Source organism: Drosophila persimilis, unplaced genomic scaffold, assembly GCF_003286085.1.
Source record: "Drosophila persimilis strain 14011-0111.01,24,50 unplaced genomic scaffold, DperRS2 tig00000676-arrow-arrow-pilon, whole genome shotgun sequence".
NCBI classification, from domain to species: Eukaryota; Metazoa; Arthropoda; class Insecta; order Diptera; family Drosophilidae; genus Drosophila; species Drosophila persimilis.
In genome coordinates this window covers 151,805-386,031 of record NW_020825332.1, presented here as the reverse complement: position 1 = coordinate 386,031, position 234,227 = coordinate 151,805, and the positions used below count along the sequence as shown (strand labels likewise).

The window sequence follows — 234,227 nt, the reverse complement described above, 5'->3', positions numbered from 1 at the left end:
ATATACATAAAGATATACTAATCAATTTGAATTTAATTTAGTTATGACAATTTTCGCTTTGATAATAGTTTGTTAAGCTTTTTAAAAATACTTTTTCGTAATTGTAATAATATTGAATAGCAACAAAAACAACAAGAAACAACAAACATGTGGACGACACACTGCCCCCTCCCAGTGAATGATTCCGGGCGGTAGCAGACAAGTTGCCCGCACTGTGGCACCCCCCCCGTACTTTGGCCGCCCGAATCAATTCGATTTTAGTTGATATATTTATATGTACCTATGTATACGTTTTTTTTTTTTTTACCTTAGTTGATTACCATGTAATATAGCTTAATTTTCGTCTGACCAACATTCTGTCTCTCTGAATGCTCAATGCTTTGGCCAGCAAAGGTGCAGGATAGGACCGGCTATAAAGGATGCAAAGGACTCGACGGCCTCCTCGGCTGTCCCCGGACATTATATATGCTTAAGACTGAGTTTACTTAATTAATTGAGAACGTGCACTGCAATATGCAACATGCAATATGAAATTGATTTCTATTCTTTCCGCCAAAACCCAAAATGTATGGGGGTGTATCTGCATCTGCATCTGCATCTGTATCTGTATCTGTGTGCATTTGTATTTTGGATTTATTTTGCATTCAAATGATTAGAGATTTAAGCACACAGGCATACGAGTATGTATATGTATGCGTATAACCGAAGGATGTGCAAATTATAAACTACGATTGTAATGTAGTAGAAGGAAGTGGAAGGAAACTCTCGAAACTGAAGCTTAACTAAACTGAAAATTTCCTCTTCGATTTCCTCTTAGCTTCTTAACTGTGCTGCTTTCTTATTTATGTAGTTATTAATTATAGCAATACGAATACGAATACGAATACGAATACGACTATATATATAGTACACATAAATGGATTAGCTTAAAGAAAAAACAAATGAAAAAAACAAAATATGAACTTTCAAAACTTTCACGGAGATCTCATAGCAAAAACAAAAACGAAATGAAGGAAAAGAAAGGAACGGAAAGGAACAGAAAGGAACAGAAAGGAAAGGAACGGAAAGGAAAGGAATGGAATGAAAAAGGAAAGGCAATTAAAAACAAAAGAAATCAGTGTCCAAAAAGTAGAATTCCTTTCAACTTTGTTTATAACTAAAGTTTTTCTTAAATATATATATGTATATACCTATATATGTATCGTATATATATATATATGTATAGAACAGATTTCATTTGACCAGAGACATACGACATTCGAGTGCAAGTTATTGTGACTATTAACTCAATCGATCGACACACAAACCAACAGCATATACCACACATCTCTAGATCGTAGAGGTAGCAGAGGTAGCGGTATTAAGCACCTTGTAGAATTAAGAAGAATTATATTTCGTTCGGCTTAGGCACCATGTACATAGAATTATCTCCACACCCCACCAATAACTAGCCCACATCTACGATTAGTAATGGACATGTATATTATAGACACATAGCACAACCCTCAATTGGAGAAGGAGAAAACTATTGAAACTATTGAAACTACGAGTATATGATATGGTATATTGTATTGAGTAGGTATATATATATATATATATATATATATATATATATGTGTATGTATATGATTTGGGAGACTCCTGTTTTCTGTTCATGCATATATGTATGTATGTGTATATGTATGTGAGGGAGGAGCAACTTTAACTGTAAACTGCATTAGTATTTGACTTCTAAACCAATTACGGAGCCCGCTAAGAATCATTCTTAACTTAAATATATATATATATATATATAAACATATATGTATATGTATATGTATGTATATTAGCCACGTATTACATTAATTTACATTTACGTTAACTGGTAATTAAAACGAAAAACCTTGTGTAAACTGTTTGTATAAAAAAAGAAGAAAACAAAAACAAAAACAACAACAAAAAAAGAAGAAAACGAATCAATTCTTGTTTCATTTGTTCAGACATCATCTAAGAGTGGATCCAACCAACCCAATGCATTTGCTAATTAGAATTTATAGTTATAAAAAAAAAACACACACACACACACACACCTACTACCTACTACCTACTACTATATACGATATACGATATAATACAATATACAATATACTAGGTATATATATATTTGTGTATGTGTATGTGTATATGTATGGACAATATTTGAGATTAACAAACCATAAATCGCATCCAGAATATATATTAGAAAACAGGTAAATAGGTAATCCATATTTGGACATTGGATAGCAACAGCCATTTCCAAGGAGAATCCTGATTATCCTGATCCTTTTTGAATATTATTCAACTATGTGTGTGCGTGTGTGTGGGGGAGTAGTACGAGTATATGTATATGTATATGGATATGTATGTGTATATGTACACACATTTTGGCAAAAAACAAACGAGCTCTCAAGATGCGAATTCAAGACAAGTAGAAACCATTTAAAAAAGATTGCGCTCAGGTTATAAAATGTAATTCTTATACGAGTATATAGCACAACACTTATTCGCATAGCAGACACACATTAATGTACGTTTAACAAAAGGCTGTTTGTAAAAATTGTGACACAGTTTTTTTTAACCAAAATACCCCAAGAAAATATATACCACCTCGATCCTCAATGTGTAAATGAAACGAAGGAAAACCAGTAAACATTTCCGGCTTGAAATTAATCGTAGTTGTAGAGTTGCTTAAGGCCAGGCCAAATGTGCTGGCCAGAACATTGTGCACTGCATGACATCTAAGAAATCGTGTAAATACATGAGGAAATTTACTCAAGAATAGCATTCCAACAAAAGGAATGGATATAATAATAATATTAATAATAATTGTGGCATATATTAAGAGAAAACTTTGTGATTGCTTCTCATTGATGAAGGGACATGGAAGAAGGTGGGGCATTTTTTTCTTAAACAGCCTGTAAAATGGAAAAGGCAAACAACAGCAAAAAGGAGCTAACAAAAACGAAATAATAATACTACATACATACAATATATACACAATCACATATAATATAATCAATAACTCGGAAAATCTCAAGCAAAAGCTTAAACAAAATTATGATACTCGTATATATTTGATGTGTATGGGGGCTATTTGGCTAAATGTTGTAAAAAGTGTATTACGCAATTATATATATATTACGTGTATGTATGTAGCACTCGAAATGAAATTTCTCTTCTCTTATAGGAAACCCTCCTCTTATGGGAATCATCCAGTATGAACCACACACACACAGTATGAACCACACTCGAGACACAATTTGGTTTCCTAGACCCGCGAAAGTAAATTAAACAAACACTTATACTGTTTAACTGTATATATGTAATTATACATGGATGTGTGTGCGTGTGCGCGTGCGTGTGCGTGTGCGTGTGTGTACTCAACTACTCGTCACAGACACAATACGACACAGATACTAGCTAACGCAACTAAACCAAAAACTTCCTTGTGTAGCGGGAAGCAGAGATCCTACAAGAATTGTACATTTTAAAATGCGAAACCCATTTTCCGGAAACCGAACACTTACACTATATACTACCACAGCTACCATAAATACATACTAACCATTGTATTAACTAAACGGGAAATCAGCATTAGAATTACTAAATATTATTATAACGTAACAAAAAGAAGCAGAGCGACGAAGATAATGAAACCGTAAGGAAAATGCTTTCAAACTAAATAAAGTTCTTTGGAAATACAATGCAAAAAAAAAAAAAAAAAACAAAAAGATACGAAAAAGAAATACTTGTTTAATTATTGGGCATGGACGTCGGTAGGGCTGTGGGTCCAATTGTCCAGATCGGACCAGAAATAGATCGACTATAAGTGCATACATTTATGTACATATTTTAATGGCCTACTGCTTCTTCACCTTCGCTGAGAGGCTTCCGATATTGACACTGAGGCAGCAATTTGATGGCGATCTTTCGATCCTGAAGCCTCCCAGACCGGTCTACAAGTATAGGTACAAAAAGTACAGGAAAATATCCTTGGTCTTGACAAGGACTCCATCAATAATGTTTCGTCCATTACAAAAAGCCGTGGCAAGCCCTGATCAGACAAGGCGGATGTAAGAGAGTCCAAGTTTTCGGAAAGCTATATCTCGGCCAAGTAGGCCCAGATCGGTGCAGGACCAACTCTCCCAGGACCGCGAGGACCAAAACTGTCGAACGGTATCGAAATCTTGACTTCGAAAACGAGGCCGATTTTTGGCAAATTTAATGATGTAACCATCATGATTTTTTGCGAAAATCGTGAGGTCATGGATGTCCTTCTTTCTGGTGCCAATCGGTTGGCAGGACTCTCCCCATCACAAAAAGACATGCCGCGACCCGATCGGCCCACAAATAGTCGAGATATAGCGTGCAGAAGAAACCAGTATTTTACAGATACGCAAATCCAAATCTTCAGACGGCTATATCTCAGACAAATAGGGCCAGATGGATGCAGGACCAACTCTCCCAGGACCGCGAGGACCAAAACTGTCGAACGGCATCGAAATCTCGACTTCGAAATCGAGGCCGATTTTTGGCAAATTTAATGATGTAACCATCATGATTTTTTGCGAAAATCGTGAGGTCATGGATGTCCTTCTTTCTGGTGCCAATCGGTTGGCAGGACTCTCCCCATCACAAAAAGACATACCGCTACCCGATCGGCCCACAAATAGTCGAGATATAGCGTGCAGAAGAAACCAGTATTTTACAGATACGCAAATCCAAATCTTCAGACGGCTATATCTCAGACAAATAGGACCAGATCGGTGCAGGACCAACTCTCCCAGGACCGCGAGGATGCAGACTGTCGAACGGCATCGAAATCTCGACTTCGAAATCGAGGCCGATTTTTGGCAAATTTAATGATGTAACCATCATGATTTTTTGCGAAAATCGTGAGGTCATGGATGTCCTTCTTTCTGGTGCCAATCGGTTGGCAGGACTCTCCCCATCACAAAAAGACATACCGCTACCCGATCGGCCCACAAATAGTCGAGATAGAGCGTGCAGAAGAAACCAGTATTTTACAGATACGCAAATCCAAATCTTCAGACGGCTATATCTCAGACAAATAGGACCAGATCGGTGCAGGACCAACTCTCCCAGGACCGCGAGGATGCAGACTGTCGAACGGCATCGAAATCTCGACTTCGAAATCGAGGCCGATTTTTGGCAAATTTAATGATGTAACCATCATGATTTTTTGCGAAAATCGTGAGGTCATGGATGTCCTTCTTTCTGGTGCCAATCGGTTGGCAGGACTCTCCCCATCACAAAAAGACATACCGCTACCCGATCGGCCCACAAATAGTCGAGATAGAGCGTGCAGAAGAAACCAGTATTTTACAGATACGCAAATCCAAATCTTCAGACGGCTATATCTCAGACAAATAGGACCAGATCGGTGCAGGACCAACTCTCCCAGGACCGCGAGGATGCAGACTGTCGAACGGCATCGAAATCTCGACTTCGAAATCGAGGCCGATTTTTGGCAAATTTAATGATGTAACCATCATGATTTTTTGCGAAAATCGTGAGGTCATGGATGTCCTTCTTTCTGGTGCCAATCGGTTGGCAGGACTCTCCCCATCACAAAAAGACATACCGCTACCCGATCGGCCCACAAATAGTCGAGATATAGCGTGCAGAAGAAACCAGTATTTTACAGATACGCAAATCCAAATCTTCAGACGGCTATATCTCAGACAAATAGGGCCAGATGGATGCAGGACCAACTCTCCCCGGACCGCGAGGATCCTCGCCTTTTCAGCCCCGAAAGTATGCTATGCTTTGCAATTCAAGTTTTCTATGTAACTAAAAGTATGCAACGCTAAATTTTGTATTCGCTAGAGCTGCCTTCTGCTGATTTCTGTTCGCCTGGGACCACGGCCTGAAATTTCTTCGTTTTCTGCCATTTGAGCTGTCTCAAATGCTGTTGTGCAACAAACAAATTCGTTGGAGAAACTTTTTTTTCTCTAATTTTTGTTGTAGAGCAAGTTTTCTCCGTCACTTCTGGGCCGATCTGGAAGTGTGATCTTCCTGGCTTCCTGCGATCGGAAAAATGTCCCCGACTTAATGTTTCCGAATCAAGGATCAAGAATATTTTACGAGTCAAACATGTATTCATTCATTTTTCATTTATTTATTTTATTATTCGACAACGAAATCAAAATAGTCCTTAACTAACTTATATCATCTATCTTACATAATAACAAAAAACAAAATAGGAAAAACTACATAATCAACCGTCTTATGGATCCTTTCTCCTGGAAGCGGCCATCCAGAGGCGCAGAGACCTACAGATGGGCTCATTATCGCCATAGCTGGTCCGGTCGAGATCCTTAGGCTCCTGGCAGGCGTACTGAAGACAATCCTACAACAATAAAGATCTGAGCACCAATGATCCTTCCATCCTAGAGGGAGGAGAGATGCACTAGACGAAATCGGCGAGCTTTCTGGATGCCAGGATGGGCTACAGCTTCCAAACGCGTAAGTGAATCTGTATATAATTGTTAACATATTTTAAAGTACATCTTCCTTCACAGAGGACCTATGTATCCTACGCTTTACCTCAAACCGAGTCGTATCCGATTTACCGCCGCCAGACGGAGTCCTATCCCAGCATTAGCGAGGCGTATTCGAAAAAGCCCGAGTCCTACCCCACCACTTGCAAGATTCGAAACAAACAAGCCATCGTTATCCTTCGACCTGGCCATCGACAACAAGGACTTTGACTATGCCAGCTAAGGGAGGGGCTACGCGGTCTAGACTCTAGATGATCTCGTCTTTGTTAGGTTTAAGGATATATATTAGATAGTCCATATATTTAAATAGTAGATACAAATGTTTTCCACATGTTTATTTATTTATTCTAGGCTTAGTTATGATAAATACAACTATTGAAAAATAATCCTTGCTGTATCCTGTTTCGGGGGAGACTATTCCGATTGCAAAAAGGCGTGGCACGCCCAGATCGGATCACAAATAGCGGAGAAAACTACATTTTTTTGATGGTGGAAAAGGTCCTTGATCCTTGATAAGGATCCTCCATTTAATCAGGGACATTTGGTCGATGACAGGAAGCCATCGCACAAATAGCCAAGAAAATGGTTTGAGTCCTTACCAAAGGATCAAGGACATTTTTCTGATCACACCGGGCCATGGCAGGTCCTAATAGAGTCCCAAAAAAGGGAGAAAATACGATATATATGTCTGAAGAAATTATCCTTCATCCTTGGTCCTTGGTAAGGACTCCATCAGACCAAGGATGTTATTCCAAACGCAGGAAGCCGCCGCACGTCCCGATCAGGCTAAAAATAACGGAGAAAACAACAAAAGTTGTTGTTGTCAATTGTTGTACAACAAAAACTTTCAAATTGCGACCGCTCAAAGGGAGAAAAACGTTATTTTCAAATCTGGGATACCAGGCAAACAGAAATAGCAGAAGGCCGCTGGTTTTTTTGAATTCCTTTTTGTTTGGTTTAACGTTTTTTCATATTTTCTTTGGCCGCTCAAAGGGAGAAAAACGTTAATTTCAAATCTGGGATACCAGGCAAACAGAAATAGCAAAAAGCCGCTGGTTTTTTTTTAATTCCTTTTAATTTTATTTTTACTTTTTTTCGTATTTTCTTTGGCCGCTGAAAGGGAGAAAAACGTTAATTTCAAATCTGGGATACCAGGCAAACAGAAATAGCAAAAAGCCGCTGGTTTTTTTAAAATTACTTTTAATTTTATTTTTACGTTTTTTCGTATTTTCTTTGGCCGCTGAAAGGGAGAAAAACGTTAATTTCAAATCTGGGATACCAGGCAAACAGAAATAGCAAAAAGCCGCTGGTTTTTTTGAAATTCCTTTTAATTTTATTTTTACGTTTTTTCGTATTTTCTTTGGCCGCTGAAAGGGAGAAAAACGTTAATTTCAAATCTGGGATACCAGGCAAACAGAAATAGCAAAAAGCCGCTGGTTTTTTTTTAATTCCTTTTAATTTTATTTTTACGTTTTTTCGTATTTTCTTTGGCCGCTGAAAGGGAGAAAAACGTTAATTTCAAATCTGGGATACCAGGCAAACAGAAATAGCAAAAAGCCGCTGGTTTTTTTTAATTCCTTTTAATTTTATTTTTTCGTATTTTCTTTGGCCGCTGAAAGGGAGAAAAACGTTAATTTCAAATCTGGGATACCAGGCAAACAGAAATAGCAAAAAGCCGCTGGTTTTTTTTTAATTCCTTTTAATTTTATTTTTACGTTTTTTCGTATTTTCTTTGGCCGCTGAAAGGGAGAAAAACGTTAATTTCAAATCTGGGATACCAGGCAAACAGAAATAGCAAAAAGCCGCTGGTTTTTTTTTTAATTCCTTTTAATTTTATTTTTTCGTATTTTCTTTGGCCGCTGAAAGGGAGAAAAACGTTAATTTCAAATCTGGGATACCAGGCAAACAGAAATAGCAAAAACCAGCGGCTTTTTGCTATTTCTGTTTGCCTGGTATCCCAGATTTGAAATTAACGTTTTTCTCCCTTTCAGCGGCCAAAGAAAATACGAAAAAACGTAAAAATAAAATTAAAAGGAATTAAAAAAAAACCAGCGGCTTTTTGCTATTTCTGTTTGCCTGGTATCCCAGATTTGAAATTAACGTTTTTCTCCCTTTCAGCGGCCAAAGAAAATACGAAAATACGAAAAAATAAAATTAAAAGGAATTAAAAAAAAACCAGCGGCTTTTTGCTATTTCTGTTTGCCTGGTATCCCAGATTTGAAATTAACGTTTTTCTCCCTTTCAGCGGCCAAAGAAAATACGAAAAAACGTAAAAATAAAATTAAAAGGAATTAAAAAAAAACCAGCGGCTTTTTGCTATTTCTGTTTGCCTGGTATCCCAGATTTGAAATTAACGTTTTTCTCCCTTTCAGCGGCCAAAGAAAATACGAAAAAATAAAATTAAAAGGAATTAAAAAAAAACCAGCGGCTTTTTGCTATTTCTGTTTGCCTGGTATCCCAGATTTGAAATTAACGTTTTTCTCCCTTTCAGCGGCCAAAGAAAATACGAAAAAATAAAATTAAAAGGAATTAAAAAAAAACCAGCGGCTTTTTGCTATTTCTGTTTGCCTGGTATCCCAGATTTGAAATTAACGTTTTTCTCCCTTTCAGCGGCCAAAGAAAATACGAAAAAACGTAAAAATAAAATTAAAAGGAATTAAAAAAAAACCAGCGGCTTTTTGCTATTTCTGTTTGCCTGGTATCCCAGATTTGAAATTAACGTTTTTCTCCCTTTCAGCGGCCAAAGAAAATACGAAAAAATAAAATTAAAAGGAATTAAAAAAAAACCAGCGGCTTTTTGCTATTTCTGTTTGCCTGGTATCCCAGATTTGAAATTAACGTTTTTCTCCCTTTCAGCGGCCAAAGAAAATACGAAAAAACGTAAAAATAAAATTAAAAGGAATTAAAAAAAAACCAGCGGCTTTTTGCTATTTCTGTTTGCCTGGTATCCCAGATTTGAAATTAACGTTTTTCTCCCTTTCAGCGGCCAAAGAAAATACGAAAAAACGTAAAAATAAAATTAAAAGCAATTTTAAAAAAACCAGCGGCTTTTTGCTATTTCTGTTTGCCTGGTATCCCAGATTTGAAATTAACGTTTTTCTCCCTTTCAGCGGCCAAAGAAAATTCGAAAAAAAGGAAAAATAAAATTAAAAGGAATTTCAAAAAAACCAGCGGCTTTTTGCTATTTCTGTTTGCCTGGTATCCCAGATTTGAAATTAACGTTTTTCTCCCTTTCAGCGGCCAAAGAAAATACGAAAAAATAAAATTAAAAGTAATTTTAAAAAAACCAGCGGCTTTTTGCTATTTCTGTTTGCCTGGTATCCCAGATTTGAAATTAACGTTTTTCTCCCTTTCAGCGGCCAAAGAAAATACGAAAAAACCTAAAAATAAAATGAAAAGGAATTTCAAAAAAACCAGCGGCTTTTTGTTATTTCTGTTTGCCTGGTATCCCAGATTTGAAATTAACGTTTTTCTCCCTTTCAGCGGCCAAAGAAAATACGAAAAAACGTAAAAATAAAATTAAAAGGAATTAAAAAAAAACCAGCGGCTTTTTGCTATTTCTGTTTGCCTGGTATCCCAGATTTGAAATTAACGTTTTTCTCCCTTTCAGCGGCCAAAGAAAATACGAAAAAATAAAATTAAAAGGAATTAAAAAAAAACCAGCGGCTTTTTGCTATTTCTGTTTGCCTGGTATCCCAGATTTGAAATTAACGTTTTTCTCCCTTTCAGCGGCCAAAGAAAATACGAAAAAACGTAAAAATAAAATTAAAAGGAATTTCAAAAAAACCAGCGGCTTTTTGCTATTTCTGTTTGCCTGGTATCCCAGATTTGAAATTAACGTTTTTCTCCCTTTCAGCGGCCAAAGAAAATACGAAAAAACGTAAAAATAAAATTAAAAGGAATTAAAAAAAAACCAGCGGCTTTTTGCTATTTCTGTTTGCCTGGTATCCCAGATTTGAAATTAACGTTTTTCTCCCTTTCAGCGGCCAAAGAAAATACGAAAAAACGTAAAAATAAAATTAAAAGTAATTTTAAAAAAACCAGCGGCTTTTTGCTATTTCTGTTTGCCTGGTATCCCAGATTTGAAATTAACGTTTTTCTCCCTTTCAGCGGCCAAAGAAAATACGAAAAAACGTAAAAATAAAATTAAAAGGAATTAAAAAAAAACCAGCGGCTTTTTGCTATTTCTGTTTGCCTGGTATCCCAGATTTGAAATTAACGTTTTTCTCCCTTTGAGCGGCCAAAGAAAATATGAAAAAACGTTAAACCAAACAAAAAGGAATTCAAAAAAACCAGCGGCCTTCTGCTATTTCTGTTTGCCTGGTATCCCAGATTTGAAAATAACGTTTTTCTCCCTTTGAGCGGTCGCAATTTGAAAGTTTTTGTTGTACAACAATTGACAACAACAACTTTTGTTGTTTTCTCCGTTATTTTTAGCCTGATCGGGACGTGCGGCGGCTTCCTGCGTTTGGAATAACATCCTTGGTCTGATGGAGTCCTTACCAAGGACCAAGGATGAAGGATAATTTCTTCAGACATATATATCGTATTTTCTCCCTTTTTTGGGACTCTATTAGGACCTGCCATGGCCCGGTGTGATCAGAAAAATGTCCTTGATCCTTTGGTAAGGACTCAAACCATTTTCTTGGCTATTTGTGCGATGGCTTCCTGTCATCGACCAAATGTCCCTGATTAAATGGAGGATCCTTATCAAGGATCAAGGACCTTTTCCACCATCAAAAAAATGTAGTTTTCTCCGCTATTTGTGATCCGATCTGGGCGTGCCACGCCTTTTTGCAATCGGAATAGTCTCCCCCGAAACAGGATACAGCAAGGATTATTTTTCAATAGTTGTATTTATCATAACTAAGCCTAGAATAAATAAATAAACATGTGGAAAACATTTGTATCTACTATTTAAATATATGGACTATCTAATATATATCCTTAAACCTAACAAAGACGAGATCATCTAGAGTCTAGACCGCGTAGCCCCTCCCTTAGCTGGCATAGTCAAAGTCCTTGTTGTCGATGGCCAGGTCGAAGGATAACGATGGCTTGTTTGTTTCGAATCTTGCAAGTGGTGGGGTAGGACTCGGGCTTTTTCGAATACGCCTCGCTAATGCTGGGATAGGACTCCGTCTGGCGGCGGTAAATCGGATACGACTCGGTTTGAGGTAAAGCGTAGGATACATAGGTCCTCTGTGAAGGAAGATGTACTTTAAAATATGTTAACAATTATATACAGATTCACTTACGCGTTTGGAAGCTGTAGCCCATCCTGGCATCCAGAAAGCTCGCCGATTTCGTCTAGTGCATCTCTCCTCCCTCTAGGATGGAAGGATCATTGGTGCTCAGATCTTTATTGTTGTAGGATTGTCTTCAGTACGCCTGCCAGGAGCCTAAGGATCTCGACCGGACCAGCTATGGCGATAATGAGCCCATCTGTAGGTCTCTGCGCCTCTGGATGGCCGCTTCCAGGAGAAAGGATCCATAAGACGGTTGATTATGTAGTTTTTCCTATTTTGTTTTTTGTTATTATGTAAGATAGATGATATAAGTTAGTTAAGGACTATTTTGATTTCGTTGTCGAATAATAAAATAAATAAATGAAAAATGAATGAATACATGTTTGACTCGTAAAATATTCTTGATCCTTGATTCGGAAACATTAAGTCGGGGACATTTTTCCGATCGCAGGAAGCCAGGAAGATCACACTTCCAGATCGGCCCAGAAGTGACGGAGAAAACTTGCTCTACAACAAAAATTAGAGAAAAAAAAGTTTCTCCAACGAATTTGTTTGTTGCACAACAGCATTTGAGACAGCTCAAATGGCAGAAAACGAAGAAATTTCAGGCCGTGGTCCCAGGCGAACAGAAATCAGCAGAAGGCAGCTCTAGCGAATACAAAATTTAGCGTTGCATACTTTTAGTTACATAGAAAACTTGAATTGCAAAGCATAGCATACTTTCGGGGCTGAAAAGGCGAGGATCCTCGCGGTCCGGGGAGAGTTGGTCCTGCATCCATCTGGCCCTATTTGTCTGAGATATAGCCGTCTGAAGATTTGGATTTGCGTATCTGTAAAATACTGGTTTCTTCTGCACGCTATATCTCGACTATTTGTGGGCCGATCGGGTAGCGGTATGTCTTTTTGTGATGGGGAGAGTCCTGCCAACCGATTGGCACCAGAAAGAAGGACATCCATGACCTCACGATTTTCGCAAAAAATCATGATGGTTACATCATTAAATTTGCCAAAAATCGGCCTCGATTTCGAAGTCGAGATTTCGATGCCGTTCGACAGTTTTGGTCCTCGCGGTCCTGGGAGAGTTGGTCCTGCATCCATCTGGCCCTATTTGTCTGAGATATAGCCGTCTGAAGATTTGGATTTGCGTATCTGTAAAATACTGGTTTCTTCTGCACGCTATATCTCGACTATTTGTGGGCCGATCGGGTAGCGGTATGTCTTTTTGTGATGGGGAGAGTCCTGCCAACCGATTGGCACCAGAAAGAAGGACATCCATGACCTCACGATTTTCGCAAAAAATCATGATGGTTACATCATTAAATTTGCCAAAAATCGGCCTCGATTTCGAAGTCGAGATTTCGATGCCGTTCGACAGTCTGCATCCTCGCGGTCCTGGGAGAGTTGGTCCTGCACCGATCTGGCCCTATTTGTCTGAGATATAGCCGTCTGAAGATTTGGATTCGCTTATCTGTAAAATACTGGTTTCTTCTGCACGCTCTATCTCGACTATTTGTGGGCCGATCGGGTCGCGGCATGTCTTTTTGTGATGGGGAGAGTCCTGCCAACCGATTGGCACCAGAAAGAAGGACATCCATGACCTCACGATTTTCGCAAAAAATCATGATGGTTACATCATTAAATTTGCCAAAAATCGGCCTCGATTTCGAAGTCGAGATTTCGATGCCGTTCGACAGTCTGCATCCTCGCGGTCCTGGGAGAGTTCGTCCTGCATCCATCTGGCCCTATTTGTCTGAGATATAGCCGTCTGAAGATTTGGATTTGCGTATCTGTAAAATACTGGTTTCTTCTGCACGCTATATCTCGACTATTTGTGGGCCGATCGGGTCGCGGCATGTCTTTTTGTGATGGGGAGAGTCCTGCCAACCGATTGGCACCAGAAAGAAGGACATCCATGACCTCACGATTTTCGCAAAAAATCATGATGGTTACATCATTAAATTTGCCAAAAATCGGCCTCGATTTCGAAGTCGAGATTTCGATGCCGTTCGACAGTCTGCATCCTCGCGGTCCTGGGAGAGTTGGTCCTGCATCCATCTGGCCCTATTTGTCTGAGATATAGCCGTCTGAAGATTTGGATTTGCGTATCTGTAAAATACTGGTTTCTTCTGCACGCTATATCTCGACTATTTGTGGGCCGATCGGGTCGCGGCATGTCTTTTTGTGATGGGGAGAGTCCTGCCAACCGATTGGCACCAGAAAGAAGGACATCCATGACCTCACGATTTTCGCAAAAAATCATGATGGTTACATCATTAAATTTGCCAAAAATCGGCCTCGATTTCGAAGTCGAGATTTCGATGCCGTTCGACAGTCTGCATCCTCGCGGTCCTGGGAGAGTTCGTCCTGCATCCATCTGGCCCTATTTGTCTGAGATATAGCCGTCTGAAGATTTGGATTTGCGTATCTGTAAAATACTGGTTTCTTCTGCACGCTATATCTCGACTATTTGTGGGCCGATCGGGTCGCGGCATGTCTTTTTGTGATGGGGAGAGTCCTGCCAACCGATTGGCACCAGAAAGAAGGACATCCATGACCTCACGATTTTCGCAAAAAATCATGATGGTTACATCATTAAATTTGCCAAAAATCGGCCTCGATTTCGAAGTCGAGATTTCGATGCCGTTCGACAGTCTGCATCCTCGCGGTCCTGGGAGAGTTCGTCCTGCATCCATCTGGCCCTATTTGTCTGAGATATAGCCGTCTGAAGATTTGGATTCGCTTATCTGTAAAATACTGGTTTCTTCTGCACGCTCTATCTCGACTATTTGTGGGCCGATCGGGTAGTGGTTTCTGGTGCCAATCGGTTGGCAGGACTCTCCCGATCACAAAAAGACATGCCGCGACCCGATCGGCCCACAAATAGTCGAGATATAGCGTGAGCGTGCAGAAGAAACCAGTATTTTAAAGATACGCAAATCTTCGGAAGGATATGCTAACTGAATGATGTAACCAAGATGATCCTGGCCTGCCATGGCTTCCTGTGATCAGAAAAATATCCTTGAGCCTCGCAGAAGGACTACAATATCCCCAGCCATATTTCTCGGCTTTTTGCGGCTCGATCCCGGAGTGCTATAGCTTCCTGTGATCGGGGGAAAATCCTTGATGTGTTTGGGGGTATACGTTGGTAGAAAATCTGTTACCAAATTAATAAATCGATTTCTTTGTCAATATTTTATGTATAATTTCTTCTATATTTTCGTATTTATAATACAACTTAGTGCTCTAGTTGACTTTCCCTTTTATATAGCGTTTACTTCAATTTGCAGTAAATAGATAGTCCCAATAATTTAATGTTAAGAAATATTTCCCTATTTCAGCCGGTTATTTGATCTTCTTTAACTGCTTAACACTTACTCGATAGGCTTTAATTCAATTGGTAATACTTTATATTATTCCTTAAATAGTTTTGCTTCTTTTCTTTGTTGCTTAAGAGAAGTTGTGTCATAGCGATTTTTTCATATTTAGAGGTTGCTCGAAGGAGTTACGTAAGTTTCAGTATGCACGATTCTTAGCTTATACCTTATCCATTTATTGGTGTGAGTGTTTCTATGTTTCTATGTCTTTATTTACAGCTAGTTTTAGTTGGTCTGCGGGCTGGTCTGTGGGTCGAACAAAAAAAGAAACGCAACGCATTCGGATCGAAATCCGAATCAGAATCCGTTGTTACGAATTCAGTTTATTGCTTATTTTTGATACAAGTCTGCGGAATCTACCAATAATCAATCAACAAATAGGATTTTTTCTGCCAAAACTACCCAGATTTGGCAGATTCATCATAAAGTCATCATAAAAGCCAAATTAATTCGAAGAACACCATGGCTTTTGGCTTTGGGCTTTTGGCTTTTGGCTTTCGCTCTAATTGACAAATGTTCGTTCTTTTACTGCGGGATCTGGGAAGAATTAGTACATTAGTAGTAGTACACACGTCGATCATCAAAGGTATTGATTGGCTTGACTATCTACAAGTGTCTAATAGAACCGACTACAGAAGGGAATAAAAATATTGTGCAGTGTTTATTAGTTTTGTTTTTAAATAAGGCTTTTTTGCTTTTATTAAATTTTTGCTAAGAACTAGAATTAAAATTAATAATCATAATCATTAATTAATAATTAGATTAAACGTAATAATAATAATTAAAAACATTTCTCGCACACACTTATTTACAATTACATAATTATCGAAAACTTTTAAATTTACTCTTGCAATTATTACTCTGTATTAAATTTATTCTTTGCACAATTTGAATTATTTCCTATGCCTTCTTGTGGGTTTTTCTTTTTCCCAATATTTTGGAATTAATATTTGTTGCATTTGTTTCTTTAATGTATTCTGGAGAACTTGTTCCGTTCAATGGAGGCACCACGCCCAATGTGATTAAGTCAATAGGTAATTGAGTGAACAGAAATAGAAATACAGTAGCATGCACAACGACCCTATGGCGATTAGGAGTGGAGTTTCTAAAATTCTAAAATTCTATGGGGACTTGATAGTCTTTGAGGTCCTGAACTGAAATCTGGAATGCAATCACATCGGGTAAATATCTCCAAGATGGTGAGAGCGCCTCCTTGGGTTTAAAAGCGATTTTTTTCTTTGTTTTTTGTTTTTTGTTTTGTGTGTTTGGGCGCGTGTGTGTGTGTGTGTGTGTGTGTGTGTTCATGACTTGGCTCTAGCAACAGACCTTTGCTTATAGAAAGCCAGTGTACTTTTGCCTATGTTACTATTGCTTTTACACTTATAAAACGATGAAAAAAAAAACTAAAAGAAACTATTTCATTTGGAGTTTCTTTTCGATACGTCGCGTCGCACTCTTACATTCTAAAATACAAACATTACCCTTGAATTGGGTAGGATAATAAATTGTTAATTTCTTGTTCATCTCTCTAGGTATAGGTATAGGTATAGGTATAGGTATAGGTATAGGTATAGGTATAAGGGTATAATTTGGACGTTGACATGCAATGACTGCATCTTTCAAGAGGCGATGCAGTTACTGCACCGTCAGGTGGCCCGTGTGAAACCAGCAGAAGGCTGTTACGCGCGGATCCCAGGTATAGGGGTATAGGTATAGGCTGGGCTGAGGGATGAGGAAGGGGAGTTATATGCACTTAGATTGCGGTCAGGGACTACCTACCGACTTTGATTTTCGCTAAGAACTACAATTAATGACTATAGGCTACATTTGTTGTTGTTTTTTTTTTGTTACTTTTGCACGCTTTTAACAGTTTTTTTGTTTTGCTAATATTTTACGATTATTTTACGCACTTTTGAATTAAATAGTTATTAATAAATAGTTTTTAGAATATGTGTATATATATATATATATATATAAATATATATATATATATATATGCATATGCTTGGTTTTATCGATCATTTGAGTGAGTAGGAGTGGAAGGATTTTTGGGTGAATGGAGGCATTCGTAAACCTAAACCGAGAGCATTTTTGGATTTATAGGTTACACATTCTCTTGCGTTTTGCGTTTTGCGATTTGCGTTTTGTTTTTTAACTTTAATACAGAAATTTACAAAACCTTAAAAGTATAATCTGCTTTTACTAAAAAATGTACAATTAGCTTTACTTGTTTCCTGCAGTGAGGCCTTAGTATACATAATGCTATATATATATATATGTATTGGTATCATCATCATCATATATATATATATATATAGACATGGATCTATATATTGATAATATCTTGTTTACGCTCATGCGATTACAACAAACGTGTTACAGACAGAGGACTAAAGGAGTAAAGGAGTAGAGGGGTAGGGTAGAAGGGAGGAAGGAGGCTTACAAACTAACTGTACAATTTAATGTTTGCGAGGGGCGTGGAAGGGAACGGGAGGAGAGGAAACTAATGCTCATTTACAACACAAGGGGCAGGGCCAGTGCCAGGGGCAGAGGAATCACACAAAGGGACACAAGGAGAAAATGAAATGAATGGAACTGATAGAAAACACACACGTGTAAGCGATTCTCTCGCTCTTTTATGATTATCATCTAACCTCACAGTCTTTTTTCAATGGAAGCAAACTGCCGCCTCCGCTGGCTGCGCCTCCTCCGCTGCCGTTATTGTTGTTGTTGTTCGAATTGCTGTTGCAGGAGTTACTGGATGCCGACCCGGTGCCGCTGGCCGATGGCAACGAGTTGTTGCTGTTCTCATAGTTCCCAACGTTCACGCACAACGGAGTGGTGGCACCTACCAGGGAGACAGGCACACCCATGGCAGCCACGCCGCTCTCCGGCAGCGAGGTGGAGTCATGCACATCGGCACTCTTGCTGGAGTCGATTACCAAACAGGGCGGCGACGGTGTTCCGCTGTCCTTGCCCAGCAGCGCTGGGGAGGCATTCGCATTCTGGGAATGCGGCGTAAAGCTGTTGAGAAGCAGCCCTTGGGGCGATGTCTCCCCGAGAGGAGCCATCAGCGGCAGCTCGTTAGCTGGAGACACATTCGGCTGGTTTGGATCTGGTGGGGGATCCGGTGGCGGATCTTCCTTCTTTTCAGCCTTAGCGCCGATGATATAGCCTCCTCCCGACAAGTTTCTAGCTATCTTCAGGCGCAGCGGTGCCTCGTTAACCGGCGGCTGCTCCAAGCACGTGATTTTCGTCGACGTCTCGGTCTTGCGCTTGTTGATTCGTAAGATCAGCTTTGGCTTATCGCCTGGAGAGGCACTGGCCGTGTTCTCAATCAACGTGGTGGTCATCGTGGTGGTGGCTGAGCTACTGTTCAAGATCAGCTGCTTCTGCTTTTGACGTTTCTTCTCCTTTTTGTCCTTCTTCGGCTTTGACGACTTGGGCCGCTTGCTGGGAGGCTGCGGCATCAGGGCTTCCCCATCTAGAGGTAGGCCGGAGCTATCCTGCTTGTTGTTCTCCTCGCCCTTGTCAAAGTCCTGCATGACTTTCTTACGATAGTTCATGGAGTCCCTCTTGATCTCCTCCAGCGTGGGTGTGCTGTAGTTGCTGGTCAGGCGCTTCTTGGGAGGACAGGCCCTGCGGGTCATCTCATAGCTGTAGCTCTTGCTGTCGCCCGCATTGGAAATGCCCGCAGACGCGACTGCCTCGCTGCCCGACAAGCCCCGGATCTTAATCTTCAGCTTGGGCGTCTGATGATCGTCTTCGCTGCTCTCGAGGGTCTTGCTCCGTCCTCGACGCTTACCTGCACTGGTGGCCGCGCCGGTCTTGCCGTTGTTGTCGTTGTTGCTTCCCGAGCTGCACGCGCTGCGACGTCTTCCATCGCCAGACGCCGTTCCTGCTCCGCCGCCCGAAGCACCTGCGAGCTGTTGGTCCTCCACCAGCACTGAATTGGCGTCGAGAGCGCGCAGTTCCCTGCTGCTGGAGTTCTTCTTGAACCTCTTGGACCCGTTGCCATTGCCGGTGGACACATCCTCCTCCTCCTCAGACTTGCGCAAGAAGTCGGGGCCCAGGGGAAGGCTGTCGGAGGCCGCAGGAAGCCCGCAGGAGCTGTCGTCGTTGAGGTTGTCTTTCTGCACCACGTACAGGCTGAGCAGCTCCTTCTTTCGCATTCGTCGCGAGTTGCCGCTCCCCACGGAGGAAGCACTGACCACCGTGGAGGTGGACACTGTGGTTTGCACAGCACTCGAGGACTGCACCAGAGTGCTGCTGGAGAGGCTCAAGCTGCTGCTCAGGCTGTTCGCCATCGCGCCGTAGTGCTCCCCGGAGTACGCCAAGGGGCTCTTGATCTTCAGCTTCAGCTGGTTGCGGGCATCGCAAATGGACGTTTTGCTGTTCATAATCGTCGTGTCCGAGTCTATTGAGACCTCCTCCGAGGTTGCCTCTAGGGAAGCCTCAACCAACGATCCCTCCATCAGGTGGGTGGCGCCTCCTGTGGCAGCGACACTGGGTGCCATCTGATTGGCCTCTGTCGAGTGCAGGAGCAGGTTCGCGGGCGGTTGAGAGTTTGCAGCTGGAGCTGGAGCAGGAGCGACTGGCGCTGCTGAAACCGCTGGGTGCTTGCTGGGCGAGGTGCCAGTCCCTGTTGCCCTGAGGGCCGACTGGAACTGGCGTTCATCTTCCTCGTCGAACTCGCTCAGCGTTTGGTCAGCGGTGCCGGAGTCGAAGGCTCCCAGGAGGTTGTTCTGGTAGGCCTCCTGGGAGGCCGTGCTATGCGGAGCCTCAAATCCGAGATTGTAGGTCCTCATGTCCACGGGCCCTGGCAGCACGGGATGCAGCAGCGGATTCGTTGTCGTCGCTGCAGTGGGCGCTGGCGTGGGCTTGGGCTGTCCTCGTGGTGTTCGCAGCTCGAAGCTTCTGCGCCGATCCCTCAGCGACTGCAGATTCTCCACTCCTGGTCCCGTGATGTCGTCGTCGTAGTTGTTGAACTCGAAGGGCGTGCCCACCAGGTTGTTGACTATGTGCGTGTTGCTTCCGTAATCCGACATGGGCGGCGGAAGGGGCAAGGCCATTCCACTGGCAGCCCCTGCCCCGCGACCTCGTCCTCTGCCTCGTCCCCTGCCTCTACCAGGAGCCCCGGAGCCGCCACTTCCCCTCGGGGCGCGTTGTCGGGGCTTGCCCTGAATCGTGTGTGTCAGTGGATCGTACTTGGATGGCGGCAGAGCCACGGCCGGAGCGGGCGCAGGAGGCGTCGGCGGCTGCGGCTGCACGGGTTGCCTGGGCGACTTTCCAGGAGATTTCCCCTGCGGCAGTTGTGGGGATTTGTTTGGCTGCTTCTTCGCTGCACTCCCGCTGTTGGCGCTGCTCCTCTTGTTTGGCGACTCTTTGGCTGCCACGGCCACCGGTGTCGTTGGCGGCATCATCGACACAACCGCTGCCTCCACGCAACTGCTAAGCAGTTGAGCTGGATGAGCAGGATGGGCAGGATGGGCGGGATGGGCTGGGTGAGCCGGATGGGCAGGGTAGGCGGGAATCTTTCCGTCTACCGGCGAGGCCAGGGCAAACTGATGGTTCGGGGTAGTCGAAACTTGCACGGGCGGAACAACAGGCTGCTGCTGAACGGGCAGCATTCCCAGGCTGGGCGTCGTGTACGGCGTCCCGGAGTACTGGGGTGCTTGTGGTGGCGGTGCCAGTGGTAGTGTTGTCGGCACAGCTCCCACACCCACACCAACACCAGGCACCACGCCCACTCCACCATTGCCGTACAAGCTCGGAGTCGATTCCGTTGTCGTTGACTGAGTGTGCATCATCACCGCCAGCTGCGGATAGATTCCTCCGTTGAATTGACTATTCGGCGTCCTCTGCTGCTGCTGCTGCTGCTGTTGCTGTTGCTGTTGCTGCTGGTGGGTCGGCGTCGTTTGTTGCTGCGGAGCCGCTGCGTTGCTGAACATGGACATGCCGTCAATGCCATTGACCAGGGGAGCATGACTGTAGGGGGCTGTGGGATTGACAGCACTCCCGCCGCCACCATTGCCACTGGCGTAGCTGTTGAAGAAGGTCTTGCATCCCTCCAGCTGCGATATGTTGCGGGCAGCCACAGTTGCTGGCGGCTGGTCGTTGGACTCCGAGACAGAGCTGGGGGAGCTGCTGCGCCGCGCTGCTATGAGATCGTTTTCGTTCCAGCGCTGCATCCTGCCGAAGGGCGACTGCATGCGGGTGTTCTCGTCGTAGTCGCTGAGCTTGTTGCTGTTGCTTCCTGCCCCGGACTGGGCCGTAACCGGTGCTCCGGCTTGGTAGCTTCCGAGACTATTCTTCACGGCCGCCGCAGCCAGGTCCACAAAGTCTGGAGTGGCCCCCGGGACTGCTCCGCCGTTGTTGGAGAGCGGACAGCCTCCCTTCTGGTGGGGCGACTTCTCAAGGAAGCAGCTCAGGGGCGGCGCCTGCTGGGAGTTGCCAAAGTTCACCTGGTAGCCACCGCTTGCTCCCAGATTGTTGCCCATTGTGGCGTTCGTGGGCGTGGCATTCGGAGTGTTCGTTAAGCTGTTGGCATAGCTTCCACTGTTGGCTGTCATCGGCGAATCCTTGATCGTCAGGGAAGCCACAGAGTTCGGTCCCGAGGAGTTGCCATACAGACAGCTTTGTTGCTGCTGCTGCTGTTGTTGCTGCTGCTGCTGCTGCTGCTGTTGCTGCTGTTGTTGCTGCTGCTGCTCCTTCTGGGCGTGAATAATATCCTCGGGGTCAGCAGCATTGTGGAAGGGGAACACTGACGGTATGGCTGGCGTTGGAGGCAACAAGTCAACGGCTTCCTTCGAGCAGCAGTCGTCCTGGGCCTTCCGCTTGGTCTTGCGCAATTTCTCCAGGAGATTTCGTGTGGCCTGGATACTATCCTCCTCGGAGATCTGCTCGCCTCTGTCCAGGCTCGATCCAAGGAGACTCATCTGCCCGGGATTGGGTGGATTCAGGACGCTGGCTAGGCTCGAGGCAAAGTTATTCGCAAATTTGCTGTCCTCCATCTCTAGAATGGTGTCCACAATCGGCTCTAGGACACAAGGGGCCGCTGGACCGGTTGTCAGCACTGGGGCCATGTGTTCCACAGGCAACTGGTCGATTAAGGTCTGATGCGAAGGCGGGGGCTGCTGCTGCTGCTGAATGGTAGAGGCTACCTCGCTTGAGGGCGAGTGTACCATCAACTGTTGTGGCAACGGCTGCTGCTGTTGCTGCTGCTGCTGCTGATCTCCTCCCGAGTTTGCCGAGTTCGAATCCAATTCAATGATTTCCGGGGGATCGGGTGGGATAACCGTCACTGCTGGAGACGACGTTGACGCCGAATACTTACTGGCATTCGCCAACAGCTCGTTCTTCCTCTCCTCCTCCAACTCGCGGGCCATTTCCATCTCGTTCAGGAGGTGCTGCGTGTGATGGGTGTGCTCTTCGTCTGGCTCGTGGCTGCGTCTCCTCCTCCTACGCCTCGAGCGCCAGCGACTGCGACACCGCTCGCTGAGATCACTGCCGGCATCCGACAGCTCGTCGTTGGAGGTGGGCGTGGGTGTGGGCGAGGCAGGAAGTGGAGCGGCAGGCGGTCGCTCGTCGTCAATGATGTCCGCCAATTTGCTGGCGTTGGCCGATAGCTGCGTGTGCGTTGGAGCGGTGGTGAGCTCCTCATCAATATCCATGGGCAATTCCCCAGCCTCCGTTGCGGGCTCTATCTCTGTCTCCACCTCGGGCTCGACGACTGGCTCGGGCTCCCGCTGGAGCTTCTCCGGCAGCGGCGAACGAGCTGGAGGCGGCGTAGGCGTGGGTGTGAGTGACTTTCTGGGCGGCGACGCTGGCGTGGAATTGTTGATTTGCTGCTGCTTCTTGTCCAGCATCTTGTCCAACGCGCTGGTAGCTTTTCCGCTGGCCGCCTTCCTCTGGTTGATTTCGTGCTCCAGGTTTGGTAGCTTTTTGGGGGACTCGTCGGCTCGGGACTTTCGTCGGGCGGTCTGTTTCTCTGGCGATGACTTGACTACTGGCGAGGGAGGGCGGGACTTGGAGCCACGTGTTGCTCTTTTGGTGATTTGCTCCGACTGGACTTGCTTCGATCCCTCGTCTGGAGAGGATTGACGTCGATGGGAGTGCGTTTTGGGGGCGCTTTGGGCATCGTCCTGAATGTCAACAGTTGCCACTGACTTTTGGGGTACTCTCTTTGGCGATTTGTTGGTGGAGTTCTGACGTGTCCTTGCAGTTAGAGGCTGTGGAGGCGGGGGCGGCGCGGGAGTTGCGGCGGCTGCTGCTGCGGCTGCTGCCGATGCTGTAGGCTTGTCCACAGATTTGCGCGGTGAACGCTTTGGCACATTGGAGGACACGGTACTGCACGGTGCAGCAGCGCTTGGAGCTGGCTCCTTGCCTGCTTGCCTTGGTTTCTCTGCATCGCTGGCCTGCGAGTCGCTATCGGAGTCACTGCCACTGCCACTGCTCGAGCTGCTCCCCGAGCTGCTGGAGGAACTGGAGCTATCACTGTCCCCGGAGCTGGAGCTGGACAGATTGGGTGCCGCAATCCGACGCTTGATCGGTGTTGTCGTTTTCGCTGCCGCTGCCGCCTCCTCCTTGGACTTTCTTCGGTTAGCAGAACTTTCCTTTGGAGTGTTCGGTGCTTCCTTCAGCGAAGTTCTTCTCGAGGGCTTTGCCGGCGAACTCGTGGCTACTCCTAACGTAGTCATCCCCGTCGTTGTCGCTGTCGTCGCCGCTGGCTCCTTCTCTGCAGACTCGTTCGCAGTGGAGAAGGTGGTGTCCTGAAGGGGCTTGCTGCTTTTCAGCTGTTCCGCCGCCTTCTTGGCTGCCTGACGCTGCGGCACATAGGAGACAGCAAAACTGGTCTTGGCCGCGGTAGGCTTTGCGGCAGGAGCAGTGGACTTTGCTTCGGCAGGCGGAGGTGGTTTCTCTTTTTCGGTGCTGCTGGTGGAGGGGGCAGGGGGCTCTCTCGGCACCTTGGGCGGTCTGCCACGCTTTCCACGTTCCACTATCGCTTCTCCAGCCGACTTCGCCGTGGACTTGGACTGCTCTTTGGATCGCACCTTGTCTCCACCTCCGAATTTGTCCGCCTCCGTCGCTTGCTTCGAGCCAGAGTCCTTCAGCTTGTTCTTGGCAATCGTGGTGGCCGGGTGGCTTTCCGGCTCCCGCATTCTATCCGCGGCATCTGGCTGCAGCGTTGCGGCGAGATTCGTGGAGCGCATGTTTTCGGATGCCTTCTTGGCCGCCTGGCGCTGTGGAACCACCAGAAGATCCGCTGGATATGGCAACTTGGCGTTGGAGTTCGCCTTGCAACTGCTGGCTCCTTCTTTTGCCTCCTTTGTGGATTTTGTGAATTTGCTGGCAGCGGCTGTGGCACTCGAGGCTGATTGAGTCGTTGTCGCAGCTGTCCCTGGCACAAACTCCTTCATGGCCGCCTTCGTTCGTATCGTCTGCTGGTTCTGCGAGTCGCTGACGTTGCTCTCGACAGCGGTTATTTCTTCCAGCTCCTTCTCGTTGGAGGAGGAGCTACTCTCCGAGTCGGAGTAAATGTGTTGCCCCATCTTGCGGCCTCCGGTGGTCGGGCCAGACGCCGCCAGTCCCGACGATAAGGCGGCCTCGCGTTGCCGTTCGTTCTTCAGAGGCAGCAGCTCTTCACTTTCATCGCTCGACAAGCTCTCCTCGGCATCTTTGTGCATCTGAGCCAGTCCTCGTGTGTTAGTAGACAGTTTTCTTCTCGCACCCGTTTCGACTGCGGCTCCTGTTCCTGTTCCTGCGCCTGATCCTGCATCTGCTTGAGTGCTCTGCTTTGACTTAGTTGGCTGGGTTCTGTTAGGTACTGTTTTGTTGTATATTGCTCCACGTCCGCGGCCGTCTCGCTCTCGCTCACGCTCCGGCTCCTGCCGCCGCCTCTGCTGCTCATCCTCATCTTCGCTGGAGCTGGTGGCAGATCTTGAGTTCGGAGACGCCGCAGACGCACCCGCAGCCGCCTCACTCTGACGCCGCTGGCGCTGCTTCTGTCGCTGCTCCACGGAGCGGGCGTAGCTTTGCTTTTTGAGAGGACTCCCTGTGGTGGATTTTCGCCTTGAGATTCCGCTGGGTGCGCTTGAGCTTCCGCTCTCACTGCCCGAATCGCTTGCAGAGGAACTGTCGGAGCTGCTGGTGCCGTTCGGCGAGCTGGAATCACCCGATGATGAACTGCCGCTTGACGTATGGGAGGACGCACTGCTCCGGATGTGGGAATGCGATTGCGATTGGGTTTTATTGTGGGTCGACGTCCCCGTCGCCGCGCCGCTCTTCGAGGCACGCCTCCCTGCAGGCGGCTTCCCAGGCGGCGCACCCCGCACTTTGGCAGCGGTGGCGGTGGATGTGGATGTGGATGGCACCTTGCCCATCGCTGCCGGCTTCTCTGGAGAAGATGTGCGGGAGGTAATGGCGCCATTGTTGAGCTTCTTGGTGGGGGAAGCTTTGGCCACCTGCTTACGCTTGTTGGGGGACTGGGAGGCACGTCCACGCCCCTGCTTGCCACTCTGTAGCTTGCCCATGAGCTGCTCGAGGACGTACTCCAGATTCTGGTACTGTGCCGGCACAGTTTGTCCTCCAGCCGAGCTGTAGAAGCGATCGTACAACGTGGGCCCATCGTTGGCATAGATGACAGCGTCCATGTCCAAGGCGGGGCGCTGCTTATCGTCCTGCTTCTGCTGCTGCTTGTCCAGGCGCGTCTCGTCGAGCACTCCCAGCTGCTTGTAGAAGACCTGCTCGCGTAGCTTGAAGAGGGAGCGCGACAGCTTCTCCCTCCGGCTAACCATGTAGCAGAGATTGCGAACTCGCTCCAGATCCTGCCGCAAGTGAACCACCAGCTTGTGGTTCTCCAAGTCCTGCTGCTCCTGCTTGCGGGCTATCATCTCCACGTCCTCGGACTTGGGCGGTATCAGCTCCCGATTGTGGCGCGACTTCCGCTTCAGCTTCCAGTAATTGTATATGGCCACAATGGCATCGTCGTCCACATCGAACAGATGACAGCTGATGTCATTGATGTTCACATGCTTGTCGAACTCCGCCTCCACCTCCTGAGAATGAAAAGCAAAGGGAATTCATGGAAACATGCGTAACAAAGCGTAACGATCGATATTCACCGATCGATCATCGATTTCACATACCTGTAGACGCTGAGCTCTTGCCTGGTTACGCTCCTCGGAGGTCATGTCGTTCTTTCGATGATTCTTACGCCTGCGTTGATCCTCTCCTGTCTTGCCGCACGCACTGCTGCCCTCGTTTGCTCCGTCGCCTGTGCCCGTGGCGTACTTGTTCGCTTTGTGCATGGAACTCGTGACCGAGGCACTGCCTCCCCCACTTGCACCGCCAGCGTTCTCCTTCTTGCCCTTGCTCATGCTGTGCTTCTGGCAATAGGAACGCAACTTGACGCCATCTTCGGCATTGCCCTCTTCGATGATGGCCCGCATCTCCAAGCCGTGCTGGAATGCGCAGGTCACATGGTAGGCTGTTTTGCAGGGCTTCACCGAGCACTGGATGCAGCTGCCCACGCGCTTGCGGCAGAGCACGCAGACCAGAGACCAACGCGATTGAGGAATGCTTGAGATTTTTGTTATGGGCTCCATGCGATCCACACATCCAATGCTGACTTCTGGTATCCACAGGGCGCAGGAGACGTGTGCCCAGTGCTTGCCCGATTTGTTGGACTTCATGGCACCAGCCTTGTTCGGACAGAGCACGCAGTCAGGCGTTATGCCCATGGAGCAGGTGCGACATAGCCATTGACCTGCAAAACAAGGGCAAACACAAATTAAATGTTGTGGACTATGCACTAAGGCCTAGGAGATGCTTCGCTGTCGCTGTCGCCGACGCTGCTCACCTGATGGGATTGCTGTAATGCCGTAACAAGCCTGATGCACACAGATATTGCAATTATCACAGAATACCATTTCGTTGGCCTCCTCGGAGTCGGGGGACCGGCAAACATCGCAGATGACGTTCTCATCGAACTCGATGCCCAAGCCTTCCTCTTGCTTAAGAATGACCTGAATCTGCTCCCAGCAACGAACCTGACGAAAATTCACCCTCAAATGAAGAACTGTTTCGAAGGGTAGGGAACACTCTGAGGGAACACTCACCTCCAGCTCCTCAATGACGCGCTCGAACTGCGTCTCGTTTATGTGGAAAGCACCGCATTGGGCACGATCGCTATTGTAGAGACGCAGCCAGGCCTCGTCAATGGGATCTATGTCGTAGGCACAGGTGTTCTCCGCCAAGGCAACGACATTCGTCAGGCAATGCAGCTCCGGCGAATAGTGCTCGTCTTTGGTAATGCGCAGATAGCGATTTTTCGGACTACAAATTAGATAGGGAGAGAGTTAGTATAACTTCCAAGGTCAATTTCAGGGTCAAATTGGGATTAGTAGGATTGGTGGGGACTGGTGGAATTGGTGGATCAAGGATCTTAGCACTCACAGCTTAAAGTCGTGGGCTGGGGACACAATTGGCTCGGGCAGAACGTAAACGCATGGCTCGGGAAGAGAGTCGGGGTTGACAGGTACTTGTACGCCCTTCTCCCACTCCTGCTTCCATTGATCCGCAACAACTAAATACTCATAGTTGGCCAATGGCTCCGAGTCTGGCAATTTCATTGCGCTAATGAGATCCTTGCTGCAAATAGGATGGGAAGAGAACGGAGCTTTTTAGAGAGATTCAAATTCAAAGCAGAACCAGAGGCAGAGGCAGAGGCAGAAGCTGATGCAGAGCCACTGCCTTTCACCTTTCACCTTTCATCTTTCGTCGACTACTTACCGGTAAAGTTCAGCTGGGGCCTCCGTTGAGCTGCGATTGTAGATGCTCGACATTTTAATGTCTGCCACGGACCGTGCCTGCCAGGAGCTGCTCGAACTCGCCCCCTGAGACTTGCTTTTACTAGACGACTTGGCCAGCTTCGTTGACTTGGATTTGGTAATGCTGCTGCTGCTGCTGGCGGCTCCAAGTAGTCCACTTCCTCCTCCACCAATATCCAGCTCCTGTTCCACCTCATTTTTGCTGTTACTCGATGGTATAACTGGAACTCGATCTCCTCCTGTTGCTGTTCCCGCTGCCGCCGCTGCTGCTGCTGCCGCTGCTGCTGCTATTGCTGCCGCTGCTGTTGTTGCCCCATTGGGCGGTCTACCTTTACGCCGTTTGGTGGGGGGCGGCTGCGGCTCAACATCCTTACGCTGTTGTTGCTGCGGCGGCGGATGATGCGACTGATGATGATGTTGATTACCGCGCTTACCTCTTTGTGACATTTTTCATTGGTGTCGAGTTGGTTTTGTGTGTTTCTGCTGTTTTGATTTACTTCTTCTCCCTCGTATCTTGTGCTTGGTAAGAGAACGGGTTCTTGCTTCAAGACCTGAGTGATTCCAATTCAAAGGAAGGATGAGAGAGAGAGAGACAGAGACAGAGAGAGAGAGAGATGGAGAGAGCGAGGGAGAGAAAGAGAGAGAGAGAGAGAGATAGATTGGAGAGTTCAATTGGAATTCGATCATTGCAAAAGCACTTCCTGCACTTACTACATGCTTAAGGCCACAGTTGGCGACACCACACCGGCTGCTGCTGTTGCTGCGCTCTCCTGGTAGTGGTGCAATAGTGGTTATTGTTGTGCCGCCCCTTGGACATGGACGCCGCTGCTGCCCCAGCCCTAATCTTCAGTAGCGACGCCACTTTGCAGTCCTGTGTGCTCAGCACTCCTCTACAGGCGAGTTATCTTATTCCCGCTCCGCTTGTCTTCTCCCGTCCCGTTCTTTTGCTTCGGTTTGTTTTGTTCGTTGTTTTGCACACACTTTGTGCGTTTCTGTGTTTGTGTTTTGCTTAATTTATTCAGATAATTGCCACGCTTATGCTGCTCGTCTGATGTTCAGAAATATAAAGACATTAAAATTTTAGGTTTTTTGCAAGTAGGCTCTGCCTATTAATAAGGATTTAACCATTTTTTGTCCATCCTTTACACCAAAAATACACAAAAAATATAGAAAAACGCTTAAGCTATCGGATATTGTTTAGCTGCTATGACACGCACTCACGCCTTCTCGCTCCCACACAGCACGCTCGTTTTAAGGGCGCGCTTACTCTGTCTATGAGTGCGAGCGGGAGGCAAGCAGGTGGCGCGCGTGTTGCATTTATCAGCTTCTACTTGGCAGCCAACCATCCTCCTCTTCCTCTCTTCTGCCTGTAAGCAATCATAGGTTTTTTTTGCACTTTTTCCCCCTTTTTATTGTCACAAAAGCATTTGTTATTGATGATGGCACACTTTAGATGGGATAGTTTGTACCACGGTTCCTGATACAATAAATTAAACACATGTATCACTACTTTTGTATTGGCCTATGTGAACTGAATTTTGTTATATATTTTTACATTTGGGTTTTTTGCCGCCGCAGACACACACGCGAGGCACTTGTTACTGTGCGAAAACAGCACAGGTTCAACCAATTTTACGTAGCATTTATTTTACACTCACGTTTCACGTTATTGCATTTGCATTTTTGGGGACAATGCAATTTTTATGATTATTTACAAGATTTTCACAGATTTGTCGCCATTATAAATTTTCGACTCCATCTTTGCGTATACACAGGGTTGCATTTGAAAACTTATCGAGTGTGGTCATACTTGGTACATTACAGTGTGCTGTTAAGCGCGAAATCTATGTAGCACAAATCGACAACAAATATATCGTGGCACCAATGTTAATAAACGGTTTCATTTATTTTTTGAGAAGCACCGAACAATTAATACAAAAGCCCAATAATTTCATGGATTTTCTGCTTATTACCACCCACCCTATCGAATGCCAATTCATGATCCCCTCTCTACGTTACACACCGTGCCATCTCCACGGGCCTTTTGCCGATAAACTGACCACGACATCTCTGTGTAGTTGCCATGTAGCAAAATTCAATTTTCGACTTTGAGAACGAACTTTTTTTATTTAATCTATTTTAAAAGTCATGCAAGTCATAGTCTTTCAAAAATTAGCCCATCTTAAAGAAGATTGATTAATTGATCGAATAAAATTAATAGTCTCCTTAAATTCGCGATTGAAAAGCTCTAAAAGTATCAGTAAACGGAAAAGCTATTGCTGTACCAATACTTAAGTTAATGAGTGTATATTATGTATATATTGCATATATGTATGCATATGCATATGTGTAAAGGGCAATAATCGCACAAATCTAGCTTTGGGACCGGAGGTAATTTAGAGGACTATTGAAGAATCAATGTCAGCGAGAAAAGTTGGCTGATAAGCAAGACAAGCAGTGGAGTGGAGATGTTTTTCTATTCAGAAAAGAAAGCATTTGTGTTTGCGCAGGCTCCGCTGTACCCGTAGTGACATTCGTATTTTTTGTTTTTGCACCATAGAACGAACGCAACGCCCTTCTTTGTATCCATTTAAAGTCTATCGAAGTGGTGCGGTTAATCGGAGCTAGCTTTTGCGACGAGGCGCAAAAGAAACACGACAAAAATGTCAACAACTCCCAATTCCAATAGTAGTAGTAGCAATAGCAACAACACCAGCGTTAACAAGCAGCCACAGCAACAACAGCATCAGCACCAGCACCAGCACCAGCTCCAGCAACAAGACACATATAGCAGCGACAGCAGCAGCATTGAAGAGAACTCTGACGAGGCCGCCGAGGAGCGGAGAAGGCGCATCTCGAAGAATCGCTCCCGGCTGCAACGCCCTCTGAATAAATCTCAACACACAATGTCCAGCGGAGGAGCCGTACCCAAGCACGATGGCAAGTCCCCAGGAGGAGCCTCAACAAGCGGCCAAGCAGCGGCGTCGGGGGGAGCTGTAGGGCGCCTGGTTGTGCCGCCAGAGCGCATTTCAATGCTAGTGGATGGAGTCCGCTTTACGGTGGAGCAATCTCTGCTCACTGCTCATCCCACCACCATGCTGGGCACCATGTTCGGTTCAGGCTTTCAGTTTGTCCACCCCAATGAGCGAGGCGAATACGACGTTGCAGACGGCATCTCGCATTTAGTGTTTCGAGCAATATTGGAGTACTACAAAAGCGGCGTGATCCGCTGTCCCCCGACTGTTTCTGTTCCCGAGCTGAAGGAAGCCTGTGATTATCTGCTGATACCCTTCGACGCCACTACCGTGCGCTGCCAGAACCTAAGTGAGTATGTTATAGGCAAAATGCTCCTCCACGGGCGAACCTCAGTTGTGGCCATCTCTGCTCTTTGCTTCATTTCTCTCTAACATGCCTTCTGTTATGTTCGACAAAAAGGAGGTCTTCTTCACGAGCTCAGCAATGAAGGAGCGCGCCAGCAGTTTGAGCTGTTTCTCGAAGATCTTATACTGCCATTGATGGTGGCCTCAGCACAGCGCGGTGATCGCGAGTGTCATGTGGTTGTGCTTCTCGAAGACGACATGGTCGACTGGGATGAGGAATTTCCACCCCAAATGGGCGAGGAGTATTGCCAAAGTATGTATCTATCAATTGGGGACTAGTCCCGAATCCAATTTTCACTTTTAACTGATATTAGAGGCTATCAATTCGTATAACTATAACACCCTATAAATCCCTACTTCAGCCGTTCACAGCACAGCCATGCATCGCTTCTTTAAGTACATCGAGAACCGGGATGTGGCCAAGCAGGTCATGAAGGATCGGGGCCTGAAGAAGATCCGGTGCGGCATAGAAGGTTATCCTACACACAAGGAGAAGATTCGGCGACGTCCAGGCGGGCGAGCCGAGGTCATTTATAGCTATGTCCAACGCCCCTTCATCCACATGTCCTGGGAGAAGGAGGAAGCTAAGAGTCGTCATGTCGATTTCCAGTGCGTCAAATCGAAATCCGTTACGAATCTCGCAGAAGCAAACGCCGATCCTCCCTTAGAATTGGATGCAAGTTCGTAAAAGTCACCGAGGAAAGCCACCGCTTCCTACAAATCCACTTCCTTTGCAGGTGGAAATCCTATTCCGCCAATTGCTGTGGTCAATCCGAACCCAAACAATGCAGAGCTTGCACCCGTGCCTGCAGTTGGTGCCGCTGCAGTGGTCGCCGTGGACGAGGCAGCCGGTGGGGTTGTGATGCTCAACGATTTGGAACAAGCAGTCGCAGCTGTTGCTGCTGGCATCGTGGATGAGAATGTGTGAGCGACCGGGCCAGACCGAAATCCGGTAACCGAAGGATAAAACACTGCCAGAAAGCAGCGACGCACAGAGACCCCTTTTTACATTTTTCATCAACACTTTTATATGCAATAAAACTAAAAAGACGAAAGCAGAAGACTCTACTTTAGGACAATTGCAGGTGCTAATCTAAATCTTCCCGTTGGTTCTCTTGCCAGTGTTTGAGTCGAGTCGCTTACGCTCCATCAAAAGCCTCACGCTCGCCCTGGGGCAGAGTGGAGGTCTCCCAGTTCAGGGATCGATCAATGGCCATTTTCCATTTTTGGTAGCGAAGATTGCGTTCAGTAGAACCTATCGTCGGCTTGACAGGTTCCCTGGGTCCTGATTTGGAAAGGGGAGCCTCCATGGAATACCGATTCTCGACAGCCTTGTACGCTGCCATTGCTGCGCCCTGAAATTTGAGTGGTTAAAGAAGCATTATCGAAAGGTGTGTTAACACTAACCAGCGCTGTTGTCTCTGCTATCTTGGCCCTAAGCACATGAATTCCGACTAAATCCGACTGCAGCTGCAGGAACAGGTTGTTAACCGTCATGCCCCCATCGACCATCAGCTTGGCCAGTGGGATCTTGCAATCCTTGTGCATAGAGTCGAGAATATCGCGGACCTGAAAGCAGACCGCCTCCAGTGTGGCGCGGACAATATGTTCACTGGTGGTCTCCTCACTCAACCCACATATGACGCCCCTGGCATCTTGATTCCAGTAAGGAGCGTACAATCCGTTAAAGGCCGGCACAAAGTAGACATCCAAAGAGTTATCCACTGTGGCAGCCATAGCCTCGATCTGCCCGGAGTTTTGAATAAGACCAATGTTGTCGCGCAGCCAATTAAAAGCAGCTCCAGCTATGGACACACTCCCTTCCAAAGCGTAGTACGGAGTGGCCTTCCGTCCCAATTGATAGCCCACTGTCGTTAGCAGTCCGTGCTGGGAGTGCACAATGGACGGTCCCGTGTTATAGAGCAGAAAGCAACCAGTGCCATACGTGGCCTTGGCCTGACCTTTAGAAAGACACTGTTGTCCGACGAGCGCTGCTTGCTGATCCCCCAAGTCCGCAGTTATACTTGTCCCCTTGAGAACGCCCTGCGCTAAGCTGCCATAAAACTCTGCGCTGGAACAAATCTCTGGCAAGATGGTCTTGGGTAGCCCAAAGAATTTCAGCAGATTGGGATCCCACTGAAGGGTTTCAATATTCATCAGCATCGTTCGCGAAGCGTTGGTCACGTCCGTCTTGTGGACACCGCCATTCTTGCCACCCGTTAGGTTATACATCAGCCAAGTGTCGATGGTTCCAAACATTGCCACTCCACTGTCCATTGCCGCCTTGACCGTCGGGACATTGTCCCGTAGCCAACGCAGCTTTACTCCCGAGAAGTACGGAGAGAGCGGCAATCCACAGAGGGGGCGCAGGTAGTTGATATTTCTGGCATTGTTGGGAATGGCCTCCAGGAGCTCCTCTACTGTACTCGTAGTGCGATTGTCCAGCCATATTATAGCGTTAGCCAAGGGTTGGCCTGTGTTCCGGTCCCAAATTACGGTAGACTCCCGCTGGTTCGTTATTCCAATCGTGATGATATCCTAAAATGTACATATACATGTATGGGCATCTTTTAAGTTTTAAAATGGTTTAATTCTATATCTAAGCAATGTCTCCCTATCGGCACAACATTGTTGAAAGGTTAAGAGGTCGCCTAACGTCGTCATTATTGTTGAATAAGAAAGCATTTATAAATTTATATGAAAATATATGTAAGTAATAATAAAACAAGAACAGCTGTTTCTCATTTTTCATGGGTGTGTACACACTGACACTTGCCCCTTTAGCCATTACCAATGGAACGGAAACGCTGCAGTAAACAACAGTAAACATTAGAGGCGATAAGAAATCTAATTGAGCGACGTAACCAGCAAAAATTCCGGACACTCTCTCCCGGTCACCGGTCTTCAATGTCAACCTTAGTCAAAATTATCCGTCAAAGTATTTCCAGCCAAAATCGACAGCAACAACTACGTAAAATGGCGAGCGGAAGGGAAAAAATTATAAACGGTCAAAGTGCGACCATTGCCGTGGGGCAGATGCGCTCCACCAACGACAAGGTCTGGAATCTAAACCAGGTGAAGGAACTGATAAAGAAAGCCAAATCTGAGAACGCACAAATGCTCTTTCTTCCCGAATGCTGCGACTTTGTGGGCGAAAGCCGCACCCAGACAATCGAGCTGGCAGAAAGGCTGGATGGGAAGCTAGTGGCAGAATACAAAGAACTGGCCAGGTGCCACCAGATATGGCTCTCCCTCGGGGGCATACACGAATTGAACGATCAGGGGAAAATCTACAATGCCCATGTTCTGGTCAGCGCGAAGGGCGAGCTGGCTGGCGTCTACCGCAAGATGCACTTGTTTGATGCCACCACAAAGGAAGTACGGCTACGCGAATCAGATACAGTGTCACCTGGGGAGCGTTTGGAAAGGCCAGTGGCAACCCCTGCCGGCCAAGTTGGTCTACAGATTTGTTACGATCTTCGTTTTGCTGAGCCGGCTGTCTTGCTAAGGAAGTTGGGAGCCCAAATTCTAACGTATCCAGCTGCCTTTACCTATGCTACAGGCAAAGCGCATTGGGAGATTCTTCTGCGTGCCAGGGCAATTGAGACGCAGTGTTTCGTGATCGCCGCAGCCCAACAAGGATGGCATAATCAGAAGCGACAAAGCTGGGGTCACAGCATGATCATCAGTCCCTGGGGAAAGGTCTTGGCCGATTGCGGCGGTGAAAAGGATTTGGATATAGGCACAGCCAAAATAGACCTTTCCACTCTTGACTCGCTTTATCAGAGCATGCCCTGCTTCGAGCATCGCCGCAATGATCTTTATAGCTTGACGGCTTACAACATTCGTAGCAGGGAACCCGACACGGATCGTGCCTTTGCGGAGCACATGGTGGACAAACGAACCATTTTCTACGAATCGGAGCACTGCTTTGCATTTACCAATCTGCGTTGCGTGGTCGAGGGTCACGTCTTGGTGTCTACCAAGCGAGTAACCCCGCGTTTGTGCGGACTCGATTGTGCCGAGATCACAGACATGTTCGCCACTGTTTGCATGGTCCAGCGGCTGCTGGAGAAGATCTATCAAACCACATCGGCCACAGTCACTGTGCAGGATGGTGCCCAAGCCGGGCAGACCGTTCCCCATGTCCACTTCCATGTCATGCCGCGTCGCAAAGGAGATTTTGGTCACAACGATCAGATCTATGTGAAGCTGGAGGATTGCACCGAAAGCAAGCCACCGCGCACACTACAAGAGAGGATTGATGAGGCTCAGGTTTACCGTACCTATCTGAGCGATAGCTAACAAGTGTTTGAATAGATATGCACTGTAATTACCTTGTCACATACTTATAAAAATATCCCAGACGGAAATAAAGACATGTTGCTCTATTGACCTTAGCTGAACCTTCAGATCTCGTCTCACCTTGATTTGTCCACCGAGAGAGGTAAGCTTCTTGGTAGCTCCTGCGATGCACTCGTTAACGGTGTTCACTATAACCATGGGATCTTGCTCACACCAGCCCTCCTTCTGGAATATAGAGGGCACCTCGATCTGATGGTAGCAGACAATGTCGTCAGTGCCAGCGCGGAATATTATGAAGCGGGCCGAGGTGGTGCCCTCATCAATGGCTCCCACAAACGGGCCTACAACAGCTGTATCACTTGGAGTTTCCATTTGAACGTTCGACTAGATGTTCAGAGTCCAGAATTCAACAATAATAATGTTTAAACGTTGCTCTTTCCAGTTTGCTTTCAACACTGAAGCTAAGAATTATTGGAATTCTCACAATATTTGTCAAGCTGATTGCGAGTGATAAGGCCGTCGAGCCCTCTCGTTTCTTATCGACAATGGTGAAACCAAAAAACTCGCTCTTCGGAGTAAATATTTATTGCGAGTAATATAAATACAGCTAGCGAAGTTATGCCGCAACAAACTCGCGAACTGTAAAATCATGATCAAAATATGACCGCAACCAATTGTTCTGGACACGTTCATAACGGTTTGAGTAGTTTCTTTTATGCTCCATGCTAGTAAAATCGATAATGGAAACAAATACCTTAAGGTTCAAAATAATTTATGTAAAATTAGTAAGACACGAGTTATACTTCCGCATAATCTACATTCATTTGAGAAATGCACTAAATTTTCCGTTCTTTTGTTATTTAACTAAATTTTTATTTTTTGTGCCATTTGGCAACACTGCCCGTTAAGTGTGACCACATCTTCATACCAAACAGCTGATTTTTAGTTGCAAGAGAAATTGGGTAAACAGGTAAACAGAACATATACGGCACAGAAGCGCAGATATTTTGAATACAAGTTTGTAAGAGCCATGCCCATTTCCGAAGTCTACAAGAAAGGTCTCAGAGACTTCTTGCTGAATGAGAAAAACACGATTGTATTGATGCAGTTGGCCAAGAGTACGACAAAAAATGTGTGTAAAATCAAAGATCCTGAGGGTAAGAAGTACTGAACTTTATTTAAAAGAGAAATATATTCAGTTGCATATTACTTACAGAAGCCTTGGACTACCTAATAGCACATGTGGAGGACATACACATTTTATTGTCCAAACGTCTCATCACGCGCGAACTTCTGTTTATGTATGTGCACAGACGCTTACCGGGAATAGCCACAAACTTCACCAAGGCGGATTTGGTATCGAAAGTGATCAAATATTGGGAGCAGCAGCAAACCGTAGAACCCATTAATACGCCCAAAAACGAAGAGGAGTATCCCATTCACACAATGGCTCGGAAATTCGGCGAATGGTTTTTTGAACGCTTTAATTCTGACTGTCTCAGCCTTGTAGATTTGTGGGACGATGCGGCCTTGCACTTAACAATTTTGGCCAGCGATGGGGTTAGTGTGCACGAGTGTGAGACGGCTCCAGAGGTACTTTCAGTACTTATAAGCACAAGAAACCAATTTGGCTTCGTCTTTAATCCAAACCTAACCCACTGTGGAATACAAGGGCGCATGGATTCCTATGGTCAGGTCTTGGTACTCTCCTGTGGCACTCTTCACACAACCGAGTCCTGTGTTGGGGTTTTTGAATGCGTCTTTGCACTGTTACGTGACCCCTATTCGGAAAACAATTGGAAGCCCAAGAGATTGAAATGTTTGCTAAAGAGTGAGGTTGAGCCCCGCATCCTCCATAGCCTGAGAGAGTGCGAAACTCTGCAGACAGCTCTGGCACTGCCAGTGCATAACGAAGAGCTGGACTAGCGGTGGACTATTATTGAGCGGTTAAATGCGAAATGAACTAACCTTTCGATAGCTCCGGTGCACGTCCACCATGGTATGGAGTTTACCATCAGTATGTATACCATATCGTTACTTACCCTTAGCTTAGAAATAAAGAATGTAATCTTGTATAAACTTACGATTTCACTTTTCGAATGGTCAGTTAAAGCCGAAGATCGAAGAAGTCTCCGTATATACTTGTGTAGTCAACCCAACTGCAATTTCAAAGAGAATGTAGGCATTAAAAGTTGTACAATTTTGCGAGTTAAGCCTAAGAGAACACTGTCAACAATATGTTAGAGTAGTCCCAGTCATAGTTTTAAGTCTTTGTTGCTATCTTCGATTAACCGAAGCTCCCTCATACCTTGCAGTGATAGTTTTGAATAAGTAAAGAATAATTCCCTTATACTGTTGTACGTTTTTACTGTACTGTTTTTTAACAACAATAATGGATAGAGTCGTCGGTGTTATTGGCCCACAAGAGAGTGGGAAAAACGCTTTATATTTAATCTAAGCCAATATAAAGTTTCTTTCTTGAAGAGTATTTTCATACACAATTTAGTCAAGTGTGTAGTCATGTGCATAGGGTGTATATAAACTAATAAAAAATTAACTTATTTGTAGTGTACGAACAAGTATGCAATTTAAGCGAAAAAATACTCAATCATTCTTTGTAATAAACAGAAGATCATACAAAAAATAAAACATGTGCTTAATTGATAAATCTTAAATGCTCTCGACTGACTATCGCCAGTATGGGACTAAAGGATATCCTCTGCAAGGTCGTATAAATAAATTATTACCAGTTGAGTCAGCCACACGGCCAAGGAGCGCTCTTCCGTTATCAGCGGCACACCACACTGAAATGGTAGTACACATTAATATGTATGTTTCTTAAGACAAGTCGACAGATCGGGAACGGTGCTTAGATTTATGTTTATATAGGTATATATATATATATTGTGTGTGGGAAATCGGTTACATGCATTTTCATACAAAGTTTTAGAATAATTATATACACGCACTACACACACGTATAACAATTTCCGGAACAATTTCTAATCGAAAGCATATTTTGTTTAATTCGTTCACCAAAACCCCATACCTTACAGCCGTACAGCTGCAGGCCAAAATCCACAGGGCATATTTACATCGTTTGTAATCGTGTAAATGTGTGGTGCGGGTGACTTCTAGGCGAACTGTTTTTTTAACCTGATAACAAATGAAAACTAGTAGCTAACGCGAGTTGGGCGTATCGGTTGTCTTACGGGCTAGGAAAAAGAATTACGTTTATTCGATGTCGCTGTTCATCTCTACATTTTCTCCTGAATAAAGGGATGCATTAGTGATTGATTGAGGGAGATCCGCTTCGCTGGATCCAGGGCAAACATGTTCTCTAGCAGATCCTTGAGCTGAGTGACCTTGCGATGCTGATCATCGGGCAGATTTTGATCAGCAATCAGTTCCTGCTGCAGGCTACGCGATGGCTTTACAACTGGCATCACAACAATCTTCTCCTGCAAATGGGAGACGTGAGTAACGTAATCCTGTGCTGTTGCAAATACGAAATTATCACAAAACTTACCCTTTCCGTGAGCTTGTCTATCTCGTGATAGAGGAAATTGCAGTTCTGATCAAAGTGCTGCTCTCTGAATTGACCCTTTCTCACAATACGATTCGGTATCTTGCCCTTCACGTCCATGAAAAACTTTAGCATCTGATTATTACTCTTTCCGCTGAACAAAATCTTTCCCGTGTATAACTCGTAGATGGTGCAACCAGCAGACCAAGTGTCAATTCCATAGTCATATGGTATTCCCAAAATGATCTCTGGCGATCGATAGAACCGCGACACCAAGTACGGAGTAATTTCATTGTCACTTATTGCCGAAGCAGACCCAAAGTCGCACAGCTTCAGTATCAAATTATTCTCGTTGACTAAAATATTATCCGGCTTGATGTCCGCATGCAGGATACCCGTCTTTTTCAGCAGCTTGAGGGCTAAAAACAGTTGCTGAGTGTAGCTGCGCACAGCTTTGATGTGCAACCCGACATTCTTGCCGTATTTCTTTAACACCTCACGCAAATTCATGGCCAGTGGCTCGAACACCATGCAGAGATGCTACACCGGGAAAAATAAAAAAATATTTTTATAAAAGAAAAATCAACGACCTTTGAATAATATCCAACAAGTCTGTGTATATGTATATTACCTGTTTGTGGAAGAAATGGCGATTCAAGCGCAGGCAGTGGAAACGATCTTCGGGATCAGCGTCGTTTAGTTTCTTAAGGATTTCAAGCTCTCGCAGCCCGGTTTTGTGCCTGTTCAAAGGAAATAACATTTGAAAATTCAACAGGCTTAAAAAGGGCAACATATAAACTAATATTATGCTTACATTATTTCGTTGTTGCGAATGATCTTGATTGCCACATTGGCCTGTCCCCGAGCCTGATCACGGCCACGCACCACATTACTGAACACACCTTGACCCGTATAGCCACTGACCAAGTAGCGATTGTCTAGAACCTCACCAATGCGCACACGATAATATCCCTCCGCGTCATCCCAGTTGTCAGTAAGGGCAGGATTCTCATGCTGATGCTTGTTGTGAATAATTGTACTGGGCGACTAGGAGATGGAACAGAGGATTAGTTGAAGCAATGGGAGAATTGGGGACAGAAATTTACAAGCCTGTGACTCACATCGAAATTGGAATCAACATCCTGATCAGCAAACATGTCCCACTCATTGCGTTTCTCTTTTCCTGAACTATTCTTTTGGCTGTTGGAATTGTCCAACTGCTGCTGCTCCTTGGGGTGATCCAAGTCATTGAGCGTGGGTGTGGGAGTTCTTGGTTGGCGATCCCGTTGCGACGAGCCCGCTGAAGTGCTACGAGACTCATAGGAGTTAGAATTTTGAGGCGTGGGCGATTCCTGCCCTGTTCCTAGTTTCTATTGCAAAGATTCAGCTTAAGCATACACTATTTACCAAGGACTAAGAGGACGACTAACCTTGAGAAGCTCTTCGCGCTTCTTCCGACGCTGCTCAATGATACGTTCCTCATCATCGTCATCCTCGTTGATGTCAATGTCCAGATTAACCTCATCGTCACTGCTCTCCTTGTCGTGAATCTTCTGGCCTTCGCTCAGTGAGCCTTTGTAACGATCTCGGTCGTTGTCCGCGCCGCCCCGTGCTCCACCACGATTATTACCACCAAAGCCACCGCGATCCCGATCTTGGAAGCGCTCACGTTCACGGCGCCTGTCCGACTCAAACTTACTGCGACTGTGAGACCGCTGGCGATTGAAGCGACTGTCTCTCTCCCGTGGACGACCAGCACGTTGTTCGGCTGTGGCTTGTGGCCTGTCTGTGCCAGATCCTGGTCCACGGCGCTCCCGATCCCGGCTATGCTCATGCCTTTCTCGCTGTTTATCGCGATTGATCTCCTGGCGTAAGTCTTCCATGTTACGATTGTTCTGCTGATGATTCCGTCGTTGGGAGCTTTGACTGCGGGGCCGAATTTGTTCCTCCATACGCCGGCGAGGGGGAGTGCGGCTACGCGCCTGATCCCGGTCTCTAGAGCGTCGCTCACGCCTTCCAAGAACCGTATCGCCGCGTACTCGACTTCTAGGCGCTGCTGGGGATGCTGGTGCTTGTCGTCTTCGCTTCTCTGGCGTAGGCGAGGGCGTGCGCTGGCCTCCGCTAGAATCATCCAATAATATAACATCGGATTCATTTGAGTTATGGATGCTAGACTGTTTATTATTAACATTTTTACTAGTTGCAGTAGCCTGCGGTTGGAATAAGGGCTGCGATTGGCCCTTGCTGGCTATTTGCTTGGACTGCACCGATTGTGCTCGTGAGTTGGGTTCACTTCTTTCATCAGCGTCCGGGTCCGACATGTACGCGCCCAGGCGAGCCTGTAGCAATGCCTTCTGCTTCATCAGGTCCTCTAAATTCAACTCATCTTCGATCATGGCAGCAATAATCGGACTAGCAACATCCATGGGGCTGAAATGTGCAAATACATATGTGCATACATATATCAGAATTGTAGCAAGAACTAAACGAATAAAAGGCCCTCATGAGGAATTTGGTTGTGATAATGCATTTAGAAATCCAGATGCATATACTTACACATCACTCTCGCTGCTCGAACTGGCCACCTCCAAAACTGGGAGAACCTTGTTCTGTATGGTCTTTGTAATTTCCTCCACGAGACTACACGGGTCTGTTTGCAATTTCGAGCTAGAGATGCACAATTCGGCGCCATTGCGGCTTGCCTTCTGCATGATTTCAGAAAACTTCTCGCTAAGTCCATAGCTTTTCTGTTGTTTGGCGCTTGGATGTTCTGTACCGTCGGAGTCATGGGAAGACTCGCTATGGTGGTGGTGACGCTTCTTTGACTTTTTGTGCCTTTTGTGGACATGTTTCTCTTTGTCACTCTTGCTGGATGTGGACTTTTTGTGTTTCTTATGTTTCTTTTGCTTCTTGAGCTTGGCTCGATGCTCCTCTCCACTATTGTAATGGGAACACAAGAAATTAATATACACACACGGACATAACCAAAAACAAAAAAAAAAAAAATGTGCATGGCATAATTTATACTTTTCACTTACCTCTTTTCGTCACTCATTTTGTTTTATCACAAACACTTAAAGTTCAAACAGTATGACTTAAATCTGATTATATTTGGTTAAGTTAGCTTTTCCTACACATATACATATGAACATATGAACAGTGTGGCCGCGGATCCATCGATAAAATATACTGTCCGACGCTCAGAAATATACCAAAATATACCGTCTCATTTGAAAAATATACCGTAAATATACTGACGAGCTCAGTTCTATTATACATATTCCTCGTTTTTGATATTCCGTCGAACATTACAAGCTATATAGAACATTAAGCCGTGCCCACCAAATTTTAGCCCATTGATGAATCAATTTTCTACTTGATTGGTTAGTTTTTAGTCCTTGCTTTTATTGTATTTTGACTAAAACAAGGTTTAAACAAAATAGTTCAACAAAAAAAACAGTCGCAATGTTGCTGGTATTTGAAGACATGATGCGTGTATAGGTCTTTGTACACCCTATTTCGTTAATTTTATATGAAGATCAAACGTAATTTATTAAGACATTTTCTCAAATTGATATTCTTTAGACATATTCAAGTACATTATTAGTATCTTGTATATATTTATGTCGATCCTGATACCTACTGAGCCTTGGAAGACAAACATTTTCTCAATTCTATAACATCCATTTCCCCCAGGGTATGTGTGCATGGAATGGAATAATTACAATTGGAAAATTAATTAAATTAAGCGCAGTTAAAAAGGATGTAATGTAGAAAATCTCCTTCGAGAAATTTGATAGTGTACAATAGGGAGATAGTCTGTTGCAGACTGAAATTAACAAATTGGTTGAAATATTAAAATAAAATAATAAAAATAGTAAAATAATAATAAAATAATCAAAACTGGTAAATAAAAATGGAGGAAATATATATGGGCAGACAGATCTACTTCAATACTGGAAGCGCAAAAGCATTGAGTTTACTCAATTTTGTGGTAGTCGAATTTTTTTAAAAATTTTCGATGCCTGGAAATGTGTATATATCGATGGTTCAAACCATCAATGGCATTGCAGCCCCTCCTCTCTAGGTCACACACATGCATGCACCCTATATATATATATATATAATATATATATAAAAAAACTCAACATCCCTCTACAAGCAAAGGCCAAGCTTACCGCATATAATCAAATATAAAACAAATATGTAAGCCATTTGCTATCCAGAATAAACTCAATTCTTTAATTATTATTCGGCTCTTGTAAATGTATTGGGAGTTTAATATTACTGCTAACAGGCAACCACAACGTCTACATCGTGCTCATCTTTGTCAATGCTTAGTTCGAGCACAGCATCCTCTTCTACAGACATGGCTTTGGAGTCTTCTGTAGAGACGGAGGGGAGTTTAACTTCTCCTCGGACTCCATCGAACTTGGTAGGACTACTATTATTCAGATCATCGTCTTCGTCGTCACTGACCTCCATTATGCCATTGTTGTCGTCCAAGTCTGGGTGTGATGTGGGATCGCTCTCGCTAGAGGATGAAGACGAGGACGAGGAGCTGTTTTCCTGATCTAATTGTTGTTCCAGCTCGTGGATACTGTACATCAGAAGAGTAAAGTCATTGCGGCGCTTCTGAAACTTGCGTTCCATTTTAAGTTTCTTTTGGACAAGGTCATCAATCTCTTTTTTGATGATTTCGATGTGCTTCTGGGTGCCGTTCCGATCGGGTTGCTGGTCGATGAGCGAGGCCAACAAATCATATTCCATTTTATTTTTTCGTATTTGCTTAGCTGTCACCAGCTCCTTCTTACTGGCTTCGATCTCCTCCTTGGCCAGTTCGATGCTCTCCTCGTGCTGTTCCACAAGCTTGGTGTAGTTCTCTCGCTCCTCTTTGATCATTTGCAGAGTCTCGACATTTTTCAACGCCGTCAGCTTGCACTGGGCAAATTGAGCCATCAGACGGTCATACATAATTTGGCTATAAAATCAAGCAAAGGCTACATTTTGTACTTCACTTTTGAAGCATTTTCGTACCTAGTTTCCGGCGAGTCGTTTTTGGCGTTTGCATACTTAAGAAACTGCTTTAGAAGCACATTCAGGCGTCGGTCCTCTCCAGTGCCGTCGCCATCAATAAGTAGTCGCTGCTTTATAATTTCCTCTGTGGATTATATATTTGGTAGATTTTTGTTTTATTTTCCTGAATAATAAACAATATGTTATTTACTTTACCGTCGTTCATTTTCAGACTGAACTATCGATAGAGAATAAAAAGTACGCTCGTATCTGTCAGACTATCGAAAATCGAGAAAGTGATTTTCACAATTTGAGGAAACTATTTTTTGTTAAAACAAATTACTTCTTTTATATGTTAAAAACGTCGGACGTTGATGTGGGCGGCGAAATGGAGAGAAAAATTTGTAGCGCAGACAGTGCTCCCTTGAATCCGACGCTAGAGACAAATCAACCGCATTCGGGGCCCATCGACACCGATTTCCTGCGTGCACGGTCCCAACGCCTCGCGGCCCGTCTGCACCAGGCTTGCCGAGAGATGGAGTTGCAGTCGAAAAGTGCAAGTAACTTTACGGGCATCAACGCATCACTGCCATCAGATATGTGGTGTAGTCCTACAGCACCACCTATTGAACAGCCGTCACAGACGGCACGCTCCGCAGGCTCCGTTATGGTCGGGGCTTCAATTCCAATGAACGTGCAATATCACTTGCCAGGACCATCTAACACTGCGGCGCCGGAGCAGATGCCAATGCATACAAATCCGCCCCAAGTGGAGGCTCATATGAAGCCAGCCTGTTCGATAGCCAACTCGACAGCCCAACAACCTGTTAAGCAAAGAAAATTGTCTAAGCGAGCCCTCAGGGAGGAGGTAACCGCTCTACAGGAGCTAGTTCAAAAGATTTCATTGCTGTCTCCAGATGTCAATGCGTACGCGGCTCGCCTCATTCGCCAAAGTGATGTGCTGGCGCAGCTGGATTGGACACCCCCTGATGACAAGGGCCGACAACAGGTAGCTATGTCTCCACAATTTAATCGTCGCCAAATGCCCCAGCGTATTGGCGGTGGCAGCGACGTTAATCGAAGGCATCAGCACGGGAATGAGGAACCCAAACGACGCGAGTCGGAGGTGTCAAGCGCAAGCAGCAACAGCACCACAACAAACAACAAGCAAAAAGCGACCACACAAGAAGCCAAATCCGCACGGAAGCGCAAAAGTAAGAAACGAGACGCGGCGGCAGGTGAAAACACTAAAACACAGTCATTAAAGACCGAACTGGAGGCGATGCGCGCGTATATCAACACGATTGTTCGGAACTACATAGGTGCGGAGCACAAACTTCCAGCAAGTTTGAAATTTACTGGGGACTTTTCCGACCTGGAGGCCCATGCGCAGCGCCTTGCAAAAGAAGGGCTTGGTCGCGTCGTCGAGGATGAAATTCGAGTAAATCGCAAAAACAATAAGCAGGCGTTTATCACAATGTCCACTGATCGTGAAGGTCTCGAGCGTGACGGTATTGTACTGTTGCCAGTGGCTCGACGCTACGCCTTCGAAGGGGATACGGTGCGTGCCTTCGTTTTAAATGTTGGCGCTCAATCCATGACCCTCGGTAAGTTTCTTTTTCCACAAAAGACAAAGTGAAACCCTGCAACTGATTAACCGCTTTCCACTGACAGCCGAAGACGAGGAGTTCTCTGAGGAGACCGCGTCACAGGACTCGGACGCCGATGCTGACAATGTTGTCGTAATATCGTCAGACAACTGCCCCAAGGCGTTCGTCATAGGGATTGTAAAGCAAACCGAGCTTCGCCAAATTGTCGGTTCTATATCGTTTACCAATCCAACGGAGCTTTCTAAGGGTCATTTGTTTTACAAGTTTCGCCCCTTCGATCTGCGCCTTCCGATGGTCTACATACCGGAAGAAACCTGCAAGATGCACATAGGAAACAAACAGCCAGCTGAAGTGTGTGGCCTGCTCTACTTAGCCCACATCCTCGAGACTGACTGCAATGGCCACTGTATTGCGGAATTGATTCAGCCAGTGGGCCGCATTGGTAATTTGCCGGACGAAATCAAGGCCATTATGATCCACAACAACTTGAGCGATATAAAACCTTTCGAGCAACGATTTAACGACATGTTCGTAAACCACATTCCTCCGGGGAGCACGAAAGATCTAGACAAACGTCAGGACTTGCGGAAGAAATGCATATTTACCATAGATCCACTGACTGCGCGTGACCTGGATGACGCAGTCTCCATTGAGCAGCTGGGAGATAACGAGTATGAGATCGGCGTGCACATATCTGACGTGTCTCACTACCTTGAAGAGGACTCCGAGTTGGACAATATCGTCAAAGAGCGTTCCACGTCAATCTATCTGGCAAACGAAGTTATCCACATGCTTCCGCAAACGCTCTGCATGCGCTGTTCTCTGCTGCCTGGTGAGGATAAGCTTGCGTTTTCGGTGTTTTGGCGTATGGACAGAAACGGGGTGCAGCTGCAGGAAAAGCCCCGGTTTACTCGCACCATTATTAGGTCCTGCACTCAGTTTGCCTACGAGCACGCCCAGAAGATCATTGATAATCCGCACGAGCGCTTCACTGAACACGATTTCCCCACCGTCCTGAACGGCTTTCAAACCAGTGATGTAGTAAAGCGAGTGCTCTGCCTAAATGGCATTGCGAGCTCGCTGCGTAAAGCACGCTATGAAAAAGGGTCCATTAGTTTCAACAATCCCAAGCTGCGCTTTGTCCTCGATCCAATCAGTGGCGAGCCAGAAGACTTTGAGGTGGAGATGCAGAGAGAGGCTAATCGCATGATAGAAGAGTATATGCTTTTGGCCAACCAGGCTGTGGCGCGGTTTATATACGACGCGTTCCCGGAGATTGCCGTGCTTCGCAATCACCCGCCGCCGCTTATGAAGTCACTAAAGGCATTGCGGGAGAAGTTTCAGACCTTGGGCTTTAATTTGGACTACAGCTCTTCCAAGGCCCTTCAACAGAGCATCATAAGAATGTGCCAAGAGGCCCCCAATCCCCTTGCGATGAGCTTCTGCCTCAGTCGCCTGCTGATGAAACCGATGGCAAGGGCTAAGTAAGTGACGCTGCCGTTTTGACTCTCAATACGTTTGACTCTGAACTTTACTTTTCAAATTGCAGCTACTTTTGCAGCGAAGGAAGAACTGAGCCGGCCGATCTCTGGCACTACGCCCTATCTATTCCTATCTACACCCACTTCACCAGCCCGATTCGTCGCTATCCCGACGTAATGGTGCATCGGTAATTGCCGTACATTTCCATGTTTTCCTTTGCTTTGCATAACTCTGTATCTTCTGTTCTAGTCTACTGGCAGCTGCGCTTCACTACTGCCCACCCCCGTGCCGTACTCCCGCAGATCTGCACTCGCTAATAAAAATTGCGAACGAGCGCAAGTACAATGCCAAAAATGCAGGCGACGAGTCGTGCAACTTGTACTTCAAGCGATTCGTGGGCAACAAGCAGCGAGTCCGCATGACCGCTGTGGTCATGGAAATATACCAGCACATGATGAATGTAGTTACCCTGGAATCGGGGCATGTTATCAGCATTAACTACAAAACGCAGAAGGTTCTCGTGAACGCACAGAATGCGCCCAACTTTATATTGATCGCCGAGCTCAACGTGAGGCAGACGCCCCGCAAGTTGCAGTTGCTTTCCGTGATACCCATTTACCTTATGATACGGGACAACAAGTTGACTGGGTTTCTGCATATCGAGAGCCAGCATCCACTGAACGCGCCCAAAAATCAGCTAAGCGGTAAAAACAAGCTAAAGTCGCTACACAATCAGCAACAACGATCGACCAACTGTGACACTGCCAACAGTTTACGTCCTACTACCTCAAATGTTGTTGGGTCTCAAGCACAAGCGCAGGTCCACCACCAGCAACAAAACCTGGCGCGCATACGCCAGCAACAGCAATACCACCCAAATTCACAGCAGCGGATCTATAGCATGCGGCAAAACAGTCTATAATTATACTTTTATAGTATATAATTTACTTTTTTGGCCGCAGTCGCTAACCAAACATATCTGATCCGAAAGTTTCAGCCAAAACTTATTCATACATATTCAAACATAGCTAGGCGAAAGCTAGGCCTAAATTAAATCTGTGATGCTCCATCTACTTATTCATAGCACATTCATATCTAAGTGAGCTCTATAGAAATTATTGAGTTGTCTAAATTGTAAAGCTTTTAGAAAACAAATTCAAATTGCAGAATATCCCGAACAATAAATCAAAATCAAACAACTGTCAGTACCGTATCTCGTACGCACGTACGGTACGCATAATACACAAAGAAATTATACAAACAAATTCATTCTCGTCCGTCCGGTTTTCCCGCACTCTCAGTGCAAATAAACATTGATCTCTCAATACTGGTTTATCGATTCAGAAGTAAATAAAATGTTCCTTTTGCCAGTATCGCCCTATAATAATACTCCTTACGTGTATACATGTGTATGTACATATATAATAATATTAAAAGCATGAGAGAGAAGAGAGAACCCTCTTTGTTATGGGCAGAGGGTAAATATATGGATGGATCGGATCGGATAAGGTGTACGCTTATAAATTCCCCATCAAGCTTGCTCTGATTCAGACCTGTCATAGTTTCAGAGTCAAGCACACAACCCGCTGGGCGCTGGTCTTGTCTACAATGGAAAATATCCGTCTATTGGGTGGGTTGTGTCTTATCTGTTCGGCAGCAACTAAGCGACAAAACCATACATTCTCCTCCTAGGCATTGCGCTGCTGATTGTCGGCCTCTCGGCCTATCCTCAGTCCAGCAACGAGCTGGGAGTCGGAAACCCCTGGCTGGCGTCGCCGCAGCAACAGCCGGAAAGTGGGGGCACAACAACGACTCCACAACCCACTACCCAGTCCCCGCAGTACCTGGCCTGCTTGCAGTCGTGTCCGGCGACCAGCGAGTACAATCCCATCTGTGGCAGCGACAACGTGAACTACTACAATGGAGGGAAATTCGACTGCGCCGTAAGATGTGGTCAGAGTAAGTGGAAATGACTGATAATCGCACCTGATCAAAAGGTCATGAGTTCCCATGAAACGCATGTAGATATCCGACGGATACATTTGGGAGCTTGTCGGAATACATAGAAGCCCCACCAGCCCCCCCGGTTCCCTGCCCAGATGAGGCGAGAATAGATGTGGCTGGATATAACCCTCAAAATGTAATTTTGCAGCTTTCTACGAGTAATAAAACAGTCGATCCATCAGTGTCGTAAGCATATGTATAAAAACGTAATAAAATCTCGCGCTTGTATCTGTGGCATGTGAAAGGCCGACCCCAACTCAAACGCAATCTGAATCTCAGTCTCAGTCTCTAGAGCAGTCGCAATCGCGCCGTTTGTCTGTTTAGTACGACATTTTAACGGCGATTTCTTTCGACAGAATGTCGTGGTTCGGTGTGTCCTACATGTGCAGTAAGTCTGATACGCACTATCTCTGTAGAAATGAAAACACCAGTCGATGATCGTTCTTACAGCTCTTGTGGCATTGATCTGGCAGGTCGGGGTGCTGGCAGCGCCCGCCGACAACCACAATCCCAAGTCGCAGGTAGCGTACATCAGTAGCCAGTCAATTGGTACCCCCAACGCATATCCGAATATTGTGCCCATCACTCGGCCCCCTCTCGTGAGTCAAACAGCTCCGCCGCCACCTTTCAACTCGAAGAACTTTGCATATAATCCGAAAACGCAAACATGGACCCTTATAGCCCCTGGCGATCCCCAACCAAATGACGAGACGCTTGTTTGGAATCAGGCCAATGACAAATGGCTGACCAGCTCTCGCTAGGCGTTCAACATTCAAGCAATCAGGAGTGGTGCACTCATAACCTAACTATTTCTGTTCTTTAATGGTATATCAAAGTAAAACTGGAAACATTTCTTTAGACACTCGTCCAATCTCATCGGTGGTAATGGCGGCTTTGACAATGTGGGTCCGTGCTGGTCGACTGGCTCTGGCGCATGCGGCAGAGCTCATCAGCACTGTAGTTTAATTTGCGTGTGGCGTTCTCTGAGAACTGCTCGAATTTCGTCATCAGATCCCCCAGCTGAGCCTTGAGTGCTTGCACCTCGATACGTAAGTCACTCAGGGCATTCGTGTGGTTCTTCAGGTTGACCGTCACCTCGTGCTCCTGTCGAAGCTGCTGCGGGACATTCGTGGCAGACCGAGGACGTAGCAGCTCGTTCATATGGGAGAACTGCTGTGACGGCTTATTCTGGGTCGTGTCAGCCGCGTCTCTCTGCGGCTGGGGGCACTGCTGCTGGCGCTGCAGACTGCGACTGAAGATGTTGTAGTTGCTTTCGAACTGACGACGCCGGAGACTCTGATTCCTGTCACGCCTTTCGGCCACCAGTTTGTATATATTAAGCTTGATGTTCTCGGGTAACTGGTTGTCACGCGGATCGTTGGGTCGAAATGCGAACTGCAGCTTGTCGCGAGAGGTGCTCAACAAGGCACTCCGCTTGCAAAGCTGGATCAGATGGGCAGGCGCATTCCTTAATAGTCGCGAAAAGAAGAGACTCTCTAAGCGCGACACAAGTTCTGCCTGTCTCACCTGGCGGTCCAGTGAGGCACTGACTTGCAGTCCTTGGATGTCACTGACAGCCAAGCCCACCATCAAATTGGTTAGAATCACAGTGACCAGCAGGACAAAGGATAAGAAGATTATGTGGGCGGTGACGGGGAACTTTACGGCGTAGTCCCCGTAGAAAATGTCTTCAAACTCCAGCTCGCCGGACATCATAGTAATAGTCTTCAGAAATGACCATGTTATGTTCTCAAAGGCTGGGTAATCATTGAAGAGCACAGCGAAGCTTAGCCCGAAGGCCACAAACAGGCATATGTAGGCCAACATAAATTTCCCAAAGTTGACAGCCACTAATGTGAGTATATAAATGAGTTAATGAGTTCCAATAGTGCAGCTTAAAGGAAAATATTTTGGGTACAGTACAGACCTTTGGTAAACATTTGAACGTAAATTCCAAATATGGGAAAGCGACCAACCAACATCATCAGCTCCAGCCAGACTAGGAGGATGACCACTGCGGCCACATGGTGCTGCCATATAGGGACCGCCCTCAAGTCACCAGTACGCACGATCTCCGGGGACTGGGGGGAGGAGATAAGTGGGCGGTTGATGGGTAAAACGATTGGCTAGGGAGTTAGTTCCGACGAACACGTACCACACAGAGAAACACTCCAAAGACAATTGACCACTGAAGCCAGTTTTCCCAGTATTTCGCATACCCGTGGAGGCCGTGCGCCATCTGAAACAACTCCTTTCCGAGCAGAATGCAATTTAGTACGATTACAAAGTAGCAACTTGTGGAAATATAGCCTGGAGCTATGCAAGTCGCCCCGTCCTTGCAGGAGCGTGCAAACACTCCAATCACGTACAGGGTGAACAGAAGCACGAAGATGGTGTGATAGGCAAGACTCATTAGAAAGAACTTGCGGATGCGGCGCCACTTGAGGAAAAGGAACGTCTCGCAGAGTGGATGCATCAATATGCGCTTTTGCCCGACCTCTATCAGCGCGAGCAGCATCTCCGTCTCGCCGCGCTCCATCGATCGGCTGGGAACCAAGGGCTGAAAGTCAAGATAGATCTGGCAGTCCACATTGCCAAGCTCGTGATCGTAGGCCTTGATCGAAGAGCTAAATTTGTTCATTAGTTTCGGAATTATTTCGGGAGTGCGTCGCACTATGAACGACAGCGCTGAGACACGTCCATCGGTGCGGGCGGTCACATCGGCTCCGTGTTCTGTTGAAAGAAAACTGCATCAGTTTGCGCCCAACTTTTGTACCATGTATCGTTCCATTTCTGGGAGACGATAATTCAAATTGCCACTTGCCAATCAACGCAAAGACACAGTTGCTGTACTCATTGAACGCTGCAGCGTGAAGTGGGGTGAATCCGAAATGGTCAGCCTGCAAAGTCGTGGGGTCATCGTCAGGGATTGGATTGATGAATTCGGGGAATATTCGTTACCGTTACCCACCTTATTAACGTCCGCACCCGCGGTCAATAAAGCGTAGCAGCAGTCCAGGCAATCGGACTTCTTCACGATGGCTGCGTGCAGAGCCGTTCTGCCCTCACGGTAAGTGGCATTCACATTCGCGCCGTATGATATAAGCAGATGGACAGTAGCGATCGACTGCGTGAGACAGGCTATATGTAGTGGCGTTTGTTGGCTGGCATTTCGGCAGTCGACATCTGCTTTGTGTTCCAAGAGAAGTCGCGCGCAGTCGACGTAGTCGTTCTCTGCAGCTGTAATTTAAAAAAATGGATACACCATCCAATTATACCTCTTAGATGTCTCTGGGGGCCAGATTGCTTACCCAAGTGCAACGCCGTGACTTTTCCTTCATAGAACTGCGAGCGAACATCGGCATGGTGGCTGAGGAGTAATTGAACGCACTTGGTGAAACCTAATGCACTGGCCGTATGCAGGGGTGTCTCGGTGTACACCTGAGGGGTGTTCGGATCCGCTCCATACTTGAGTAAAATTTCGACGCAGTCTACGGCGTTCCCATCTATGGCGTAGTGCAAGGCAGATAGTTTCTCGATGCCGATGTTGATGTTCGCCTTTCGACGCAGCAGCAGGAGAATGCACTCAACGCTCTTGGAACTGAGGCGAGAACATTTTAGTTACACACATGTGTACACACTCTGTGGCTGGAGGTTAGTATTTGGTGCGTAGTGGATGCATGGATGCATGGATGCATTTGGATGGAGAATATTTTTGTCGTTAGACCAGCCCACGCATGAGAAATACTCACACATTAGACCTCCCCGCCTCTTTCCCCGCAACTCACCTGGCAGCGCAATGCAGCGGCGTAACCTCCTTTCTGGCATCCCATCGATTCGGCTCAGAGCCGCGATCGAGCAGTACCTTCGCAATCGGAGCATTTCCTCGAAAGCAGGCAAAGTGCAGGGGTGTACGACCCCTGTTGTCGGTGGCATTCGGGTCGGCATTGTAGTGGTTCAGCAGATACACAATGTTCTCCACACTCCCGTATATTGAACAGCAAATCAGAGCCAGATTGCATTCGCTGGAGTCGGGAATCAGTTCTGGGATGTGATGGGAGGGGAAGACGATACGTCAGACTAAGATTGGTAGTGCCACGGGTATTCCCACTTACCCAAAATGCATCCCGTCTTTACCATATCCAAGACGTGCTTGGCATTAGGCATTGCACACAATGTACGCTCAATTTCTTGCGGGCGCCACAAGTTCTGGGTTTGTTGCTGGCGGTCGAAAATCTTCTGCGCCTCTTTGCTGAAGTCCGCATCAAAGTTGGCTTCACTCGAAACGCTGCTTTTGTCGAAGAGCAGGTCAGCGTCCTGGTCGGCCGCCTGATCGCTCTCCGAGTTCCATTTAAGATCATTTTCCTGCCAAAACAAACAAACCAATTAACGGATGTTTGAGGCACAGATGAGTACTTTTCTGATGAGAGGAGGGATGGGCATGGCATGGCATGTCCGCATCACTTACGATTATCGAGAAGCGCACGTTCTCCATTTTTCTCGGGCCCACTTCTGTCAGTTGTTATTTGTTTATACTCTTGCGGCCAGGCCAATACAATAATAAACGTTCGCTTTCGACTGACCGACCGACCAAACGAGAGGCTGGCTCCAGCTGTCGGCAATTTGGTGTTCTTGCTGCCGCTCCCTGTACGCCTCGTGGGGTCATCTATTTATTCTTGCGAATGAATAAATCGGCAATTAATCAGAGCACGCAACTAATTATACCCTTGCCATCTTTTCTGACCCTTATTGGCAAGATCTTGTAGGCCAGCAGGAATATTGTTGTACACGGGCGTCGGTGGGTGCCTCTTCTGTGATGCGATCAAGCGAGGGCGTGAAGCAATTTTGTTTATTTGAAACTTTTCAAAATATCCAACTGTTCCCTCGCACCACTGGCAATGTGTGCTAATTTTTCACATTCACGGGCGTGCCTTTGTTTTTCGTATAGATTTCTTTTTCCGTGACCGGCGCCAGCGAGGTGCGAAAGTGTAGTGAACGTTCGTTTCGAGACTCCAATTGCCATCCAGCCTCTCATGTACTCATGTTCTCGTGCATATATCTTTACGTGAGTACGAATGAATCTTTGCTGATATACAAATATACAAATATATATGTATGCAACTTTACACCGATCGCAGCTAGCTCTAGCATATTTTCGAAAAAGATGTTTAACACGAGTTGAGTCCATCAATTCAAGCCGCGCCATGGCTTTTGAAAACGATAGTTCTCCAAACCTTACTATCGCTAAAAAGTAGATGCAGCCCTGCCCAGGTATGCTTTTCGATACCTACAAAATGCAACCCAGAGCCCCGATATTTTAGAAATGTCTGCCTTGCTTCGCGAAATTTTGGGGTGCAATTTTTAAAACTAATTTCCCGACGTTTCCCTGATTCACGGAAAATCAGGTTTATATCCGTGCTTCCTACCGGCAAATAGGTTCCTTTAAAGTCGCTTTTAACCCTCCAAGCCAAAGGCCCTGCTGGAAAATGGATCCCATCCCAGGTACTACCAACGCCGACGTCGCGTAGCAATACGTTTCGCTGCTGCGAGCAAAACTATAAAAAGGTTGCTGCGCAGCTCGCTCGTTACAGTTATCTGGTGTGCGTTGCAGCGATACGTCATAGTGTTCGAAAATTAGGCAGCAGTAAAGGTGTGTGTGTGTGTATACCAAATTTTTTTCTTGAATCACCTGAATATACAAATTGAAAAAGTATCAAAATGGTTGCATACTACGACGAATGCGACGCTGCAGAAAATCCCAAAACATTAACAGATTGGGTGCGTAATTTTCGTTTAAAACGCGTCCAAATGCGTCGCAAATTAAGAGGTGCTGGCAGCGACCTGCGCGTGAACGCCATTTTGTCTACGGCTCTACTCCACGCCGAGCACGAACTGCGTAGAAAGCAGCAGGAAAGATTTAGTCGCTGGCTAGATATCCAAACCAAGTTTGTGCCACATGGTAAAACGCATTGTGGTAGTGACGCTGAAGCTGAAGCCAATGCCAAAATAGGGGCAGAAGCAGAAGAGTGCGAACGACGCGAAATCGAAAATAATTTGTGGAGGGGTGAGCTAAGTGGCCTCGACAATTTTATGCGCAGCCTTAGTAGCACCAGCCACAACGCCAGCAACAACGGAACCCGTAGCAGCAGCTACATGAAAAACAACAACCAACACAACTGCGCTGCCATTGCCGTGAGCAGTTAGAAAGAGACAAATATAGTCGGCCATGTTTTGTGTGTATACATGAAATGGAAGAGGAGAACAGCACCATGTTCGAGATTCATCTGTCGAAATATTTTTTCCTCTGTCGCTTTAGATATATTTGTTCATTTGTTAAATTAGTTTTATTACGACAACCCAATTTCTCATTTGCAGTCGCAATCATGTGCAAGGCTGTTATAGATTGTAATGAAATAATGAAGGATTGGAAGAGTGTGAGAAGACGATGAGCAAACGGCCTTCAATTCATTGAAATGGTGTGAGTCATTGGCGCTGCTTCATGAAATCCATGCTGAACGCCACCAGAAAGAGGCTTTGGTTCAGGATTCACACTCGGTTTGTAAATCAGTATACTATTACCACCTATTTAAGTTATGTAGCTTCATACTTTCGAACGAAAATGAGAGGGGCGTGAACATCGCAGTATATCGCGAACATCTTCATAGGCGACATTTTTCCGAAAAACATGAAAAAGACAAAGAAACTCACACACGCAATCGCGCTACATACACACGCACGCACACAAACGTTTCCTTTATTGTGTGCGTATACCTGTGAATTTTCTGTACACCATTTCTTTTGTCCGATTGTGGCTTTGAATAATGGCCAGCAACGTCATCTCTAAGAATGAAAAGTCAACGTTAAAGCTGATTCATATTGAATCTGTGGCGAGAAAACAACAAAGTTAGACACAACGCGATGATACTGCGGTCACGTGAAACAACAACTTTAATTTATATATGTACATATAGTAAGCAAACAGAACTGATATTTGATAAATTATAAAATAAAACTATTGTATTACAAATCAATCAATTTTAAAATCAATCTTGCCTTTATTATTCACTCAAATTTGTCGATAAGCAAACCCCTTTCCTCTCTCCCGTTTGTCATAAACCTCTGTCTATAATCGATTTTGTTTTCCAGTTTCCTGCTCCTCGATACGTTAATGGCAACGATGAGGAGGAATGGAATACTTGAACAAGCAACCACAACGTCAACAGCCTGAAGCTGAAACCGAAACCCAAACGAAATGCCTTAAAATGGCTTATAAAGAAGTTACGTCGATCGACGATGGTTTGTTATTGAGTTACTGAGTGAGTCTTCACGTCTGTCCGTGTCTTCCCCAACCTCAACGCTTGGCAGCGAGTTCCGTAAACCAGCCGATGGCCGATTCTACACAGATCGCCGGAGCAGCGAGCAGCAGCAGCAAACACCACCGAGTCTCCCCTGCATGACATGCCAATGCCACAGGCAGCTGACAAAGAACAATGGGGACAAGGCGGAATTGCGAGCGGCAGCAGCTCCAGCTCATCAGCTTACGTGTGATTGAAGCTCTCGTGCCCATGTCGGTGCTGAATTCACCAGCTACCACGACATTTCTACATAGAACGCTTCGCAGTTGCTGACCACACCACCCACCCATCCACACAGATACACGGTATTTGGTATATCAGCTGCGAACGAAAAATATTGCTTTTTGAACAGATTTACAGCGAAAAAGCACCAAGGAGTAACAATCATCCAGAAACTAAACTCCCACTGTCTTCGAACCCTGCAAACCCGACGCATCGGAACTACGCCGCAATCTCTAAATTTCAGCCATCTAAAATACATCGCCGTCTTCGGATCTCGAGGGACAGGGACTTCAGTTGAATTCTCGCATGTAAGCCGTATGGGATTTTTCTTGTGATTAACACTTGAATTGCAGCCATCAGTATTAGCCAAGCGGTCGCCCATATTGACATTCTTAGTGTATGCTGTGGTACTCTGCACGCTCAGCCCGTCCTGTTTCACTTGGGGAGTTTGCGTAATCTCTTAGGAGTAGAGTGTGAATATCGTTGGATCTCTGCTCTTTTACCCACTGATTTTGCAGATAAGATTTGGACCCTAGCCTGTCGTACCCGATACTCTGTACTTTCCTAACCATTGGGCTATTGTAAGGCCGATTTTAATATTTGTAGCGATGCGTCACAGTCGAACTGTTCCTGTGAGTGTCTGGTGCCAGCAAAGTTTCTTCTCCATTCGCGCTCCAAATGTTGGACATCTTTGAGAGGAGAGCGGCTGCCAACCAGCTAAGAAATAGTATCTTTGTCATACACAACACACACACACACACGCACACACGTAACTCAGTTTGTTGTCTGGGAACAAGCATCACTTTTCGTTTACTTTTGCAGCAATGTGGCGCAGTTGAGCGGTACCTGCGTGCATGTGCTGTGCATGGAGCGTGTGGGGACGAGGATGCGATAATTTGAATTGGTTTCTTGAATGTCACAAGTCTACGACCTCCGGCAGCAGCAGTCGATGGGATAAATAACAAAGCGTAACTGGTCTTTGAACGAAATTCGAACAAAATGCTTCTTTTGTTTCAAATTCTCTTTTAGCACATATGCATGTAGCTTTTATGAGCCAGATCCTACAGCTCAACCAACAACTAAAGGTAGCTGGGAAAACGGACCCCCTCTCCTTACGACACGGACATGATTCTACTTCCGCTTCTACGATTGGTATGGGCACCCATGTTCTCGGATATTTCGTTCTTCTTGTAGATTTGCATAGATACATAATCCTATACCGAATCATTCTGAAACTGAAGAATTCGTCGTATGGACGGACAGGAGTCGTTTCGCAATCGCTTATCCTATCCGATGTGGTGGAAGATCCAGACACAAGACTCCAGACATCAGACACCAGACAGTTACAAAAGCTAAGACATTGCAATCGAAATCATTTCTTTCATATTTTGTAGAAATATGCCGCAGTTGAACAGTGCCTGCGCATATTGTGGTGTGGACTGTCCGAAAAAGGACTAGATGCAAGGAAATTTCGTTCAAGTCTGCGAGGGGTGGTCCGCCCAGCGTCCGCCCAATGTAAATCATTTGAAATGTGGAACAAAATCATTCTTTATTTTTGTAGAGTTGTGGTTGCAGTAGACCGTGCCTGCCCACGTCTACAACTACTCGTTCGTATTGTACAATCGAAAAAGCATAGCCTGGGAATTGCCATCGAAATCAAGAAGGAGCAATCGACAGCTTCAGACAGAGCCATATGTATACTGGCTGTATACTGGATTGTCAGTCACAGTCACAGTTACAGTCACGTTACACCCGTCACACAGCGTTGGGAGCCCAGGAGAATAAGCGTTTTTACTAAAGTTCCCCTCTCTTCTTTCCCACTGAAAAGCGCCTCATATTAATGTATTCATTACAGTGCTGATACCAATCAAAAAATCGCAATGGTCGTGGGATGATCCGATCCGATCACACAGTTAAACTTACACGTGCACTTTCGCCTGTTCTGATTACCTACCGTGTACATGTAGCAAAATTTCTTGAGGCAATGGGAATCAAATGCCAACTTGAAAGCAATAACACCAACACTTAATCGACCGCAATCCAACATCCATACAACACGTCGAATTTGCATTGACTCGAAGCTAAGCTCCCTATCGACTCGAACAGCAAGGTCAGGTCTCTCAATTCAAATAGAACCGTTTGCACCTGTTTTTCAGCTTGTGAGAAGGTGAGGCAAGGATGGAGTGTTTTATAGAAGCAACTACGTTTTGGCTTGTTTGACTGGTCGGCTGCCTTGGCACATAGGACCCTCTACCCCTCTACAGAGTGAGAACTTTTAGCGGTCTTAAATTTCCTTTGCACTTCTTGCAGCGGTGTTTCACAGTTGATTGTTCCTGTGCGCATCGACTAGGTAGAAACGACACGAAACGAAACGAAAGGCAACAGCTTTGGAGTGGACAAGCTAGCGAGGGACCGGGACCGGGACCGGTCAGTTTCCAGTTTCTTGTTCTACACGGCACTCCTAGCAAGTCTTGTGTCTGCGACTGTGCCTGTGCTGCTGCTAATCGTTAAAGGGAATCAAAAACGATGCATCAAGTCCATCCATTAAGGCTTGTCTCAAGCAAGCAAGCCAGCAAGCATACTATCGCCACAACGACAACTGCTTACATTTCACCTAATGCTAATGCTAAATGCACAAAACGAGCAGAATACATCGAGAGAACATCGAGTATAGCAGCAAAACGCAAACAAGCAAGCAAGCAAGCAGCAAGGCTGTCCTGTCTCGTGCGCCTACTTTAAAATTAGATGTAAACTTAACGTTTCTACATTACAGCCAAGTTGTCTGCCCAAAATGGGCCGCTTGTGTCTCTACCAAGGGTGCACCAAGGCGCTTCCTAGCACACAACCTGTCGCCGACCGAATCAATCAACGCTCAGACGAGGCTAGACCAAGTTCAAGATTGCCGACTACCGCCTGCCGCTGTCCAAAGCACGGGCACGGGCCATGGCACGAGCACGAGCACGGGCGTCGAGAGCGAGCTGGAGACAGTCCTGCGAGCGATGTGCTAGCCTAAGCACGTAATGCAATTGGCACCGCACAGAGATGTGCGTTCGGTCCACGCTAAAGGGAAACAAATGCGTTTGGACCGAGAGCCGCTACACCGCACCATCACCAGCATTCGCTGAAGAAGTGAGCTGATGTGTTGTCGTTGTTACAGGGCTGCTGCCTGCAAGTACGCTACGGGCATCCTAGCGTCGTCGTCGCTAATTAATTGTCACTTTCAGCGTTGTATTTGAATAACATCCGGACAGATCAGCAGCTAACGACGCGTAGCCAGTCGTTTATCGCAAACGGGAACCAATTGCGATTAGTGTTCAAGCATCCGAAACGGAAGAAATGCAGCAGCCACAGTTCAGCCTGTCAGAGCTTGACGCAGATTTGCAGATCTCAGGAGAGATGAAACCGCTTTTCAACGGGTTGTCGCTTCATTTGTACTTTCCCTCCCGTAGGTAGTCCAGAATTAGAGGTACCCATATTCATCGCAAAAGGGAATCAAATGCGATTAGTGTTCGAAGACCGAGCTAGCTAGCCAATGACTACGCTACGCTCCGCCAGTTGAGCCCTTAACTCCTGGCCCTACGATCCAACATACCGCAAAAGGGAATCAAATGCGAGATGGTACTACAGTCGAGCTCCCCGTTGAGCTCCTGGTCAAATTCTTTACTTCTTCAGCACAGCGATCGTAAAGGGAATCCAATGCGATGTACAGCGACAGCGGCAGGCAGGGTCCCAAGGCCCTAAAGGTATAATAGCAGTTTTGTTGTTGGTGCATGTACGCTTTCCAGGAACGAACGACTATACACCCCACATTCCCACATCCACATAGGAGTCAGAAATAATGCCCTGCTAGGTCCAGATCCACGGCTGTGCTCTGGCCCACTCCACTTGTATTGCCGCGCGCCTTCCTGCACACTCGTCACGTTGGTCTCAAAGGGAATCCAAGAGACACGCGCCCGCGGTACAGGCAACTTAAACACACTCTTCTTTTGTTTTAGTTTCCTTCCAAACTCTCATTACAGCTACTCGTAGGCGTATGTAGGCGATGTTAGCGCAGCTCCTAAAGACTCATAAAGAGCGAGACTATTCTAGGCCCACGTCCAGGATCCAGACTGCATTTGTAATGCAGTTGTTAGAGCTATCAAATTATGTTCTCTTTAAATACCTTGCGTAGATAATGTTAATGTTTTGTTGCCTTTAAATTTGTTTTAAATTTCTTATGTAAGATGTTATGTTATACTGTGACATGTAAATTTAAAAGCCATGGCTGTAGCAGACTTCCCCTGAAGAGTGCAACCGGATATCCTTCCAAAGGCTTTTGGAGCGGTCCATGTCGCACCTAGACGTACCAGTTGTTGCCGCAGGGAACATTTGAATGGGAGGACCACGACTTTTATAGATCAATGGCAAGATCCATGGCAGTGAGGAGTGAGGAGTGGGAGCAGCAGCATACAGAGGACATACATTTTCAATCTTTTGATACCTTCGACCTTGTACTACCTTCGAGGCATTCCTTCATTGGCCTCTTTGAATCATCTAATCGCATCCTGTGTGGACTCAAGAGGCGCACTAAACGACTGGGAGTGCACGCTATTGATCATTTTCGCTACGAGAACCGGCTAAGAGATATCTCTGGGAGCCGAGCCTTCTTCTGTTCAATTCGACATCGCCAGTGGCTTCTGCGATCGCTTTCTGGAGCAGCATATTGACTGGTCCAAGATCTGAGATGCAGGCCACATATCATTATCCTGAACACTTCCATCGACCTGCACCAATAACAATTCCGTACCAATTCGTTCCTCGTACCACTGGCTTGGGATGGCTTGTTGACTCTGCTTTAATGACATGATACTGATGACAACTTCAGACCGTTCTCCAACATTTGCCCCTTCTTCGCAACACTGCTGCAGTTGGACACGGTGATCGCCAACGCCATCGCCATTGCCATTACCATTACCACCGTTGGCGGTGGCATGTGGCATTCACTTATCGCTTCGCTACTGGTCGCTTAACTAATGTGATGTTGACGCTTAACTTTGCTCTGTGAGGACCCTTCGTGAGGAGAATTAGATTTTGTTCGTGGATTGCAAGTTTCATTTAATTCGGATTTGACTGCAGCGTGGGATTCAATATGCACAACGACGGCGTGGTGAGATTCCAAATCGACGGCGGCGAGGGATCCCGACTTACACATGACGGCGGCGATGGATGGATCCGAACTTCAAGACTGCGGCGTGGGATAACCATTTTGCTGCGTGGGATTTTGGCAAGGGCTCTATGCGCCAAGCGCTGTGATCATGACTGCGGCGTGGGAACTGGAGGGAGGATTGAATTGACGGCGGCGTGGGATGTGGTTGCTGACGGCGGCGAGGGATGTGGCTGCTGACGGCGGCGAGGGAGCACTTGACTGCGGCGGGGGAGATTTTGACTGCGGCGTGGGAGCGCTGGACGGCGGCGAGGGATCCGCTCCACTTCGGCTTAGAAAATCATCGGTGGTATTCCAAAAATCTTGGCGCAGCGTTAACTTATGCAATCACAATATAATTTATTCGATGGTTCAAAGCTGATATACTTGATGATGCCGTGATCACCGTCCCAAAAATATCCGCACCCCTGTCTAAGCCAAGCCCATTTATGGAAAATTCATCATTTCTACACACATACATTTTTATTTAACACTTCTGGAATACCGGAAAGCAACCAACATATTTTTACCGATGGTCCAATTAACTGATCGCCGGAACGCAATGGCAGCGAAATAAAATGTTTTTTGAAAAAATTTAAGTCCAAGTGCTTTATTCATTTGGGGGAGCCTATCATCGTCTATCATCCTCTTCGTTTAGTAAACCAGATTTGCATATGGACTAGAGGAATACGGCTTGCTGCCTGGCGCAAGTGGCAGTCTCGTAGAATTGCTGGATAATGCCAAGGCCAAAGAGCCATTGTGGTTGCTCGCCACAAGCGCTGGACTCGGACCCTGTGTTGACGATGAGTTGCCAACAAGTGTATTATTGTCCGCTAGAAAGATACCGGATGCTGATCCATCCCATAGAGATGACGTCGGCACTTGGCTTGGAAGCCCCTCTGGAGGATATAAAGGTATAGTTCCAGGTGCCGAGCTAAGGTAGGTCTGATTGGTGTACAGCCATGTTTGGTTGTGAACAGGAGACTGGGAGGGCTGTCTAAAACCAGGCTGGTCATTTTGCAATTGCCACGTTTGGTTGTGAGCAACAGGCACGGTAACGTTTCTTGGAGACGATACACTCGATGTATTATTCAATCTTCTGGCTTGGCCCAACCGTGTGTGATTCGACGCCACATGGTGCGTGTGTGCTGGCGTTAGGCGAGTGGTGTTCGCTCGTCGATGCACTTGACTGTGATGGATGACCCGGGCAGGAGCCACGCCTTGAAGTTGGACGTGGCCAAGTACCAAAGCTGCGTTAGAAGAGGATGTTAGAAGACAAAAAACGCAAACAAGTAGTTCCATACCAAAGGTCAATGCGATTTGATAAGATGTTGGCATCTTCATATGTGTGCTCTGCTCGCTGTGAAAATCTGAGTCCAACTGACTCGTGCTGGAGCTTTCTAGGGGCCAGATCGGCTACAATGGGGTGTACCAACCCCAGGTTATCAGCTTGTGTACATAATGTACGTATGAATTTATATTCACAACAAAATGTGCACAGCAAGACTGTTTCAGAGTCGATAGCTTCGATAGGTTCCGCTGGTAAGATCGACTTTAATGATTCTCCCCAACAGATCTGTACAAATTTCTAGAATCCTTAGATGGAATCATAGGATACGTATGTCTCCTTGGCATATAGGGACGGAGTGAGAGGAGGATCCCACTTGTCAATCAGCATGGCACATGGTGATTCCCCAAGGACGTCGTTTTAGGGGGGTCGAATCGTATCCTATTTATTTATTACCGATTGTTTTTCTACATATTATTTGAGGACATGCTTACATTTGAATATATGTATATAGCGGGAAAATACCGCCATATCGGCATATGACTGTGAACTTGCAATCGATTTCAGTCGGATAAGGGTATTTCTACGATCACAGAAGCCAAGGCACTCCCAGATCGGGCTACAAATATAGGAGAAACCCAGTTAGGTATGACTAGGATAATATCCTTCCGTTCGTCACAAAAAGGTGTGGCACGCCCTGAACAGACAAGAAATGGCGGAGGAAAGTAAGTATGTATGAATGAGTGGGCAAAATATCCTTGATCCTTGACAAGGAATCCTTTGGGGGTGTTCCCCCGATCACGAAAAGACATTCCACAGCCCGATCGGCTGCCGTGCAGAAGAAACCAGTATTTTATTAATATGCAAATCCCAATCTTCGGAATATCTCAGCTAAACAGGGCCAGATCGGCGAAGGACCTACCTTCCCAGGATCGTGGGGATCCATCCTGTCGATTGGCATCAAAATCCCGACCTCGAAAATGAGGCCGATTTTTGGCAAATTTAATGATGTAACCATCATGATTTTTTGCGAAAATCGTGAGGACATGGATGTCCTTCTTTCTGGTGCCAATCGGTTGGCAGGACTCTCCCCATCACAAAAAGACATGCCGCGACCCGATCGGCCCACAAATAGTCGAGATATAGCGTGCAGAAGAAACCAGTATTTTACAGATACGCAAATCCAAATCTTCAGACGGCTATATCTCAGACAAATAGGACCAGATCGGTGCAGGACCAACTCTCCCAGGACCGCGAGGACCAAAACTGTCGAACGGCTTCGAAATCTCGACTTCGAAATCGAGGCCGATTTTTGGCAAATTTAATGATGTAACCATCATGATTTTTTGCGAAAATCGTGAGGTCATGGATGTCCTTCTTTCTGGTGCCAATCGGTTGGCAGGACTCTCCCCATCACAAAAAGACATGCCGCGACCCGATCGGCCCACAAATAGTCGAGATAGAGCGTGCAGAAGAAACCAGTATTTTACAGATAAGCGAATCCAAATCTTCAGACGGCTATATCTCAGACAAATAGGGCCAGATGGATGCAGGACCAACTCTCCCAGGACCGCGAGGACCAAAACTGTCGAACGGCATCGAAATCTCGACTTCGAAATCGAGGCCGATTTTTGGCAAATTTAATGATGTAACCATCATGATTTTTTGCGAAAATCGTGAGGACACGGATGTCCTTTTTTCTGATGCCAATCGGTTGGCAGGACTCTCCCGATCACAAAAAGGCATGCCACGCCCCGATCGGGCCATAAATAGCCGAGATATAGCCAAAGAAAAAATGCTAATTTAATCGGACGTCAAACGACGAAAACGAGGAAATTTCAGACCGAGGTACCAGGCCAACAGAAAATGCTAGAAAGCAACTGAGATTTTGTTTGCCCCCAAACGTATGCAACGAGAAATTTAAGCTGCAGAAGTTCCCTTCTGCCGATATATGTTCGCCTGGTTGCCGGGTATGAAATTTCCTCGTTTCCGGCCATTTTAGTCGCAAGTCGAGGGTTGTTGTTGTACAACAATTGACACAAATTGACAACAACAACAAAATAAAATACAAATTAAGTGGTGTTTTGTTGTTTTCTCCGTTAACTGTGGGCCGATCTGGGCATGCCACGTCTCCTCGTAATCGGGAGAATGTCCCGGATCCCTTGAGCCCAGATTGACTTCAAGGAACATAAGGATACTTTTTTTTAGACGCTATTTTCGAATAGATCGCTTTATTTATTCACTTTTTCTCGTCCCATCTGGGAGTGTCACGCCTCCTTGGGATCGGGGGAACGCCCTTGATGCAGTCCTTGTCAAGGATCAAGGATATTTTCACCGGTTATACATACACACATATGTACTTTCCTTCGTTATTTCTCATCCGCATGCCAACTCGATCTGGCCAAAAACACGTAATTAAGAGTTCTAATTATTTTTTAAATTTTATCTGTAATTTTAATTTATTTGATTGATCTAATACGCTAAGCTTTTGTGGCCCGTAAGCACTTTTGATGTCAGCCGCGTGTCATTTGAAAAAGACCCTCACAGCTTCCGCGTCTCACGATTTGAATATCTGAGGAATAATTGGGATGCGAGCACTGCGTAAACACATTCGAGTATGGGAAACATTTGGCAAACTCACCGGCACCACAGAATCGAGCGCAGTTGAATTTCTGCTCATTTAAGTAGAGCTGCATGTTGCTGCCACAAATGGGATTGTACTCGGGAGTAGTGGGGCAACGGCCGAAGCAGTCGAGGAATTGTGGCGTCACAGGCGGAGGTGTGACGAAAGGTGTGATAGTGCCTGGTACCCGTACATTGTTGACCAGTACCCAGCTTGGCCCAGAGCCAGGAACAGAGCCTGGTGTTGTCCCCGATGACTGCTGGCCCAACGGGCTTGGTGTTGTTTGAAAGATAAGCTGCCCAGCCCCCAAGTGAGTGGCACAGACTAGTAGTACGATTGTTTTGGGAATCCAAAAGCCGATCATCTTGAAAGTCCCGTAGGCTTTTAGCTCGTCCGCTGCTCTGGCGACACTGAAAACGTTTCCGTCCAACAAGCTGCATTTGGAATGACAACAATACGAGTTTACCAAACTGCCGTCTCTGGTAATTCCAGTTCTATGAGGCAATCGTCAATACCCCCGTCAGTCTACGCTTGTGTGGCGCAGGTCGGCGATAACCTAAGGCAGATCTACCACAATCCCCAATTCCCCGATGCGCTAGAGTGAGGTGAGGGAAAATCCAGTTCTAGTTTAGAGCGGCCTGGTGATTCATTCATTCTGGGCAAATACAAAGCTTAGCCTATTACAATAATGTTATACGGCACTGCTGTTATGCGCGGCCCTGGCATCGAGAAGGTCGGCGAGACGTACTGCATAGATTGCTCCAGTTTCCGATAGCTCGTCTGGATACCCAAAAGCCCAATGGAAGCTGCCAAGCAAAACAAGACGTTAACAGTTAACGTTGCTGTTCGGTTAAGCTTACAGTTGGAAGTGCGTGGCACTGCCGGCTCCCCCTTTTTCCCTTCCAAATCCTTGGCACTTGGTTGTGCCACGTCATAGTCATAGTCCGGACTCACTGTTCTCTGCAGACATTTGCCCATGTGTGGGCCCCGGCGGGAGCGTCCACAGCGGCATCTAGAGAGCAGGCTATTGTACATCTCCGGCGACACAAAGCGCGATTCGCCCTTATTGTCATGAACAAAAGGGCAGAGCTCTGCAAAACTATGCTCTTGTACTCTTGTCCAAAAAAAGCACTAACTAGTGCACCATAAGTACCTTGCAGCTTGAGTTGTCCCTTCAGCTGGGAGTCAATCTCATTCTGATGGTAGAACCTATTGGTGGCATTGTCGGAGATCTGATGCCACACCTCTGGATAGTTGCGTCGCGACTTGTGCTCCATGCGCACCTGCTCCTTGCTTGAGTGTTTATTCAATGATTAACTTATGGGAAATACAATCTTTGATATACTCGTACTCACAGTTTCCCAATTACCTTAGCAGGATCCATCTGACTTTCTCTCAAGGTCCCCAAGACACTAACTAGCTTGTTCGATGGCAAATTATTTGTTTACTATAGCAACGAGATGTCGTCACGAAAACAAGAACGATAACGATAGGTAACATATATGAATGTTGTATATAATCAATATTCTCATTTATTTAAATCGCATTACTTAATAAATTTTAGTAGAAATATGCATTTACATTTTTAAATACTTGTAGCTAATGTTCGCGCGCAGCTATACGTGTTGTATATCTGTTGGGACACACAGTTGGGCGAAGGTTCGTTAGTCGTGTGTCTCTGTGTGTGTGTTGCTCCCCTTCCCCTTTCCCTTGCCCTTGCCGTTTCCCTTTTCTCCCCTTTTATACAAACTCGAAATTGTTCACTTTCAGTGCCTAGCTATTTGTTTTAGTACTGATTCGTATGCTTTGATTTCTGTTTGCTTAACCGCCGTAGTAGCTCTTATTTCAAAGTATATTAAGTTAGAAAACTATTACGTTCGAATTTATAATTATTGTTTATAATGGGCTAAATAGGCAAATACAAATACAAATACAAATACAGATACAGACTTGAAGGCGTTCGAATTGCATGAACATTCCATATACTCGCATGTATTGTGTTGCATGGTATTGCATGGTATTGCATGGTATTGTATTGTATTGTATTGTATTGTATGGTATGGTATGGGCGTATATTCGTTATTAAAATTATGTAAATTTGATTGATATTTTGTTGTTGTTGTTGCTATCCTTAAGGAGTATATTGCTGCATTACAATTTTTAGGCTAAAGCAGAAAGTGGCATTGGTGTTACATATACATATACATACACGCATTATATATATACTTATGGCTAAAGATTGGAATTGGATACTTTTATAAGTTACGTTCGTGAAATACAAAAGCGCCAGAGTATAAAATTTGAGAAAGATGAATGGAAGATAAGCGTAGCAGGACTACTGTATAGGTATGTAGGACTATTGTATATGTAGATAGGCCATACGCCTGGCTAATAAATGTTTATATTGTATTTACAATTAACGGCTCGATTGAAGGCCGCAAAGACAGACCGACATCCGACATCAACACTCGTTCTCACTCAGACAAGCTAAAACTAAAACTATAACTAAAATTTATCCGCATTTACACTGGATCTTAGAAGCTAGACAACATACACATTACGATAATTCAACAATGTAAACGCACACAACGAACGATTTAAGCTACGATAACAGATTTGGGTTTGGTACAATTTCATTCTTTTTTGTTTTTGTTTGTCGCTGATGTATGTTTTATACAATATTCTCTTTACAAAAAGTCAGTCCATAGTTTTGGGTATCAGCTCGGCATTTATAGTCTATTGCTTATGAAATCTGTTTAGATCTTCATAAAAAACCGTTCTCACAATATGCCATTCGTGTAGTACTGATAACCATCGTAGAGTTTGGTCGACAGACTCTTCAGCGAATCCTGGACAAGCTGTTCAACCTTGCGTTCCATTTCTGGCTCGGTTAAATTCATATGAAAGCGTTTGCGGAGATTCTGTACGGTGCCGGAGCATCCATTCTTGAAGCACGGCAAATGGGCATCTGTACCAAAGAAATGTTTCCATGTAGAACAACTTTTTGCGGGCTCTGTGCATAAAAACTTACTGCTGCGCATGATTTCCACAAAGTTTATGATGCGATCCATGTGCTTTCTGGCGGACATCATGCCCACGAGCAAGAGTCGATTGAATTCGCGCCAATGTTCCGAGCCGGTGCCGCCCATGACCTCAACGAATTCAGGCGTTAGCTTGAACGGGGACTGTTCGAAGCCTGCAAAAAGCCAATACAGTTGATTAAACCTCCATCCACGGCCCATCCACGGTGCGCCAGGTACCTACCCAAGTTCTTTGGAGATATACTCAGAATGAAGCCAAAGTCGATGTGTATTATGTGTCCGTCCGAATGGAAGAGTATGTTGCCATTATGCCTGTATGGGGGACGGATGGATCGACGACTGTCAGTGACGGTACAAGCGAAGGTGCGCGTGTGGGCTTCGATCTTACCTGTCCTTGACTTGCAGCAAGTAGGATATCAGACAGTAAGCAGCACAGCTCTGAACGAAGTTCTTCTGTGCCCGGCAAAAGCTTTCGCCCGTCGGTGTGCCGTACTCGTCGATGAAGTAGTCCCTCAGCGACTTGTTGGAGTTCTTTTTGATTTGATGCAGGGAGACGGTGTTCAGGATGGGTTCAATGAGCCCGCTGTCGTTCGACAGACAGACTATCTTGTACGGACGCACCCACAGGTCCACTTGCTCCTCCTGCCAAATTATTTTAAACATCTGCAAGAAACAGACACAAGGTCGTATGGTTAGAGCCAGGCAAAAAGCTAGCCACAAGGCTGTAAGAATTGGTCCGGAAAATATATGCAACGGCCATCCGGAAGCATTCCTGGCGGACCAAGTGCAGGGTCCACAAATCCACACACCGAAAGAAAAGAGACAGCCTTATGGGAAAGGCATGCAGTGCGAGCGAGAGATGCACATATGTGAATGTCATGCTATCTCTCTCTCATACCGAATTTCGCCCAGTCTAATCTTAGACTCCCAACACGCCTATCGGAAGGACAGATCCACCGAAACGGCACAGAAGGCGCCTTTAAAAACATCCTCCCGACCGCCATCACGGGTGCACTGACGGACTTGGGGGTCGATTCCCGGAAAGCTGGCCTAATCGAGCAGATGCTACAATGCAGGACCGTTGAGGCATCTTGTCAAATATCTTGGCCTGATCCTCGATTGGAAATTGAGCATAGAGGACATGGTAAAGAAGGCCCAGTGGCCCAGTGGCACACGCGCCTCCAGAGCTCTCAGACTTCGGCTTCGGGGGCCCCTTTGCTCACGGACACTTCAGACTTTTCCGAAATCCAAGCAGGAATACTGTCCAAATGCCCCCGGATGGGACTGCATTTAAACTGCAATAAGTTGCTCGCCACGGCTTGGGCAATGGGAAGGGGCACATGCCCATGCGGCATCACAATGGACCTTCAATAGGTCCAAGGGAAGGATCGTGCCGTCCCCCTCTAGTGCCAGGGAGTGGCAAGGAAGAGCAATCCAAATTGTACCTGCAACAGTTGTGTGGCCATGAGCTCCTGCCGCAAGTCGTCGCCACATTTGACAATGGCCGAGAGCAGTCGCCAGTTGGATAGGTGCCCGTAGGGCGAAGACTCGCGAATGAGCTTCTCCTTCTCGTGCCAGGGTTCCTGCGTGGAATAAAGGGATTACGTTTCGGGGCCAATAGATCGCGTGTCGTTTAGAAGTATTTACCTTTAGGGCCGCTGCCGAGGGATCTTCTGGGTCGTTGCTGAACGATTTCGTGTTCTCGCAGCTCAAATTGTTGCAGTGCCGCGAGCGCACGTCGCCGATGTTGAAGACAATGGGTGGTCCTGCAGAAGAGGCCGTGAAGCGGCTGTAGACACGCTCTGGAAAATGTTTTCGGGCAGAGAACTCACCTTGGTCCCTTGAATCGCACGAGTCCAGCGACATCTGCGAAACGGCATCCCGCTCGCTCATCTTGCGCATGTTTAGGTACTGGGCCGTAATCTCGTCGTCCTCCTGCGACCACACATCGTCCTCATGGACCTGCAGGCCGCCCAGCGAGAGCGGGTTGCCGCAGCAGTTGTGCGAGCCGCCGTCGCCGCAGCCCCCGCCGTCTGCATCGGCGGCCTTTTTTCGGCGGCAGCTTGAGCTCTGGTGGCTGCTGCTGCAGCTGGAGGTGCGGCTGCAGCTCAGGTGCTGGTGCGAGTTCAGGCAGGAGCCCTCCAAGTGCTCCTCGCTCTTGGTGTGCCGCAGCGAGGGCATCATTTTGGGTATCAAGGGGGAGGTGTAGATGTCGGGCACCTCGACCACCTCCACGTAGATGATGTACGGGGTCTTGTCCTTCGAGTTGAGCACGGCCGTCTTCTCCTCCGTGATGCGAACGACATGGTGCGGAATGTCCGAGTAGAGCGGCAGCCACACTCTGGCGGGCAGGTTTTTGTTGATTAAATTGAGGAACATGCGCAACGCCGAGGTCTTCTCCGCCTTCGAGGGCAGTGAGGTGAGGTTCTTGCCCACGTTCATCAGCGCCTTCATGAACTCCTTCTGCGGCGCGGTCTTTGGGGCGCCGCAGCTGCAGAGCGTTCTCTGGCCCAGGAGGCCGTTCACCTGGCCCCGCACCGTCTCGAAGCAGGTGCAGCCGTTGTCGAAGGCATGCCCAGAGGTAAGGTCCCCGAGGCACAGTTTGGTGGGCGCCGTGGGCAGCGTTTGGGTGGTGAACGGCAGCTGCTGATAGATGCGGTGCGACATACTGAGGGTGTGTGGGGATCGTGAGTCGGTGAGCAGCACTGTGGCATCCGACTGCGAGCGGTAGTGCGTTTTCTTGGCGAAGGCCACAATCGATCTCGCCTCAGCGCCGCCACCGCCACCGCCGACCGCGCTTGTGTTGGCCGCCTTCAGCTCGTTGAGCGCCTGTTTCTGCTCCCTTTTCGAGAAAATTTCCTTCATGAGCGCCAGCTTGGACTTGCGCGTGCCGCTGTGCGGGTTGCTCAGCGAGTCCACCTGGTAGTTGTAGGCCTCCAGCAGCCACACGCACTTGAGCGAGAAGTCCACGGACTTGCGGCACCGAATGGTCAGATAGGGGTCCAGGACCTCGGCCAGCTCGTCCATTTGTATGTACATGACGATCAGCTGCGGGATGTACAGGTCGACCTCCTGGTCCGGGAAGCTGAAGATCTTGTTGCCAATGAAGCTGAGCACGCCCGGCTCCTTCGAGTAGAAGAGATAGTGCACGGCGAAGTGTATGTTGAAGACCGGCGACTCGAAGAAGCGCAGCAGTCCGCTCTGGCCCTTCTCGGGCTTCATCAGCACGTCCGTGGTGGGGGCTCGCTCGCTTATGAAGTACTTGACCACGCCGGGCACGGGCACCTTCAGCTTGTGCAGCGAGTTGATGGAGGAGCTCTTGGCCAGCGCGCCTTCGGTGGCGCCGTCAGCTTCTGCTCCAGGTAGCCGCAGGTTGAGCGTGCGCTCCTTCACCTTCGTGTCGGTCGATGTGTCCGACGGGAGGTGCAACTTGGAGTCTCCTGCTGCAACGGACGATTCCGTGGGCGTGGCGACCGGCGTACTGGCCGCTGAGCTGGCCGCAGCCGCCGCAGCAGCGGCTGCTGCCTTCTTGCTGGAGTTGGACGTGAGCAGGCTGAAGAACTCCTTCTTTTTGGAAATGTCCGTCGGGGACCTAACCTGCTCGTGCGGGGCTGTGGCGCCCCCACTCGAGGCATTCAGCAGGGCCGTCGGCGCCGTGTGGTCCGGCTGCTGTTCGCCCACCTTCTGCTTGGCCGCGTTCTTCTTCTCGTGGTTCTCTATGATGCTCTGGGCCGTGCGGAAGATGGCGTTCTTGGTGGCTCCGAAGAAGTTCTTGAACAGCACCTGGTCGTTCTTGGTGCTCTCAGTGGGTGTGGGGGTGGCTGTAGGTGTGGGTGTCGCCGATGGCGTGGCCGGCGTTGTTGCCGTAGCGCTCGATGTGGACGTGGCCGTGGCCGTGAGCGTGGGCAGGGGCGGTGGCAGAGGCGTGGCGGTAGTTGACGTCAGTGTCGATGCATCCGCATTCGTAACATCCCGATCTGGGTCCATATTTAGGTCGTCGTCGTCCACTGGCTCGATTTCATTGGGCGCCGTTCCCAGCTCAATGTTGATGGCCGCCCGGGACATGTTCATGACGCGATACCGGGTGCGGTCGTCGACGCCAACGTCCACGCCACGCTCCTGAGGCTCCGACATCTGTTTGGCTTGCTCCAGGGCGAGCTGCTGCTGGCGCCTCTGCTTGCGCGACGGACGCAGAGTGCGACAGTCCAGCTCGTTGGCGACTGCGTGGGGCGGATAGAAGCAGCGATGATCCGACTGCATTATGTTGTACTCCTCGTCTATGGATGTCGTCTCCATCATATCTATGCACTCCTCCTCGGCGTCTGCGTCAGCGTCTGCTTCCGCGTCCATTTCGCCCGAATCCAGCGATTCATGGGAGTGACAAATGCGATTCAAAGACAGTTGGTCTGACTCCGAGCCACAGATGATGCCTACGATCAAGAGGAGGTAAGAGTGTTAATGAGGAGCGACTGCCCACAGGATTACGGAAAAGTCAGGGCCATGTCTGTTCTCGATTTGACGTCTACAATATTTACCAGAGTCGTCTGATCCTAGGCTGGTGAGATCCTCTCGTTTCTTGCTGCTGCCGGCGCTGCTGCAGCTGTTGTTGCTGCTGTTGCCACTGCCAATGGCGCCGACCAGCTCCGGCCCCACAGACTCCGCCACCGACTCGCTGGACTTGGGCCTCACGCGCAACGTCGGACTGGCCTCCACTGAAAGGAAGAGGAAATAGGTTTCGGGTTAGATCGGGCCGATCGTTAGAGAACTGGCAGCAGCTGCCCGGCGCTTACTTACCCACGGCACTGGGCACTCCTCCCCTGCAGGGGGCATGCAAACAGATCGATGGCTGATGCTTCTGGCTCTGCTGTACCTGATGTTGCACCTTCGGCGTTAGGGTTGTCGGTGCCAGAGACGCCACGGACGTGATGGTGATGGCTGCCGTGGGTGTCGTTGGCGGGGAGAGGGCTGCCGTCACACTTGCCGCTGTGGTGGCAATCTTCGAGCACATATTCGTCCCTAGTATGGACGAGGGAGAGCAGAATGTGTTCTCGGTATCGGCATTGGGGGATGACACCTCGACCTGGATAGCGAATGTGGAATGTATAGAATATATATAATAATGAAGGCCCAAATAGGCCCACTCCAGCTCCAGCTGCAGCTGCAGCTTTCGCCCCCCCCCCTTCCACTTCCCCTTATTTACAGTTTAGTGGAAGAAGAAGAACGGGGACGGGTACTGGCACTGGCACTGGCACTGCTTTGCTTTGTGGCTGGTCTTGATAACCAGAAAAGTACATAAATATTAAGCACAAAAGTGAGTGCAAAATGTGAATAACAATGCCAGCCAGCGGCAACGATAAAAATATAAATAAACACACAGCGCATCGCCCATACAAACACACACCAGAACACACACACACACACACACACATGTGCTTAGATAGAGACTTAGAAACTTTCCAGGTTTTTGCTACTTTCGGCAAGTGCACATGCATGTAGCGGCAGGCGGAAGGCGGCAGGCTGTATGAGTGTATGGGAGATACGGGCGCCATCAACAAGGTTACTCGCTGACATCTGCTGTGGAATGTTTGGGCTGGAATGGCAGAGGCGGGGGCAGGGAGGGCACAAACACTCACCTCTGGTATGCGTTGCAGGGCACTGTCGAGGCTGCGATTCCGATGATGCTGGGTGTGATTGATGCGTGTATTGGTCACCTGAGAGACGGGCGGCAGCCGTATGCCCATGGATCTGCGAAAATAAACGAAACAGAGTGCAGAGTGCACGGCACGGAACTTAAGTTAGTTAGTGTATGGAAAAAATCAATGTACTCGCGTATCTGTTGCCGAGATTTCTTTACGTTCAACCCTCCCCACCCCAGCACACAGTATGTTTCGGACACACACACACACACACTAACAAGTAGAGCTTACTTCTGCGTCGCAGTTAGGTTATCATATCGGTCGAAACTATTTACAGCTGGATAGGGACAGCTAGATAGATAGATAGATAGACAGAATGCTGCATATACACAGACGCCCTTTAAATTAAATTAGCAACATTCACATGCTTACGGGAATTCCACACAAACACACGAACACTGCAGAGTGCTGTAGAGAACAATGCGCGTGAAACATAAAGAAACACAGACACATGGACTACACACTCGCTACAAGCACCCGCACACCCACACACCCACACACCCATACACCCACACAGCACGACGACAACACAATAAAAAGCCAGCGCGAGAGGAGAGCGAAGCTCCGAGCCGAGAGAACAAGTGAAAACAACGCGCGTGAAGCCCGCATACGCTTGCAAGCACCGAAAGAGCTTTCATCACAGCTGATTCGGGCAGCTTTCGGGGCCTTTTGCGAAAGCCCTGCGAGGGCCGACTCACAAGTCACTGGCGCGCAGCCAGCAGAGTTTTGTGTGTTTATCAGCGCTATCTCCTTCAATGTGTTACGTGGACGGTTATCAGCGGCCACGATAAGCGGGAAAGTTTGATAACCAGTTCCCCACAGGCCTGGCCAGGGCATATGGGGACACGACCTTCAGAGGGGAGTTGGGCCTTGCTTGCCCTACAGGTGCAGCAGCCGCAATTCGGTATCGTTTCCGATAGATCGATACATCGATAGTTGCCCCGTCCAGATAGTGGATCGATGACATCTCATTTCGCATGCGGGTCGTCGCTTGTCGTCTGCCGGAGATGGCTACTCCACGTCGCTGACGTCGTGTCTGGCAATGTGCACCATTGGGAGGGGGTTGGTGGGGGGTTTGGGGAGGGGCGGCTGTTTGTTGGTTTTGTTGTTTGCAAATTTCATGCATTCCAAGCCGCAATAGTTGTCTCGTTGTGTCAATTATTTACGCATTTGCATTCATTTAGAGATCTTTCGCCCCCTGTCCCTGTCCCTCTCCCCCACACCATCAACCCACCCACCAGGGGCCTGCCTGCCTGCTTGCCACTTGGGTGTTGATTGCCATTGCCGGCTTATTGTGTCCGTCACTCCGACCGCAAATCACGTATCGGCTTTTACGTAATTGCACCTGAAAACGAACCCAGTCCGAAGGGGGTACCAAAGGGGACGGGTGGTAGCATTCTAGCAGGTAATATGCAGACGATCATCAGGTGACATTCTATTTCCAGTCGATGCCAAATGCACGTCTCACCTCTGACCCCTGCACACAGCGGCGGTTCAACGACTCGCGTCAGCCGCGGCGCTTCTGTGGCCATTCGGAGAACGAATCGCCCGCAAAGTTTGTTGACCAAGTCGAGAGGTTGGCCATTCATCAGTGGCACACTCGCACTTGTTTGCCTCCGGTGTCGTCAATGGTGCAGTCAGCCATCGGAGCGGGGCTCCAGATTGCCGGAGTTATCGGTGGGCGGGGGGGGCACGCTTCTTGGCAAATACTAGGCACTACCCCATTTGGCATTTGATTTGAGTAGTTCTTCCCTCTCCTCAATGGATGGGCTACCACATGAAATGCCTTTGAACTTAAAATACAGGAAGTCCGCAATCCATCCGTGGGTGTGGGGTGTGGGGTGTGGGGGGTGGGGGGGTGCGTGGTGCAGGTCCTTTAGAGCGAAGAAACAACTAACGAAATTAAACATTAACGCAGGAAAAGCTGCACACAGGACGAGGCAACAAGAAAGAGTGGGAGAGTGGGGGGGGGAGAGAGAGAGAGAGAGAGAGAGAGCAGGAGCAGGAGAGAGGGTGGTGGTGCGGGTGCGGGTGCTTTTTGCTACCTATGACAAGGTGCGACAGTGTGGGACAGGGCTGGCTGTTCGCCGGTGGCGGCGGCGCACGCACCCAGCAAAAACCAGGGTGTGGCACGTCATCTGCAGGTACCCCACACACAGATACACAGATACAGAGACACACAGTCACACAGACACGTACGTACACCAATACACGTGCCAGTACATAAACATAGGTATGCACGAGCATAATGAAATCATTTCGTGGCGCTATTAAAGACAGAAACAGAAACAGAGACAGAGACGGCATGTAAATAGTGCGAAGGGTGGCGAGGGTTCAACTCCAAGCTTGTGGGGCGGAGAGGGGGTGGCGGGTCTGCTCGGTTCTTGGGTCATGCCTGAGAATATTACACATTTCGGGCAGCTGCCACAGCAGCGCGTGTCAATTAGCCAAATGCGATGCCATTTCGGAGGGCCAAAGGCCAGAGACGCACAGAGGCCTCCCTCCGATCAGGTGCTTGGGTGGTGGGCAAGCCCAGCCCCCGCCCCTGCCCCTGCCTCTGCCCCTGCTCAGATCTTAGATTCAATTAAGTTGATTAACAAAGAGAGAGAGGGAAAGGGTGGGAGAGATGGGGCAGGGGCACGAGGCACGAGGCAGAGCTCGGCTCTTCAAGAAACCAACAAACGACTGCGTCTTGGGAGACGACAGGTGGCATGCCAGAGCTTAAGAGTGTGCGGCATACACGGCTGTTGCACTGTTGCATATTTAATGTCCCCCTCCCCTCCCCCCTCAGCACCGCACCCATAAGCTGCTGACTTATTGCTTACTGATTTACTGCATATTTACGATGGAAAATAATGACAAAGAGCTTGGCCCACATCTCGCTGGGTGTTGGGTCCCCAACCCGACCCCACCCACCCATGCCACCAGCCACCCACTCGTTACCCGATGCCGGAGGCAAGTGCACGTTTTGCATGCTCTCGAAACATTCCATCGCCAGCGACAGCGCCATCGACATCGCCATCGCCAAAATGCATCAATGAATATTCAAATTTGTTGTGTTTGTTGCTGCAGCCTCTGGAATTTCGAATTCCGATGCCAGAACCCACATAGAACCCACGACGGACGCACTCGACGTCCGTACGTGACGGACAGCAGGATCCGAACAGAAGGCCCATCTATTGGTGGGTCCAACCGACGCGCCTGCGTGTCGGCCAAAGCAGAACAGGGGGGTGGGGGGGCCACTGGGGGACTTGGCGCCTGACTACATGCACATGGGGCACGCCAAGTGACGCCAAGTGTTTTGGCGCCATTCAGTACGCAGAAGGCTCGGGCTGGGGCACAGGCACACCCTGACACCCATTTCGGGGACCGGCTGGACTTGCGTGTCGCCTTTCCGCAAAAGCCACACACCACAAGGCTCCGATGGGCCTAAGCGGAGTCGTTGCACTCTTCCGCTGCTCAATGCCACAGCAGAGAATGGACTAGGACTAGGGAGGGGCGGGGGGCACGTTCGGGGACTCACCTGAAATCCAAGCTCAAGTTTCTTTGGTGTGTGGAGATGCGTTTGGGGGGCCCGTTGGCGCCGCTGCCGGCGCTGGCGGCCAGTCCGCCGCCGAGCCCGTCGCCCAGGGCCACGCTGAGATTGGGTCGTCCGTGGACCGAGGGCATCGAGTGGTTGAACCCGCGGCTCAGGCTGAGGCGCGGCTTCGGGTAGCGCGTGTGCTTGGGCGTGCTGGCCGCCGAGCTGACAGCCGGCACGGCCGAGGTGGACATGTGGCCGCCGCTGAGGGGCAATGTGACCGGGGCGGCCATTAAGAAGGCGGGTATATAGTTTCCATTCCCCACCGCCGCCGCAGCACCACCGTCGCGGATGTCCTGGGCGTGGCGCGGCGACGCCACGGGCGAGGTGAACGGCGGCGTCTGCGAGGATCCGTTCTCGCTGCAGACATTCGACTGGGACTGCGACTGGGAGTGGGACTGGGACCCCAACGAGGAGAGCGTGGTCGTGGACGTCGAGTGCGGCTCGCAGCCGATGGCCATCGAGGAGTGACTGAGGCTGCGCGGGGGGCTGCTGATCCCGCAGTTGGCGGACGAGGCGCTGTTCAGACTCAGGCTGGGACTGGGGTGGCTCGCCGAGGTGCTAGTGCTGGTGCTGGCGCTGCTACTGGTGCTGCTACTGGTGCCCTCCGCCACCGTTGGACTGTGCACCACGGTGCTGTTGCTGTGCTCGCTGGAGCTGCTGGTGCTGTTGCAGGCGGCCGCCGAGTGCTCCGAGATGTCCTCGTCGTCCGTCGTCCCCGCGGCTGGGGGGTGGGGCGCCACCCAGGAGTCGCTAGTCTCGAGGTTTGCATTGTCTCCGGGCGCGGGGGCGCTGGCGGGGGCGACATCCTTTCCGTTCATATTGAAGTCGGAGAAAGACTCGGCGCTGGACAGGCGCACGGTGGCGGGCAGGCAGTGGTCCACCACGTCGGCGCCGGAGGCGTCCTCCGCCACTCCCACCGCGGGGGAGAGCAGCTTGTTGGCAGTCTCAATCTCGCGGATGTGCCGCAGGTACTGGTAGCCGCTGCTCTGGGCCACCGCTTTCTTCTTGGCCACTCCTCCGCCGACACTGGCTATGCTGATGCCGACGCCCACCAGGCCGCCGTTGTGGCTCTGTTTTGCGTCGCCCGGAGGCGCCCCGACGCCGTTCGTTGCAGCCGGCGCGTTGCCGCCTGCCGCACTGTTCTTCTTGCCCTTAAATGCAGATATGACGGAGTTCATTTTGATGGCTGTGGCTGGAGCGGTGCGAGGGGGGAGAGTGTGTGTGAGAGTGTGGGGAGTGTGGGTGTGGGTGTGTGTGTGGGCTCCCACTTGGCTTCCTTCCGAGTTTCCCGTCTAGTTGGCGGCTCCTTGGGGCACAACCCTCGAATTGCTTTCGTTTTCCATTGCACGGGGATGCGTTCTCGATTGAGCGGCTATGCTGTGGCGCATCGTCCTTGTGCCCTGCCGAGGAGGGGGTGTGGGGGGGTGTCGAATGATCAGTCAGTCGAATGCTCAATGGAACACGTTCGTGTGGCCATCCTATCAGCACTTCCTAAGGTTTTTGGCTGGAAAGATACAAACAGAAATTGGGTGTCAATGGGGAATATTTCGAATAGAGAGATGTGTCCCCCCCCCCTTCGGTGGGGTGTCTTTTCCTGGCGCCTGATCCTACAAGACCCTGGTGTCCTGCCTGACCTGTCCGAGAGTGTCTGTATCTGTATCTGTCCGTCTCTCGGAGAGAGCAGAGAGCGGATCACGAGAGCGGTCGTCACAGAGAGCCCTCGAACGGCCGAGAGAGGACTCTCATGGCTCAGTCGCAGCAAAAGCCATTAGTTATCATTGAAAAAACCCCCCGAGAACTACTGTTAAACTCTCACTAAATAATAAATACCAATAAACATTCTATTAATTAACACTCCTGCATGTGTGTGTGTGTGTGTGTGTCCGTGTGTAGGTGTGTGTCGTGAGCGCAACGAATAAAAATAAATCGTGTGAGCATTTAAATATAAATCGCAGTCGATTTGTATTAGGAACTCGCGTTTGCCAAGAAATATGCCAAATAAATACTCTTCGGATTGTTCAAGGACGATGAAAGTCCAAAAAGTATATCGAGGGGGCGGGGGAGAGTGGGGATGGTGGGGCACAGCCTTGACCCATTTATTTCGTTGGCCACGAACCCTGCCGCCTTCCGCCTTCCGCCTTCCCCCTGCCTCTACGACTTTTTCTTGGCTTCCTTCCGGCACTGTGCCACGTGGGAATGTTGCAGCCTGTGTTTCTGGGCCAAAGGGGGAGGTGCGTTGCGGTGCCTGGGACCCCGACAGGTGCGAAGATCCGAAGCTGGGCCTTGTCTTATCGCCATCCTCGTTGCCCCCACCACCCTCACATGGATGCGCCGCTTTCATCGAGTCATTCATATTTCATGAGCTGCTGAACTGACCCCAATTATGCGACCCCTCCCCGTGAGGAGCTGGGGCTGGCCTTTTTTGTATCTGTATCTGCGCAGTGCGTCCGCAGGTGATTCACACGAGGCGAGGCGAGGCGAGGCGAGTGATCCACCCACAACGACACAGGCACATGCACAGGCACATGTACTGTGTGTGCATGTGTGTGTGTGTGTGTGTGTGTGTGTGTTTGAATGATTATAATTATCTATGACACATTCACGAGTGCGATTGTGGATTCATTTCGGTGCTTGATTGCTCGACCATCAACAAAAACACTTGAAAAGAACACTCCAAGAAGGATCCGAGCTGCTGGCCCCCAAACTTCTGCAAATCTGGCGTCTGTAATGGGGAAGAGGGACGCAGAGGACAGACGAAGCTGAGGTGGAGATGTGCGACGCGGACAGTGCGTTTCAATTAGTGGAAGTGCAAAAATTTGTTAATTAAAAACCCCAAAAAATGAACTGTTGCGTGTCATTCGTTTCTTTGGTTGTGGCCGCAACCTTGGACCATGCCTCTTCCCCCCCCCTGTAGTCCACCCCCTCCCACTGGCTCCCTGGCTGGCCCCGTGCGTCATTATATTTAAAGTGGCCACACAATACGTCGTGAAAGAAGCGTCGGACATTCCGCGCTGGACCCAAGTACGCCCGCCCTTTACCCTATCCCCTATCCCCCTTCCCCGTCCGTGCTACCGTCCGGAGCGGGGGCCGATGAACGATAACACAGACTAGCACATGGTCTGCTGTAATAAGCAAAATTGTATAACGTTCGGGCCATCTTCCGATGAACGGCCCGGCACGAAGAGGCCGACGAGAATTCTCGCACTCGGCGGCCAAGGCGTCGGCAAGCACATTCCATTGTTTTACGATCTGGAATTTCCAGTTGTTGCGATTTGATCTATGGATCCAAGGCACTACCAGTGCCTTTTTTGTGGGTCACACAAGGCAATCCATTCCATGACGTTCCATACCGTTCCCTACCGTTCCGTTCCTTCTGAAGAGAATGCCACTCGTCCGATCCGAGCGAGTGAGAGAGTCCGAGTCCACTTGACGCACCACTACGATCAAATTTCAGGCTCCTTGAGAGGATTCGGAGGAGGAGGGAGGGGAGTACTTGGGTAAGGAGCAGATTGTGTCCTTGGGAATCGCCTGGAAGTGGCTTATCAGTGAAATGGGATCCTGGGTTAAGTGCTTCCCAGCGATTTGTAATCGGAGCCCCGCCGCCCAAGGAGAGGCAAGGGTGGCAAGCGGTTCAGAGCCTACAGGGTGCCTGCAGGCCGTGGTCTGTGATCAACAGGCATTTACGAACACCAACGAAAACGAAAAGGAAAACTCGTTATGCACTTGCTCCCTTCTTTTGCTGCTGTTTGTGTGTGTGTGTGTATGTGTGATTGCACAATCCGACAATTGTTCTGGTCTGCTGTAGTCGTCGGCCTTCGCTCCACTGTAACGTCACGAAGTGGGCCAAAATGTAGCCGAACGACGGACGAGGCACGACCCGTGCACGCCGCGACTTTCCACCTTTTGGACACCGAACCGCTCTTGCAAAGATTCTGTGGCTGTGGCTGTGGCTTGTACCGAGCGAGCTCTTTTTATTACATTCCATCAACGTGAACTTGAGTCAAACAAAAGTCAAGAGGGTTCAATGGCAATTAGCGGCGACACAAAAAACCACACGAGTATCGAAGAATGCGGGTATCGGCAGGGAAGAGAGGAGAGGAGAGCAGACTGGATCCAGCTATGCATGGTGGTCCGCTAACCCTCGTTCGGGTCTTATTTTACGCTCGGCTCTAACGAGAGCCCAGTGAAAAGAGAAAGAGATTTCGTATGCACACATTCCACATTTTCAGTGCGGCAGTAAAATGGAAAGCACTCTGCTCTGTTCCCCCAACCCCCCCACGGATTCCTCTCGCCCCACGCTTTGGGGCTTGTCTTCTTTCGCTGGGGGGGACACGCCCATGTGGAAAGCCAGACATGTAGCGCGTCAGTCATGAGCCAGCAATCAATCAAAGCTGCGGCATGCATCCATCTCCAGCGCAGAGCAGCGCAGCAGCAGCAGCTACGGAAAGCAACGAGTTTTCCGAGCGCCACAAAGGGGGGATGGCAGAGGGGAATGAGAGATTTGCATACGGAAAGAGGCAGTACACAGCGCACTCGTCGCATTCCGATTCTATGTGTATTTTCGACTTGGGTCTGGGCAGTACCTGTTCCTGATCGGATCGGACCGGAAGTGAGCGTCACGTCGCGTCACACGCATGGAACGGAATGGAATATCGGAGCAGAAGAGGCTGCGCTAGGGGTGAACCACGCCCTGGACCTGCTCGAACAGATGTACATGGATGATGCACCCAGATCTTATCCTACGCCTCAATTACGGAGACACAGATCCCGCATTTGCCCCAGCCCCAGCCGCAGCGGCTTCAACGGTTTCTTGTTCCCCGGGCCCCGGGGATCGCCGGGCAGGCATCCATTTGACAAACACACAAAGCATTAAGAGCAGAACAGAGCGGCACAGTGCCCACAGCGCATGTCAGCGAACTTTGGACAGAGAGGAGGAGGAACGTTTGGAGCATGCGATCGCTCGTCGGCTCCCCGTTTCATTAACTGCAAATTGAAAATGTTCAATTTGTGCAGCTGCAGCTGCAGCCACTGCCAGAGAGCGCACAGAGCCCACAGAGCACACAGAACACTGCATCATAACAGATCGTTAAAATGGTTGGCTGCTCGCATTCACAGCATTCTTCTGATGCAGCAGCCCCCGCCCCCACACACTGAATGGAGGAGCCCCTGAAATGGATTCAAAAATTCTTCGAGCCGGGCATTTTTGTAATTTCATGCATCATGTCATCCCCCTCCACCCCCCCGCCTATCCCATCGCCACAGCACAAAAGATGCAATTATTATTTCATGTTCCACATAGCCTGAGTGCAGCTGCAGAGCTGCAGAGCCACAACCCCCAAACGCGTTCTCCTTTGCATAGAAGTCTCCAAGGCGAAACTTTCCCGAACGAGCGGCTCTCCAAGCGAGGCCTCCTTAGAGGAGTCGAACGTGGAGCAACAGGCAGGACTCTTGCAACTCCCTTCGATTTAAGCAGATTTTCGGATGGCTCATCTCCGAGAGGCGCAGGCGCAGGGCGTGGTCCTGTCTGCTTAGGAAATTTAAAGTGTGCCCGGAAAAAGCCCGGAATGCTGCTGCACGGATGGGGGGGCGGGGGGAGCATTTTCTGGCTCCAGCGAATGACAATGAATTAATTTTTGGAAAGGAATTCCCATTCGGCGTTTGGCCCGGTTGGAGCCAATTAGCATTTTGCATTGGCATTAGCTGTGCGTGTGTGTGTGTGTGTGCGTGTGTGTGTAATAGGTGTTGAATAGCGGTAATGGACCGCCATTGTATGGGCCTCAGCAGCGACACACTTTTCGGCACTTTCTCGTGGCGAAGGTCGTTCGACAGATACCGTTTAAAAAAAAAAAAAAACACGAACACGAATTTGCACAACAATCGGCAGTCGGCAATCGGCAATCGGCAATCGCCAAAAGGTGCTCCCCGTTTCATAACCCAAACATCAAGTGCAACTGCATTCCGCAGCATTTGGCCCCGTCTCTGGTACTCGAGGGAGGGGTCCAGGGGGGGCCCAGAGATGGCGCTTTCTATCTCCGACCACACGGCCCTACAGCCACTGGGAAGCCAACCGCAGCAGCAGCCACAGCCACAGCCACAGCAGCATCCACTACTTACGTAGTGCCAATCCGAATCTAGAGTTTCGCGTTCCGCAGCGGTTTGGCTAATAAAGAAAAACCCCACCGCAGCAAACGGCTCGAGTCGCAGGCGGCAGAGAGATAGACAGAGAGACACAGAGATGCTGAGATGCAGAGATAGATGCAGATACTCGTGTGGTGTGTACATTCGCTGATATCCAGAAACTGGCTCCGCTCGAGATACAGATACAGATACAGATGCAGATACAGATACCTACGTGACTGGCGCGCTGGCGCGCTCATTTCAGCGTACGTATCAAGGTCATCCCAATCAGATCAGATCAAATGCGCGACACTCGCGCTCTACGAACAGACCATTCGAAAACTCAACGAAACGACGAGGTAGAACCAAACGGAGTCCGAAACGAGCCGAAATCAAATGAATCGCCATCGAACGAATCGTGTGGTCAAGGGCGAACAGATCGTTGAGTGTTAGATCTCCAGCTCTAGCTCCAGCTCCAACTCTGTTTCCACCTCTGTCTGCACTCCACTCCCATCCAAGGATGAGGCCTGTTCTCGGTTCTGCAGGAGACAGCCACCTGGTGTTGCCCCGAGACCTGCGCGGCCACTCGACAGGTCCGACAGAGTCGGTTCAAGTCCGTTCATTTGCGTACAAGGTGAACAGCCAGCGTGCGGTTCGGTTCGGTTCGGTTCGGTTTGGGCCAGATTCCAGTACGCCTGGTATTTATCTAAATAACTTTTTCGGTGGCAGAAATGTTGCACTGCCACACAGCCGTAGAAATTCATGGAAATCTCTGCTTCTCTGAGTCACAGAATCACCGAAAACGCACTTCTCTGCCACAAGAGATCCAGCTCTAAAAGCTTTCCCACGTATCGCGAGAGTCCAGGGCCAATCCCAGTCCATTATGAGTGGGGGTGGAGGTGGGAGGGGGGAGTGGTTTATTGTCACACAGCATTAATTTTCCGTTGCATTGGGGAGCAGAAGCAGAAGACAGTGGAGAGTGGAGAGCGCAAGGGGGAGAGGAAAAGCTTAATGGCCGTCTTTCATCTTTTGAGTGAAGGGAAAGTTGGGTTACACAACAAAGGGGGAGGGGTATGGGGGGGAGGGAGAGGCTTTAGGGGTTCCACTCGATTCCACATCAATCCCTCGCGCCAATATATCTCTGGCTACAAAATTTGGAAACAGTTTTGATCCAAAGTTTTCCCAGGGCGAGCGTGTGGCATCGGCCAGCGGACGGCGGACGGCGGATTATTACCGAAATGTTTATTTAACGATCACGAAAGTTCTGCGCGTTCAGGGAAAGTGGTTGCCCAGGCGGCACCGTAAGTACTCATTACAGTGCCAGTGCACACACCGCCATGGCATAGCGCCCGCTCGACTGGGAGGGAAGCGTGACTGCCGCCAGCTCGGAATATGCTTAATTGCCCGTACGAAATATTGCACGCACATTAAAGTACCACAGTACAAAGCAGTGCAAAGCAGTACGGCCCAGAAAGCCAGCATTCCTGCCATTCCGTTCCGCGTCTTTTGCCTAAGAACTGAATTAAATGCAACAAGTAGTGGGCCCAACGGCGGAAGGCCCTGCGGAAGGGATTACTCACGACGATTGCTTCCTTCCTACGTCTCCATCTCCGTCCGCTTATGAGCTGCGCCCTGGCCAAGCGAATGCACTCCGATTTCTAGAGTGTATTTGTTGTTCGAGGGCGATGCTTGCAAGTAAACATGATAGAGTAAACATGAAACATTAGAGTGCACAGCAGAGGCACCAGAGCCTGGACTTTGATCGGACGGATGCACGACGGAGTGTCGTCTTATCAGTGGGTCGCCGTCGCCGTCGCCGTCGCCGTCGCCTGCAGATCTCATTCATATAAAAATGAATAAATAATCTTCTGGGATGCTGGCACCGACGGGGGGAGGGAGAAACGTCTCCCCTCTAAATAGGTGGATGATGCATTCGCAGGCGTTCTCTGGAGATAAAGAGCGCCCGTGTGTACGTATACGGGCGACGCTCTGCCGAGCTCTGCTCCCAGCAATGCACTCTGCTTGTCTGTATAATGTAGAATGTATATGTATTCGCATTCGAATCAGTCTTTTGTCAGTGTGTGCTGTACGTTTAACAGTTCAAAAAATATCCCCATACAGTAAACACAATTTATATAAACTTTGCTCGTAGGCAGTAGGAAAGATATCAGGCCTAGAAATGAACGCGATCAGAGCCAGAGACATTGTTGACGACCCGCGCCTGGTGGCCCCGAATCCGTACCTTAACTTTTTGCGCTACCTCAAGCGCAAGAAGCCTCGCTACGGCCTCAGGCGGCTCCTGCAGGAGGCGCCCGCTCTCTGGGAGACGCTGACAGCGGCCCAGCGGAGGCTGTTCGAACAAGATGTAAGCGACGATGTGTTCTTCTCTCCCTCCCTTTCTCTCTCTATTCTCTTGCAGCGCATCTTGGCACGCATCATTCGGCGCACGATTGCCAGGCGTCGTCATCGCCGTCGTCGGCTGCTGCGCCGCAATCTGCGCCACCCCCGGCACGGACATGCTCAGGTACGACGACCCATCTACAACAGGCGCCGACCGCCCAGGCGCCGAGGCAGATTAAGAAAATAGTGAAGGAGGAATAGGAGAAGTCCCTCTTCCCTGCGTTGGCTTTCTTTCTCTTTTGCCGCCAGTTCAAGTTCCAGTTTAAATTTAACTTTTTGTGCTTCTGCCTCTGCTTCTGCTCGTGCTGCTGCCGACTGACTGACCCACTAGCGGCCACGCATAGAACTAATTAGCTGGTAATACGAGCTCAGAGCAGCCAGGGGTCAAGCGTCGCCACGTCGAGCCAAATAACCTTACCAAAGTCCCATTGTCACCTGGCAACCGGCAACAGCAGTTTTCTGAGGCCCGAGACCACCTGCCACCTGCAATTGCTGCTTTTTTTTCATAATCAAAACGCGGAGGCGTGGGCTGCTGCTGCTGCTGCCGCTGCCGAGTGAATATGCAAACACTCTGCCATCACTTTCACTTTTGCACTCTTTATTGGAGAGCTGGAGAGGACCCGGAGGAGACCAAGCACTTCCGGTCGCTCCTTCCTATCTGTTGAATGCTTTTATTGTCCAGTGAACAAATTTGGCCTTTTACTTGGCGATTGTCTTCTCGCCTCCTGGGAAACCACTCAACAATTGTTATATATTTCAAAAGCACATACAAAAATAAGCAAAAGTGTATGTGTGTTTTTTTTGCGTTGATTGCGTCACCTTCTCAGAGCAACAACACTCGCAAGCGGACGAGCGGACGAGCAGACGGACGGTAGTCGCGGCTCAAGCTGGGGAAGCCGAAAGCGCCGCGCTGATAGCCCTGCTTTGGCGACCTACGCGACCTTCCTTTGTCTGAAAGGAGAGGAGAATGTGGCTGGAAATAGTCATTATCGCTCATTGGACTCAAAAATGGATGACACCCTGGTTGATGCTCGATCGAGAGCAGTGCTCACCATGGGGAACGAGATAGTCGGGAAAGGGAAGGGAAGGGAAGGCAAGCGAAGCGTGTGTTTATCAGAAACGGCAGTCTCCCATCCCAAGACACTTTCGGTTTGTCAATAAATTATTTATCAATTTTAATTTCCGCTTGCCACACAAAAGCAAAACAGAGAGACACAAAATAGCGACACTAAATGCTTCGGCTTCAGCTTCAGCTCCAACTAGTTTTCAGTTTCAGTATTCCACACGATTCGTGTTTTTGATTCGCTCCAACAACACATACACAAACACTGGCAAACACAAACAACGAGCAGCCAGCAGCCAGCAACCAGCACCGATCAACGGACGAGCGGCGCACAGTGGCTCGTTTTATTAAAACACGTTGCAAAAATCATAGCTGTTTGAAATTTAATATGGGGTTTCTCAACATACATACAATTTTGATTTTGAATAATTCCCAATTGAAGTGCAGCTAAAGATTTGCCAAATATTCAACGGGTTTTCGGATAACGAGCCACTGTGCGGCGGTTGCCCGTGATCCGTGATCGGTGATCGGTGATCGGCGATCGGCCAGTCGCCAGATTCGGAACTGTATCCCAAAACTGGTTGGCTTCTGCTGCCGTTGGAGCTGGCCGCAGGCAAATTCCCGTTTTGGATGCGGCGCATGTTTCTTTTGGACTACTCTGCTCTGCTCAAGTCTGCTCTGCTCTGCTGTTTAGTTAACTAACTCGACTATTTGGCAAGTGTCTGCAGACGCAACTTGCATGCGGATGACGGCAGGTGGATGGTGGATGGTAGATGGTGGATTGACAGCGACCGAAACGATTGCAGCGCTTATGTCATACTTATTGTATATATTGCCACCACTCGAAAGAGTAATTACAATATAATTGCCCTCTCACTGCTCACTGCTCTGGTTACAGGTTACATCGGTTAATACTCTCACACACACACACACAAGGAAATCTCTGAAATTGCTTTTCAGCGAGAAGTTATCCAATTCCCAGTGCAGAAGCACCCATACCCATGTATCATATGTACATATTTATGTTTGTGTGTGTGTGCACCTCTGCAGTACTGAGACGAGACGAGACGAAATGAAAACGAACGCTGGAGAGCTGAGGAAATAACCGAATCGAAGTCAAGCCCTGCTGAGCTTAGGCTTGTCTCACGGCAAAGCTTGGGGCAGAACAACGGGTTCTTTCATTCTTCTTCCTCTGCTTTGCCCTTTGTTTCCGTTTGAGGTTTCTCGCGCTTGTTTACACAGTGCTATTCGCACTTGGACTCGGACACGGACTAGCATTTGTTTTGCTCGCTGTTCTTCAAAGGGTTCATCGACTTGCACTCGAAACGTCTGCCGCTCTCTCGGATGCAACTTGGATGCAACTTAAATTACTGATTATCGCCTATCGACGCGACGATTTCATTTTCACGCACTTCTATCAATGAACTGCACGAAAGCGGGTTTCTCCCAGTCAATGAACTGACAAAAGAAAACTCGAATGAGGAGAAAAGCCGCAAATAGAGAAATGAAACTCATCCCAGGCACATGGGGACGCCGGACCAGACAACAGAGAACAGACAACGGACATCGGACATCGGACAACGTACAACGGAAAATAAATGCCATACTTCCGTGTTCTCCTCCCCGTGGCCTACAACGTCACCGTTGCTTCTTCTGCTCTCGCATTCCGCGGATGACTCGATTAACAATGTCAATTGTAAATGCTTCTCCCAAATATTTAAAAGTAAAGTACACAAGCCGAAGAGAGCACGATGCTACAGCAAGTGCGGATGCATGTAGAAGGCGGAAGCGAAAACAACAAGGGCGGATACAGAACGGGAAGGGGACAGAGAGCAAGAGTTGCGATTTCCTTATTATCCTTATCAGTAGGAATGCTCTTCACACACTTCATGTGGGGTCGTTTATACAGACAGACATACCTTATTATTGTTCAGTCCAAAGTTGATTATGCAGATGGGTGTTGGTCGGTGAGGGTGTAATCCACTTTGGGCCAATCGCAGGTTTGGCGATCTGGTATCAATTGGCGCAGATAAGCAGGGTTTGCCACTTTCACTTGTAGCTTTTTACATTGGAAATCACAAACAACGGAGCGGTGTGGAGAGGACAGGAGAGGAGAGCACAAATTCCTCCTATTATGCTTCACGCACGGTCACAGTGACGGATATAGATGCTGAGGCTGAGGCAGAGGCAGGTGGAAGTGAGAAGGCGCCACTGTGACACCTTTGTTGTTGCCCACGGATTTTGTTGCTTTTGCCTGCACTCTACTCTTTTCGGTTTGGTTTCTGCGAAGCCAGCTATGCCCAGCAGTAAACAATTGAATGTTGTAGTTGCACAAGCAACCACAGCTACGGCTACAACTACAACTACAGCCACGGCACAACTACACGGACGCGACTTGCAAAATCTCGTTTCGGTATTGCTGCACGAGTATGTGTGTGTGTGTGTTTTGTGGGTGTATGGGTTTGTATGTGCAAGCGACAACGACAGCGAAAACTCAACGAGAAAATCACAATTTGGCGACACTTGTTTCAATATTTGATCCACATATTGCTTAATTCAACATATCTTTGTTGCTTTTTAGAACATAAACACATAAGCAGCTACTTGAACGAACAAGACACAAGCGAACACACACGGACGAAGGAACAAAAAAAAAAAAAGAGACGCGCCCAAAACAGTGTGTATACAAGGGAATACAAGTAGTCGCGATTACTTCAATAATCTTGTTTGTTTTATGTGTATACCACATTAATTTCTGCGGGCACTAGCAAGCACAAGAGACACAACAATCCACAATTCATATTTTTATTTTCCCATTTCCATGAACAATTTTTAATGTTGGTAAAAAAAAAACACCACCGACCACGAGTTTATAAAATTTTCCCGCTGGAAAATACACAGGCACGGAACATATCATAAATTTGTTTCTTTTCTTGTATTGGCTAAAAACGCCCGAACGTACAGCCGGAGCAAAAAAAAAAGGTTCAAAACTGCTCTCTATATATTAATTTAGTGTTATTTACTTCAAAACGACACGCGCAGCAACCGCTCGGTTCAAAAAAAGTGGAAGTTTTGACATTCGTTGGTCCGATGAAAAACGAGCTTAACCCACTTAACCCCCCTATATTTAAACAGCTCAGCAGCTTGAATAAAACAGCCGAAAAAATTACTATTTGTATATTCTTCTTGTATCCTTGATTCTTCCTCTTTCCCGACAACGAAAATATCCATGATATCTTTCACCTGAAATGCGCCAAAATTATTAAAATATTATTATTTTCAGTGGTATTTTAAAATACCCCCTGGTCTACAATGGGTTAATCGTTCTTCATCGAGTATTGGAAACCATATTCTTTGATTTTGATATTCGATTTGATATTACTAGCTAGCTAAGACTTCCATACCTGAACACATAATTTTATCCAATTGCTAGATCAATTTTCTTCAGGACATGTTAGTTTTGATTACTCCTTTCTATAGAATTTGGTTTAAGAAACGGTTTTAGCGATAAAGGTCAAGCAAATGAGTAATCGGTGCTAGTGCTCAATTTTGATATTCCGTTGAATAATGCTGGCTAACTAAGACTCCCAGCTCTGCCCACATAATTTTATGCCATTGATGAATAAATTTTCTACCAGATTGCTTACTTTTAAGTAATCTTTTTATTGTATAGTGTAGAAAACAAGGTTTAAGCAAAAAAGTTCAACAACAGAACAGTGGCAAGGTAAGTGAGTATGGAATGTCGTAATTTCTTACATGTTGCTGGTATTTGAAGACTTGTTGCTTGTCAACTGGAGTATGGGCATTTATATACCCTATTTCCAAACAGTTTTTAAAAAGGAATTAATAAAGAAATTTTCTTGAATTGATATGTTTTAGACGTATTCATGCATTTGATCAGTTTCGTGTACACATATCCTAATCCCGATACCAATTCTTGGTCTCTGTAATAAGAGAACAAGCTGCAAAATTTCGTTGTGATAGCTTTAAAGTAGAGACTGACTAGTTTATATGTACATAAATTGGAAACAGATGACAAACATTTCCACAATTCTATAATATCCATTTCTCCCAGGGTATGCAGAATGTTGCTCATTTCTCGGCACATGAGTCTGGCCCATACAAAATGAATGTTGCCAACGGTAAAAATCTTAAGGGTGTGTAATGAGCATGGTTCCGACGAAAAATCCCTCCATGAAGAGAGGATTTCCCACCACATAGAGAGCAATTCCCAAAAAAAAAGAGAACACGTCCCATCAAACTATAGCGCCAAGTAGAAAATATTTGAAATTCAATGGGCGACAAGGATTTAAATGCAATCCATTAGAATAAATGATGCACGGAAATGATAACATTTTGAGCAGCATTAATTTATTACATGGCAAATGCATGGTAGCCACACATATTCTCAACAATGGGAGGAAATAGATGGTATGGACAACGGGAAAAACGGCTTAGAAAATTCAGTGCATACTAGGTAAAATACACCCTTATATACCTTTAAAAACAAAATTCAAATTGTGTCTTCAAGGTATATTGTCCTCACACTCGCCGAGGTGTGGTTCGTAAAGGCCTTTGGCTGTTTTTGCCTCCTGTCCATACCCCTTTCCATATCCCATTCAAAACGATGTTCTTCCGACTCATTTTTTCGTTGCATGCATGAGCAGCAGTGTGGCCGTTTGACCCTCAGAAATAAACCGATGATAACAACCAACCAAACCGGATATAGTTTTTAAATTCTTTTTGTAGATTCCTCCTATTCTGCAGAATATAGCTAATTTCTCGCCAAATGAGGCTGGTCCATGCAAATTGAATGCGGCGAATATTAAGACTCACTGTTGCTACCACTTCATACCGATTCAAAAAAAGCGAAGAGGGCCAATAACCGATTCGAAAAGAGCAGCTAGAGCTGCGCGCCAAAATGTCATGGTTTGAAAATCAATGACTAATTTGAATTCTACCAATGCATGTGAATACATATATGTATGTAAAGCCTAATCTTCATTCTTCTGTGGAGCTCTAGGGTCGAATTTTCTTGAGAAATAGTCGTACAGCTTTCAGACATTATTGCATCTGCATCTTGCACCGATTTTCCGCTTTCGTTTGCATCTGGTGGTGGATCTGGTAGATCTGTTGGATGGATGGCATAAATTGAATAATGCGTTTTTAAGTGACGCTTAGACGCATTCTTCAGTAAATTGTCTGCAATTGTCTGGGCAGCTCAAATTAGAAACATGCACAAACACACACACATGTGCACACACGCACACATACACATGCAGAAAAGATCTTGAGGCGAGGCGTAGATTAGGCCCTAGATGGACTGCTGTGCTCTGCTCTGGCTGGCTGCCTGGCTGGGCCTTGCGTGAGTTCAACAATCTGTAAATTGGTCGACAGAATGAGTCGTCAAGTAAGAGGGTATCTCTCGATGTAAATTGTGCTACATGCCGCTGCAATTGGACGCTCCCCCAGTTCCCGATTGTCCGCCTCATTTATTTGATTGAATTGACTTTTCTCTGATACCATCGTCGCAACAAGATGTCTGTCATCTGGTGCCCAGTGCTGGCTCCCCCTCCTCCAGCTGTTCCGTTCCCCCAAATGGCTTCAACGCACTCGCTAGGGGTTGCAACAGAGAACAAACCCCTTAAATTCGGCACGCCTGCACCCCCGCCCACCCGCACGCTGCTCCAGCTGGACTGGATCTCGAGGCATCGGCGGACTTAAGGCAGACATATCCACTCGAATCCGAACTTCACACAGAAATTTGGCACACCGCACACTGAATGAAGCGGAATGGCGTGGAAAACTCATGCTCCGCGTACCGAGGGGGAGACAGGGGCGACAGAACACTGTGTGGCTTTGGGGCTATGGATTTTTAATAATACTTCAACTGTTCTGGTTGCTTGTTCACACATCGGAGTGCGGAATGGAATGCTGTGGCGGCATTGGGATGCGGGAGTGGGGCTCTGATTGCGGATGACTGAGCTCTGTGGTGGGGGAAGGCGATAGGGCGCTCATAGGAAATCAGTTCAGACATTTTTGTTGGATTTGGATGGCAGGAATTCGATGAAACCAAACCATAACTCAGGCCTTTGCATGGTCCACCCTGGGGCCGGGTTTTGGCCTGCATATTCCTGCTGCTGGGCCAAGGTCTGGGCAATGCCGAGTGGGCTCCACAGTCCCTGAATCGTATATATTTAGACACGTCACAGGAATGCCGGCTGGCACTTACTGTTCACCCGATAATTGAGCTGGGAGTCGAGTTCGACTAGAGCCAAAGGGGGGCAGCGTAGCCGCGGGCCGAATGCCAAACGAGACTGACTCTCGAAATGCACTTGGCCCTGCATACGTGCATCTCCGATACACAATACATATGATATGTATATACTTTAGCTGCAAGGTTTGTACGGAACGAGCATGGAACTTTTCACACTTTCCAGCGGGTGGGTTGGCGGCTGCCAAGTGATTTCTGATTGTAAACATGTGTGCCATGGGCACCGCCTCTTTGACAGTTCAAGAGCGTCAAGAGCGAAGTCGGTTTCCAAATAGCTGCCGGCATCAGATCAGCAGCACGCTTCAAGTGGCTGCCCCGTGTGGCAAACAAAAAACATACAAAATACTTCAGAGCACAAAAATTTCATTCATCCGAATGGATCTGCTCTGTCTCACTCTCCTCGGTTTGGCCCTGGCTCTGCGGCACAGCCCAAATAGACGTTGAATGTTGCATTTCGAATGTGCATCCACGCAATTGCATATCTGCTGAAGTCCTGTGGCACCCACCACCAAGGGGCTGGAGGTGGGTATGTAGTTGGGGACATATGTATTGGTTCTATTTTAAGCATCCCCTCGAGGCAGCAACTGCGAAAATGAAGTGGCGGCAGTTAAACGAACGGGTGTTGCCCCACGCAAATGCACATGCACCAAAACTCATTCCTGTGCCACATTCGGATGGTGCATCAGCAACCATGGAATGCACTGTGGACCCAGGGGGAATCCCACGGTCCATGGATGGAATGGACTGGGATGGGGACCATCTGCCACATGCCCCATATGCGCTGTCATGCTATTTTCGGCAACGTGAGTCTTCCAACGAAGATGCCTGCTGCTGCCGCTTCTGCTGCTCGAGTTGAGCTTCCTCCAGATGAGTGTTCCAGATCGAAATTGAGAATTTGTTTATGGCATGCCACTATCCCCAGTCCCAGTCCCACTCCCTGTCCCCCATTCCCCATTCCCCAAGCCTGTAGCCCTGCTATGGCATTCCCCATAGCCACCCTAACCGCACTTCAAAGATGTCGTACTTCACACATCTCATAGTGTATTTTTATCAAACGTTTTCGAAATACAAAAAGCAGCGGGCGAATGCCCGAACACGGGTGTGACGCCCAATCTTATTGAACAAATATTTTGAGTGCCTTGTCCGGGTAGTGGGGATTAATAATGTAGTACCTTCCCTTTCTAGAGAGGCGCGCCTTCGGGCAGCGTCGTTGAGGATCTCTGTGGAGCATAAAGAAAACAAAAGACGGATTTAGTGCTGGTTTACCCCCTGAGAAAAGAGCAGGGAGCAGGGAGCAGGGGGACCCCGATCTCAAGCTGTTTATATACACAAATTCAATGGAGCCACGGAACAAGGCGGCACGCAGCAGCAGCAGCTCCTCCCCGATGATGGTATGGTATCCTAGACGAAGGTTAATTGATTGGCTGGATTAGAGATCCGAATGATTGCCTCTTTTGCGTGACTCTGGGCTCATTCTGCGGGCGGCAGCCCGGTTTGAGGATCTGTCTGTCTCTCTAGAGATGGCTGATGGCCGACTTTCAAAAGGATGAATAAACAAAAGCGGTACGCAGGAGCGTGAGGGTCATGGGGTGCAGAGTGTGTTTACTTGGGCCACGCCGCACAGGATGTGCGTGTCATCGGACAAGGGGTGCGCCCTTCCCCGAATCGCTGGCCTGCACGTGGTGAACACACCCCGTGACGCATTCCTGCGGCACGCACATAGGTCGGGCGCGCTCATTGTGCCAAGTCCTATTTGGGTCATGTTCTAGTAGAGGCAGCCAGCCAGGGGATGGTTAGCTACTCAATTTAAATTCCACTTTTGCCTCCATGTACCCCGAATATTGAACAGCTCGAGCTTCTAGGTGTTTCGCCACCCAAGCAAAGTCCTCGCCTATATCCCCTATGTTCCTAACACTTCATTAATTTCGAGTGAAATGTGATGTGAAGCATTCGCCACGCCTGCGCATTGCCTTCGTCTTTCAGCTGTGTATCAGCTATCCGGAATGGAAATGGCTTTCGGAACGCGTGCTAATGGGTTTCCCTGACAGACAACGGATCACCACCAGCCAACCGATGTACTCCGAAAGTACACGTTTTGAGGCCACCATACGGCACGTAACGATTTCATGGGCTGCATTCCTTCGCTCCGAGACTCTTGGCTTGAATTTACCTTAGATTAGTTGCGAACAAGGCAGACTCGTACTCACCGGACATTAAAGGCATCTCTACTTCCGCTTTCTGCCGCCTCCACCTCCACGTCCACCTTTACCTCCTCCTCTACCGCCACCGCCACCGCCTCCTCGGCCTCCACCTCCACCTCTTCCTCCACCAGTTGCTTGAGCTCGAGGTCTTTGATCCTTCCTCATGCTGCGCTTGCGGTTCTCCGCTTTTCGCTCTGCGTTATCTTCGTTGCGCTTCTTGATGAGCTCGAGGCGCATGCGGGACTTGACGATTTGCTCGGGTCGACGCAGCTCCTTGTCGGGGCCACCCATTCGTTTTTTAAGCTCCACCTTCACATTGTGGCGCGCATGTCGGCTGACTGGGTAGCGCTGGGCATGGCTCAACGGCTTGCGGCTGTCCTCATCGTTGCCAGCGGTCTCACGCTCCACCTGCTCCTCGATCTTGGACTTCTCCTTCCAATCCGTGTAGCGACCCGTCTTGAAGGAAGCAGGAATCCAAGCGCCAGATTCGGTGCGAATTTTGTTGGCCCGGGGATCCTGCACGGACACCATTTTCTTCTTGATGCGGTCCCATTTCTTCAGCCCGGGCTTGTGCTTCGCGTCTTGTGCAGAGTTGCGATCCACAACCGAGAACTCGGCATTCTGTGCTTGTCGCTCGAACGTGTTGATGGCCAGACCATCCTCGGTGTGCTTGTCGGCCGACTGATAGGGCACGTAATGCTCTGCGTCCTTGGTGTTGGCACTGCGCTTCTTCCTCTTTGGCTTCTCTTTGTACAGGTCATCCATGTGCAGACGTCGCTTCGGCGCCACGACCTTGTTAAATGTACTACTAATGGCCTCTTCATCGGCGGTGTCCATTCTGGCTGTGCTTGGCTCCTGTATTTCAGCGTCCCTTTGAGCCTCGTCAACATCCTCGTCAGCGCGCTGCTGTCGGAACTTTTTGATGACCTCCGCGTGCTCTGAGCGCTTTGTCTTCATCACAACGAATTGAGTGGACTTCTGTGTGCAGTTGAGCTCGAAAACGGTCTGCAACAAATAATCGAAGAAATTAGAGTGTTTGCTGGGAAAATAATGGGGGCTATCATACTCCACACGGCCTAAAGTTGCGCATTTTGACCAGTATGTCGTGCTTGTCCTCCTGCAACTTGCGCTCGGCAGCAGCCACCTCTTCCCGAGACTCACTCGACTGGCCATTGACCTCGGCGGCTTGGGCGAGCGCGGGAGCAGCGGTGAAGAAATCCTCCAGGGGCTTTAGTGCATAGAATTTAATCTTCTTGACGCGCGCGTTCGCATCTGTTGAGGCCACTGGACGCGAGCTCAAGTACTTCTTGTAGGCATTCTCGCTGGTGCGTAATACTCCGGCCTAAACAGAACAAGAGAAAAGCCATGAATAATGTGCAGAACCACTCGTATAACTACTTACTATATGGTGACTCTTCTTTATCTCGTTCACGCTCAGATGCTCCTCCTCCAGCAGGTCTTGTGGAATGGTGCCCATGGTGGAGCTGTCGTGGATATTGAAGGGCCTATTGAGGAACAAGTGCAGGTCCAGCAAGTGGGCAGTGTCATCGGTGGAGAATATGGAATACGCGGTGCCAGTACGTCCCGCTCGGGCACATCGTCCCACACGGTGCACAAAGAGCTTGGGCTTTCCCGGAAAGTGAAGGTTGACCACATAGTCCAGGCTTGGTATGTCTATTCCGCGCGCCGCCACGTCGGTGACTATCAGTACCGAAACCTTTTTGTTCACAAACTTGGCCGTGTTGATCTTACGCGCAGCTGGGTCCAGGCTGGAGTAGACGGATGTGTTGGAGATGCCAGCTTCCCCGAGTATAAAGGAAATCAGTTCAACGTGATGCTGTGTGCCGGCAAACACAACGGTTTGCGACTCCTTGGGGATAACATATTTGAGCAGAACCACGAGGGCTGTGTAGCGGTCATCGGGCCGGCAATGTAGAAACTTTAAGGCCAATGCGTCTGGCAGTTTTGACTCCACATCCAAGCGTATGAGGACTGGATCGTTTAATCCGGCGCGTGCAAAGTCCACTAATAGCTTGGGCAGCGTAGCGGAGAACATAACCATTTGGCGTGTAGCAGGCAGTCGATGCAGCGTTTCATTCAACTGCTCGCCGAAGCCCATTTCAAAGAGGCGATCGGCTTCATCAAACACTACATAATCTGCAAAGATGAAGGTAGACATTGGTTATTGGCGTTATGCATTTGCACACAAGCAGGGGGCCCAAATACTGACCTATGGAGTTTAACTTTAGGTCCATTTCAACGCACAGATGGAGGAAACGGCCCGGCGTGGCGACAATAACATCCGGGCATGTGTGGATAGCCGAGAACTGCGAGTCCATTGAGTCGCCACCGAGTACCAGAATGGTCTTCAGCTCCATAAAACGACCCAGTTCCTTGATAAACTTGTATGTTTGCACTGCCAACTCCCGAGTGGGCGATAGTATCAAGGCGCGAGCGCCCTTTGTTGGATCGCGACGCTGAAGCTTCTCGAACAGAGGTATCAAGAAGCACGCTGTTTTGCCAGAGCCAGTTTTGGCCATGGCGACAACATCTCGTCCCTCCAAGATGAGTGGAATGGTCTTCCTTTGAATAGGCGTAGGCACTTTGTAGCCGCGCTTTGTGATGCCTTTGATTAGTTCAAAGCCCAGACCCATGGACTGAAACCCGCCGCTTTTCTTTGATTTGGGTTTACTCTTGAGGATGTCGTCGCCCCGTCCACCGCCACCCGCATCGTTGTCCAACGAAGGAAAACCAGGTATCTCATCTGATTGCTTTTTACCCTGTCGGAAGAGAACAGCTCAATTTCATTGTCGTGCAATTTTTATTTATTTCCATTCTCCTTACCATTTTGCCTACACGTGCAACGGATGGGTTATCGATACAGCTATATCGATACTATATCGATTCACGAATGTCGTACTACACTCGATATTTGTCGACGCTAGATTTAATTTTCGGGTACACATTTAAATAATTCGACTAAATGCAGTGCAGACTTCTTTATGATCTTGCAGGTGTTGTCGACATTCGTTCCCCTGAACACCAAAGGAATGTCTCGGGTGTCGTGTGTCCTCCGCCACGGCCTCAATCTGCCCTCAATACCCAGCCACAGCCAGCAGTAAAACAAAAATGTTTCATATTAATACAAATCTGTTAGAAAATGTTATGAAACCGCTCAAACAATTTGTGTTTAGCAACTGAACTTAAACTTAGCTGATTAGCTTGATAAACTATTCTTAAAACTTAAAACTTAACTGTTGAGCTCCTTCATTAGAAAACTGTACGCCGATACGTGCGCCAGCAGTCAATATAGTGACATATTAAATAAAAAGTTCCCTCCGGTGGTATGCACTAGTGCTATCCGCTATTTACATAGAAGTTTATTCTAGGTCCTAACTACAAGTCACCTAAATAATCGATTTCTGCCTCCGATTCGCGAATGAACACAAGCTGCTCCAAGCGGTCAATGCGTTTCAGCATTTGCTCCTTTTCTCGGTGAAAGGAATCCACCCGCCGGCGCAATTCCTCGTTCTGCCGTCGAAGATCGTGCAGTTGCCGACAAATTTCAGAAGAAGTCAGCAGCGGCATTACATTAGCGCCCTTTGCGCCGAGCTTTGCTACGTTGCCCACAGCCTTGCTGGCAACTCCGTTGCTTGTTGTCCCGAGGGCAGCTCCACGTGCTGGGGATGGACGCAGCTGTATTGTCTGCACGGTGCCCACTTGGCCCCTCAGCGTGCTCGCCGTAGCGGGACTCGCCGCGGGGGCCTGCTGGGACGATGGGGAAATAATGTCGTTCAGCAGCTGCTGCTGCTCATCCAGCATGCTGGGTTCCAGGGTTCTCGGAACGGATGGAAGTTTCAGCTAAAAGTAGACAAGATGATGACCATGATGAGTTTTACTTTCGTACATTCAAGCATAGCGGCGCTTAGGAGAAATTAAACCAAACTAATCTTAGCAATAGAAAACCAAAACAACGCCACCACAAACCTGACGAGACTGAAGCTGACGCATGTTCACCAGTTTGGTGCCATCGGGGAGCTGACGTACCATTCCAGAGCTTTGACCATGTATAGAAGATGAAAAATAAACACGATTAGACAGGCTGCTGGCAACTACCGAGGATGCCGGCCTACCTTGCCAATGATGCGGGTATTTTCTGTAAGGACTTTGCCTGATTGTCCGTCCCGCAAAGTTTCTTAAAATCAGTCAACGAGATTATGCGTATGTTCTGCTTAGAAAAAGAACGTCAGTAATGGTGTTACGTAGAGGGAACCACCACATGGGTCTGTCTACCTTGTTCTTGGACACCCCAGGCGGATTGGACGATGCTGGCTCCTTTTGCTTGATGACATTCATCCGAATCTTCTGGGGGGGCGAGTTATTGGGTGTGAGACGAAGACCCACATTTGGGTTTTTGCTGGCACTTCCATTCACATATTGCTTGATGTTTATGCTCGACTTTGTTTCGTGCAACAGCATACGGCCTCCTTCGGAGAGCACGAGCTGTCGACCGTTTTGCAGTGCCGTATTCAACATTTCCTTGGAGGCGTCGTCGTCGTTCTCCTGCATCATGTCTGCAATGCCGTGGGTCTTGAGCATGTTCAATGCCGAGTTGCCCAACACGTTAGTGTCTGCAAAAGGACAACTTGGTTGCTACATTTTTTCTGATTTAATTAATAATGTTTTACTTACGGCCGCGGAGGTTTTCCAGGACATCCATTCTTTCTTCGACTGACATTTCTGTATCTTCACTCCTTTTGGTGTCCCCGGGCTCGTTCATTATTGAATTGACCGCCTCACTGGTTTCCTTCTACGAATCAAATATAATACATAATATTAATAGTTAGCCTTCTGACTGGCATTCATTGGGTGTTTGTTAATTCTCTACAGTCCAAAGTGTGGGGTATTATGGGACGGGACATTTCGGAGCTTGGAGCAATTTTGTAGCAACCAAATATGGAATATTTGAGGTACATACTCTGCTTTTATGTGTCTGCCGCTGGAATCGGTTTATCGCATTCGTCGGTAGTGAGAAATCGTATATGGATAAGTTGATAAGTAAGCGTAAAAACTAGGGACTAACGGAAACTAAGAGTATCCTGTACACACACACACATACACACACACAAAACTCTGTTTGGCACTCACCTCCGTTTCTTCGTTAAACTTTCGACTGGCCTGGGCCTGCCGCGCCGCCTCCAGTTCCGCCAATACATCCGCCTGTTCAGTGTACACGGCCAATGCAATTGGGGTCTTGCCGAATTTCGAAACTAGCGACACATCCGCCTGGCATTTTAGTAACATTCGCACAATGGTTTTGTGCTTCTTCTCCACAGCCCAATGAAGCGGCGTCATTCGAAGCTGTGCGATGGGACATAGTCACGTTATTGAATCATGGTAAAACTCGTTTCTTACCATGTCTCGAGAATTGACGCTGCACTTGAGCGCCAACAATAATCTGACTACTCGCTCGTGGCCGTAGTAGCAGGCTAAATGCAGAGGCGTTCTGTCCACCTTTGTTTTGGCGTCCATATTGATGCCGCCCTGTAGAAGTATTTCACAGATTTCCAGTTGATTGTTCATGGCAGCAAAGTGCAGAGCGGACATTCCCAGCCAGTCGGAGGCAAAGGGGGCTCCATGTGCAAGCGTCGTTTTGACGCCAGTCACATCGCTGTCCCTTGCGCATTGAAGCAGTTGCTTTCCCAGGTCAACAACAGTTGATGTTCCAGACCCATTGCCCTTCTTTAGTTGGTGTTCCCCTTCGGTCCGCTAGACAACCAAAAAACGTTAATTTAGCCTCGATATGATACTCTTGCTACTTACAATTTCGTAGTGAAGCAAGTTGGAATGCTCAGTGGGATCCATTGGATACACATTTCCATCCGCTCGGAGTGTAGCGACAACCTTGCTGGGGCCGCCTTGGCTCTGCATTTTAGCATGCAAACACTTTCAGCAGCACGATGAACCTCTTAGTAAGCATACCTGCAAGCTGATTTTCTGATAAAATAAGCCAATCGCCCCGACAAAAAGAAATGTTTATGTTTTCCAACTAAATTTACCAGGGATGTGGAATCTGTCGATATACTTTTCAGCACGATGGTCTTGCAGCCCTAGTTGTACAGCTATATAAGCAGGGTTGCTATCGATAACACTTGAACGATAGTGGCAGTTGATATACATTTTTAAATTTCACGCTCAGGCACATTTTTTTTCTCTTTTTTTTAATATGCAGCTGTTAGTTTTAAAACAAGACAGTACAGACAGATTGCTGTAATCAGCAAAAAAAAACAGCAAAAACGTATACATAATTGTGCAGAGTTGCTTTCTTTCTTGTGGGAGCCCTGCATATATTGATACATTTCACCGACACAATGTCATATCTTATCACCGATACAATGCCAGAACACGAGCTGTTTATTTCGTGTAGTATTATTCTAGTAAGCAACTTCTGCGGTCGAATTCGGTTTTATTTAATTTTAGCGCAGTGAACTTACATTTTTCCACATGTACGTAAAATTAAAAAAAAAATTGTACATACATATGTATGTACTAGGTAGCCGTTGGGCGTTAGGCGTTAGCCGTTATACGTGCGTCCAAAATCATTATTCACCTTCATTATCCAATACTGCTTCGTCCTAGTGCTTATCATTACATTTTTCAAGGGTTTGTCATTCACTGACAATGTACTTTTATTAGCTGGCACATATTCCAAGAAAGTAATTCTGAAAAAATGTTTCTACTAGCGCAATTATGTACATTATCAATCTGACGTCATGTGTTTGATAAAGATAACTGTAAATGAGACAAATTTTTGTGCCTTGGTTTCGAATACAGATAAGATAAATACGTACGTATTTTATAGCATACCTGTTAGCCGCAACTAACCTATGTACACACATGTGCATATTTAAACATGTTTTGTTTACATATTACTGTACTCTCTATCTCTCTCTCTCTCAAAACTCTTTCAATACAAACCCTTCGTTTCTATCATTATTATTTTCAGATACGTCTAAGAATCCTATATAACTATGAAGCTTTATTCTTTACAAGCCATCGTTATGGTCTATTTAACAACATACCCCAGCACTTTATTAGTATTGGCCCAAACAACCGACCAGTACAATGCAAACAAATTAAGGTAAGAATACAATTTTAAAAATATATACAATATTTACCATACCTTCCATTTCCTCTTATTTTAGTAATATTGAGGGTATAGACAACGTAACGACAAGTGAGCCTTTGGACCCAACGTTTTCTTTGAGTACCACCGTCGAGAAAAGTTCTTCAACCGAATCGAGCACATCGACGTCTTTGGGGCCCATTAATACTGCCTTACCAGCCGACTGTTCGCAACGGGAGAAGAACAGAGCACAGCCAGTAGCAAAGACTTCTTCACGCCTTCGAAAATGCTGTCCGCTTGGGGAAAACCTGGACATCTATCGGGAAAATCAAAGTGATTCGATGTGCGACAATGGCATACTAAAGTTTGAACCGACTGTAATAAGCGCAGTTCTGTTTGATAATTGCATTGAAGATCTGGAAATTGAAACGATTCTTGACTATGATATTGGAAACCCATGTAACAGGTAAGTCGATCTCCAACTTGTTGTTTTTTTCAAGCACTACAATGGCCTTTACTTCAAGAGCAGCTCCTTTCAATATGACGATGAAGAGGATGTTTTCTTTGTGCTACAAGATGGATCGCTGTTGATTATCGATCATGACAACGAATCCTACACCGTCGAAGAAAACTACTGCCTGGATATTGACAAGACGGGACATTTATTTGCCTTCACGTGCATCACTCAAGTCGAAGAACAAATTGCATTTGCAAAAGTAATTGCCCTTTTTTGACCAATTGAACCAATAATTGGTTCCCGACTAACGCTGCCTCTCTTACTCTTTCTTTTAGGTGGTAATGGTGGCGGTCCTAATGCTAATATCCATGCCCTGTCTGCTCCTAGTCAGCTATTTGCATTTGACCCTTCGTTTGCTGCGGAACTTGCACGGTCTCTGCCTGAGTTTGATGTCTCTGTGCTTGGCCTCGGGCTACTTTGTGCACTCTGTTGTGCACATCTACGGGATTCCGTACACCGGATTCATTGGCTACGTTATACAGTTCTTCATACTAAGCTATTTCTTTTGGTACTTCTGCGTATGCTTCAACGTACTCTTCAACGTGTGGTACAAGCTGCCCTGCTGCATACAACTGAGCAAGACGTGGGCTACCATTAATTTCGTGTGCTATTGTTTGATTGCCTTCACGGGACCGGCTACTTTGGTTACGCTTACGGTGCAGAAGGGATTGCCGGGAATGCCATCGTACTTTCTGCAAGGCCTTACGGAATCTATCCGAGAATCACAGCGCTACTTCATACCTCCTGTATCCACAATTCTAATTTGTAGTTTTTTGGTAAGCTACAGCTGCTTATGGAGGGATTACCATTATATACGCTGACATCTTCCAGGTTAACGTAATATCGTTCTTCGGCTTTCAACGCATTAATGGCTATACAAAGGCAGAGAAGAATGACCATGCTGGACCAACTGATGTCATATTCGATCAGCAAAAATACGAAGATGTGAAAAAGGAGTAAGCGGACCTTGCATCTGTCTGAGACTTGAGCAATCCTTACTGTATTCTTTTAACCTGTTTTCAGTGCGAAATGCGTTTGTCTACTGGGCATCATTATGATAGTAAGCTGGCTACTGGAAATAATCACATTTTACTCGGGATCCAACTCCAAGTACCTCGTTCTCTGCGATATGGTGAATGGCCTGCAGGGAGTGTGGGTTTTGCTCATTTTTCTTGTGGTCCGCAGACGTCGCACAATCATTTTGCGCTGGTGGTACGATCGCGGCTCTCATAAGATCGAAGGTACAGAGCTGGAGGAGCTCGATAAAAGTGGGAATCATATATAGTAGTTGTAGTTGTAGTGCCCCGTATGCCCTCTTGTATAATAATAGAAAAATAAACATAGTTACCATAATTTTATAATATGCATATAAATGGTTGTTTATTTCGTCTTACACATAAATATGAAATTTTTGTTTTTGTTCTTGTTCTGGTTGTTGTTTCTGTTATTTGCATACGTGTATGATCATATAGTTTAATAGTCCAGTTAATTGTAAGAAAGTTTTACCAACTATGCTTTAAGTATGCTAATAATCTTAAAGGAAATGTGTAATTTGTTTGGGCTATCCAAAGCATGTCCAAAATGAGCCTTTTCATATTTAGTTACTGACTTACGATGGTTGTTGATGTTAAATAAGGATAAGGATAAGGTTAGAATAAATTGGTTTGCTTACGTTTCTGTGCTACGCAGTGGCATTGTGATTTGCATCATTAACTAAATGCGTATTTACATGTTATATGCGACGTAGATGGGATCCAGCTGATCGGCAAGAAAGCCATCCCGTAAATGCATCCGTTGCTTTTCACCACGGCTGTTAATAGGCACCACTCCTGCAAAAACACACCCACAAAAATCACTCGTCAATTTTACTCTTATACTCTGTCTCTCCATCTCGCTCTTACTCGTGCAGTGCGCGCCCTCTGGCGGAGGGAAGCCATACTGACTGAGTATTCTGTTTTTGATTTTGTTGTTTTTTTTTTTGTACAAACCTGGATCAACAACCACAACGACGCCAACTATTAGTTGGTGATCTTCCAATACTGTATTTGTGACCAGGGGAACCAGGTCCAACGCCTCCGATTCATTGCCATCGAGCTCCACAACGACGACCAGCAAATTGGTCCAGGTGAAGACGGCACTGCGGAACAGATTTCGCATGAAATAAATGCAAATTTAGTTGGCAAATGTGGTTTTTCTTACCATTCAGCGATCTTTTTGTGGCACCGCATCACTGAGTTTTCAATATCAATTGGATGATAGTTCATGCCCCGTAAAGAGATCACTTCATCAACAGCCCCGACCACATACACTGCATCGTGCAGCTCCTGGTCATTGGAGTTGCCGGCACCACTTACTATGCTATGCTCGGAGTTTCCCCCCAACGAGGCGTTGGAGAAGTTTAGTTGCAGTTGACTTATGGAATTCAGGGATTCGGTATCACTGTCACGACTAGCCACACTTGGTGTGGTCTCGTCTAGTAACGAAGCTGCCTGTGAACACTCTGTGCGCCGCAAAAAACCCAAATACCCAGTACGTGCGTATATCTCAGCTGTAGCCCCAGTCACCAGTTTGGCGTTGAAGTGATCATTGTAGTCGGTTTCGTCGCCGTATATTGTAAAGTATCCATTTGCATTATGGGGCGCTTGTACCTGCAAAAGAGACATGTGAGCTGCAGCACAAGCGCCAGCGAAAGATCAGCCACAGACTTACCCAAATTTCTCCCAAGTGTGAGTCGCCACAGTGTCCTTTGGTATCGGGATTGGCTATTATAACTTTTACGCCTGGTAGAAGTTTGCCCGATTCAATGACACACAACGAATTCGGGGCACCACGTTCAACCAATGCCACGCGGTTGTTGCGCAACGCTCTCATATCCACATAGACCTGGGCACTTTCTGCAGAACTGGCCCCTTGCACACAAATGGCGGGATTCACACGGCACCCGAAGGAAGTGGAGACGCATCGGGTGTTCAGACCAAGGGCCTGGAACAGCTTGCAAAATTGTTGTGTCAGCTGCACTCTCGGGCGCTCCTCAGCTACCACAACGCATGTCCGCACGCATCGTAGGTCTATATTTCTTTGCTTCAAAGAGGGTATAGAATTGCTTAGTGCTTTAGTGCAAAGCTCTATCACACCATATGAGCAGAACGTGTCGCGAACACGGTGCTGCGAGAGGGTGGACAGCCACAAACTGGGATTAGCTTCAACCTCGTAGGGGGCTATAAGTATTGAGTGGTGACCACTGTACACCCCAATAAGAGTCCACATTACAAATCCAAGACCACAATAGGGATCCAAACATAACGCAACATGACGAGACGGATAAAGTTCACAGGCCAATTTTAAACTGGCACACAGACTAGAGAGAGATCTGTTGAATAAACGAATATACAAATTATTTATGTACTCATCAAACGGAGATTCTAATTGTTTACATACCGATGCGTTATATTGACACCGCTAAGACGTCCACAGGTTGATACACTGAAGTCCAAATAAGCGCTAGAGTCAAAGGAGACTGTGGCTATGCCGGCATATTTGCGTTTTGGGTTGTCATCAATATCCAATATAGGCGGCCATGTCTTTGGGTCGATGGATGTGGCAGCTTCTCGGGACTTGAGTAGCTTAATAATCGGTTGTATAGAGAGCACAATGCCGCTTTTTGACACATCAACGATCATGCGCACCGTGGGCAGAGTAGTGTTTAGGTTTTGAGGATGGGGTGGTCTTATGGTTATAGGTATTGCTCCCAGATAGAGACAACCATAGAATGCGCATAGTAGATCGAGTCCGGGGGGAAATATGAGTGCTGAAAGTACGAGAAGAACCACAAATGATATGGATCACTTCATATTAGTATGTTCTTCTGTGAATGTTTACCAACGTGATCACCGGGCTCGATTCTTCCACGTTCTTGCAGCAAGGCCGCTATCTTCTCGGCCCGTTTGTGCAGCTCGGAGCATGTCAGCGTTTTGGCAATGGCACCTACAGTGTACAGTGTGGGAGCAGAGTATTATTCGCTTATACACACCACAGCGTGCATTCCGAATGAGCACTTACCCTTCGAATTTAGCAGAGTAAATATAATATGATCCGGCGATGTATTGGCGCGCCAACGGAGTACTCCTGTTATTAGTTGAGGCTGCGTATAGACCAATGTTTCGTTGAAAATAAAAGCTATTTGCTGTGGTGGTGGCGACTACTAACCTTGCGCTCACAATCTTCGGAGGACAGTCCGACGTCCCGTCCGTGTGCTTCAGCCAAACGATTACCCTGCACTAAGTTGCCAACCATCACAGAGGCTGGTCCTACACCCGTGTCTGTAATACCACAGCCAGATGATGAGCTTAGTTTTGCAGTAGTTTGCACACCTTTTTGTTTGTTTGGGGAATGGTTAGTAGTTTGTTTGTTGATTTTGTACAAGGATCGATTATGTAAATTATTAATTAAAGCAAATACATTAACATTAGTTATGTTGTCATTTCGGTGTTTTGTTGTTCATTTTATACAGTGTTGTTATTATTTTGTGTTTTGTTGCAGTGTGTTTTGAGTGTATTGTTGTATTGGTCATAGAAGCAATCGCAGCATTGTTGTAGTGTTGTTGGTGGTTAAAAATAGAGGAAAGCAATATTTGTATTTTAATCAGATAACGAAAGCACAGAAAGTCCAGCAAAGCCAATTATTTGAAACAATTAAAACCACTTTTTAGTTCAGTTCAGAGCTGAGTTCAGCAGGCAACTCACCTTGATGCAACTCCCTGGGCTTTGGCAAGTTGGTAACGCACGTGTGTGGACACATCAGCACGTTGGCGGGGTGAAGGGATCCTTCTAAAAATCGACGCCTTGCCTCGCACAAATGTATGCCCCCGAGGGGAGTCTTCGGCAAATGGTTCGGCGGCACTAGTGCTAGGCAATATATCCCGACCTGGTGAATGGAGTCGACGGCCTGAAGGACACGCGACATCCACTGGAAGCTTTCTTCCTCCGAGCAGTCGGGCCGCTGTTCAGCAATAACACAGACGCGCTCGTCGCGAAGTACTTTAATGCTAAATACTGCTATGCGTCCCCGGTAAATGAAACGCATGGGTTCCACTGCTAATACTGTGGCTATGATGTCATCCGCGTTGTGTTTTCGTCCTGTAACCGTCATGAGCCCATCCCGGGAACCGCATACGAACACCAAGCCTCCAGGGCCGAGGAAACCCAAGAGCCCCGACCTGACGTAGTATTCATCGCCAATGGGTTTCGTAATGATGCCAACAGATCCAGTGCCAGTGCCGGTGCCAGTGCCAGTTCCAGTACCCGTCCCAGAACCCTCTTTCGTTTGATCAAAGTCCTCCAATATGGGCTGAACTTTAAAAGTCGAATTTGTCATTCCATCGAGCCCAAAGTAGCTGGCGCTGGTTGAACCACTTGTAACGCATATCTCTCCGACTTGGTCCGTCTTGCACAAGACCGGGGCCCCCTCTGATCGCACGACCACCATTTGCGCAGCCGGCATGACTTGACCGCAGTCCTGCAGTGTTAGGGATGTGAGTGAATCTTCACTGTCCACTCTTACTACGCCGTGCGACAGAGCTGCCATGGAGAGCACACCGCGTCCTGTGGCTGACTGACTAAACCCACATGACCCACGACCCGGACGACGCAGCGAGACGGTAAAGACTTCTGAACTACTTGCACATGGACATATGGCGTCTGAGCGTAAGCCTTTGGCTTGAAATACGTTCAAGAACTGATCACACGACGAAAGCGACCAGGGATTGGCTCCGTCGGCCACTAGTAGCATACGCAATGAAGACAGCGATATGTCCTTGTGGTCTTTAGTGGCCAATAGGCCCCAATGCAAGTCACGGCTCTTGACCAAGCAGCAGGAGGCCCTATGCTTCGTGATCAATTGCATCCAGCTTGAGGGGCGCAGCTTCATCAAGGCATAGGGTATGAAAATAACATGCATGCCGTTCAGAACTGAGGTCAAGACTGCGTGCCATAAGCCAACTTCCCTTTTAAAATCTAGCACACAGACAATGGTCTCCCCCTCGGTGTAGTGGCAGGCCATAGTTAATGCCCGGCAATGATTGATCATAGAAGCCCGCGTCACAGTCACGCCTGCAACAAATGTGAATATGTGATAATGGGGAACACTTCAGTTGGGAAAAACGTGTATACACCACTTACCCATAACACTGCCCTCCTTATCAGTGGTGTACTCAATATAGGACGCTGCTGAATCATCGATGCGTAAGTTGCCAACGTTGAATTCCTTAGGGGGCTTGGGCAAGTGTTCAGTCACGAACCACTGCAAGCGGGGCCATCCTTTTAGCTTCGCAATTTCGCCCGTGGTAGTCGATTTGGGCAGACCTTTCAGGCAAGCCTCCGACGTGAGCGCCACAGTTATGCCGCAAGAACTGAGCAGGAATCCAACCTGCTGGGGAGGTGTGTCGGAGCTCGAGAGTGGCAGCTCTATTGGCAGAGGGACCAAGCCACGAAACATGCAACCATACCAGGCTGTTATAAAACTGAAAGTATTCATTAGCATATTAGCATATGGTCCTTGAACAGACAGGTCTTTGGTATCGTAACTTACCTCAATGGATCGTTATTCGGATAAACCAAAGCAACACGGTCGCCCGGCTTCAAAGTCACTTGCTCGGGGCCTTTGCTAAATATCTTCGTGGACAGTGCGTAGGCTATCTTTTGTGCACGTGACAGCAGCTTTCCGTACGTCAGGGTGGTTGTTATTTTTCCATTAGGATCAAGCACCGTGGCCATGGGACTTTTGAATGAATTTGTGCCATAGCGCTGGAGGGCGCACTCCAGCGTGCGCGGCAGTCCTGCCGGTATCGAGAGCTGCTCGCCCTGTACGGGAGTCATTGTGCTGCCTTCCGGTTTTGGTGCATTCGGATCCTTAGTGTTCGCTGCAATCTCAAGCTCAATGTCGTTGTCCTCATAGAATTCGGGCAGTGGCCGACGCTTGGGCCTCTTGAGCGTGTTCAGCAGTTGCTGTATTTTAGCGGAAACCTTCCATTTACCATTCGCATCTGTCTCGCTAAGTTCGCTTTGGGATACGTTCACATATCGGGTAACGCGGTCAGCAATGCGATGGGCATTATTAAACTGTGTGATGTCTGGAGCGTTGACTAATAAAAGAGCGCAAAATTAATGCTTGTTTGTACGGAGCTGGGCTATACAAGGGGTTGGGTCGACGTGCAGTTCACTTTAATTGACTATAAGAAAATTGGTCTCTATCTATTGTGCATGAATGGGTTGGTATGATACGTACATACGTACATATGTATGTGATGCACTTGTGATGAAACCAAATCTCTTTTTGTGAGCATTACATCCACAAATATATCCACAATTTATACAATTACTCACACTGCTTCTGCTTAAATGCTTTGTCCGAAAAGTCACTGTCTCGCTTGTAAGCAATAGGCGGTGACTCCATACTCGATGTATCAGATGTTGGCTGTGCAAAAAAAGGGATTTTTAATTTTAAATTTAATATTTTTAGTTGACTCGTGTTGCCGTGCAATAACGATTATATTATTATTATTATAATAGTTATAGGTTTTATATAGCCTACAAGTCTAAAAGTCAATACTCACAAGTGGGGGCAGATTTTGGGGTGGCCGTCTCTCTGCCGCACTGTTCGATGATGAATACTTCTGATTTGGCGTTTGTGACTGTTTTACATCAAGTCGCAGATGCTGCTGCGAGCTCATGGATGATTCACGAATTGGTGGTTTTATTATCGGTTCTGGTGGTATCATGCTATTGCTTATGTGATCGCGCGGATAGTTGTACTCCTTGTCGGGGGAAATGGTCTCCTCTGGTATCGATTCGTCATCTGTAGATGAGTCCAGCTCATCGTTACAGCCAGGACTACGGTTGAGCACAGATGTGCGCTTTGATGGCATCGGAAGACTAGGTTTCGGTCGACCTTTAAGTGCTGCTAAGGCCTGCTGAACGGCCTCCTGACGCACCTCTGCGGTTTGAATTCACGCTTGTAGTAGAAATACAATGGTTTCAATTATTGCGATAGACCTACCCGAATGATAACGTTTCTCATTGTGCGTTACTTTGCGCTGTGTGCGTCGCTGTCGGTGTTGACTATTATTTGACGAGGAATGGGACTGATTTTGAAAACCGCTCGGTTCGCGTGTATTCTGATAGCCTGGATCGCCGACTGCACCGCCTTGCGGGCGCATATTCTCGTACCCAGGTGTCCCAGCCGGTCCGCTCTGAGCGGCTGATGATGCTGTTATCGAGGAAGACTGATGAAAGTCTAACTTTTTGGAATGTCTTTGCTGTGAAGAGGATAGAGAAGGTACTTCGGTCACATAGCTATAGCCTTCGCTGGAGACTATGACACCATCATTATTGATGTTTCCGTGACTGTTGCTGTTGTTGGCATCTTTAACGTTGTAATATGGCGGTGGCGGCGTACTTTTTGCCTTGTCGACGCTAATGGCTGTCCATAAAAGTATGCAGGAAATGTGTAACTAAATAGCACAAGACAATATTTCAAATCCTCCCAATTTCGTACATACCTTCATGCTTTTTTAGAAACGGTTGCAATAACTTGGCTCGCTTCTTTTCGTAGCCCTTTTGCGTGATGTCGCCTGAAAAAATATAGGGACATATCACAAATGCGTTTATAACGGCTGGAAGCTAATTATATTACAACTTTAACAGTTATCTCGGCTGTTGTTAGATATGCACAATCGCATATGAGTGTGTATGAATGAATGTATACACACAAAGCTACATATGCTTGTATGAGAGAATGCACAGATGCTGATTAAACATTTAAAATCATGTTTACACCACATTCTGCTAGGCGCATGTATCGGAATCACATGAATTTATTAATTTGAAACATTTTTTGATTGCATTACATATTTATTAATACATAAGACGGCTTAAAAAGCACTGTCTGTGCTTGGGATGAAAAAATGATGGACTGCACAATATTGCACACAAATATATGTATTTACTTTCATGGGGGTAATCAAAACATGAAAACTAAATACATAGGCAAGTACATATGTATGTACATATGGATACAATTACATACCTTCTGAGAGCTCTAGATCTAATTCAGCGAGCTTCTCGCGAATGTACCCAGGCAATGAGGAAGTAGACTCCATGTCCAAAGAATTCGAGTTCGTTGCAAACTTGTATTTGGTTCACTTTTCAAAAGCGTTCAACTTTTTAGCTGGGCGCAGTACACACACACCCAAAATGAGACACCGCTACTTTCCCACTTCGTTGTCAAAAATCGATCGATTTGCCATTCATTATGCTTTACATTTTGCTTCGGAAAATTAACAGAACCCGGAGCTTCTGCAACTAAAACACGCAGGGTCGACGCTAAGTGATAGTTTTTTAAATTCTTAATTATAATTTGCACAGGAAAAGTAAACAAAGAAAAAGTAGCAGTACAAAATCGATTTTATGCTCTGCTAGGCTAGTCTAGCGAAATCTCCGATAAATGTTCAAGTCACAGCCCTGCCGCTGACCATACAGTATATATGTAGATGTGCCAGTTCATGCAACGAAAATGTCGCAAACGATTTCGCTGCGGACGATCCCAGGGTCTTCGGCTCTTGTGAAATGATTTGTGTTGTGTTAATGCGTGTATAATTTTGCTCCATACCCATTACTTCAACATTTTTATTACTTGCCCCACAATATCAGAATAATTGTTCAAGCGCTGAAAATTAAAAAAATACATACAATCATATATCACATATTGTGTGTGACGGCCAGAGCCTAAGAACGTGGGACCGTCCGCAGGCAATTCGTTTGCGACATTTTTGTTGTGTGAGCACTGGTACATCTATTCTCTGTATGATTAGTGACAGTGCGGAGTGACATTTTGTTAATCGATGTATCGAATGAAAACCATCGACGCACGATACAATTATTGCTGAGTTTACCAAAAGTGCACGCGCCAAAAACAATCTGCGACCAGTTTCATTTCATATCTTTATTTTCCTTAATTAAAACAGAGTTACGGCGACCAAAGCTTTAGTTTACAGTGTTTGTCGTAGCATTTAACACAGGATAGGATTCGATAGTTTCAAAACAAGCGGGCAAAAGAGTTGATCAGTCAACGATAGTCTGGGAATCTTTATTTATAATGGGTGAGTTAAATGGAAATCTTCAATGAAACTAAGTTAATTTTCATTCGTATGTGTAGAGAATTTAAAGTTGCAAGAAGAGATAAAGGCACTGAAAGACCTGGGTCAACATTATGAAAGTCTGTTGAAGATGGCTGGTGTTGAACTGCGCGATTTTTCCAATGAAGATTTGTCGCTTTTGAGCAAGAGTGCACAATTGTATGCAGACTTGGGCGTTCACGAGTTGGAATTAAACTATTTAAGTGAATTATACTATGGACTACAGAAAGACCGCATAGAAAACAACCTGATAATCGCGCAGCAGCAAACAGATCTGCAGCGCATCAAGACTTCAATCGACGAAACATCCAAAGATGTAGCTGTATTGGAACGGTAATCAGGACCCCGTTTAATGCATACATATAATGAATATCAATTAATTTATTTTCCTCGCGCTCTAGATTTAAATCCACGGCCGAAAAACAATTGATTCCTGACGGAGACGTTCAGCTGCAGAGCAGCAATCAACTGGCTACCAAACAGGCTTTGCTCGACAGACAGAGAGCTCTCGAGATCCCGAAGGACTTCAATATTGAGAGTATTATGCAAAAGGTTCATTCGCTGGAGCGTAAGGAGTAAAATGTCTGAATTTGTTTTATAAAAAATTCTTTAGATGTATTTACTCAGTAATGCAAAAACACTTTACAATAAAATAAAATAATCAAATTTAAAAAGTGTATCTTTTCGGTTTACATATACGCAGCATATTCTACTCATGCAAAAATGTTATTACTTTCTGTGTTATGTGTCTCTATTTAATGGAGGATACAAAAAGGTTCAATTGCTTCTAGTTTGTGTCGTATATTTATTTAAAGGATCTTGTTTGAAAAAAAAAAAATTGAAAACGAAAATCGATATCGATTTACCAGCTGCTTAAAGCATACAAAATGTGTATTGTGTTCTTCCATGCCATTGCTCAAATGTATGTATGTTTTCCAATTTAGTATATGTTTCATATATATTGGTGTGTATAGATAGAATTAGTAATTTCATATTCTTTAAGTTGTTGCTTGTTGTTATGTATATAAAGGGCGGGTATGTGGCAGACAAACATTTCGGCTAGCAACGCGCTCCACGCCACAGGCCTACTCCACGTTTTAAGCCAACTCCTAGCGGAACTCGGGAGTATCGTCCTGTGTTATGTCTCCGTACTTCCAGATGGCCAAATGGGCGGCTAAAGCGGCTTCTTGCGCGGCCCTATACTGATCCACAAGATCCTTGAGCTTTCGCTCACGACGTTTCTCCGCCAGTACGAGGCCTTCGGCAACGAGCTGTTTTCCAAAGTCAACTTTAGTTGTCGGATCGTGCAGTGTGGCCAAGTTTGGTGCTCCGGCCACCTTCAACTCCACATTAAGCTGCACTTTATGGTTCAAAACGTCTTCAGAAAAAGCGCGTAGGGCTTCCTCCTTATCCTCGTTGTCAGCAGGCAGAGCAACCAAAGCCAAAGCGTACTCCGTAGCATATGGCTTCTCGCTGCTGAAGGCTGGCGGCAAGGCAGCCAAACGATTGGTGGGCAGGGTCTGAAGGAAAAACATACATTAGCATGCCGCAAACGAAAACATTTTGTATAGTGAGTGTCGCTACTGGAGACATATGACGAAGCACGATTCGGGTGCCCCCAGTAACTCTGGGCACTTGCTTCGCACGCGAGTTATTGCAGCTACTGTGGACAGCGGTTGAACCAAAAAATATGGATCATCCTTTGCACCGTTGTAGAGAACTCCTCACGGCTCGGCACAGAGCACCCATTCGGCGTTACTGTAGAGTTTGGTGCACACCCTCGTGCAAGGTCAACACGTCACACGCAGAAGCAGTTTTGATTTAGCAAGCTTATGACTCATGCGTTTCACTTCGAGGCGGAAACGGATCTAAGGAGCGTGCAAATAATGTTTTCATATGGTCGTACGCTTACCTCCTTGTTGCCGTAATCGATGTACAAAACGGTAGCGTTGCTTCCCTGAATTCGTTCCACCTTGGCGCGATACCATTGATTGTCGAAGGTGAACTGAGCGGCCACCAGATCGCCACGCTTGGGCGTGTACGATCCGGCGATGGGGGGATTGCCTTGGAAGTCAGCATGCAGCTTGCTCATTAATGTTTCGAGCTTGGGGCCGTTCTCCACCGACTGTGCGAAGAATGTTAGAGTCTCGGTAATTTCAGTAACAATTACATTTTCGTAGTTGACTTTGCGCTCTACCACGACCTTCTCATCCTTTTCCTCCTCAACAACAACCTTCTCCTCTGGCTCCACTTGCTCCACATAGTTGACCCAGATGTTCTTCTTGGCCGCCTTGGCACGGTCCTCGGCACTCTTCAACAGGCGATAGTACTCGGACTTTCCCGCACTGAAGTGCACTTCGGCAAGACCTTCTTCCACAAGAGCAACTGAGAGGTTGGCCCCGCTGTCGGTCCACAGCCAGCCAATGACTGCAGAGCCTGCCTTGTCAGTGGTATCAATATGCACGGAAACTTCGCGTTGCAAAACACGCTCGCGGGTAAAGGTAAGAGCCTCGTCACCGAACGGTTCTCCTTCTTGGGCAGGTACGCCATTCAAGGCGGGGCGAGAAGAGCGCGGACAAGATATTCCTGCTAGCAGGAATGTCACCAGACAGCTGTCCTTTGGCACAAAAATACGCAGACGGGAGCCGCTCGCAACAAACTCGACGATGGCTTCGGATCGAAGGGCACGCTGCCACGAGGGCAAGTACTGCACCTTGATTCGGGAATGGTCAACAGTCAGATCGTTCACACGCAGAGTAGCGTTATCCTTCTTTGCGTGCAGGCCCTTCAGTCCCTTGATAGCTTGCTGCTCAGCAGCAATCAGTTGATCGTAGGCGGAAGATCTCTGATCGTCATCTTGGCGGTAGCGGACGCATGTAGCCAAGCCCTTTGCCACCATGGCTTCAGCCACATTCTGACCACCGATCAAGACTGTGTAACAGTACTTCTCAGGGAAATTTTCGCGAGGCGGCGAGATGTAATCCAGATTACACGTCACTTTCTTGTTGATCAGTTTCTTACGCAGGAATTCGCGCGCGTCAAACATGTGCGGAATCTCATAAAGCGGCCGGTAGTTCTTTCCACGCGGTGGAGCCTTCACAATTTCCTCACCATCCGTGCCAACCACAGCACGCTGGTCACGTGGCGGCCTTATTGACGAGAAGAACACCTTTTTAACGTGGCCATTAAAGAGACGCACATTGATAGCATCGCCATTGAAGACCTCGATTACAGTGCCTCCAAAATCTTTTTCCTTCGAGTTAAAAGCGGGTGTTTTCGCTTGATAGTCTTGCCACTGGCGAAGGCGTTTCTCCTTGGCAATACGCTCCGCAGCGCGCAGCTTATCCGCACCTGCAAACGGAAGAAACAAACGTATTTAATTGAAATGTTGAAATATATATTCATAAACATTTCTATCTGAGAATGCGGATGTCGGCGGGGTGAAATGAACACAGCGGCAATATGAATCTGCCACAACATTCTTGGAGTCCGTCATTTATCTAGCAGCCGCCTGCTCAGTAAAGCAGCACATCGCAAGGTTATGTACCAATTGGGTGCTGCGCTGAGCAAACGAGCTGCCTATGAACTTGTCAATGAATACTGCCGGTTGGACTGTACACTCACCTGTCTTCATTACCGCCATGGACCAGTCCACGCACTTGGCTAAGCCTTCGCGCAACAGCGACTCTGCAATGTTGCCCTTCGGATACAGAATCGATCCGATGAAGTTCGAGTTGTTAACCGATTCCAGTCGGATCTCGACATCACGTTGCAAGAGGCGTGTCTCGACGTAGTAGCGGGCCTCATCTGCGAACGGCACCTTGACGCTAAGGTCGGGCTTGCCATCAGCATCCAGCTTTACGCCCGGGCAACGAATTCCGGATATCATGAGAGTTATATAATGGAAATCGGGCAGCAGAAACGCGCGCACAGTTGAGCCGTCTCTCACGTGTTCGATGATAGCCTTGACAGGCTTTCCTCCATAGATATCAACAATGTGGGCAGGATTCTCGTGAGCCCACTTGATGTTACGAACCTTGTCTACGGCGTTCACATTATGCGACCACTTACCGCGACCAGCGGCACGAGCTTGGTCTTCCAGCTCAATTAGAGTTTGTTGCTCAGGCGTGGGGCGTCCTTCGCGGCGGACGGACACCAAACCCTCGCGCACAATCGACTCAACCACATTTTCGCCAGTTTCCTTATCCTTTCCAATCCACACGAAACCGTACTCCCGGTTGGAATTGGCGGGCTTGTCGAAAGTGAACGTCACTTCAACGCCGATCAACTTCTTACGCAGGAATTCCCTTGACTCCCAGGCCCAAGGTTCGTCTTTAGTCTCGTCACCGCCAGCACCGGGCCGACGAGCTAGTTTCGGTGCTAGGACATGTGAGAAGGTAATTTGTTTCTCCGGAGGTGGGGCACCCTTGGTGGCGCGAATTACCAATGTGTCGCCAGAGAGCACCTAAAAAATAGCGAACGAAGCCCGAAGTGAGGTTAAAGTGGCATGCACATGTCAGTAGTGGTGGCATTGTTATTTTTCGACACTATCGGATGCTATCGTCTATTGTTTCGCCCATTGTTCCACCTCCTTTTAAATCACAATCTATTCGAAATGCTATCGATATTTTGTATTTTTTTAAATATTATGAACAATTCTTTTAAGATAACAATGCCCCCGATTTCAACAGAAAAGTTGGGAAACTTTGCAGCTCTCTACTTGGGGATCAGTAAAACGGTCGAGTCTGCTGAGAAGTGCATCTATTGTGCACATTTAGGCTTGTAGAGCACGTGCGAATTGGCCTAAGAAACTAAGAAATACGCCTGGGGCAGCTAATATTCTCCTAGGAATTTTGTCCAATAAATCTTTTTATAACTCCTATCGGCATACGTTTCGATGACAAAAAGGGCGGCCTTTTCTCTAAAAATGCTCAACAGGTTTTGCTGTTAAAACGTACGGATGCCAACGACACACCTCTGGTCTGTTTCTCCTACTTTCTATAAACGGATCGACAGATAATTGTTATCACCATAGACCAGGACAAAGGTGCATCGAGTTTATTTATGTGTCTGAAAATATCATGGGAGTGACGGAAATGGTCAATTGGGCCAGTATTGTCGAAAAGAGAAAGTTGGGAGAATGAATCCTTAACGGAATTATATTTATTTATTTTGTATACATACATGCATGTACATGCATATGTATGTACGCCTGCATGTTGGGGCGAAATGCCTGCCGAGGGCCAATGTATTCGCCGAAGAGGTTAGGAACGAACAAATTGCCGTACACCGAGAAGTGCTTTTTATAAAACAGAAAAATACCCATATTTTATGTACATGGCATCGTTCGAGTCCACAAAAATGCTTTTATAGTAAACAGCACCATTAAAAGCGATCAGAAACACCGGCAAATTGTGTTGATGACGTTGCCAATGTCCACAATAACAACAACCTCTCAGGCACACGAATAAACGAATACACACACACGCATATATACATACATACGTATACGAAACTAGCACCGCGCTGAAGAAAATCTGCCAGGTTGGCACCTTCGATAACTTTCATTTCTTCTTTGGACAAGCGTGTGCAACGTGTCACTCACACACTCATAGCGTCAATACGCACGTCTCTTTCGCACTTGTCAGAGCTGCACTCGGTCATTTTAACAAGCCGCCGCATTTGCCACGCTGATGACAGATAATACATTTATTTCCTTTCCAAATTGCGAGCAAGTTCCCTAAGGCTGAGTCCACGCACAGCCTGAATCCGCCCCAACTCCTTTTTATTCAAATGAACTTACTTGTTTCACAATTCCGGACAACGTCTTCGCTGGGGCTGGAGGCGCACCATCTTTCGGTGCTCCGGCAGCTGTCACGGTATTGGCTGCTGTTGCCATTTTACGTAGAAATGCGGGTGAGGTTTTTACCAAAAGGCCCTTACACAAGGCTGTAATAAGCGGATTATATTTGTCACGTTACTGACAGCTTTTAACTTAATTAAGTTATTTGAGCAAGGAGGAGCCACACACAAAATCGTCCGAATTTTCACAGCAACTGTGGGTCGTGCTGGGGATGATGAACCACCGATATATTGTATTTTCATTTTCCAGCACTGGGTTCTTTATCGATGTCTGGGAACTATCGATGCAGATGGCGTGATCATATCTCTAGCGACGAATTGTATGAGATTTTTATGTCAAACGATGCTGATAACGAATTAGTATTCGATGTGGGTTGAGACATGGCTTTAAATTGCATTTCGGCATGATTGCACCAGCACAACGAGTTCGACTGTGGACCAGACTATCGACACAACAGACACGATAAGTGTTGGAATCCGTGTTTATCGGTGCCGCGCGGTAACACACATCTCTAAATAAAAGAAAGTAATGAGCCGCGAAAACAAATTGTTTGGCGATAAAGCCTTCGAATTGCTGAAGGACCTGGAAAGGTCCTCCCAAACCATTCCCGCTTTTGATGACGACGGAGTGCGCCAAGTACTTGAGGAGATAAAGGCTATTTTCGAGGAGAACGTCGCTCAGGCTTCCAGCTACAACAGCTCTGGCGATCGGAGTTTGTGGCCGCTGCTAAATTATAGGCATGCGGCGTTGCAGCGGAACAAACGTTGTTTACTGGCTTACTTGTACGAGCGCAGTAAACGCATCAAAGCGTTACGCTGGGAATTCGGACCAATTATTCCTGGTGATATTAAGCAGGCCCTGTGCGAGCCCGAGGTTCAGTTTTTCAACAACTACTCCAAGTCTTTGGCGGCCTACATGTGCATCGCTGGCTGCAGCCAAGGGCAGGGCATCGATCTGACAAATAATCTACGGCCTCCCAAATCTCTGTACATTGAGGTGCGCTGCATGGAGGACTATGGAAAATTTGAATTGGATGATGGAGAGCTAATCCATTTGAAGAAGAACAGTCAGCACTATTTGCCGCGGGCCCAGGTGGAGTCTCTTGTGCGGCAGGGCATATTGCAGCACATAGCTTAACGGTAAAAACTATTTTAGATAAAATATATGACAGTAATAAATAATTTTACAGATCCGTGTATATCTTACTTCCGATATTTCCTGTCGATTAATCGTGTAACTGGTGTGGAAACATCGATTGGGGCCTGTCAGCTGTTCGCCGGTCTTACGTGACGGCCTCGTCTTTTGGTTTTCTTAGAATTTAAAGTTTAAACTTGATAAAAATGAATCAGGCAGATGTAACGAAACTGATGTCACAGCTGCGGATTGCTGTGCGGCCCAATCAGCGTAATTTGAAGAATCCAGATGGAGCTGAGGGGCGCTTGCTGAAGCTACGTAAAACTGTTACTGCCTTGATGAAGCATGAGCGTATTGAACTGTACTACAATCGGGCCGATGAAGCTCGTGGCTACGCCGAACTGGTGCGTATAAATGTCGAATACTTTTTCAGTTCCAATTCAGTTGAATACATCCCATTCCCATTCGAAAACAGCTCATTTCCAATGCCATACGACATGGGGACCGGCATAGGGCCACTATGGAACTAGCTGATTATTGGCTCCTGGAGAAACAGCTGGTACATAAGCTGTTTAAAGTACTCGTTCCCCGCTACGAAAACTACAATGTATCGTACACTCGAATGTACAAAGCTCCGCGTGATTATCCGGGAATGTACTACAGACAGTCGGTGCTTGAACTCCGTGGCAATCCCTACCCTTCCCTATTAATGGATCAATCACAGAACCGCAATCTGCTGCACAATGTGCTCCTTGATGAGGCCAGGAAAGAGTACAGGCGTTCAAAGTTAGCCGACTTAGTTAAGTAGGAAATGAAACTACTTTCTTTGTTGCCACTTGGATTGCTTATATTTAAGACTTGAAACCCGATTTATTATAAATACATATATATATAAGATTCACGAACAACATTCATTGAGCCCCTAACAACTGGGTAAATTAAATTTGTATAATCTTTGGAATGCATATCCTATGTAAATGTCCTGCTAAAGCTTGCTGACATTGCAGTGGCTTAAGTAATCGGATTTCCAATCTTGAGAACACAGAAATAGGTTAGCGGTCATTTTTAGTTGTCCAATTGGGGAACTTGATACTTACCCTTACCGGTTAGACAGATATCCCGTACCATTTCGCACTGGCTGTAGAAAAACTGATGTTCGTTTATGGACGTTGCACAGATGGGCTTAAATGGATCACAGGTTTCGATGGCCATACATGCCGAGCTGCTCTGTTTTAATGGCAGAGAGACGCACAGCGCAAATAGTATAGACACGATCGAGATCAGGAAGCAAAACAATACAATTTTCGTCGCGGCTTTGCCGGTCAAAGTAAACATTACGTGCATCTTGTCTGTCTAAAACAATCCCACCATAACTAAGTAGAGATCTGTTTTCAGTTTTCAGTCGGAGCTGCTTAAGCACTGGCAAAAGTGATTGGCATTTGCTGAATACTTGTACATTTGATCTCCGATTGCACCGAGCCAAAATTGTTCTCTGACGACACTTGGAAACGGCTATCCAGCAACTGATAACCACTGTATGTACATGTACATCAACCGCTGATGCATGCTGATTTGCTTTATGCTCTCCAAATTCAAACTCAAACACGGGGCGTTGCCATGGAAACAAGCACAGCACATTGTTACTGACCAAAGAATCAATGATAACTGTTCCCTTTACCGCTGTTCTCTTCCGGGAGCTTTTGTCTATGCCACTCGTGAAATTTGTATACTTTGAATGGCTGTTTAACTGACTGGAACACTGGCTCCGTTCGTTGTCTGCCGTCCAAGTGGTGCGCACATGTGCATACATGCAAGCTGTTTTATTTATACATATTTGTAATGACTCATAATGCTAATTGTTAGCTTAACAAATAAGGCCGGCATTCGGAGGTAAACTAATAATAATAATGGTTCCATTAAACAATAGACAGCTTGAACTCCAAATGATATTTATTCCTGCAAGTTCCAGTACAGACGATCAGGACGATCCTCTTTAAGGTATTCCAATTTTCACGTAAAAGAAGCCGAAATGCTGATATGTTTCGAATGGAATGCAGGTCAAGGCAACAGAAAGCCATAGAATGTGGCCTTTATGGTGGGTTTAAAATAATGGTAAATGGTATGTACCATGAAGTTGATTGATTTATATTGATTGGGAGCATTTTGTTTGCAAATCAAGTCAGCGCACAACTATTCCAGCCATCTAATGGCTAATCAAATCGTAAGGCATAAAGGCCTTCTGTCATAAAGTAACGACGCGACGGCAACGTCATCAATTTCCTTGTTAAAGGTGCGGCGACTGTCAGGACTGCCAGGACTGAGCGGGAGTCTGCCTATGAGAGGCCAGAGAGGTCAGGTGACTTAATTACATTTGCATTATTAAGTTTTATGATAGCAGTTGGAGCCCATAACGCCTACATACTGACCTCAGGTTTGCTGCTAACGACGCGTCGCAGTGCAATTAAAAAAGCATACAGTACACACATACACACAGCCATATGTACATATGAATATACATATGTACAATGTACATACATATATGTATATATGGTGCCCTTCGTTTTCGCAACATTGTGTTATGCCTTATATTTCTTTTTGACTTTACAATATTGCATGTATGTATGTAGTAGTAAGGATTACTCTAAGTTGGATTAGTATGTCCTCGAAGACTACAAATTTAATAAAAAACGTATTGAAAACTGATTGATTTGGCTTTTCTGGGGGAATACGGAAAGACTGGTTCTTCAGTGGTCTGGAAATGCATTTGGTGGGTGGCCGCAGGATGCATGACAGGGTGGAGCTTGCATTATGACATTGTGAGCACGCTTCACTGAATCGGACCTAAGGCCCATGTTCGCCTTGCCGAGTGATTATACACCTGGAAAGAATGCGACCATCGTGATTAGCCGCCATGTAATGTAAGCTTACATATGTATGTACATACACATCGGATAAATGGGATAGTTTTTGGCATCATCGTGCTTTACTTTCATACATTTCATATGTAAGGAAGCAAATGCGTATGATTTCCATCAACTTGAGAGTTTCTAAAGGGGTTGATAACTGCTGTTGGGTCTGTCATAATTCTATATTTGCCGTGGCGATATGTACATACATATGTATGTATGTATATATGTAAATCCATCCATATCTATCGTTCAGCCTGGGATGTACGAATTTTCGCTTGTGCAAGCACACGCCACGCCACTCCACGCACACAGCAGCAGAGCAGCAGAGGAGCAGAGCAGAGCAGAGCAGCAAGCAGACGAGGCAGAGGAAGCAGCAGGCAGCAAGCAGAGCAAGCAGCGCTGAAACGCCACAGCATTTAGGATAAAAATAGAATGTAGAATATTTTTATATGTGGAACATGCGCAGCTCATTGATAAAAATCCCCGACACTGCTGCGCACTCTCTCAGTACACACGGCCGAGATGAAAGCGAGCCGAAAAACGAGAGAAAGGGCCTTCCTTGAGAGCATGAAATCCTGCAGGATATACGAGTATGTACATGCCGCGGCTGTGGTGTGGCCTTTTATGCTGCTGTCCTTATATTCTGCCATTCAGTTTCGAAGAGTCGCACAACCAGAACAGTTGATACAATCTATCGCCATCGCCACGCTGTCCTTCGCTGTCTTTGAGTCTGGATTCTATTTGTGGACGTGTGTGTGTACGTGTCACACAGTTTTGTGTGTATAACTAACGGTTAGTTATCAATTTTACCGTTGTTTGCGTGCCCGGGGCCAGTGCAATCCGATGCCAGTGCACAAGAAGCTGCCTTTCTGCCCAGTATATTCCGCATAATTGTTGATCAAATAACGCTTTTGAAATATGTACACTAATGCGCAATCAATAACGTACATACTCGCATGTACATACATATATATATATATATATATGTACATATATTTTTTTTAAAACTAAATTTGCCCTGTTTCCGTGCGACTCTGCTGTGTATCTGTAGCAAAACGGGCAGGGCGTCGGGAGTCGCGGGAGTCGGGAGTCGGGAGTAGGGAAACTGCGTCGTTTTTTTCATCTTTTTTTTGCAGTTTTACGATTTTACACTTTGACACTGGGAATAAAGTTTTCTTTTACTCTGGCCAAACAAAATGTTTCAACTTTTACAAATAAAAAAGGATCACTTTGGCCTTTGCTTGTGCCAATACCCAATACAAGCGCAAATTTATGTATCTACCATCTACATATGTGAGTTTTTTTTTCCCTTCCGCAGGAGGAAGCAGTGGACTTAACAGTCACACCATGAAATATAATTATAACGCGCTCTTGCTGGCAACATTTGCAACATGGTCGGCAGTGTTCTGTAGCACAGTTTTGGGAACCACAGAGGGCCAGGAAACGCCACTGGCCCTTCCCGTGGCCGAGCATACGACTTCTCCTTCCGTGCAAGGAGAAGTGTGGGAGGAAGACGACCACGAAGTGCTAATAAGGAACGAGCGTGGCACAAAGAGTGATGGTAAGTCTTTGGCTCTGGCTTTCTTGTCTACGAACTTGACACGGGATGACAACAAATCGGTAACTTACTTCTATTTAAGGCCTTTCATGCCGTTATGGTAAGAATCCCTGGACTGAATGTGATACAAAAACCAACACGCGCTCCAGAACCTTGACATTGAAAAAGGGAGATCCGGCATGCGATCAGACTCGCACCATTCAAAAGAAGTGTAAAAAAGGTAAGTTTCTCCCATTGAGGACGCAGGTTTCCATGTTGTTCAAATGCCCGAATGCCTCGGTTCGTTTATCATTACGACAGCATGTCGCTATGAGAAAGGATCTTGGTCTGAATGCGCCACTGGACAAATGACTCGAGCCGATAAGTTGAAGGCGAGCAGTGATCCCTCTTGCGAAGCAACGCGTGTTATCAAGAAGAACTGCAAGCCCGGCAAGTCCAAGGACAAGAGTGCCAAGGAGCAGCGTAAAAACAAGGACAAAGGTCAGTTTTCGGCATCATTATTGGCCATCGCACTGCTTTGAGTCGTGAGTCTATTTTGTAAATGAGTATACGATTTCTGTTCTTTTTCTAATTTCACATGCAGCCGCTCGCAAAGGACGCGTTTAAGTGATTTCATACATGATAATTTTAAAGCCCAATGCCCAATGCCCAATGCCGAATGTTGGTTTGTATCGGATGTTGGATGTCAGAGATGCTTTAAGTTGAAATTATTTTTTAAATATATGTATAACAAGTAAACGGTCAGGTCAGGATTAACTGTCTGCTATGCCATGTATACCCGTAAGCATTTTAATTGAATGCACATATTTGATTAAATGTTGTAGTTTGGTTTCCAGCGAACAAATACACTTCAACTAACTTAAACTGGCAGCAATTTCAATTTTAAACAACATTAAACATAGCAAACATTTTGCGGGACTTAGCATACATATGTTACTCGTATTTATGCAACGCAGAATATAGGAATATTCATTCAATACCCATACATACAATACATACAAACAAACATACATACATACCTACTCATTTAGTTTATTCGAAAAGCGAAATACATATACATACAACTTACATACATACATATACAATTTTCTAAAATTATTAAAACTGAAAGGGCAATTGCCAAAACGGAAGAAATCGGAATAAATCGGAAGGAACCAGACGAAGAAATACTCGTATGTAGATGCAAGCCCCTTAAATTGTCTAACAGTTTAAATCGGACACCTTTCAACAAAATTACCAGAGTTGTTCTTCGATTGAATTTCACATAATAATACTAACCGTAAATACAAACAAAGGCAAACAATTAATCATATAATTGATGTAAAATGTTGGCAAAATATATCAGCTTCTGTATCTGATCTCAACAACAAAACAACAAAACCACAAAACACCCAGTCAAAACAAATAAAAAAAAAATAACAAAGAAAATGAAAATGAAAACGAAACAAATTGGAGACCGTATATAAACTTCGTCATCCATTCGCTGATATTAATTACATACATACATACAAGAATAACAAACACTTAGTGTAAATATTGTAAAAAAAATAATCAAAGAACTTACTAACTACGAGTATATTGTATGTACGAAACAGAATATCCGGGAAAATCCAGGAGAATCCAGTAAAATGCAGAAGAAGGACATCAAATGAGTATTTGAGTATGAGTATTTGTATGTGTCGTTTTGCTGCACTGTAGGTGTTGGTATTTTAAAGTAGTTTAAATCTAATTTTCATTGGGTAAAATCTAAAGTTATATGCCTACATACTATATGGATGTATGTGCGTATCCAAATTGAATATGGTATGCAATTAAAATACATATGCGAATAATTCAACAGTATAGTTGTACCATTTTACGGAGATGGTTTATCTTTTTATCAAACAGATAACATATACACACTCGTACATACATTTTGAACGTTATCGACGACTCAATGTATTTGCCAGTAAGCATACCCATACCCAATACCCATACCATACCCATACCCAATACCCAATACCCAATACCCATACACCCATACCGTATACACATTACTACACAAACAAAAATATGAAGAAGAAGAAAAACAGCTCACATTAGGGGCATTAAACTGTATTAAACTGAAACTAAACCTTTTATTAATTCATGACGAAGAACAACCAAGTAAAACCCCAAAATTAAGTGGAATTCGTTTACGTACGTATACATGCAGACGCATACAATATAAGAAAACAAAAACAAAAGTAACTGAACTTTAATAAATACAAATATTACGAAATAAAGAAATTTCAATAAAATCTGAACGAATTCTTTTCCCTGGCGGCCTGGAGGATAATCGTAAAACAAGGATGCAGCATAGACTCATTAAAGAACATGATGATCCCAATCCGAATCGAACAGCTATAGCTGTTTACACACAGAGTACACCCGCACCCGTATATATGTAGATGTATTTTAGGGGCTGAAACCTAGAAAATAAGGAATGCTGGCTGGTGGCTGGTGGTACGGTGCCGAGCATTGCAGACATCTTTCGGGTAGTTTGTTATGCAGCGAGTGCTTTAAATGCTGCCTGTCGACGAGGAGTTTATTGTTACCCCGAGCCACGACACGACCATGCGCACATCTCCTTCCGTCAGATGCCAGAAACGGGAATCTGTGCCGGTGCAGTGGTGGAACAGCGTGAATAATCATGTATGTATGTATGTAGTATGTCCCCAAAGAGCTAAATGCTGTTAATTAAGACTACCTCTTAGTCGTCAAATTGATGACAAAATTAGGCCAAAATTATTCCAACATATGTATGTACATACATTACACGTCTGTGTGTGGGGAGCGTAAATTAATTAACAAACATGCCCTTGTACATACATATGTATGTACATATGCCCTTGGTTTGGTCCTGGGCGCCACGTGGTGGACCCGTACTCCGCAGGAGCACAACAACAAATACTCAAGGATCCGCGTGCAAAACGATCGCCGCCGGTCTTCTATGTATTTACTCCGCCATCCCGAGTTGTAGGGGATTAAAAGTTATGAAGAAGTAGGAAGAGGAGCAGGCAAGATTAAGGCAGACACATTTGTACATACATATGTGCAAATTAAACAACTGCGGTAGCGGATTGTGTTTTTAAAAAGTTTTTATTTTACTTCGAACTTCACTGATATAGATTTAAGTAGAGGGTCACAAAGGAATTCCGGGCAAGGGATTGCGCGATCTTAATATTGAGCTAGACTTTGCGGTGTCGCTGCTGGATCAAGACTGATTTGAACTTTCTGATCTTTGCATCGTTGATCCCTTTCGGGAATCGTTTTTCTATAAACATTTCAATTGATTTCGCCATCCCGAGTATTGGATTTCGTCATCCAAAGAGAGAACTGTAAAAGGCCTAAAGTGCAGGATCTGCAGAAAGCCGGGAGTGAGATTGTTTATGAGAAGCCGGGTGTGGGCAAACATTGGTTTTCCATTTAGGCGAGTGTCAAAGATTGGGGTTGCGGCGGGGGCGCTTGAGATTGTACATCTTAGAAATCAATTAGGCGGAGGCCCAAGATTGAAATTGTTTTCGTTTTGGAAAGCCAAAGATTGTTTACAACTCGTATAAGAGCTCAATGGAATTGGGTACGTTAACTCCCCCCATTCTTAAATGTTTCGTCCCGATACATTTTGAAGTTCTGATAGAGCTCTAATTTCTTCTGACAGTATTTGAATGTTGCTTTCCACTATTTCTTCTGACGGTATTCTTATTGATTTAATAAGTACACATTTGGTTAATTTATAGCCGAAGTAAAATAACATTAACAATATCAAAATGATTAAAAATAATGTTGTTAATGGTAAGGCCGTATTACCTAATGTTATAAGGGGATTTAAAATATTAACATTATCAAAAGAAAATTGCTTATCATTCGATTGTATATAATCGACTAATTCAAAATCGCTATATCTATGATGCGATATATATTTTAGAATTTTACCCTTATCATTTATGTGGGTTATATTATTTATTACAATTGTGTTGTTGAATATAAGGAGATACGATCCTAACAAAGTAGTATTGTCTACGATATTTTTGCCTGAAACTAATATGGCACCATCCTGAATGATGTCTATTTCTTTGTTTTTTTTCCCTTTTTTTAGTGCAGTTGGCTTTAAAGCCATTAAGTAAATTGGTGAAACAGGTACTCTTTAAATTTATTTGTGCGTAATTGTTAAAAGTTTCACTTTTAAAATTATTCATTAAATAGTATTTCTCCTTACATTCACAAACTTTTTCACTTATAACTAACATTCCATCATTTTGTGAGATGGCTCTTGCATGGTAAAACTTGCAAATATCTTTAATTTGAGGATATTTTATGTAAATGATTATTAAATCTGCATTTCGAATTATTTTAACCGTTGCAATGTCCAACAGATCAGACAGTTCAACATTATGTTTTTCATGCTTATAAATGTCCTCTATTTCGTTTTTATTTAAAATTTTTGTATTGAAAATGTTTACTTTTAAGAGGGTTATGGTATCAACTAAATTTAGTAGGTCAAAAGTTATTAATTTTAAACGATGCTTTCTCAGTATCGTTTCTTCATTGAAGATGACATTCTTTAATGAATTTGATAGCAATTCAATTTCTTTGAAAAATTTGGAATTTATTACAAATTGTTTATTATTATTTTCAGTTAATTCATTTACTTTATTTTGTATTTTCAAAAAGTCGTCATGATCAGGGCTGCCTGCTATCCATTTCCAAATGGTACCTAATTCATTTATTCCCCTTTCTTTCCGTTTTGGAACTAATTCTGAAATCATTAATTTTAATAGACTTAAGTCCATTGATATTTCCCACTCATCGTCTGAATTAATTGATTTGTTGACATATTTGGATTCTTTATCAATTATCTCTCTATAAAAACTCAAATTAGTAATATGGAAAAGTTCAGCGTATGTTTCATAAGTGTAAACGTCTCTGTCGTCTTTGAGCAATAGATAGTCACTATGCGTATAGTCAATTACTTCCGCAGTCGTCAATATAACAAAAGTCAGTATTAGTATATTCGCATACATTTTCTGGAAAAAATATTTAATATTTGATGTTATCTTTATGTATAATTCTGTTTCTATTGTTGATTATAATTTTATTCGGTCGATTTTCCTTAACTACCTGCTTTTTGTATCGGGATTGTAGTTTATTTCTTTCCCCGAATTTCTTTTCATAGACTACTTCTCCTATTTTATAATCTTTTTCTCTTCTATCTTTGTTATGTATCTTAAGCATTTTGGTCTGAGCTTCCTTAAGTAATATTGGATTATGTTTGTGTTCTATTTTGTTATACAATATGTCATATGGCATTTGATTGGTCGTTGAATGTATCGTCAGGTTATATTTCAGTGCCGCCCTTATTATTATTTCTGAATAATCTGTTAGATTTAGTTCATCCTTGATGCACCGCGCTATTTCTGTTAGTGTGGAATGTACCCTTTCTACCTGACCATTTGAGGTGCTGTGTCTGGGATCAGCATAATAAATAGTTAAGTTACTTCTTTGTATGAATGATCTAAATTGTGCTGAAGTAAAGCTTGGTTCGTTGTCAGTCATTAATGATGTTGCTAACGGAAAGTGTTGTAAAATTTCCATTACCTTATTTTCAATGTTTAATTTACTTTGAATTTCCTTGACCACCAAGTATTTGGAATAAGAATCTATACAAGTTATGAATGTTAGGTTTTGGGCATAGTATATGTCTAAGTGTAATTGATCTCCTTCTTTTGCTGGAATGGGAGCTTCCCCAATTGGAATTTTTACAGGGTGTCTCCGATATTTGTTTTTGTTACAGATCTCACAATTTTTTATATATTCTTTTAATTTTTTGTGCAGGTTTGGCCAATAATACAGCTTAGTTATTTGTTTGTAATTTTCGTCTAGTCCTCTATGGGCTCTGCAATGTGTTTCTTCTATAATTATAGCTTTATCTTCTGAATTTACTACATCTTGGAGGAACTTTCTTGTGAAGAGAAATTTATTTATGAAGTTTTCCTTTAGCTTATTTTGGATAAGGTATAAATCTTCTAAAGTGCAGTGTATTCCTGTGGTTAAGTGAGGCTGAATAAATTCTTTTAAAATGATTAGCAGATTGTCAACCGTATCAAATTCAATAATATGTCGGGTATTTTCATAAACTCTTACTAACTCATGAACTGTGAATCTCCCTTGCGCTAATAGTAGCTGCTGTTTAAATTGGTTTAGAGGCTTGCTAGTCTCTTGAATGACGTTTTCGAAACTACTCTCTGCTGAATGCTGAGTATTTATGTCTGATTCTGATTCTGTCTGGTCGACATCACTATCTGTCATATGATTTATTTTAATCCGAGATAACGCGTCCGCTACTACGTTAGTTGAGCCTGGCTTATAAATGATTTTTGGTGTGAAACTTTCTATGAAGTAATACCAACGTTTCATTTCAACATTTGGATTTTTTTGCGACATTGCAAAGGACAAAGGTTGGTGATCTGTATGTATTTCAATTCCACTCACTCCGTATAAATAATTTCGCAAATTTTTTAATGCCCATACAATAGCTAATAATTCTTTTTTATTAGTAGCATATAATTGCTCGGTTTTACTTAAAGTTTTAGAAATAAATGTTATGGGATTCCCATCTTGCGACAAAACTGCACCTATTGCTATGTCCGATGCATCTATGGTTAATGTGAATTTTTATTGTAATCTGGTTGTACTAATTCAATATGTGCTATTAAACTGTCCTTTAAATTATTAAATGCTCCAATTGCTGGTTCATCCAGCTGTATTAATGCTTTCTTGGATGCCCTTCGTGAAACTTTCCCATTTACTCCGCTCAGATATTTTGTTAAAGGTTTGGCAATTGTGGCATAATTTCGGACAAATTTTCTGTAATACCCTGTTAGTCCTAAGAAGCTACGTAGCTCTCTGATATTTTTAGGAATTGGATAGTTTTGTATTGTGGAGATTTTGTCTGGATCTGTTTTAATGATATTTTGGGAAACAATGTATCCCAGAAATTTGGTTTCCAATTGAAAGAATTTAGACTTTTCAAGTGAAATTTTCATGTTAGCGTTTTGCAATATCTGAATTATATGAATTAGATCTTTATAATGTTGTTCTATAGTTTTTGAAAATATTATTATATCGTCCATATAAACGTGACAAGTTTTCCCAACTTGTTCTCTAAGTATATCGTCCATTGCCCTTTGGAAAATTCTGGGAGCGTTCGTCAATCCCATAGGCATTCTTAGAAATTCATATTTGCCGTTATTTATGGAAAAAGATGTTTTTTCAATATCTGATTCCCTCATTAAAATCTGATAGAAACCTGACTCTAAGTCAATGGCCGAGAAATATTTTGCTTTACCTAAATTGGCAAGGATTACTGAAGGATCTTGCATAGGGTATCTATCCGGTATAGTGTTTTCATTAAGTTTCTTAAAGTCTATTACTAATCTATGCTTAGGAGTTCCGTCCTCATTTACTCCCTTCTTTGGTACTACTATTACCGGTGAATTATATGGGCTTTTACTAGGTCTGATTATACCTTCATCTAACATTTTACTTATTTCGTTATTAACGAAATCGTTAACCGAATAAGCGTATGGATACTGCTTGCCATATACCGGTCTATCGTGTTCAGTGTTAATCTCTCCTTTTATATCCGTTCTGAACGGTAACTGTAAATTTATATTGGCATGGTCTTCTTCGATGATAGATACCATTTTCTCTCTGAGATTTTCTAAATTGTCCTCTTTGTAGGTTATTGTGTTATACAATTTCATTTTTTTCAATTCAGAATTTGCATAATTTTGAATGTCGGATATTTCTACGACGGCGCGTTCAGGATTTTTGCATCCCAAACTTTTAAATTGTTTATTGTCGGATAATTCAACGACGGCGTGTTCAGGATTCTTTAATCCCAAACTATTCGAACTTTTAGTGTCGGATAATTCAACGACGGCGTGCTCAGGATATTTTAATCCCAAACTATTAAAACTTTGGATGTCGGATAATTCAACGACGGCGGGCTCAGGATATTTGAATCCCAAACTATTGACGGATAATTCTTCGTCGGCGTGCTCAGGATTTTTTGATCCCAAGCTATATAAACTTCCTTCTACCTTTACTGAATCGCTTTTCATTTCTTTTTCTTCTTCAAAATATTTTTTTATTATATATTCCTTCAACGGAAGGATGGTTTTTCCTTCTATAAAGGTTAATTTGTTTAAAGAAAGGACCTCGTCATATATTAGTTTCTCCTCATTGTCTTTATAACTTAAAGTCCCCTTTCCTGTATCAATAACCGCTCCGATTTTCTTTAATAGGTTAAATCCTATTAGTAAATCTGCCTCCATTCCATCTATTTCATAAAACACTTGCTTTGTGTTGAAAATTGTTATATTATGGAAATATTTAATTATTGAAAACCCATTCACTGTAGCAACTTTCTTATAGATTGGTAATTCATTTTTATTGTCGTAAATTCCTTTTTTTATATAACAGGAAGTTGCTCCCGTATCTATCAAAACTTTTAATTCTCTGTTTATTTTTTTGTCTACTCTTTTTAGGTAGGGCAGACCTACTTCGGGGGCTGATCTAAAAAATGATCCTCCTCAATGTTATTTATCCTCATTGCTTTATTAGCCGGTTGTTCCGACATTTCGTTTAGTTTTCGTTTCTGCGCTGGATTGTCGTTAGACTGATTATTCGGGACTACGTTTGCCCTAAAATGCTGGGCTTGGCTATAATTGTTATTATTTCTCCTAAAATAACCGTTAGTATTCTCCCGATAATTTCTATTGTTATTATTTCCCCTGAATTGATTGCTGTTCTGTCGGTTCCGGATTTGTATAGATTCGTCTACCTCCATTGGTTCTGGGGCCTGATTTTGTTGTCTATTACCCAAGAAATAGGGTTGTCCCCAAGACATGTTATTCCTCTGCAAATCCCTTTTTTGGTCGAATGGTGAACTGTTAGTCCTAGGTTGTCGTTGGTTGAATCTTAAGGTATTAAAATTATTATTCCCTGAATTTCTGGGACCGCTGAATTGGTAGGCAAATTGGGCCCGAATGTTATTAGATTGCAATTCCTGTACCTTTGCTAAGGCATTCGGTAAATCTGGGGGATTCAATGAAAATAGGATTTCAGCAATGCCGCCGTTTAGGCCAGTGACAAAAATGCGTAAGGCATTGTCTCTAATTTTTTTATTTGATTCCTTGGTGATCTCACTGTCCTTTCCGTGAGTCATTATTGTCTTATTTATTAACAAGGTCATTTTCTTGTTAACCTCGTTATAGAAATCTATAATTGAAAGGTTCCCTTGTCGGAGAACGCTTAATTCCTGTTCTATTATGTAAATAGGTCTCTTGTCACTGTAAACAAAGTCAAGCCGTGAAAGTATGGCATCAAAATTTAGAACTGTCCCGTGGTTGGTCAGTGCGTCATGTGCTGGTCCTGTTATTTTGTTTCTCAAAATTGTTAATGCAATATAATATTGCTTACTTCCTTTCTTATATAACTTCACTGCAGTTTCTGCAGCTTCCCTCCATCCTACATATTGGTTTAATCCACCATTAAAAATTGGTAGGGATTCTATTACCTTCAATGTGGTGTCGTCTCTTATTGTCTCGTCTATTGTTTCTGCCTGATAATCCGATACCTGATCGGATTTAGTTTCTATTTGCTGTTTTAAATTTACAATTTGCTCTTGTACTTGTGAAATTTGAAGTGCTATCAATTGTTTGACCAGATCTGCTGTGAGATCGGTCCTTGCTTGAGAGTTAATCATTTTTAGTTTTTCAAAATCTAAAGTTAGCTGATCCACTTTTAATTTTTCTTATATGTTAGTTTTTATAATCTTATATATCCTAATTGAACTTATATATTTATTAATACAACTCTTGCTCACGAAATATCCGGTAGGGGTCGTCCTTCTTAGTTTGGCAGATCTTCGAACGGGTCTTCCTTCTTAAATTTCTTTGCTCAGCTGGGTCTTCTGGGGGTCTTCCTTCTTTGGCTTCGCTGATCGTTTCACTTTCTTTGTATTTTGGTTTTGTCGGTTTTGTTGGTTTTGTTTTTTTAAAAACTTTGGGTTTCTTTGGTTTTTTTTGTATTTACGAATTGCCTTGATTAGCTTTTTGTTTTATTTGTATTTTGCGTTGTATTTGTATTTGTATTTGTATTTGTATTTGTATTTGTATTTGTATTTGTTTTTGCACACCCTAAGCTCCGGTTTGTTTCCTTTTTATCTCACTTTTTTTTATCTATATCACACAGTCACTCCGCGTTTTTAATTTTGAAGGATTTATTCCATTAATTAATTGTCCTTCGGGTTTCGGCACGACGCAACACTTTTATCATTCGGTGCTTTTTAGACAACGTCGCCCCACGTTGGGCGCCAATTAAACAACTGCGGTAGCGGATTGTGTTTTTAAAAAGTTTTTATTTTACTTCGAACTTCACTGATATAGATTTAAGTAGAGGGTCACAAAGGAATTCCGGGCAAGGGATTGCGCGATCTTAATATTGAGCTAGACTTTGCGGTGTCGCTGCTGGATCAAGACTGATTTGAACTTTCTGATCTTTGCATCGTTGATCCCTTTCGGGAATCGTTTTTCTATAAACATTTCAATTGATTTCGCCATCCCGAGTATTGGATTTCGTCATCCAAAGAGAGAACTGTAAAAGGCCTAAAGTGCAGGATCTGCAGAAAGCCGGGAGTGAGATTGTTTATGAGAAGCCGGGTGTGGGCAAACATTGGTTTTCCATTTAGGCGAGTGTCAAAGATTGGGGTTGCGGCGGGGGCGCTTGAGATTGTACATCTTAGAAATCAATTAGGCGGAGGCCCAAGATTGAAATTGTTTTCGTTTTGGAAAGCCAAAGATTGTTTACAACTCGTATAAGAGCTCAATGGAATTGGGTACGTTAACTTGCATGTGTCGGTATGTATGCACATTTTTTCGATTCCATTCCCTTTGAATCTGCCCCAGTGCTCGGCTGTAAAGTCACTCGAAACTTGTTTTGAGAGAATGTCCGCTCAAACTTGCTCAAAACTGTGTACTTCGATATACATACACACGCTCATATCTGCCCAAACATATATACATACATATATATAAATTTGTATGCATGTATGTTTCTGTGCGGCTGGTCGAAGAAAGAACTCCAATCTGTTACACAATGTGTGGTCATTGTTTACATTCACTTTATATGTATGTATGCACAATCTTCTTGCATATTGCATACATACATGCGCACACATGCAGACACGAACGACAGCAAAGGCTAGCATGAATATACACACATACATATATGCATATGTACATATGTAAATAATCGTATGTAATGTATTTTTGTTACTGATAAGAATGCATTCGAGATTTATTAAAAAGTAAACACTGGACACGAACATATGTACATATCTACATGCATACAAATGTCTGTATGCATGCTTGTACATGCTTAGGTACATACATATAAAAATGTTGACGGCATAAGAAACCATCTCATTTCGCTCCCATTTCATTGAGCGCAAGAGCAAGAGCCAGAGGAAGAGCCAGAGCGGGAGAGAGAGCGCAAAAGAGACAGCTCCAGCCGTGAGTGAAGCGAACCACTTCATGAGCACAATCCTCAATTCCAATTCAAAAAATTCAATTCAATTTTCAGCTCCGATCGTGACGAATCGCGATCCCTCCGCTGTTGCAGAGTCTAACAGTAAAAATCGATTTGCCCAAGACATTTCTTTGGCTTTAGTTAGCTAGATATTTTTGTTTGTGAAGTAACAACTTGTCTTGTGCGTCCATTTTCCTCAGTTTCCCCAGTTTCCTCATTTCCCGGGACAGTGTCTCCTACCATTTGAGTGAGTTTCTTTGTGTGATTGTCATCATTCGTGATTTGTGCGCGCGCAGCATTGTTTAAGCTCACCTTCCTGTTTTTTTTTTTGTTTTTCATCCAGGAAGAAAGTCCGAAAGAAAACCCCAAAAGCTGCTCATTTTTGGCACTAATTCGGATACGACTGCAAATGCAATTTTAAATGAAAGGTAAGAGAGAAGAACTTCGTCCTGCACATACATATCTAACGATGTATGTATGTATGTACATATGTATGTGTATCTGAAATGGCAAAATAAGAATCCCCGACCAACCGGCACAGCCTCCCAAGTTCTGGTCAGAATCAGTATTCAGTATTCCATTGAAGTCAAATAAATGTATAATACATTTTATATGGTTCAAAATCATCTGCTTTATGTGCTCATCGTGGAACTATTCTTCATCTTCAGCTTTCCCACATGACTGCCAGATGTGCAGCGTCAGAATCACAGAGAGAGATGTATTTTTTGTTGTTGCTGTATTTATTCAGCTTTCAATTCGTTCCCATCGCTATGCATGTTTACTTTTGATTATGTTTTCAGCAGAATACATACATACATATGTACATGTATTTGTTTTTTTTTTTGACCGCACAAATTGTACGATTTTGACAAGGGATATTGTCAGATACATATGTTTGGAATATCATTTGGTGGTCTCAGATGTATGTACATAAATGTGCCTCCTCCCACATACCCGTACATACATGCTAGTACATATACTCGTATCCATGACTGTAGGAGCTTGGCAGTAAAGTTTTCAATTGTTTGAATTGAACTTTGAGTGGACGGAACACGAGCCACCTCCTGCACCTCCTGCACCTCCTCGACCACTACTTACTCCTATTCGTTTTCGTATTCCTATTGCTTTTAGTTTCAGACTTTGAAAGCAAGCAATGAATCTCATAGTTACATCTGCGTCCGCACTAACGGTGCTGAATTTTGTGCTGCTGGTGCTGGCGGATATCCCCTCATTGATTAATGGCGAAGAGGTCTCTGATGGCGTGCGCCTGGTGATGAAGACTCGCTCCGGCGATACGCTTGTCCGGGCGGCCCGTGGGGCACTGCCGGAGGAGACAGTCTCTCCCGCAACCAATGTGGATGGCCAGCGCATGAGAAACAACCGTAAATCGAACAGATCGCAGGATAATTTGCAACAAGCCGGCGGCCACAAGTCCAGGACGGGCCACAAGAAGCATGCGGTCGCGGAGAATGTCAGTGCAGTCGCTCAGCACCCGGCGCAGCCGAAGCACAAGCAAGGCCACAAAAATAGTGACAAGCAGCAGCGGCAGGTAATAAAGCAACAACAGCATGGACATCAGTCCCATCCAGGGGGCAAACGGCCAGGACCCAAGGCAAAGGCTTCCGAAACTGGTGAGAAATTCTTCGAGTAATCGACTGGAACCTTGAATTAAACATTTTTTTTCGCTATTTGCAGCGTCCACTTGCCGGTATGCGAAGAGCGCCTGGTCGAACTGCGATGCCAAGTCCAACATGCGCACTCGAATTCTGTCTCTGAAGAAAGGGGAGCAGAACTGCCTGCCAACACGAACCATACAGAAGAAGTGCAAGAAAGGTGGGTTAAAACCAACACTACGATTTCACACAATTTATTTGTACTTATCTCCAAGGATGTCGATATGAGAAGGGCACTTGGACACCGTGCACCGCTGGACAAATGACGCGCGAGGATAAGTTGCAGGCAGAGGGAGTCGGGGCCAGCGATCAGAACTGTGATCCAGTGCGTACCGTCAACAAAAAGTGCAAGGGAACTGGCAGCTCGCCTGAAGGAAAGCACCACGGCCCGAACCGAGCCGCAAAGGAGCGCAAACAGAAGGATAAAGGTGACTATCATCCCCAAGGTGTCGTAATAAAACTATTAATAGATCAAATGTTCCTTGCAGGCACTCCTCGTCGCACTGCACCGCAGGAGTAGAGCAGGCCTGAAGGCGTGAGGTGGAGCAACAAATTTTATAGCACTAGCATTCATAAGTGGGTTTTCTAAAAGTAAGATCGTACATTTTGTAAACAAAAACATTCAAAAACATAGTTTTCATTGAAAGCTTTTAAAAAGTTTCATTTTATTTGGCTCAAGAAACACTAGCGAGGATCTAGCGAGGATCTGCCCGGGCCCGACTTGAATTCGTATTCTTATTTGCATTGCGAGTATACCTTCCCGATCCATGGTTCCTGGCAGAGCCTCGGCCTACGCGGGATCGCGGTTCGAGACCTCCTCCAGCGCCTCCTGCACCTCCAGCACCGCCGCGTGCCAGATTCTCCAATTCGGGATTAACATTCTGGTTCGCTTCGCGAAGTATATCAATCAGAGCACGTGCGCACCTGGCGTTTTTGCGCGTGAAAAATGCATAGGACGTGCCCTTTGAGAGCTTTCTGCCCGTCCGCCCGATCCGGTGTATGTAGTCCTCCGACGACTGCGGATAGTCGAAATTAATGACATACTTAATGCCGTCCACGTCCAGGCCGCGCGCAGCTACGTCTGTGGCCACCAGGATATTCGCCCGTCCGCTTCGGAAGTCGTTCAGTACACTATCGCGGTCCATCTGGGACTTGTCGCCGTGTATCGATCCAACACTAACCCCAAATGCGTTTATGAATCTGGCCAGTTCGTCCGTTTTCTTCTTTGTGGCCACGAATATAATTATCTTGCCCGGTGCGTGCGCCTGATCGTAGATGTGCGACAGCAGGTCCTTGAGCTTAGCACTCTTCTCGTGCTCTCCGCACACCTCCACGTACTGCCGTATGTTGTGATTGGCCGACAACTCCAAGGACCCGATGTTGATCTGGCGGACAAAGTTTCGATTTGGATTCTCAGAATCTGGACTCGACTCACCTGAATGTAGCTGCCGAGAAAGTCTTCGGCCAGTTGACGCACCTCTTTAGGCCAAGTGGCGCTCCACATGAGTATCTGACGGTCCGGTCGGATCTGGCCGAGTACCTTACGGATCTGCGGCTCAAAGCCCATGTCCAACATGCGGTCGGCTTCGTCCAGTACAAGATATGTGCATCGGCGGAGATTTGTGGCTCCAGACTGCAGAAAGTCAAGCAATCGGCCCGGTGTTGCGATGATAATCTCGACTCCACGCTTCAGGTCGCTGGCCTGCTTGGACCGCGGTGCTCCTCCAAAGACACAGGTGTTGCGCACAAAGGCGCTGGAGCCAAAGTCATTGGCCACCGACTGTATCTGCTGGGCCAGTTCCCGGGTGGGAGCGAGCACCAGGGCTATGGGTCCCTCGCCGCGCTGCAACGGCTGCTGTCCATTGATATGCAGGATGGCAGGCAGAATGAAGGCGAGCGTCTTGCCAGATCCCGTCTTGGCTATGCCGACCAGATTGTGCCCTGATAGAGCTATGGGCCAGGCCTGTGCCTGGATCGGCGTGGGCTCGGAGTACCTCTGGCGCCGGATCTCGTCCATGCAGTAGTCGGGGAAGCACACTTCCTCAAAGAACTGTATGGGATTCGGAGCCTGTCCACGAATGGCGATTTGGTGCTGTCTCCGAAACAGCTCGACCTCGTGCGATGGCCGGCTCTGGGTTGTGGGATGTTCACGATAAAAGTTCTTCTCAAAAGCTGTTAGGCGCATATCCGACCACCTGGCGCTGGGAAGATCTAGTAATGTGGTAAAGTAGGTCTCTTGTAGGTCTCTATGTGTCAGTTCAGATATCATACCATTGAAATCATCATTCATTCCACCAGCACCACTGCGATTAGCTCCTCCGTTCCTGCGCCGTGGACTCCCTTTGCCATGGGACTGTCTGTGTCTTCTATCTACGCGACCCGTATGCACTACGTGTTCGAGTACGTTGTACAGAAGCATTATGCCGGTGCCTTGTGCTCTCTAAATTTTTGTAATACGAACCACTTCCGCCGCTGCGCCCAAATCCTCGATTGAAGCCGCTGCGAGGTGGCGACATAATTGGATTTTTCTCTCAACAGGGGCCAATAAAATTGGGTATTTCCAGAGCAAGCATCTTCAGTTGTATCTCAGTTGGAAATATATCTATCCGTGGTGGAATGCACTTGGACTGTGACAATTCGCATTTGTTCGATGAGATTTTGCTGGGATTATATCTCATCGATACATCGATACGCCGTTGCACTGCGCAAAAGCGAGACCCGCCATTTGTGGCATATTTAAACCCGTTTTTGAAAGCATGTCCTACGTAGGCCAACTACTAAGGTTAGGTTAGGTTAACCCGGACGGCCCTCAGCGGGGCTACGCATAGGCCAGTATGGTCCTGGCGTAGGCCATCATTTCCTGTGGCGTCCTCTTAGAGGCATCATCCAGCGATGCCAGCACCGGGGCGCCCAGGTATTTCCTCCTTGTCCTTGAGAGAGAGCCGGACAGTTGCAGATGAGATGTTCCAGGGTTTCGATTGCCCCAGGTTCATCACATTTCCTACAACTGTCTCTGTTGTTGATGCCTAGCTTTGTTGCATGTGCCGCAGCCAGACAGTGACCTGTTTATATTCCCACCAACAATCTGCAGTTCTTCCGTGGTAGGTTCAGTAGGTAGTGGCTGAGTTTCTTATTGCGTTCTTTGCACATGATTTTCGAGGTTCTGCAGGTGGTGGTACTCCTCCACCTACTTTCGGTTTGTGATCTGGCCTGCTTCTCTAGATCGTCTTGCAGCGTTCTTAGGGAGACCGGCACGTTCTCGGTTCTTATATTCGCCAGCCCTTCCTTAGCTAGTACGTCCGCCGCCTCGCTTCCTTCGATGTCTTGGTGGCTGGGATCCAGACTGACTTTGTCCAAGTCTTCTAATGAGAAAGTAAAACAAAACAGGAAGCTTTGAGTTATTGGTTGGTTCGAAATACCTCCTGTGGTCCTGTAGTATAAAGATGTATATAACAAAAACAACAGGGAGCAGCATTGATTTTGTTGTGAGTCGTAGGTATATATTTCTCCTATCCAAATATCATTCGCCAGTCGGCTGTCTGAGACAAAATTTCATTTTTCGAAAACAAGCAAAACGAAATAAACAAAATACTGCCGTTTTTTTTTTTGAAGCAGCAAAATCTTAAATTTATAATTTAAATTCAAGTACATACAATAATATCGAAGCAGTCGGTCTGGATTTTGCGAATTGCAAATGACTTTAAGGGCCATCGCGCGGCTCCACTGCAGACGAGCACGGTTTGGCCGCAGGTCGCGGCTGCTTACTTCAGGTGCGGTGCCCACCATGGTCGACGCAACGGGTTCGACTGCACAGGAAGGGGGCCAGAACCAGAGTCAGGACCAGAGCCAAAGCCAGAGCTGTAGAATCATTTTTGGTATCTCGATGGATCGACCCTCATCGCTGGTCTCTTCTGCTCATCGACGCTACTCGACCTTTGAGAAGACGCATACGGAAATTCTATCGAAACTATTTCCGCAAACCTCGATCCAGCCGCAGGATGAGGAAAGCCAGCGACGCCAGAAGCGCGAAGAGGAGGAGGAGAAGGCGGAGTTCGAGCGGGCCTGGAGGCGAATGAAGCTGGGATTGAGTGCCTTCGGCATGGGCGGCTTGCTGTTCTCGTTTTGGGCCATATATTTCTTCGGCAAGCCACCGCTCGACGAGGAGGGAAACGTGGCCGACGATGAGTTTAGCAAATTGCCGGAAATCCAACAGTATATCGGTCGAACCTGGCGGACGGTGAATAGGTTTACGCAGTTCATACAAGAGCCTTCGAGTCAGAAGCTACTGCCAGACGAACTGCTGGCGCCCTACGTGCAGCCGCCCTATACCTTGGTGCTCGAGGTCAAGGATGTCCTCATACACCCTGACTGGACATACAAGACGGGCTGGCGCTTCAAGAAGCGTCCCGGCGTGGACCTGTTCCTCAGCGAGTGTGCCAAGTACTTTGAGATCGTCATCTACACGGCGGAGCAGGGAATTACTGTGTTTCCGCTGCTCGACGCCCTCGATCCAAACGGCTACATAATGTACCGTCTAGTGCGCGACTCTACACACTTTGTGGATGGCCACCACGTTAAGAACCTGGACAATCTTAACCGCGATCTGAAGCGTGTGGTAGTCGTGGACTGGGACAAGAACTCAACGAAGCTGCATCCGAAGAACACATTCTCGATACCCCGATGGTCCGGCAACGACGACGACACGGCGTTGTTCGATCTGGTCTCGTTTCTGACTGTTCTCGGCATCAGTGAGATCGAGGACGTTCGCGAGGTGCTGCAGTACTACAGCCAGTTCAAGGATCCCGTGGCCAAGTTCCGTGAAAACCAGCAAAAACTCAGCGAGAAAATGATGGCCGAAGAGTTGAAAAAGTCCAGCAAGCCGCAGCCGATGGTCCGAAACTGGACGCGTCGTTTTTTCAATAGTTAAAGATAATTGATTTTTAAATTCCTGTTGCTTTGTTGTTAATAATAATTAATGAACCATTTCAGCTCGTTTTAGATGGATCTTTTCCGTAGCACCCTTTCAGGCAAGAGCACAAAAAGCAGTACAGAGAACCGCTACTCGCTGCTTGGTTGCTTCTCGCTACGCTGCATCCCTTTTTCTCATCGTTCGTCACCGGCGAGAGCTGAGAGGGCGGCTCGGCTTCATAGCACTGCAAATCGAAATATAACATTCAAGTGCTTCATTGAAACCTTTTTTGTTGTGATTGATCGCTGCTGAAGAAGCTCATTAGCTCAAAAGACATAGAGATGCGATTAAAATTATGTATGGCCGTCTGAGCTTCAGTAAGAGCTTTGATGTGTGGTCACGGGTTAGTGGACTGTATTATTTTTAATATTGGTTTGATGCATATTACAGTGGTTATTTAATGTTGATGGTTGTATGTCGATGATGCGGCGGTACAGTGAACTTTACGTGCGGTGGGTTTCAACTAGCATTTTAAACAAACTCCAGCACTCCGCGGGAACAAGTGGAGCAAAACGGAATTGAAAGATCACGCGATGCGGTGGTCCCAATCATGATGAAAAGCACCCGCAACGTGCTCTGTCTTCGGGTGTTATTTCGTTCCTCGCTCTCTCTCTCATCAAGTATGACTTCAAAGCGCTCGCAGCAGTGCTGAGCGTGAAATAAGACCCGAAAGAGAGTAAGCGGACCACCCTGTATAATTTCAACATGGTCCGAAGGAAAAAACGGAAGATAGCGTTACAGCGTTACATAATCAACAACAACAAAACTAATGTGTTTCAGCAGGAATGTACAATAATGGGCATATGAACAGAGAGTTATACAAAACTCAAATAAGCGGATAATTTCCCAACAATTTGTAAGAGAGTCCTTCGCATTGGCGAGTCCTTCCTGGCGATGGCATGGCTGTATGTACATGTTTTTCTGCGATGCTTGTAGATGGATGTATCGTACGCCCCTTAAAGCAGGCTACACAAAACCTTGCTTTGGCGTATCCGGATTGTGTCTGTGTCTGTGTCCGTGTCCGTGTTTGTGCCTATCTGCTTGTGACAGTGACAGATTTCCGTACATATGCGTACGTGTCTGCGATATGTTCAAGTTTCGGCAGCAATTTCCAAATGTTCCTTGAACTTGGAGTTGGCCTCCGAGCAACACGTAGATTGCTGTTGCTGGCATCAAAGCTGCTGACAGCTTGTCTCTTGTTTAGTGACAATCGCGGATACACAGTTGTAGCCGTTGGATGGTGGATGGGGAGGGGGTGGGGAATGTATATGTAGAATACAGGAGACACCAGGCGTATTCAGCCAGCAACATGTTGCCGCCCAGTGACTAGTGATTGTGTGCGTGAACACGTGCCAAAACAAGTGAAACGCTTGCCACACAGATGCATCAACACATACACATATACACACTCGTATGTATGCATGTGTGTGTTTTTTCCACAATCAACAACAAACCTGCAGGCAGCTACACCATTGGGTGAGTCCTGCGCAGTGCCACGTGGAGGGGAGGGGCACATCAAGCAACAACTGTAAGGATTTGATGCCCAAATGTTGCCAAAAATAAATCTGTGTGCAGACCGGCCTTGCGGCTATTGTTGCCAACCGGGATGACCGGTGCGAAAGGCCTTTCGGGGCTCCCTGGCCATCACGGACACTTCTAGGACCTTGGCTGGCGGAGTGACATCTGCATATTGGCATTTGCGTGGAGCCTCAACAAGTACGGCCTATTAGAGGCTACACGGCAGTGCAGCGCTGCTGTGCCATAGGTGGCACAAAATAGCAGCGGATGTGCGTGGAAACGTCAAAAGCAGGCAGGGCCAAACGCATGCGTGGGGTGCACGTTGCCACGTTTTGCGACACGCTCGCCCCCGAGCCATGCAAACGTCAAGAGGCACATGATGCTGAGCATCCTCGTGAGTCCGTTGCAAGTGGGGTGGCAGGGCCAAGCGACATCAACATTCTCACTTCTCACTTCTCAGTTCTCACTTGCGAAGTGAAGCTCCCTGGCATCGGGAGCGCGGACCAATTCAGTTTTCGGTTTTGACGTAACGGACGGCAGCGTTTGTGGGTCGTGTGGGGCGGGCCTTGCGGATGTGCGGAAGGAGCGCCACGGACGGACACCACGGAGCGCAAAAAGGCACACAGCGAGGATACTACAAAACGCATGACAGTGTGTGTGTACATTCAGATATATATATACGTACGATTGTGTATCAGTAGCAAAATAAGAAAAATATATATCAAAATATCTGATGGATGTTGGCCCAGGGCTCAGGCAATAAGTAGATCCCAGCTCTTATTATGATTTTTGCATCTTGTATCTTGTATCTTGCATCTTGTGTCCAGGGATATGTTCAGTGCTCTTAAATATAGAAACAAGTCCCACCCAACGCGAAACACTTTCCCCCCAAAAGGTTTAATCAGGTGCGGGGCCTCATGGCTCCGCTCCAGGGCCTGCCGTAGAACGCATCCTGCCACTGCCACACCCTAAAAATCAGCTCGAAACGAAATGGGGGACAACAATGCCCGTCATAGAATTAGGGAAGTGTTCCCGGAGAGTAGGCAAATATGGTATTCCATAGAATAGGCAGGGCCATTATTGAAAACTTGTGGGCTGTGTATAGGGCTAAGACTTATGGCCATATTGTCATCGCTTATTGCAGCTACTCCCACTCCACCGTTCCGCGCGTAGTCCTTGACCAAGTATGACAACCGAGACCTATCTGGACCTGACCTACGAGCGCGGCAAGGGCTCGAAGAGACCGCCCAGACCAAAGCTGCTGAAGCTGACGGATGTCACAATACCGCATCGCAGCCGCAAGAAAAGCAAAGTCAAGGTGAGTCTTGGGGCAGTCGTGTTTGCGGCACGGTTCCTTACCATTTGGCATATCGTTGGCAGACAAAGGACCGCTCGGCCACTCTAGTGCGGGAGCGAATCTACGATGACCCCGCCTACACCGAGGACATCAGCCACCTGGCCAATCCCATGCGGCGTGGCAGCGTGCCCGGCAAGCACTCCGCCGAGCAGTCGAAGGCAAAGTCCGACGTCGCCGGGCAGTCAGCATCGGGCAGCGGTCTGCTGAGCAAGCACCAGCTGACCAAGGAGCTCCACCAGTATGTTTCGGGCAAGCAGGGCAAGTACAAGGGCTCCAACAGCGCCAGCAGCGGGCCCTCAGGGAGTGCCGCTGTCAGCGCCAGCTACGACTGTGGCGGCTCCAGCAGCTCCGACAACGAGACGCTGGAGCCGATGACCAAGGCCAGCAGCATGACTCGGCGCGTACGCAGCCTGGAGCGAAGCCTGGCCACGGAGAGAAGCGACAAGAAGGCGACGCAGAAGCGCAACTCCAAGCAGAAGCGGAACCTCAGTCTCGACAACAGTCGACACCTGCTTTCGGGACATGCCCAGCATGGGCCAGGGGCAGGGGCAGGGGCCGGTGGCAAGCCCAGCAGGAAGAAGTATCCGGAAGGCGGGCCGGATGCCGCCCAGACGGAGGCCAGCGAGCTGGACGCAGACGTGTACTCCGTGCGGAGCTCAGTGCAGGATTCGGCGGCCACAGTACCTACGGCGGAGACGGCTGCCGAGACAGCGGCGAAGGTGGCCATCGGCAAACGCTTCCTGCGCGGCGAGATCGGTATCAAAAGCTTTAACTACTATCTGCTGAAGGAGGGCCTCAAGAGCTCCAAGAAGATGGTGGGGAAGCAGCGCGGCAGCACGTTGCACAGCGAGGAGGCGGATCTGGCCTCTGCCAGATCCGAGAAAATGCACTCCCGCAGCGAGGAGAACATCTATGAGGAGATCTTCTTCCAGGACACACCCAGCGCCGTACCCCCTTCAACGACAGCATTGGTCGCACCTCCACAACCCCCGGACAAGGAGCCGCATCACAGCCATCCCCAGCAGCCCCACAAGGGGGCGGCACCGGGGGCGCCTCACGCCCTGATTGGGCCCAGCGAGGGCAGTGCCGTGGGGGTCTTTGCCGACTGTGAGCTCTGCATGGAGCAGTGCAGCAAGGACAGCTGTGGGTACTGTTTGGCCCAGGCAGTGCAAGGGGTGCGGAAGAAGCAGCAGCAGCAGCAGCAGCAGGGGCAGGGGCAGGGGTACCACGAGGAAACCAGCGATCCACGGGGCACAGCCCCGGTCGGGCTGCCCGCCGCCCACATCCTGGAGTTCCAGTCGTACAACCCCAACAATCCGGGCGTGTACAAAATCGAAACGACACCTGTGGCCATCACGGGAGACTACAATCCGATACTGCAGTTCCAGCAATCGTCGGCCACCACATCGACCTCGACAACAACAACACCCAGCGACCAGCAGCACCAGCAGCAGCAGCAGCAGCAGCAGCAGCAGCAGCAGCAACCGATCTACGGCGGATACTACCACCCACAGGCGCACCAGAAGCCCTACCATGCAGCCATCGTTGGCAATCCGCTGGCCAGCCAGTATGCCGTGGGCGGCAGTCTTCTTCTGGCGACGGCCCACGGCCGCCCACAGCAACAGCAGCAGCAGCAGCAGCAGCAACAGCAGCAGCAGCAGCACTATATCGTCAGTTATCAGAATGGAGGGTCCGTCGCCGGAGGAGCCTCCCTGCAACGCTTGAACACGAAATCCTCCTCCTCGAGCGACTCCCTGCCCCACCATAAGTACAACACAATGACGCGGCTGGAGGGGAACGTGTTTGCCGCGCCCACCACAGGGGACCTGTACTACGCAGTCGGCGGGACGGCCCCCCTGCACCCTCTGATGTATGCGGCCAGTCGGCCGATCGGCGGCTCCCAGATACTGATCGACCCCTACGACCCGCCGCAGATGTACAAAAGCGACTCGAAGGCCTCCATCCTGAGCGAGTTCTCGCTCCGCAGCAGCGACAACTCGCAGCGCTACGCGCGCTACGGCGGGGGCCACCGGCGGCATGGCGCCGGCCGCGTCAGCGACTCCAGCCTCTTTTCGGTGTACTCCAACTCCGGCCAGAGGCGGTACTTCGGCAGCTCGGAGAGCCGCTTCGGATACGATTGCCGGCGCTGCAGTCTGGACGGCATCATTGGCATGGGCTCGGCCATGGGGGGAATGGGCGGTATGGGGGCCATGGGGGCTGCTGCGGCCCCCTCCGACAAGTGCAGCTACTCGGACAACTGTCGCTACGAGTGCAGGAACTGCGACTGTTCCTCCAATTACTTCAGCTCCGATTTCGACGACTTGTACGGGTCCATGGCTCGTGGCGGGAGCAGCGGCATACCACGCAAGACTGCGGCAGGGACGCTGCCCTCCAGTTCGCAGGACGACAGCGCGGATCTGAAGGAGAAGCCCCCGCCGCCGCCGTTCCTGCAGCAGCAGCAGTTCTCTGCCCCGCAGGACCTCAAGCAGAACAAATACGCGCAGGACTTCTTCAAGCACGTGAACGACGTGAAGCGCAGCATTTACCAGTCGGAAATGCAGAGGAACAACAGTCTGGAGTCCTCCAGACGAGGACCCAGGACCGGCGGCAGCACTACCAACACTATCAGGTCGAGCCCCAAGCGCGCTGCCTCCCAGGAGCCCAGCCAGGAGCCCGTCGTGACCACGCTGCCCTTGAGCAGGGGTCGTCCGGCCGCAGGAGCCAGGCCCACGCCGGCGCCCCGGACCAGTCTACAGTCGCAGTCCGTACTGCCGCCCACGTCCACGCCCAGTGAGTGTCACGCAAATATATTTTCCAGCCCTGATTCCGAGGTTCTAATAATCTAATCCATTTCATTCGCCAGGAGACCCGACACCAACGAAGCGCAAGCCCCCATCCAGTGGCCGGCGGGAGTATCCTTCGCTGGACCGACTCGTGGCATCCAGCACGGGAACGATACCCAAGAGACACGGCCGGACAACGGCGGGCACGGACTCCCTGAGCCCGAAGCTTACGTCCAAGTCGGTGGACTCCGAGCCCAAGGACTCGAGGGCGGGGAACGCGGGCGAAGAACAGTTTACGCCGGGCAAGAGGCATCATCGGACGGGCGGCACAAAGTCCCATCAGAACGTGCCTGGTCCCAGCACCCGGCGAAAGGACATCCCAGCCCCCCCTCCACCATCCCCGGCCACCTACTCCGACCTGCAGGAGCTGAAGGCGAACATGGAGGGTCTGCAAGACGACACCAAGTCCCGGAGTCTCGAGAGTGAGACGAACGAATCGCCAGCGTTGGCCAAGCCCAACGTTGTCACGGGACCCCAAAACGACAAGAACCCAGTGACAAGGCAGGCGGGGGCACCGGTGGCATCGCTGCCATCGGTGGCTCCCTTGAAAATCACAATCGCTCTGACGGATATGGACATGCAAGCGGAATCTTCCAACGGAAGTCCACCATCGGTATCGGCATCAGCATCGGCATCGGTATCGGCATCGGTATCGGGTATCGGTGCAGTGGACCAGGACGATAACGATGTGTTTTACGATGCACGCAGCGAGAACTCCGGCGCGGGTTGCCTACCCACTGAGCCCCAAACTAAGGTGAGAATCTTTAATTATTTTTTTGTGATGGATACATCCAATGAAGGGTAGTGCCACTGTCTACCCGTACATATGTCGAATGTACGAATGGCGAAAATCGGGATGAACAAGATTTTAATTAAATGATATTCCTGTAGGGCGCGTCCGGTACGGTGGCAGCCGCCGAGAACAGCAAGGAAACAATTTACGGCAAAATGGAACACTCGACCAAGGATGTCAATACCTTGTCCCGCACTGACCCCGTCGCAGGGGGCCCCGGACAGGCGGCGAACATCTCGGGCACACCGGAAGGGAACGACATTGGTGTTGCCAGCAGCAGCGACGGGGTGGGCACACCCTGCCATGTTGCCAGCCAAGTGGGCCTGGACACATGCCTATGCGAGTCCGAGCTGGCAGACGCTGCACTAAGGGGGGGAGGGAGGGGCGAGGAAACGACAAGCAAAACAAGACACGACGAAAACACACCGACGAGCGCCAACGACCAACATGCTGCCGCAACATGTTTGCAGGGGAAGCAGACCAGTTTGCCAGCAACAACAATTGGCGACGGCACTTCAACAATCACCAACGCTGGAAACATCAGCCCCAGCGAGGCCCCAGCCAGCACCAGCGCCAACACCACCGATGTGGATGTGGATGTGGATGTGGATGCCGATGCCGATGCCGACGCCGATGTCGATGTCGAGTTCAGTTGCAAGACGGGCAACACGGACAGCGCAACGCTAACGCACAGGTACGCGACTCCGCTCCGCTCCGCCTCTGTTTCTCTTTCTGTTTCTGCTTCTGTTGCCCGCAACCGAAAATGTATAGCCCGCACTTGGATTAACCAAGAACTTGAACTTTATCCCCACGTAGGTGTTGGGCAGAGACTATGCCACGCATAAATCGGCAGCCACAAACAACACTTGTTGTTCCGCTAGTGTTTCCCATTCGAGTGCCGTGTTCCACGCCCCCCCGCCCCCCGCCAAATCCCCCTTTTCCGAAGCTCTGAAGCAACATTTGACCACCAGTGCAGTGCAGTACAAAAGTAAAAGTGAGGGCAATGCCAATCGCAATTGATCAATAACTTTGCCAAGTGCTCTAATTAGACTGTGCTTTTATTTACCTTCGACGAGAGTGAAATTATATGCGCAGCAGCTGTTGAGAGTCCCTCATTGCGCCGCATCCTGCATTACACGCACCTTGTGCCCCTGTACCCCTGTCCCCCCTATCCCACCCGCTGTCCGCTATCCGCTGTCCCCCATCGAAACTTTGTTTTCAAAGCTGGGGAGCAGGTGATACTGCAAGGCCGCATACTGTCGCTTGTTCGCACGCAAAAATCCTGATTTAGCAGCGGCGTATGGCCATCCGGATAAAGTTTTTCCGAGCCACGGGCCAAAGGTCCAGTGAGCTGCAAGAAGGTTGCCAAGGCTCCTTCTATACCCGATGCTCAAAAGGAGTTTGGAGGTGTATTGGATCAGATCTGTCCGTCCGTCCCGACGAGCGCCTAGATCTCAGAGACTACAAGACTTCAATCCAGACTCCTGTGATTTCACTCTGTAACAAGTGTGGCCCCTTTGTGGCAATCAGAAGGAACAAATGAAATATCAGTGGCCCTCTCTCTCTCACACACTCTTCCCCGTGCAGTGTGCGCCCTCTGGGGGGTAAAAGTGTCGCGCCGCGGCCCTTGCCGCCGCCCGCAACGCTCATACTCGTTTATGTGATTGCCTTTGTTTTTTTTTGGTGTTTTTTTTTTGCCACGGTAAGATGGCTGGTCGTGATCCCATTTCGTGAATAATTTGCCGCGGGGACTGGGGACAGTCTTAAGATGTGGCCTTAAAATATGAGAATACTGTGGAGCACTGTAATGTTTACAGCCAAAGGTAAACTAGAGATAAGGCAAATTACAGAGATGTGAATCGATCAACTACCGATCGATACTCGCGTACAGAACCAGTCACGGGAAAGACCCCTGTCCTCATTCGAATTGCTCAACGATCAGTGAGGTCAAGGCTAGGGGGAAAACTAAAACATGGTCTAAGAGTGGAATCGAAAGTGGAAAATGTGGATTCAGTGTGTCGAATCGGTCTAGTCCAGATATATATTAAGTTGGAGTAGACGCTCAGAAAAGTAGGCAAGCTTTTTATTTGAGCAGGATGCTTCAGGATACTTCTTGGAATTGCGTGAACCTTCCGCACTTGGAGGTTTGTCCGAGGTCAGTTCTCTTGACACTAGATCTGGCGGTTGTGGGGCTCAAAGGTCGCGATCGTAGGCCCACGTGTGTGCCGCGACACATGGGCATACATTTCATTCCATTCCATTCCATTACATTTATTTGATTGCATTAATTTGATGCTTGTTTGTGGCAGACCGACTGCGGACGGGGGGTCCCCCTTTTCTGTCTTCAATAAAATTTTGGCCAATCAATATTTTTGCGGAAAAAGCTTCGCATACCCGTACCCGTACACAAGCACCAACACAGGCACAAACACCAACACAAACACAAACAAAGCGCACAATACAAGAGAGCTCCCAGCCATACATAAATCAATTTTGTCTTTTGTTTCGTTTTTCTGTGTATTCTGGGTATTCAATCATTTACCTACACATATACTTATGTGTACGCCCCACCGCCCCCTCCCTCCCCCCCCACACATGTGCAGGATACACGCATACAAACACGCATAGAGCCGCCGCACTTAAACGGAATTGTTTGCGGCTTGTGCCGTGCCCCGCGAACCCCGTGGACCCCTTGGACCCCGTGGACCCCTTGGACCCCGGGAACACGCAAAATTCGAGTATAATCATTTCCATGTCGTCCGTGTTTCACTTGTTCTTGTCGCATCAGTTACAAAACATTTGCTAAATACATAAGGAATTTTTCACGTGCCCGCCCCTTCCCCCCACCCCACCCCGCACCCCCCTTCTATTTTGGGCTCCAAGCATACACTGGACGAAATACAATTAAATATTGAGTGAAATTAAATATAATTCACTTTGAAATATGTAAATATAGATTATTGGATTTGTTTGGAGTTTATTATGAATTCCGCTCGCGGCCTTCAATACCATTTCAGGCCTTTTTTTTCGATGGGCGCACAGAGGCTGCCCAATTTCCAATTAAATTCGAGTACATGTGTATTTAAGGCTAATTGAAAACAAGTTCAACTTGCAAAAGCCCAAAAAGCAGAGTTCCGTCAAGTGAGAAAATCAAACCAGGGCCAACGACAATTCGGAAACCGTCAAGATGCAAGAGCCAAGAGCCAAGAGCTCTGCTCCTATTGAAAAATTTCGGTTGGGTATTTTGTGAAGTCGCGGACGACCTTCAAAACCTTCAAGCCATCGCCGCAGAAAATCCATATACTATAAAATATGTTTGTTGGCATTTTGCAATTGAACTGTTACAAATTGCATACGAGTTCGAGTACCATTCGATGGTTCGATGATCATAATGAGCTTCTGGCCAGGCCCGGCTCGGCTCGGCTCGGCCCGGCCTGCCCTGGCCACTTACAAATATGGTATAGAAAATGTGAAACTTGTTTCCTACGGTTGTAACTTCATTTGGTCATTGGCTTGCAGTCAATGCCGTTGCCGTTGCTGTTGCTGTTGCTGTTGCATTGGCCAGCTTACAGCGAGCGAGCGGAGTTACCACATCGCACACAAGACGGCATAGAAGAAGCAGCTTCTGAGCTAGTAAAATGACTAGTCGCCGTCGAAAGTGCAAGTCGACTAACTGGTGTATGCAAGTAAATGCAATCGATTTACTAATACCACGTCCACGTCCACGTCCCTCGTCCACGTCCCTCGTCCCTGCTAAAGACAACAAGTGCGGCTTTGAAAGATTGCTGAAACCAGTTTCAGCTCTGAAGCTCTGCATGCCTCAGACGGGTGCAAGCGCAGTGTTTGGAGGAGTTTATTTGTGGCTTTATTTACGATATCCAAACCGGCAACAGGCCATGCCATGCCATGCCATGCCATGCCGCTCAACAAATAGTGAGAGAAAACCTCGGTACTACTAAACGATTTGATATTCCAATCAATAGACCCTTTTTGTACACTTCTACATCGAATGGGGTGGTGGGGGGGTTCTGGATCAACCGTTTTGATTAGCAGCCCCCCCACTTAATGGGTTCCTGGCGCTTTCTTTTGTTTTCTCCACTGGCAATAGTTTAACGGCACTTTTCGTACGCTTTTAATCACGCTAAAAGGAATGCGCAAGCTTTCACTGGACACTCGAACAGCTGTGCGGCAGCAAGGAGTGGAGATACTTTCAAAATTAACTGATGGACACACGAAACACACTCACTTTGATGGGAAAAACGTTAAGACACAGGCCTTCCGCCAATCACCTAGAATGGATTCGCATAAAACTTAAACTTTACAACAAATTGGATTGAATGCCGATGCCGATGCCGATGAACATACACAGCACACAGAGGCACACACAAGTTGCAGAAAATCTGCATTTTATCTGGCGTTTATCTGGCTGATCGAGTTTTAATTACCAAATGATGAAAGTATGGTGATTAAAGTAATTGCAAATTAAAGATACACACACACGCACACGCACAGGCACACGCACAGGCACAGGCACAGGCACAGGTGCCTCTATGCATACTTAATGGCGAGTGCACACAGAGAGACGCCAAAGCTGCCGCAAATACAAATACAAATACAAGCACAAAACTCGTCTTGAAACGCGTTTATGAGTGAAGATGTAATTAGCGTCCCACTTGACACACACACACACACGCACACACACTCGTACGCCTGATTTGCGGACATACATTCACTCTCGTGCACTCACTTCCTGTTTACTGCCAGAGCCGGCAATATCCTTTCACTTACACATAAACAAAAACAAAAACAAAAGCAATAACAATTAATTCTGTGTGTAAGGATGCCGCAAAAGCCGAGGTTTTGGTACGTACAGTACCCACCCACCCACGACAGATGGAATGCGTCAGGCGAATACTGTGGCCTATTACCTTTTAAAGTCTAGGTTTCTTTATAGCTGATACAGATGTGATGGTAGCCCTTTAAAAAGCACAGAGAAACCAGAGAAACCACAAATTGGGCTAAAAGTTATAACGCCTACACGTGCGGCAGAAAGAGGCAACGAACCGAATAGCCATGCCATATTTTTTGTTGCCCGTTTTTGGAGTGACAAGTTTTGATGATTAGATTCGGCATTAGATGCCATAAACGGCAATGCTGGGCTGAAGATGTACTGGCTCTGGTGATGGTGGTGGTGGTTGGGGTGCCTTTTAAGATGTCGCATCTTTTTCTTTTCTTCTTATTTTATTCTCGCCGGTTAGACGTCTGAGCCACTTGGAAATTCAAACACAACATCAAAGATACACATGTACGTTCTCACCCATGAAAGGCGGGGGGTGGGGGGTAGCGGAGCGGAGCTCGAGGAATATGTACATTTATTGACAAGACAAGGGCCCAAGAGCGCAAGAGGTGAAGACGCTCCCGGAAATGTCACTTTGAGACTGCTCGGAAAAAGAGTTCGCATCCAGACACACGCTGCCTGTCCCCCTTTTGTGCCCCTGCGGGTACTGAACTGTCATTGACACTTCCCTCCCCCTAGATACACATATTGGTCAGACCCGTTAGCCCAATTCGAAGTCAAGCAGTGCCGGGCTTATCGTCAGCGCTAAACACCACCCACTTGCACTCTGTAATCGAAGCAAAAATGTATAGAAACATGTGTATGTAGCTTTCTTGTTCTCCAGCACCACGCGCTGTTGCTTGAACTGGTTTAGCCACATTTCCTCCGCCCACACGTCGCTTACGCATTGCATTGCCCACACAACAAATGGAACGGAATATTTTCTTTGGCAGCAACTTTTGTGGGTCCAGGGTCAAGGTTGGAGACGTGTAGTAAAATCTTTAGCTGCTGGTACTTGCAATAATTTTCGCAGCACATCTGAATGTTGCAGAGCCGCAGGGGCGGTCACATATGCGGCTACATTTGGTGTGCCCACTCTCAGCCCTCGAAAGCTTCATTGTTGCTGGGGGGGTGGGGGCAGCAGCAACAAGGCAAAGCACTTACAGCGGGTGAAACTGCATAAGTGCTGTCGCTGCCGCTGCCGCTGCAAGCGTTTACGGGTGCATGCACATGTGTGCATGCATGTGTGTGTCAACGAGTGGAAGCGAGTGCTGAATCATGTTCCCGGACATTGAACCGGTGCCCCGGCCATCGCGGCCATCCCGGCCATTAGGACTGACAGGCTTCAAATATTAGGCTTCCACATTAGCTTTTGATGCGAAACCCAAATATTTAAAACATGGCAGGACTACAGCTGGGTTTTGAATTTCTTGCAGCGATCGGACCCTCGATATACCTGTACTTGTGACAGCCGCAGAGATTCCGGCACAGTCGCGACTACTGACGCGCCAGGACTACGCCTGCCTCGACTCCAGTGAGGCACAATCGGACGATAGTCACCTGACCCGCGATTCCGTGACGCGCGAGTCCCAGAACGATGAACTCTCCTCGTCGACCCTCGAGAAACTAGACGTCAGCACCCTACCACTGCCCGCCCTGCCGAAGCGCCGTCGGCCCCGCTCCCGTGCCAGTCCCTCGAAGAACTTGCAGCATCGGCAGCGTCATGAAGACATCGACAACGCCAATGCAGTCGACACATCGCCAGCATCGTGCCAGCAACAGCCACACGCTAAGCCAAGACAGCGCGCCGACCCACCAGAGACACAAAAGTCAGAGATAAGCGCGCCAAAAAACCACGCAGCCGCTCAAAAGCAAAAGCAAAAGCAGCAACAGCCACAGCCCCAGTCGCAGCACCTCTCCGCCTTCCAGCAGTACGTCGCAAAGCGGCGCGAAAGTCTCGAGGCGTCCAACCGCAGCTTCAACGAGAAGCTGGAGGCCCGCAGAATGCACTATCGCGTGGGCGGGGGAAGTGCCGCCAATGTGACGACTGGCGCCAGCAGCGGAGTGCCCACCTATCTGTTCGGGGAGCACTATGAGGCGGGGGGCGGCCCCGGCCCCGGCTCCGGCTCCGGGCGCAAGTCCCTCTCGCCCGCCGCCAACAAGGAGGAAATCTACCTAAACAAGTCCGGCTGGGTGCAAGTGAACACGAAGCGTGGCGGCTTCAAGGAGGACTGTGGTGGCGGCTATCGACGTCAGCAGAACGGCGGCCCGGCCTCTGTCCTGCAGGACAACGGCAGGAGTCGAGCGACCGCACGCGCGATTCCCATGGACGCGCACGGACGTCGCTCAGATCTGGCTCGCTATTCGTTTATATACCAGCACCAGCAGCACCAGCAGCACCAGCAGCAGCAATCGAACATGGGCATCGCGGAGCCCAAGTTCGTGGGGTCCAAAGTGGAGGAGCTGATACAGCGGAACGAGGCGCGGCTTGGCGGGTTCTCCTCACGGGATCCCGCCCTGCGTCCGGGCTACCGAATCATCGATCCCCAGCTGGCGAGCATCCTCAATGAGCGGCCGGGCTTCCTGCCTGTGAAGAGCCCCAACGACTTGGACTCGCCCATCACGCCCATCCTGTCGCCGCCTCCCGCTTTCCAGGACAACAGCCGAAGCACGCGCCAGGTGGACCGCCGCAAGTCGAGTCGCCAGCAGGCGCCCATCCCACTGCCGGTGCCCCTGCAGTCCGGCGAAGCGCAGCTCAGTCCGCAGCACCTGGCCAACGGGTCCGTCAAGGGCATGGTCTTCTCCCGCAGCTTCGAGTACGACACGCGACGACCCACGCCCACCAACAGCTACGTGGAGACGTTCTCCCGCAGCTTCGACGGCAACCTGTCGGAGCGTCCGCTGCACCTGGGCATGCCGCCACTGGCAGGACAGCGCGAGCGCTCCCCGAACTTCAGCACGCTGACCGGCAACTCGCCCAACTACCTGACGAAGCGGGAGAGCGGTGGCGGCAGCAGTGGCTCCCTTCGCAGTCGCGACAGCTCGCCCAAGTTCCTGAGTCCCCAGACGACCACCGCCTATCTGAACACGTCGGTGAAGGAGGCGCCGCCGGCCTACAGCATGGCCACAGGTGGGGGCGGCACGCAGGCCAAGTACTCACCGCGCTCGCGTCACGAGCGGACCTCGGAGCGATCCAAGAGCCATGCCCTGGGGCGCTCGCGCAAGTCCCAGTTCAACCGCATGGGCAGCGCAGGACCTCCGGCAGCGCCGCCCTCCTCCCTGGGCATGGGCATGGGCATGGGAGTCTCCCGCTTTCGCAGCTTCGACACAACAAAGAGCCAGCGCCTGAACTCCTGCGACAGCGGTGCGCGATCGGGTGAGTACCTCCCAAATCTATTTCCCCCTTAGCATCTGGCAATCTGGGGTTCAATCTCCGTCTTGACGTCTCGCCAGATCTTTCCAACGACGAGCTGGACAACGAGGACGGGGGCCTGAGCGAGTTCCTGTCGGCCGGCAGCCAAAAGTTCCCGAAACCCTGCTCGAGCAGCGTCAGTATCTCGCCGTTCAAGATGCAGCGCCAGCGCTCACTCACGCCGGACCGGAACGAGTCGCACAGCTCGTCGAGCAGCCTGCGCAAACAGCGATCGCTGACCCCAGAGTCGCGATCCCTGACGCCCGAGGAGCGACGCAAGAAGGGCTCCCAGCTGTCGCTGTTGGGCTCACGCCAGAACTCCGGTTGCTCCGGATCCAGGAGCAACACGTTGGAGGCACGGCAACGCCACGAGGACAAGACGCCGCCCAACATCTCCCGCAGCTCTTCCAGCTCCAGCTACAGTGGCGGAGAGCCGCATGACCGCCTCATGGCCGCCGGCACCAGTTCGACAGTGGCCCCCGGACCGGGGTCCGGATCCACCAGCCATCGCCGGGCCATGGCCGCCGCCCACAGTGCCGCCAAGCAGGCGGAGCACGAGCACCGCATCAGACGGTCGAGGTGAGTGGTAGCGAATCCTGTAGCGAATCCTGTAGTGCTTCGGAGAGTACAACGAGGCCGTCCAACGCCCAAACCTATCCTTGCAGGTCCCTGCAACTGAGCGAGCGCTCCCCGAATCGAGCGCACAAGTCAATCGTCAACGTGGGTGCCGGGTCCGCCCAGCAGCCGCAGCAGCAGCCGCCACAACAGCCGCCAGGGTCCTCCTATCAGCAATCCCGGGTCAGTCTGGGGGTCAGTGGCGTCTTTCCGCCCACCATTCGCACGTCCCCGGCCAGCAACAAAATACTGGCCCCCTCGGCAGGGTCGTCCGGCAGTGCGACGAGGCCGCGGCAGAACGAGACGGACAAGGCGCGGTCCTTCGACTTTGATTACAACAACTTCAACCGCAGCGGCGGCGCTAAGGCCAAGCCCCCGCGATCCACTCACACGAGCGGCAGTGGGGGCGACAGCGGAAGCAACCAGAACCTGCGCATAGAGCGGGAGACGCGCTCCTTCGACGAGGACTATCGCGAGGCAGTGCTCAACAACAACAACGGGAGCAGTGGCAGCGTCAGCGTCAGCGGGCTGCGTTACCTGCAGCCTGCGGCCGAGGCCGCCCTTGTGCCGGTCGTCTCCGCCTCGACGTCCCGCCTGCGGCAGTCGAATTCCCCCGTGAACGCCTCCGGCATCGAGTACGCTGCCTCGCGATCGCCCCAGTCCTCGGGCTCCTCGTCGAATGCCCTGCACCAGCCGCAGCGAAAAACAGGCAGCCCCCAGAGCTACGGAACGCGGCTCTGCGACCATGAGCTCACGTACGAGATGCTCCGCAAGTCGCCGATCATGAACTTCCGCCGCGGAGACAGCAGTGACTACGAGCTGCCCGTCCTGCTCCGGAACAGGGAGACCATCAACTCCGGCGGCAACAGCGAGCTGAACTTCATGAGCAACGAGACGCGGATCTACGAGCACCCGACGACGGTGCTGAAGTCGCAGCGCTCCCTCCGCCAGAGCCCGGGATCGCGGGACGACATACCACTGGAGGTGGCCGTGGGCGTGGGGGGCGACTACATATACAGGCAGGCGCCCGCCCAGCCGCGCAGCAGCAGGTACTAAGGCGCCTGAGGAGCTCCGCTCAGCTCAGACGCCCCAGCAGCACTCATAACCTACTAGCCACGAACTCCCCGCTAACTCTATTTATAACCAAAATTTCGAAACTAAGAAGCACCAAGGCCGTACCTCGTGGCCCCCAAACGACGTACGATACAAGTATCCCTCTGCACGAACAGCGCCCAAGTCTGTGTGTTTGTGTGTTAAAAGACTGCTTGTCCTTACTAACTGATCTCCTCCGGGCGAGTACTAACTGAATTTATCTACTTTTGGTGGTGGCAGCCTCTATTCTAAGCCCCAAGGGAACTACAGAAACTAACATTAAGAGAGTAAGAGAGAGAGAGAGAGAGGATAAGATAGACCCAATAATCAATCATAGATCGTCTGCACTAACCCGGAACGAGGGCCACTTCCGCATCTCCTTCATGAGGAAGGACCGAACCTGGCTGTGTCTGGGATTTGCGTAACTCTGTTACATGTTTTCCAGCGCCACCTCCCAGCCGCAGTCCCAGTCCCAGTCCCAGACGACTACCAAGAGCTGTAGCAAAACGCTAAACACCTGCGACTATTGGCCACGTTGCGGGGCTTGTCAGGAGAAAGCCGCGCCCGCGGCCATCAGGCGACAGTATTCCCTGCCAGCGGTCTCGACCATGGACCAGGAGCAGGAGCAGCCCCACGTCACCACCGTGGCGGTTAATGACAATGTGGCCAGCGTCCGCCAATCGTCGTCCATTCCGCAATGGACTCTCCTGTGCAGCGGCGTGGCCCACTGCCGTCCGCAGGAGCTGGCAGAGAATGAGCGCCGACAGCTGATGGCTGTTGTGCGACCCCGGGTCGTGCCCTTGGCCCCCACATCACTCGTCCTGCTGGGCGAGGGCGACCTCTACAAAAAGGCCTGTCCACAGGTCCTGGCTGAGGCGGAGGCGGAAGCGGAGACGGAGACGGAGCTGGGGCTAAGGTGAGTGTTTCTTTTTCCTTTTAATTTTGTATGTGTCAGATTGGAAATACGTCCTTTTCCCACCGCTCTGTTAATGGCCCGTTCTGGCCCCTGCCATGACAGGCAGGATCAAAATTTGCGGCAAAATACCATTAAAAATTACAGATAACCATGAATGAAAGTAGCGACAGCGTAAAGCGATTGGATGGATACTGTCAATAATAGATAATGTTCTTCTTCCCCTGCAGAAACCCCCCGGACACACAGGACACACAGGACAGGCAGGAAGAATTCCCCAACGTGAAGGACAAGTGTCGCAACATGGAGCGCAGTTACTCCCTTCCAAGCCTACGGATTCGCAGATACACGGAACCAGGAGCAAGGTAAGTCTCTCCGACAGTCCTGAGGGGATGGGATGTCGGTCGGCATTGCGTTGAAGTGAATGATAATTGATGTTGAATCGTTGAGGCTTCCGATTTGTTCTGAGAAGTGCGTGTCACATTCCGTCAGGGCTTAAATTCGCAATTTTGTTTTGTATCAGGAAACACCGTCCCCTCCCCCCAAAGGACCCGAACAGGCCGAAGCCAGGTCTGTGCCCCCCCCTTAATAGGCAAACAAATAAAGAGCCAGTGAGGCCGAGCCCCCGTGATGCCGAGTTCAGTGACCCACCATAGACACACATTTGAACGTAATCCTTAGTCAACGCCCACACCCGCTCCAGCGCCAGCTCCAGCTTCTCCGTTTACTCTGTGGCCCATACATAAATAAGCAATGAGGCTGGGGGTTTTTGTCCCAGTGGCCAACAGGCCACTTGGCCAAGTAAAACGTACGGCCAGTATTGACGGAGGGGTGGCATTTGTCACAAAAACTTGTAAATTAGCCCGCTGCCCAGCGGAAAGCAACAACTTTAAGACCTCTGCTAAACGCATGGAGAGAATATCTTTGGGAGAGATATAATTGAACAGCCAGCGGTACTGCCTCTTAACCTTTTGTGGACACTAAGCCCTTGGCCCCAAGAGCAGCTTTAAATTTCAATCATCTTACGGTTTCTCTATGATATTATGCAAGAACGAAACATCACAATATCATAGGTACTTTATTTCCTTATTTACACATATAAATCAATATCGTATATGCGATATATGGGCATTTCCGCCAAAAAAAAACGTATTTCCGCATACTTTTGCACCGACAATATTTTCTAAATTTATTGAAAGTAAACTTATTTAAGCCATTGACATATAATTTAAAGAGCTTTGATGGGAAACCCCACTAAAACATGCAAAAGTTCACTTCTTCGGTACCTTTACCATTGTCTCTTATAAGAAAGATGATTATTGATACAAGTTTTTCCCCAAAGTATCTACAAATTCCAACACAAATTGGTCCAATCTAGGGTAACGGTATATTTTTTAAATTTCATAACGAACAACAAGAAATGGAATGGAATGAAAAAAACCATTTACAGCTACTCTACCCTTCCACTTCCCTTATTCTGGCTGTCCGTCTCTCTCTCTCTCTATCTATCTATCTCACTCTTCCTCGTGCTGTGACGCGAAGCGAGATAGCAACACAGCTGATGTCGTTGTGAGAAGCGTGAGAGAGAAAATAGTAGCGGAAAAGTGGAAACAGATAAAATAATATAGAACTAAAATCAAAAAGAAATACACGAAATGCAAGAATTAACTAGCGGTCCTCTCTTTCTGCCTATGTTTTTTCCATCTCTCATGACAATTTCGAGCAAAATGCACCTTCTGGCTTTCTTTTGCCTCGTTGTTTGCAGACGGTTTTTAAATTTTAAAAATACCAACACCGATCATTTTTGCGTTCAATACTATCGATAGCACTACCGAAGTTTTGAGTGATATGTTGCGCAGCACTGATGCGATAAATAAATCATGTCCACATGCTGCCGGGCAACATTTTTCCAGCCGCATGCTTAGGTCCCAGCAACATTTCAACCTCACCTCAGCGTGTTTGATCAACAATATACTGTGATTGCTCACAAGCCATGTAAACAGTGGGGTGAGTTTCACCTTGCATGCGTCGAATTTTCTGGGCCGTTTCGCCGGTGGTCTCCACCCCACTTTTTCCCCAGCAACACACGCTTGTTGCCGAGCGACATTTTTAATCAACAGCAACATCGGAAGGCGGGCCGGGCGTATTTGAAAGAAACGGCCAGCCGCTCAAAACTCATGAACGTAAACAACAGAAAAAAAGTGTCGAGTTCCAAAGAAATCTCTGGGTTCAACCCCTCTATATTTGCGCAACTTGCAACAGAGCGTGCGCAATGCGCAATGCAACCAATGAATCGAAAAATCCGTCAGCTGTTCAGCATGTCCAGAAATTATTTTTAAAAATAACTATACTCGTACAATATTACAATATAAAAGTGGCAATTCAGGGCCCCGTGTGTCAATTCAAATCTTATTGAAATCTGTGCAATTTGTGAAGAACGACAATTTGTGCCCCCGTTACCGGTCTTCAACTACAGAACTCACTGTTTGTCTGCGTGTGTGTGTGTGTGTGTGTGTGTATCTGTGTGCTGTAAATATGAGCCGCCTGGCATTCCTAGTGACGCTTTGAAAAAGATTATGAAAAAAAAACAACGCAAATAGCGCATCCAATCAAGAACTATACGCGAAAATCAATAAAACACCTAACCGAACAAAGTTTATTACGCAAAAGCTGCAGCCGAACAGAACAGAACAGAACGGAACGGAACACAAGCGAAATGTCTACAACAGCAATGAGCATGCCCCAGCCTGCCGCGGCGGTCGGGGGGGGAGCTGCAGCTGCAGCTGCAGCGCTGCTGCAACAAGAACAAGCGCAAGGATGTGACGTCGAAACCGAAGCCGAGGGCGAGGGCGACGATTTGCTGGTCGTGTGCCTGGTGGGCGGCGTTGATGATAATAGGAGCGCCGAGAACGGTGCCATCGTTGGCACAGATAGTGGGCGTGCCTCGGCCAATGAATTCGATGGCGTTGCCGAGGAACCGGGGAGCAGCGCCCCACAGCAATTAAAGGAATTCACAGAAGCTAGTCTAAGGAGCAATGGACGCGACGGCGACGGCGACGACGATGGCGTTGGCAAGGGCGCGGGCAAGGGCGAGGATGTCTATGCCAGCCGCGGATCCCATACAAAATGGTACTTAATGCCCGTGGAGCCCTCACCCACGTCCACCAGCAGAACCCTCCCCACTCCGACAGCTGACAGCCGTGAGGTGGACGAAGCTGCTTCGCCGGCACTGAGCGAAACCGCCATGTAAGTTGACAGAAGGGTCACCGCACCACACCGCACCGCACCGCACACATGACTTGGAAAAAGGGGCAAAGTGGTGTCCTTGCCCCACGGGCTGGGTGGGTGGCTGTGCTGGAGCCGCAGGCATCGCTAATTTCGCGGACCATTGGTCAATTTTATGCTCGTGGCGACTCCTGCTTGTTGACTTGTCTCATGACCCCCCTGAGTGCCCCCCTGAGTGGCCCCTGGGTGCCCCCTGTGCTCTGTTTATCGATTAAATGAGCCTTGCCTAATTTCCCACTGACCTGTTGGTGCTGTTTAGCCTCTGACTTTTTCTCTTGGCATTTTCCTCACGTGCTGCCAGCTCTCTCCTGCTCCTCTCTTGCCACCAATCGGATTATTTTCCTCTGTTTTCTTGTGCCTGTCAGGCTCTGTGAGGGCTCTGACGATTCTTATGAATATTCTGGCCCGTCTTGTCACCAAGTTCCTGGAATGTGCCGGTGACTGTGGCTTATTTTTAGATATGCAAAAACAGGGCAGCCGATGGGCTTGTACTTCTAGCTCAGTCTGAGGCCTGGAGATACATTATTTATGGGGTTACCTCATCTCAACCAGGACAAAAGCCACATATGGCCCGAACGGCATTCCAGGCCGGGTTGAAGAATCTCCATTTACGGCCAACAGCTGTCGACTACGAATTGGTTAATGGTTAATGATTGGCTTTAAAGGCTTAACGGAGTTTCACTTTCACGATGCAACGTCTTATGCAACGCCCCATAGATAGTGCGCCAAAGTCTTGTGAAATGACAGATCGAACTGAAAGTATCTCACGAATTAGAATGATATATGCTACTCTTTTTATTGGACCACCCTTCGACGGTGCCTTTGTAAACGATGACGACCACGACGAAATTCCGGCGGTGACGACTGACTGCCGAGCTGATTACGGCTATCAGACTTATCAGTCGTTCAATGTACACTGTACAGTGTACACTCACTGCTGTGAGGCTATGCTTGTACGTGACTCGATTGAGGGGTTGTCGAATCGTATCCACAAGATAAACGCCAGCCGCCAGCCGCCAGCCGCCAGAGACAACACAGACAACAAATACGGGGTTGAGCATTGTTACGTTACGAAATGAGATCGACAAGAATCCAATCACAGCACTACAGCACCACAGCCCACTTTCACAACATCCGTCGCATTGATTAGCGCTAGTTAGTCGGTGCCTCCTCCTCCTAGTTGCAGTTATTTTTCGGATCGAAATCGAATATATCTGTGGCCGTGTCATAATATGTTGGCTGGCTGCCGCTTCGGTGATTCAATCTTCGTATATTTTCACAATTGAATGAAATGATATGTTCAGTGATCGTAAAAACATATACTTAGACATGTACGTACACATTAGTAGCGGCTCACCGGTGGAAAGTCGTATTTTTGGCCGAATACGAAAGCATATGGCCAAGACAATGTTTAATTATGTTGCAATGCGTCGTGGAGGCAGAGACCCCGGGGGGAAAGTTATGGCTCGAAAGGCAACAGCCACATCTGCTGGCCATGCTACGCGTTCATTCCATTTCCAAAAAGCAACCGCCCCCCCTCCCGCCCCCAAATCTCCAGGTGTAAATAAGACATTGGGGCCGAGGAAAATGCAAGCCAGTGAGTCGTCTCCGTCCTGCAGCAGGAGAACAGGAGCCCCGACAGCTGTCATCTGACGGCGTGTCCTTCTCTCTTTGGGGAAGTTCCATTCCAAGACGCTCAAAGAGATTGCTTTTACCCTGGTCCTTGACATTTTCGGGCCAAAGATGCATTCGCAATGCGTGGAACAGGGCTAATGGAATATTAATTAATATTTTCCTTACGGCCCACGGCCCACAGCACCCATCCCCCCCTCCGGGTGGTCATTAAGTTTGTAGGTGTCTATCTGCTTAGCTAATTAGATACCTTCGTGCCTGTCATCAATCAGCCGCATTCTTTACTCCTTCCTCGAGACATTCTGCGGGCCTCAGCATCGCTGCGAAAACTTCATCCATGTTTTTGGGCGATAATTAGCTGCTGTCATCCGACACCTTATCCTCGTTGGCGGAAATTAAAACAGCAACAGCAACGATAACACGATAAAAAGGCCAAGCAAAACTTTCCACATTACAAATAAACAGAAAAGGAACCACTCGAAGGCGAATAAGTATCCATTCCAAGCATCTAATCAGTCTAAAAGAGCTGACGTGGAGGTGCAACAGCCTGGTCCATGATTAAATTGTACAGGGTGGTCCGCTTACTCTCTTTCGGGTCTTATTTTACGCTCGGCTCTACTTAGAGCCCTGTGAGGCCTTGTTTGATGTGAGAGGGGAGACAGAGATAGAGATGGATATATGCCGTAATAGAATATGGAAAATGTATATTGGAGGCTGTCGGGACAAGTTCATCTATTGAAACTGTTCCTTGGCATTGCCATTGCCGTACTGGTCAAAATAGGACCCGCAGAGAGGGCGCATTGCCTTTGCGGACCACCTTGTATGCTTCCATCCGGGCCTGGCCGCTACAGGAGTGCCCTCTGCACCGCATATTTCGCTATCACGGGACTCAATGCTCTAAATGCTATTTCCAGTTTATTGTTTGAACAATTTTCTTTTAGCCAGAAGCACGTGAATCATAGATTGACTCGCAATCAGATTGCTGTGTGTTTATTTGGTTTCTACTCTCCGTTCAGCCATTCATCAGAAACGCAGGTATTGCGCAAACATCCCTGTCCCATAAAAAGTACACGCCCACCAGCGCCTATAACCTTTTGGAGCTACTATAAATCAAGTCGTAATGGCAATTAACAATACACACACATATATGTATACGAAACAAAGGAAACACACAACAAAAAAACAAAAAAAGAGTGTACGGAGAAAAGACTTTCGCTTTCAAACGGCGCTGATATGATGCAGTTTTTCTTTTGGTATTTCCGTGTGTCTATATGCCTCTGAGACCGGAGGCTTTTCAGCTTTTCAGGGATTGTGCAGTGGATCTCTGGTTCATTTGCAGTAAAAACTACTTCAAGAATCGTTTCCAGGTACGCGCCATCAATGTCAAAAGTTTCAAGTAAAAAATCAGATCGGATTAGATCAGATCGGACCCTATTTTCAGCCATCTGACTTGTCTGTCTGCCCTCGATAAACAAACAAGTTTACCAGCTGCTGCGTTTGCCCCATCCCAGTCTCAGTCCGAGTCCCAGTCCCAGTCCCATCCCCAGATACAGTGCATCTGCCTGCCGTCACTTGTTTTTGTTGTTTTGAGGGCATTTCTCAGATGGTACGCCATGTACATGGCACATGGCACATGGCTATTTATGAAACGAGCATTAACCATCCACCAGGCCACGGAATACCATCCTCTCCACTCCACTCCACTGCACTCTCGTGATGTTTGCCTTGTCTTTTCTTTACTCGTCTTGTAGTTGGTTCGTAATCTACGAGAATTTGTATCTTGTTCTGCTTGAGTTCTGTACCTCTGTACCCCTCATGCCCCTTGTGTGGCCCATTCAAATCCCGAAACCAAATTTGTAACCCGCACATTAATGCAGCGGATACCCGTACACACAGGTGAATGCACTCAGGTACATAATTGTACGTGTGTCTCGCTCTCTTTGCCTCCCATTGAACTGGAATTAAATAAACCAAGTACATGCCAAGAACTATGCTGGCTTTGCAGCTCAACTAGCCTGACCTTTGGCCTTGGCATTTGAGCCATCACACGGCGATAGCAGCTGATTCGCTCTCACGATTCGGTCGAAGAAAAATTCACTGCTGATCGATTAAAAGATTCGCCACTCGCTGTAAACTACTCTTTGACTCGCCACTAGTTGATGCAAGGGGTTTTCTACTCGTCGATGAAGAAGGGACTCATGCTCGTGGATGTTCTTTTACAGTGCTCTCTCCTCCGAGAGATCTTTGTGCCTGCATCTATTCGCCAGCGAATAGTCGTAGAACTGCTCGCTCTCCTTCCACGATTCCCATATTATTGTGCGGAGAAACTTGCAAAGGTTTTTAATGGCTTGTTTTAGCTGAACGGAGCTCAACGGACACTTAACTGGGACCGCAGGGGATCGCAGAGTTCGCAAACGGCGCCCCATTGCGTATTCGTCACTCCGTGGGTTCATGCGAAAGTTCAGCTCCGAGTACGCGACAAAAACCCGTGAGTGTAGCCCATGGCTGTAATTACCAGCTCTCTCTCTGCTCGCAGTGCAATCCAATATGGCTTTACGGCGATGTGGTAGGTGGTGATAGTACATGCAATATATGTATGCCACACAAATAAGGAACTGCAACGAGGGGCAGCTCTACGCTGCGGATCGTTTCGCAGAGTATGGGTCTATGGGTGCATATTGGATTCGTCACGTAATCGAATAACCGCAAATAACGACCCAACATAATCAGTATTTCTGGTTTGTCCCCCACCACATATAAATCCCCATAAACCCCCCTTTATATGGTACACATTTGATATTTATAAAAATGTATCCCTTGTTCTCCATTATCAACTTTGCAAGTTACTAATTGGAGTCTCCATCCTTGGGAGAGACACCAGCCACCAGCCACCAGCCCCAGAAGAACGGAACACAGAATGCCTCGGCTTCAGAGGGAGCCGGTTCTCCCTCCCCTTCCCCCTTCCCCGTTCCCCCTTCGCCATTCCCCTCGTCGGCAAACAGAGCGTGTCGAAGTTGGGGAGAGAATTGTTGCATGCGTGCTTGCGTCTTATTAATAGTGCTTGTACCCCCTCCTTCCCCCCGCTGTGCCCACTCGTTTTCTTTCTCTTTTTCTTCCTGCCGCTTTCTCGATTCATCTCAATGTTAAAATGTTAATTATACATTCAAAATTCGTAACCAAAACCCACTTTGACTCACAGAAATGCTCAGAAACTCATGAATGTGCGCCAGGCGGCACAGAATACACTCTGTGTTTGATGGGTGGATGGGTGGATGGATGGATGGGAAGTGGCACACCACAGCACTCTCCGCACTCTCCGGCTGGCCTTTCTCTGATCGGTAAACACACACCTATCCAAGGAATCGGCATTGCCAGCGACCTTTTGTTGATTCAAATATGATTCCCTCCACCTACTACTACTACTGTTGGAGCTTCCTTCTGGCTCTGCCCCTGCCCCTACCCCTGCCCCCCTCTCTCTTATAAATATGCACACGCCTGTGGCTTCCTACTCGCTTCCGACTGGCATCCATAATTCATTTTGTTCGTGCGTCGCTGGAGTGTCTGCCTGTTGTCTGTGGCAGGCAGTAGGAACGCTGTGTGCCACACCGACTCCTCTAGTGGGTCGTAATTGCCTTGGAGTACTGGCAAATCAATACTGATGATTATCATGACCCAATCTTCGTATCCTCCGTGTCTAGAACCTGAAAGACACACACAAAAACCTGTCTCTCTCTCTCTTTTATTGTCTCTCGGTGGAAGCTTGGGGGCAGGCCTGGCCTGATCGGTTGAGATCTTCCAAGAACCCACACCCCCTCCCCTTTGGGCTGGCACTTGCCGGTCTTCGGCAGCAGAAGGTGCCCCTTTCGTTGGTGGGAATAGGATCTAGGACTACTAGCACAGGTCTGCTATGCTTTAAAAAATAAGCCCATCGTTTGGAAAATTTATGAATTTATTGGAAAATCGCGTCACTTACGTCCGGCACTGTATGCATCTGAGCCTTCAGCTTTTCTTTTGGTTGGGCTCTTGTTTGCTCAACAATAATTTGTGGCTCTTAAATGAAGTTTTGGGCGTGGCAAAACGCTGGGATTAGGTAGGACCCGCTCTCCATGGGGTTATCGGAACATCCTTATTCCTCATTCCCCTTGGCGATTGGCATTTCGCATTTTGCGCGTCTTTGAGGGCCAGGTAACCGGCGGCCCTGCGCTGTCCCATCGCAGAGCTACCTGTCCCGTCGCGGACCTGCAACATTGAGGACCGGTTTCAGATGCAACTTGCAGTTCCAGTTGGAGTTGGAGTCGGAGTCGGGGAATGCGCTGCCTTGACCCCACCTTGCACCATGCACTTCACCTAGTTAAACATCCAGAGCTCCCCCCAGAGCAGGGGCCTTGCCTCAACCTTGGGCCACAATCTCAGCAGCTGCACCTGCCCCTCAACAGCGAGTGCTGTGAGTGCCCCTCAACACATCCTGTGTTCCATCGGCGGTTCGGGGCGCCTGCTGTATTTCCGGTAAAATATCAACTTTCCACGTTTCCACTTCTGTGAGAGCCTAGAGAAGTGGAGAATCTTCCAGTCCTTTCGGGGTTTGGCTTGTCGGGGCTTCGGCAGGGGACTCCTCTCTTCGTGGCTCTGCGATAGATCAGGTCTCCTTTGAATTTGCTTCTCTATTGTTTGCCACATGCCAATTGAGAGGCGGAGAGCCAGGCGGCTGGCAGGACTAGGAACCGGTTTCCTGCCAGCAGCGGCAGATGTTTTCACGCCAAGGAAGCCACCACCAAACCGATACTCACACTCACACACGCACACTCACACTCACACTCATACTCGTGCAGGGTACGCGTACGAGTCCTTCCCTTATTTCGGTCGGAAAGCAGGGTGAAAATCGCTGCTGAGATCAGTCTGAATCCGTACGACGAACCGATCGAATCGCACAGGCAAGCGCTCAACGAAAATCCATCGTGATATTGGGGTGGAATGCGAATCCGTAGTCTCCGTACGATCCGTGCAACATTCTGATTATGGTCACATACCACGTGCGGTCCGTCCTGACGCAGTTTAGTGTCTCGTACTCGCAAATCGAATCGCCGGGTGAAGTGGCCAGGACTCGAGTCCACCGAACAGCTGCTGCCGCCGCCACGCCAAAGTGCAACAAAGTCTCGCGAAGAGGCAGCAACATGCAGGAGCCGCCACGCGGACACGGGTCGAAGTCAGCGCCAGTTTCGCAGCACGGCACGCCCAGGAAGCAGGCCGTGGCCCTGGCGGCGGGTCGCCGCTTCAGGACTTTGCAACGGTGAGACGACGTCCTGCGAAAGGGGGATGGGATGCCCCGAGCTGGGGCTGGCATTCAATCGAGGCGTCGCTCTCCTTCCACTGCACATCAAAGCGAGAGACGACTATCGGTCGGGGCTTATCTGTTCACTGCATTCCTTCACGCACCATAGATTTAATCCGTTTTTTGTTAGGACCTGACCTTCCTTTGGCCTGCCGCTGCTCCTGGCAAGAGTCCAGAGGGAAAGGAAATCCAAAGACACCGCAGGCTCGCACTCTCCATTCTCCCTTCCTTTGTGTGCCATCATGTCCTGTTGCTTCCTAATACCTCCGCACATCCAGGGTCCTTTCTGAGCCGTCCTAGGCCGTTTGCCTGCTTGTTTTCTTTGTGTGCCCGGAGTTCCCGGAATCGATACGGCAGGACACGACGATGTTTGCTTACAATAAGCATACGACAACAGAGGGAAATGTAATTGGCAAAGTTTGCATTTGAAATCCTTTTTGAGGCCACTTTGTTCCCTTACCCTTACCCTCAGCCTTACTCTCTAAAATCCCCCTAGAATCGTAACCTTATGTCACGTGAAACACTGTCACATCCTTCTCTGAATTCTGCTGCTGTAAATTGCCCTGCATTGTGCACCCTTTGCCAACGGCTAATGAGGTCTACCTCGGGACCTTCCGCGAGGTCGTCCTACCTGTTGCCCTCGACAGCCCGATCTGCTACTGTCGGCGGCGCTAGATTTTGCATAATTATCCCCGCGATACGGCTTGTTTCCTCCGACTAAAGCGTATATTTCTGTTTCCCTTGCAGCATGCCGAAAACCGGAAATCACGGAATCAAAGTCGTAGGAACCAGGAGCAACAGGACCACCTTTGCCGGCGGACTGGTAAGTTTTTGAGCTCTGACAGCCCCTAAATACTAGCACTAAAGCCGCCACTAGATACGATCACATATCTATTTGAGTAGCAGTAAGAATAGCCTCCTTGCAGGACTGCAGAGGTGCGGTATCGCATTACCCGGACAGCAGCTGGCGTCTGTTTGGCCTCCAAAAATTGTATTTGATTTATTTCGGTCGAGCGACTGCGACAGCTGTGTTTCCGTTGCTGTTTCTGTTTCTGTTTCAACTTTGTTGATGGATATTTTTAGTTCCTGTCACTCTCCGGTGTTGGGGCAGAGCACACGACATGCTTGAGGCCAAGAGCAGGCTCGAGGAGGGGCGTTGATTGCACTCTGAACGCTTTTAAAGAGCAAGAACTTTGTTGGTTTATTACCACCCTCCCTGCCCCCCTCGCCACCCTGTGGCATTACAACAGTTCCGTGGAGCTGCCCCATAAAATTGTTGGAGTTTTTATAGACCAAAATAGCTGCTGGAACACCACCAGTTCTTAAAAAGTCTCCGCCGATAAAGCTCGGATAATGAAACTCTATTTTACGAGAGACTCAGAGACATCTGGGAGATGCCTCCAGCCATGTTGGACTCCACCGAAAGAGTTCAATAGACTGGCTTTTATATAAGAGGCGATGATACCATGGCATCCTATCGATTCCGCCAACCGCAAAGCTTTCTTAAGACTTCCCAGTGGGGGGCAGGGGGGCGGCAGACATTGAGTGGCACTTCCAGTTTGCTGATTGACGGCCCAACCGCAGCCAGGGGGAGTCATGGCCGACTTGGGCTCATGGCTCGCGGGAAGCTCTAGCGAGTGCGAGTGCGAATGCGAATGAACCTGAAATCTGATCCCAGAAAGCAGTTGAAAGTCGCATCGAATGGAGTCCACGGCATCGAAATTCATTTGGTCATGTGTCTGGGCAGTTCCTGGAGTCCGAGAAGACCCTGAATCGATCTAGGCAGAGCACATGCTTCCGCTTGTCTGGGGATTTCCCAGCTCTTTCCTTAACCCGGCCTAAATCCCCGTCGTTCGGGTTCCGTTCCTAATGTCTTCGGTGGTGTCAAAATGTGTTCCCAAATCACTCGAGGCCGCGGCTGTTTCCTGCCTGTTTCCCGGTCTGTTTACACTCGCTGCAGTCCAAGTTCATTGCGCTCATAAATAAAACTAAATGTTTTTCCTGCTAAACAGCGGGAGGGGGGCGCAGAGAGAGAGGGAGACTAGACGTCACGTGTTCCCCCAAAACAGGGTCTCTGCCGGGGGCCGGGGATCGGCTGGGAGTGTCTTGTGATTTCTTGTTAACCATCGGCCCCTAATCCGAAGCAGATGCGCGATAAGTCTTCAATCAGTCGTTGTAGCGGCTCCGCTGGAGAGTGCAATTGAGCCAGAAGCGGGTTAATTAAGAGTCCTGCCATTGTCCTGCCACGAGGAGGAGGCAAAAACCAATCAGCCGCGACAAAGGGGAAGAGCTTCAGCTGCAGTTTGGCATTGACCGAGGCATCTGCGATGGCCACCGCGGCGGCGGGGTCACTGACAATGGACTGACCCAGCCATCGGCCCCAAACAAAGCCGGCAAGAGGTCCAGCCATCATTGAGTGGCATCCATCGCGCGGCTCGTGCCATGCAATTCCTGCGCTAATCTAATCAAAACACTTCACACCAGACGGGTGACTGGAGACCCCAGAGTGCAGAATGCAGATCCCATGTCTAGGCCACACAATGGTAGCGGCAGATAGGGCCGCAGGGAGCCCCATGCCAGCGGCTTTATGTCCATTAATGAGATATCCCCCGCTACAATGAGCCGTCGTGTGCGACGACATTCAGCGCGGCACTTGTCAATGCCTATTCGCATTCGCAGTCGCATTCGCACTGCCGCTGGCCGCCTCAATTGCTGGCAATCAGCAATCAGCCATCAGTTATTATTTATCGCTTCGCCCGGCTACACCTGCCAGTGCCAGTGCTCCTCGTCCGGGGTGCTCCTCCAACTGGGCCTGCGCTGGACTCTCCGGCGAGAAAGTGCCATGAAGAAGCTGATAATACCCACGCTTATGGACACCTATGGCCTGATTAAGTTCTGGGATTTCGACACTGGCGCTCCGGCCCCGGCCACGGCCCCGTCCCCGGCTAATGTGTCGCCATCGGCCCGCGGAAGGCCGAACTTCGGTGTGCCCCCAGACGGCGATGCCATGCCCAGCGAGCGTCGCTACAAGTGGAGACATCGCCTTCTCCAGGTCAGCCGGCCCGTGTCCCCCCCTCCCCCCCACACCTTATCGAAAAAATTCAAGCGCTGACTCGTGAGTGTGTCCGTAGTGGTGTCTGATAAGTCGGCGGGTATTTTGGCCATGCTTTCGAGCCCAAGCCCGAGCCCACCGCCCCCCGCCCCCCGTCCAGGCCCAGGCCATATCAATTTGATTATCAAACGGAAAGCAAAACTCGATAAAAAACTGTATTCCAGTTAATGGAAGCAGTTCCTATTCCTCCTGCCTGATCCTCGAAGCAACAACAATAACAATATTTCGTCAGAGATACAGACATCGATAAGAGCAGGTCAGGGCAGGGCGGGGCAGGGCGGGGCAGGGCGGGGCGGGGCGCTCGGGTTCCACTGAAATTCCTGTGATATTACACACCGCCAGCCGCAGAGCAGCGATAGCTATGGCTGATATCATTGTTGCCATAATAAATACCCGTGCCAGCACGCGGGCATAAACAAAGCCGCGAGGCGAGCATTTTTGTGGTTTCGATCGAAGCTCCGGGCTCTAGTAACCATCCCGTTCTTCTCTCTCTTTGCAGTCGCAGCAGATGCGCGCCGTCTCGAGTCCCTCGCTCACAGAGCCCTATTCAGAGTCGCGAAAGCCGCCGGAGGAGGGCAGGGCAGCGGCGGACGGGGCTGCCAATGTGGCCACAAGCAGCAGCACCGGCAGCGGCAGCGGCAGCGGTGTGAGCGGTGTGGGCGGTGTGGGCCTAGGCGTCCTGCTTAAATTTAAGCGCACGTTTAACAACTTCAACAACAAGAACCAACTGCACATCACGCCCGTACCGGCAACGGCAACGACAGCAGCCGCCCCAAAGCCCAAGCTATCGCCAACGACGCCGACCGTGTCGATCACAACAGCGGCACCAGCGGCGGCGGGCGACGGCACTGGAGCGGACGGGGGCGATGGCAGCTCCGGCAAGTACCGCTTCGGACCCCTCATCTGGCGCACCTCGAAGGAGCGCCGCAAGACCAAGTTCAACCGACGCGACAAGTGCAACTCGGGCGACTCGGGCATCCAGATAGAGCTGGAGCAGGACGAGCAGTACTCCCGCGTGCTGGCGGTGAGTGCCCAGGGCGGGGGAGACGGAGGAGGAGAAGGAGGCGGCACGTCCGCTGGAACCGAAGGAGCTGGCAGCAAGCCGCGCACCATACGGCGCACCAACTCGGCCAAGGCGAGCAGCATCCTCGGCTCCTTCGCCCTGAGGTCCAAGCACCACATGCACCTGGACATCGGGGGCACTGAGAATGTCGAGCGTGAGGCGCCCGAGTCACTGCCCACACGATCGCTCAGCCAGCCCAACGGACTGGAAACCTACGGCATGGGCCGCCCGGAGATGGAGGACAGCGACAGCGACAGCGTGGCATCCCACGAGGAAGGTCTGTACACACTACCCTTTTCGACCAGAATTGATCCACTAATATTCTTATGGTGCTCCCCTTGATCCACAGCTGGCGGCTACCACTACCCGGCCATCTACGCGGAGGTGCTGTACAATTTCACGGCCGGAGGGCCGCAGGAGCTGGGCCTGGAGCGCGGCATGCTGATTGAAATACTGCGCAAGGAAGTGGGACCCTGGTGGTTCGGCCGCATCAAGAAGGAGGAGACCAGTCGCGTGGACGAGATCCTCGACCCCGAGCTGGGCTGGTTCCCGAAGGAGTTCGTGCGCATTATTCAGTGCCCCGAGACGGATGGCTTCTTCAACGCACACCGAGCGGCAGCCGCAACGGCCAGGGAGGACGGCGATGCCGTGCCAGTGCCCGTGGCCGAATTCGCCAAGGAGGCAGACGTCACCATGACCACGGATCAGAGCAACATCACCACCATAGTCATTGAGTCCCCGCCAATGCCCTCGAACGGGTATCCCACCCTGAACGCGCTGGACAGCGACAACAACGTCCTGCGCCGAAGTGCTGTGCGCGAGCTGCTGGAGACGGAGGTCAACTACGTCAAGCTGCTGGCTGCCATTTGCGACGGGTAAGTGGGCCTCGCTCTCGTGATAAGAACTACCCTAACACCCGGAACCCCGACCCGCCACAGGTATCTGCCGGCCATGAGCAAGCGCATCGACATATTCTCGCCGAACAGCATCCGCCTGATCTTCTCGAACATAGCGGCCATCTACAAGTTCCAGAAAAAGTTCCTCGAGGCGTTGCGCAGGGGAATCGAGCAGAACCAAATCGCGAAGGTGTTTCTGAAAATGGTGAGTGCTTGACTGCCATTTCCCCTCTCCAGAGCCATTGACTGATCAGTAATCCGCCCCCCCCAAACAGCACAAGGGATTCCTGTGCTACTCCAACTACTGCAACGCCTATCCCCGGGCCCTTATCGAGCTGGAGTCCTACGATCGTGTCAAGGATGCACGCACCATTCTGGAGAAGTGAGTTCAACCGGATAGTCGGATTTTATGTCAACAGCGTACTAACACTGAGTTTATCGCCCTTCCAGTTGCCGCGAGTCGGAGAACCTGGCCGAGCTGCCACTCTCCGCCCACCTGCTGGCTCCCGTGCAACGCATCTGCCGCTATCCCCTGCACCTCAGCGAGATTATCAAGCCGGCGCGTGCTTCTGCTGCCAAGACGGGCAGCAATGGCGAAAAAGCTGAGAAACCCTCGGCCCCTGACTACGAACAGCTCGACGTCAACGAGATGGACATACCCGACACGTACGAGACCGTAAACCTGGCGCTGGAGGCCATGCGCGGCATCACTGAGGCGGTCAATGAGGGCAAACGCCACAGCGAGACCATTGCGAGGCACCAGGCCAGCTTTCAGAACTTCAAGGGCCCGCCACTGCATCTGCACAGCGCACGCTTCTTCCTGCAGGTGGACGCCACACGCCAGAAGCAGAATCTGTGGAACAGCAGCTACACCCTGTTCCTGTTCGACAACCAGCTGGTCTATTGCAAGCGCGACATCATCAAACGCAGCCACTTCATTTACAAGGGGCGCATATTCCTCGACCGCTGTCGCGTGGTGAACGTACGGGATGGCAAGATGTTCGGGCACACGATCAAGAACTCGCTGCGGATCTACTGCGAGTCGCGGGACAAGTGGTACGACTTCAGCTTCCGCTCGGCGAACCGCAAGCACCGCTTCCTCAACACCCTCGCCCTCGAGCGGCAGTTCGGCGGCAAGGCCCTTTACGTATCGGAGATGACTGGCTTCGAGTACAACTACGAGGAGCGGCCGGGCGACTTTTCCGATCAGTCGGACTACGAGCTGCCCGACTTTGAGCACGCCATGTGCGGCGGCACATCGGCCAGTGGGGAGAGCTCCGTTCCGGAATCGCCGGCCAAGTCAGCCTCCCGGTTCTCCGATACTTTGCCGAAAAAATCGCAGTCCCGCGATGGCTTCGCCAGCGTGGACAACTCCCAGATGCTGTCGACGACATCGACGGGTTCGCTGGGACGACGCCGCATTGGCAACTGGTTCCGCAAGCCAAAGAGCACCAACTGCACGCCCAGCCAGTCGCCGACGCACAAGCCGGGCTTTGACGCCGATGAGACTCTGACAGCGGCCCGTGTGGCAGCCATCGAGCTGGCCGAGGCCGCCGCCTCGCTCTTGCCAACCGATAGTTCATCCGCCTAAGCACACAGAGAATATCAGAATACAGAACACAGAATATTATACATACATCCAGGCCTGTGCGAAGAAGGCGCATACTATTTGTTATGTTACATTATTGTTAATGTTAAATTGCCTCTACCAATTGAAAAAAGTAAACAAAACTAACGAGTGTTACAGTATATTTTAGAATTTTTTTTTCCATTTTTTTTTTTTTTTAATCTTTTGTCGTTTGAGGATTTCTAGACGGCAAATCGATAAACGTGGTAATAAGTTATGTATTTAGATTTTTAGATTTACCAAAAACAAAACAAAACAAAAATAATGTATACTTGTGGCATTTGAAGGCAGCTTTCGATAAAAGTGCCAGATGCTGGTGTCGCCGACTGCTAGTCTAAAAACCCTATTACCTATTACCTACTACCTGTCCGTATAATCCTAATTTATGTGATAAGGCGATAATAAATTCCTGCAAATTACACCATTATTGTATGCTTTAAAGCCCTCTGTTTGTGTATTCAAGTTCGCTTAGAGACCCCCCACCCCCCCCAGAAGACCCCACTCCGAGCTGAATAGAAAACTACCCACAGAAATACCCGATACTAAGATGCGTTTCGGAAACGTGCTCGCAACTAGAGAACATTTTAACTGAAGGGAAGGTGTTTTTAAGAATATGGCATCAAAAATACATACATATATACGAACCTTGGCATTTGTTAGTGTTTCCAGTATTTCCACCTGCGAAATTTGAGTAGAAAAATCCAAAATAAATAAAAGAAAAATAAAAAATAAACATATTAATACAACAACAAAAATAAAATAGCGAACTGTGTGCAAAAGGAATGCAAACGAATAAATATTGTATTATATGGAAATTGGTTGATCAGATTGTCAATTTGAACACAAAACTCAACAATGTTAGAATATGTTTAAACAAAAAAACAACTAAAACAACACAAGCAAACTGCAACAAAACAATTGAGCGAATTTAATTTTTTTTAAAGAGACACGTATCGTAATATATTGTATTGTATTGTATTATCCCCTTAGTAATTATGTAACCTAACGTCGAACAATTGTCAAGAATTAGTTGAAAGTTTAATGTTTAATGACGGTCTGTATAAGTTAATCAAAAATTATAAATTCAATAAGCAATTGACTATTTAATAGATATTGCAGAGAGAAATATTGGTTGAACTCTGCAAAACGAAACGCCAAAACGTTAACTAAAAAACACTATACCAAACCATATACAACATTTTAGTCCTGAATATACATAAAAACATACAATACATATACATATACATACATATATACAAGTGAAACTTTGCAAGGTGCGTGCGAAAAGAAATGGCATTCATTTATCTTTTTATTTTTATTTTACCCACAAATAAACTATTTTCAAAGTGAAATTCCACTCCAGCCATCGAGGAAACAAATTATGGATAATTTTACGGTTACTTTCCAAAGATGGACGCCGCTGCGACTGCGACCGCGACCGCGACAGCGACACAGGTTGCGTTGCAATGAAATCAACAAGTGGGCTATTTGTTTACTATTCCGACGCACCTTGCATGTTCCATTTCGTTAAGTTTGAATCATAAATGCATGATAATAAATATATTTAAAAGTATACATACATAAATACGCAGAAACGTTTTGAGAATTTCAATTGTACATACAATACATGCAAAAATTGGCAACGGTAAATGTGGTATGTACTTGGTATTGACTGAGCAATTTATATTATAAAGAACCTACACGTTTCAAAAACATAACGAACAACACACTCGTAACTTTAACCAGAAAGAACACAGCCCGTATACATTAGCAACCTAATATGCTCCATATGCCAAATAAATAACATATATTTATCCAAAACAATTAAACGACCATTTTTCACTTTACTTCATTTTCCGTTAGGTTTCCGGCATGGCATGGCCAGTATACAGTATCGATAAGGAGCGCATTTCAGCACTGTGCGATATAACAATGTTTTTTCCCCCCATCGATATATCGTTAAAGAGAAACGAGTCAACTTAAGTCGGATTTAAAGGTCTTGACAACCAAGGAACCGCCAATCACGAAATAAAAGTTCAATAATAATGATTTGTATAATTTTTGGCGGAAAATATACCTCTTTAGAAAAAAATGCAGTGCAGATTATATCATTATGATGATCAATTCTTGGAGCAGCGCATGTAGATCGGGGTATACAGATCCGCTCCAATACTGGAAGTGCAATAGCATTGAATTTGATTCATTTTGCACCACTTTTAAACAAACAAACAATTTTAAAAATATTCGACAATGCCATCTGATAGTTCGATAATGTAATTTGCAGCCCTGTGTTCAACACTCACAAATCAGTACGAAAACCGACCGACAGATGTCGCTTGCGGCATCCACAAATAAAAGAGCCTCTGTGATTGGCTGACTGTACACCTCTCAAGTGGACTATGTTAGGTAAAAGATATTCGCTCGCGGTTTGTTGAAAGACGGTCTAAAATTGTACAATATATTGTGTTAAATATAATCAATAATATGCCCAAAATGCGGGGTAATGTGTGCATTAAATTTTCATGTTTTTTGTGTCAGATTTATCGACGCTAGTAGGAATTAACAAAATTTTCACATTTTATAAATGGCGGACAATGTGCGTTGGCTTCATTTCCTCGCGCACACACACAAGCTCATTTGGTGGTGCTGCCGTTCAGTGCGTGTGCAGTCCATATTATAAATTGAGAATGTGTTTGCATACACACGTACTTATAATATATTAAGCCTAGTCAAACATCCTGAACGAATGAATGTGTATATATTTTGGCGGGTGTTATTAAACGTTCGTTTCGTCAAATATAAAACCATGTGTGGAACGCGTAAACAAAGTGAAATGAATCAAAAAGTATTGCTGCTCTGAAGCTGATCGATTTTTCTCGTATATCCAATTGAATAGCTGTGTGTGTTTGGCAGTGTTCGTAGACGGATGGTTGCGAGTGATAAATGTACACAATACATCGGAAGCAATTTGTATTAAATAATTTTTTTGTTCTCATTATAGATCTAATGTGCAATTCCTCCGCGAAAAAACGGAACTATATCTGAGCGAAACGCAGAAGCACCTACAGCAAAGACAGTCGTAGTAAGATTGTGTGTATTGGATAGCCCTAGCCTAGCCAGGCAGCCAGGCAAAGGAAAACCACACAAAAATGAGCGGTCGCGGTAGCCGTAAGCGCGGTCGACCGCCAAAGACGCCAAATGAGCGGACTTCTTCTGGACGCTTCAGTTATCAATTGCTCAAAAAGCCGAAATATCTCAGCGAAGGAAAATCGCAGGCAAGCACACCGTCCGCTTCGCGCGGCATTTCCCCGCAAAGCGACGAGTGCAGTCGCAGCAGCCATAACAATCACAGCCGTGGGAACCGTGGCAGTGCCGCCAAGAGAGGACGCGGCCGCAAGTCGAACGTGCAACCCAACACCAGCAACTACTCCGGAAGAAAAGGTGAGTTATCAATTTATGAAATTGTATCAGGAGGCTAGTCTCAGTAGGCTTAATAGTGTTGCCACAGTATCAGAATCAAGTACACATTGCATTTCAAAAGTTTGAAAGTGTCAAATCAAATTTGACATCACATCTGCTGGAAATTTATTAGTATCATTTGCCATTTGAAAGCCGAGTCACAATCAAGTGAAATAAAAGTAGAAGAAAAAACTGAAATAATAGTGAAAAAAAAACAAAAAAACGAAAGAAATAAAACCTGAAATAACAAGCAAAACCAAAAATGTTCAAATTTCGCAAAAGCGATCGCTTCAAAGGTAAATGCCTGGCAAATAACGTTCTCTAATTTCCCTACCTCGTTTCGTTTCTGCCGTCTATACAGGGTACGAGTCGGAATACCACTACGGATCGGACTTCGGAGACTCCGATGAGGATAAAACCGATAACGAGGATGACCTATTGCTAACGCCCAGCGATGACGAAAGCTTGGATGCGGGCAACGAGAGTGAGTCGGAATTTTCCGTGTGCAGCTTCACCCAGAATGGAGTGGGTCGGCCGCCACGTCCGCCCAGTCCGGAGCCCATCTGGCTGCAAGAGGGACGGAAGTATGCCGCCCTGGATTTGCCGGACTCATCGGAGGACTTGTCCATGGCCAACGCACACGTTTTGCGCGCCCTCAGCATCTACGAAGTGCTGCGACGTTTCCGGCACTTGGTTCGTCTCTCGCCGTTTCGCTTTGAAGACTTCTGTGCGGCCTTAACTTGCGACGAGCAGAGTGCTCTCTTGTCGGATGTACACATAATGCTGCTGAAGGCGATCCTGCGCGAAGAGGACGTCCAGGGCACACACTTTGGGCCGCTGGATCAAAAGGATACGGTCAACATTAGTCTGTACCTCATCGATGCCATCACCTGGCCGGAAGTTCTGCGCAGCTATGTGGAGAGCGACAAGACATTTGATCGTGAGGTCTATCATATCCTGAGCCGATCAGAATATCCATACACCGGCATTGAAAACCGTCTGGCCGTGCTGCAGTTCTTGGCGGATCAGTTCTTGACAGCCAATTCCATACGCGACGTAATGCTCCAGGAGGGACCCATTCACTACGACGACCATTGCCGAGTCTGCCATCGACTTGGAGACTTGCTCTGCTGTGAAACCTGCCCAGCAGTCTACCACTTGGAATGTGTGGATCCGCCAATGAACGATGTGCCCACTGAGGACTGGCAGTGCGGATTGTGTCGCTCGCACAAGGTCAGTGGCGTCATTGACTGCGTGTTGCCCCAAGAGAAGCAGGGCGTATTAATCAGGCACGACAGCCTGGGAGTCGATCGCCACGGCCGCAGATATTGGTTCATTGCCCGGCGAATTTTCGTCGAGGATCAAGTGGACTCCAGCTGTTGGTACTACAGTACAACGAATAAGTTGAAGCTACTGCTCAAACGATTGGATCCTGAAGAACTGGAGACGCGCCTGCACGCCCAGCTAACGGAGCGCCGCGAGGAGATCGAGCGCCAGATGAAGTTGACAGAGTCGCTCACCAACGAAAATAAGCACACCAAGCGCAGTTTGATAGACATGGAGCAAGAGGCTACGAAGGAACTACTAGACAAGGAGACCCTGGACGGTACGGCCGAAGCCGAGTCCGACCGCAAATCCGACGACCAGTCGGCAGAGGCAGCGAAAAGGTCGGAGGAGACCAAAATGGTCACGCGCCAGAAGACCAGCCAACTGAACAACGGCACGCTTTACTTTAAGCTCGGCATGGAACAAGGATTCAAGAACTACGTCAACCAGTACGCCTCGAATCCCATAGCCCTCAACAAGCCGCAGCGCAACGAGGAGCGGGACAAGCGACGTCACCTCTCGCACAAGTTTTCTCTGACAACAGCCTCCGACTTCAAATGGATCGGCATCACGATGGGCACACCCGATAACATGATTACAACGCTCAGGCAGACGCTGATTAATTTTGAATCGAACATAACGCCGCCGTTCCTGAACCCGAACTGGCAGGTCAACAAGAAGGTCTGGAACACGGCCGTCATGAACGCCCGACACGCCACTGACTTTGCGACTGTGCTGCTGCTGTTTCAATCGTCGCTAAAGAGTGTGGTCTTCGCGAACGTTTGGCACGAACAGCTCGGCCACAGAGCCTTGCAGCGCATCACCAGCGCCGAGCGCGAAGAGCGCAAGAAGCTGGAGAAGCGCGAGAAACGGGAGCGCGACGACGAGGAGGAACGCAATCGACTGGCATTTAACTACATCAAGTATTCCCTGGGACTGAAGCACCAGGTGTGGAAGCAGAAGGGAGAGGAGTATCGTGTGCACGGCCAGTGGGGCTGGCTGTGGCTCTCGAGCAGTCGACGCTGCGGAATTCGCGCCAGACGGGCCCATCCCCGAGCACACAACAGAGTTTTCGTCCACTACACCATGGGAGACGAGAACGACGTCAACGAGATTGTCCTGGTCGATCCACGCACGAAGCGGTTCATGCAGCAGTGCGAGTCGAACAGTGTCGACGGCCAGATGTGCCCCTATCTGCCGGAGGAGTACACGAACGTGAAAGTGGTCGAGGATGTTGACAAGCTGGCGAGCGTCAAGGGCATCATCGACGTCAGCAAAGCCCTGAACGACCCGGGACGTGTCTACTACCCGAAGCTTGCTCGCAAATGCTGGATCGACGACCTATTGGAGCGACGCAAGAAATTGGCCAAGGTCGAGGAGCAGCTCGCCTTGAAGGGAGTCACCGACGTGAAGCCCTTCGCCATACCATCGTCGGGCAGTGCGGCAGCCGCCGGCAAGCAGACCTACTTGGAAAAGTGCCTGCTGCGTCTCACGGAAGTGTCGGCAAAGGGAGGGTCGGCCAACGTCAATTTTGAGCTCGTCAACTCGCTGGCCAAGCAGATCCAGACGGTGCGCCTGCAGTTCAGCCAGCTCAACCGCTTCGCCAAGACCTTCCGCTGCTACACCAAGGAGTGCAACACCAACTCGAACGCCGTATCTCAAATCACACAAAACACGTGCTACTCGCCGCTGTGTCTGCAGAAGGCCCGTGCCAAGAAGGAACTTCTGCTGCTGCTGCGGAAGGCGCACACCGCGGGCAACGGCTCCAAGGAGACGGTGGCCGCCATCCTGGGTGCCGTCAAGAAGCCCTCTATTCTCGAACAGAAGCTGACCGAAGGCAAGCGGGAAGCCACTCAGCTTTCAGTCGACGAGTCGGATGATGCAAAGGCGGCGGAAACCGAAGCGCCGCTGGACCTGCTCCAAGACTGGGAGCAGGCTCGCGCGCACTCTGTGGCCTTCACTGAGCAGCTTTTGAGCGACTGCCTGCTGGTGGAGCCAGATCTTCCCAACAATGCCAGGGTCAAGAAGGAGGAGGAGATGGTCCCCGGAAGCAGCACGAACGCCGACTCCAGCACGCAAGACTCGGACAAAATGGACTTCATCGAAAGCATGGACGTTTGCAGCAACGTGGAGATCGAGAGCACTGAGGATTCGATTGTTACGGCGATAAACACCTCGTGCTTGGACGCCAGCGCCGAGGACGTAGACATGCGCCCCGGATCGCGTCGAAAACGTTTCCAAAAGTCGAAGAAGGCCTACATCGGAACCAAGGACGTGTTGGATCACACGCTGGACAAGGAGATACCACTCAAGCAGAATCGCCGTTTTCGCATCAGCTCTCGTCCGGTCAAGCGCGACTGCTGCACGAAATACGAGCGGGAGTACTTCGAGAACGGAAAGGAGCGCGTCTACAGCGCTGTCTCGCCGCGTGGGCGTGTCTATCTGATCAACGACTGGTCCAAGCTGTACGACCAGGCCGTTAAGAGCGAGGACAAGACCACGGTCATGAAGAAGGCCACGTACGCCAGGTACCCTCTCATCTCCAACTTCCTTACGCACAAAAAGAAGCGCAGCCTGTTGGTTCTGCCGCGCTACGAGCTCCGAAAGCTGGCGCGTCTGGGCGGACGATCGGCCACGAATGGCTTCCACCACGGGGCCAAGAACAACTCCATTTGGCAGTATCAGTGCTCGCGTCCGCTCTTCCGAACCTGCTGGTCCTACCGCACGTGCAACGCCACCACGCTGTCCTGCATTGCCCTCCAGCTGCGGATATTGTGGTCCTGTCTGCGCTGGGACGACATGATAGCCAAGCCGCCGTCTACCGATGGCAAACATCAGGTGACAACCGAGACGGAAATTGTCACCCTGGAGCTGTTGAAGCTGCGCCATGCAGGCCGCTACGGCGAGAAAACCAGCTACTTGCGGCGCAAAGTTGTGATCCCTCTGGAGATGCCAAAGACGATTAGAGGTGAGTAATTGGCAGGGCATCCATCCCCTTTGTTTGCTTATCCACTGTATATTCTGGGTCTTCTCACAGAGGTCACGTCGATACGGTCTGGTCTGCGCAAACGGAAGCGCGCTGAATCTCCGCAGCCAACCGAGCCGCAAATAAGCGAGGAGTGGGTCGAGGAGGACAAGCTCGAGCTGTGGGAAATCAAATTCATAGGCGAGAAACAGGAAAAGGCCCGCCTGTCCACAGTGACGCGTTCTGTGGCATCGCGGCAGCTGGAGTCGACCGGCGGCGGTAGTCCGGGCACATCCACCAACGGAACGCTGGTCGGTGCCGGTCGTGTCCAGCTGGCCCCGAAGCCCAACGAAGACGTTAAGGAGAAAATGGAACAGCAGTTGAAGCTACAAAGAGCCGCGCATCAGCAACGGAAGGTCATCGCCACAGGCGAGCTAGCCAGGGCCGGAACTCCAGGTAAGTCACGGGCCTGGGACTTGCGATAGCATATGCTTGATGGAATTCCCCTTTTTGCAGTCAAAGGCCAGATAATTGGCAGCAGGCGCGTAATCGTTAAGAATCCAGATGGCACCACGCGAATCATCCAGCAGGCAGTCACACAAGTGGCCCGAGCGGCCCCAGCGAACGCGTCGTCAGCCGCCGCTTCCCACTCAGCGCAGAGCACATCCAACACACAGAGCACGCAGTCGGCACCCACCCCGCACAAGGTACAAATCATCCGTGGCCCGGATGGCAAGGTGAGCGTGAGGGGACTGAACCCTGGACAGCAGCTGGTGCAAATGCCGGACGGAAAGCTGCACGTGTTGACAACTTCATCGAGTCCGGCGACCCAAGGTGAGTGGCTCGGTTTGCAGTGGAATGCAGGACAGGAAGTGGCACTAAATCGCATTTGTTTTTACTTTTACAGGATGCAAAGGCAAGGTATTACCCATCAAATCTCTACCCACACAATCGTCCACAGCCGCAACGTCCACGTCGGCCGCTGCAACACTAGCGGCACCCGCAGTCAAACAAATGGCCGTGAAACATGTCGCAAAGCCTACCGGGGCCCAGTCAATAGCGTCACAGCGGGTTGCCCTACCTCTCGCACAGATAAAGAACAAAATGCTGATGGCCCAGCAGCAACAGGTGTCGGCAGCAGCAGCAGCGGCAGCCACATCGGCGCCCCCAGTGCAGAAAATTGTGACGAAAGTCGTCAACTCGAGTGCCGCCGGACAGAATATGCAGCAAGTATTCGTGCAACCTGGCTCCAAGCTGGTAGTTGGTCAGAACGCTCAGGGACAAAAGGTTATCATATCCGCCTCGTCCACACAAGCGGCCACATCGGCAGTGCAACAGCAGCAGCAAATTGTACAGACTCAAGCCCTGCCACAGCAAATCCAACAGGCCCCCCCACAGCAGCAATCGCAGCAAATGGCGATCAACCAGGTGGGGAGTCAACCAACACAGAAAGTAATACAGCAAATCGTTAACACAAGTAATGTCCAACAACAGATAGTGATAGGGGGGCAGCGCATCATTTTGAGCCCCGGTCAGACTATTGTTACGCAGCGAAATGTGCCGCAAAGCCAGGCCCTGCAAATGGTCCAGCAACAGATTCAAACCCAGCAGCAGCAGCAGCAACAGCAACAGCAGCAGCAGCAGCAACAACAGCACCAGCAGCAGCAGCAGCAACAGCACATTGTGCAGCCACAGCAGCAATATGTTGTGCAAACGAATCAGGTTGTTCAATCGTCGACCACGACTCAGACAAAATTAGTTAAACAGCTCGTGGTGCAACAGCAAGCCCCACCGCCAGCAGTGGAGGAAAAAGCCCCGATCAACGCCGCCAATGAGGCCACTGAAACGGCCACCCAGCAAGTGCTCGTACCGAACTCGACCCTGGCACAACAGCTGGCCCAGGGCAAGCTGCAGGTGGCCACTGTCAATGGACAGCAAGTGATCGTGAAGCCCCTGGGGAACAACCAGGCCCAGATTGTGGCACACATTAAGCACCAGGGGGACGGTAACGCGCACATTGTCACCAACAACACGGCACCAGCAGTGCCCCAGGAAAGTCCGCAGAGCTCGCCGGTGAAACACTCGCAGCAGCAGGCTCTGGCGTCGCACAGCCCACAACAACAACAACAGCAGGTTGTTGTCCAGCAACAGCAGATTGCACAGCAGTGCAGCTACGATACTGCCGCCGCCTCCATACCACAGCAGCATGTGGCGACAGGAGCTGTCCAGCCACAAGGACAGACACCACAGCAACAGCAGCAGCCGCAGCAACCCATGAGCGTGGAAGAGAGTCTTCTTCAGAATCAGCCGCCCGGCACGGTCATCAAATGCGTTACGGCACAAGTACTGCAAACCGAGCACGGGCCACGCATCGTGCTGCAGGGCCTGGTAGGCAACGACTTTACGGCCCAGCAGCTGCAGCTGGTGCAGACGCAGGTGAAGCAACAGCTAATGAAAGGTCAGTGACACTGCTGCTCTCCCCTCTGTTGGCTCCTCTCTGTAAACGTTCTCTATGCTTTCCAGCCCAAGAATCTAACGGCAAGCTGGGAGTCCTGGGGCCAACTAAAATCTACCTGGCCGTGCAGCCGGAGACCACGGCTCAATCGCAACCACCTCCCCTTACCCCAGTACACCAGTCGACTACACATCAACAAGTGAGTAGTTTCTAATTACAAAACTAATTCGAAATGGGGAAGAACACAAGAGCAAAGAAAACTAAAGAAGAGAACAGAATAGAGCAGGACTTTAGAGGGTGCATATGCTGCCTCAAAGAATGCCAGTTGAGCGGCTTTTCTACATCGTATTTAAGTTATTTTTAATTTTGTTCAAGACCAGAGAGGCATGTTGCTGCTTTCCTTGCATTTTTTATACGTTTTTGTTCGAAATCTTTTAATTTGTTTGGTTTTTTTTTTTTTTTTTGATTTGATTTGATTTGAAACTTTGGCGCCGCCCAGCAAAAAAGTATTCTATTTCTTGAAATTGAATTGAATTGAATTGACTTTTTCGTTTCCTATTGTGTATACATACATTCCTAAGCATTTAACAATATAAGTCTGTCATTTATCTGCTTTGTATTTGCCTAAGTACAGCGACAAAGACTTTCGTTAAATACCAACAAAGGCTTCATTTTGCAACATAGTTATTCGCCAACCAATTCTCCAGAAGAGAATCTACAGATACCGCACTCTCGACACAGAAAAGAGAGAGCTACTTTATATATTATTTAGTAACCTAATTGACTTATTTATTTGATTTATTTAAGAATATCTATCGAACATGTATTTAGCTTAATATTTGTGAATACGTTACGTTACTAGTCTTAAGCAACCTATTAGCTAGCTAGCGAGTAGCGTCAACTCTGAGGAAGCAACAGCACACACACACAACAAATTTTGTAAGAAACTATTCAGACTGTCGCCCGATGTTTTCGCCCACGGCAAAAGTATTAGACACAACGCAACGCAACTGCGACTCGACTCGATTCGAATCGATTTTCTTGCCTGGGAGACATTTGGTTTCTAAAAATACAACATAAACATATGTATGTTACTTGTAAAATGTAAAGCGCCTTTTGCAATAAAACCTATTATGCAAACCAATACGATTGTGACCAGCTCTGTTTTTTTTAGTCCACTAAAAGCCCAGCCAATGCTATGTGAGCTTATACCCTTTTCGGTGATTTCGATATCGATTCAGAATACAAAGAGCTTGCTTACACGTTCAATCGATGCTTTTAAAAGAACAACAATGTATACACGTCTACAACAACAACTCCCCAAATACTATTGAAAGCAAGAAAGAATGCAAGACTGAAAGGAATAACCAATAACGAATACACTTTCGGCTCCAGGCTAGAGGGGCTCCAGGCTCCAGACTCCAGGCTCCAAGCTCCAAGCGGCAGCACTCATTGCAAGAGCTATGTAGGTCTTTCAGTTTGTAAACGATTCCCGCCATTGTATTGTATATAACATAGTATGTATTGTAAAATAAATGGATGCAAAACCTGCCAACGCTTTCTTGCTTTGAATACTTTCAACCCATTGTTTAAACTCGCACACGGAAGCGGAATCGGAATCCGAATCGGAAGAGCCGTAGTCTATTTCGCGTGCAGTAATGCTGTAATATCTAGTAAAGTAGTGAATACGATTCTCCCCAATATCCCCAATATCCTTTTAACACACAAAAGTTGAGACATTTGTGAATTTTTGTTTCTGAATTAGTTGGATGATTATTTGCAAATTGGCCTTTGTGTTGACAAAAAGCGCATGCTTCATGTATTTACGGGTGTATGAAGAGAAAATAAACCACAACAATAACAACAACCTGTAAATCAGTGCAAGAAAAGCAACAACAGACATTTAACAGAACATGAATATAATACAGAAATCAGAGATCAGAGATCAGAAAATATCAGAAATCAGAAATCAGTTGAAACTTAAGGATCGCAACAAATTATTTGACATCACTCTATTATTTCAATGGCCAAATTAAAATTCCATTCAAATTAAAATACAAACAGTATACAATTTGCTGAATTGCTGAATTGCTGAAGAGATTAACCCTATACACAGAGTTTTAGTTGGCTGACATATTTAAAATAATTATAATCAGAGGCACGATTCGTCTCCTAAAAATTAAAAAAAAAAACAACAACAAAAAAACAATGGCAAAAACAAAAATACTACCGTTCCTTATAAGCGCATGAGCTATCGTCGCGTTTGAGCTAGTTTTCTTATGATATCCTTCGAAATGAACACAAAGGCTTAACCATATCTATAATCATCTCATCTAAATCGAAACGAAATTTGTACACTTGTCCAAACGAAAACATTAACACGTCAAATGTATACACAATATACACAACAATACTAACTGCCATATCTGCCATATCCATGAACAAACAACCGAACATAGAATATTAGACCTTTGCCACGATTTTCATTATAATTTTAAACCAAACCAGACCAGACGAAAACCAGACCAGACCAAACTTAAATACAATACTATCCTCCTATCTTTGTAATAAAACAAAATTTCAATACCCTCAAAATATAAAAATCATGCTTCCACTGCTTTATAAAAAACGTTTATAACCATGCCTTAATGTCGCGTGTCAACAACTACAACTCCTAACCACGTGTTAATCTCTTCGCCAACCACAACTACTCAACTACTCAACTTTAATAACAAACATTAAAAGGTTGCCTGGAATAAGTACTACAACTGATCTCTGATTAAAGCCAGGTAGGTGTCCGTCAACACATTTTGAATATACATTTTGAACATATATTTGTAGCAATAATGCCCATGCATAAGCAAGCTATAAACGAGATTTTTTATTGTTGTATTGAATAATTACTTCGAATTTTGGTAACAATTAGGTTGGTGGCGGCATGCTAAATATTTGTTTATTGAATATGAATTTAATATCTGAAGAAGACGATGGCGATGGCGATAGCGATGGCGATGGCGATGACGATGACGATGAAATAATCGTCGTCTGCAGTCCACAGCAAGAAAGGCCGAACCGAGAAGAGACTCAAGATAGCAAACCGCATTTCCGTGATTGCTCGCCGAGCCACACCAACAGTAGTTGTATGCCAATTCAGCAAGCAAATCAATTAAACATTCAAAATCTAGTTCTAGTTGAAGATCAAGACAATAATGAACAGGATCGCTTGAAAAAATATCAAAGTGAAGACCTTACACGATGTTCATTGCAGCCCAACATCGACAACGACACCACCGGGCCAACAACAACACCAACAACAACCACAACCACAACCCCAACCACATTTGAAGCCAGCCCAATCATTATAAATAAAGCCGTAGACACTGGAAGCGAGCAGGAGCCGGCCGGCCCATGTGCCCAGGCCGATAAAACTAATATTAAAATTAACACGCCACCCCTTGGTGCCTCTGCGCTGCTAGAGGGCATAGAGCACGACGAAAAATCAATCCACATTAGTAACACAACCATGGACAAGGGCGGAGAGGAGAACCAAAGTGAAAGCTTTGTCATCACCAGCGGTTACATACAAGAGTGTGAGTATTCCATCACCAATAAATACGCTTTACGTACCCATGACGATGATTCCCCCCCTTTCAGCCATTACAAACGCACTTAAGCAGGGCAATCTGAGTCCGGAACTAGAAGAGAAGTTGGTCAATATGCGCAAGCAGCAGGAACAACCGAATGCTGCACACAGCTTGAATGACGGGGATTTGTCGTCTAGCGAGGACACAGGCACTTTAAATCGCCGCAGCACGCTATCGCGCCAGCAAAATAGCGATGATCTTGATTGGAAAACTAGGACCGCAACGAAACGTCCAAACGCTATGACAACAAGCAGTCAATTTAATCGTATTCTTAAAAAAAGCCGTATTCAGAAAGAAGATATAGTAGACATCAGTGAACAGAAACAATCCAAGTTAGAAAAGCACAAAGAATTGCTTAAGAAAAGCATCCTTCGTAAGCGATCATTATTAGAACGCAACTTACAAAACGAAATACGCGAAGAAGTACAGAAGAAAGTCCAGCGCCATGTGCGATCCTTAAGTGTCGCCTCACCAGAAGAGCATAGCGAAAACGAAAGAGGATCCATATTTTCCGATCGTCGCGATGAGCAAAATATTGAACAGAAGCGGTAAGTAGCGGTAGGACTGTTTAGTCATTGGCAACAATCATTGCTCATTTGCTGTTTTCTCAGGTGTGTCAAGGTCAGCACCAGTCGAAATCTCCGGGAGGAAGCCCTTGCAGACAACAGCAGACATGGCGTCGGAAGGCCTAAGAAGTTGACAAGGAAAAAGGAAAAGCTATATTGCGTTTGTCGCACACCTTACGATGAAACAAAGTATGTCCAAATCCATATCAAAATTGTATCAAAATAATCATTTGTGCGTGCTTTTTTCCACTCAGATTTTATGTGGGCTGTGACCTGTGCAGCAATTGGTTTCATGGCGATTGTGTTAACATCACCGAAGAAGCTTCGAAGAAACTTTCTGAATTCATTTGCATTGATTGCAAGAAGGCACGCGAAACAGAGGAACTCTTTTGCAGTTGTCGCCAACCATACGATGATTCACAATTTTATATTTGCTGCGATAAATGCCAGGGTTGGTTCCACGGCCGTTGTGTCGGTATACTACAGAGCGAGGCTGAGTTTATAGACGAGTACGTATGCCCCGAGTGTCAGCGGAAGACAGATGCAAACGCAGTCAATATGAAAACCCTTACGTCCGATGAAACTAACGAGCTAAAGGAGTTAATTAAGCAAATACAGGTAATAAAATAAATAAATACAAAAAATATTCAGCCATGCTTCAGTTTATGAAAAATTTTGCGATTTTGGACAAATTCGAATTCGTACGAATTGAAATTCGTGTGCTCCAGTTTTCCCAACTTGTTGCCATCGATAGTGTTTAATTCCCAAATTTGTTCGGCAATCTCTCTTTATATGAAACTAAAACGAGCGGTAGCGTTGTGACCCGCGGCAAGGGTCGCAGCTGTACTTGCATATGCTTATGTTTTATGTAACCTATAAAATATTTGTCTACCCGATACCCGAAGAGAATAGGGGGGTATATTCGATTTTTGGTGGAAGTATATTATATTAATTATATACCTATTGATCAGAATCAATCAGTCCCGATGAGCTCCAAGATCTTGGAGACTACAAGAGCTAGAGCAACCAAATTTTGTATATGGACTTCGGCTATAACCCATACAATATATTTGTTTGCGGTAGCGCCAGAATTGTTTCTCTGTCTTTTTGTGTCGCTGTTTGTAAAAGGGACGAATTGATATCTTTGGGGGATCTATTCGCGCACTTTGCTATCACTTATATGAAAGAGATGGAGAAAACCTAGACAGAAACGTAACCACGACCGCTGATGTTAATTCTTGCACCATGTTTATTATCTTTCCACCTAATGACCTATTCGATCAGAATTATAGAATATTTTCTGTTTTACATCCGTCTCTCTCTCTACTCACACCAACATCGCCGGCTTATATCGTTGGCCTACGACAGAGGGCGAACACTGCACTATTTAGAGTGAGATAGAGAGAAATAGAGAATGAGTAAGGCAAGTGGAAGAGGTAGCGTAGCTACAGCTACGTAGCTAATTTCATTCGGATTCGGATATCTTATAGATATTTTCATTCTCAATGATTCTGGGTTTTTCGGGCACAGATTTTCGTCCTTTGTTGGGTCGGATGGGCATTCCGAAATTGTGAAACAAACTTGACACAGTGTGATATCACGGGAGTCTGCACACCAAATTTGTGTGCTCTAGCTCTTGTAGCCCCTGAGAACTAGGCGTCAAACAAGACGGACAGACAGACATGGCTATATCGACTCGGTTATTGATCATGAATGGGTGTCGAGATTTACGAAGATAAATTTCCAATTATGTAAATATACGCTTAAAATATCGGCAAATACTTTTATATTTTTTCCCGCTCATAAATATTTGTATTTATGGGCTATTCATTTTTGAGATTGCAAGATCTGCGAAAATCCGAGCAGGCACTTTTGCGATTGCAATAACTAAAGCATGGCTGAATACGAATATATGGACATTCAATTGGTATACATAACACAAAATATATAATTTATTTGACAGCTGCACAAGAGTGCTTGGCCGTTTATGGAGCCGGTTGATCCGGATGAAGCGCCAGACTATTACAAAGTAATTAAAGAACCAATGGGTAAGTTGAAAACAAATTAATATGTTGCATGACAACACTACTACGACGATACTTTTACCCGCAGATCTCAAACGGATGGAAACCAAACTCGAATCAAAAGCGTACACCAAACTCGCCGACTTCATTGGCGATATGACAAAAATTTTCGACAACTGCCGCTACTACAACCCAAAAGAATCGTCCTTTTACAAATGTGCTGAAGCACTGGAATCGTACTTTGTGCAAAAACTTAAATGCTTTCGCGAAAATGTTTTTGGCCAGAGTAATTAAAAGCATTAGCTAAGCTATTAAATCTTAAGTTAAGCCAGTTTTGATACGAATGAAGTATCTAATCTTTTGCAACCATAAACATTTAACACGTGCGTTTGTTATACCATACATTTTTCATACCATAACAGAACTAACTAAAATTACAAATTACAAAATACAAAAAATATGTATGTAAATACTATTCATCATGTAAACACATATAACTATTGTATGAAATATAACTGCAGAGCCGTGTAATATACAGAAATAAATATTCAAATAGATATCATAATTAGGTAAGAAGAAATCATAGTAATATGCGGGGAACCCAACCGCTCAATTATATCCTTTTGTACATATAATGCAGCTGTAAATAAATAACGTATGCATTTTTTTATATTGATCTGATTGACATACCGTAGACTTAAAAATCGTATGCTAAGTTGTAAAAATACATGCTTATTCCTAATAATAAATTCTGAATTTTTCTGAATTTGATTACGTAGCATAATCAAACAAATCATAAGACTCCTTCTGTCTCCACAGCAAGTTTTCCTGTTTTGTTAAGGAATAAAGGAAGAGGAATAAATGTATCGTGTGGCATAGGGAATCGCTCCGTCGGCATTCGTCTGGTGGTTTTGTTTTTCTCACCGATAGCCTGTACGCCTAGCTGGAGTGGGAGGTATTCGTGAAGCAAGGCCTCGTCGGGATATCCCGCAGCAGAGTGCCTCGTTCCCTGTCTTCACTCGTGCGCTCAGGACAGATTGGCATTTTTGGTGCCTTCTACGAAACCCCACTACTGTCTTGCACTGGCTTCAACGGCACTAATACTGCCTTGTGCTAGATTGAACGCCAGACAAATGAATACACAAACTCCTTTCATCGATCCCATCTTCCGAAGGGACTTCCTGTCCCGTCTCTATGTGGACTATGTGATTTTCTACAATCGTCGGCTCCTCAAGAAGTTGTTTCCGAGATTCTTGGCATTGAATGGGACTGGTCTACTGCCTCAGAGTCCTCAGTCGGAGGACTGATCTGCAGAAAAGGAATGGCTAAAGTTTTTAGAGGAGAGATTGCCTGCTCGAGTCTCAATTTACGTGTCGACTAGTCGACAAGGACCATCCAACAGCTTTGGACAGAAGATTCACCACCTGCCGCACTGCCGTGTCGCCCAGAGAAGTGCGACTGAGGCGGAGGGACTTCCGATAGATGCGGCTGCTCAGAGCTGAAATCATAAGATGATTCGCTGTCAGCAAAGAGAGATTAAGTATCCCTACGTCTAGAATAAAGTATATTTAATTTAATTTCATCAAAAAACATAGGGTACAGAAACTCAGAATACGCCCCTTTTTTGAATTTTCGATCTCTCAAATAACTTTTTCCACTGGGGCCACCCGTATGGGGCTCGTATCTTTGTCACTCATTCACTTTCAAACAATTCGACCTTGGCGCGCAGATTTAGCGATTATTCAGTCGATACCATCGATAGTCGAACGGCCTTCTTCGAATCGGTTATGGCTCCCTCTTTCGCTTTCCTTGAGTCGGTTCGACATGATGCTCATGTCATATTATATTATAATAAAATATTTACTTTATCCTCCTTTTGCTTACGCTTTTTGACAAATATAAAATGAATTATTTACATACAAATTTTATTGCTGAATAGTTTCTGAATTGGTGCTGTTAAATATCGGCTAGCTGCTCATCCCTAACTCTAATCTGTTTATTGTATTGGCGCCGCATATTTTTGTATTTATTTAGCATCATAGTCCATCGAAGACAACAAAAAAAGGCGCAAAAGGCAATGCCAAAAAGCAAGCAGTAAGTGAGCACTTAATTTCATTAAAAATATAAAAATGTATTCTCCTCGCAGGGAGGCACGTCGTCATGCAGTCTCTTTTAAGGAATTTAGTAGGCTAATAGAGAATCTGCCAGGCATTGCCGAGGATGTGCAACGCGATTTCGCTGGGGATGGAGCAAACAAAACGCTGGACGAGTGCGCCCGGTGGTACTACAATGCCTTCTACAAGGACCTCAGCGTTCGAAATCGGTACAAGTTCAAGGTGCGCGCTTGTGCCAAACTAAAGAAGGATAAGTTGCTCAGCCTGCCAGAGGCAGAAGTAGATGAGACGTCCGAAGAGAGTCAGCATGAATCGGCTGATGATGTTGAGGTCAAAGTGGACAAGTAAGTATAAGTACCACCCCATGTACGCCACATTTTTGGCTAATTCCCTTGATCATTGACAGAATGGGAATGTTCATGTTTCCCGTAACCTTCGGCACCTTTGCAAAGTACGCGGACAAGGATAAGATATGCAAGCTTACGACACGGAAGGAAAAAAGCACCGAAGAAATCGAGTCCGATAGCACACAGAAACGACGTCAGTTGCAGAAATTCTACAACTCATTCTACATGTTTCCAGAAGAACGAAAGTGCACCAATATATTCCCTGAGGCACCCCCTGATCTTCTATTGAAGTTGCTACAATCCGGCTATCCCGTCGATGAAGAAACAGCCAGCAGATTAGCAGAGCATAAAAAAAAGGGTCAATCAGTCCAAGAGCTCGAGACGCATCGGGAGCCTGATACTCCTGAAGCTCCTGAAGCCAGCAGGTGAGTCCACGCTATAAATACAAATGTCCTCCAGCAGTGCGCTTCAATTTGTACCCTCGACAGCGACTTTCCCATTGTGAGCTTCCAAGTATTCGAGAAATATCTGGCGAACCTCCACGATATTGTGTGGCAGCTGAAGCTCAACGATCCCGAGTATGTGGCCAAGGGCTTTGACGAGGGGGCCTATTGCTATTACTTGGCATTTTATCTAACGCCGGAGATTCGTGACCGATACAAGTACATCCTAAGGCCGTGTACGTCGGACCTGAGTGCCCGCCTACTTGCCATACCCAGCCGCGAGGAAGCCGAAAAGCTGAGGCGCAAGTTGCCAGAGTTGATTAAACCATCGCCAGATCTGGAGCGACCAAAAAGTCCCGATTTGGTCACAGAAACAGCAGTGTCACCTGTCGAATTTAAGTTCTTCAAAAAGTATATCGTGAATCTGGATGACATCAGCCAGCAAATGCGAGGCTGCGACGAGTACAAGGATTTATCCGAAGGGGAGTGTGTCGCGGAGTACTTCAGGCAGTTTTACAGCGCGCCAGAAATACGCGAGCGATTCCAGTATAAGCTGAAGCCATGTCCCGGAATGGTACGCGAAAGATTGCTGGGTCGACCGGTCTGCTCAGACGGGTAAATGAAAATATGAACGCCTTTCACGTTCAATTTGAAATTGTTTTGTGCATTGCAGGCCATCGAATGGAGCTGAACAGAACCGACCAGCTCCAATGAAGGATAGCAGTCGTCAGTCAGACCCGTAAGACCTCTGTTTTTAATGTTTTTGTGGCTTTTGATTGGTAAATTACGTTAATATTTATGTTTCAGGGAGCCTCTGCCTGAGGACGAGGACTGTGTCGAGTAAGAAATAACGAATAATGATTGTGCAAAGATTTAAAATCTCGTTTTCTCTCTTTCAGAAACGATAACAACAACAAGAACAAGTGTCCAGTTACGTTCAAGGAGTTCAAGCGTAGTGTGTCGAATCTCAGCGAAATTGTACAGAAAATGCAGCAGAGCGAGGAGTACAGAGAGAAGTCCGAAGAGCAGTGTGCTGAGGAGTACTACCGGGGGTTCTATTCCATGCCCGAGATGCGAGAACGCTTCGAATGTAAGTTCAAGCCCTGTCCCGCCAAGCAGTGCGAGTTGCTGCTCCGCTATGCAGTGGAACCTCTTCAACCACCCGAAGAGCAGTCTGAAAACATTCCGCCTCAGAATACAATGTGGGTATCTTCGCCTATAATGCAAGATTTTAGTTTGAACAAACATTACCTTTGCTGCAGTTTCAGAAAGCCGGATTCTTTGAGCTCCACGCCCGATGACGTAGTTACTATTGGGTAAGAGAATGCCATATCTTTCTTGCGCCCACACAAGAGTGTTCTAATAATCTCGTGCTCCTCTCTCTGCAGCACTGCTCGCTTCAAGTTTCCCGTGTCCTTGGGTGTGTTCAGGCGCTGCATTAACTACGACGAAATCGTCAGGTCCCGGCTGGGAAAATCTACCGTCAAGCCGCAGCTCCAGGCCCAGACAGCCAACCCGCAGAACCCACACTACGAAAGGTATTTCCGTCAGTTTTATGTCGGGTTCTACGCATTCCCCTATTTTCGCAAGCAACACGCATACCGATTCGACTGTGGGGGGGACAAAGAGCTGCTGCAAAAGCTGTGCGATTATGCAGTACCATTGAATGAGAGTGCCAAGCGGAAAGTGGATGACGAGGAAAAGCTCCGACGACCGACTGGTAGTCGTGGAAGAACAGAAGCTGCACCTACTTTGATGCCCAAGCCAGCCCTGACAGAACCCTGTGGCGTCACACCAAAGATTTCCTTTGAAGTATTTTCGAAACTTTTGTACCTCGAAGATGCAGTTAGCAAAATGCTGCTGCATCCAAACTTCGCGGCACTGACGGAAGATGAGTGCCAACGGCTGTACTACGAGGCCTTCTATAGCACGCCCAGCATACGCGACAAGTATCCGTGTAGAATAAAGCCCTGCCCGGCCAGCTTGAGGGCCAACCTACTGCATATCCCCCCCAAGCCGGATAACCTGTCTGATCACAGACACCCTCAGAGAAACTTATCTGGCCAGCGCCAGAGCACTCCAGATGTGGACAGATTATATGCGGATAGGAAAGCCGAGCTTGATGGGTAAGAAATTTGAGTTTCCTGGCCCCAGGATTCTTTAGATGCATTGTCTCCCTTCCTTTCTTTCAGCAAGCAAAAGCTTAACGTGGTCAACTACGTGCCTCACAATCTGAGCTCCTACATAGCTCGTCGTGTTGCATGTCCCGAGAGAAGAGCTGTCGTTGAGAAGTATATAGTCGAAACGGTAAGGGATTTGAATGAGGCAGCGGCTATCAGTGTCTCGGGGCTGGATACAGCTAGGAGGGAAATCGGTGAAGAAGAGAAGACAGAGGCTACACCAGTGGCTGCAACGATAGACGTAGAAACCACAGCAGCGACTGGCCGTGAACCTGCAGAATGTCCAGCAGCCTCTATTGAAGTTGAAGGGGAAGTTGAAAAGCCAGAGGAAAGCAGAGTAAAGGGCGACACTGTGCCAGAGAGTACAACAGACAGTGTTCCAGCCAGTAACGCGAACAATCAGTGCTCTACTACTCTACCAGAGGTTGAAAAAACGACGAATGCAGGGACTACTACGTCTGTAACAGCATCCAATGAAGTGCAGACACCAGCATCTGAGGTAACAGTAAGCAGCACAGGAGAAACAGTGCATCCTGCGGCATCTGCAGTCACTTCGAGCCACCTGCTTGAAAAACTTGAACAAACAGTGGGAATCTTTGCCGCGCCGAGCCACCAGGTAGGAAGGGCAACAAGCAGCTATTGGCGCAACCACAACTAAACCCTACCCTGTCTGTCCCTTCACAGGAGCACACTATCAAGCATTTAATCTTCCAAAGCAACGGCCTAAAGAGCACGATTTGGCGCATACTCTTCCAGCTGAGCCAAGAGGAGTTCCGCACCTACACAAGCTTCCACAATGGCGAGGCTCTCTATGAAAACGAAGGCGTGCTGCAGCGATGTCATCAGCATGTTGTGGACCAAGGCCATTGGCCACTTAATTTGTACGTGAAGCTGCCCATGTTGCGCCAACTGTTGCACAGCAAAGGAGTGGAACTGCAGTCGATGGATCTGTTTCAGCTGTCGCCAAAGATCTTGCATTGGAGCGATCTAATGCTCCACACCGATTTCGATGAAATTGTTGAGCAGCATTACGCGGATCGGACCGGCAGGCAGATTGACGATGCGGTATTGCTGTTCCAGGAACGTGAGCAGCTTTATGCGAGCTGCTGGACGAACGATCAATGGATACGCCAAGTACCGAAGATTACAAATGAAGCACTAAATGAGCCAATCTTTGGTGATGCTTTTGATGTTGCAGAGCATACAAAAACAGCTCAATCAGTCCAAGAGCTCGAGACGCATCGGGAGCCTGATACTCCTGAAGCTCCTGAAGCCAGCAGGTGAGTCCACGCTATAAATACAAATGTCCTCCAGCAGTGCGCTTCAATTTGTACCCTCGACAGCGACTTTCCCATTGTGAGCTTCCAAGTATTCGAGAAATATCTGGCGAACCTCCACGATATTGTGTGGCAGCTGAAGCTCAACGATCCCGAGTATGTGGCCAAGGGCTTTGACGAGGGGGCCTATTGCTATTACTTGGCATTTTATCTAACGCCGGAGATTCGTGACCGATACAAGTACATCCTAAGGCCGTGTACGTCGGACCTGAGTGCCCGCCTACTTGCCATACCCAGCCGCGAGGAAGCCGAAAAGCTGAGGCGCAAGTTGCCAGAGTTGATTAAACCATCGCCAGATCTGGAGCGACCAAAAAGTCCCGATTTGGTCACAGAAACAGCAGTGTCACCTGTCGAATTTAAGTTCTTCAAAAAGTATATCGTGAATCTGGATGACATCAGCCAGCAAATGCGAGGCTGCGACGAGTACAAGGATTTATCCGAAGGGGAGTGTGTCGCGGAGTACTTCAGGCAGTTTTACAGCGCGCCAGAAATACGCGAGCGATTCCAGTATAAGCTGAAGCCATGTCCCGGAATGGTACGCGAAAGATTGCTGGGTCGACCGGTCTGCTCAGACGGGTAAATGAAAATATGAACGCCTTTCACGTTCAATTTGAAATTGTTTTGTGCATTGCAGGCCATCGAATGGAGCTGAACAGAACCGACCAGCTCCAATGAAGGATAGCAGTCGTCAGTCAGACCCGTAAGACCTCTGTTTTTAATGTTTTTGTGGCTTTTGATTGGTAAATTACGTTAATATTTATGTTTCAGGGAGCCTCTGCCTGAGGACGAGGACTGTGTCGAGTAAGAAATAACGAATAATGATTGTGCAAAGATTTAAAATCTCGTTTTCTCTCTTACAGAAACGATAACAACAACAAGAACAAGTGTCCAGTTACGTTCAAGGAGTTCAAGCGTAGTGTGTCGAATCTCAGCGAAATTGTACAGAAAATGCAGCAGAGCGAGGAGTACAGAGAGAAGTCCGAAGAGCAGTGTGCTGAGGAGTACTACCGGGGGTTCTATTCCATGCCCGAGATGCGAGAACGCTTCGAATGTAAGTTCAAGCCCTGTCCCGCCAAGAAGTGCGAGTTGCTGCTCCGCTATGCAGTGGAACCTCTTCAACCACCCGAAGAGCAGTCTGAAAACATTCCGCCTCAGAATACAATGTGGGTATCTTCGCCTATAATGCAAGATTTTAGTTTGAACAAACATTACCTTTGCTGCAGTTTCAGAAAGCCGGATTCTTTGAGCTCCACGCCCGATGACGTAGTTACTATTGGGTAAGAGAATGCCATATCTTTCTTGCGCCCACACAAGAGTGTTCTAATAATCTCGTGCTCCTCTCTCTGCAGCACTGCTCGCTTCAAGTTTCCCGTGTCCTTGGGTGTGTTCAGGCGCTGCATTAACTACGACGAAATCGTCAGGTCCCGGCTGGGAAAATCTACCGTCAAGCCGCAGCTCCAGGCCCAGACAGCCAACCCGCAGAACCCACACTACGAAAGGTACTTCCGTCAGTTTTATGTCGGGTTCTACGCATTCCCCTATTTTCGCAAGCAACACGCATACCGATTCGACTGTGGGGGGGACAAAGAGCTGCTGCAAAAGCTGTGCGATTATGCAGTACCATTGAATGAGAGTGCCAAGCGGAAAGTGGATGACGAGGAAAAGCTCCGACGACCGACTGGTAGTCGTGGAAGAACAGAAGCTGCACCTACTTTGATGCCCAAGCCAGCCCTGACAGAACCCTGTGGCGTCACACCAAAGATTTCCTTTGAAGTATTTTCGAAACTTTTGTACCTCGAAGATGCAGTTAGCAAAATGCTGCTGCATCCAAACTTCGCGGCACTGACGGAAGATGAGTGCCAACGGCTGTACTACGAGGCCTTCTATAGCACGCCCAGCATACGCGACAAGTATCCGTGTAGAATAAAGCCCTGCCCGGCCGGCTTGAGGGCCAACCTACTGCATATCCCCCCCAAGCCGGATAACCTGTCTGATCACAGACACCCTCAGAGAAACTTATCTGGCCAGCGCCAGAGCACTCCAGATGTGGACAGATTATATGCGGATAGGAAAGCCGAGCTTGATGGGTAAGAAATTTGAGTTTCCTGGCCCCAGGATTCTTTAGATGCATTGTCTCCCTTCCTTTCTTTCAGCAAGCAAAAGCTTAACGTGGTCAACTACGTGCCTCACAATCTGAGCTCCTACATAGCTCGTCGTGTTGCATGTCCCGAGAGAAGAGCTGTCGTTGAGAAGTATATAGTCGAAACGGTAAGGGATTTGAATGAGGCAGCGGCTATCAGTGTCTCGGGGCTGGATACAGCTAGGAGGGAAATCGGTGAAGAAGAGAAGACAGAGGCTACACCAGTGGCTGCAACGATAGACGTAGAAACCACAGCAGCGACTGGCCGTGAACCTGCAGAATGTCCAGCAGCCTCTATTGAAGTTGAAGGGGAAGTTGAAAAGCCAGAGGAAAGCAGAGTAAAGGGCGACACTGTGCCAGAGAGTACAACAGACAGTGTTCCAGCCAGTAACGCGAACAATCAGTGCTCTACTACTCTACCAGAGGTTGAAAAAACGACGAATGCAGGGACCACTACGTCTGTAACAGCATCCAATGAAGTGCAGACACCAGCATCTGAGGTAACAGTAAGCAGCACAGGAGAAACAGTGCATCCTGCGGCATCTGTAGTCACTTCGAGCCACCTGCTTGAAAAACTTGAACAAACAGTGGGAATCTTTGCCGCGCCGAGCCACCAGGTAGGAAGGGCCTCAAGCAGCTATTGGCGCAACCACAACTAAACCCTACCCTGTCTGTCCCTTCACAGGAGCACACTATCAAGCATTTAATCTTCCAAAGCAACGGCCTAAAGAGCACGATTTGGCGCATACTCTTCCAGCTGAGCCAAGAGGAGTTCCGCACCTACACAAGCTTCCACAATGGCGAGGCTCTCTATGAAAACGAGGGCGTGCTGCAGCGATGTCATCAGCATGTTGTGGGCCAAGGCCATTGGCCATTTAATTTGTACGTGAAGCTGCCCATGTTGCGCCAACTGTTGCACAGCAAAGGAGTGGAACTGCAGTCGCTGGATCTGTTTCAGCTGTCGCCAAAGATTTTGCATTGGAGCGATCTAATGCTGCACACCGATTTCGATGAAATTGTTGAGCAGCATTACGCGGATCGTACCGGCAGGCAGATCGACGATGCGGTATTGCTGTTCCAGGAACGTGAGCATCTTTATGCGAGCTGCTGGACGCACGATCAATGGATACGCCAAGTACCGAAGATCACAAATGAAGCACTAAATGAGCCAATCTTTGGGGATGAATCTGCTGTTGCAGATGTAGAATTAAGTAAGTTTTTTACATTTGATTAGTGGGTATAATCTAAATGTAAATTTAATTCCCAGAGCGACTCTGTGGAATGGAGGAAAGCCAGGCCACGGCGATGACTATTGAATCAGACAACACCACACCCACACCATCTGGTAAGTGGTTTGCCTGGTTGCGCTTGTCCACTTACGCAGCCTTTACGAAGTCTACTTTGCTTGTAATTACAGAAGTATCCATTTGCCTGCCCACTGAGCTCAACGCTCAATCTTTCAACTTTGTGGACATGGACGAAGTGGATCCGGCTTCACAAATCCCAGAAACCCAGAATAATCCGCTTATGGAGAGCATGCAGGTTCCGGTCAAGCAGGAGGCGATTAAGTTCCTCGACAACCTGCGCGGCAGCTACATCAACAGCCAGGAGTTTCTGTGGGAGAGCATTGATTCGAAAGAACAAATTATTAACTTGGATGGCAGTCAGGAGTCAATTTCGGGCATGGCTTGCTTTGCCATCCGCAGAGCTACAGAACTTGCGTCATCGAGTGCAAATGCATTTCCACAGTTTCCAGAAAGTGAAAACCACTCTAATATTTCCACGGAGCCAGAAATTATAGAGACTCGGCCTGCACTTATACAGGCAGAGGAAGCTGCTAAGCCCGAGCCCAAGTCCGAGCCCGACCCCGACCCCGAGCCGAAGCCTTTGCCAGCGCCTGCGTCGATAGCAATGGCTCAGCTGAATGTGATGGAAAACGAGGTGCTGGTACCGCCTCTAAATGAGCGCCTAAAACAAAAACATAAAATGCCTGACCCAAACGTGGTGGCCACCAAGAAGCCGCGTCTGAACGAGAAGGTGCCGCAGTTGCGACACGAGTTCCGGGCCCTGCCGCTCCACGCCGTGGTACGCATCGAATCGAGCGACTTTGTCCGCGGCCTAGAGGACGAGCAGCCAACCACTTCCTTGCCAGTCGCTTCTGAAAAGGAGACTACAATCACCGCCTCGCAGGATTTTGCGTCGGGCAACACTCTTCTAGCATCCTCCCAGCTCGACGTCCTATTGAATGCTCCGAACGTTACGGTGCGAAAGGTAAATGACAATGCTGTTACTGTTGCAGGTAGTGCCAAGATTTGCGACAAGGGGCCCCCGCCTGAGGTGCAGAGTTGCGTTATCTTTCGAGACATGGAGCGCTATCGATACTTTAGAGAACTGACAACCGAACAGATAATCAAGCACAGGATCGATGGCTATATCGTGGGCAGTACCTATCAGGATGCTTTGATCAAGATAAACAGCAAGTTATGCAACGTGCGCGGTCCGCTGATCGAAACATTATTTCCCCATATGTCCGCCCGACTAAGATCTGATTTGCGGTACATGCTCTGTGATCTGGGGATTTACATCTTTAATTGCCGCTGGCTCGCGTACAAAGATTCCACCCAGGACCTGCGTGCTCGTGTGCTGTCCATGTTTATGGACGTGGCCCCCCAGTTTGTACACTTCCGCGCCGAGTTCGACAATGCGACTCGAGAATGGGCCACGTGCAGCACGATTGATAGGTGTGACCCGGAACCCGTTGGGCGACGGCCCAAATCCGATGTCGGGGCGGTGCTCAAGCCAGGCGTACTCGGGCGCATGATAGAATTGAAGGCGCAACTTCGTTGAATTTTAGTTTTGTTAATAAAAAGTGTTTTTCGTTATCTTACAACCGACAAATTGTGTTTGTATCTTTTCAGAGACCGTAGTGCCATTAAGATGAGAGTAGTGCCATTTGAGAAGAGGAAAATTCAATTTAACATATATTTCGATATATGGGTATTGAAACATGCACTAAATAAAGTCTAGTGCAGTGCTCACACTGTTAAATATTTTGGCAAATAAACTTTTTATTTTGGATAAAGGAGAAGGTTTTCACCTAACAGGGCGAGCTAATCCCTCCGGTTGGAGCTTATCAGGATGGAAGGCCATCAAAAGAGGAAAAGAGGCAGCATTGCCCGGACGCTCAAGTTGCTTGACGAGTTTGAATAGCCGCACGTGGCGGGATCGTACGCCAAAAGATCACGGTTGTGGCGCGTTCTGGGGTACCTCCTACTTAGATCTTATTCAAGCAGCTTGGTCCAGATGCGGAGGCGGAACGGTTCCCCGGGACACGTCGGCTCTACACAAAGGCCGTATAAGCAGCAGAAGGCGCTGAAAATGTTAGCCGCGGAATAGTGAGCTACTCTTATGACGCTGGGTAACGTGAGTCTCCGCATGATAAGCCACCTCAGGCGGAGATGGTCTGCCCCATGCTTTGCGCCAACCTGCTGCAGCCCTATTTAAAGAATTATATCGACTTCTTTGATCATTGATCATTGAAGACTAGCACTTGATTGTAGCTGCTTTGATTCTCCGTAGTGCCGGTCAGCTCGAAGAGCTGAAGAGGCAAAAGTCTTCGTGGTGCAATGATTTGGGGGATGAGGAGCAAGCTGGAGTACCTGCCCAGCGTGCAGCGGGAGATTTTCGATAATGTAAACTTCAATATGAGCAGAGACTACAAAACGTTTGTACTGCGATACTAGTAGAGCACTACGTATTTATTTCAAATACGAATTGAACATTTACATGATTAAGCTGTGTATCAACATCAAGGAATATGATTTCCGATCATGGACAGAGAACCGTGGTCTTTTTTAACGTAAAGATGAAGGATAGGATTGATCTAAGAGAGGAATCATTATTCTTATTATTATTATTTTCTGCGGTTTAACTCATGTTGTTATCCATTTTTTGAATAAAGGGCGCTCAAGTCGGCTAAGTTTGGTTTTTCATGGGTGCATTTACGGTACATTTTGATAAAGAGATGGTATTTCGGAATATTTGTCAGGATCAGACCGTATATCTTATCGAAAAATCCGCGATTGCACTAATTTTCTTGCCACCATATCTAGCTTGCACACCTTGTAAATGTACATCTTATAGTATTTTCCAGTATTTTTTAAGCGTTATGGATCCACCCTCCTGTCTAATGCACCAATGTAAAAACCGTGTAGAAATTCTATTTAAAGCCCTGTCCTAGGCCAAATGGAATTAGTATTTGTGATCTGCATCAAATTCATGATCGTTTGCCAAAAAAATCTCAATTAAATCAAAACTGTCGGAATAAATGTTTTGTCAAAACGTGATTAACGGAGGTTTTTCACACTGTCGCTTCCATGGGGCTTATTTGAACAAAAATGTAGTTAAAATGTAGCAATATGTGTTGTTAGTCTGTAGTTAACATGTAAGACAATTCATTTTGTGGAAATTGTTGTTAACCTTCTTTTTTAAACATTATTTTATAAACAAGTAAATAAAAATGAGAGGCTCAAGATAGGCAGTCTTGTTGGAAAGTCATTCGTTAATCAGACAAAATGATGTGTTCATGGCTGAGGGTTCTAGCTAACGGATAATATTCAACCGAATATAAAATTCGAGGAATACGATGGAATAATTGAATACAAATAGTTCGTCAGTATATTAAGGGTATATTTTGAAACTGTGACGTACATTCGGTATATTTCTGAGAGTCAGATTAAGACTAAGCGGCGCATCTAAAGCGTCTAGTTTCTCTGCCATTCTAAAGTTTTCGTCCGTTTTTACTCCGCGATTGCACAGCGTCGTCAGCGCCACTTTTTTCGTTGCTTTCCGCGCTCGCTAATTCATTTCACAGCAGAGGCTGTGCGCTCTCGTGTGCGAAAACCAATAAAGCAATTATCGGTACGGCTCAGATAACGTGAAAGCCCATTGACCAATTACTAGCAAGTGCACGTGCATAAGTCCACAAACGGGTCTTCTGTTCCATTCCCCAACCAAAGTTGTGACTGTGCAGAATTATCACACATTCTGCATATACATACGTACATATATTTACTGTACACACAGCGTGCACCACCCCCTCTCAGCAGAAGCGCAGGAATTTTGCGCGTGGCCTGGCCATCGAGCAGTTTACAAATTTTCGAGATAACTTTACAAGCTGCTGCGAATTTTCTTGGCACTTAATTTGTCTGCATTTTTCCACAACGAAACTTCTTTGATTTATTTCACTCGACTTGTGCCGTGCCCCACACCCCACACCCTACCCCGCCCCCACACTGCCTCTAGACAACTGCATATACTACTACATATGTTTCATTGAATTGTGAATATAAAAAGTGTAGCGATATAACGATAAACACTTTTGCTTGCAGCCACTTCAGTTGGAGTCAGAGCCGCACCTCCTGCTGCCAGTCAGGCAGTGAAGCAAAAGCAGCACCAACTTCGATTCCCAAGCAGGCATCCAGCTTCGGTAAGTAATAAAAACATACACGCCTTTCTTCCTACCACAAGTATATACAGAAATCAGAACAATGCAGCAGAAGCAGCAGCAGCGGAAAAGTAAACGTGTACACGCTTGTCGCGGGCCCTTTGCCGTTGGGCGGTTCTTTTGGGTCACCGAACTGGGCGGCGGGTGTGCACTCAGTGCCTCTCCATCCAGGTAGACGTCCCTCGGCCCGTATTTGTGCGCTCGATATCTGCATTTTGACAATTGATGTAATCCCTGGGATTCCCTTTCAACCTGCCTCTGCTGCTCTTCTGCCTGGGTCTAGGACTTGTTATTCCTGATTTATCCTGTGTGTGTGTGTGCTGTGTGATTCCCCCCGGATGCATAACCGGTTGCTAGTCATTATCATATGGGCAGAACGACGGGGATTAATCATCTGTTTATCGGATTGTTCTCTGAGTCACTGCTGCTGTTGTTCTTGAAGGAAATCTCTCGGCCTCGGTATTGGTCTCTCTATGTAATTTGTTTAATATTATCATGTTCAAGCTGCAGACAATATAATTCGATTTAAAAGGTCATGCTCAGCACAAATTTACTGACAAAATTACACAGTGCAGAAAATCCTAGAGAGAGATGCAGTGAGTGAGAGAGAGAGGGAGGGAGGGAGAAAAATCAATATGTGTTAACAGAATTTTGTGGCAAGGAAATTAAAACGAGGTGATGCACAATGCACCGTGCACCCTGATCTATTCGTTAAATATTTAAATAAAATTACACACATTTGATATTTGGTCAGAATATATTGAGTGCAGCCGAAATAAACATCAAAAGTGGGTTATGTTTGCCATAAAGTCGACTTAATTTACGACTGCAGCCACGAATGTGGGTTAGCGTAGGTCCAGATAAGGCCACACCACCCCCCCCGCCCCCGACCACACTCCCCACCACAGCAATGCCCATTCCAGCACAAAGGAGAGCGGAGCATAGAACGATCTAATCTTGGAAGCAGCAGACAGAACGAGGCAGTTGGGGCTTAGAATCTATATAGATATGAGCCTTAATACAAGTGGGCTCTCCATTAGAATTGGATTTATTTTTCATTCAATGCCAACGCAAATTGTGTCTATATATAGCTGATACATATATCCATGCAAATGAGTGCTTCTGTTCTGTTCTGTTCGGTTCGGTTCTGTATATGTCACAGGTGCGCTCTCCTCTGCTGCCTCTGGGGTGGTTCCTGCAACATTGTTACGCACTCCATAGCCACTCCCAGCACACTTTATCCTTCCCCCGGGGGGGTAGGGGCCTGTAGGCAGCACAACTGGGATTTTCTCTTTTAGTTCCCCCTTTTGTGGCCCTTTTTTTCTGTTTGTGGGTCAACTGCCATGCAATTTCTGCCATTAAAATAATTATTTGATTGCTCTATTTTGTACGCTGTGACGAGTGGAGTTCCACTGAAGCAAGGCCAAAGGTACAGAGGAATTAATAAATAATGAGCACAGTAGTAGAAGATTAGCGCTATCAGAAAGACCCATATGTTCCCATGGTTCCAGATATTGTTCGTACAATCCGTTTAGCTTATCGGCATGCGGTTTTTTGTTTTTTGAGTGATGGAGTGATTGCTGCTCCGTCGTCGTCCCCCTGCTGTTCTGTTGCTGGCCATCCATCCATCCATCCATCCATCTCCCTAATCAAGCAGCCCGAAAATTCTCTTATCGCTCGACAGCAAGGACTGTGGGAGAGCTACATACCAGTATGTATGTATGTATGTGTACCTGAAAGTGGACCATCGGTGGAGAAAATGTACGTAGCCGAGTTGTGGGCCCCTCCCCCCTCCCAACCCACTGTAAGTGTACTTTGAATCAGTAGTGGATTGTGAGCTGCATTTTGAATTGATTTTAATTGAGTTTCGTAGGCCACGCATGTCACGTGCTGTCTAAATGTACGACACATACACATGCATAGAAAAGCATAGAAATATGCATATATTTGATATGTAAAGGGTAAAGATACATCCTTGGGGCGAGACAGCAAACAAATCAAAGCCGGAAATTACCTGTTTTGATATGTAGAACAAATCACGTACCACCTATGTACATACATATGCATGTGCACATATGTACATATGTATGTATTCCCCACCCCCGAACCGAACCCGCCCGACGCGAACCGATCCGAACCGACCCGCCCCGAGGCCGTATCCAATGTCAAAGTTAAATTCAATTACAATTACAACATCATTTAAAAGGGAGTGAATTTCGGGGGCGGCTCTTCATTTCGGCTGTGACACAACACGGCCGCCTTAAACGGCCAAAGATATTTTAGTGGCAGCATTCAGCGCTGATTTCATCAATGTCTTAACCATAATTTGAGCTACTTGTCTACCTGCTTTATGCCAAACACGTTCGTTCCTTCGTTCGTTCGTTCGCTCGTTCGTTCGACCATCGCCACGACTCGCTGCTGAAGAGCTGAAGAGCTTAACGGAGCGGAGCCACACAGTCGTCGTCCCGCCTATCAGTGATTCCCAGTGACATATTTTAAGCCATCGCTCGGTTGACCATTCGGTTGGCCTGGCCCGGCCCTATCTCCTTGGGAACACAGGTACCACGGGGAGTGGTGGACTGTGCACATGGCCGAGCCAGAGGCGGTAGGCCGTAGCCAGTAGGCAGTAGTTTATGCAGTATTTAATCAAGTGTGAACCAGCGAGGTTTCTTCCGCTTGAAACCCTCCTTATAATATTGCAGACTCGACTCTGCTGTAAATACGAATCCTACTGTGTTTTACTGTACTGTAATGTGAGTACTATAAGTTCTGATTCCCAATAAATTGGCTCTTTGCTTTGTTTAGTTCGGTTCAATTTCCCGGAATATGGCTTGTTCTACGGAATAAATTGTTTATTGTGTTTATTTTCTGCAATACTTGCCATACGATACGGTTTCATCGGTGTTGATCCAAAAAAACCCCAGCTGCTATACACGAGTGCATTCTGGGGCTTTGCATAGCTATTTTTGATACTTTTCAAAAGGGGATAATAGAATCAGTGTCAGTAAAAGGAAGCTTCTCGTGAACTCTATCTTCTGTCTATCTATTTCTCGTAGTTTTTAAGCTCAATCTCAATGCATTTATGTGCATAGTCTTTCAGATTTCATTACAATTAGATACAAAAAAAATAGAAACGGGCAGGGTATTCCGAAATGAACTTCCTTTCCGGGTATCGGTACCCTTTGTTTCAGTAGAAATTACGAATAGTACTCTCGACTGTTTGCCTCAGATACAAATTGCTTACATTGTAAGCAACAATAGAATGTATCCATGCGATGACTCCCACGCCCACGCCCCGCCCACTCCCACTCCCACTCCCTTCTCTTTCCAGTCTCTCGACTGATAAGCGTTCTGTTGTCGTCGAGTGTCTGTCTGGCACTTGTGTGTTTGCCTTTTGCGCACAAGCTTCCAAATCGGAGAGAGCTTATCGCTTATCGGTGGTGTTTATCTAGCATAATAGTTGCTAGTTGCCCCCTCCCTATCCCCCTACCCCCCCATCATATGGCGGCGGTGCTCTACGGGATGTAAATTGCAGCAGAGGATGACAATTCTCGCTCCCCCCCCCTCCCCACCCTTCCATTGCGAAAGATAACAGTACACCCAAAGTACGCGTTTATCGGCATAGCCCCCCTTCCGCAGTCGATGCTCTGCGCACGACACCCATTAGCCCCCCAGGGAGGGAGCGGGAGCGGGGGGAAGGAGCGTGGAAGCGGGAGAATAGATAAAAATCAAAATGCAAAAAAAAACTCTTCTTTTTTGGCGTCTCGTGTGCCGATCATAGGGGGAGGAGAGAGATAAGAACGACGCGAGGGAGATTGTGTAATCAGTTTTGGTCGGGTTTCACTTTTAGCCAGAGATCCCAAAGACAGCGCACGAGAACACGGACGAAGATAGTGCCGATACCCCCTGGATACATGCACATTCGAGTACTAAGTAGGTGCAAGTGTTCTTGGAATTCCCCTTAGTGAGTGCGGCCTGTACTTTTGCAGGTTGCTTAGCCAACGGACGCGATGCGGTGCGGTGCGGTGCGGTGCAGTGCGGTGCTGTATTTCATGTGGAAATTCAAATTGTTTTTCTTACCCAAGCCACCCGAAAACATCTCCCTTCTCTTCCCCCTTCGTCCCACCATATTCCCTTTTGTTTATACTCCTTCTCTGATTTCCCCTTTGTTTGCGGCGCCCCTGGCAACGGCTGGGCAAGTGTGTCGCCTTTCGGTCGATGCCGACGATCCACTTGCATTCCACATTGATTCGCTTCCAACGGCTCCAAGGCACTCCACTCGACTTTCCCCCAGACGAAACAATCAAAATCGTAAGGCAGGAGCTCTTCAATAGAATGCAGTTATTTGCGTGAGTTTTGGTCCAGTATACAGTTTGTATATAGTGTCCCCTCCCACCTCCCGGTAGCTGATGGAGGAGCAGCTACCACTTGCTACCCATTCAACCGTGGAGCAAAACAATTGCCAAGCCCTCCCTCTATCGAGGGTTCGAGCTGCCTCTTCTATCTGCTATCTTTCGAGTTCAATTATGTGCCTCTCTAAAATACGGGGCCTGTAGAAGGCCAGGCTAGGCCAGGCCAGGGCAGGGCTGGGCTAAAACTTTTCCCCCACGCAACGAACAAAAGGCTAAGTGGAAAACAGTTTGAAACCAACAGCAAAATGGTAAAACAATTGCAAATTGAAAAGCTCAATTTGTTGGCAATTTGCTTGGGTGCTGTTGTGCCTGGAAAAGCGCATTTTCCGAACAGATTGTTGGTTGAATGAACTTTATCAAAGTTGGGAAAAGTTGATTGATATTTTCATTGATATGGGTTCTATTCTCTAATTGCAGCTTCTCCAAGATGGCCAAGTACTCGGGAAAGAAGTGCCGCCTGCTCTCCATGATGTGGCTGACGGCGTTCTTTTTCTTTGTGGAAATCATCGTTGGATATGTGACCAACTCCATGGCTTTGGTGGCCGACAGTTTCCATATGCTGGGTGACATCGCCGCTTTGGTTATATCATTTCTGTCTGTGAAGGTACGTCCCTCCCCCAAGAACCCCCCGCCCTATAGGTAATACACCGCTCTAATGCCTCCTCCTCTTTTTATGTCTCTCTCTCTCTGGACAGATGTCACCGAAAAAATGGTCGAAGAACACCTTTGGCTGGGCCCGTGCCGAGGTGCTGGGTGCTTTGGTCAATGCCGTGTTTCTGGTGGCGCTATGCTTCAGCATCACCATTGAGGCGTGCAAGCGGTGAGTGTCATTGGGATTTGGAACGGCAGTTGCAATTGCTGTTGCTATTGAGAGTAATTACATATTAAAAGTCCGCACCCCAGTGGATTCGATCGGATTGGATCGATCGGAGTTGATCTGTGAGAGGAGGAGCATTAAGCCATAAGCTTGTCGACGTGATTTGATTACATTTTCTGAAATTATCTTAATTTTATTCGTGTTAATGCCACCACCTGCCTTTCTGCCTGCCTGCCTGCCTGCCACTAGGGCAATGTGTGTGCGTGTGCGTGCGAGTGTACGTGTGTTTGGGCTTTTATTCAATTTGCATTCCGTGCGCATATTCTCCGCATACGTTTACGAGGTGAAGCAGATACCCTTTCGATTGGTTGGGGGGTACGACAGCTACGGCTTCCAGGATGCCTCGCCTCATCGACTACCATCCACTAATCCCATCGCTCACATTCAATGCTCGACTGCGAAAGAGAATGCCCGAGAATTTCTTTTGAAATCGTTTTCTTGCTTTCATTTTCAGATTCATTGAAATGGAGGAAATCCATCAACCCAAGCTCTTGGTTATTGTCGGAGTCCTGGGACTGCTCGTGAATGTGATTGGACTGTGTCTGCTGTATGGTAAGATATACACTCTATCGAAACCCTTATCGATGTACCGCCAACAGAATGGAATGTGTTACTTCTTTCAGAGCATGGCGGGCACCATGGACACTCGCATGGCGGCGGTCTCACCCGCAACCACAGTCGCCTCACCGAACTGGCCAACATGGACGAGGGCGATGGCGATGATGAGCAGAATGATTATGCCTACGAGAAGCAAAAGGAGAAGAAACAAATCAAGAAGTCCAGCCATGGCCACAGCCATGATCCTGGTTCGATGAACATGCGCGGCGCCTTTCTGCACGTGCTCAGCGATGCCCTGGGCAGCGTCATTGTGGTCATCAGTGCTGTGGTGGTGTGGACGACTAAGTGGAAGTATCGCTTCTATATGGATCCAGCTCTGTCGATTGTGCTGGTGGTGCTCATCTTGCACTCTGTGTGGCCGTTGTTGCGTGAATCCGCCTTGATTCTGCTGCAGACTGTGCCCACGCACATCCAGGTGGATGCCATACAGAAGCGTCTGCTGGAGAAGGTCGATGGTGTGCTGGCAGTGCATGAGTTTCATGTGTGGCAGCTGGCAGGCGATCGCATCATTGCCTCTGCACACATACGGTAAGTGGAATAGCTGGAAGCTGCATTCATAATCCGTTAAATGTTCAATGTTCAATGATTAATGATTAATCGCTCTCTTTAAAGCTGCCGCAATCTGTCGGAATACATGAAAATTGCTGAAAAGGTCAAGGAGTTCTTTCACAATGAGGGCATACATTCCACCACCATTCAGCCGGAGTTTAGCGAAATCGAGGCCTGCAACATGTCCGATGGTACCTCCAGCATAAACATGAGCGGCTCCGATTGCTGTGCCCTGGACTGTCCCACCACCGATGAGGGCTGTGTCAAGGCCACTTGTTGCCAAAATAACAATAAATTGGTATGCAAAAAGCCAACTTCCACTTCTTTCTTCGTACAAGCTGATTTCAAGGTGATTTCCTTTCAGAACCAACTGCCTTCACCCACCAATTCGCCTTATCTGTGTCGTCAGCGGAATGCAGCGCGTCAGGCTGGCGATGTGGAGGCTGGCTCTCTGCTGGAGGCTGCTGGTTCCAGTGGGAACCAAGGGGCTGCTGTCGGTGAAGTTAGCGACTCCCTTGCCATTGCGGCAACATCAACGCCAAAGAGCGAATTAGTCTGACAACATCCAAAGCAAACGCAAACGCAACAGCAACAGCAACCGCAACATGTAGTACACTTTGCCACGACCAAGCCAGCAGCAACAGCAACAACAACAAGATCAGCCACAAAACCGACAGAGACAGCAACAGCACCAGCACCAACACCATCACCAACAATAGCAGAAACATCATCAATACGTGATATAATGTACGAGCCAACAAGCGCCGGTAACAATGAAGAAGTGGCTTCCAGCAGTGGGTGTGGTGGCGGAGGTGGCGTTGTCGTCGATGGGAACAATCTGTCGTCGGTGACTGCCCAGCGTCGACGAGAGCTACAGTTGCGCGCCGAACAGCAGTTTGAGGAGCAGGTGACTGTGACACCGCTGCGAAGCCGCAACGGCGATGAGGTTGCCCTCTAATTGGGAGCCCAAGCTGTTTAATTAGTTTGTTAGGAGACTGGTGCTGCTATTTGGTGCAGTATTTTCGTGTGTGTTTCAGTGTTTTTGTATCCATTATTTGTTCTTAGTAGAATTTGGGCATAAATGAGAGAGAGAGTATAGCATATATTGATAGACGATAGACGATAGAGGATAGATTATGGACATGGGTGCAGGCTGATGATTGTTTGCTAGTTTAATTGGAATCAAAGGCAAAAACCACACAATTGAATGGGCCGCGAAAGTGTGGAAGTGCTTGCTGTTTTTAGGGAACATGTTTCGTTTCATTCGGTTTTTTTTTTTTGACTATATTTAAAGCATATGTTATAGCGTATGTTAATACCTAATCGAAGAGTGTATTTAATTCAAAAATAGTTATTTAAGTTTAAAGTAAACGTGAGCCCAACCAAACAGAGAAATACACATATGTACTACAGATACGTTTTTTACATTTTGAAAAGTTTATACCGTCGCAAAAAGTGAATTATTGTATTCAATATAGTTATATATAGTAAATATATCTATCTACGGCTTAGTGAATGACTAAAAGACAGTTGTACGAAATACATACTGTATGTACGCGCACATCGTATGCATTCGTTGGCATACGGTTAGGGATTCGTTAGTTAGGGATAGTGTCTCTTATTCTTAGTAGTTGTATAGTAATGCTATTTGTAAAAAGAGTTTTTACCGCAACCCAAGAGAAACTAGTTTCTATTTAATTTTAATCGTATCGAAACTTTATAATGAATATACATCATGTATTATTTAATGATCTGCATTCACTCGCAAGTGTGTATATGTTTGTAAATAAACGTCAAACATAAACGATCTACGGAAAAACACCACTACTGCTTTTATTCGAAGGCAGACATCATTTCGATTACAGTACGAAGGAGCCCAAAAATAGTAACTGGAGTCATTTCTGGGACGACTTCTGGGCCTGATCGTAATCCACTAATCCATATCCCAGCAATACAAATAGAACCTTTGTTACATTGGAAACAATCGTGGCCACCCTGCGGCAAGCACTTCAACATAATGATATATTTCTTTAAAAGGCATGCGAGTATTTACAAATGAACAATTTACAACAAAATAACAAGGATAGGATTAGATAATGATTAAGATTAGAATGAAACTGATTAAAAAAAGCAAAAAAAAGTATGTACAATTAAATTAGAGAATGCCAATTACTAGTGCTCCCCGACATCGCCGCCACCACGTTCTTCTGGTTGTAGCTGCTGTGAGAAGCGAAGCTGGCGCTATAAGTTCTCATCGAGATTCTCGTCGGTGTTCTCCTCCACAATGGCCTCATCCCAGGGTCCGTGGATGTTGAACTTGTATTTCTGCTGCCTCACGAATATGAACGGACAGACAAAGTTGATGAACAGCGTGGTGCAGGCGTAGAGGCAGAGCACGGGCCGCGATATCCAGTAGAGAGCCGCACAGCAGACGGCAAAGATGGGGATCATGAAGAGGGCATGCCAGTTGGACTCCGTGATGATTGGATACAGGACAAAGAAGATGGCAGCCTCGACGAGAAGCACAAATGCGTGGTACGACGTCGAGAGTCGCGAGGCCAGGCAGATGGCCCCGAATATGGCGGCGTTCAGCGATATGGCTTTGGAGACTACGGCCACGTCCAGTCCGTAGTTGGTGAACATCAGGTTAGCCAACAGGACGAAAAAGGTCGTGGTATATATGGTGTCCGTGCTGATGGCCTGCGTCAGAGTGTGTAGCATCGGGGAGAACAGGTAGCCAAAGAGGACAACCGTTACCAGGGTCTTTGAATCCTCTCCCAACAGCGGCATGCTAAGCTTTCTGCCGCGATAGCACAGATAACCCAATCCGGTGATTCCACAGCTAGGCAGGAGTATGGTGGTGGGCGAGACGCTGTCGCTGAGCATCATCTGGTAGAGTATCAGGAAGCCGGCTATGCAGGAGATCTGATTGTTGAGCACCGTGATGCCGGCTGTGGCTTCACTGTAGGTGTAGATTCGCACGTGGAGATTGGTACGCAGATCCTTGAGGAAGCTGGCATCGGTATAGTTGTCTGGGTATTCGCGGTTCGAATAGAGGTTCTTCACCCACGGCTTTCGTTTCTCCTGCGTTTTCTTCGGCATTTTTAAACATGGAAATTGTTTATATTTATTGGAAATCCAGTGTGACCATACTCTGAGAACAAAACAAAAAATACCAAGTCATACATGGTACTTTCGGTATAAATGCCATTTCCTACAACCGTGGACTAAGCATTTTGTTTATAATAAATACCTTCCTAAAATACCTAAATACCTGACCGTGGGATCGAACCGACCGGGCGAGTGAGCATCCAAAGAAATCCGTGCAAATGAAATGAAAAGTGGCAAGCCGAAAGCTATAGTTTTACAATAATAAACAATTGGCCGAGCCTTCTACTTTTACGTAAGATATTCCACCAAAATACTGGAGGTGCGCTCTTGTTGTTTTTGTTTGGACCGCTGCTGCTAGAATTTTGCAGCGAAAAACCCACTCGATCACACATACACATACCACCTGTTTGTTTATAACCAACACACAGACAGACAGACAGAGGAGCGGAGCCCGTGGAGCCACAAATAGTTAGGGAATTGCGTGTGTGCGCCCCCGCGAGTAGTAATCAGTAATCGTATCGTAGTTTCCGCAGTCGTCCAGTCGCGTGTCGCACATATTCGATCATTTATTTATGGCTTCAAATGCGCAGCTCGGAAAAATCATTTTGATAACCGCAATCGCCGTGTTTTTCTACTATTTCTTTTGGGTGGCGGTGCTGCCGTTTATGCTCATCGATGAAGGTGAGTACGAATCGTTCCGCTCCGAGTGGAAGCAACGACAAAAAGCAGCTGCGCTGCTGATTATACACATTTTTTTTTATTAAATAATCTCCGCACGATTTGCGGGCGGCTTTTGTGCAGTAATTAAAGTAACGCTCTTTAAATTGGACAGTTATTACTGCATGCATATATGCTATATATTCCACAATACAAACATGTATGCATATAGAATGTATGTAACAGCAGATATGTTTATATGTATATGTGCATGCATAGTAGATGCTAATGCGTAAATTATTTAAACGTTACCTGAAATGTGAATGACGCTCCCTTAGGGTTTTAGCCCTTTTCAAGGTCACTCTTCTAACACGCATTCATCCCACTCCTCTCTTTTATTCTCCCTCTCTCTCTCTCTCTCTCTTTGTCTCTCTCTCTCTTTCTCTCTATGTCGACAGGCAATCCCATACGGCTGTTTTTTCCGCCGCTGAGGTACGCATTTATAGTGCCTACTATATTCGGGGTCATCTTCATCGGCGGCATTGCCGCATTCTCCTTCTACCACATTTGGAGCCTAAAGGTGAAGCGCGATTAAGGCAGCACATGCAACAGTGATCTGAATCGGAAAGGTTATCACTTGAAGCAAACGGCTACGATTAAGCTGAAAACAGGAAAGAAATCCCAGAGTCAGTCGGCAACAAGATGCCTCAGTGGCTGGTCATCGGCATTTCGGGTGTCACTTGCGGCGGCAAGACGACCCTGGCCCACAGCCTGCACGAGTACTTCAAGGGCCTGAGCGGTGCACCGCTGTGGAACTCCCCCTACACCATTGGAGATGTGCAGCTAATCTCCCAGGACGACTACTTTCTGCCGGTGGAGGACAGGCGTCACACGCGCAACGAGGCACTGAAGGTGATCAACTTTGAGCTCCTAACCTCGCTGGACATGAGCAGGATGTTGAATGACATAGCCCAAATCATCAAGGGACGGCACCTGGCTCCCGAGCCAGCCGAGCAGTTGGTCACCTATGCAAATTTCGAGCATTATGCCCTACAATTCCAGCAGCAGTATCACCAGCACCACTACAATGCGAACTACTACAAGCAGGGCGGAGCCGTTAACGGTGCCTATCAGTATGTGCCTCAGCAGCAGCAGCAGCTCCAGCATCACCATCCACAGATCCACCAGCAACAACAGCAACAGCAGCAGCAGCTCCAACAGCAGCAGCAGCATGCGGCCCACATCATGCGATTGAATGCCCAATTCGCTGCTCAGCTGAGGGATAAGAAGATCAACTTTCTGCTGGTCGAGGGCTTCATGATATTCAACCAGCCGGAACTGCTGGCTCTCTGCAATATCAAGTACCACTTTCATTTGCCGTATGAAAAGTGCTTCGAGCGGCGCAGGAAGCGCACCTATGATCCGCCGGACGTTACCGGCTACTTTGAGCTGTGTGTGTGGCCGCACTACGAGAAAAACTTTAGCGAATATCGGGACTGCAAGGAAATTACCTTTTTGAATGGCGAAATCTCCAGGGATAAGATCTTTAAGTATGTGTTGCAGCGCATTGTCCACTACTTCGAGGAGCGCTGCGATGTCCCAGCGGCAGCGCCGCCCGCATGTCCGCCACAGCAGAAACGCTTCGGGATGCTCTACGTGGGATCGAGCAACAATAATGTTTTACCCACGGCCTGCCCCATGGAGCAGTAGTAGGAAATAAAGCCTGTAGATTAGCAAGTGGTTTTAAGTGCAGGATGCAGAAGGGGCTACAAATGTTTGGAATCTGATCGATGTCTCGTTGCCATTTTGCATCCATGCTCAAAACCCAATGTACCTTACCTTAAGGGATACATACGAGTATATGTAAAACGTTTTTATTAGTTAGTTTTATTTCGTATTTAAGATAGTTGTTATGTGGGTGAGATGTGATGACATGGATAGTCTCTCTTTGTGCGGAGAATGATCCGTGGCAGCCGCCAGATTGGATTGTGAATTGTGAAAATTGAAGGAAACCCGGTTCAGGAATTCATACTTTAGCTGTGCTAACTATTATATAACTGTATTATATTACCATACTTATGTTTTATTTTTCTCATCCCCCGAAATGCAATGAAAACCAACTAAAAAATGGTTCATTTGGTCTGGGATTTACGATGGAATATCGATGTAAATGCTTATCTACGATGGATGAACCTTGTACATATTTTAGTGTATATTTCGCCCCAAGTTTAAAGCTAGCCCCTAAGACGACTATAAACCAATATAACTCTATTTTTCTTGTGCGAAACAAAACACACACACCCACACATAATGAAAATAAAGAAACATTTAACCAGAAACTGAAAAGATAAACGAAAGTTTATAAACAACTTGCCTCATTTATACCTGGTACTCGAGTCAGCATGGTACGTGTGTTGCTATCTCGCTTCCCTGCGACAGAGCGCGCACACTGCACCAGGAAGAGTGTGAGCGAGAGAGAGAGAGAGATAGAGAGAGAGAGACGGAGTAAGCGCTTAGCCACTGCAATTCCTTCTGAAGACAAGACAGAAACAGTGCAACATATTGGTGATTTTATGGAAGAAACACACAAGACATGTAAATGATTGAATCGAATCCATTTCGAACTAATTAATTTTTTTATTCTGCTACAGAAGCCATCTACTGCATTCCAACCGGAGGATATAGGGTGTTTTATAGAACAAGAAAAATAATAAATATTTAAATTTAAAAAAAATGTATACCAATGTGAAATATACATTCTTGTCATCGTTAGTTAGGGTATTCTGTTACTGTATATGTATCCTGCTAGAATAGTGAGGAGCAGTATAGGAGTGGTGCAGCGTGGCCTGCCGTATTATTGCCAATTGCATGAGTAAGTGTTTTGCTGTTCCAATCTTGATCGGGGGGACTACATGGATTATATCAATGTACTTCATTATGCTTAGAATTATGGTAATAACTTTTCTGTTTATATATGTCGCATATGTTGTGGATCTAGCTGTGGCCTGAAGCGGCGCTATCGGTGTGGATATGGGCCGCCATGAGTCAAGCTAGAAAGGCGGCTCTAAAAAGGGTATAAGATATAGTATTCGTTAGATTGGTGTGTGCGACACGCGTAGGGTCCACTCACCGACGAACTACTATGTTTTTTAGAGGGCATCCCAGTCGATTTGACTGTTGTAGACCTCCTCTTCGAGCCACACCGCATAGTTTGCCTTAAAGTAATCTGTCAGCTCCACTTTGCGATCCCACCAGCCGGAGTGCCCAAAGAAGGCAAAGTCCGAATGAGTTAGAATCTCGTCGCTGGGAAAGCCACCTTCCACACCGTAGTCATTAAGCTGCTGCTGCTGCTGCTGCTGATTATTGCCACTATTGTTTCCGCCTCCTCCGTTGTTGCCCCCATATCCGTTCGAGTCGGCTCCTCCGTTATTGCCACCATAGCCGTTGCCTGCATTCATGTTGGACTGCTGCGAGTTCTCTGCATTCTGGGCAGCGGTGCCCCCACCGCCGTTGTTGCCGCTGCCACCACCCGCTCCGCACTTCTGGGTGGCCTCCGGATAGCGTCGCAGATTGAAGCGATCCACACAGGCCCGCAGCGTGCACTCCTCCGCCTGGAAGTCCCAGGGACGCGACTCGAGATCATTGCCAAAGGCCCAGTCGTCGTTGAGGCGATGACGCACCTTGGAATAAATGGCGCTCATGGTCTTCATGTTAGACTTGCGCCACTGGCGTCCCAAATACTTGGTCTGCATCTTGAGGAGTTTTAGCACATACAGCTGCATCATGGCATGACGAACCTTGAGCGTCTTCTTGAGGATGGGGGCCGACTTGAACACAACCAGCATCATGACGCGCGAGTGCTTCCATTTGATGAGCTTGTTGAGGATGCGCAGCAGATTGATGCACGAGAAGACATTACGCCAGGAATAGGGCTTGTCGGACATGTCGGCGCCATAAACGAAGCTGTCGCCGCTTAGGTCCGGCTGCTCCCCAATCACGCAGGAGGGGAAGTCGAGCAGTGGGATGTTGTTCTTCGTGTTGACGTACTCGGTGATTGTCTGATTGAAGAACTTCAGTACCAAGGGAATGCAGTTGGCGAACACCAAATGCTGTGACATGAACTCAAACTGATAAACGTGATTGATTTTGAAGTGCTTCAAGTAGAGCAAGATAATGGCCGAGACGGCCTTGACAATGATCTCCTTGTGCCTGCCCATGTCCACTGTCAGCTTGGTCGACTGTGTGGCCGTCAGCGGCATCTTCTTGGGCAGCACATCAGCCATTATGTTGATGCTCTCCGTCTTGGACTTGGATGTGGGCGAGGCCGCGAGCAACACCTTCAGCAGGGCTATCATGTATTGCGGGAGGTTGGGCAGGATTGCCTGGTACAGGATTTCTGCTGGCGTTAGCTTGATCTCATCCTCGTGCGTGGAAATGGGATTCCTGGCAATGTCCTCCTCCTTCTTTATCTGCATATCCGCCAGACTCATGTACATGTGCCGCTGCAGGGTCTTGAATCCCTCGTGTATGGGCTGCGGTAGGCCCGCCAGGCTCTCGTGATCCCCAATCAGGGAGTAGCCAATGAATTTGTTTCGCGAAATGTCCAAGAACTGATCAATGTCCTTCTGCCGCACCTTGGGCGTCCAGGGCAGACGCGCCGTGATCTGCACTGGGGGAGCTGCGGCGAGAGGTGCTGTTAGGCTGGGCTGATTGTTGGGATTGGCTGTCGCTGTGTTTGAGGCTGAGGACGAGGGGTCATCGAAGGGTCGATAGTACTGCAGAAGTTCCTCCTCACCATTGCTTCCCCCGTTGTTGCCACTAGCATTGTTGGCATTCCCCGATCCCTCGTTGCCACTCATCTCCATGTCGATTTGCTCCGGCTCGTCCAAGAAGCGCTGCTTCATCAGCGATCGTCTACTACGAACAGAATAAACGTGTCAATAAAACCAATCCTCCTTAAAAGGGACAAATCCTACTCACTTGAAACTCCTCTTAGGATACTGATTCTCCAGAATATCCGTTGCGGTGGCGGGGGGTGAGCTGGCTCTCATGCATTTTGTGACCTCTAGCGTATCCTCTTTGATCGGATCCAGGCCCACCTTCAGTCGATACTCATTTTTGAGATTCTTCAGGACATCCATGCCACCAAGTCCCAGGAGCGAGACCTTCCAGAGCAGCAGGACCACCTTCTTCATGGGAAACTGTGGAGCAGCGCCACTGCAGAAGCGCGTAATCATGCCAAGCAATTTGACGGCCAGCAGCTCGCCATCGGCCAGGGGGGAATTTATCTCCTGGACAAACGACTCGGCCAGATCTTTGTAGTCCTCACTAGCCTTTTCGCGTTCATCTCGAATGGTTTCCGTTATGATGTACAGCACCGAGAGTATGACTCGGATGTCTGTGGAGTCCACCAGGGTGACGTTCGTGATCTTGACGGCCACAATGTCGGGGGAGCAGGCACTCTCGATCTCCATATTGAGCAGATCGATGAACGACGAAAAGACGCCCAGGTCGTAGAGAACAATTACATTGTCTCGCGTATTCTGGTGCTGCTCCTCATCCGATTGCACCTCGGCCCAGCAGCCCTGAGCCAGATACAAAATGCAACGAGCCGCCTGCATGCGTAACGTTCGATTTGAGACCTCGAGCTGGTCGATGAGCTTCATCACAATGCTGCGCTGCGAGGGTGAGTCCTGCTTCTGCCAGTTGGGTGGCAAGTCGTACAGCTCCATTTGGTCCTCGAATGCCTTCACATTCGACTGAAATTCACAGTACTCCGTGTAGCTATAGAGCTCGGCGATCTCGTTCTGGTAGCTATCCACATCCGAGTAGACGAAATCCAGGTCGGGGCCATCGCAGTTGGCGTCCACATCGTGGGTGTCCTGCTCGAAGGAGTTGTTTATGGATGAGAGCATCATTTAGAGGCTGTTTTCTGTCACAGAGCTGTGTCTCTCTGTGTGTGTGTGGGTGGGTGCGTAAATGTGTATCCGTATCCGTGTATCCCTGCTGCGGGCAGTGGGCGGGCGTTGAATGTGTGAAGCTGTTTTTGCGTTAGACCGTGTAAGAGGCCGACTCCTGTCCTGTTTACACGCTAAAACTCTGGCATTATACTATTTTGGTTGCATTTCTCTAGAAATTTGGAAAATATGTTCTGTAAAAAACAAAACACACACGCACGCACACGCACAAAAGAAAGAAGAAAATGTATATGTGTGACCGTTTCTGGGTAAGCCGAAAATAACTGAAAAGGTGCCACTGCATTAAAACTGTGAACCGTGACTAAAAGACAGTGATCGGCACGCACACACTTACATGTTTTGCAGTGTGTTTGTGTGCGTAGAAAGCAAGCAAAACAACAAAACATTTCCTTCGTGCCAGCCACCGTTATTCACCTGCACGTGAGCGCCACAACCTTGCCGACCTCTGCTATAAAGTTATGTCAGCATTTTTACGTATTTGTATTTCATGCACTACTGCACGTTTTAAGTGCATTTTTTATGAAATCTCAAAGAATATATAGACACTTCCATACGCAGGTTTTTTAATTATTGCGCTCTTCGTGCATTTATATCGTTGTCACTAATTCACTTTCGAAATTAGGCGCACAGCTCTACTATCCTATTGAGGTCTACACTGACTATGTTTTAGAAATATCTCAAAGAAATGTTGTAGAAAACCCTGTTCGTACAAAGACCGAAAATAGGAATCGGTATAGAAATATTTACATGAATACATACAGAATAGGTCAAAACATGTCAATCTGAGAAAAAGTCATTCATTATTAATGTTTCAAAACAGCTGGAAAAAGAGAATTTTAGCATTAATTACAGGAGATAGGGTATACGAATGCAAATACTCTATAAATAAGTTGTTGATATGTAGCAGATGTGTAGTTATCGTGTAATTATTAATTGTTTTATATACATATGTAAATATACATAAGGTACGAAGTGTGTATAAGTAAAGAATGTACATTGGTATATTTACGGCATATTTTGAAAACGAGACGGTATATTTATGAGGGTCAGAACGTAATAAAAAAGTAGCCGGCAGTTTATCAGGGTGACCGTTTACCGTTTATATATTGAAAATGAGATGGTATGTTTTGGTATATTTATGAGAACGTCAGAAGGTATAAAATCCGTGGTCACATTTATTTTGTATCATAAAAAAGTCGCCGGCAGTTTATTTACGTTCAAAAGTATTCGCGATTACGAAATAAGTAAGCCATTTAAAAATTATTAACAATAGCAAGCTTTCGCAGACTTTTCGATAATTGCGTGACGGTAAAGGGAGCAATTCAATCTTTTTAAGAACACCTGCAAGAGTCAGCCTGTTGTGTTGCTGTACTTTGCACCCCAGTGATTGTGTCGCATATCAGCGTGAGCTTGCACAATTCAGACTTTTTCTCACAACATATACTCGCCCAACATATACTATACACTATACAATACATTCCTGATTCTTGTGAAATCTTAGAGAGAGAGAAAGCAATGGCTGGCCGTTCGATTGGCGAGCTAGGAGCTTTGGCCGTGGCCTTGGCCGTCACCTACTACATGTATATGACCAAGCAAGTAATTACCCAGAACACATCCAACCACATTAGAACTGTATCGTTTGCATGCGTAATGAATGACCCTAACAAGCCCGACACGTACACGGACACGGACACAGCCACTGCTCCCTTGCTGCGTGTAGGTTAGAAATCCGTAGGACACGCGACTTTGCACTTTATAAATTACACAATACATATTCCCAAAAGTACTTATTTCTGATTACTTGGCATTTTCCAATCGTTATTTGCAGCAATTAAAGTATGAGTCTCAGGCAGTTTCAGACCATTTCGCAGCAGGTTTTCAGGTGCTTATCGACTCGGGCCGCAACAAGTCGAAGAATCCTTGGGCCGGTCATCGAACTGAGTCAGAGTCAAAGGCAGAATCTAAAGTTCTGCACGGTCCTCCTGCCAGTCAGCTGTGCGGCAGCCGTCAGTGCCCCCCAGTACTCCACAGCAGCTGCCGTGAGTAGTGCCCGTACGAGTAGTAGTAGTTGTTGACTAATTCTGATGCTTGTCTCTATGCTGAACTAAATATCTGTTGCGTTGACTATCCCTAGTCCTCTGTTGCTTGTTATATCTAATAATGGGTGTGTCTGCCACTAAAGAAGGAAACCATTAATCAGCAATGATTTTCCCTTTGTTCCAGATCGACATGTCTGCCAACGGAGATTACAAGAACGCCGCTTCTATCTATGAGTTCACCGTAAAGGACACCCATGGAAGTGAAGTGTCGCTGGACAAATACAAGGGCCGAGTACTTCTGGTAGTTAATATCGCTTCCAAGTGCGGACTGACTAAGAACAACTATCAGAAGTTGACCGAATTGAAGGAGAAGTTCGGCGAGCGTGGACTCACCATTTTGAACTTCCCCTGCAATCAGTTCAACTCCCAAATGCCGGAGGCCGACGGCGAGGCAATGGTCTGTCATCTGCGCGATGCCAAGGCTGACATTGGAGAAATCTTTGCCAGGGTAAGATTATTGCCACAGCTGCGCGGGTTGTTTAACGATCGGTCATCCTGTTAGGTGGATGTCAATGGCGATAACGCTGCTCCGGTCTACAAGTACTTGAAGGCCAAACAGTCTGGCACTTTGGGCAGTGGTCTCAAGTGGAACTTTACAAAGTTCCTGGTCAACAAAGAGGGAATCCCAATCAATCGTTATGCCCCAACCACCGATCCTATGGACATTGCCAAGGATATTGAGAAACTATTGTAGATCTCCTCTAAATTATAGCATTAAATCGCGCCTTTTAGCTTTCGCGTTGCTTTAAGTAATAAACGAAACAGACCACAATTTAGTCTTGTGTCTGGATCGGCCCATGTACTGCATGTCTATATATATTGTATGCTGCATACGATTTACCCCAGTTACTGGTTTTTGGTTTTCACTTAAACATAAATAAACGCCATTTGTGGCTCGTACACACCAGTTTTGTGCCGCTTTGTTACACTCCTCATTGGAAATGCAGGGCACATTATCCATCCATCGTTTGGACTTACCAGAGGGATCGACGGACGGCTCTGCTGAAAATTCTTCAGCAGCGCCACGAAGCTTAAGATATCTGCATTTCCAGTTCCAGCTCTGGAGTTGTTCATTGGTTGGTTGGATGAATGACCTCTGGGCATCTAAAATTCCCTTTCTTACTGTATCACACACATTCGACTTTAGGGATCGAATATATGTAAATTCTTTTTTATATACCTACTAATTTAAATTTTGTGCTGTCAGTTTGATGCCTGTGAAATATTGTACAACATTTTGCTCGAATCCGATCAGGTATCCATTTGGTTAGGGCTCAAAGGGTGTGGGGGTACTAGATTAGGGGCATGGGATATTCGATTTGTGATGGAAGTGGATACATGTAACAGCCTTCTGGGTGAAGCGTTTCCGACCCTATAAAGGATATACATAATTGGAATAGCACCAAAAGCCGAGTCGATAGAGCCATGTGTCAGAGACTGTAAGAGCTAGAGAAACCAAATGTTGTACCCAGACTCCTGTGATATCACACTTATGCAAGTACATTTCAAAATTTCGCCCATAAAGTACGGAAAAACCAAAAGCGCGGAATTATAAAAAATGACAATAGCTTCCAGATTGTCGACTCTTGATTATATCGGATCATATTTATACCCAGAAGAGACCAATAAAATTTCAGTGTCTAACTTATTCTCTCTCTCTCTCTCACACTCTTATAATGCAGTGTGCATCTTCTGGCGGAGAGGAGCGAGTATCGGGTGTAAATATAGAGTCGCGGCCCTCACAGCGTTCCCGTTTTTTTTTTTTTTTTGTTATTGGATCAATGTTTTTATGCTTTAACGTCGATACTGAGAGTATATAGTAAATTAAAAAGCATAATTTATCGAATAATGCGATCGAGGAGTTTGTAGCCAAACTGTATTACTTCTGGACTGGGACTGGGGATCCACTGACATCGCCCAGATCTTCCTGGCCTCGCTTCATAGGATTGGCTTCATGCATAAGTAGAGCCTCATTGGACTAACAGCTATCAATCCGTGATGTTTTCTTTTGTAAGTCCACATAGCTCCTTTTTAAAGTATATCCGTGTCATCATTGCTCTTGGGTACCTCTTCTTAGGTACCAGATTTCTATAAATGATTTTGTTTGATCAGCGACTGCACTTCTCCATCATCTCCGGTCTCTACTTTCGAACAGCGGTACTCCAGGCACTCCTGGAACAGAAAGGGTCTGGAACAGCAACCAATCGCAAGGTTGCTATGGGTGTCCTATCAGAAAGATCTCAAGGACGGTACCAACTCCCATATTCGACTGTCCAGATTGTCGTCTTCGGGTTCGGTTTGTAATGCGCTGAAGCCTCCGCTTCCCAGAGGGAATAAATACCATATCAAATTAAGAGTTGTTCAGCTACTCCAATAGATTTAAAAAAACCCCGTATTCACTTGTATGCCACCCACCCAACACATTTGACTTTGATTTTATTGGTGTTTATCTCACGATTAGCCTTTACCTTTATTACCTTTGTTGCGAATGCAAATAGTCGCCAACTTCAAAGTTGCGCAAGAGTGCCTGACCAGCAATCCCAATCCCAAACCCAGTCCGATCATCGTTTAAGCCCAACTGGAGACCAGTTGGGGCAGTGGCAGCGGCAGTGCAACGTCTCAGTTGAGTTTTCAAGTTCAAATGAGTCGCCAAGAGACTTTGTCTGACTTCGACCTTCCGACAATTACTGGAAAAATGTGGCACTGTCCAATTACGGGTGGCGCGGGTTTTTGGCGATTGAAATTCGGATTTGAGATCTCGGATCCGAGTCCGAATCGGAGGAGCGTGCCACACAAGTGTGAAGCGACGACAGCAATTTGTTGAATGCATCATCCATCATCGATCATCGATCGATCGCCAATGAATACGTTCCGATGCGTTGCGATGCGATGCGATGCGATGCGATGCCTTTAATTGTAGAACTGGGGCAAGCATCTGAGACTCATCCCTAAACAGGGTGTTTACCTGTAGTTGTGCCGTAGTTGACTTTGACACTGATCGCGATCGCTCCCCCATGTCCATTTCCATTTCCAACGAATGGTATGGAATCGGTATAAATATGCGCGGCACGACGCACTGATTGTTCAGACAGTGAGACGCGTTCAGCTTTGGAGGTGGTCTGCGATCGGTAATCGATTCGCAATTGGGTTTATATTCGGGGCCAGGATCACTCACAGGAACACTCTTTACCATGATGTGTCGGGCACTGCTGATGCTCCTACTGCTGGCGGGCTGGAGCTATGTGGAGGCAGCCACCCACGTGAATATCTCCATTGCCCAACAGCCGGCCACGAATCCAGCGGATGTTAGCTATGTGGATGGACGAGCCCCAGCGGAGCTGAGAGCGGGTCCCGCGATGATGAATGAGGAGGAGCGCTTTGAGAGGATTCAAGAGAGATCCCAGCCGCAACCGCAGCCGCAGCAACAACAGATGGGCCAACAGCAGCAGCAGATGGGTCAACAGCAGCAGCAGCAACAGGTGGGACAGCAGCAGCAGCAACAGCAATCCGCTCAGTTGACTCCTCGCCAGGGACTGGGACTGCAGGCCTCATCGGTAGCCGCTAAGAACGCACGCATGCCCCGTCGTCGCAATCACAGTCGTCGCTTTCACCAGCAACTGCAGCCTCAACTGCAGGCACCACACAATGGGCAATTCCGTCAGCGGAATCAGCAGCTGCGCCAGAACCAGGAGTTCGAGCGGTACATCCAATCCTACCATAGCCACGGACCCACCGTGGAGACTGTGAGTATTCAAGGGGGAATGGAATGAATGAAAACATGCATCAATATTCTGAATCTGGCTATCTTTTGCAGGTCTATGAATCATCGAATCCTGCGCCACAGCGCTACACGCAGACCAGCTCTGGAGTGACTTCATCCGCGAGTGACGACAGTGCGCCACAGAAGGTGGTGGCCATTGGGGGATCCCGATCGCAGCAGCTGCGCATGTTCGAACGTCAAGTGGCAGCACCAGTATCGTCCTCGCAGGGACAAAGCGCCAATGTGGAGGTGGCTGCTGAGAGTAAACCCATCTATGAAGCTCCCCAGGCTCCAGTGGCAGCCGCAGTGCACTCCTCCACGTCTGGTGTTAGCAGCAGCAGCTCCGCCTCCTCCGGCTCCGTCAGTGTTCCGGTCCCTACTGGGGCTTCGCATTCAGCAGATACCGTCTCCAGCTACGATGCCACCTCCAGCTACAATCCTGCCACGAGCTACAACAGACCCAGCTACGATCCAAATGTGTACAACTACGACGATGGCCAGGATGTGGACTACCATGGCCAATACCCGCCAGAGGTGGAGGATGGTCAGGGATACGATTCCCAGGGCTACGATGACTACAGCGATCAGTCGTCCTCCTATCCAGGCGGATCGGGCTATCTGCCGCCCGCTCCTCCACGTAGCTACGCTCCTCCCCAGCGACCGATGGTCACCAAAACGATTCAGATTGTGCAGCCGGCGCTCAAGGCGAAGAAGTACGAGGTCCGGCATCCGGCCATCCAGAAGGAGTTCTATGACATCGAGGAGCGTGTGCTGATCAAGCCGGCGGGCACGCTTGTCGTGGAACTGGATCACCCGGTGGCCAAGATTCCCAAGGGGGAAACTCTGCTGCCACTGGGACACCCGCATCCCGCGGTGGCTGCCGCCTACAGCAACAACGGACAGAACTACAACACCCAGAGCTACAACAGCAACAGCAATAGCAACAGCAATAGCAACAGCAATGGCAATGGAAATGGCAACGAGTACCGACCCTCATACGACTCCTACGACTCCCCGGCCACGTCCAAGGATCAGCAAACGACCACCGTTGGCTCCAGTGTGACCACCATGCCATCGTACGATCAGGCGCCGAAGGATGAGTACGTGGAGGCACGGCTCCAGCAGCAGAAGCCACAGCAGGTCGCTGGCGATGTTGTCGATAGTCGCCAGACCACATCCACCTCGGTCTCCGCCGTCGATGGCAATGGCAATCCGATCAAGATCAGCACGAAACACCTGACACCCAATATGATTACCCGTGCAGAGCCGGAGCAGGAGTATTCCAGGAGTATTCCGCCCAACGAAGTGAACAACTATGAGCGTCCCCTGCAGCGTAGCTACCAGCAGAGAACCAGCTACAACCGACAGCCCTACAACAATAATGATGACTACTTCGCAGGGGAGTTCCTGCCCAACGTCAATGCCGCCAATGTGGACGCGAAGCCAGCGAGATTGGAGCAGGCACCGGTCGAACAGGAGCAGCCACGCACCCAGATAATCAAGCACGAGCACAAGATCCACCTGCCGCCATCGCAGCACAACATTTACCTGGGTCGCAGCAGCCAGACACCGCCCAAGGAGCAGAGGATCACCGAAGTGCCCGCTCATGTGGCCGAAATCAAACCCTATCTGCGTAACCATGTGGGCGGTACAGTGGTCTATGCCAAGGCCGCTGTAAAGCCTGCCGTTCAGCGGGGCTACTATGCCCAGTCGGCGCGTCAACGCAATCCCCTGGCCGAGGATCTGGAGTACAGTGCCCCCTACTCCCAAATGAGATTCAGTCCCGAGAATCAGTCGGCCAGGCTGGTAGAGGCACCACCCAAGGAGGTGGAGGTGCCCAAGGAAAAGGCGTCCCAGGATACACACATTCAAATCCAAATCGGCGATCGCAATGAGGGAAAACAGCCCATGGTGGTGGCCTCCACCGTTACACCGGACTGCGACAGGGGCCAGCAGCAACAGCAGCAGCCATCGGCACGTCTCCAGCAACGACAGCAGCAGTCGCAACGTCTTGTGGAAGTTCCAGCAGCTGGCGATGTGTCTGCCACAAAGGCCACACCCACGCCCGTCCAGGCCCAACCTCAGGATGTGGATGTCTCCCTCAACGGCGGCGCCGGACATCTGAAGCCGAACGAACGCGTGATCGCCGCCACGGCCGCGCCGACCGATGCGGCAGCCACCAGCGAAACCTTCCATAAGCGTCGGATTGTGGTCAACCATCCGTTCCAGACGGTTCGCGAAGTAGTGGAGCACGAACCGATAACTAACTACCATCAGATCCAGGTCAACGAGCATGCCCATCCAGCGCTATACCATCAGGCGGCCTACTACCAGCCACCGGTACAAACGCATGGCAACTTGGTGCACTTTCAGTCGACATCAACGCATGGCAACCTCTACGCTCCGTACGGCTAGGCTAATCCTGAATCCTTAACGTGGAAACGAACCGAAACGAAACGAACTGCGCCTTTGTATCTTTGTTAATGTATTTTTTTTCATTGTTTTTTTGTAGAATCTAGTTTAGAAATGTACTCAAAATCGGTGGGAGGGCCCTTTCCCTGTTTGATCTTGATCTTGTTTGGATTAATTTGGTTTAAAACTGTAGGATTAAGTGCAGAATTACTTGCCATTAATAAAGTACATATGAAATGCGTCGAGTAAAATATAACCCAAAGGTTTACAGCGCCACCTGAAAGCGTTATATCTCGGGCAAATTTGGCAATCGATTGTCATGATATTTTTGACTGGGGAAGGATACTGATCCTTGACAATGACTCCATCAAATCGGGGATATTCCCCGATCCCAGACAGGCTTAGCACGCTCTGATCGGGCCACGAATGACGAAGATAACTAAATATTAATTACAATTGAATAAATCCTTGATCCTTGATAAGGACTAAAAGGAATCAACGATATTGGCCTAAAAATAGCCTAGAAAGCGAAATTTGGATATGGTGTAAAGATGTTTGAGTCCTTATCCAAGGATCAAGGATATTTTTCCTATCAATGGAAGACAGGTTCCACCAAAATCGGCCGAGAAATAACAGAAAAAAATATATATACATATGACTGAAGAAAATATCCTTAATCCTCGATCCTGGATAAGGACCCTATGAGATCACGGATACTTTTCCTATAACAGGAAGCCATCACACTGCCAAATCGGGCCACAAATAACGGAGAAAACAAGATATATGTATGTATATGGCTGGAGATAATATCCTTGATCCTTGATAAGGACTCCATCAAATCAAGAATTTTCTTCCCGTCGCAGGAAGCCGTCGCGCGTCCCGATCGGCCCACAAATAAGGGAGAAAACAACAAAACAAAACTGACCTTTTTTATTTTGTTGTTGTTGTCAATTTGTGTCAATTGTTGTACAACAACAACCCTCGACTGGCGACTAAAATGGTCGAATTCG

The 234,227-nt window shown here is 47.4% G+C and overlaps 41 protein-coding genes and 1 long non-coding RNA gene across 60 annotated transcripts; 25 read left to right on the top strand and 17 right to left on the bottom strand.

The window, feature by feature from the left end:
* Positions 1 to 17,165: 17,165 nt before the first annotated feature.
* On the bottom strand, positions 17,166 to 29,583 carry LOC6601128 (PHD finger protein rhinoceros). The gene is made up of 8 exons (XM_026991440.1): positions 29,551 to 29,583; positions 28,707 to 29,043; positions 27,958 to 28,546; positions 27,622 to 27,816; positions 27,285 to 27,501; positions 27,026 to 27,215; positions 26,313 to 26,932; positions 17,166 to 26,222 (listed from the first exon to the last, which is right to left on the bottom strand). Exons 3-8 carry the CDS (start codon positions 28,440 to 28,442, stop codon positions 17,811 to 17,813), a joined length of 10,119 nt encoding a protein of 3,372 aa, XP_026847241.1. The 5' UTR covers positions 28,443 to 28,546; positions 28,707 to 29,043; positions 29,551 to 29,583; the 3' UTR covers positions 17,166 to 17,810.
* Positions 29,584 to 30,315: 732 nt separating this feature from the next.
* LOC6601107 (BTB/POZ domain-containing protein 10) lies at positions 30,316 to 32,430 on the top strand. 2 transcript variants are annotated; one of them, XM_026991635.1, is made up of 5 exons: positions 30,316 to 30,386; positions 30,556 to 31,319; positions 31,431 to 31,628; positions 31,738 to 32,055; positions 32,113 to 32,430. In XM_026991635.1, exons 2-5 carry the CDS (start codon positions 30,659 to 30,661, stop codon positions 32,301 to 32,303), a joined length of 1,368 nt encoding a protein of 455 aa, XP_026847436.1. In that variant the 5' UTR covers positions 30,316 to 30,386; positions 30,556 to 30,658; the 3' UTR covers positions 32,304 to 32,430. The 2 variants fall into 2 exon arrangements, with proteins under 2 accessions (XP_026847436.1, XP_002026053.1); XM_002026017.2 differs by having other exon boundaries at positions 30,362 to 31,319.
* LOC6601125 (glycerol kinase) lies at positions 32,378 to 36,205 on the bottom strand. Its single transcript, XM_002026018.2, has 3 exons — positions 35,801 to 36,205; positions 32,783 to 33,913; positions 32,378 to 32,730 (listed from the first exon to the last, which is right to left on the bottom strand). Exons 1-3 carry the CDS (start codon positions 36,050 to 36,052, stop codon positions 32,515 to 32,517), a joined length of 1,599 nt encoding a protein of 532 aa, XP_002026054.2. The 5' UTR covers positions 36,053 to 36,205; the 3' UTR covers positions 32,378 to 32,514.
* LOC6601126 (nitrilase and fragile histidine triad fusion protein NitFhit) lies at positions 34,177 to 35,787 on the top strand. Its single transcript, XM_002026019.2, has one exon. The coding sequence runs from the start codon at positions 34,283 to 34,285 to the stop codon at positions 35,678 to 35,680; it is 1,398 nt and encodes a 465-aa protein (XP_002026055.2). The 5' UTR covers positions 34,177 to 34,282; the 3' UTR covers positions 35,681 to 35,787.
* Positions 36,206 to 36,597: 392 nt separating the features above from the next.
* On the top strand, positions 36,598 to 37,637 carry LOC6601129 (uncharacterized protein C3orf38 homolog). Its single transcript, XM_002026020.2, has 2 exons — positions 36,598 to 36,837; positions 36,897 to 37,637. The coding sequence occupies exons 1-2, from the start codon at positions 36,711 to 36,713 to the stop codon at positions 37,604 to 37,606; spliced, it is 837 nt and encodes a 278-aa protein (XP_002026056.1). The 5' UTR covers positions 36,598 to 36,710; the 3' UTR covers positions 37,607 to 37,637.
* A 4-nt stretch (positions 37,638 to 37,641) lies between these two features.
* LOC6601130 (serine/threonine-protein kinase prp4) lies at positions 37,642 to 42,308 on the bottom strand. 2 transcript variants are annotated; one of them, XR_003409062.1, is made up of 10 exons: positions 42,245 to 42,308; positions 41,763 to 42,143; positions 40,637 to 41,636; positions 40,328 to 40,576; positions 40,021 to 40,253; positions 39,838 to 39,946; positions 39,210 to 39,746; positions 38,913 to 39,141; positions 38,428 to 38,484; positions 37,642 to 37,839 (listed from the first exon to the last, which is right to left on the bottom strand). XR_003409062.1 is itself a non-coding variant. In XM_002026021.2 (9 exons), exons 1-8 carry the CDS (start codon positions 42,259 to 42,261, stop codon positions 38,938 to 38,940), a joined length of 2,730 nt encoding a protein of 909 aa, XP_002026057.1. In that variant the 5' UTR covers positions 42,262 to 42,308; the 3' UTR covers positions 38,068 to 38,484; positions 38,913 to 38,937. The 2 variants fall into 2 exon arrangements, 1 of the variants encoding a protein (XP_002026057.1); XM_002026021.2 differs by lacking the exon at positions 37,642 to 37,839 and having other exon boundaries at positions 38,068 to 38,484.
* A 1,112-nt stretch (positions 42,309 to 43,420) lies between these two features.
* LOC6601131 (THO complex protein 7) lies at positions 43,421 to 44,463 on the bottom strand. The gene is made up of 3 exons (XM_002026022.2): positions 44,439 to 44,463; positions 44,244 to 44,367; positions 43,421 to 44,187 (listed from the first exon to the last, which is right to left on the bottom strand). Exons 1-3 carry the CDS (start codon positions 44,446 to 44,448, stop codon positions 43,497 to 43,499), a joined length of 825 nt encoding a protein of 274 aa, XP_002026058.1. The 5' UTR covers positions 44,449 to 44,463; the 3' UTR covers positions 43,421 to 43,496.
* Positions 44,464 to 44,543: 80 nt separating this feature from the next.
* Positions 44,544 to 48,741, top strand: LOC6601094 (DIS3-like exonuclease 2). The gene is made up of 4 exons (XM_002026023.2): positions 44,544 to 45,829; positions 45,897 to 47,316; positions 47,382 to 47,501; positions 47,564 to 48,741. The coding sequence occupies exons 1-4, from the start codon at positions 44,575 to 44,577 to the stop codon at positions 48,234 to 48,236; spliced, it is 3,468 nt and encodes a 1,155-aa protein (XP_002026059.2). The 5' UTR covers positions 44,544 to 44,574; the 3' UTR covers positions 48,237 to 48,741.
* A 126-nt stretch (positions 48,742 to 48,867) lies between these two features.
* LOC6601095 lies at positions 48,868 to 49,580 on the top strand. Its single transcript, XM_002026024.2, has 3 exons — positions 48,868 to 48,944; positions 49,007 to 49,273; positions 49,340 to 49,580. The coding sequence occupies exons 1-3, from the start codon at positions 48,923 to 48,925 to the stop codon at positions 49,378 to 49,380; spliced, it is 330 nt and encodes a 109-aa protein (XP_002026060.1). The 5' UTR covers positions 48,868 to 48,922; the 3' UTR covers positions 49,381 to 49,580.
* Positions 49,581 to 49,621: 41 nt separating this feature from the next.
* LOC6601096 lies at positions 49,622 to 50,180 on the top strand. Its single transcript, XM_002026025.2, has 2 exons — positions 49,622 to 49,706; positions 49,769 to 50,180. Exons 1-2 carry the CDS (start codon positions 49,676 to 49,678, stop codon positions 50,077 to 50,079), a joined length of 342 nt encoding a protein of 113 aa, XP_002026061.1. The 5' UTR covers positions 49,622 to 49,675; the 3' UTR covers positions 50,080 to 50,180.
* Positions 50,173 to 54,303, bottom strand: LOC6601097 (transient receptor potential channel pyrexia). The gene is made up of 9 exons (XM_002026026.2): positions 53,787 to 54,303; positions 53,434 to 53,683; positions 53,107 to 53,362; positions 52,630 to 52,919; positions 52,290 to 52,558; positions 52,143 to 52,218; positions 51,474 to 52,051; positions 51,246 to 51,399; positions 50,173 to 51,168 (listed from the first exon to the last, which is right to left on the bottom strand). The coding sequence occupies exons 1-9, from the start codon at positions 53,811 to 53,813 to the stop codon at positions 50,192 to 50,194; spliced, it is 2,877 nt and encodes a 958-aa protein (XP_002026062.1). The 5' UTR covers positions 53,814 to 54,303; the 3' UTR covers positions 50,173 to 50,191.
* A 502-nt stretch (positions 54,304 to 54,805) lies between these two features.
* On the top strand, positions 54,806 to 61,164 carry LOC113566353. Of its 2 annotated transcripts, none has more exons than XR_003409066.1 (3): positions 54,806 to 54,820; positions 55,694 to 55,873; positions 56,465 to 61,164. It is a non-coding gene; the product is annotated as an uncharacterized LOC113566353 (long non-coding RNA). The 2 variants fall into 2 exon arrangements; XR_003409065.1 differs by lacking the exon at positions 54,806 to 54,820 and adding an exon at positions 54,909 to 54,968.
* LOC6601098 lies at positions 54,975 to 55,687 on the top strand. Its single transcript, XM_002026027.2, has one exon. It carries the CDS (start codon positions 55,037 to 55,039, stop codon positions 55,520 to 55,522), a length of 486 nt encoding a protein of 161 aa, XP_002026063.1. The 5' UTR covers positions 54,975 to 55,036; the 3' UTR covers positions 55,523 to 55,687.
* Positions 61,165 to 62,541: 1,377 nt separating the features above from the next.
* On the bottom strand, positions 62,542 to 63,495 carry LOC113566351. Its single transcript, XM_026991631.1, has 2 exons — positions 63,382 to 63,495; positions 62,542 to 63,327 (listed from the first exon to the last, which is right to left on the bottom strand). The coding sequence occupies exons 1-2, from the start codon at positions 63,419 to 63,421 to the stop codon at positions 62,732 to 62,734; spliced, it is 636 nt and encodes a 211-aa protein (XP_026847432.1). The 5' UTR covers positions 63,422 to 63,495; the 3' UTR covers positions 62,542 to 62,731.
* A 2,298-nt stretch (positions 63,496 to 65,793) lies between these two features.
* Positions 65,794 to 66,394, bottom strand: LOC113566352. The gene is made up of 2 exons (XM_026991633.1): positions 66,007 to 66,394; positions 65,794 to 65,937 (listed from the first exon to the last, which is right to left on the bottom strand). The coding sequence occupies exons 1-2, from the start codon at positions 66,350 to 66,352 to the stop codon at positions 65,879 to 65,881; spliced, it is 405 nt and encodes a 134-aa protein (XP_026847434.1). The 5' UTR covers positions 66,353 to 66,394; the 3' UTR covers positions 65,794 to 65,878.
* Positions 66,395 to 66,631: 237 nt separating this feature from the next.
* On the bottom strand, positions 66,632 to 67,480 carry LOC6601099. The gene is made up of 4 exons (XM_026991632.1): positions 67,344 to 67,480; positions 67,142 to 67,281; positions 66,849 to 67,079; positions 66,632 to 66,794 (listed from the first exon to the last, which is right to left on the bottom strand). Exons 1-4 carry the CDS (start codon positions 67,370 to 67,372, stop codon positions 66,661 to 66,663), a joined length of 534 nt encoding a protein of 177 aa, XP_026847433.1. The 5' UTR covers positions 67,373 to 67,480; the 3' UTR covers positions 66,632 to 66,660.
* A 1,288-nt stretch (positions 67,481 to 68,768) lies between these two features.
* LOC6601100 (phosphatidylinositol 4-kinase beta) lies at positions 68,769 to 79,336 on the bottom strand. 2 transcript variants are annotated; one of them, XM_026991629.1, is made up of 12 exons: positions 75,098 to 75,150; positions 74,957 to 75,016; positions 74,663 to 74,774; positions 73,824 to 74,109; positions 73,565 to 73,741; positions 70,862 to 73,459; positions 70,677 to 70,795; positions 70,475 to 70,612; positions 69,418 to 69,692; positions 69,253 to 69,341; positions 69,020 to 69,184; positions 68,769 to 68,956 (listed from the first exon to the last, which is right to left on the bottom strand). In XM_026991629.1, the coding sequence occupies exons 3-12, from the start codon at positions 74,768 to 74,770 to the stop codon at positions 68,769 to 68,771; spliced, it is 4,143 nt and encodes a 1,380-aa protein (XP_026847430.1). In that variant the 5' UTR covers positions 74,771 to 74,774; positions 74,957 to 75,016; positions 75,098 to 75,150. The 2 variants fall into 2 exon arrangements, with proteins under 2 accessions (XP_026847430.1, XP_026847429.1); XM_026991628.1 differs by lacking the exons at positions 74,957 to 75,016; positions 75,098 to 75,150 and adding an exon at positions 78,249 to 79,336.
* Positions 79,337 to 86,585: 7,249 nt separating this feature from the next.
* LOC6601101 lies at positions 86,586 to 87,599 on the top strand. Its single transcript, XM_026991634.1, has 2 exons — positions 86,586 to 86,790; positions 86,845 to 87,599. The coding sequence occupies exons 1-2, from the start codon at positions 86,605 to 86,607 to the stop codon at positions 87,010 to 87,012; spliced, it is 354 nt and encodes a 117-aa protein (XP_026847435.1). The 5' UTR covers positions 86,586 to 86,604; the 3' UTR covers positions 87,013 to 87,599.
* A 7,584-nt stretch (positions 87,600 to 95,183) lies between these two features.
* On the bottom strand, positions 95,184 to 99,224 carry LOC6601102 (ATP-dependent RNA helicase DDX54). Its single transcript, XM_002026031.2, has 6 exons — positions 99,208 to 99,224; positions 98,594 to 99,143; positions 97,766 to 98,520; positions 97,430 to 97,705; positions 96,370 to 97,368; positions 95,184 to 95,382 (listed from the first exon to the last, which is right to left on the bottom strand). The coding sequence occupies exons 1-5, from the start codon at positions 99,208 to 99,210 to the stop codon at positions 96,388 to 96,390; spliced, it is 2,565 nt and encodes an 854-aa protein (XP_002026067.1). The 5' UTR covers positions 99,211 to 99,224; the 3' UTR covers positions 95,184 to 95,382; positions 96,370 to 96,387.
* A 271-nt stretch (positions 99,225 to 99,495) lies between these two features.
* Positions 99,496 to 102,352, bottom strand: LOC6601103 (GA-binding protein subunit beta-1). Of its 2 annotated transcripts, XM_026991630.1 has the most exons (9): positions 102,187 to 102,352; positions 101,779 to 102,132; positions 101,512 to 101,724; positions 101,342 to 101,362; positions 101,056 to 101,173; positions 100,657 to 100,994; positions 100,497 to 100,591; positions 100,351 to 100,420; positions 99,496 to 100,224 (listed from the first exon to the last, which is right to left on the bottom strand). In XM_026991630.1, the coding sequence occupies exons 1-9, from the start codon at positions 102,292 to 102,294 to the stop codon at positions 99,760 to 99,762; spliced, it is 1,782 nt and encodes a 593-aa protein (XP_026847431.1). In that variant the 5' UTR covers positions 102,295 to 102,352; the 3' UTR covers positions 99,496 to 99,759. The 2 variants fall into 2 exon arrangements, with proteins under 2 accessions (XP_026847431.1, XP_002026068.1); XM_002026032.2 differs by lacking the exon at positions 101,342 to 101,362 and having other exon boundaries at positions 99,760 to 100,224.
* A 1,057-nt stretch (positions 102,353 to 103,409) lies between these two features.
* Positions 103,410 to 105,370, top strand: LOC6601104 (probable G-protein coupled receptor Mth-like 14). The gene is made up of 6 exons (XM_002026033.2): positions 103,410 to 103,504; positions 103,569 to 103,955; positions 104,019 to 104,205; positions 104,282 to 104,782; positions 104,838 to 104,962; positions 105,030 to 105,370. Exons 1-6 carry the CDS (start codon positions 103,425 to 103,427, stop codon positions 105,289 to 105,291), a joined length of 1,542 nt encoding a protein of 513 aa, XP_002026069.2. The 5' UTR covers positions 103,410 to 103,424; the 3' UTR covers positions 105,292 to 105,370.
* Positions 105,357 to 113,393, bottom strand: LOC6601105 (disco-interacting protein 2). 2 transcript variants are annotated; one of them, XM_002026034.2, is made up of 16 exons: positions 113,088 to 113,393; positions 112,561 to 112,632; positions 112,059 to 112,481; positions 111,616 to 111,995; positions 111,386 to 111,476; positions 110,592 to 111,144; positions 110,183 to 110,523; positions 108,749 to 110,113; positions 108,213 to 108,376; positions 108,066 to 108,147; positions 107,886 to 107,990; positions 107,445 to 107,814; positions 106,716 to 107,376; positions 106,206 to 106,654; positions 105,995 to 106,143; positions 105,357 to 105,835 (listed from the first exon to the last, which is right to left on the bottom strand). In XM_002026034.2, exons 1-16 carry the CDS (start codon positions 113,158 to 113,160, stop codon positions 105,732 to 105,734), a joined length of 5,382 nt encoding a protein of 1,793 aa, XP_002026070.1. In that variant the 5' UTR covers positions 113,161 to 113,393; the 3' UTR covers positions 105,357 to 105,731. The 2 variants fall into 2 exon arrangements, with proteins under 2 accessions (XP_002026070.1, XP_026847465.1); XM_026991664.1 differs by having other exon boundaries at positions 108,213 to 108,325.
* Positions 113,394 to 114,030: 637 nt separating this feature from the next.
* On the top strand, positions 114,031 to 114,869 carry LOC6601106 (augmin complex subunit wac). Its single transcript, XM_002026035.2, has 3 exons — positions 114,031 to 114,159; positions 114,216 to 114,528; positions 114,597 to 114,869. Exons 1-3 carry the CDS (start codon positions 114,156 to 114,158, stop codon positions 114,772 to 114,774), a joined length of 495 nt encoding a protein of 164 aa, XP_002026071.2. The 5' UTR covers positions 114,031 to 114,155; the 3' UTR covers positions 114,775 to 114,869.
* Positions 114,870 to 114,971: 102 nt separating this feature from the next.
* On the bottom strand, positions 114,972 to 120,180 carry LOC6601078 (staphylococcal nuclease domain-containing protein 1). The gene is made up of 4 exons (XM_002026036.2): positions 119,999 to 120,180; positions 117,820 to 118,660; positions 116,108 to 117,546; positions 114,972 to 115,715 (listed from the first exon to the last, which is right to left on the bottom strand). Exons 1-4 carry the CDS (start codon positions 120,092 to 120,094, stop codon positions 115,305 to 115,307), a joined length of 2,787 nt encoding a protein of 928 aa, XP_002026072.1. The 5' UTR covers positions 120,095 to 120,180; the 3' UTR covers positions 114,972 to 115,304.
* A 123-nt stretch (positions 120,181 to 120,303) lies between these two features.
* Positions 120,304 to 121,308, top strand: LOC6601080 (DNA replication complex GINS protein PSF1). Its single transcript, XM_002026037.2, has 2 exons — positions 120,304 to 121,197; positions 121,248 to 121,308. The coding sequence occupies exon 1, from the start codon at positions 120,587 to 120,589 to the stop codon at positions 121,193 to 121,195; it is 609 nt and encodes a 202-aa protein (XP_002026073.1). The 5' UTR covers positions 120,304 to 120,586; the 3' UTR covers positions 121,196 to 121,197; positions 121,248 to 121,308.
* Positions 121,309 to 121,338: 30 nt separating this feature from the next.
* Positions 121,339 to 122,089, top strand: LOC6601081 (39S ribosomal protein L17, mitochondrial). Its single transcript, XM_002026038.2, has 2 exons — positions 121,339 to 121,596; positions 121,668 to 122,089. Exons 1-2 carry the CDS (start codon positions 121,399 to 121,401, stop codon positions 121,998 to 122,000), a joined length of 531 nt encoding a protein of 176 aa, XP_002026074.1. The 5' UTR covers positions 121,339 to 121,398; the 3' UTR covers positions 122,001 to 122,089.
* A 68-nt stretch (positions 122,090 to 122,157) lies between these two features.
* On the bottom strand, positions 122,158 to 123,076 carry LOC113566354 (follistatin-related protein 1). Its single transcript, XM_026991636.1, has 2 exons — positions 122,290 to 123,076; positions 122,158 to 122,224 (listed from the first exon to the last, which is right to left on the bottom strand). The coding sequence occupies exons 1-2, from the start codon at positions 122,534 to 122,536 to the stop codon at positions 122,178 to 122,180; spliced, it is 294 nt and encodes a 97-aa protein (XP_026847437.1). The 5' UTR covers positions 122,537 to 123,076; the 3' UTR covers positions 122,158 to 122,177.
* A 1,709-nt stretch (positions 123,077 to 124,785) lies between these two features.
* On the top strand, positions 124,786 to 127,944 carry LOC6601082. Its single transcript, XM_002026039.2, has 5 exons — positions 124,786 to 124,893; positions 125,420 to 125,662; positions 125,742 to 125,879; positions 125,960 to 126,139; positions 126,243 to 127,944. The coding sequence occupies exons 2-5, from the start codon at positions 125,449 to 125,451 to the stop codon at positions 126,263 to 126,265; spliced, it is 555 nt and encodes a 184-aa protein (XP_002026075.2). The 5' UTR covers positions 124,786 to 124,893; positions 125,420 to 125,448; the 3' UTR covers positions 126,266 to 127,944.
* Positions 127,945 to 138,403: 10,459 nt separating this feature from the next.
* Positions 138,404 to 139,465, top strand: LOC6601083. The gene is made up of 4 exons (XM_026991573.1): positions 138,404 to 138,903; positions 138,968 to 139,105; positions 139,161 to 139,373; positions 139,434 to 139,465. The coding sequence occupies exons 1-4, from the start codon at positions 138,426 to 138,428 to the stop codon at positions 139,463 to 139,465; spliced, it is 861 nt and encodes a 286-aa protein (XP_026847374.1). The 5' UTR covers positions 138,404 to 138,425.
* Positions 139,466 to 139,576: 111 nt separating this feature from the next.
* Positions 139,577 to 141,537, bottom strand: LOC6601084 (ATP-dependent RNA helicase p62). The gene is made up of 4 exons (XM_026991543.1): positions 141,407 to 141,537; positions 141,217 to 141,333; positions 140,381 to 141,156; positions 139,577 to 140,330 (listed from the first exon to the last, which is right to left on the bottom strand). The coding sequence occupies exons 1-4, from the start codon at positions 141,459 to 141,461 to the stop codon at positions 139,641 to 139,643; spliced, it is 1,638 nt and encodes a 545-aa protein (XP_026847344.1). The 5' UTR covers positions 141,462 to 141,537; the 3' UTR covers positions 139,577 to 139,640.
* A 1,043-nt stretch (positions 141,538 to 142,580) lies between these two features.
* Positions 142,581 to 143,920, top strand: LOC6601085 (mitochondrial import inner membrane translocase subunit TIM50-B). Its single transcript, XM_026991549.1, has one exon. The coding sequence runs from the start codon at positions 142,640 to 142,642 to the stop codon at positions 143,870 to 143,872; it is 1,233 nt and encodes a 410-aa protein (XP_026847350.1). The 5' UTR covers positions 142,581 to 142,639; the 3' UTR covers positions 143,873 to 143,920.
* Positions 143,921 to 145,997: 2,077 nt separating this feature from the next.
* Positions 145,998 to 160,436, top strand: LOC6601087. The gene is made up of 9 exons (XM_026991572.1): positions 145,998 to 146,087; positions 146,577 to 146,750; positions 146,813 to 148,182; positions 148,537 to 149,579; positions 149,653 to 150,386; positions 150,524 to 151,119; positions 156,699 to 158,638; positions 158,716 to 159,253; positions 159,340 to 160,436. Exons 2-9 carry the CDS (start codon positions 146,619 to 146,621, stop codon positions 160,343 to 160,345), a joined length of 7,359 nt encoding a protein of 2,452 aa, XP_026847373.1. The 5' UTR covers positions 145,998 to 146,087; positions 146,577 to 146,618; the 3' UTR covers positions 160,346 to 160,436.
* A 119-nt stretch (positions 160,437 to 160,555) lies between these two features.
* On the top strand, positions 160,556 to 178,942 carry LOC6601090. Of its 3 annotated transcripts, XM_026991514.1 has the most exons (8): positions 160,556 to 161,297; positions 161,525 to 161,659; positions 172,288 to 172,363; positions 175,152 to 175,992; positions 176,065 to 176,590; positions 176,654 to 176,816; positions 176,887 to 176,993; positions 177,062 to 178,942. In XM_026991514.1, the coding sequence occupies exons 1-8, from the start codon at positions 160,816 to 160,818 to the stop codon at positions 178,200 to 178,202; spliced, it is 3,471 nt and encodes a 1,156-aa protein (XP_026847315.1). In that variant the 5' UTR covers positions 160,556 to 160,815; the 3' UTR covers positions 178,203 to 178,942. The 3 variants fall into 3 exon arrangements, with proteins under 3 accessions (XP_026847315.1, XP_026847317.1, XP_002026083.2); XM_026991516.1 differs by lacking the exons at positions 160,556 to 161,297; positions 161,525 to 161,659 and adding an exon at positions 164,523 to 164,540 and having other exon boundaries at positions 177,062 to 178,936; XM_002026047.2 differs by lacking the exons at positions 160,556 to 161,297; positions 161,525 to 161,659; positions 172,288 to 172,363 and adding an exon at positions 174,312 to 174,592 and having other exon boundaries at positions 177,062 to 178,937.
* A 1,685-nt stretch (positions 178,943 to 180,627) lies between these two features.
* On the top strand, positions 180,628 to 195,127 carry LOC6601091 (nucleosome-remodeling factor subunit NURF301). Of its 7 annotated transcripts, XM_026991618.1 has the most exons (14): positions 180,720 to 180,738; positions 181,240 to 181,679; positions 182,059 to 185,991; positions 186,061 to 186,444; positions 186,505 to 186,822; positions 186,896 to 187,416; positions 187,483 to 188,446; positions 188,512 to 188,642; positions 191,712 to 192,033; positions 192,098 to 192,635; positions 192,699 to 192,842; positions 192,908 to 193,271; positions 194,617 to 194,701; positions 194,766 to 195,127. In XM_026991618.1, the coding sequence occupies exons 2-14, from the start codon at positions 181,388 to 181,390 to the stop codon at positions 194,969 to 194,971; spliced, it is 8,202 nt and encodes a 2,733-aa protein (XP_026847419.1). In that variant the 5' UTR covers positions 180,720 to 180,738; positions 181,240 to 181,387; the 3' UTR covers positions 194,972 to 195,127. The 7 variants fall into 7 exon arrangements, with proteins under 7 accessions (XP_026847418.1, XP_026847419.1, XP_026847417.1 ...); XM_026991617.1 differs by lacking the exon at positions 180,720 to 180,738 and adding an exon at positions 180,628 to 180,644 and having other exon boundaries at positions 186,896 to 188,446; XM_026991616.1 differs by having other exon boundaries at positions 186,896 to 188,446.
* Positions 195,128 to 196,712: 1,585 nt separating this feature from the next.
* Positions 196,713 to 206,289, top strand: LOC6601092 (protein telomere ends associated). Of its 2 annotated transcripts, XM_026991541.1 has the most exons (22): positions 196,713 to 196,771; positions 196,824 to 197,135; positions 197,198 to 197,563; positions 197,627 to 198,196; positions 198,255 to 198,320; positions 198,389 to 198,421; positions 198,481 to 198,783; positions 198,844 to 198,897; positions 198,970 to 199,707; positions 199,774 to 200,377; positions 200,446 to 201,041; positions 201,105 to 201,674; positions 201,733 to 201,798; positions 201,867 to 201,899; positions 201,959 to 202,261; positions 202,322 to 202,375; positions 202,448 to 203,185; positions 203,252 to 203,855; positions 203,924 to 204,449; positions 204,506 to 204,583; positions 204,656 to 205,509; positions 206,157 to 206,289. In XM_026991541.1, exons 1-22 carry the CDS (start codon positions 196,755 to 196,757, stop codon positions 206,163 to 206,165), a joined length of 7,494 nt encoding a protein of 2,497 aa, XP_026847342.1. In that variant the 5' UTR covers positions 196,713 to 196,754; the 3' UTR covers positions 206,166 to 206,289. The 2 variants fall into 2 exon arrangements, with proteins under 2 accessions (XP_026847342.1, XP_026847341.1); XM_026991540.1 differs by lacking the exon at positions 206,157 to 206,289 and having other exon boundaries at positions 204,656 to 206,127.
* A 1,757-nt stretch (positions 206,290 to 208,046) lies between these two features.
* LOC6601093 (zinc/cadmium resistance protein) lies at positions 208,047 to 216,991 on the top strand. The gene is given in 8 exon segments (XM_002026050.2): positions 208,047 to 208,158; positions 208,629 to 208,726; positions 213,574 to 213,760; positions 213,852 to 213,976; positions 214,488 to 214,585; positions 214,657 to 215,179; positions 215,264 to 215,498; positions 215,565 to 216,991. Coding segments are annotated over 6 exon segments (1,752 nt in total). The 5' UTR covers positions 208,047 to 208,158; positions 208,629 to 208,726; positions 213,574 to 213,583; the 3' UTR covers positions 216,159 to 216,991.
* A 31-nt stretch (positions 216,992 to 217,022) lies between these two features.
* LOC6601064 (phosphatidylinositol N-acetylglucosaminyltransferase subunit C) lies at positions 217,023 to 218,340 on the bottom strand. Its single transcript, XM_002026052.2, has one exon. It carries the CDS (start codon positions 218,300 to 218,302, stop codon positions 217,442 to 217,444), a length of 861 nt encoding a protein of 286 aa, XP_002026088.2. The 5' UTR covers positions 218,303 to 218,340; the 3' UTR covers positions 217,023 to 217,441.
* A 122-nt stretch (positions 218,341 to 218,462) lies between these two features.
* On the top strand, positions 218,463 to 219,565 carry LOC6601065 (dolichol-phosphate mannose synthase subunit 2). Its single transcript, XM_002026053.2, has 2 exons — positions 218,463 to 218,992; positions 219,427 to 219,565. The coding sequence occupies exons 1-2, from the start codon at positions 218,884 to 218,886 to the stop codon at positions 219,561 to 219,563; spliced, it is 246 nt and encodes an 81-aa protein (XP_002026089.1). The 5' UTR covers positions 218,463 to 218,883; the 3' UTR covers positions 219,564 to 219,565.
* LOC6601066 (SWI/SNF chromatin-remodeling complex subunit SNF5) lies at positions 219,565 to 221,325 on the top strand. The gene has a single exon (XM_026991482.1). It carries the CDS (start codon positions 219,671 to 219,673, stop codon positions 220,676 to 220,678), a length of 1,008 nt encoding a protein of 335 aa, XP_026847283.1. The 5' UTR covers positions 219,565 to 219,670; the 3' UTR covers positions 220,679 to 221,325.
* A 239-nt stretch (positions 221,326 to 221,564) lies between these two features.
* LOC6601067 (striatin-interacting protein 1 homolog) lies at positions 221,565 to 228,176 on the bottom strand. 3 transcript variants are annotated; one of them, XM_026991481.1, is made up of 5 exons: positions 228,024 to 228,176; positions 223,949 to 224,850; positions 223,764 to 223,885; positions 222,099 to 223,709; positions 221,565 to 222,032 (listed from the first exon to the last, which is right to left on the bottom strand). In XM_026991481.1, exons 1-4 carry the CDS (start codon positions 228,147 to 228,149, stop codon positions 222,118 to 222,120), a joined length of 2,742 nt encoding a protein of 913 aa, XP_026847282.1. In that variant the 5' UTR covers positions 228,150 to 228,176; the 3' UTR covers positions 221,565 to 222,032; positions 222,099 to 222,117. The 3 variants fall into 3 exon arrangements, with proteins under 3 accessions (XP_026847282.1, XP_026847280.1, XP_026847281.1); XM_026991479.1 differs by having other exon boundaries at positions 222,099 to 223,885; positions 228,024 to 228,175; XM_026991480.1 differs by having other exon boundaries at positions 222,099 to 223,882; positions 228,024 to 228,175.
* LOC6601068 (probable phospholipid hydroperoxide glutathione peroxidase) lies at positions 226,048 to 227,952 on the top strand. 2 transcript variants are annotated; one of them, XM_002026056.2, is made up of 4 exons: positions 226,048 to 226,066; positions 226,775 to 226,985; positions 227,170 to 227,493; positions 227,548 to 227,952. In XM_002026056.2, the coding sequence occupies exons 2-4, from the start codon at positions 226,785 to 226,787 to the stop codon at positions 227,737 to 227,739; spliced, it is 717 nt and encodes a 238-aa protein (XP_002026092.1). In that variant the 5' UTR covers positions 226,048 to 226,066; positions 226,775 to 226,784; the 3' UTR covers positions 227,740 to 227,952. The 2 variants fall into 2 exon arrangements, with proteins under 2 accessions (XP_002026092.1, XP_026847284.1); XM_026991483.1 differs by lacking the exons at positions 226,048 to 226,066; positions 226,775 to 226,985 and adding exons at positions 226,167 to 226,190; positions 226,448 to 226,542.
* A 1,959-nt stretch (positions 228,177 to 230,135) lies between the features above and the next one.
* LOC6601069 lies at positions 230,136 to 233,473 on the top strand. The gene is made up of 2 exons (XM_002026057.2): positions 230,136 to 230,788; positions 230,860 to 233,473. The coding sequence occupies exons 1-2, from the start codon at positions 230,237 to 230,239 to the stop codon at positions 233,218 to 233,220; spliced, it is 2,913 nt and encodes a 970-aa protein (XP_002026093.2). The 5' UTR covers positions 230,136 to 230,236; the 3' UTR covers positions 233,221 to 233,473.
* Positions 233,474 to 234,227: the final 754 nt, after the last annotated feature.

Bases quoted from the DNA above. Each gene is read 5' to 3' on its own strand.
- LOC6601085 (XM_026991549.1), top strand. From the start codon at position 142,640: ATGACTTTAAGGGCCATCGCGCGGCTCCACTGCAGACGAGCACGGTTT.
- LOC6601078 (XM_002026036.2), bottom strand. From the start codon at position 120,094: ATGGCAACAGCAGCCAATACCGTGACAGCTGCCGGAGCACCGAAAGAT. The intron at 117,547-117,819 runs GTGAGTGTACAG...TTCCGTTTGCAG, and splicing joins CATGGCGGTAATGAAGACAG to GTGCGGATAAGCTGCGCGCT. The intron at 115,716-116,107 runs GTAAGCGTACGA...TTTTTCCTTCAG, and splicing joins TCGATTACGGCAACAAGGAG to ACCCTGCCCACCAATCGTTT.
- LOC6601095 (XM_002026024.2), top strand. From the start codon at position 48,923: ATGGAAAATATCCGTCTATTGG. The intron at 48,945-49,006 runs GTGGGTTGTGTC...TTCTCCTCCTAG, and splicing joins GGAAAATATCCGTCTATTGG to GCATTGCGCTGCTGATTGTC. The intron at 49,274-49,339 runs GTAAGTGGAAAT...AAACGCATGTAG, and splicing joins CGCCGTAAGATGTGGTCAGA to ATATCCGACGGATACATTTG.
- LOC6601081 (XM_002026038.2), top strand. From the start codon at position 121,399: ATGAATCAGGCAGATGTAACGAAACTGATGTCACAGCTGCGGATTGCT. The intron at 121,597-121,667 runs GTGCGTATAAAT...ATTCGAAAACAG, and splicing joins CTCGTGGCTACGCCGAACTG to CTCATTTCCAATGCCATACG.
- LOC6601084 (XM_026991543.1), bottom strand. From the start codon at position 141,461: ATGTCGCCACCTCGCAGCGGCTTCAATCGAGGATTTGGGCGCAGCGGC. The intron at 141,334-141,406 runs GTTCGTATTACA...TCGAACACGTAG, and splicing joins TGGGCGCAGCGGCGGAAGTG to TGCATACGGGTCGCGTAGAT. The intron at 140,331-140,380 runs GTGAGTCGAGTC...TTTGTCCGCCAG, and splicing joins TTCTCGGCAGCTACATTCAG to ATCAACATCGGGTCCTTGGA.
- LOC6601065 (XM_002026053.2), top strand. From the start codon at position 218,884: ATGGCTTCAAATGCGCAGCTCGGAAAAATCATTTTGATAACCGCAATC. The intron at 218,993-219,426 runs GTGAGTACGAAT...CTATGTCGACAG, and splicing joins GTTTATGCTCATCGATGAAG to GCAATCCCATACGGCTGTTT.
- LOC6601064 (XM_002026052.2), bottom strand. From the start codon at position 218,302: ATGCCGAAGAAAACGCAGGAGAAACGAAAGCCGTGGGTGAAGAACCTC.
- LOC6601066 (XM_026991482.1), top strand. From the start codon at position 219,671: ATGCCTCAGTGGCTGGTCATCGGCATTTCGGGTGTCACTTGCGGCGGC.
- LOC6601130 (XM_002026021.2), bottom strand. The intron at 41,637-41,762 runs GTAAGTATATGC...TGCACATTTCAG, and splicing joins TCGAGCAGCGAGAGTGATGT to CCCCATGGATGTTGCTAGTC. The intron at 40,254-40,327 runs GTGAGTCACAGG...TCCATCTCCTAG, and splicing joins ATGTTGATTCCAATTTCGAT to TCGCCCAGTACAATTATTCA.
- LOC6601097 (XM_002026026.2), bottom strand. From the start codon at position 53,813: ATGGAGAACGTGCGCTTCTCGATAATC. The intron at 52,559-52,629 runs GTAAGCAATCTG...TTTAAATTACAG, and splicing joins AGTCACGGCGTTGCACTTGG to CTGCAGAGAACGACTACGTC. The intron at 52,219-52,289 runs GTGGGTAACGGT...ACGACTTTGCAG, and splicing joins CGGGTGCGGACGTTAATAAG to GCTGACCATTTCGGATTCAC.
- LOC6601096 (XM_002026025.2), top strand. From the start codon at position 49,676: ATGTCGTGGTTCGGTGTGTCCTACATGTGCA. The intron at 49,707-49,768 runs GTAAGTCTGATA...TCGTTCTTACAG, and splicing joins CGGTGTGTCCTACATGTGCA to CTCTTGTGGCATTGATCTGG.
- LOC6601068 (XM_002026056.2), top strand. From the start codon at position 226,785: ATGAGTCTCAGGCAGTTTCAGACCATTTCGCAGCAGGTTTTCAGGTGC. The intron at 226,986-227,169 runs GTGAGTAGTGCC...CCTTTGTTCCAG, and splicing joins AGTACTCCACAGCAGCTGCC to ATCGACATGTCTGCCAACGG. The intron at 227,494-227,547 runs GTAAGATTATTG...TCATCCTGTTAG, and splicing joins TTGGAGAAATCTTTGCCAGG to GTGGATGTCAATGGCGATAA.
- LOC6601101 (XM_026991634.1), top strand. From the start codon at position 86,605: ATGAACGCGATCAGAGCCAGAGACATTGTTGACGACCCGCGCCTGGTG. The intron at 86,791-86,844 runs GTAAGCGACGAT...ATTCTCTTGCAG, and splicing joins GGAGGCTGTTCGAACAAGAT to CGCATCTTGGCACGCATCAT.
- LOC6601092 (XM_026991540.1), top strand. The intron at 202,376-202,447 runs GTAAGAGAATGC...CTCTCTCTGCAG, and splicing joins GATGACGTAGTTACTATTGG to CACTGCTCGCTTCAAGTTTC. The intron at 204,584-204,655 runs GTAAGTGGTTTG...TTGTAATTACAG, and splicing joins CACCACACCCACACCATCTG to AAGTATCCATTTGCCTGCCC.
- LOC6601129 (XM_002026020.2), top strand. From the start codon at position 36,711: ATGCCCATTTCCGAAGTCTACAAGAAAGGTCTCAGAGACTTCTTGCTG. The intron at 36,838-36,896 runs GTAAGAAGTACT...TATTACTTACAG, and splicing joins TAAAATCAAAGATCCTGAGG to AAGCCTTGGACTACCTAATA.
- LOC6601080 (XM_002026037.2), top strand. From the start codon at position 120,587: ATGAGCCGCGAAAACAAATTGTTTGGCGATAAAGCCTTCGAATTGCTG.
- LOC6601087 (XM_026991572.1), top strand. From the start codon at position 146,619: ATGACAACCGAGACCTATCTGGACCTGACCTACGAGCGCGGCAAGGGC. The intron at 146,751-146,812 runs GTGAGTCTTGGG...TATCGTTGGCAG, and splicing joins GCAAGAAAAGCAAAGTCAAG to ACAAAGGACCGCTCGGCCAC. The intron at 158,639-158,715 runs GTGAGTACCTCC...ACGTCTCGCCAG, and splicing joins CGACAGCGGTGCGCGATCGG to ATCTTTCCAACGACGAGCTG.
- LOC6601090 (XM_026991514.1), top strand. From the start codon at position 160,816: ATGTTTTCCAGCGCCACCTCCCAGCCGCAGTCCCAGTCCCAGTCCCAG. The intron at 161,298-161,524 runs GTGAGTGTTTCT...CTTCCCCTGCAG, and splicing joins GAGACGGAGCTGGGGCTAAG to AAACCCCCCGGACACACAGG. The intron at 176,591-176,653 runs GTAAGTGGGCCT...GACCCGCCACAG, and splicing joins CTGGCTGCCATTTGCGACGG to GTATCTGCCGGCCATGAGCA.
- LOC6601131 (XM_002026022.2), bottom strand. The intron at 44,188-44,243 runs GTACGAAAATGC...TTGATTTTATAG, and splicing joins AACGACTCGCCGGAAACTAG to CCAAATTATGTATGACCGTC.
- LOC6601091 (XM_026991617.1), top strand. From the start codon at position 181,388: ATGAGCGGTCGCGGTAGCCGTAAGCGCGGTCGACCGCCAAAGACGCCA. The intron at 185,992-186,060 runs GTGAGTAATTGG...GTCTTCTCACAG, and splicing joins GATGCCAAAGACGATTAGAG to AGGTCACGTCGATACGGTCT. The intron at 186,823-186,895 runs GTGAGTGGCTCG...TTACTTTTACAG, and splicing joins ATCGAGTCCGGCGACCCAAG to GATGCAAAGGCAAGGTATTA.
- LOC113566352 (XM_026991633.1), bottom strand. From the start codon at position 66,352: ATGATCGGCTTTTGGATTCCCAAAACAATCGTACTACTAGTCTGTGCC. The intron at 65,938-66,006 runs GTGAGTTTGCCA...ATTATTCCTCAG, and splicing joins CGCTCGATTCTGTGGTGCCG to ATATTCAAATCGTGAGACGC.
- LOC6601098 (XM_002026027.2), top strand. From the start codon at position 55,037: ATGGTTGCATACTACGACGAATGCGACGCTGCAGAAAATCCCAAAACA.
- LOC6601099 (XM_026991632.1), bottom strand. From the start codon at position 67,372: ATGGATCCTGCTAAGGTAATTGGGAAACT. The intron at 67,282-67,343 runs GTGAGTACGAGT...TAAACACTCAAG, and splicing joins GCTAAGGTAATTGGGAAACT to CAAGGAGCAGGTGCGCATGG. The intron at 67,080-67,141 runs GTACTTATGGTG...ATAGTTTTGCAG, and splicing joins GGGACAACTCAAGCTGCAAG to AGCTCTGCCCTTTTGTTCAT.
- LOC6601106 (XM_002026035.2), top strand. The intron at 114,529-114,596 runs GTAATCAGGACC...CTCGCGCTCTAG, and splicing joins GATGTAGCTGTATTGGAACG to ATTTAAATCCACGGCCGAAA.
- LOC6601082 (XM_002026039.2), top strand. From the start codon at position 125,449: ATGAAATATAATTATAACGCGCTCTTGCTGGCAACATTTGCAACATGG. The intron at 125,880-125,959 runs GTAAGTTTCTCC...TCATTACGACAG, and splicing joins TCAAAAGAAGTGTAAAAAAG to CATGTCGCTATGAGAAAGGA. The intron at 126,140-126,242 runs GTCAGTTTTCGG...TTTCACATGCAG, and splicing joins GCGTAAAAACAAGGACAAAG to CCGCTCGCAAAGGACGCGTT.
- LOC6601126 (XM_002026019.2), top strand. From the start codon at position 34,283: ATGTCAACCTTAGTCAAAATTATCCGTCAAAGTATTTCCAGCCAAAAT.
- LOC6601102 (XM_002026031.2), bottom strand. The intron at 97,706-97,765 runs GTAAGTAGTTAT...TGTTCTGTTTAG, and splicing joins TAAAGAAGAGTCACCATATA to GCCGGAGTATTACGCACCAG. The intron at 97,369-97,429 runs GTATGATAGCCC...TATTTGTTGCAG, and splicing joins GCAACTTTAGGCCGTGTGGA to ACCGTTTTCGAGCTCAACTG.
- LOC6601069 (XM_002026057.2), top strand. From the start codon at position 230,237: ATGATGTGTCGGGCACTGCTGATGCTCCTACTGCTGGCGGGCTGGAGC. The intron at 230,789-230,859 runs GTGAGTATTCAA...TATCTTTTGCAG, and splicing joins ACGGACCCACCGTGGAGACT to GTCTATGAATCATCGAATCC.
- LOC6601128 (XM_026991440.1), bottom strand. From the start codon at position 28,442: ATGTCACAAAGAGGTAAGCGCGGTAATCAACATCATCATCAGTCGCAT. The intron at 27,817-27,957 runs GTAAGTAGTCGA...TCCTATTTGCAG, and splicing joins GCCCCAGCTGAACTTTACCG to CAAGGATCTCATTAGCGCAA. The intron at 27,216-27,284 runs GTGAGTGTTCCC...AATTTTCGTCAG, and splicing joins GCGTCATTGAGGAGCTGGAG to GTTCGTTGCTGGGAGCAGAT.
- LOC6601100 (XM_026991628.1), bottom strand. From the start codon at position 79,126: ATGAACGGAAAGGATGTCGCCCCCGCCAGCGCCCCCGCGCCCGGAGAC. The intron at 74,775-78,248 runs GTGAGTCCCCGA...TTATTTTCGCAG, and splicing joins AACTTGAGCTTGGATTTCAG to ATCCATGGGCATACGGCTGC. The intron at 70,796-70,861 runs GTGAGTTCTCTG...CCTCTTCTGCAG, and splicing joins GTGCGATTCAAGGGACCAAG to GACCACCCATTGTCTTCAAC.
- LOC6601125 (XM_002026018.2), bottom strand. From the start codon at position 36,052: ATGGAAACTCCAAGTGATACAGCTGTTGTAGGCCCGTTTGTGGGAGCC. The intron at 33,914-35,800 runs GTGAGACGAGAT...TGTACATTTTAG, and splicing joins CTCTCGGTGGACAAATCAAG to GATATCATCACGATTGGAAT. The intron at 32,731-32,782 runs GTTAGTGTTAAC...CTCAAATTTCAG, and splicing joins TAGCAGAGACAACAGCGCTG to GGCGCAGCAATGGCAGCGTA.
- LOC113566354 (XM_026991636.1), bottom strand. From the start codon at position 122,536: ATGCACGTAATGTTTACTTTGACCGGCAAAGCCGCGACGAAAATTGTA. The intron at 122,225-122,289 runs GTAAGTATCAAG...TGTGTTCTCAAG, and splicing joins TATCTGTCTAACCGGTAAGG to ATTGGAAATCCGATTACTTA.
- LOC6601104 (XM_002026033.2), top strand. From the start codon at position 103,425: ATGGTCTATTTAACAACATACCCCAGCACTTTATTAGTATTGGCCCAA. The intron at 103,505-103,568 runs GTAAGAATACAA...CTCTTATTTTAG, and splicing joins TACAATGCAAACAAATTAAG to TAATATTGAGGGTATAGACA. The intron at 104,963-105,029 runs GTAAGCGGACCT...ACCTGTTTTCAG, and splicing joins TACGAAGATGTGAAAAAGGA to TGCGAAATGCGTTTGTCTAC.
- LOC6601094 (XM_002026023.2), top strand. From the start codon at position 44,575: ATGTTAAAAACGTCGGACGTTGATGTGGGCGGCGAAATGGAGAGAAAA. The intron at 45,830-45,896 runs GTAAGTTTCTTT...TTCCACTGACAG, and splicing joins CGCTCAATCCATGACCCTCG to CCGAAGACGAGGAGTTCTCT. The intron at 47,502-47,563 runs GTAATTGCCGTA...CTTCTGTTCTAG, and splicing joins CCCGACGTAATGGTGCATCG to TCTACTGGCAGCTGCGCTTC.
- LOC113566351 (XM_026991631.1), bottom strand. From the start codon at position 63,421: ATGAAGATGCCAACATCTTATCAAATCGCATTGACCTTTG. The intron at 63,328-63,381 runs GTATGGAACTAC...CTTCTAACGCAG, and splicing joins TCAAATCGCATTGACCTTTG to CTTTGGTACTTGGCCACGTC.
- LOC6601083 (XM_026991573.1), top strand. From the start codon at position 138,426: ATGAATCTCATAGTTACATCTGCGTCCGCACTAACGGTGCTGAATTTT. The intron at 139,106-139,160 runs GTGGGTTAAAAC...CTTATCTCCAAG, and splicing joins ACAGAAGAAGTGCAAGAAAG to GATGTCGATATGAGAAGGGC. The intron at 139,374-139,433 runs GTGACTATCATC...TGTTCCTTGCAG, and splicing joins GCGCAAACAGAAGGATAAAG to GCACTCCTCGTCGCACTGCA.
- LOC6601107 (XM_026991635.1), top strand. From the start codon at position 30,659: ATGTCAACAACTCCCAATTCCAATAGTAGTAGTAGCAATAGCAACAAC. The intron at 31,320-31,430 runs GTGAGTATGTTA...TTCGACAAAAAG, and splicing joins CGTGCGCTGCCAGAACCTAA to GAGGTCTTCTTCACGAGCTC. The intron at 31,629-31,737 runs GTATGTATCTAT...TCCCTACTTCAG, and splicing joins GGGCGAGGAGTATTGCCAAA to CCGTTCACAGCACAGCCATG.
- LOC6601103 (XM_026991630.1), bottom strand. From the start codon at position 102,294: ATGCAGAGCCAAGGCGGCCCCAGCAAGGTTGTCGCTACACTCCGAGCG. The intron at 101,174-101,341 runs GTATGTACCTCA...TTTGATTCGTAG, and splicing joins GGCAGACACATAAAAGCAGA to AAGGAAACCAGTGAGGCGGT. The intron at 100,421-100,496 runs GTAGGCCGGCAT...ACATGGTCAAAG, and splicing joins ATACCCGCATCATTGGCAAG to CTCTGGAATGGTACGTCAGC.
- LOC6601105 (XM_002026034.2), bottom strand. From the start codon at position 113,160: ATGGAGTCTACTTCCTCATTGCCTGGGTACATTCGCGAGAAGCTCGCT. The intron at 108,148-108,212 runs GTTAGTAGTCGC...GTCTATACGCAG, and splicing joins CCGAAGATTGTGAGCGCAAG to CCTCAACTAATAACAGGAGT. The intron at 107,991-108,065 runs GTAAGTGCTCAT...TGTACACTGTAG, and splicing joins TACTCTGCTAAATTCGAAGG to GTGCCATTGCCAAAACGCTG.
- LOC6601067 (XM_026991479.1), bottom strand. From the start codon at position 228,149: ATGCCCAGAGGTCATTCATCCAACCAACCAATGAACAACTCCAGAGCT. The intron at 224,851-228,023 runs GTAAGTCCAAAC...TCCTTCGAGCAG, and splicing joins GCCGTCCGTCGATCCCTCTG to GACACCCACGATGTGGACGC. The intron at 223,886-223,948 runs GTGAGTAGGATT...TTCTGTTCGTAG, and splicing joins TATCCTAAGAGGAGTTTCAA to TAGACGATCGCTGATGAAGC.